The 208991-nt window shown below is 47.3% G+C and overlaps 9 protein-coding genes and 2 pseudogenes across 21 annotated transcripts in view; 10 read left to right on the top strand and 1 right to left on the bottom strand.

Annotated features, from left to right (window-relative positions):
- The first annotated feature begins 7009 nt into the window (after positions 1-7009).
- On the top strand, positions 7010-12265 carry LOC135234840 (sterile alpha motif domain-containing protein 9-like; annotated as a pseudogene).
- On the top strand, positions 12263-13134 carry LOC135245718 (sterile alpha motif domain-containing protein 9-like; annotated as a pseudogene).
- A 3558-nt stretch (positions 13135-16692) lies between these two features.
- On the top strand, positions 16693-34620 carry LOC135234821 (zinc finger protein 502-like). Of its 5 annotated transcripts, none has more exons than XM_064299798.1 (10): positions 16693-16786; positions 19540-19853; positions 20479-21021; positions 21992-26544; positions 26780-27119; positions 27474-27782; positions 27907-28032; positions 28289-28481; positions 30246-30468; positions 30719-34620. In XM_064299798.1, the coding sequence occupies exons 2-10, from the start codon at positions 19613-19615 to the stop codon at positions 32348-32350; spliced, it is 8160 nt and encodes a 2719-aa protein (XP_064155868.1). In that variant the 5' UTR covers positions 16693-16786; positions 19540-19612; the 3' UTR covers positions 32351-34620. The 5 variants fall into 5 exon arrangements, with proteins under 5 accessions (XP_064155868.1, XP_064155879.1, XP_064155853.1 ...); XM_064299809.1 differs by having other exon boundaries at positions 16693-17017; positions 26783-27119; XM_064299783.1 differs by having other exon boundaries at positions 16693-17017.
- A 2075-nt stretch (positions 34621-36695) lies between these two features.
- Positions 36696-43327, top strand: znf576.2 (zinc finger protein 576, tandem duplicate 2). 3 transcript variants are annotated; one of them, XM_064299758.1, is made up of 5 exons: positions 36696-36849; positions 37960-38139; positions 38805-38920; positions 39940-40083; positions 40865-43327. In XM_064299758.1, the coding sequence occupies exons 2-5, from the start codon at positions 37995-37997 to the stop codon at positions 41702-41704; spliced, it is 1245 nt and encodes a 414-aa protein (XP_064155828.1). In that variant the 5' UTR covers positions 36696-36849; positions 37960-37994; the 3' UTR covers positions 41705-43327. The 3 variants fall into 3 exon arrangements, with proteins under 3 accessions (XP_064155828.1, XP_064155843.1, XP_064155835.1); XM_064299773.1 differs by having other exon boundaries at positions 36750-36849; positions 37930-38139; XM_064299765.1 differs by lacking the exon at positions 36696-36849 and adding an exon at positions 36866-37405.
- A 9588-nt stretch (positions 43328-52915) lies between these two features.
- wu:fe05a04 (zinc finger protein 628) lies at positions 52916-62351 on the top strand. The gene is made up of 4 exons (XM_064299744.1): positions 52916-53341; positions 54040-54675; positions 57485-58470; positions 58980-62351. The coding sequence occupies exons 2-4, from the start codon at positions 54045-54047 to the stop codon at positions 60261-60263; spliced, it is 2901 nt and encodes a 966-aa protein (XP_064155814.1). The 5' UTR covers positions 52916-53341; positions 54040-54044; the 3' UTR covers positions 60264-62351.
- Positions 62352-63834: 1483 nt separating this feature from the next.
- On the top strand, positions 63835-67560 carry si:ch211-79k12.2 (uncharacterized protein LOC568844 homolog). 2 transcript variants are annotated; one of them, XM_064299719.1, is made up of 3 exons: positions 63835-63906; positions 64889-65162; positions 65476-67560. In XM_064299719.1, the coding sequence occupies exons 2-3, from the start codon at positions 64913-64915 to the stop codon at positions 67128-67130; spliced, it is 1905 nt and encodes a 634-aa protein (XP_064155789.1). In that variant the 5' UTR covers positions 63835-63906; positions 64889-64912; the 3' UTR covers positions 67131-67560. The 2 variants fall into 2 exon arrangements, with proteins under 2 accessions (XP_064155789.1, XP_064155779.1); XM_064299709.1 differs by lacking the exon at positions 63835-63906 and adding an exon at positions 63928-64185.
- Positions 67561-72056: 4496 nt separating this feature from the next.
- si:ch211-79k12.1 (uncharacterized protein LOC568891 homolog) lies at positions 72057-81371 on the top strand. The gene is made up of 7 exons (XM_064299733.1): positions 72057-72250; positions 73883-74001; positions 75250-75481; positions 76542-76696; positions 78683-78827; positions 79324-79465; positions 80494-81371. Exons 1-7 carry the CDS (start codon positions 72193-72195, stop codon positions 80579-80581), a joined length of 939 nt encoding a protein of 312 aa, XP_064155803.1. The 5' UTR covers positions 72057-72192; the 3' UTR covers positions 80582-81371.
- A 3850-nt stretch (positions 81372-85221) lies between these two features.
- cadm4 (cell adhesion molecule 4) lies at positions 85222-165027 on the top strand. Of its 5 annotated transcripts, none has more exons than XM_064299646.1 (9): positions 85222-85607; positions 149983-150129; positions 152198-152485; positions 152985-153146; positions 153468-153558; positions 157049-157221; positions 160146-160253; positions 162519-162647; positions 163325-165027. In XM_064299646.1, the coding sequence occupies exons 1-9, from the start codon at positions 85535-85537 to the stop codon at positions 163432-163434; spliced, it is 1281 nt and encodes a 426-aa protein (XP_064155716.1). In that variant the 5' UTR covers positions 85222-85534; the 3' UTR covers positions 163435-165027. The 5 variants fall into 5 exon arrangements, with proteins under 5 accessions (XP_064155716.1, XP_064155710.1, XP_064155724.1 ...); XM_064299640.1 differs by lacking the exon at positions 85222-85607 and adding an exon at positions 144279-144535; XM_064299631.1 differs by lacking the exon at positions 85222-85607 and adding an exon at positions 148219-148330.
- A 1268-nt stretch (positions 165028-166295) lies between these two features.
- LOC135234769 (adenosine receptor A1-like) lies at positions 166296-173310 on the bottom strand. Of its 2 annotated transcripts, none has more exons than XM_064299682.1 (3): positions 171781-173310; positions 170417-170753; positions 166296-167586 (listed from the first exon to the last, which is right to left on the bottom strand). In XM_064299682.1, the coding sequence occupies exons 2-3, from the start codon at positions 170749-170751 to the stop codon at positions 166734-166736; spliced, it is 1188 nt and encodes a 395-aa protein (XP_064155752.1). In that variant the 5' UTR covers positions 170752-170753; positions 171781-173310; the 3' UTR covers positions 166296-166733. The 2 variants fall into 2 exon arrangements, with proteins under 2 accessions (XP_064155752.1, XP_064155743.1); XM_064299673.1 differs by having other exon boundaries at positions 170417-172326; positions 172443-173310.
- A 144-nt stretch (positions 173311-173454) lies between these two features.
- Positions 173455-180731, top strand: rps19 (ribosomal protein S19). Its single transcript, XM_064299694.1, has 6 exons — positions 173455-173591; positions 174465-174535; positions 175223-175323; positions 176112-176295; positions 178331-178385; positions 180665-180731. Exons 2-6 carry the CDS (start codon positions 174465-174467, stop codon positions 180689-180691), a joined length of 438 nt encoding a protein of 145 aa, XP_064155764.1. The 5' UTR covers positions 173455-173591; the 3' UTR covers positions 180692-180731.
- Positions 180732-199186: 18455 nt separating this feature from the next.
- Positions 199187-208991, top strand: part of bcam (basal cell adhesion molecule (Lutheran blood group)) — a 41616-nt gene continuing 31811 nt past the window's right edge. Inside the window, exon 1 of the mRNA XM_064299612.1 lies at positions 199187-199452. Coding sequence (XP_064155682.1) covers positions 199392-199452 — 61 coding nt within the window. The 5' untranslated portion in view covers positions 199187-199391. The remainder of the gene's footprint in view (positions 199453-208991) is intronic.

Raw genomic sequence — 208991 nt, 5'->3', positions numbered from 1 at the left:
TCTCAGTTCTTTTTATGATACAGCTTTATTGGGAGCAGTGTTGATTGTAAAGTCTGACAGCAGCAGGAAGGAAGGACCTGCGGTATCTCTCCTTCACGCACCGCAGGTGAAATTCAAAAACAATGCAAAACAGAGCACGGTCAGGGAGGAAAACACTCAGGGCAAAACACTGAGTCACAAGTACACGAAGGAGCACAAACCGAAACACAATCCAAAATGCACACAAAAAGGATCCAGCACCTGAGTCAGGGAGAAGGGAACTTAAATAGACACGACACTGATGAGACACAGGAGGGCACAATGAACAATCAGGCCACAGAGAGGGAAGGGAAAACGAGACAACCCAAAAACAATAATAGAATAATTGAAAACAATAATACAATTAAACGGGGTAAAAGGACAGAACTAAAAACTGAAGTGCCGCCATCTGGCGGCCCAAAAAGGGAAACACAGACAAACCACAGAACATGACACCCCCATTCTCAAGGGCTCTGAGGTTCTACTGTATTTCACTTATATATTCACTATTATCATCTGTTTGCCTATATATCCCAGTTTCATCAATAAACATTATTTTGTGTGATCTGATGATCAGCTTACACTTTTGTTCGTGTACAAGATTATGAGAACTATGCCAATTGAATTCCTTTCATAAAAACTCATTGATGTACGTGTGTGCGCAGCATAACTTCACAAACAAGTATAACAAGTCATCGAGTTAAGTGGGGTTGGCATGGGCAAAGTGTATCAATGTAAAGTGAAAGAACCAAGCCCTTCCACGAATAGGGCCTATGAAATTCTTTGTTCCTGTCAGACACAAAATATAATGAAATGGAAAGTTCCATCAAATGCTTTTATATTTTCTGCCTGATAGTTAATTGATTGATTAATGCAACTGACTGGCCAGAGCAGTAGACTATTACTGGCCTTGAGGGCCAGATTTGACTACCTTGGCTCTACACCATCAAAAATTCAAACCAACCACACTCCAACACAAGATGGACGTGGGAGGGCAGAGAGATGCCACTCCATCAAGTCTTACCTGAACAAAACCAAAATATATGTCTAAGGTCAGTTTAAATCAGACTGCATTTATCCCTGTTTAAGCCTGTTCTTTACACATGTCATCTGCATGTCATTTGAAATTGTATTTACTACAAACACTATTAAAGAGCGCCTTTAGAAAATAATTCTTCATGGAGAAAATTTTTGATCCAAAAACCTCCTGTAAAGGCTAACTGTGCACTAAACTTTCCCCCTCGCAGAAACAGAAACCCATTGTAGACTTGAGTTGAAAATAATTTTAAGAAAAAACCTTTACTAACCCATGGTAAATTTGTCAAGAACAATGTTTTAAAATTAATTAATGGCTTTTTACCTACCAGCATGTCTAATTTAAAGTTACTAAAGTAACTACTACTAGATACTAGTTACTACTAGTATCCACTTTTTTTTTTTTACTAATGAAAAAACTATTTTCATTATTTTTGGCATATTTTACCAAAAAAACAAAAACTCCCAGAATCCAAATGGTGGACCTATTGTCGCAGGGTAAGTAGGCCTCACAGACAGGTTTGTCAATCAACATATTAAAGAATGTGCTCCTATCCAGAAGTCATTCATGAAAAACAGAACACTTTTAATGTTTATTAAAGAACTTCCACCCTTAGAACAAGATATTACGCGTAATAGTATCACTATTATCTGTCTGGACAATTGGACTGCTATTATCTTCAGAGGCAACTTTAATTATTTTTTTCTAGTATGCCCACAAATTTCAAGAACAGCTTTGGGAACAAACAGGGCACTAATTCTTGAAGAATTTTCAAGAATGCAGAAAACTGTAAGAATATTCAAAGAATACTATTAACAACACTTTTCTCTCATCTATTGCAGCCTGGAAACATCATATACAGTATGAGAGATTATGTATTCTTACAATGGAAAGGATTTTAATTTTTTTGAGTAGGGAGATCACAATACATGAACCATGCAATAATGTTGAACCATCTAAAAACTAATACCAAGCCCAGGCTCAACAGAAGGACGGTGAAATGGAATCAATAAAAACCCAGGGTGTCAAAACTTTTTCAAAATCCTGATGAAAAACTGACAACAAATTACAATCATGGTTCTTTGAACTACCACATGTATTTTTTGGGGGGGGTTTTGTCCTCAAATAAGTCTTCAGAAGCAACATGGAAACACTGCCACTGGACTCGATTCCAGGGTTGTTTGACATGTACTGTACTTCCAAACTAGGTGATTGCAAAAACAGTCAGTGGGTTTACATGATGTTTGAAAAAGTCGATTTATTGTTTTAGTCCGGCTAAAACTGGACTTTTAAAAATCATGTAAACATTGTAGTCCGACTGAAATCGTACAAAGTTGATTTTTTCAGAATCGGACTAACATACCTAGATAATGCTGTTGGGGGTCAATTTACTATGGCATATATATGCTTCAATAGGCCAAAAAATGGCATTCTGCGCATGTTCCGTAGGTTAGAGATTCCGCTGTGACAGGTAATTAACCTGAAAGTCGCACAGCGAGCGCACAGTTGAGGAGGTATCATGGCGACGAAAACACATTTCTGGACGGACGAGGAGGCCAGCTTCATGCTAATGCAACCAAGGGAGTTAAATATCCTGGATAATATATGGATGGAAGAAAAACGCGGAATGGCAAACTATTCAAAAAAGTTGCGACAAAATTTAAGGAAGCAGGATTTATAAGAAGCCTTCGTCGGACACAGCTCGGTCAATAAATCGATTCTTTCCAAGTCATGTATATTGGGACAACAACAATAGTCCAATTAAATCTCATCTTTGGCCAAATCAAGCTATTAATATAGATTGATTTCAATTGTGCATGTAAACGCATTGACTGTACTGATACTCAGGGAGGACTAGGACAGGGGCAAATATAAATACATTTTTGGCTGGACCGCAACAGCGGGGCCAGCCCTATAAACGCGAATGTCTGTGACTGAGTGACTGAGTGATGAAGTTACACCATTGGTCGGCCAGATCACGTGTGTCATGACAAACATAAACAACAGCGCCAGTAGGCCTACAGCATTTTCTCCTCAGGGCAGGCGGAGTGACAAACAGGGCAAAGGACAGGGTGTTACTGGAGAACAAGAAAAAAGGTAGATTTAACTAGCTAACGTTAAGATAGATAGATTAAAAATAAATAAAAAACATTCACAATGTATTCTCTATTGATGTTCATGGGCAACTAATTATTTATATTAATAATATATTGTGCAGTAATGTTCCAGCTAATGTTAGCTAGGTCACGTAAACAGATTTCCAACTATATATGACATAGGCGAAATATCGGTAACAACATGTAGGCTACCTAGTCATGTAGGAAAAATGTCCTTGTCATCCTCCAGTGGTTATTTTTCCAGTGCTTCCGCGATTTCTTTCAGTGCAGGCAAGCAATGGCCCAAATTTGCTAGAATAGGCCTACTGTAAAAGGTTCCTTCAGCCGATTGTCCTGCGTTTCCACCGCGGTCTAAAATCCCGCGGCGATTAGGCAAATTAGTCCGCTGACGTATGAAAAATAGACGTCGTTGTCGGTCCATCTGTCCTATGATTACGAAGTAGGCTAAATACACTAGCGGTTCAGGTGGTCGATACACATCTCGCTCTAACGTTACTTTCGCTAGGGAGGGGCTCAAGGTTCTTAGCTATAGGCTATGCCCCCGCCGGAGGTTTTGAAGGGGAAAAATGCCTTCTACTTCTAAAATATGTAACGTTAGTGGTGGCTACTACAATATTTTAATATTCTTACTGGTTGCGTGATCAAATATTTGTGATGTGAGAGAATTATCTAACGTTACTCATTCTCAAATGTAACCTTATTAGACAAGTACACAGGCAGGAGTAGTGATGGCGAGTGGAGCAGAAGAGCAGAGTGGAGCAGGAGAGCTGAGTGAAGCAGGAGAGAGGGCAGAAAGATGAGTGGAGAGGAGAGTGGAGGAGGACAGGAGAGAGTAGAGAAAACAAAGACTAAGCACATACTATCAAGCTGGGACCCTAACTGGGTAGACAAGTCAAGGTTCCACCCATGGCTCTCAACCAGGCTGCAAACTTTGTCACTTAGGCAAATATACAGTGCCCTCTGTAAGTAGTGGGTCAAAGAGCCATTATGTATGAATAAATAGATGTCAATAAATATGTTCTACAGTTTGTTTTGCAGTCAAGTGTCATTTTATTTCATATTTTTAAATGACCTATTGATATTCACTCTGATGCAGGCGGCTCGTGCGCACCACCCAGGCACAACAAAACACTTTCCCCCGCTGCTGAAAAAAATCCTAGAGGAAACACTGTTAGGTCCAGCCATATACTAGGTTTTAACCTGGCCTTGTTAAAAAACGATTCCAAATGTCACACAGATGGCAAAACAATACTTGTCCTTTCCAGCCAGCTCCTTTGACAAGCTTACACTGAGCTATAAACAAATATGCTCCTGGCACTGTCTATTCACCAGTTGAATGAAATGTGCCTTTCTGTGTAACCACCACACCCTTGCTAACCTTGCTAAGGTGAACAAACTCATGGGACAACCATCAAAGCCAAATTTACTGTCCAAGTATATGCCGCTGTACACAGCAGTTGAGTTCTGTTTTCTGTTTGTCATCAGACGGTGCCTGTTGGCGTTAGAAAAGTTTGTTATGAAAGCAGTGAAAAATTCAGAAGTAGCTGGTAGAAGCCACAACTTAAGGTAAGTTTTTTTTTGTTGGTATTTTTCCACTTTTGCTGAAATTCTTTGTGATATCCAAATCAGCTTGTAGAAAGCATAAATAGCAAAAAAGAAATTCTTATCTGCAGTCGATGCTTTTGAAATTAGTGCACATATCTCAGTATTCAATACTGTTTGTTACTATGACATTGTATGACAGTAGAGTAGTGGAGGTGCCAAGCCAAGGCTTTTTAAAAGGTATTCTCCCTCTTCCTCCTTTTTCACATAAGAGTACCACGCACATGTGGGAAATAAACTCATCCATATTTCTCAGGATTATTATCATTGGGTTTGGATTCCCTCTTTTTTGCTTTTGATCTGATTTTCATTTTGTTAAAAAAATTACTGTCTTTTTTCATTTGTCTGATCCACTAAACACTTTGGTGGGATATTTACAATCAACACTTCACTTTTGTTGAATTAACAGTGCCACACAATTTCATAAGCCATCATCTGTGATTCCTCTTTTTAAATAAATTTGCTTGTGAAATGCTCATGGATTCCACGCACATTTGTGTACCATTGTACATGCATATTCCATGTCTGTGGTATGCATGTTGTCGGTCCATCTGTCCTATGATTTCTTCTGTAACTCCATACTGCCACCGAAGTACGTTATTTTCCAATAACAGGACAGCCCGGATGGGTTTATTCCACTTACACAACGGGTTACCAATAATGACTATATATGGCTACTTTAGTATTTATTGATTTTTATCAACTTAATAACCTGACATTTAAATATTTTCCCGCAGCCGTTTGGGCATATTATTTTACCGTTGTCAAGCAAAACTCTCGTTGGTGGTCCGACTTGGACTGTTGTTATGCAACAAACAGGATATAACAGACCAATATACAGATTGTAACTGTTGTATTATCCTCTCAAACACATTCATTATGTTTTATGCGAACATTCACTTTCATGTCTTGACATCCGAAGCGACAGAATGCATTCACATTCCACAAATAACTGGTAACAACATGTATAGCAGAAAACATGCACACGTCGTAAACAATTTTGGCTGTTGAATTGATTAATTCGACTCTCATCGTCATTGCCATATAATCGCAAAATGACAAGAATAAATAGAATGAAAACTCGGACTTGCGTGAAAATTTAAATTAATATTGCAGTGTACAGCCACCGTTTGCTTTCATCTTTTAAAATTACTGTTAGCGGAGCAGCTAAATAAATAGCCTACTTGAAGCGTGCCCTGCAGATGCGAACTATGCACCATAAATTAAGAGTACATATGTCTAGTTCCTGGTCGCTTAACATGTAACATTCCCTCCTTTTACAGAAGAAAATGCCAACAAGAAAGTGAATGAGTTTGAATACAGATTCAACGAATGACTGGTAAGTACACCACATGGAACATAATATATTATAATGGCAACAGGTATACGTTTTCTTAGTACCTGCTGCAAGCATTTTTAGAAACATTGAGGCCAAAAGTTTACATACACATAGGCTAAAGATATTCAAACTCAGTTTTTCACGACTCCGCACATTCCATGTTACCATACATTTTTTTTGGCAAATCAATTAGAGCATCTACTTTGTTCACATCTGTGGTAATTTTAAAACAATCGAATAGAGACAGCTTCATTTTAGCTTTAATTCACTATATTAGAATTCCAGTGGATCAAAAGTTTGAGGACTGTATTTAAGGGCCTACCTTTAGAGCCACAACCTTTTTGGCATTAATACCATGGGAGAATCCAAGCAACTCAGCCAAGACCTCAGAAAAAAAATTGTGGACCTCCACAAGTCCGGTTCCTCTTAGCAGCAAGTTCCAAACAACTGAAGGTACCACAAGCATCTGTGCAAACATTTGAATGCAAATATAAAAATCCTGGGGCTACACTGACACTACATTGTTCAGGAAGGAGGCACAAATTAACTCCCAGGGTTGAACAAACTTTGGTCCAAAAGGTTATACTGAACCCAAAGACAATAACAAAGGAACTGGTGAAGGAGTTGGAGGCATGAGGTACCAAAGTATCTACATCCACCATTAAGAAGAAGAGCACACATGTTATAATTCCAAGACGTTGGCAGGCTATAACCAAAAGTAGGCTACTGCGCCGCTCCTTTGACAAGCTTACACTGAGCTATAAACAAATATGCTCCTGGCACTGTCTATTGACCAGTTGAATGAAACCTGGGAGAACCATCCAATCCAAATTTACTGTCCAAGTATATGCAAATGCAGCTGTACACAGCAGTTGAGTTCTGTTTTCTGTTCGTCATCAGACGGTGCCTGTTGGCGTTAGAAAAGTTTGTTATGAAAGCAGTGAAAAATTCAGAAGTAGCTGGTAGAAGCCACGACTTAAGGTAAGTTTTTTTTTGTTGGTATTTTTCCACTTTTGCTGAAATTCTTTGTGATATCCAAATCAGCTTGTAGAAAGCATAAATAGCAAAAAAGAAATTCTGAACTGCAATTGATGCTTTTGAAATTAGTGCACACATCTCAGTATTCAATACTGTTTGTTACTATGACATTGTATGACAGTAGTGTAGTGGAGGTGCCAAGCCAAGGCTTTTTAAAAGGTATTCTCCCTCTTCCTCCTTTTTCACATAAGAGTACCACGCACATGTGGGAAATAAACTCATCCATATTTCTCAGGATTATTATCATTGGATTTGGATTCCCTCTTTTTTGCTTTTGATCTGATTTTCATTTTGTAAAAAAAATTACTGTCTTTTTTCATTTGTCTGATCCACTAAACACTTTGGTGGGATATTTACAATCAACACTTCACTTTTGTTGAACAGTGCCACACAATTTCATAAGCCATCATCTGTGATTCCTCTTTTTAAATACATTTGCTTGTGAAATGCTCATGGATTCCACACACATTTGTGTACCATTGTACATGCATATTCCATGTCTGTGGTATGCATGTTGTCGGTCCATCTGTCCTATGATTTTTTCTGTAACTCCGTACTGCCACCGAAGTACGTTATTTTCCAATAATATTGCAGTGTACAGCCACCGTTTGCTTTCATCTTTTAAAATTACTGTTAGCGGAGCAGCTAAATAAATAGCCTACTTGAAGCGTGCCCTACAGATGCGAACTATGCACCATAAATTAAGAGTACATATGTCTAGTCTTCCTGGTCTTTTTGTGGAACTGCAGAATGCAAAAGAGAGATTTCCCTGTCCAAGTATATGCAAATGCCACTGTACACAGCAGTTGGTGCCTGACGGTGCATGTTGGCGTTAGATAAGTTTGCAGGAGGAGGATGCAAACAGGATTTGGTTGACATTTATAAAGGATAAAAACACATGGTTGGACAGATGCAAATTACACTCATTATAATATAACAAACCACAGCCTGACTTTCACTGTTCCAAGAGAAAGAGCAGACCAGGCACTTGATTTAAGAGGAATGTGTCACTACATGTACCCAAGCATCATTCATATAGCAGGTTAACATCCTTTGATTATAGAAAATGGACAAACAGCAAAAAAATGATATTATGCAAATAGAGGTATTTTTACACAGGTGACATTTGTTCTGAATTAACTATGACAGCTTTGTATTCAGTGAAAGATTTAGTTAATACAGACAGATGTCATGATAACTCATAAGCTGCAACTATATTAGACATGGACAGTTAGGTATGCCATTTAAGGCAAGAAAGGTGCAGTGTGTTGTTTGTCCCTTTCATAAAAACTAATTGATGTGCGTGTATGCGCAGCAGAACAAGTATAACAAGTCATTGGGTTAAGTGGGGTTGGCATGGGCAAAGTGTATCAATGTAAAGTGAAAAGGACTACGCCCTTCCACAAATAGGGCCTATGAAATTCTTAGTACCTGTCAGACACAAAATATAATGAAATGGAAAGTTCCATCAAATTCTTTTATATTTTGCTAAGGAAATTGCAGCAAAAATATGGTTTTTCTGGGATGCTGGATGGCTCATTTGGTTAAGGCACTATGCTGTGGTGCATGGATGAGCCTCATGGACCATGCCAGTGCCAAATGTAGCCAGTAGCTCCACAGGGTGATGTGCAATTGGCAATGGGTGCAGTCACTGTACAGTGACCCCCCCCACTAGGGCACCTGTGAATTGCTTATCACATGATCTTGATGTAGGAGTGCTTTGAGCCCGAAATGTCCCCAGTTTATTACATGACTTGTGGGGAGAAACTCTGGGTCTAAAAACTGCGAACTGTCTCTTAACATGTAACATTCCCTCCTTTTACAGAAGAAAATGCCAACAAGAAAGTGAATGAGTTTGAATACAGATTCAACAAATGACTTGTAAGTACACCACATGGTACATAATATATTATAATGGCAACAGGTATAGGTTTTCTTACTACCTACTGCAAGCATTTTTAGAAACATTGAGGCCAAAAGTTTACATACACATAGGCTAAAGATATTCAAACTCAGTTTTTCACAACTCCGCACATTCCATGTTACCATACATTTTTTTGGCAAATCAATTAGAGGATCTACTTTGTTCACATCTGTGGTAATTTTAAAACAATCGAATAGAGACAGCTTTATTTTAGCTTTAATTCACTATATCAGAATTCCAGTGGATCAAAAGTTTGAGGACTGTATTTAAGAGCCTACCTTTAGAGCCACTACCTTTTTGCCATTGATACCATGGGAGAATCCAAGCAACTCAGCCAAGACCTCAGAAAAAAAAATTGTGGACCTCCACAAGTCCGGTTCCTCTTAGCAGCAAGTTCCAAACAATTGAAAGTACCACGAGCATCTGTGCAAGCATTTGAATGCAAATATAAAAATCTTGGGGCCACACAGACACTACATTGTTCAGGAAGGAGGCACAAATTAACTCCCAGGGCTGAACAAACTTTGGTCCAAAAGGTTATACTGAACCCAAAGACAATAACAAAGGAACTGGTGAAGGAGTTGGAGGCATGAGGTACCAAAGTATCTACATCCACCATTAAGAGAATCCTACATTGCCATGGTGTGAAAGGCCATTGCGCAAGGAAGAAGCCCCTACTCCAAGACCTGCATAAAAAAGCCAGAATGAAGTTTGGAGGTGATCACCAGGATGAAGACCTAGCCTTTCAGGGTGTGTTCTCTGGTCAGATGAAACTAAAATTGAACTGTTTGGCTATAATGATCAGCGCTGTGTATGGAGGAAAAGGGGTGAGGCTTTTAATCTGAAGAACACCATCCCAACTGTGTTTTACTGGAAAAGAGGCGGGTGCACTTCAGAAAATAGATGGCATCATGAGAAAGGAGGATTATCTAGAAATACTGAAGCAATACCTCAAGACATCAGCTAGGAAGTTGGTCGCAACTGGGTCTTCCAGCAGGACAATGATCCTAAGCATACCACCAAAGTTGTAACAAAATGGCTTAAAGACATCAAAGTGAAAGTATTGGAGTGGCCATTACAAAGCCCTGACCTGAATCCTATAGAAAATGTGTGAACTGGACTGAAAAAGTTTGTTTGAGCAAAGAGGCCCACAAACCTGACTGAGTTACACCAGTTTTGTCAGGAGGAATGGGCAAAAATTCCGGCAAAATATTGTGAGAAGCTTGTGGAAGGCTACCCCAAGCATTCAAGTTAGGCAATTAAAAGGCAATGCTACCAAATACTAACAAAATGTATGTAAACTTTTGACCCACTGAAAATCTGATTTAGTCCATGAAAGCTGAAATAAGCTTTCTCGTAGCTAAATCTCGTAGCTATTATTTTGAAATAAAGTAGATACCCTAATTGACTTAACACAGGAAATGTATGGTAACATGGAATGTGTGGAGTTGTGAAAAATTGAGTTTGAATGTCTTTAGTCTAGGTGTATGTAAACTTGTGGCCTCAACTGTACCTTTTACAACTGATAATTAGAATGAAATCATTTCAGCTATGTACTCACTGCTGTTCATACTTTTGCTCAGATCTGAGACACAATGAGCCATTCACCTGAACAACTTCCTTCCAGAATTGAAGAATGGAGTAAGGAACATGTCTCTCAGTGGTTAAAAGATGACCTCAAGGTTTACTACAGATATGCAGATGCCTTATATGAAAAAGGGGTGTCAGGGGCAGAATTACTTCACTTTGAAAAAAAACATCTTCTGGAACTGGGTATAAAACATGGCCCAGCTGTGAAAATTATGGGAAAACTGGAGGAACGAAAAAGGCAATCGGATCAAACAATACAGTCTCACTCAAAAACACAGAGAAGACCATCTAGGAAAGATATTAGCCCAACTGTGGATCAGTCAACACCATCTCAGTCTCTGACAGCTATATCCAGTTCAGACATAAGGACTGTTGAGGACCACAGCACCTCAAGCCAAGAACACAACAGGACAGCAAAAAAAAAATCTAAGAAGAAGAAGAAGAAGAAGAAATCACCACCTGACCCTACAACTGCTGGTTCACAGGACATTGATGACAAAGATGAAGATGAGAAGGAAAAAATGGCTTCAGTTCAGGAGACCTGTGAAACAAAGGAAACAGAATCTCCAAGCACACTTATGGTCCGTAGAAGAAGTATAGATTCCCCTTTAAATATGAGTGCGAACACAACTAATGCACCAAGAGAGTCCAGCAGTTTCTATCCATTTGACAAGCACCAAGCACATCACATTTACACACAACACTCCATTCTTCCATCAGAGACGGGGCCAGAAAATCTGATAGATCCCATTCATGAATACAAGTACATAGGTAGAACAGACAACATTGACACAATAAAGAGAAAATTCAACAATGAGGTCTTTAGGTTTGCCGCTGGATGCATGAACTCTCGCACTAATGGCACTATTTATTGTGGTGTGGCAAATGATTCAAAGGAAATGTAATTTTGCCATGGAGAAATCATTGGAATTGAAGTAGAGGAGACACATGTAATCATAGACCACTTTAATAACGGATTCAAGGCCTATTTTGGAGAAATGGTTGAAGATTGCAAAAATGTGTATTCGACAACCTCGATTTGTAGAGGTGTTATGCTCTGATCCTCCATCATCAAACAGATTTGTAATTGAGGTGGATGTTGTTCCAAGTCATGAAGTGATTCAAGGAATATTTTATACAGCCTCTGTGTGAGCAGAAGGGGTGGAAAAAAGATCAAGAATCCCTGTATGTGCGGGATGGGGCATCTACCAAGATATGAAAATCAGCAACCCTAGAGATCTGAAATTTGCTCTGCAAATGTTCAATGAAAATATGACTGACTTAGACTTAAGAAGAGAACAGATGGAAAGAAAACCAATCCTGAAAAGGGATAGCAATCAGGGGCAAAAGCTAAAGGACCTGTTAACATGTGGAGGGAACAGTTTGGATTACTATGATAACTTTGTGATCATTACAAACCGAAATCACCCTGAACAGCTGAAACACCTACAGTTTCTTAGTAAACTAAAGATATTCTGTGTTCTTGACTTTGATCCAGAGTCTGAAGTCAAAGGATTATGCAGGTTCTACAGAGAATCCAGACATGCAAACCTTCATTTTTGCAAAACTTTATACGAAGAACAGTAGATGAAAAATTTTCCAGCCCACTTGTTATCATCCTGAACTGTGCACGTTCGCAAAATCCGAAAGAGCGGTACAGAACCAGTATCATTGAAGGTATCTACATTACGAATGAACTGTCTAAAATCGAGCAGGATCTGTTTGAATAAAAGCTTCAGGAGCTCAAAGATAATCACAAGAAATCTGAAAACTTCTATAGTTTCATGATCATGAAGTCGAACTTCAGCAATGAATACACTGAAAGCATTGTCTCCAACACTCTGAAGAATCTTGATGTTAGTAGTAAACAAGCAGCGATGCTTTCCTTTTTGGCATTGCTGAATACATTTGTAGCGAATTAAAGCATTTCTCTGTCTGTGAGACTTTTCTTGGAATCAAATACATGTTGACATCAAGAGAAACTGTAGAGCAAAGAATGGAGCCTTATTCAACCTTGCTAACTCGATTCAAGCCTGAGGTAGATGGTACGTACACCGCCATCCGTATCCTTCATCAACGCATTGCCATTCAGTGTCTGGAAGAGCTGGAAAAGCGATACAAAATATCCAGAAGCGAAATCGTCATTAACTTGCTACATAATGACTTGTTCTTCAAAACTGAAATGGGAAAAGACACACTCATGGACTCAATCCATAGCATGTTGATCACAAGGCAACTGAAGAAAGAGGGTGATGAAAAGTACACATTGTTTTCTCCTTTGATTGAACAAATCCAAACTGAAGGTCCACAAAAAGTGCAACATATCTTTGAAATAGCCTCCCCAAGGTTCAAGAAACTTCAAGCCCTCGCAAGGCATCTGTATCTCATGGAGAAGGACTTCACTAAAGCATATGTCTGGGCAAATGTCTACAGTCACTCGCCATCCTGTCATCTTCTGAAGTCTAGGTGACGGAGAGATGACAAATCAGTGAGGTCCTATTTGTCATTCCGTGGAAAAATTGATTGCATACAGAGGGGACATATTTCTAATAAGTGATAGAACTGGTCAAATGATTTCTTCACCTGTTTCTAATAACACATTTCTAATAAGTGAAATGAGGCTATAGCTTAATTTGTAAAATTCTTTCTTCACTTCTTCTTTCTGCAACATTTCATTTTATAATTTTGTATTGTGTAGGATGCATGAATAAAGCTGAATAAAACATGTCACATGATAAATGAGGGAGGTACTTGCTCAAAAACTGCAGCAGTCTTACTCTTTAGCAGAGTGCTGACATCTTTAAGGAGGATCTCATCAAAGAAAGGCTACTCAGAGTGAATGGAATGATTGAGAATGGAGAGGCTTACATAAATCATGGCAAACTAAAAATCCCAGTGCGACCAGTTTACCTCGGTGGAGTCAGAAGTGGGTACAGCACAGAGAAGGTGTCCTTCTACATTGGTTTTGCTATTGATGGTCCACTTGCATACAATATTAAATATTAAACATAATCCAAGACTACAAGGGAGGGCCTGGACTACCCTGTCTGAGACAAGGTTATTCAAGCATCTCACATGCACCAGAACTCTCATTAATTGAGGAAAGAGAAAACTAGAAGCTGTCCTTCAAATTGTGAACAATCAGCTGCGGCTTTGTTCACTCTGCAGTCCAGCAGCTAAGCTGTGCAGTCATTGTTCTGGAGGACAGCACTTCATACACAGCTGGTGCAGACAGACTGCAGATATACATTTGCACAAAGGATCACTAGTGCAACAAACCTTCCTTCCCTTTGCAAATCTCTGGCCAAGTGCATCATCCTGTGGTGCTTCCAGCCATAGGTGGGACTAGTTGTATTAATTTCCATACTATGGGGTACATCATTGTGTATCTTAATAGTGCCTTTTATGGATATGCCACCTCAATCAGCAGGCAACCTGAAGATGAACCACTCTCGTTTTGGAAAAAGATAAAGACATTTACATTGTACCTTGCTGAAAATGAATTATATTGATGTGTTTATTGTTTCGTAAAATATAGAAGTTATTTAGTTTATATTTTGTGATACATTTGTTAGCAACTGTTTGTAACTAATATAAGAAATACATGTGCATATGTTAAATTTAGATTAAGAGTAGTCTTTTTTCTTACAATGAATTTATAGAGACATTTTTAGGAAAAAATAAAATTAAATGGGAGCCATGTATCAATAAAATTGTACTTTAGATCATCTTTCATTTTCCTTCACAGCTATTCAGGGGCTATTTGTCTCAAGCTTCTCAGTGTGAAAATTTACTCATGTCATTTACTCATTCTAAAATAAAAGAAAAACAAAATTGTGATCATACTTCTAGAAATAAGAATTGACAGTATTTATAAATGTTTAACTTACACTTCTAGTAGTAAGTTTGAATATTATGTATAAATGTTCTTTTGCCTTAAATGGACTCATATACAGACCATTCCCTGTATGCCTCACAAAAACTGTTTAGGAGTACTCAGAAGGGACACAGTACCAAAGCAGAAACGGTTCAGTGCTCCTTTTCTGAAAAATGTATTATTACACATAGTAGTGTTCATAAAACACAATGTGGATATTTATTTTTATATTTTATATACACATATATGAGCCAATTGGTCCAAACCAACAATGCACAAATTTATTAAAAATTAAGATCTGGAAATGTAATACATTTTCCCTGGAAAAAAGGTTACCTTTTGACAGAAAAACAAAACAAAACAAAAAAACAAAACAAAACAATAAAAACAGAATTTGTCTTAGAGTTGCAGTCACCACATCCAATAGTATTCCAGTTATCAAAATAAATTTAATGTGTTGTTCTGGCTAGAGAAACAGGTAAGAACAGGAAATAATTTCAGAAAATGTATTTTCTTTTCTGGTGTTCAATAAACTGTAATGGTAAATGGACTGCATTTATATAGCGCTTTTATCCAAAGCGCTTTACAATTGATGCCTCTCATTCGCCAGAGCAGTTAGGGGTTAGTAGGTGTCTTGCTCAAGGACACTTCGACATGCCCAGGGCGGGGTTTGAACCGGCAACTCTCTGACTGCCAGACAATCAGTCTTACCTCCTGAGCTATGTCGCCCCCGTTGAAACTGTCTGTGTTTCAGTAAACTATTAAGCATTTACACATACCCTGCTACAGTGAGGGTCCCTATTCTTACCAGGCAGGATGAGGACAGCCAGTCCCCAGAAGTGCAGCGTGTCTCTGACTCCCATCTCCGCTGTTCCTCCTGCTGAGCACCTTCAGTAGAGAGTCTGTCTCTCTCGCACGCGCGCTCTTGCCCCTGCGCACACTCAGCGCTTCCAGAAAGATGCTGGAAGGAAGAGCTGCCTCCAGCTGCGTAACTCACAGGAGTCACTGATGCCGCCAGTGAGGGCGGGGCCTGAAGGGCGGAGAGGCCAGGAGCCGGGATGAGGAAGACGACTTCAGCTCACTTTGACACTTTGGGTTCTGATGGACACATCTTTGTTTCTTAAATAATTCACAATATTCAAAATGATCATTCAGATGTTCCTATTATTATTATTATTATTATTATTATTATCATTATTATTATTATTATTATTATCAACATCACCATCATCATCATCATCAGAAAAATCATGTGAGCTTTTCACTTCGACAGGGAGTGTATTCCACCTAGTGGTGTAATACACTTCCTACCGTATACAGTCACTCGCCATCCTGTCATCTTCTGAAGTCCAGGTGACAGAGAGATGACAAATCAGTGAGGTCCTATTTGTCATTCCGTGGAAAAATTGATTGCATACAGAGGGGACATATTTCTAATAAGTGATAGAACTGGTCAAATGATTTCTTCACCTGTTTCTAATAACACATTTCTAATAAGTGAAATGAGGCTAACATTTCTAATATGTGTAAATGATGGCTATAGCTTAATTTTAGAAATTTTTTCTTCACTTCTTCTTTCTGCAACATTTCATTTTATAATTTTGTATTGTGTATGATGCATGAATAAAGCTGAATAGAACATGTCACATGATAAATGAGGGAGGTACTTGCTCAAAACCTGCAGCAGTCTTACTCTACCCTTGAGTTACAGAGTGGATTCATTTGAAGTGAGAAAACAAATGAAACCACACAGGGGGCCAAATCCATATTCAAGTATGTTAGTGCCGCTAAATAATGTGTTAAACACAGTTGTAGCAGTAACAATAAGTCTGCAATACTGTATATATAAAAGATAATGTGCATGTAATATGTTTGGATTCAGGTAATTACTTTGAAGTTAAAATGTATTTGCATTTTCTCTCTGTTGAAGCACAGCTGTCACAAAAGGTGTTTTGAGACGTTCATAGTCAAGGTAGTGGCCATAATTCAAATAAAAATTTTTAAAAAAAAACTCCTTTCATGTTTTAGTGCTGGAATTGAGCAAACCATAATTAGTGAAGCGGAAACCGCTACTGCAAATTCGCACATAGCGTTGGGATTAGAGAACTACGTTTCCCAGCTTACATAATTACTCGTCAGGTGATTGGCTGCTCTGACGTCATCACCCTGTCCTCTGCTCACGGAGTGGCTTTGTGTGTAATGCGACGCGAAGAACAGGTCTAGACGGAAGAAAGCAGATAGATAGGTAGCAAATCAGTGTAGCAACTACATAGATAAGTATATATCGTGTTTTGATGATGCCGTATTCTCGTGTTAATTTTTTTAAATCAGAAAATCAGTTTACGATAAATCCTCTGGTTAAATGGAAGGCAGCCACCAGTAAGCAGAAATAGGGGGCTAAGAAAGATGTAAAAATAATCCCGGAGACTGAAATGAACCTATCGTCTACAGATCACAAAAACCATAAGCTAACAAGGTAGAAGAAAGGTCTGTGTCATTTTATCACAATAATTTTATTTCTATAGTAGTCAGCCGCGAGAAGTATTTCTAGGGCTATTCATTCATTGTGCTATTCTTGTGTCAGTGAAATATCAAGCGCTTGTATTGTTTTCCTTTGTGCCATTTCTTTGAATACAATATGAATTGTGCTTCTGTAACCGGCGTTTAGCTGTTCTTCAGTTAGTTAACTGGATATGGGTTGTAAGGTTTCCTAAAACATGTGTCTTTAATTGCGGTCTGGCTGCGTATAATTTGCTCCCCTAGCATTCAGAAGAGAGAGAGCCTGACGTGCACCGCCCTGTGTCAGTATATTTGCAAATCTCACTTAAAGGACCATACCAGTGTTACTACATTTCAGTGTCCATTGTCATGATTGGCCACATAGTTTACATAAACTTCGACCAAAAATTGCTTTATTTTTGAGATATCGTTGTTTACGTTTTGTCCAGACAGACGTCATTCACTGCCATTCATGTTGTAACGATGTGGAATAACACTCTACGAGACTTGAAAGTTGCTAGTTATAGGTAATTAATATTTTTGAAAATCACTACGCCGTTTATGTTGTCTAAAATTACTGTATTACTCTAATACAAGCCACTGAAATTCGCGCCTAATATCAAATTCAAAAGCGTCTCATTTAGGCGTACGCTCTAATGGCTACATTCAGCACAATGATCGCGTGCAGTTTTTGGTTCTGTGGAATGTCGTTGAATTGTGAATTATCATGCTGGCAGTTAAATATTGGGGTGGTGTCACATTGATCTTGAAGCCTTTAGACCACCCCGGGATATAGTGAATGCCAGTTGACTTTCAGCCGTGGTTTACCAAACCAAGTAGTTTGTAAATGTATAAACAATTAGCTATCTCTCTTACAACAAAGAAAACTAGAGTTTTCTAAAATTTAGCTGTATACTCTAGTGCACAGTATTGACCATCATCTAGTACATGGTATGACCTTACTCTCACAATTCTTTTGTGAACCGTTATTACACTAAATGGGTGCACTTGTGGTGAGCGCTGCAAGTGCGTGGTACATGCTCCCTGTTCCATGTTTGTATCATACAAGTCAATATGTTGTTTCATGCAATTTTGTTTTTCGGACAGGCACTCTATGGTCATGCTTAACCTCCGAGTGACAAAAGCCGCGTTTCCACCAAAATTACCCGGAACTTTCAGTCCCAGGAACTACTTTACCAGGAACTAAAAGGTTCCTTCAGCCAATGGTTGTCTGCGTTTCCACCGGGGTCTAAAGTACCGCGAAGATTAGGCAAATTAGCCCACTGACGTTGTCGTCGGTCCATCTGTCATATGATTTCTTCTGTAACCCATACTACCACCGAAGTAGCCTACATTATTTTCTAATAACCGGGACAGTCCGGAGGGGTTTATTCCACTTATAGGCTATACAACGGGTTACCAACAATGACTATATATGGTTACTTTTGTATTTATTGATTCTCATATATCCTCTCAAACACATTCATTAACAGCAGAAAACATGCACACGTTGTAAACAATTTGCTGTTTTATTACTTTCTCGTCGTCAATTCCATATAGGCTAATGGCAAAATGACAAGAATAGAACGAAAACTCGGACTTGCGTGAAAATGTAAATTAGTAGTGGTACAGCCACCGTTTGCTTTCCTTCGAAGTTACTGCTAGCCGAGCAGCGAAGTGTGCCCTCCAGATGCGAACCATGGACCATAAATGAGTCCATAGTCTTCCTGGTCTTTTCGTGGAATTGAAAAATGGCAGTAAAATTGAGTAAAATTACGGCAGTCTGAAAAAGCTAAAGCGAAGATTACTAGAATTAACCTGTTATTTTACCCGGATAAAAAGTGCGGAAGGTGATTTCCAGTTTGCTTGTACTGTATCACCAATGTTAATTATGCAGAACTAGCGCATGCCTCACATAACTGTATCAAACGTTTTGAGTCAATTACAACGGGCTAACAAAGAAAATCCGGAAGAAAATATTCAGCAACCGAATTAATCCGTTTGAATGTTTTGGTAGCCTACGTAATATGCTGTCCCAGCACGAATGCTTAGCATTTTATAAAACGAATACTAAAGCAAGAAAAGAACAGAAGAGCACACGTTATAATTCCAAGACTTTGACAGGTTATAACCAAAAGTAGGCTACTGCGCCGCATAACATACAAGTTTGATTTGAAGTTATTATGAAAATAAATTGGTTTGCCGCTGCATATTTTCAAACATGGCGGGTAATGGCGGAAAATAAATACAACACAAATGCTACGAGTACTCGACCAATCAGAAATGTTCAGCGCTGCAAGCTCCACCCAAAAGGTTCCTGTACTTTCGGAAAGTACTACCCCCCGAGCAGGAACGTTTTGGGGGGTAAAACAAAGCCCCCAGAACTAAATTTAGACCCTAGTTCCTGCGGTGGAAACGCACTGAGTTCCTCAAAAGGTTCCTAGTTCCGGGGTATAGTTCCTGCGGTGGAAACGCGGCTAAAAATATTCTTGTTCACAGAGGTTGATCTCCATTTGGATTGCGCTTGCAAGCCCCTCCCTCTACGGGAGAGGTGACGGGGGGGACACAAGCCATGGAGGTGGCATGTGGGGCCGCTGAGGAGCAGACGCCTCCGGAAGGAGGCGTGGCCAAGTTAACAGAAACAGTGCCCAGTCCTCCCCAAAATGTTGCGCCTGGCCTGACCTTGGAGGGATTGAAAGTGGAGACGAAGGTGGCAGCAGTCCGTAATGTCAAAAAGGACATTCCAGCAAAGAAAGACAGACTGGAGCCACTGAAGATAGACATGACCAAGCACTTCCTGTTGCCACCCACCTGTAAGTGTTCTAAGACAGGAGATTAAAAAATAATAATAATGTGCTTCTCCACCATAAATGTAGTTCAGTCTGATAATGAGGTTAAATGTATGAATGTATTTTATAAGAAAAGATAAATGCAAAGGATATCAGTGTAATACTGACAATGTCCATGCGCACATCTTTTTCTGTGGGCTCACAGAAAGTCCTAGAACCCAGAATATATTTCCCAGTGGGTAACCAGTCGCATACAGATCCTGGGTTCAACCAATCGCATGCCTGTGAAACATCTTGAGGCTTCCTTTATGAGGCCTCCATTGCGTCTAACTTGAATATGCTTTGTCCTTAACTTTGAATACAAAAGTATTAAATATGTAAGTTATTTCTTACATGCAGAAACAACTTACAACATTTTTGTTAAAGCTCATTATTATTATCAAACTTTATTTTGTGTTACAAGGGAATTAAATTAATTGTTAATTGGCATTTGAATTTAAGTGGTGTGGTGATCTCAGCAGTCAGTATTTATGTCTGATGGTCATATGGCACATTTCAGTTTGTCTTATAGCTGATCTGGTCTAGTCAGACCTTCTCCCTCCCTCCCCAGATAAAGATCAAGCTTGGCTGTCTCTCTCTCTCCCACTAGCTGCCCAGCTCTCCCTGCAGTGCCTGGAGTGTCACATCATTTTCAGCGACCACAAGAGCAAGGAGCGCCACCTGAAGCAGAGTCACCCGGCCGAGTACGAGCAGTGCATGCTGGGGGACGCCCTTTTCGCCTGCTACGTCTGCGACCGCCACTTCACCTGCTCCACTGAGCTCATGGCCCACCAGCGGGCCCACACGGAGAAGCAGCCGTTCAAGTGCCCCATCTGCGGCGAAGCCTTTCGCCGGTCCTCCGAGCTGACCATCCACAAGAAGGTCCACTTCGGCCTGCATGGCTACACCTGCGCGGACTGCGGGAAGCCCTGCAAGACCCTGACCCTGCTGAAGTACCACCAGCGCACGCACACCGGGGAGAGGCCCTATGTGTGCAAGGACTGCGGGAAGAGGTTCAGCATGTCCAAGGCTCTCCAGAAGCACCTGCTTACGCACACGGCAGAGGAAGCGGATGGGGACGGGGGAGGGGCTGTACTCCTGACCCCCACCGGAGAGGCCACACACATTAAGAGGCTGGGTGCCAGCTCACAGGGTGAGTCCTTTGGCTTTGTCTGTATATTCCTTGCTGAACTCGAAACTAACACGTGGCACCCTTGGTTTCATCCGTTGAAATGTCCATAATGCTTTGCTATTAAATTTAAGGTTTGACATTTGACAGAAAACATGTATAGCTCCAAAATACAGCTGTAGATATGTGTTGGACCATACTGCTCAATATTTTACTGGGGCATAAGGACATCATCTTGTAATTATGTCAGACTAATTTTTGATTCTGGTAACCTTTGTTCATTAGTGTCTTAAAACAGGTTTTTTTAATTTTTATTATTTTTTTAAATTTCTCATGGTTACCATCTTCATCGTCTCGTGAAGCATGTCGTTGGTCATCTGCTAGAAAACTCCAGAGTTTATTACATTAAAGTACGATGCATTTGGTGATATAATATGCTTCTATGAATTTGAGTCTTTAGAATTTAGTGTTATGTATCCAGCAGAAGGACTAGTGCTTGGTGAAGTGATACATTGTGTAGTCTGGGACTGAATATTCAGGGGAGATGAAGATTATTACTATTAGGTAATAATGTTGTCCAAGGTGACAGCTTTCTGCTTTATGCTTTCTGTAAGAAATGTATTTTTTAAAAATAAAAAATTGCCCTATTTCCTGTGTGTTAGTGTAAATAAATGAAACATTAAGTCAACAAAATTGAATAAGTTTTATTTTTTTCCAGCATGGGGTTGTATCAAATATATGGGGATGCATCAAATATTACTTCCACATTCCTAGTATTGTAAAGAACCTGTAATGGCTGTATTTACCACAGCAATTTTTCATTCAGTGCAGTTTTATGTACTGTGAAAGGATAATGTAAAAGATTACAAGTAATCCATTTTGTTTGGGAATACCCTGCTTCAGTTATTTGTTACACACCTTATGATTGTTCCTGTTGTGCTAAATATTACATGTAAGGTTGAGTGTTGATTTTCAGCTTGAATTGTATCTACAGGTAAACCTGCCATAACCTTCTCATGCTCCTTGTGTGACGGAATCTTCAAGACTGCAAAGACAAGGCTGCAGCACATGAAGCTCAAACATTCCCACAACAGAGAGACCTTGCAAAACAGTATTGCAGCAAAGAGGGACCATCAAAATGAAGGCCAGCCTGTGGAGACCCACACAGAGATTTGTCTGCCTGCACAGGCCTTGCAACACATACAGACATTCGCACAAGGCCAGCCATTACAGCAGATTGAAACGCTTGGACAGGAGCAGATGCAGGAGTTGATTTCCACATTGGGTCAAGAACAGGTAAAAGACAAGATGGAGATAATGGGGCCAGAGCATATGCAAGTACAGAGAGAAACGATGGGACAGGAAGAGGGGGAGAAACAGACAAAGGAACTAGAATGGGCCCAACGACTGACCGAAGCATTATGTCTAGAACAGAGGGCGCCTGAAACACTGGTTCTAGAACAGACACAGGGACAGACTGAAACGTTGTGTCTAGAACAGATGGCACCTGAAACACTTGTTCTAGAACAGACACTGGAACAGACTGAAACATTATGTCTAGAACAGAGGCCACCGGAAACACTGGCTGATGTACAGACAGAACAGAGGGCGCCTGAAACACTGGTTCTAGAACAGACACAGGAAGAGATTGAAACATTAGGAGAACAACAAACACAGAGGCAGATTGAAGTGTTGGAACCAGAACAGACACAGGGGCAGAGGAAGGTAATTGGAGTGGAACAGATGCAGTTACAGGCAGAAACATTGGAACTAGACCTGACCCAAGCACAGATGGAAACGGTGGTACTTGAGCAGACACAAGAACATGTAGAGCTGATGCAGCTAGAACATCTGGGACAGTTAAAGACTGTAGAATTAGGGGAGGCACATTTGCAAGTAGATGCTTTGGAAGTTCAGCAGACACAGTTAGAAATGGAAACAGTTGAATTGGAACTGACACAGGTGCAGGTGGAAACAGTGGAATTAGAATTGACAGAGGTTCAGGTGGATACAGCAGAATTGGATCTGACACAGGTTCACATGGAATCTGCAGAGTTAGATCTGGCCCAGGCCCGAATGGAAACTGATGAATTAACACTGGCACAGGTACAAGTGGAGACTTCAGATTTAGAATTGGAACAGGTGAAAACTGTAGAATTAGAGCAGACAGAGAAACAGACAAAGACGTTGGAACAAGTGGAAACACACCCTCGGAACAAGAACAAAGGAGCAAGCCTGCAACAAATAGCAGCTGAAAAAGACAGAGAAACTGGTCAAAAACTTGAACATTCTCAGCAACTATCAGGAAACAATCCTGGGGAAAAGGAGAAAACCTCAAAACAAACGCAGCAACTTGCACCAACACTATGTCAGTCTTTACTTCCGCCAGGGGGACCAAAGCAGGACACAAGTCAGCACCAAGAAATCCAACTTCACACCCTGAAGGTGCAAAGTTTGTCTAAGCGGTCAGAAAATAAAACCATAGAACCGGTACAAGAGAGTCCGACATCCCCGCCTATTCTGGCAAAAAAACTGGTGAAAGGAGGTCAACGGACACAATCGAAGAAGACGACACCGGAAGGGAAGTCGGCAAAGCGTTCCCAACCTTTAAAGAGTGAGTGGGAATTCCCAGGGCACGCACAACAGGGTAAGGACCTAGTACAGCACTGCGAGACTCAGTCAAAAGCCAAACGCACAAAAAGCCCGCGGTCAAAGAAGGAGCGTCTTGTTGTGCGGTTCATTGCTCCAGAGAAGGTAAAACAGTCCAGGAAGCAGAAGCCAGTTCAGACGCACCACATTTGTCTAACGGTCGACAGGGGCCACGAACAACAAAAGATGCAGGCTACACCACAGTTGGTGCAGAAAGTGCAGCTACAGCAAAAAACAGTGGAAGGAAAAAACGTCAAGACTCAGGTTTTACCACAGGACAAGATGGCGCATCAGCAAATTCAACAAATTGTGTCAGTGAAAGAGAAGGTGCAACAAGTGCCCCTAACAAAAAAGAAAGTGCAGAAATGTGTAGTGGGTCAAAATCGGTTGGAGCAAAATGAGGAGAAAGCGCCAATGCGAATAGAAAAAAAGAAAAAGCTAGTACCCAAAAGGGGACAGCGAAGTGAAAAGGAAGGAACACCGCCCGAAAAGAAGCGTAGGAAAAAACAAGAGAAAGTTCAAGATCAGAATAAGAAACAGAAAAATCAAGTTGCAGAAAATAGAGATAAAGAAAAAATAAAGCAGCATTCCCTGCTATTACTGAAAGGACACAAACAACCCCAATTAAAGGTTCACAAATTGGATCCCAGTAAGACCCAACAGCAGCCGCAGCGACTCCTGTCCTGTCCATCTCATGCTCTTAAACCCCCACAAGACCCTCAGACACCGGCGATGAAAAAACAGCAAAAACTCAAAAAAGCACAACAGCACCAAAAAAAGCAAAGTCAAAAACAGCCAAAACCCCAAACGAAAAGAAAGCAAAAACAGGCCGTATCACTGCTTCCTCACCTTCTTCCATCCCCATCGTCACCCCCCATTCAGGTAAAGCCTAAGACTAACCGTAAGCGCAAAGCCTCCTTGGCTGGGGCAGCTGAAACAGCCCTGGGGTCCCCGCATGCTCGCCGGGCACTTGCGTGCGCGGATTGTGGTGAGAGATTCTCTGAGGTTTTGCCGTTGGAGGAGCACAAGGCAGCTGTGCATGCCTTGGGAAACGGGCCTGGAAAATGCAATTCGGGTGGCAGTGTTTGTGGGGGTATCTCAAGGACAGAAAGGGAAACCGCTCTTGGGTTGGGCGCGGAAAGCCTGACCCAAGAAACATCGGGCCAAGGACGGGACTTAACCAGTTTGGGTGACAATAGAGCTGACAAAACCCCCATTCTGCCAGTCCCAGGAGAGGGTGCCTTGCGGAGTCGAGAAGGGGACGCTCGGTTGGCTGGTTTGGGTGGCGAAATGGGCCTACCTGTAGATCTTGTCCAGACACCAAAGTTAAGTGAGAGCGTGCTAGGAAATACAATCCACCCAGACAATTTTGGGATACAGGTTGCAACGGATTGGGATATGGAGGCGGAAATGGGGGAAATTGGATTAGGTGATAAAGTTGAGCGAGTCTCTTTCCCAGCCCTGAACCCCTCCCCATCCCTGTCCCTTGCTACTGCCTGCGTCGAAGTTGAAGGTAAAGACGAAGGAGGAACAGTCAATGGGGAGAGCATCAAGGAGTCTGTGCCAAGCATTACCTCAGACTTGTGTGCAAGTGCTAATGAACATTCAGAGGACTTAAAAACACAGCAAAAGGAGGAGTTTAATGGCAGTATGAACTTCTCCAAGGATTGTGCCGAAGATAACAGCCATAACAGAATGCAAAGTGGAGTAAAGATTACGGAGGATGCTCCACCGGTTGCCGTTCCGACATCTCCCTGTTCTGTATGTGTCTTTTCTCCAAGTCTGGAAAAATCCTTCCAAGCTACGCCCACAGGCGGTCATAACTGTGAGCAGTCACTCCATCCCTCATCCAGAGCACAACTGCAGAACTTCCAACAACTGGAGACTGCTAAAGAAGAAGGACAGAATGAGGGAAGGGAATTTGAAGAGAAAAACAAGGCCGAGGAAGATACCTCTGGCAGTCTCCAGCTCACTACCTCTGTTCACAAACCCCAAAGTGTCACAGGGGAAGACATAAAGGAGGAGCTGCTACTTGAGGTGGACATAGTCACTGTTGGAGACCAAAGTATGGAGGGCAGCACCTTATCCCAGGATGGCACTCGTTCATTGGATGGCATTCCAGAAGTCTCCCATACAGCTTCTTGCTATTTAAGCACGGAAACAACCCAATTAAGCCTGCTGAAATCTGCAGACACCCACACTCTTCAAACGAAGAATCAGGACTTGAATGCAAATGTCAGTGTAGCTGCAACACAAGTGAGCTCCTGTTCTGCAGATTGCATTGAAATCAAGCAGGAAGAAGAGGAGGTAGAAGTGGAGAGGAGGGAAGGAGTGAGGAGAAGGCTAGAGAGGGAGAGTACTGGGAGGAGCGGCAGAAGGAGAGGGAGGGGCGGGGACCAGAGAGGAGGGAGAAGGAGGATTGGGTTAGAGATCACAAGAGAAACGGAATCTGAGGCAGGGACAGAAGGGTGCCCGGTGATCTTTCAGCTGCAGTCACTCTCCAGCGATTCCCCGATCAAAGAAGAGGAAGGAGCAGAGCTTTTCCACCATTCCAGACCTCCTCCCTTTAAAGTCCACCTCCAGCCTCAGAATATAGGACCCAGGTGTCAGCAGGGGGAGCTCCTGTTGGGCACAGGCATCTCTGAGTCCTGTCTCCCAGCATCATTAGAGGAGTCCTCTGATGAGCAGATTGTTTTTGAGCTGGAGTCTGTCACCACAAGTGTGGAGGTTTTAAAAACGGAGGAGGGGATGGAAGTAGAGGGAACAGAAGACCAAGTCAGAGTCCCAGGGGATTGCCAGTCTCCCTCTATCCTGTTTGAGAGGTTCTTTGCCGGTAGACAGAGGGATGAGGGAGACATGGAGCAATGCCAGAATGAACTGCGGAATGACAGTAGACTGGTGAGTGTTATCTTTCTTCAATAGATAATTTTGAAAATGATAAAAAAAAGTAGTGTAAATGCATCATCTTAAAATGGTATAAATATGACTGGTGTTTACCAATATCAAATGTCAGAGCCTAAAGTAAAGCTTGTTATAACTGAAATGCAGTCAGACTTATCTCTACAACATTAAACTTACGTTAGGCGGCTGAATATTAATGTCAGTGCCTGATCAGTAACTTTTTCACTCAAAGCAGGTGAATCGTGCCTCCCTGGGCTTCGGGTTGGAAACGGGTCCCCAAAACAGAGCCAGTGGAATGGCACTAATGGGGGCTGTGACAGGTCAGGTGATTAAGGTAGAGGACTTCTCCTCAAATTTGGTGCCTTGCCAAAATGGCCCATCACCTGCACCGGCAAGGAAGAGAGGAGCCGCTGTTGGTCAGGTTCAACCCTACGAGCAGCGGGGAGGAGTTCGGGTGTTTTTAGTGAAGGAAGAGAATCCTCTCGTTTTGGACGAGCCCCAAGAGTTCCCAGGATGTGGACATGCAGAGTTGCCAGATGAAGAGATGAGGGTTGAGGGCAACATTTGTGCAGGTAGGTCCACTGGCAATGTAAATTAGCTGTTACCATCCAAATTTTGGCCTGAATTCAGTTGACACAATTTGTCCTTAGGTTTGACTTAGGTACCCCTACCTTTGGCAAGATTATTTAGGCAAAGGCTAACTTCCAAGTTAATATTCCAAGTTAACTTCCTTTAATCTTCAGTTGGTGACATTTTTATGAGTACTATTTACTGTAGGTCATATTGTCAGAACTGGTCATTGAAAAATGTATTCGTCAGCCCTCTGACCTTCACTTCACAAATTCTGTCTAGTTGCAGTTCAGGACTATCAATCTATTTAAAGCCATCCACATTGTAAACTGATTGATTCCTCTTATCTGTCACAGACTCTGAGGCTATGCTACTTGATGACAGAGAAGGTGGAGGAGATGGGGAAAGGGAAGGCGCAGTCAGTGCTTCTCCATTGGCTCTTGACATTGGGGTTCCTGGTGGCGAGCAGTGCATAGTCTTTCGGGTGAAGGAGGAGGAGAGGGAGGTGGCATTGGATCCTCCTCAAAGAGAACATGGTCTCTCAGTTTTGCTGGTGTCTAGGTCAGCGGCGCTGAATCAGCAAGTTGACCAAGGCCATACCAGCGCAGATGGACCACTGGTATCAGACCTCCATCCTGGCTCTTTCACAGACAGCGATGGGATCTGTAAGGATTGAGTTCACTGTGTCAAAACATAATAACTTTCAACAGCATTACATCTTACAACATCTGTTCAGATAGTTTTGGTGTTTTAAGTTAACCACACTTTCTCCCCCCGCCCCCTCTGCAGGGGTGTCTGTGCCCCCAGGGTGTGGGGCAGAGCAGGGTGCTGCAGAAAATGAAGAATGTGAACAGAGCAGAGAGAGGCTCATACAGACAGGATCACAGCCAGATGTGTTTGTTTGTACTGGAGAAGGTAAATTATTATGTTGATTTTCATGGACCTGTTTATCTACCCCACCCATTACTGCCTGGCAAGCGGGGCACAAAAGGTGTGGAGTTTGTAAGGTAGAATTAATACAATAATAAAATTTTGGCTCCCATACTCAATTTCTGTCAAGTAAACAAAATTATTGGTACTCAAAATCAAGGACAGAGCACTTTGGAGGTGGATGGAAGCTGGGTAATTTGTGCCAATGAAGGAAAACTGATTCTTATCAATCTTCCAACAGGTGAACTGAACACAGGGCAGCAGAACACACAGGAGCTTCTAGAATTCCTTGTGCAAACATCTGATGTGGAATACTCAGACAGCTCTGATTCTGAGCCTGAGGAGGAAGCCTTTGCCATGGCCTGTTACCATGAAGGCAGTAGCAGTGGCACAGGCAAACTCACAAGCAAAAATCTTGAGCGTTCAAGATTTAGGTAAGTTTGCTTTAAAGTTTGCTCGCATGTTTACCACACAGTATCAATTTTACTTTTTATTTTTGAATGTTTTCTGATTGTATACAATATATCCTGCTTTGTTTGTGTGTTCCCATTGCTGCATGTTCCTGGTCTGGGTGGTGGTGGTGGGGGATTGGGTACATAAAGCATGTCCCAGCATGCATTGGGTGAGAGGCAGGAATACACCCCAGACAGATTGCCAATCCATTACAGAGCACTCACCCACCATTCCCTCACACACTCGTACCTGTGGGCATTTTAGACTCTCCAGCTAGCCTAATCTGCATGTGTTTGGACTGTGGGAGGAAACCGGAGTACATGGAGGAAACTCACACGTACACAGGGAGAAGAGGCAGAGTCCACACAGTTCCCTGTAATGAGCTAACAAGACTTCAGCTTCTGCTGTTTTAATTTGAATGTCACTTATCCCGTTGATAAGTACGTTCCTGGGCACGTATAGGCCTCAGTGAACTGGCTGAAGGCCTTTTGTTATGGCTTTAATGCTCTTTGATATTCACAAAAGTTTCTCTGCAAATTCTGGCCAGATTCCCTAGCTCATTTTGCAAATTCAGTGCAATCATTACATAACACAACATAATGATGTAAAGATGCTAATTGCTCACAATTTCTTGTCTGTAGTCTATAAGAACATTGCGTGCTGTTGAGAAAAATACCACCAGTTTCATCTAATATTTTTTCAAGTACATTCCATAGCCTCTTATTTTCTACTTTGTGGCTACAAACATTTGTTATTCCAAAAGTGGAGCTCAAAATATAGATTCCTTCAGTCACAAGCAATCATTTTAGTTTTATCGATAAAGGATTAGCCCACTGGGGGTGACAGTAGTGATCACAGCACAAGATGCACTCCTGTTTTTGCGGTATTTTGCCTGTTTAAATTTAAGCTGTTATTTCAGCTTCTTTTTTCACATTTGTGTTTAATGCTTGCTTTATTTCCCAGGACGATCTCAATCTCAGGTGGTCCGTGGCCTCAGGCATGCATAACAAACTCGTAGTCTTAATCACGATCAGTGCGTACCCTTGTAAGTCTCCTTAGAAAAGCAGTAATCACAGGAATGATCATTGGGTTCTGCAAATGGATCTCAGGAGTGTGTAAGATTATCCACTCAAGCCTCAAACAGTAGCACATCAACCATGACTGCTGGCTTCGGTCAATTTATCATAAGGACAATGCAGGTTGTCAGCATAGATGACAAGTCGTTGCCACGGATCGCCATAGTACTCAATTATAGAATAGCAGGCGGGAGTGGGTGATCAAGAACTATTCAAAGCAAGGAGACTTGATTAACAATACAATAGGCTTTCCTGGCTAGGGAACCGGAACATCAGGCCCCGTATTGATGGGCAGGCTGGTTCATTTAGGGAGGCCAGACACTGATCAAATCACATTATTTTGAATATACATTTCTGAATATCTTTCATGTATTTCTTTTTCTTCTTACTAGAAAAGGGAAGGTCTCTCGAACTTGATGAAAAATAATGTTTATTGTCTCTTTTTTCATCTTTTAAAAATATTGTATCCATATCTCTGTGTTTCATCAATTGCATTTTAGACTTGTAGATAAAATAGGCTGTGTCTGATTCATGTATCCTTGGTAATAATATGCACAAAATTGCCCAGGTGTATAAAAGTTGGGAAAAGTTGTTGAATGCTGACCAGTTATTTGAGTTTGTGGGGTTGTTTTTTTTAACACTAATTTCCCACTTCCTGCTCTGGTTTAGTATTCCGGTCGTAGAGAGGCCAGGTGGCTCTGTGACTGAGGGCAACGGAGGAGGGGGACGGAAAGAGTTGACCCCAGTTGAATATTTCTCCCAGTATTTGGACTGGGAGACGTGGGAGGAAATTGCACACTGTACCCCCACCTTCTCTGAAACCCCCCACTCAGTCACATCCAAAGAGGTGGCTCAGTTTGTTGGAATTCACATTGCAATGGGAACACTGAAGGTTAGTAAATTCTGGGTACTTTAGTGTCATGCGCTTGATAAGGCTGTGCTCATATAGGCCAGTGCAAGCTTTGTGTCCAGTCTGTCCTTGGGAGTGAGAAGTCTGAATGTTGTACATTCTTACATTTTATTTGTACGTGCCGGTATCTGATCTACGGGCTAAATCTAGGCTGATCTAAATGAAATGCAACGTCTCTTTCTCTTATTACACGTGTCCCGTTCCCTGTCTTTTCCCCTCTCTGACCGCTCAGTTCCCGGATAAGCGGTTGTACTGGCAGGACTTCACCAGAGTGCCCCTGATTGCCGATGCCATGCCCGCCTCCCGGTTTTTCCTGTTGGCGAAGAAGCTGAGACTGGCTCGTCGAGCTGAGGACCTGGAGACCCCCGGGGACGTAGGTGGGGGTGGGCACAGCCCGCACGCACACGGGGAGGTCCCCAGCGCGGAGGAGCCCGGGACCCAGCCCAGCGGCGGAGGCCCGGACCCTGAGGGAACTGCGGCGGCAGCTCGCGGGGGCGCTTCAGACGCGCCCCGCGGATCGAGAAAAACGAACCCCGTTGGCCACCGCGGCGTCCCCTCGGACGAACTTGGGGGCGGAGCCAGCGAGCAGAGGTCAGATCCGCAGAGCCGCGAGCCAGCTGGCCTCACGGAGACGCGTGCAGACCCCCAGACCAGCACAGCGAGGATCGAGCACACACACAACACACGCAGTCGCGCGCATTACACGCACAGGCGGGCGCAGGAAACTGGCGAGGTGTCGACTTTAGAGGACAAAACACACAACGCCGCTAACGCACGTGGAAATGCACAAAGACCTGTGGAATTGAGTAATAGCACAAATAGCTCCTCGGGTGATACTGACCCGCTCTGGCAGGTTAGAGGTTTGCTTGACAGAGTTCGAGCCGGCTGTCTTGCACTAAGTCATGAAGGGAACTATGGTGTAGACCAGCACCCTCTACATTTGGGACAATGCCGGAGAAAGAAATCCCTCAAAAACCCCCGGCCTGTATTGCAGTGTACTGTCCTAGTCGGGGCTGGCGGTTTGGTCCTAGATTTGAACGTAAGTACGGATGACTCTGGCAGAGAGGACACGCTACAGAGAATTATCCCCAAAAACAAAGAAAGCGGGGAGGCGATAGTGTTTCTCTGCAAGGAGGAGCTTTGTACACCGGCGGTGCTGGAGCGCCTCCTTGTGGGCGGAGTGAGGAGCGCAGGGAGGGTAGGGGGAGTGAGAGGAGGGGTGGGCGATGAGTTTGTGAGCTCTGATGGGAAATTGACTCTGCTCCGTTGCCAGCAAGGCTTCATACTCTCTACTTTGACAGAGAGGCAGGCGCACCAGTTTTCTCTCATCAAGGACTTTGAGGGGGTTCAGAAGGACGCCCAGCTGCACCGAGACCTGCTGAACCTGTACCGCACGCCGCTCACCGCCTCCTCTCCTGCGCGGTGGCCACAGTCCGTGCTCTGGCACCTCGCGGACCTGGCCCTGGTGAACTCCTGGCTGCAGTACAGACGGGATCGCGGCGACTCGCACGAGTCTCTCAGTCTCATGGCGTTTCGGCTCGAGGTGGCAAAAGGGCTCATCCACGCGAACGGCCGCAGTGCGCCCCAGTCCGCTCCCCCGCACCCTCCCGCTCCAAAACTGCCCAGTCGGGGTGAAGCGGTGTCGCCAGCGCCCCGCCCCGCGCTCCCTCTCCCAGATGCCGCCGCTCGGTATGACGGTTTGGGGCACTGGCCCGAGCAGGTAGCGGAGGGGGAGGGGGCCAGGTGCCGGTTCGGAGGCTGTGAACGGACGTCCCGGGTGCGATGCCTCAAGTGCTGTGTCTTCCTCTGCATCTCACGGAACCACAACTGCTTCCTGAAATTCCACATCCAGGGGAGCCTCTGAACCAGAAGCACCTTAGCCACCAGCTCGTCTTCTCAGCAAAAACAAAAAACGAAAAGAAAACGTAGAGTATATCTCAGTATTCGCTTTATCCTAATAATGATGATTTACAGTGATGCCCTGAATGTTGCCCACTCTCAGGCAGGATGTCCTGATTTCAAGTAAATACCCTACAAGATGTGCAATTGTTTTAGGCAGTTGTTTAGGCAAGTATGGACTTCAGCCCTTTCTTTTTTCCAGCACACCACAAGCATGGAGTTCACTGGTGATATTAATTTACCGGCACAGGAGTGTAAGCTCTACAGTCATTCATCAGACATCTGTCCAAATGGCCACAAGCTCTCCTCAAACTGTATCTCAGTCTTGCGCTGATCCTCATTCATTTTCTTCCGCCTCAGAAACCAAGCAGGCTCAAAGGTTTACGAATGTGGTCCTTTGTGTCCATAATTCATTGTATATTTGACCTTATTCATCTCCACTGTGGGATTAATCTTTCTAGCTGTACACAACACTGTAGCTATCTCACTCTAGGGATTCCCGTATGATGTGTTACTTTTGGGTTTTCCCATCTCAGCCAAGTTTTTGAGTTGGGCATGGCTAATTACATTACAATCTCTAGTCTAACTGTAATTATAAGTGTAAATTTAAAAAATGCATTATATTCAGTTGCCACATAATTTTCCCTCTCCTTATTTAACAGAGGATGCTATACCTAAAAGTTTTGTGTTTATACCCTATACTAACCCACATACTGAGATGATCAAATACCAACCCACATACTGGGATGATCAGTGAATCTGTCCATCTCGATGCCTATAAAAGAATGTTTTAAACGTTTTAATATTTGGAATGGTTATTTATTTATTTATTTATTGACATTTTTCTCCCATTTTCTCCCCAATTTAGTTGTTATACCAATTCCCCGTGTGGACCAGCCACAGTCCTGGTCGATGCGCTATCCTCTGTCGGTCTGGGGAGGGTGTAGACTGCCACATGCCTCCTCCGATACATGTGGAGTCGCCAGCCGCTTCTTTTGACCTGACAGTGAGGAGTTTCACCGGGAGAGCGTAATGTGCGCGGAGGTTCACGCTATCTCCCCCGGATCCCCTCCCCTCTGGACAGGCACCCCGACCGACCAGTAGGAGTCGCTAATGCAGCGATCAGGACATATACCCTCACCGGCTTCCCACCCGCGAACACTGCCAATTGTGTTCGTAGGAACATCTGACCAAGCCAGAAGTACCGCTGCCAGGGATTGAATCCGGGTCTCTGCGGTGCAGAATGGTTATGGCATTTAAAATAGTTTTGTTTTTACAGCTGAGATGTTCATAATGATTGAGTCAAAATTTAAATTTCTACTTTGGCTTTAAAAATAACTCATTTTAATATTAAAGCTGCTAGCCAGGCTACTTTTTCTGAGAATCTGGAACAAGCAGTAATCAAATACAGTGATGACTGAATCTTCTATGCACTGTATATACTACCGTTAGCTAACGATAGCTAGTAACCTTCCTAGTAGTAAAATTAAACTTCCACATTGCGAGTGTGCAGGCTATCCTTTGGTGAAATTGCCACTTGCCGTCTTTGATATTTTATGAAATTGGCGACTTTTCCCAATTGCTAATAAATCTTTGGATTTGTTTGCAAATAAAAATTCGGTCCAGTTCAGTTAAAGCTATTCTGTACTGTTTGGTCATTCTGAAACATTTTGTTCTTTGTTCTTCCAGAACAAAGACGTTCAACGAAGCCTGCAAAGATTTAATGCGTCTAATTGTCCGAAAAACTCAGTAGTGTAATAAACCGAGACTATTGCGAATAAACATTCTGCCAGTCTGCCGGCAGCTACTGCAGCCTTATTTCCCATCTGTCTCTTGCACATTCCAATTTTCCAGTTTCACAGTTTTTCATGTTTCATAGCTTATTTGTCCTTCCATTGTCTTTTCCCAGTAATTTGCTCAATTGTTTTCTTCACTCATTTCGTTTTTTTGTTACTTTTGGTCTCGTGCAGTGAAACTTATGTGATTGTGTTAAAACATTTGGGAACAAAGTCACATTATTGGATGTTTTTAATTATCTGCCATTCAGCTATGTTGCTGAAACCTATCTAATGTGTATGGAAAAGGCATGAATTTTTTCAAAACCAGTGAACTTTAAAAAAAACTGGTGTGTTCTAAACATGCAAGTATTTATTATTGAATGTATATTTATGTTTGTGTGGGTAAGAGCCTATCCCTCTGGACGAATCCTGAATAAAATATCCTATGGCCATATCATCTTAAGTCTCTTTCCTGCTTTATACAAGACACTTGATAAAATGCTTCACAAAACAGCAGCTTACATTTTTATTTGCTTCATGTAAAATGCACACTGCAGAGAATTTCACAGAGGCCACCTATAAAAACTGTTGCAAGTGCTTCATAAGGCAGATTTAGTGAAAATGTTGAAGATTGAAAACATTGTAGATCTGCTGCGATTCGATTCTGCAGTCCAGTGAAAGAAATGTGAAATCATCCTCTTCCCTTTTAAGCATGTTTGTGACTCAATATTACAAGCTACAGTAGGTTTATATATCAAACCAGTGAATTACTTCATGAGGTTCACAAATGTGAAAACTGTGATAGAACCACAACATGCCATATAAATTGCAGTAATCCTTGGCTTGCCCTTGAAGGGTTCATGGGCTTTCGAACCAATTTGGAATAGCGCCAGCCATTGTAAACTGGCCAGTCATTGGAAAATACTGTATCTAGTATATCCTTCATTGCAAATAAAAATTATGGATCGATCCAAAATTTACACTAAAACTTAGATAAAAAAACATGAGTGAACTATCATTTGGTATGAATTCTGCTCTGTTTCTATGTTTTTATTAAAAGCTATAATTTCACTTCAGTGAAGGACGTTTCCAGTTAGATAGACAATGAGTGACAACTGGGTTTAAGTAAAGCTACAGCATACAAAGACCACATGTGTAGATCTACTGTTCACCCTCTCAGGTCATTTTAATAACCCACAGGGTTTTTTTTTGTTATCCTTAAACTATAGGTGGCAGTGTAGCGTAGTGTGTCAGGAACTGGGCTTGTAACCAAAAGGTCATAGGTTTGATTCCTGGGTAGGAACTGCCATTGTACCCTTGCGCAAGGTACTTAATTTGCATTGCTTCAGTATATATTCAGCTATATAAATGGATGCAATGGAAATCCTATGTAAAAAATCCTGTGTAAGTCACTCTGGATAAGAGCATCTCCTAAATGCCTGTAATGTAACTATATGATCATTTTTTGGTAAATGGTTTCCTTAAGTTTGTGAGATTCATTTGGTTGTCAAATGTTAATACAATAGCTGGTTACAGTTACAAAAGTACTTTTCTGTGAGGAAAATATGGGCAGAACAGTTCAGAAAGGCAAAACGATCATGAGGCAGCCAGCTGCCCAGATTGGACGCTATAGAGATACATCACAGAGATCAACTCTTTGAACCTAAGGGATCATTTTATGACCTGAGTTGCGTCATTCTTGGAAAGTACCAATACGTCAATAACGCACAGAAGTTTTTTCCACTTCTACTCCAGCTTATATCAATTTTCCACTGGCCCCAGAGATATTAACAGAGCTGAGGAAATCGAAAGTACACATGTTATGACAATGTTTGTTCAACCGCTCATGCATTAATAATGGAAGTGGTTCGTAATCTTACATTTACAGTAAGACAGACAAGTAAGCATGAAGTGATAGAAAAGGATAAAAATGAATTAATTTCCCGAATTGTGTTTAGCTCTTTAATATACCATAATACACTCTCAGAATAAAGGTACAAAAAAGTGTCTAGAAAGGTAGAAAGACTTGTCACTGGCCAGCGAAACATTATTTATTTGTATGCATTTTGCTTGTAAAAGGTACTCATTAGTACCTAAATATAACAATATTGTACTTTCAGGGTACATTTGGATTTTTCCCCCTTAAAGAACAAAAATGTACCACTCCGTTTCTAACAGTGTACAGAGAGAGTTGTGTGGACACACACACACACGGTTGTGTCGCTTGCCATGTTGAATGAATCTGTCTCCCGCCACTATGCTTCTGCCGCCTCCCACGAGCTTTCTTTTTTCTTTTCTAATCTAACATTATAATTCAGTTAGGGTGATTTCATTACGTGACCACCCACGAAGCCTCAGAGTACCGTGTAGCAGTTCTCCCAATAGACATCTGAGAAGTCTTCAAAATTACAATTTTCTATCCTACCGTTATCCTTTTTCCTACCGCCAAATTATAAAATGTGTAACTATTCATAAAATATTCAAAACAAAAAATGGTTATTGTTTTTAAAAAGATATTGATTTAGGAGCTAATGTATCCTGACTTGTTATTTTGCCGGAAACACGCATTGAAGCCAGGATAGCTATATTGTAGCGCCGTTTTTCTGATGGATTTGCCAAAACTCGTCCTTACCATGTGACAGGGGTCAAATTCACAAGCTCGACTTCACTGCGCTGGATGCACTGGGTAAGCTAAACGGCGGTCATCAATTAGCTATTTTTCTCTAGCCTTCTTATTGTTTGTATTGACCTATATTTATTCCAAATCTTAATACAACAGAGATAATGTGTCGCGGGGACAACGGCACAGTTTTTAAAAAGACAAAATTGATATTTAGTCGTTTTTTTACTTGAAAATGTCCCTTGATAGACTTCCCCCTTTTGTGAAGCCCTGCTCTGATGGCTAAGTTTCACTTCGAACTTGACTGTAGCTTGCTAGCCGCTAGTCATATAAAGACTGTATTAGTCGCTAGCTAGCAAAAATGAGCAAAACTGCTTCAGGCTTTAGGTTATGTATATGCAGTGTTTAAGTAGTTATACGCGTACTGTGTATGTCAACAGTCGGTTTTGGCTTCAATAGACCTACGATTAGCTAAGTTGGCAACGCTTCGTGGCCGCGAATAAAGAGGCCTAACTTGGAGTCCAGGGCCTGACTGAATGTATCGGTAACCCGCACCGCTAGCTAGCTAGCTGGCTCATGTGAAGTTAGCGACTTTGCTGCGGATGTAATGCTACTAATTCATGTAAGCTGTGGAATTGAGTGGGTTCTCTGTAACTTGCTCGTTTTTAAAAAAGTTACTTTGCTAATTATTGCCGAATACGAAATTTCTCCAGAAAAGAGCATTTTTATTATTTATTTACTGTATGGGCCATTGCATCTCCGCCCGACAGCTAACTAACCAGCCATTCGTTTTGGAACTTACTGCAAACAATATTGTCATTATGTTGTCTAAACTGAATTGTAAGCGGTGTTATAGTAATACAATAAAATGCTGTGGCATGGATGCGTAGCAAAATGCCGCTGTTTCTGACCATATATTACCATAATGAAAAATCTTGAGTATTTTACAGTCTCGTTGCTTAGCTAGAATGAGCGCTACACAATTGAACTATGCAAATCAGTAAACTACCTAGCGGCGTGAGGTAATTCTTGTAAATGTGGATAAAAAGTATTTTTTTGAAACCGGAATACACTTTCCATTCTGATTTAAATGCACGTTGCTTATGTTGACTGTTAAAATTCGTATTTTTTTCTTTCCGGCTATAGTAATGAACTTTTTTCTCTTGGATGTAATAGTGAGTGAGTGTACGCTGTGATCCTTCTCACTCACAATGGACCCAGACATTATTAAAATGGAGGAGGTGGCGATGGAGGAGGAGACGGCTCCTCCGACTGAGCTGGCCAACGATGGCCCTGCAGATCCCTACACCACTATCATAATCCAGGAGCCCCCCGCGACATCCGTCGTCCAACCTTGTAAGTTCTGATCTTTTGCCACCATCTTGTCACAGCCCCTTTTCCGATAACACCCTTCTGTTCGTGAAATTATATTTGGCTTAACTGTGTTGGTAAAGTTGTGTTGAATATATCATCAGAGGGTGTATTTACATCACAGACCGATAACAATAAACAAATTGACCTGTTTTTGAAGTCTGATACTAATCACCACTTAATGAAGGTGTATGTCAGCTGTCTACGCAATGATAAAGGAGGCAAAAACTTTTTTAAATGACAAAAGCAGTTTCAGCGTGCTAGAGGATCCACAGATGGCAGGTGGTCTTAACTTTTCAAACCTAGGCTACAGTTTTACTTGTATTATTACTATGAGATAAAGCTAAGACAATGTACAGAGGCATGGATTTAACAATACAGTGGTAGCATGAGGTAAGGAAGAAATTACTGGGTGAACCAGAGTGCATTGAAAACTTCCAAGATACAAATCCCCTGAGTCTTGATTCTGCATATGTGTGCCGAAACTACAATGTGAATTTTAGTTTTACATTAGTTCTTGGTCTTTAGCTGTGTCTTCGTATTCACTTGTGCCGCGGCCAGCGTGAAGGCACCTGTCTTCCAGCTTGTTTCCAGCCTTGTAGCTCCCATGGTTGGGTTTCACGTTAGCCTGCGCCCGCCTCTGCTTTCAGATCAGCACGAGAACCTGCAGTGTTTCCAGTGCTTCATCACCTTCTGCAACTCCAAAGCCAAGGAGAGGCACATGAAGAAGAGCCACCGTGAGGAGTACAAGCAGCAGCTCCAGCAGGTACTGCAGGAGAGTGGCACCTACGATGTTATGCATCCGCACATGTGCACACAATACAGTGTGTAATAATAATCATAAATTATTTATGCCGTGCATTTCATATTGTGGACTCAGAGCGTTTTCCTCATGACCCTAAACATAAGGATCATCATCTGGAATACGGTGTCCATGTAAACATGGTCACTGATGCTATCCACATCTGTCTCTCTGGATAAGGACATCTGCTACGTGATTGAAATGTAATGTAATGCATTGTAAATGCCTGTATCCGTGAAAACGGCTCGAAAACCAAATAGTCACCGTTCTACTGCAGTTGGTTTTCTCCCCAGAATCTTCCCAGTACTGATGTGTTACTGATCAAGTTGTGGAAAAGTATTTAATACTGGCTGCAGGTCCTCATGTTCAAATACACTCACCAGAATTCAGCCTTTCCTGCGTAATGTCACTGGTTTTTTTTCCACTGAGTGCAGGCTGTGCAATAGGTTGGAAACTGTATTTGAAAAGTGAGTAATGTCCGCTTGACCTTTTTAATAATTGCACCAGTTGTGTGTTATCAGAAGAGAACATGGTTATTTTATAGTAATGTGCTTGTGGAATAAGTGGCAGTGTGACTGGTCATATGACCGTCAAGTGGTTGCCCCGGGTGTCGTCCCTCATTAAAGTATGCAGTCTGTATGCTCACAGAAGAGCTCTGACTGTGTGATGTAATGCTGAACCACCTGGGTCGCCAGGACGATCTGGTCGGCTTTCTGGAACTTGTCTTGAGTTTCGGGGGACAAAAGGGCAAAAAAAATTTCCGCCATTCGTGTCACGTCGTTCCACCTGATGCGGCGTGATTGTCATTTTGTGCGTGGGCACGCTGCGCCAAGAAACCGAAATAAAACTTGAGCCGCGTTTACTTCTTGGATTTCAGACTTTTTTTTTTTGGTACAGTGTAACTGAATCCTTGTGAGTTGAACGCACCAGGTGGCTGTGATTGCTGTTGTCCTCTGACGCTCTTGTGTTCTGTTGCCGGGCAGTGCGACACGCTTTTCACCTGCTACGTGTGCGATCGCACCTTCCCGTCCTCCGAGGAGCTCACGCAACACCAGGCCTCCCATAACAAGGAGGACAAGCCCTTCAAGTGCCCCCACTGCCAGGAGAGCTTTCGCACCTTCTCCGAGGTGAGCCGGGCTTGGGGGAGGGGTGGGAGAGCGAGGGAGGGGCATACCATGACCACCTGTTTCCATGGTTTATGACTCTCTTCACACTACAGCCAGTTCAAACTGGTTCAAGCTGACTGCGGTGAAACACTGGCTACTTTCAAAAACCCAATGTGATGCGTTTCTTTTTTGTCTGTGCATTAAATTTTTTTTCGGGTGGCAGTGGAATATGATGGTTAGGAAATTGGGCTTATAACCTGGGGATTGCAGGTTCGATTCCAAGGGGGCACATTGGTAGTGTGCCCTTGAGGAAGGTACTTAAAAGATAACTTTGATTTTTTTTTTTGACCCATTTTTCATAGTTATAATTATTCTGTGATTATATTGTACATCAAACACTGGGATCAAGGGTCACTTTCTGTTAGTTATATACATTGATGATGGTGCCTAAGAGCTTATAAATGACACAGACATGAAAGGGATCATTATTTTCTGATGAAGCATGCCTAAAGCAGCACAACTTAAGTGCATGATTGGCATTATATAGACATGTTGTTCTAATGGTAGTGACTTTCAAATATTACTTTTGCCATCTTAAGCAGACAATGCAGACAGTTCCATATAACACGTTTGGTTCATTTATCTGTATTTTGTACTGGTAATGTAGCGGTCTTGCCTTGCTTTAGCACACCGTATAGCGCACCATAGTGTGACCGTGTGAGATGTGTATGAGCTCTGTGCATGCGTGCTCGTATTGATCTTCTATCGCTCGCTCCTGTCTTTGTCCTCTGCCGTCGCATAGCTGACGTCCCACCGGCGACAGGTGTGTCCCGAGAGGCAGTTTGTGTGCAAGGACTGCGGGGAGACCTTCCGGGGCCCCGCCCTGCTGCGCAGCCACCGCCTGATGCAGCACCCGCCGCGCCCCGAGCCCGAGCAGGAGGGGGCCGACGACGCGACCAAGACCCACCGCTGCGGCAAGTGCGGCAGGGGCTTCGAGACGGAGGCCGAGCTCCTGCAGCACCAGGAGAACCACGCCGGCGACCGCCACTGCAACGGCAGCGGCCCCGCCCCCGCCAAGAGGCGCGGCCGGCCCCCCAAGTCCGAGGAGGCTGTGGCGGCAGCGGCGGCGGACGGCGAGAAGAAAGGGAAGCGGAGGAAGAAGGGAGAGGGCGAGGGGGAGGGGGCGGAGGAGCCCGGGGTGAAAAACCACGCGGAGCCCGACGGTCCGGCGGAGGAGAAGGTCAAAGCCAAACGGGGCCGCCCCGCCAAATCCGCGCAGGAGCCCCAGGCCGAGCCGAGCCAGGACCAGCAGGCGGAGGAGAAGAAGCCGCCCGCCCGCCAGCACCCCTGCCCCGACTGCGAGCTCTCCTTCCCGGCGGCGGCCCAGCTCCGGGCCCACAAGAAGGAGAAGCACAGCCGGGCGGCGGCGCCGCCCCCGCCCCGCAAGGCCCACCCCTGCGGGGAGTGCGAGGAGAGCTTCGCCCGGCCCGAGCAGCTGGAGGCGCATGCGGCCCGCGCCCACTGCGCCGGGCGCCACTCCTGCCCCACCTGCGGCAAGAGCTTCGGCAGGGAGAGCAACCTGAAGGCGCACCGCCAGACACACGCCGAGGAGAGCGCCGCAGCCGAGGGCGGCAAGAGATAATTTCACCGGGGGGTTTTAATTCTGCGTATGGACAGGGGTTCAAAAAAAAAAAAAAGAAAAGAAAAAGGAAAAAAAAAAAAGAAAAGAACGGGGCAGCGGTTTGGGTTTCGGAGATAACTTACCCTTAGGTCGGTGTTCGGAAGAGATTGGTTGGGCTGTGCAGATGTTACAGAGCGATCCAGGATTTTGATGTACATCTAAAGAAGTTTTTTAAAGAGGGTTGGGACCTGATGTAGGTTTTTTTTTTTTTTAAAGGACTAAGGAAAGGGTTCTTAGACTTTTTTTTGGAGTGAGTTGGTCATTTGGAGTGGTTGTACTTGGATAAGATTGGTGGGTTAGGTTTCACCGTCGGCCTCAATTTGTGCCATTTTTGTAAGTGTTGGGGTGGGGTGTGCTTTTCAAAGTGACAAATTCAGTGACTGATGAATAGAACAAATTTCTAACAATGTAATTGGAAATGTAAATAAACACAGAGAAGCCTACTATGCCCATGTAGAGAGAGGGAGTTCAACATTTTTTTCATATTTTGGTTGATTTATATTTTTATTTTAATCATGATTATTGTGTGTGTGTGTTTTTTTTTGTTTTGTATTATTAGAGGTGTGTGTGTGGGTTAGGGGTAAATAGCTTCCAGATTTTATAATGCTTGGATCATTTAATTTTTTTTCCTTGCTTTTAAAATTTAAAAAATTGTATTTCACCATTTCTGTAGTAGGATGTCACAGGGGCCCTAAATACTTTCAGTCTGCAATGGAAATTACCATTTTTAAGCAAGATGGAGAGACCTGCTCTGTAAAATTAAGGTTGTGTTGGATTTGAAATGGTATTATGCTCCATGTGAGAAAATGTATATCCAGTAAATGTGTGATTCAGTGGGCTTAGTTTGAAGGAGAATTATGAATTTAAAAAAAGGATTGTAATATTTGAAAATTATTTAAATCTTTTTTTAAATGTCATTTTAAATTTTATGGACTATGGACTAATGTTTTTTTGAAGCCATTTTAATGGTCATTTGGTTGGACAGTTGGCCATTTTTTAATGATGGTCATTTTAATGGTCATTTGGTTTTGATGGGAAAAAATCTCATGTTTTACCTTTTCTTCCACATGGACTTGAAAATGCATTTTGCTTGCTATTCTGCATACTGGTGAGAACTGGACCATCGACATGGATTTTGCTTGTTAATTGCTGAGCCAAGACCTGTAATCAACTTCTCCCATCTACACACCTCTTGGAACTCTTTTTATTCCCCATCATTCCTATACAATGTCAATTTTCAAATGTTTAGAATGTTTTAAAGAACCATGTCAATGGGAGGAGTATAACACTGTCATCCGTTAGAACTCATTTTGGCTAAACCGAAGTATTTAATCGCAGGAAAGAAAAGCAAATAGTTTAAACAACCTGTCAGTTGAGTAAATCATGGTTCTTAATCTTTTTATCTTTGATTTTTAACACACCTGGCTGGCTGTATGCAAATTTTGTCTCCATTGTTGTAATTAAAGAAACTGGGCCCAGGGGCTGCTGCCGATTGGAATAATTTGTCACTGAACGAACTGTCTTCGTCACACTGACGATTGCGTAATTTCATGTGATTAAAATAGACGTTGTAGTAACTGTAAACGTTCGTGCATCACTCTGTTTTGCTAAAGAGATTAATAGAAAGAATAACAATATTCTGATAAGAAGGCAGGCGGCCAGCTGCCTGTTTTCTTGTTTATATCAATGCAATTATCGCTTGGCAACCGTTGGTACACAAATTACTATTTTAAAAAATAAAGAAAAGTATTCGTAAACGATTGATTCCATTAGGTAGCCGGACAAAGAAAAACTCAGACCATAATAGTTGATTGGCCAAGATTGTGTCTTAAAATTCTTCGACCATTATTGTTGGACAAATGCTTATCTGATACAGGTAACAACCTTCTTGCTTTGAAATCTTTCAACGTTAACTAGCTACTCAATTTAAGAGGTAGCTAGTTGTGCGTTTACTATCGTTGTTTGTTTTGAGCATGCTCGGTATTTTATCTGAATATTTTAAAGAGAGAAATAAATTTGTTTTTGGAACAACGAATGGGTGTCTACACGGGAACTGGAGTGACGGAGGAAGTCAGGAACCGTATATAGATAACACAGTGAGAAAGTAAGTTGGTCAGATGATCACATACACATTAAATTATTGTTAAAATATTTTTGGCTTCGCTGATTTTGATGAACGCTGTGAATTGGACCATTCTCCAAAAGCCACCCAAAAACAACAATTTAAGCTCAGTGCATGGTACTCTTGATGTGTAAAATAATACACCGTTGATAAGCGCTCCATGAAAATGGCGGGTTGGGATCTATCAAATTCAAAACGAATGCTTTAATTAAAATTCTAAACCAACAGAAAATGATCGTATGAATTATGATTTTGCTAGTTATGTTTTCCATTTACTTGAGCATGTATCTGCTTCTGATTTAAAGAACATCAGTTGCGAGTGCTCCCCAGTTGACAAACTGCACATTGCTTAATTAACTTTTAAGCAATGTGTACATTTCAAATTCACAATTGTTTACTCCATTATTTGATTTGTCATTTAAGTAATAAAGTTTGAAGTGTTAGATTGTCTCATGCTGGCTGAGCTGCATGAGACAAAATAAAAAATTTAAAAAGATCTATTGAGGGGAGAGAAATTTCACGCCTTGAAAAAGGTATTATGGGAAAGGTATCATGTCATGTCTTTTTTAGACAAATAAATAACATTGACATAAGTCCGTAAGTCAATCTAAACATGAACTTGGTGCTAAGCATTTCTGCTGTGCGTCCTGGTGGGCATGACACGCATACTACACTGTTGAAGTAACGGATGGATCAAGCTTTGTTTAGCTGGCGTGTTCATTCATACATAATGAATATTCAGGTCCAGACTATTTTAATTAATGAATGTAACTGTGCAATAGATATATCCTACACAGACACCAGAAATATTTTTAGTTGCTGTGTTGAATAGCTTGCCAGGTCATGTACAGCGCTGTGAATACCGTATTTCCCCCATTCCTGATTTCCTGTATTATTGCATATTTGTCACATTGAATGGTTTAAAATCTTTAGATAAAATGTAATATTAGACAAAAGGAAACTAAGTAAACACAAAATACATTTTTATCATTTTCATTTATTTAATGAAAAAAGTTGGCAAACACCCATGTGAAAACATAAGTGCCCCATTAAACCGAACTGGTTCCACCACCTTTAGCAGTAATGATTGCAGCCAAACACCTCCTATAATTTGATATCAGTCTTCAACATTGCTGTGTAACAGACTTTATTCTTAGACATAATGGGTCCCATGTCATCCAAAAAGTTATACTTTTGACTCATCTGGCCATAGAACATTATTGCAAAAGGCTTGGAGATCACTTCCTGGATGAGTTGCTGTTGTGCCCTTGGAGAATTTTTGGCACTTTGGCCATTCCAGGGAAGTTTCACCACTGTTCCAAGTATTCTCCATTTGGAGAATGGCTCTCACTAAGTCCCAGAGACTTAGAAAGGGCTTTGTAACCCTTTCCAGACTGATATATTTCAACTGTTTTTCTTTCCTGGATTTTCCTTTCCATCGTGGCATAGTGTGCTTGTAGAAACTTCACGATGACTACTTCACTCTGATGGTAAGTTTCCTGTGCCTAATTGCCATTACAACTGTGTTGTACTTGGTCACACCACTTAATTAATTTTCGGAATATGCGTCAAATTGGAATGTTTCAGCCTCAACAGAAGGGAGGAAGAAATTTTGATGTGAAGAATGCAGAGCTGATTGACTGGTGGGTCTGTAGTATGATGCAGCGCCCTGTATTAATCCCACCCAGTGTTTACACCATTCTCAGCGTCTGTGTCTCCCGTTCTCAGGACGCCATTGTCTTCCTCCCTGAGTCGACTGCTACATTACACCCCCAGGCCAAGGGATGCTCGTCTCCCAGCCAAGATCGAGAAAAGTACTGTCCACAGGTACTTACTGATTGATTTGATGAGCAAAGCTTATTTATTTAGTATCTTAATACAAGTAAATGGGCACAATGCTGGGTAGCTATCTGTGTTCTTTTTTCTTGGTAAATTGTATTCGTCCTAATACTGTAGCTTATTCTTCTGCCTAGTTTGGCTTTGCAGATGTTAGACCAGGATAGTGTTCATTGTTCTCGGCTAGAAATAGCTGTACAAAATAAGTAATTGTACCTTACTGAACCCGTGTTCGGCAGTTGTCTACGATCATGAAAATGCACTTTTTGTACGTCGCTTTGGATAAAAGCGTCTGCTAAATGAATGTAATGTAATAATGTAATGTAGTACAAGGAATGTTGTGGGGACAATAGATATTTAGCTTTGTTGAATGTTGTCCTCAAGTATTCAATCATCACAGAGGCCTGTATGTTGTTTTTGTGTGTTTAGGAATCGCAATGTAATTATATTCCTTTGGCTTCTGTTCTCCTTCTCTCTCTTTCCACCCCTCCTTTTCAGATGACTCCCCTGCCCCTGCTCTCTCAGAGCCACTGGGGTGTCCAGGTTTGCAGTGGTGCCAGCTCTGTGGCTGGAGGGAGAGACACCGGACACCTTGCTGTAGACAGTGCCCAGCGCCACAGGGTACCACGTCACTCCAAAAGTACTCCAAGCTACACTTCTGGGGCTGTATTCAACAGAGACTGACCCCTGCCCAGAACTAGTCTGAGCTCTCTGCTACCTCTTCTTTCATTCTCCTCCCTCTCCTTTTCTTTTTCATCTTCCTCCCATGAATCTCTCTCTCCCTCTCTGAATCCTACAGGAGCGTTATCTCATTCCCTTTTCGTTCACTCTTAATCTCTCCTCTGGCCCCCCAGAATGCCGAGCACCATCGCCTTTTTGAAATCATTCGGGGCAATTGCAGACAAGCGGGACTTTAAACCTCAAGTCTAAATCCCGAGACCACAGAACCACACGGCAACTGGAACAACTGCTGCTTATCTAGCGGATTAGGAGTTGCTGTCCCAGTTCTTATGCGCTTTTTCTTTGGTTTGCAGATTTAAACCTGGGGTTTAAATTCCTGCTGAACTGGTAGCAATTGCTGCAAATGTGTATATTCGCTATGCTCCATGGACAGCAAAACCAAGCTGGTTCCATGTTTGGCAAAGTGTTCACAGCGGTCAAAGACTGTGAAATGGATGTGAGGCCGATAGGACTGTGATCCCCCACCCCCGCTACACACACACACACACACACACACACAGACCCACATATACTGCCCACTCTGTATGTGTGAGTCCTGAAATATCCTCCCACAACAGGCCTCACACCTGTCTCGGAAGCTGCATCCTCTCTCGTTCGACGGACTATACTACCTCCCCCCATTGAGATAATGGCTGGTGCCCCAAACCAAGAAATTCCAGTCCTCCCACAAAGAACAAGAGGAAAAGTAGCTGGAATTCATGGGATGTGTGAATACTTGTCTGCGGGTAATTATCAACTAAAAAATGTATTTTTATTAGCGTGTACAGTTATGCCCTCTAATAAAATAAAAAAGGGCATCAGCATTAACTGGAGTGAGGGTTACATTTTCCTGCTCCTCCTCACAGAACAGTGGCAGTGTTTCATACTGTTGGCCAAAGCTCTGTTAGGACGCAACATAACAGAAGCACAAAATGGCTGTCGTGCTTTCCCCCTGACTCTTGATGATTTTGCCTGGGCGCTCCTTTTTCAGATAATTCACCTGCTCCTACTTCTCCCTCCTGTGCTGTCCCGGAGCAGACTGTAAGATTGGAGCTGGGGGGTCCAGGTTTGCAGTGGTGCCAGCTCTGTGGCTGGAGGGAGAGACACCAGACACCTTGCTGTAGACAGTGCCCAGCGCCACAGGGTACTCCCTCCCAAAATCTACTCTGAACTTCATGTCGCATATGCACAGTGCATCTTGTAGGATTATAAGTGCTGATCCAGGATCAGTCAGGCATCACGAGGTTAGGATGTCGACAAAGGAAACCTGATCCTAGAACGGTAGACATGCTCGTAGGTGCTTCCTGAAAACAGTCCCCGTTTTTCTCAACCTAACACTCTGCTCTGCTCCCTCCTTTGCCCCTGATTTTTGCTGTTTGGCCTCCCCTGTGAGTCTTTCCTCCTCATCTTCTTTCCATCCCTTCATCCTTTCATTCCTTCCCAAGTCTCCTCTTCTCTGCTCCTGAGTGCAGCTGTCACTACCTGCCCCCAACCCCCTCCTCCCCCCGACCCCATCCCCAAATGCAAAACTGCAAAGTAAAACACTGTACATGCTACATAGAACATGGCAAGCGCCATGTTAGGATAGCATCAGCAAAACAGAGACTAGCTTTGTCTTTTCAGACATAATGTCTTTCATCTGCTGTAGTCATGTTGACTGAAGTGCAAAGTAAGCCATTCCCCAGGTGACAGTAAAACAAATGGTGCCCTTACACTCAGTTTCTGAGGTACATTGCATTTTATAGTTTTCCCCTACATGGTTTATGGAATAACCTGGACACCTTGCCTGTGTGGGGTTTTTTGAAAATAATTAGCTGTCTGGAATTAGTCCCAAAATGAAAACTCACTCACTGGATTACAAGATATCATTATCTAATATTAGTGTGGTCTAACAAAAAAAGGAATTAACAATGTGGAGCAGCTAATAAAAAAAATATTCTCAGAATCTCTGTTAACTTTAATATGAAGTGTTACAATTTTGTATCATTTTCAGCTTGAATAGCTAGCATTGTAAAACAGCAGGACAGGACAAGAGTGTGCTTATCATTAGCAAAAATAATGTTCCTACTATGGCACAGCCACACAAGTAAATGGTATTGATTCTGCATATCTAAACTCAACTGTACCAAAGACTAGCTCAAAAATTGCTTCACACGAGTATGTTCATTTTTATTGGACATCAGTTAAAATGAACCTTAAGATAACTTCATGTGAATAAGCTGAAAAAATGCTAGGTTACTGCATGTTGGTTAGAAATAACTGAGCAACTACTCAATGCTGTTCGTCTATGCCCTCTCAAGCTGATGGCCAATCCCAGAGGTCTTGCCTTTTTCTGTGCAAATAATTCAATATATTCCTTCTAACGTAACTGCCGGTTTCCTAAATACAGCGAGTTCTGTCTTCCGACCAAAAGCAAAAATGGAAATAGCCTGGAGTTCCTTGGTTTCAGTCTATAGGCGTATAGCGACGGATTAATTAATGGATGAATTAATGAGATACGCTTATTTCATTATCGCTACATTACAGTTACTCGGCAGATGCGCTTTTCCAGGGAAATGTACAGTAGTTGAGAACCTCGGTGTTACTCTCGGGAATACGAAAAAGTGTAAGAATGCCCATTTATAATCAATGAGTATGTTAACCCGACAAACAACAATTTGTATTGTAACAGAAGTACTACTAGACAGAACACAGCTATGACTATAAAACTATCCAAAAGGAAATCCAATTTCCAATTTCAAATCTAATAATAAAATAGAAAAATATCAATAACTTTACATTGTTTCCTGTGTTCTCATATTTCCTGGTATGCTATGACAATGGTTATTATATAAAAATAGAAATAAAACTTCCCAGGGCATTGCACAAATGTGCAATCATCACTGAAGTTTCTGCTGTGAAACGCCGCTCGCTACTCTGAGTGCTGGAATGGAACTCAGAATCCTATGCTGTGCATTTGATAAACTGTATATTTTCTTTTTGGCTTCTGTTCTCCTTCTGTCTTTTTCCACTCCACCTTTTCAGATGATCCCCCTGCTCCTGGTCTCTCGGAGCCTCTGGGGGGTCCAGGTCTGCAGTGGTGCCAGCTCTGTGGCTGGAGGGAGAGACACCGGACACCTTGCTGTAGACAGTGCCCAGTGCCACAGGGTACCACGCCACTCCAAATCTACTCTGAATATAGATGTAGTATGAGTATTAATTGCATATCGCATAATCACACTATTTGTACTGAATTTCAAAACTGAATGAGCGTCAGGTTTTCATTTCAAAATGGCAACTCGCACAGTAAATCACTAGATAGTATCAGGAAATGTTACGGAATCATTAAATAATGACCACACTGACCTGAGCTATGAAACTCAGTAGGATTTGATTCTCTGTAGGATTCTCAAAAAGGGTTCTCAGTATGAGTATCGACTGCTTGCACACGCCTGCAGTGTACAGTACATTCCTGAGGCATGCATAAAACGTCTGATGAACAACTCAGTGCTCCAAGGTATTAATGACATGAGAAACATGCATTTGGTGGCCATGTTGGGTGCAGCCCTTGACCTCAGGCAATGGAAAATATTAAGTGCGCATTTGCAGACTATGATCAGGTATCCAGCAGAAATGCAGTAAATTTGGGAAAGAGTTTATGTGAGGAGGAACCCTAGAAAAATTCAAAATAAGTGGGACCAACATAACCTTAGATATTGTAGGAAAAAAATCACCGAAACTTACTGCTCCACTGTTTGTGAGCGACTGCATCAGGAATATCAAACGATATAATTTTATTGCAAAGAGATAGATTTTGTTGAGGTGTCCGGCAGCAACTCTGATTAAGTACGTGCAATGTCTGTGTGACCGGAAACGTCCTCCCCCACACAGGTCTGTGGCCACACCCTGGGGCTGCCTCTGTCCTCCACTGCACACAATGGCACTTCCCCAGTGAAATACATGACGGCATCACCAACTGGGAGAACCCATGTGTTGCACCGAAAACCGGAGAGAAGCTGACAAAACTCCTGGGTTATTGCAGAGACGAGTCTGCAGGTATACCATTAGTGCTGTTTTGAACTAAGTGAGCTTATGGTGTATGTGATTCAAGCGTACGGCACAACGCTGGATCATTTCTCCCCACTATTCTGTATACTAGAATGGCACGGAAACACATGTCGTAGAACACCTCAGAGAACGCTGTCAGTGTTTTGTACAGTTTGGCAGGCTGGGAGGCAGCGCAGTGTAATTGTTTGAGTTGTAACTCAAAGATTATGGGTTCAGTTCCCAGCTGGGATGCTGCTGCTGCTGCTGCTGCTGTGCCCTAGAGCAAGGTGCTTAATCTGAACTGCTTCTGTAAATATCCAGCTGTATAAAATGGATTGTGTGTTTTTCTTTAATGCAGTCTGCGTTAATGTCACTCTGGATGAAGCGTTTGCTGTAGTGTAGGCTAGCGTTCACTAATTTGTTCTGGGCTTTGTGGATATGATGTGATGAAATGGAAAGACAAAATGGCTCCAGTGCTTTCCTTTTGACTTCTCTCCTGTTTCTTTTCAGATGACACTCCCATTTGTCACCACCCTACGTCTGCCTCCTGTGCTCTCCCGGAGCAGACTGTAAGATTGGAGCTGGGGGGTCCAGGTCTGCAGTGGTGCCAGCTCTGTGGCTGGAGGGAGAGACACCGGACACCTTGCTGTAGACAGTGCCCAGCGCCACAGGGTACCACGCCACTCCAAAACTACTCTGAGCTCTTTGTTTCTCCACTCGCATGAAAACAAGCTGAATAAATTATGCGTCATACATAGTTATAGTTTACGTTTTCATAAGTCTCATGTTACATATGTACCTAAGCTAATATTATAAAATAATCTGATAAATATTTGTTAGCAACCTTGAATAGCTGGACTGGAACTACACAAGAGCATGATTATCAACAGACGAGTCACTTTTATTTAGGCTTTATATTATATTGAGTATATTAAATTGTGATATTTTACTCAACAAAAAAAAACCTTAGAAATAACTGCTGTCACAAATCATTCGACACAAGTATATACTCCTTTTCATTGAGGAATAAATTCATATCTGGATTTTAAATGATGTGAGCGCGTTCTAAAATGCAGGGTTCTCGCATGTGGGCCAACTGCCATGTTTGAACAATAGCGCTGATTAACTCTGCCATATGTACGTCACTTAAGCACCCGACTGCAGGCGTTAGACCCGGCCCCCACGTCTGAGACTCCTGTTCCATGGATCCAATGGTCCTTCCCTACTGACGCGACTGCTAACAGCTAGTGTCCAAAGACATGCCAGTCTGCCTGCCAAGAAGCCTCGAGGAACATGCAGGAATTTGCAGGTGTCATGGATATGCTCTTACTGCAGTGGCCACTGTTAGTGAAGTGGGCGGCAGTGTAGCATAGTGGGTAAGGAACTGGGCTTGTAACCCAAAGGGTCACAGGTTTGATTCCTGGGTAGGACGCTGTCCTTGTACCCTTGAGCAAGGTACTTAACCTGCATTGCATATCCAGCTGTATACATGGATGCAATGTAAATGCTGTGTAAAAGGTTGTGTAAGTCGGTCTGGATAAGAGCATCTGCTAAATGCCAGTAATGAAATGTTTGCTCACATACAGTATACCTACATATTCTCTCTCAGTTGAAGTTGTACTTGGAATACAGAATAAATTGGTTTATACTGCAAGTGCTTAATCTCTAGAGGTAAGGCACCACAGATGAGTGTGACCTCTCAATTGCCATACATAATACTGCAAAATTACACATTTCAGGCAACCTAGGGAATACACAGCCAAATGCCGGGTGACTTTGGTAAGCCACAAGAAAATGTTTGGGAAATATGCCAAATATAAGTTAAATTATTGTAATGCAGTGACGCTCTCAGTGCTTAGGACATCAGCGATTTTATTATGAATATCAAAATTCATTAAACTTCTCAACTCCAGTTCATCAGCAGAATACACAAATAGAGCATGCTGGTGATAATACTATGTGTGGTCTTTGAGTACCAGCTCCCAAAGTAAACTAAACCACCCCCAAGTTCAAACCAATAATGGCTGAGATATAGATCTAGCAAAGAAAAAAGGAATATAAGGGCAAAGAAAGGAGTGTGGCAAGGCCAATGGCATTCTCCTGCAATAGAAGAAAAAATACTGGCTTTCAGTGCAGTAAAGTATTGAAGGCTTTGCATCAATGACCAATATTGCCATTATTCAGAACTTGGAGAGAAGAACAACCAGACCAACTTTGTTCATATTTTACCAGGATATTGAGGTGCAACTTTTTATGTAATTAGTTATCCAACCAAAACCTTGTACACGGAGAATGAAATTTCATCACATAGGATTCAAAGACAGCGCAGACCATACAAACAGATGGGTACGGTGTTTTGTTGCCGTTCCCGCCTTGTTCTCTTTGCATTATGCACTCCAGAACTGTAGGTGGCAGTCGTTAGGCAGCCACTAGTTTTCTTACGTCAGTCTCGCAGGAAAGGCGGAAGCGAGAGACTCTGGAAAATTTGTGACTCCTGAATGATCTAGGTTCAGTTTACTTGTACCTGTTTCTACCACTGATCATGATGTGGGAAAAATTGAAACTGAGCCAGAGTCAGCAATTGTTAGTAGGCTATATTCACCTGGGGGCAAGGACTGAACACAAGTGCCTGAATTACGCGGGGCAAGTGGAAAATAAACGAATATAAAAGTGAAAATTGCGAGCTGGCTAATTAGCTGTTAAACGCAAAACAGTAGTCAACAAACGTTATCTTTTATGGCTGATGCCAGCGAGCTGGATGTTTACCTGTACGTTTGCTAATTTACCTCGCAATTTGAGACCCTACGGGATGCGTACCCTCTTTCAACAAGAAACACTTAGCTAAGCTTTTTGACTTCAGGATCTTTGGCTTAATAACAACAAAGCTAAACCAGGTAACGTTAAGAATACGTAAACTAACACGCCAATGTTTTATCTCTGTGATTCCTTTATTGCAACAGCTTAATATTGAGACTTTTAGTCGCGAAGTTAGGTGATACACTAGCATATTAGCTGCAAGTAACATGCTAGTTTCAATTGGTTGGTTTCAGTGTTTTTTAAACGTTATTTGTTTATAAGATTACAATGGGAAGAATATATTTTTACATTGTTCCAAACCAGTGTAACATAATGCTTGTGCTGTGCAGCCTGCAAACATGTGGCTAACATTCGCGAGCAATTCATCAGTTTTCTTTTGTAAGCATATAGCATTGGGGCTAGTCAAGTTACCAAACACAATGCTTGGCTGCATCAGTGATAAAAACAGAACATTTAACACCTTCGAGCTAGTTAGGGCAGGTCCGCCGCGTATCTGATATATCTTTTTTTTTTTTTTGGAGGGTGTTATTTTATTTGTGTCTTCATACCACAGCAACCGAATCGTGTTTGCATTGTTATTAAAACGAGCTTTTGAGGATATTTGTGGTGTGGCTCAATATTTTACACAAATCTGACTTTAAAAACGAGGCTGTTAACTTTCTGTCATGCATATAATTTGTGTTGAAGTTTGGGTCTATTTGTTTACTGTCTACCTTATTGCCGGGAATATAAACACTTAGTTCCTCATTTACCATTCCTTCTTTCCCTTTCATAGATGTCATGTCCTCAGAGTTTACAATTGATATCCAGCTGACAGAGCTGGGCTTTCCTGAACTCTTCCAAGATGAAGCGAGGTCTAAGGAGGCGCCGTCCCATCCTTGCCCCAGTGACTCCTGCGCTCCTCTCACTCCTCCAAATTCTCAGACTGCTTCTCCCCCTTCCCAAGAACTAAACTCCGACAATGTAGCGGGAGGCCACGTTCTTCCAATCGCCAGTAAACCGGCAATGGCGCGCAACAGGGCTCCCGCGCAGAATGTCGCCCAACAAAGCGATCAAAATAAAGACCAATCGAACCCCGGCGCCAACGTGGCCGACGGAAACCGCACTGGGGTGGGGTCGAATTCTGTGCGTAGGGACACGGAGCGCAACGTTAGCATCACGGTCAGGAAAAAGCCGGAACCTGCGACAGGCCTTAATCATGTTAGAGCGGTTGGGGCGAGAGGAGTGGGGAAAAGCAGTGGAGGTGGTGGGGGAGGCAAGGAACAAGGTGTAAACGCGAACAATAAACGCCCTGCTGCTGAAGCGGATCAGGACTCCGAGGAGACCGAAGACAGCGATATCAGTGAAGAGGAAGACGAGGAGGAGGAGGACAATGAGGAAGAAGATGACGATGAAGAGGAAATAGCCTCAGGTGAGATAGCTACTTAGTTTTACTTCACATTTACTTTCAGTAAGGTTGGAGTCCATTCCAGTTTTCTGTTCAGCCAGTTCAGTGGAATTTAATTTTAATTCAACCCGTGGACCGTAAAAATGGCAATAATGTTTATGGGGATTTATCAATTTATCAATTCAATGATACATATAATTACTTTCCTGAATTTAAGTGGAATTGACCCCACCCCATCTCAGATTTCATTTGTCTGTTGTCGGTACAGAACTTTCTGGAATATGCTTGTCGCAAGCTGAGGCACACCCCTGGGAGGGACAGAATAGCTGGACATGGGGAGATGCGACAAATACATTTGTTGCCTTATATCTTGCCTTAGAGTGACAGAGAGAGAGAGAATGCAAGGAGGCAATTTGAGACAAGTAAAACAGAACTGTTCACCATTGAAGGATCCTAGTTTAAAAAAAAACTAAAACAACAAAGTAAAAGTAAACTCTAAACAAAGCCAAACTACAGCTTTTCAGCTTGGCTTTTTCTCTCACTTCTCTTGCTGGCTGTCAGGCACGGGAGGTTCCCAGTCTCTACAGTGAAAAGAACACTTAAGGCCTTGAGCTGGTTAGGTAAATGCATCTCAGCTGCTGGTGACAGTTGGCGTGGGTCCAGATTGCTCAGTTATCCTCTCCCAGACCGAGCCCTGACGCAGCGCTGGTCTGCTGGGCTTGTTTGCTTGCTGAGTGTATAGCTGCGTTTCCACCCAAAGTACCCAGAACTTTTAGTCCCAGGAACTACTTTTCAAGGAACTGAAAGGTTCCTTCAGCCCATTGTTGTCTGCGTTTCCACCGCGGTCTAAAGACCCGCAACAATTAGGCAAATAAGTCCACTGATGTATGAAAAAGCGACGTCGTCGTCAGTCTATCTGTTGTATGATTTCTTCTGTAACCCCATACTACCACTGAAGTAGCCTACATTTTCTAATAACCGGGACAGCCCGGAGGGGTTTATTCCACTTGTACAACGGGTTATCAACAATGTTTATATATGGTTACTTTAGTATTTATTGATTTTTATCGACTAAATCACCTGAAATTTAAATATTCTTCCGCGGCCGTTTGGGCATATTTTACCGTTGTCAAGCAAAACTCTCGTTGGTAGTTTGACTTGGACCGTTGTTATGCAATAAATAGGATATAACAGGCCAATAGTCAGATTGTAACTGTTTTATATATCCTCTCAAACACATTCATGATGTTTTTATGCGAACATTCACTTTCATGTCTTGACATCCGAGGCGACAGAATGCATTCGCATTCCACAAATAACTGGTAACAACAGCAGAAAACATGCACACGTCGTAAACAATTTGCTGTTGAATTGATTACTTCGACTCTCATCTTCAATTCCATATAGGCTAATCGCAAAATGACAAGAATAAATAGAATGAAAACTCGGACTTGCGTGAAAATTAAAATTTATATTGCAGTGGTTCAGCCACCGTTTGCTTTCCTTCAAAGTTACTGCTAGCCGAGCAGCGGTGTGCCCTCCAGATGCAAACCATGCACCATAAATTAGTCCATAGTCTTCCTGGTCTTTTTGTGGAATTGAAGAATCGCAGAGTAAAATTATGGCAGTCTGAAAAAGCAAAAGGGACGATTACTAGAATTAACCTGTTATTCCACCCTGACAAAGTGCGGAAGGTGATTTCCAGTTTGCTTTTACTGTATCACTAATGTAAATTATGTAGAACTACCGCATACCTCACATAACTATATCAAACGTTTTGAGTCAATTATAACGGGCTAACAAAGAAAATCCAGAAGAAAATATTCAGCAACCGAATTAAACTGTTTGAATGTTTTGGTACGTAATATGCTGTCCCAGCACGAATGCTTAACATTTTATAAAACGAATACTAAAGCAAGAAAAGAACAGAAGAGCACACATGTTATAATCCTCAATCTTAATTTCTCATCTGTTCCAAGATGTTGGCTGGCTATAACCAAAAGTAGGCTACTGCGCCACATAGCATACAAGTTTGAATTCAAGTTATTATTATGAAAATAAATCTGTTTGCGGCTGCAGCCTTTTAAAAATGGCGGTTGAAATAAAATACTGCGAGTACTCGACCAATCAGAAATGTTCAGCGCTTGCGCCCCACCCCAAAAGTTCCTGTACTTTCCGAAAGTACTACCCCCCGAGCAGGGACTTTTTTGGGGGTAAAATAAAGTCCCCAGAACTTATAGAATTTAGACCTTGGTCCCTGCGGTGGAAACGCACTGAGATCCTCAAAAGGTTCCTAGTTCCTGGGGAAAGTTCCTGCGGTGGAAACGCGGCTTAAGTCAGGGCTACCCAACCCTGTTCCTGGAGATCTACTATCCTGTAGGTTTTCATTTCAACCCAAATTTGACACACCTGATCGTACCAATTAGCAGCTCAATGAGATTTGTAGCTGTTGAATGAGCTGTGCTTCGTTGGGGTTGGAGCGAAAACCTACGGGGTGGAACAGGGTTGGGCCGCCCCGGTGTGTGTGGTGAAGTGTGCGGTCGCTACCGGTCTCTAGGAAGGGCTCACGGCAGGCATTTAGCAGACGCTCTTATCCAGAGCAACTTACACTTTTTTTATTTTATTTTTTTACATAGCATTTACATTGCATCCATTTGTACAGCTGGATATACGTATACTGAAGCAATGCAGGTTAAGTGCCTTGCTCAAGGGTACAACGGCAGTGTCTTAGCGGGGGAATCGAACCTGTGACCTTTTTGGTTACAAGACCAACTCCTTACCCCATTAAATGGGGGCTGAAGGTTGTCGCCGTGTTTCTGTCTCCCCCGTGCAGACGCCTCGGCGGACGGGCTGGCGGAGCACTGCTGCCGGGTGTGCGGCCTCAGCCTGCCCTCCGCCTTCCAGCTGCGGGAGCACATGCACCTGCACAGCGGGGCGCGGCCCTACCGCTGCGCCGAGTGCGGCAAGCAGTTCTGCCACCTGGCCAACTACCGGGCGCACCTGCGCGGCCACGCCCACGCCCGGACGCCCTCGGCCCGCTGCCGGGTGTGCGAGGCCAGCTTCGACTCGGAGGAGAGCCTGGCGCACCACCTGGAGAACTCGCACTTCGAGAAGGAGTTCTACCAGTGCGACTTCTGCAAGCGCGTCTTCACCTGCCTGACCGAGTGCCAGCGGCACGTGGACACGCACCGGCGCGAGCCCCGCCGCCACCAGTGCCCCCGCTGCCAGCGCCACTTCCGCCGCCGCAAGTCGCTGGCCCGCCACATGGAGCGGCACGCCGCCAGGCGCTCCTACCTGTGCACCGACTGCGGCCAGGCCTTCGACCGCAAGAACGTCCTCTTCCGCCACAGCTTCTCGCACCTGGGCCTGCTGCCGTACACCTGCGTGCGCTGCCGCCGCCACTTCCGCCTGGCGTCGCTGTACCGCGGCCACGCCTGCGAGCCGCAGCGCATCCAGTGCGAGGCCTGCCTGGGCTTCTTCCGCAGCCAGGAGGACTTCCAGCGGCACAAGGAGGAGACGGGCTGCTGGGGCCACCAGGGGGCGCGCCCGCGCGGCGGGGACGACGCCGTGCGCTGCATGGAGTGCGGCCAGGCCTTCGGGAGCAGCGAGGAGCTCCGTCGCCACGGCAGCGCCCACCAGCGGGTGCTCACCTGCTCCGAGTGCGGCAAGGGCTTCCGCTCGGCGCTGCTGCTCATGTCCCACATGGGCGGGCACGCCGGGCAGCGGCCCTGCCTGTGCCAGCGCTGCGGCCTGGGCTTCCCGCACCAGCAGGGCTACGACGGCCACCGCGAGCACTGCGGCCGCCCGCCGCCCGCCCCGGTAAGTTGTGCCGCGCCGGCAACGGCGCGATGTCGTCTCGGGGAAACGGGGGGGAGCGAGGAACGCGCTGACGCGTTCGGTGAGGGACAGGAGGGTTTAAGCGGGGAGGAGAGAAGGTCAGACGCTCCTCAAGGTGGGAGAGCACGCCAGGGTAGATGAGGGCATGGAAAGACATGGTTAAGACTAGAATCTGTGACTCTTTCTTCTGCTTAATGTTGTTTTAAAAGGGAACCTTTCCGCCGTATTCGGCCAATAACCCATGTTGACCTCGCTGTAAGAGCCTTATATAGTACAGTCATTTGCCCCCTATGGCAGTTTGTTGGCATTCATCCTCTGGTTACTGTGTTTGCAGGTTATAAGCCAGTTAAGCAGTACTGTAATTTGTACCATGAGAAGGAATCGGCGATTCTTCTTTTTAGTGCAATAAACTGTCCGTATGCCTAATGGCGTGCGTTATTGGGGGGTGTTCACTCTGTGCGTTTGCCAAGCTGTGTCTCGTCTTGGTGCAGGTGGCCCCAAAGAAGCAGAAGAAGGAAGCGCCGGCCCCAGAGAAGGTGGACGTCCCCCCCAGAGGGGTTTGGAAGCTCACGCTGGATAAGTGCCCCCCTCCCGGTGCGTCGCTGGTGATGTTCCTCCCGGTTCCCGCCGACTCCTCGTCCCCCGGGTTGGCGGAGTTCGCCGCCGGTCTTCCCGTGGGCTCCTCGCCGGCAAGCAACCCGCAGACGCAAGCGCCGGCGTTGCAGGTGGCGACGGGGTCCGGTTCAGCCCGTAGCGTCCAGGACCAGCCCTCGGCGGCTGCCCATCAGCCCCCAGCGATGGCGGCAGTGGTGGAGGCGTCCACCGCTGGCCAGGGACAGCCGTCTGAGGCCGCGTGCCAGGAGTCCTTGCCGGTGCCGGGGACCACTCTGAAGCTGCAGATTTCCAAAGCCACTTTTGTTCCGGGGCCCCAGAAGCTTCCGGAAACGTGGGAGCAGTCCGGGGTCCTTCAGCCGGCGCCGGCGGGAGACGGCGCTCAGCCTTCGGGCACGGCGCTGCCTCGTGGGACGGCCGCGGGACCCGCGCGCCCCCCTCAGGTTACCATGCAGATTGTCGGGGCCCCGGGAGCTGGGGGTCTGTTTAGCTCGGCTGCGGCAGGGGGGGCCGTCGTAAAGGCCGGGGCCCAGATCTCTAGCGAAGGAAGGAACTGGGCGATGGCCCTGAAGGAGGAGAGAGTCGAGGTGGAGGTGAAGAAAGAGGGTGGGACAGTGGCTGAGGAAGAGAAGGGGCAGCGGGGAGCCGTCCTGCCGGCCGGGAAAGCAGGGGGCGTCTCTGGCGGGGCGGGGCCAGAGGGCTCAGGTACTGGAGTTTGGGGATCGAGCGGCGTGGCATCACACCAGCTGAAGCATGAAACCGTAGCGGACGAAGGGACCAACGCAGAATTTGAGGGGGAGAACCAGGGGGATCCTGGTTCTGGAACGATGGCGGAGGACGGAAGCGGGGATTTCGACAGCGTGGAGGTGGAAATTCAGGACGAGGAGGCGGAGGAGGACCAGGAGGTGGGCGGAGAGCCCCACGAGTGTGTGAACTGCGGGAGGATCCTTCTGGAAGGCGACATGGTCCAGCACTACATGCAGCACGCCGTGGAGTCCGACTCCCCGCTCCAGGACTCCTCTCCTGAAATACAGCACCTGTCCTCCTCCTCCTCCTCTACTCCACTCATTCTTTCACCGTACTCGTCCCCCTACCCTTCCCCCTCCCCCTCCCCTCCTGTGAGTCCCCCCACAAAGAGGAAACTAAGACCACGTAAGCCTTGAGCTTGGCCTCTGACATCATGAGCTCTGGTTAAATCCACAGTGAGTGAGTGGCCCACAACAGTAGTGTAATTAGTTCTAGTGTAACAAAATAATAGTGATGTAGTTTCCTTTTTCCGAAACAGGAGAGTGTGTTACAGTGTGCAACTAAGCAGGGTTTATGAGGTATTTTGTAACTTTTAGAATCTAAACTGCCTCTGTGTTACACCGGTGGAAGTTCAGAGGTACAAAAAGCTTCTGTTTTCGTTTTTTTCAGTGTCTCTTCCCAAGAAGATTATGATTTAAAGGTGGTGTTCACTAGAGTAAAGGCTCGCACCATACTAAGATTTGGGATTGAATGCAGATGGTGCCAGTTCCGACTGGCCGGTAGCTCCATAGGGTGTTGCACAGTTGACGAACGCATCGCCCAGTGTATGAGGGGGTTCAGTCAGTTTGGGGTCCATGTTTCAACGCTCGTTAGGGACCCCCATTGGTCAATTGGGTGCCCGAAAACTGAATGTCAAAGCTGCATGTGAAAGGTCTTCCTCTGACTCCACTCTGTGAACTCAGCTGTAGTCTGCAGTGTGAAAAGAAGCAGCTGGTGACACCACTTATTTTTGAGAAGAACCATGGATGTCTACACTCTCCCATATCAGCAGTGTGGTTCACACCTGAACGTGGCTGCAGTTGCAGATAATTGAACATATTTAGCTCCATGTTGGGGGCCAAACTTCTTTTAAAAAAAGCAAACAAACAAAAAAAAACAGTACAGGCTCTGCAAATGTACTGCGATGATTCAGGGATGCTCAGCACAATAAAGACACCATTACAGTAAAGTGTAGACAGTCACTAGATGTAGACTGTTTATGAGTACTAAATGATCTGGTCCAACTGAAGACAGGATTCAGACATAATGGGATTCTCCTAAGCTGTCATGTCCGTTGCTGCTGTGTATGTTTGTACTTTTATTTTAAAAGGTGCACGTAACTTTTCAGTGTTTAAATGACGTTTTTTTGGCAATTTCCTCTGATTCTGTGTGGAATACATTCCCTCCGTTAGGTACAGGATAGAACACACAACCGCTCTCTCCTATGTGCTGATTAACGGGAGCAGAAAATGTCAACGTTTGTAGCAGATTTTTTCTTTTTCTTTTTTTGTTATATTCTCGTCTCCTTTTTCTTTCAGGACCTCAGTTGAGAATAATTCCAAGGTGCTTTTTTCTGTTTATATAGTCATGTACATTCAAGATTAGTAGGGCAACATTTGTAGATGTGGACAGGACTCAGAAGTTGATTGTAAAATGATTGTATTTTGTTCATGTTCATTTTGCCATGAAGCTGAACAGACCGTTGTACTTTTTGAAATATTTTACCCCAGCATACAGTTTTGAGTCAGTTCTGTTTTATGACTGCTTTAGAGATAGTACACTGTAATGTGTGAAATGATCTGTGTAAATCATTTCTTATAGCCTACTTGCTTTCACTGATATACTGTACTGTACATCCATGTAATTCCAGGCAGACATGCTAGCGGATTTTTAAAACCTTGTTTAAATTTGGTGCATATGGAATGTGAAAGAACTGAGTCCATAAGGAAGATGAAAAATAATGCAGATCTAAAGGCATAGCACAACATACCTGTTCACTTCCACCTTGCATCAACATGGTGTTTTAGCAGTTTTCATACGTTACATTCTGTTTCATTTCTGGTGATAATAATGGAATTGAAAAATTGGAAAAATTTTGAGTGAAGTTTGAACTTCAGGATAATCAGATTCAATTTTGTTCTGTGTTTGATGACAAGGCCTTTCCATTGACCACTGCCTGGCTGCTGCCTGTCTGAATACCTTTGCATAGAAGATTTGAGGGTCTTTTATTGTGCAATCACAATCCACTTAAACTACCTGGTTTTTCCCCTTACATATTTAATATATTTTTTTGGGGGTTTGTTATGGCTTGCTGTTTTGTCTTTTGGATAATGTAGAAAGTTTGTCATACTTTTAACCGTTGTACTGTTGGTAATTGAACTGTAAAAGTCACTGTCTCATTTTCTGTTGGGGATGAGAGACTGCTCATGTTTTTTGGCAAATAAACAGAAAGAGATGCACCTAGAGATGCTTCACCTGGATATTTGTGTATTGCAAGTATGACGTCACTCCTCGAGGAGCAGTAAGGGTTAGATCAGTTCCTTCTGCTGGGGGACCTTCACTGCAGGCTGAGAAGGTTATTTGTGTCTTGTGCGCAGTGCGCCTGGCCTTGGCCATGGTTCGAAGCCTGCAGCAAAATTGCCTTCAGCGGAACTCTGAGGAAGACATTTTGTATAATAATGATCCCACACCCTCTTCATAGGACCACACAATCCTAATGCATAGTAAAGGGATCCATATTATTTTCATAAATATTCACCCACCTTCAGACTTCCCACCCGTCCCCCCCGAAACACACACACACACACACACACACACACACACACACACACACACACACACAGAACAAATGGTCTTAACCCCCTCCAATACTCATCAAGTCCTCATTTATTCATCCATAAACAAATGGACAGGACAGACATGTGGGACAAGAAGTATTTTTGGGTTCAAATCAATGTACAAAAAGAAAAAGGGTAGCATTGTGCAAAGCAATATTTTTTTGTCTGTCAATGTTTAAAATCTTGGGCCACTGTGTCACTGTTTAGTGGGACGAGCATCAAGTATATAATACACCGAGTGTATGTATTTAACTTGTTCTGTGGGTGGACTGCAGTGCTGGTTTTTTACCAAAAATACACTACCCGCCTTCCTGCAATGCCATGCTATATATATATATATATATATATATATATATATGGTTGGCTCGCGGGATCATAGCTTACCCCAGTGTTATGGTTTAAAGCAGGTAATGTACACCCCTGTAAAGGATACCAGTCTTATCACAGGGCCATATTTAGGCAGTAGCGTGTACACCTAGACCAGGGATGCCAAAAGCTATAGCCTAGGTACCATGTTTGGCCCTCGAAAATGGCTGGGAAATAATAAAAAATAAAAAGTCTTGAAAAGCGATGCTGGTTGGGGAGAAGATCACTTTAAGGCTAAGTTGATAAGCTATATTAGTCTGATTCAGAACACTCTGATATGGTCAATTCATGGACAATATCATCCCCATATTAACACTTCAGTACTACAGCGTTATCTAAAGCAGTTTTTGCATAGATGTTATCTGATCAAACATCTGCCATAGTATTAGGAAAACTCACCCTATTTTATCTGAAGGCATCACGTGAGATTGTTTCGCCCACTACGCTCACAAATATAGGAGTTGAAGGTGCTTGATTCTTAAAGGTCATAAAGGCATGATTTTAAATTAAAACAAGCTAGCTGAATACCAATGGCCGTATTTGCTGGGCTGTTTACATCTACCGATTTTACAATATGAATGAAAACTCAAGTTGCAACTGAATCCTAAAACAGAACATAGCGTTGGGGCACCAACCCTAGTCATTGATGACTTCTGACAGGACTACCTGCGTGTTCCTCAGTGAAAATGTGTGACAGTGAAAATGACTGGATTTTTGCATGCCATCTCTAGGAGGGCCATAGCGGCTGGAACACGCGCAGTAAGGAGGACTACAACTGTGGTCACGTGGCACAACGGGGCCCGGAAATAGTCTGTCGGTAAGCAAAATGATCTGACCAAAATAATAGTAGTGGTGGTGAAATATGGGGGGAGGGAGGGAAGGGTAGAGCAGCAAGTTTTAAAAGGAAAGGAAGATGTTTTTCTAAAAATAAAAACAGACATTTGGCCCAGTCCCGTCTCAACCTCACACTCTTTCTGTCCACAGTTTTGTATTCGTATTCTTTTCGGATAGCGCCTTTTAGGTGAATTCTAAATCGGAGGCAGAATTTGCACACATGTACTCATTTCAAATGGACAAAGACAGATTCGCCGTTAGCGTAAGTACATAAACAACATGCATGTGTTTCCTCCATAAGCAAATACACCTTTAATTTTAATCGGGTATAAAACGTGTTTAACCAAAGGAAGCTTGAGACTTTAACGACAATTACGAGTTGAGGTAAAACAAATACATATAGGCAACTTAAAAAGCCATCTTGAATCTGAGTAACGTTTCTGTTTTTTGGGTTGTCCAGACGCTGAAAAAAGGAGCATAGCTAGCAAAGCAGAATTGTTAGCCAGCTACTTTAACAGACTGTGCGTAGGTATGAACTGTCAGTGGTAATAGTAGCACTTATAGTTAGCTGCATGACATTTGTTCTGTACTGATATGAACTGCTGTTATTGTAACCATATTAGTATTGGTTGTTGGGCACTTTTTAATATTAGTCATATCCGGATGTGGTACATTTTACTTTAGCTAAACGTTGTAACGTTAGCTTTCTTACATCTATTTTTCATCATCTGTGCTGTTTATTCGCTATAGTCGCCTACTCGAGTTTCTAGTGCCACGAGTTTCTAAAATTACATCTATATGACGCAAGCATATACCTCATCTCACAAGAACTCCAGCTTCCCATAATAAGGAATCTCAAACTGTATTTCTCTCAGGGTTATTTCGATTTCCAGTAATGGACCTCTCTTATGGATTCATTCATTCACTTTACGTTCTCTCATTACTCCGTCTCACGCCCCCTCCAGCGTGGAGCATGCTCCTGGCTTGAAATGCACCAGTTCATCGGAGATCTGATGACCTCGAGCTCCGCTCAGCCGGTGAAGGACTCGGCTCAACAGGAGGCGCTGCGCGTTGCCTGGGAGACCGCGGGGCACGAGGCGCTGGGGCTCAGAATCCCGCCAGCTGCACCCCAAGCCCAAAACAGACAACCGCACAGTAAAGGCGCCTCTGGCTGCAGCCTGCAGCCCCTGCCTGAACCCGTGGAAAGGAGCGTAGAGGCAGCAAGCAGTGGACAGCAGTGTAAGTGCAGATGGGGTTGGGGCAAATTAGGACAGGAGTGCATGGGACAGGTGGAAGGCTGTATGAACTCACCATACAAAAACTGCTCAAGTTACTGGAGATGTTAAGAAGATGGATTTCAATTGTGTGCTGTGTTTAATGCTGCATTGTATTTGATTATTTGTTTAAAAAACATGTATTCTGTCTCATTCACGTTCCTCCATGTTTTCTCCTCTTTCCTGCCCATTCACCTTCAAACCCCAATCTCTATCTTTACTCCAACTCTTCCACCTACGCTCACACCCTTCTCACGCCCCCTTTTCTCCTTGTTCAGTCCAGCACCGCACATGCACCTGCCCTGCCTGCCCCTTCTCTTCCTCCTTCTCCTCTTCCTCACCCGCCACTTTCCAGGCTCTGAGGCCTAGAGAGAGCCCCCCATCGCAGACTATTTCAACCCAGGTCGACCAAGTCCGCCAGGCCAAGGAGTCCAGCGCCGTCCCCGTCAGCCTGGGCCTGTGTCTGGGGCTGGGCCTGTCTCTGGAGGAGGAGGCCGGTGAGCAGATCGGGTCCTGCGGCATTGAAGCAGATGTGCAGCAGCAGCAGCAGCAGCAGCAGCGGCAGAACTCGGACAGAGCGGTCAGCTCCCAGAACCCCAACGTCTCTCCCCACGCCCCCCCGCAGATGCCCACCTTCCCCTGCCTCTGCTGCCATCGCGGCTTCCAGACCTGCGCCCAGCTCCTCCGCCACCAGCAGGGCTCCGAGCCCCACTTCCCTCACCCCCACCACCGTTACCACCACCACCACCACCACCACTGCCCGCTGGCCTCCTGCCTGCCCTGCCCGCAGCTGGCGCACCCTCCGCAGTCCCCGCCCCCGTTCCCCTGCCTGTCCTGCCAGCGCACCTTCCAGACCTGCGCCCAGCTCCTCAGGCACCAGCAGGGCCACGTGCAGCCGGAGGGCGTGTCCCAGCACCCCTGCATGCACTGCCCCGCCTCCTTCCCCCGCCCCTCCCAGCTCCTGCAGCACCAGCGCTCGCAGCACGCCTCCAAGACGGGCGGCTTCCTGTGCCCCGAGTGCGGCCGCGCCTTCAACTCGCACAGCAACCTGCGCATCCACCTCAACGTGCACACGGGCGCCCGGCCCTACTCCTGCGCCGACTGCGGCAAGAGCTTCAGCCAGTCGGGGGCGCTCAAGATCCACCGGCGCATCCACACGGGCGAGCGGCCCTACACCTGCGACTTCTGCGGGCGGGGCTTCCCCCACCTGGCGGGCGTGCGGGCCCACCAGCGCACCCACACCGGGGAGAAGCCTTACCGCTGCCCGCAGTGCGGCAAGTGCTTCACCCAGTCGGGGGCGCTCAAGATCCACCTGCGCATCCACACCGGGGAGCGGCCCTTCGTCTGCGGGCTCTGCGGCAAGGGCTTCTCCAACCGCGCCGGCATCCGCTTCCACCACCGCACCGCGCACGGCGTCGTCTCCGAGGCCAGCCTCGGCCTGGCGGCCGCCGCCGCCTCGGCCCACCCGGGCCTGGGCCTGCTCGCCTCCGCCGTGGCCGACCCCGGCCTGGCGCTCGCGGTCAACCCCGCCGCCAGCCCCGCGGCCAGCCCGAGCCCGGACGCCGGCGGCAGACCCGCCCGGAACGGCAGCGCCGACGCGGGCCGCCCCGGGTCCAGCCTGGCCTCCGGGACCGTCTGCAGCTCGCTGTCCTCCCCCTCGTCCACTTTCAGCCCCGACGCTGCCCCCGTGCCCAGCAAGGGCGCACCCAAGAGGAGCGCGGCGGCAGGGCGGGACAGGAAGCAGCTGGTGTACGCCTGCGAGGACTGCGGCTTGCGCTTTAGGGACGCCCTGTCCCGCAACAAGCACCAGGAACTTGAGCACTATCCCGACCCGGAGGACGAGGGGGAGGAAGAGGGAGAGGAAGAGGGTGTGGAGCTGAGCCCTGAAAAAGAAGGGGGGATGGGAGAGACAGTGGAAAGTATGATACAGTGAAGGCTGGTTTTGGGGGGTGGGAGCAGATGCAGGCCAAAATGAAGAAGGGGTAGGAGGGGAGGTAGATACGTTGTGCCTAAGAGCTACTAAGCAGTTACACAACAGTGCCATTTTTAAATAGATTTGCGCTAAATATAAATATTTTTAAGAAGCACTTTAAAAAAAGCTTAGATGCAAATGCCTGTATACTGTTAGTGCAGACATGCAGTATTTGCCAGCTTTTTGATATTTAATTAGTCCATGATTTGAATGAATCCCTAAGATTTTACTGCACTATCATTCAACGATCCAATCAGAGGCCTCCCACTGGATGTGTTGTGATAACTGACTGTACTGTTAGTTCATTCTGAGAGTGAAGCAACTGTCCAGAAATGTGGATGTTATTTTCTGGAATGTGCTGTTTTTACATTTATAAATAAGTGCCACTTTGCTTTTGGACAATGTTATGATCTTTACTCTGTTCACGAGGCTTCAGATAATTAGCATACATTTGGGAATATGCACCCACAGGCATTATTTGGAGTTGTGGGTTTGTCAGTATTTATGAAGCGAAAGTGGCGGTTATGGGTGACTGATAAAATATCTCCGTTGCAAATATATTTGGACTATCAGTAATTGCAATGGCACATTTTGTGAGAAAACAATTTTGTAAGAAAATGCACACAAAGAAAAATCATTTATTTTATTGTTTGTCTTCAGACACAATTTTGCAGTGTTGCTTGAACAGTGTGACTAGCTGGTATGTGACGGCATACTGATAACGGTGCCATTTTTATAAATGGATTAATTCAAATAGTCTGTTTCATTTCTGAAATGATTCGATTCTGAGACATCTTCATTCGGTTGGATTTAATAGTGCAATACAGCTGGTGAACTTACCAAACCTTATTTAATCCAGTTCAGTTGTACGGTGCTTTTTACAAGGGCTGAAAGAAAAGGGGTCGCACTTTGCATAATCTGATTTTATTTTTTATTTCTGTCAGAAGGTCTCAGCACAGACGCGTTTCGGCGCAGTGCCTTCTTCAGTGTGCTTCTGAAGCCGAAACGCATCTGTACTGAGTCGTTCTGACAAAAATAAAAAATAAAATCAGATTGTGCAAAGTGCGACCCTTTTCTTTCAACTTTATTGATTTACACTTTTTGGTCCAGCAAACTGAAAGTTTCAAACAAATTTTGGGAGTGAAGCCCGTTTTCTGTTTTTGCTTTTTTACAAGGGAAAGCACTCTGAAAGCACTTTACCAGCCTTTTGGGCCCAAGCCCCACTCAAGCCCCCCAAGGCACTCATGAGCAAACCAAGGGTGACAGTGGCAAGGGGAAAACTCCTTCGAGGAAATAGAAAGAAATCTTGGGTGGACCTCAACTGAAGTGGGTTAGTCCGCTCCTCCTGCCAGACACCGGGAAGATGAACTAAAATGGTGGCTGAGCACGGAGAGATTTGGGTTAAAGCAACAGGCAGTGCGTAGTTTTCCAGGAAGGACCTTTGGTGTAGAGGTCAGCAGTGAAATAGCGATTTGTGTAGCCAGTAGAAGAGCGAGTAGCTGGTGTGTGATGAAAGGCAGATGTCCCACTTCCTTCACTGCCTGCGTGATGCTGCTGTGGTCTGGGGCCGCTGGCCTTTTGGCACATTGTGAAACCCAACAGGAGGAGTCAGCCAGGTGGTTTGGGGGTGTTCCTTTGAACCAAAATTACCCCAGCTCTCTGTTCATTTGTGCGTGCATGTGAAAGAAAAATAAGAATATGTTTTTTTTTTGTTGTCATTTTACAAATGTGCCCACAAAATTAACGTAACCTGATATTTTATCAATTAAATTAATCTGTTCCTTGATATTTTTTTTGCAGGGGTTTGGGCATGGAATGCATATGCCAAATCTGCATTATAAAGCAATGAAACGAACATGTGACTCATCATCCAAACGGAGTAATACGTTTACCCTCTATGTTTCCTTTGCAGCTTGTTGCACAAGAAACATTGGCTTATCAAAAAATAGCACAAAGGACATTTTACCAGAGGAAATGTACCAATTTGGTAACTGGCGAATGTCCGCAATCTGTCTTATGTTTTTTAACTATGCTGCCCTCTAGTGGATGATGACAAAAGCCTAAAAACACCAAGCGCCTTTGTAATTTTGGTGGTACACGTGATATCCCCACAGGTACTGCTATAGGAAGGCTTCAGTCACACATTCCCACTCGTGTTAAAAACTGTATCACTTCACCCTGCTCGATCCTTTCAAACTTGCCAGTTGTCATTTCTGCCCCTTGTCCGTTGTGTCCTTTTGAAGTGGCCGTCTGCTCACGTCTTTCCCCGTCTCCCTCACGGTCACACAGTACGCTCATGTTCCTCAGTAGTGTACTCACCAGAAATCACTGCCTCTGTCCCACGGATTCTGACAGCTGGTAATAAAAGTTTTTTTTCCAATGTGGAGTTTTTTTTCTTGTGTCCTCAACTAAAGGTTTATTGAACTAAAGAAGATACATTAATTACAAAGCTATATATACATCCATTATAAAGCTTATATATATATATATATATATATATATATAGCTATATACTATATATAAGAAGACATGGTGACGCACATCTGCTGCTCTTTACACCAGACTGCAGCTAAGCGTGCAGCGACTGGAGCCGGAGGAAGATCTTTCATACGCGGCTTTTACGCGCATTCCACCGGCGACTGATCAACCAGATAGAGACGGAAATGCTAGATAGGGACGAAACACGGTCCTCTTGCCAACTGAGCCCTCCCATACCCCGGGCAATGCAACTGCGCATCGCCCTGTGGAGCTACCAGCCACAGTCATCACTGGCAAGTCCCGGATTCCTCACAGCAAGAAAGTGATGAGTTTCAATCCTGACCCGGGGCCATTCCGTGCACAGTTTGCATGTTCCAGTGGGTACTCCGGCTTCTTCCCATAGTTTAAAGACATGCAGTACACTCTCAGAAATAAAGGTGCACAAGGGTACAAATTCTGTACAAGTACAAAACTGTACCTCTAAAGGTACTAGTGACAAGCGATTGTACCTTTCTAGGTACTGAACGGTACCTTTTTTTCTGAGAGTGTAGGGTAATTGGAGAGTCTATAAATTGTCCATGTGAATGAATGTGTGAGCAAATGGTGTGTGGGTCCTGCAATAGGTTGGCGACCTATCCAGGAGGGTGTATTTCTCACCCACTGCATGCTGGGATAGGCTCCAGCCACACGTGACCCTGACCAGGAATAAGCAAAATGGATGGCTGGTAAACCAGGGCTTACACACTGTAAACACACAGTGGGTTCTGTTGGGTGGGCTTGTCAAATTTTGGGTTTACTGAGTTTGTGGGGTCACACCCTTGACCCCACCACTCAGAGAAAGGTGCAGCGGGCCTGCTGTACGCTTGGGCAAGGCACTTAACCTGCATTGCCTCAGTATATATCCAGCTGTAGAAATGGACGCAATGCAAATGATATGTAAAAAAAAAAAAAAAAAGTTGTGTAACCCGCTGGATAAGAAATGCAATGTAATGCAATGTAATGAGATTGGACGAAACAGAAAGTAGAAAACCAACCAGACGGGACTTTTCGCGTGATAATACGCCGTCTCAGTCGGCCGGCAGGATAAAAACAAAAAAACAATAGCATCTCTGATATGCAGTAGGCGTTACGGTTGCGTCTGACATGAGATAGCAGAATATTTGGATACACAACGGAAGCGAAAAAGATATCGCACTTCCTCGTTGTAAACATGTAGCTGTATTGTATTCAGTCTATTTTTTAATTTTTTATTAATTCGTTATTTTACTTTTGAATAGACTCAGTGAATGGTGTTTTCACAAAACACCACATAGGCTACGTCCTCCTAGACAAGTGGCCTCTTGCCTTGTAGGGCCACACGGCGTACAGGTTTCTGTTGTTACCCGAGTAGCAACCGAAAACACACCTCATCTGGTTTCTTGGCGTTGAATTGGTTGCTGACTTTTAGGCAAAAACAAGAACCAGAACCCAAATGACTGCAGTTAACCCCCCTTTATAAATTGCGTGTGTAACCTAACAAAAGTTTAGCAATATCGCCAATAAGGCTTTATGCTATGGCTCTTCTTTCATACACTGACATCGGGGAAAGTAAAAATAGACTATTTATATTTCACTTTTAGTTCCGCAGGTCTCCAAGCGTGTGTTCTATCCGTCACCTGCCCACAGAGGCGTCGGTGCCGTTTCGCTGTAACGCACACAGCTGCAGCGCAAAACCTGCTGACGCTGAACAGCTTCCGCGGGCAATTGGTTTTCTTTGACAGCGTCCCAAACGCTCTTGTGATTTGTTGGATCTTGTGCTTGAGGGGGAAGAAACGCCGCTGATGAGTAGCCTACCCACAGTCCATCTCCAAACATGTTTGAATCTGTATAATTTATGACACATGGGGCTAAATTGAAATACTCCAAATATCACAGAATTGGCTACATGAGACTAATCGGAAAAGGTCGTCGTAAACAAAAGTATTATTTTGACCCCAGTCGATTGCACTAAACATTATAATTTGTGTTATACCGTAGAGTTTCATTTAGAAATTGTAGTTAGCAACAACGACATATCTGCATACTTCCTGATAATTATTTCCGCGATTTGGAGAGCTAATGTCAGCCAGGATAGACTCCTACCTAGGCTACTTCATTTGCATGGAAACAGTTGACGGAGAAAACTAACTTGGTGATTGGACAATTTCTTGAGTTGGAGGCTTTAGAACAAAAAAAAAAAAAAATTGACGGAATATAACTGATTTAAATTCCAAACTCGAGTCATCATTATAAAACAGACATTTGTAGGCTATCCATTTTCCATAGCAAAGGACTATTCACAGTGAAATAGATTAACAGAAATGATAACCTTTGCCTGAAATCAAAACTGCCATAACTTGAAATGGGGACGCCGTTGTGATAACCACGCCTACGTGTCGGTCATAAATAGTCGGACGAATGTTGAGTACGAAGTCATTTTTTAGAACTGGACAGTGTTTTGGAAACAGCGGCGATTAAGTGAATACTTTTGAAACAGCCTTTTCCCTTAATTTTATTTCTTTTAAAAATGAAGGGATTTTTCATTTTTGCGACGCTGGCTCTTGTGTACCCTCACTGGAATTATGGTAAATATAATTTTCTCAGTTTGCACATCATAACAGCGACTCTGATCACTCTAAACACTGCTTGTGCGTTTGTTTGTTTTTTGTCTTAAAGAGTACAAATCTTGTATTTTCTCCCATTTGTTCTGCATCTAATTGTACCACTCTTCTTTTTGTTGTTGATTCCTTTATTTTCTTCAGTAAGTTACTTGCTCGTTTCCCGACATAATTTGCCTTTTCACAACAATTCCTTATAACCGTGCCACTGCTGTTCTGTTGAATGGTAGAATTTCATTTTTACAGGAAGTTAGGCTGTAACCTCTCCACTTTCGCTTTGTTTTTAAAGTTAATTATCTTTGTTTGTTTGTTCCTTTATTTCTTTCTTTCTTCATTTTCACTCGATGAATATATTATTTTGTTTTGTTTGCTTTCTTGTAAACTGTTGTCTGGTGAACATTTTAAAATTTTTAAAATTTTTTATCACGCTCGTTGTGAACCGCGGTCAAAATGGACTTAAGTGATTTTGTTGCAAATAAAGGTCATTTGGGGTCTGAGAAATATTATCCCCACAGTAACCAACTTCTGCAGATCCAGACCCTATAGTCAGTTCGTTGCACCTTTATACTGAATTAATCTGAGGCATATCTGTACTTTACATAAACATGTTTGCTTTTCTCAGGAGTTATTCGTCTGTGCTGACCTGCATGAGAGTCTATCTCTGTACTGTTTTAATCTTAGTCTTCGCACCCCTCTGTCCTCACCTTCTGTCTCAATGTCAAGTACAGTTGATTAAATTTAGATCCTTTGTCTTCTCTATGGCAACTCCTGTCAGTTTCACTCTCTTTTTATTGCCTCTGTGCGGTGATATTTGGCCCCGTATATCACACAACTCCGTGTGTCTTCCTTTATGTTACGTGTCACATAAGTTTAAAAAATGGCTTTAATATGTGTCGCGATTTGCATTCGGCCTTTGGGAATGCAACAAGGAAAGCCGTGGTGCGCGACTGGGTGCCACTCATGAAGAGGAGTGCGGGCGGTGGCATTGGAGATCCAATAAGTCAGTCCCAGAGTGGTCCTATGTGAGCATGAGCGCACCTGCTAAAGGCACCGATCTGACCAATAACCGGACTCCGTTCGCTCTGTCGTCGGGTTAATGGTGCAGTATTGACATGCTATGTGTTTTACGCATTACAAATAATAAAATGCATAGTAATGTATTCTCGGCTCAATCCCATCCCAGGATTTAAAAAAACAAAAAAACAAAAACAAAAAAACAACAACATTTATCACCATCATTGCCGTTCCTTAGTTAATTAATGTTTCACTCCCGTGACTGAACAGTATTTGCTTTTGGCTGTTAAGTACTGCTTGTGGTGCCTGCCTTTCAGAACATTGCTAGAAACGTAAACAAGGAAGTCCTGAGCCGAGGACAAAGGAGTGCCGTATGCGAGTTAAGCACTGCGTCACAGCATTCTTAGCTAACCTTTACCACCCTCCCTCACTTCCGCTTTCAAGGTGCATTTAGATTTTGGTAAAAACCAGTGGAGTTTTTTTCCACCCCAAAGGACAATGGCCAAAAAACATATTATTGATGTTTTCTCTCACTCTTTTTCTTTCTCTTTCTCTTTCTCACTCACCCCCTCCCTCCTCCCTCAGCGTCTCTCATTCTGCAGGGACCAGAGGTCCCAGTTGAGGAAGGCGACTTGGTGACTCTGGAATGCCAGTCTGACTTGGAGTCAAACATGACCGACGTCTACTTTGAGAGGTTTTCCAAGGTTGGGCCCGCTATGCCAGTATTTTCCTAAGACTCTGTGCTCTCTGCTGTTGTTCATTCCTAATGAGCTTAGCGAATTAGGTTTGGTTGATTTAACATTTAATTGATTTAGCACTTAATTGAGCATTGATCTAGGTTTTGACATTTCCTGACCATTACCCATTTAAAGATGCGCGTGAAACAAAATTGACAGGTTTCAGGTATTATGGCTGTGCTCATAAAAAGAGTATGTAAATAGGTGAGTAAATAAGTAAGTTCCTTAGTGTTTTCTCAACCCTATAACAATGAAAACATTAAGCAACAAATCCATCCTGCCTGGAAAATATTATTATTATTTTTTTTATTGTTTATTTTTACAGGGACAGTGCACAATAAAAAGGTAATTGCTAGCAGTTAGCTAGCAGCTAATTTACATCTGTTGTCCCTGGGCAGGTATACAAATTACAACCACAAAACAGCAAATACTCTATAAAATACATTATTCTCCATTACTGAATTATGATTTACAAATAGGTTGACAACATACTGTTACTTTTGAAGTTGCACTTTGCAAAAATATGTCTTCAGCAATCAGAACAGCTGTGACTAAGCAGCTGTGACTAGACATGCCACAATGCATCATGGTAAAAAGCACTTTGAGTGACGACACAGTGCACTGTAGCACATGGGGAATTCCCCACAGCGAGTTAACCTGTAGGGTTTCAGTCCGTTATGTATTGAATCACAACACATTCTGTGGTAGTAATGTAATCGTTTTACACTGTAGTATATTATGTTCTGTAGGCTTGAATGAATTGACTCTGTACAGGAATTCTCTGTGTACTAACATGCTGTTTGCTTTAACATAACATTTTTATGCTGAAAAAAGTCTAAAAACTTTTTGTATTTTTGTTGCTGTTGTTTTGGCCGGGTCTCCCTGAATATGATATATACAGTATCATCTCAATGGACTTCATGGTTAAATTAAGGTTAATAATAAGCAAAGCACAACCTTACAGTCCACTGTGGCCCATTATCCTGAATAACTTTAAGAATTGACGCCACTCTAACATAAAATGTTTCTGCGCAATACATCTGAATATTGCGTTACTCTAACACCTAGAATATTGACACAGCTTATACGTGAGCAGATAACGCTTGTTGTCTCTCACTTCGTTGTGTAAATATACTGCCCTCTCCAAGCAACCAGTTAAATTTTGTCTTGTGTAAACACCACTGTCCCCTGTGCTCACCCATCTCTCTCCCCCAGCACCTGCAGAAGTGGTTCCGCGTGCAACCATACAGATATGGGAGGTACGGATATGAGAGGTACGGATATGAGAGGTGCCCCTTCGACCGCGTGAGCGTGAGCCGGGAGCTGGGTAGCCTGTTTCTGAGAATCTACAACATTCAGAGCTACATGGGGGGCCCCTATCGCTGTGTGTCCAGCGATGCCGCCTACCCCTACAACTCCTCCCTGCCTCTCTACATACCTGTGAACTGTGAGTGGAGTCGGGGGGGGGGGGGGGGTGAGGGGGGACACACGTAGAGATTGAGATTCCTGTCTCAGATTATGTTCCATTGATATGTGTGGGTAGGAGGAGTTGACAAGAGGAGGGAGTTGTGAGAGCGGAGGCAGAAAGGGAGAGCAACCGTTGGAGGGAGGGAGGGAGGGGGAGAGAGAGAGGGAGAGAGGGAGAGAGAGAGGGAGAGAGAGAGAGAGGGAGAGAGAGGAGAGGAGGAGAGAGAGAGAGAGAGAGACCCTTGTGGCTGTTACTGTTTTTGTTGCCCTCTGACCTTCAGTAACAACTGCACTGGTGTTGATTAAGATTGAAAGGAAAGAGAAGAGCTCAGTCCAAAGACGAATCTCCTCTCCAGGATCGTCCCGTAGACAGTGCTGAACGCCCACCGGCAACGAAGCTGCCTCAGGCTTACAGACTTACACACACCCTTAATTAGAGTCAACAAATTATAATGCTAACCAAATTAGAACAAAGGGAAAGCTTCTTTGCGTGCTGGGAAACAAACACAGTCGCACAAAGAAGGCCTGTGTGCTATCTGGCACCGAGCAGGCAGTGCATGGTGGCTGCCTGACTGCTGATGGACAGCCGATGAGACTGTTTACACAATATACTGCAGCTCGCGGCAAACGGCAAGGTGCTGAACGACAGGCGTAGCCGGAGTTCAGACCTCCTTAGCGCCTTATTAGAGAAATCACTCTAATCGTTTCACTGCTCAATTTGTAACGTGGATTGCCCGTTCCACTTGTTTATTCGTTGCATATTTACTGTTTGCGCATGAACCCTTGGTGAAATCTCATCAGCGCTAATCGAAATTGAATCTGTGAAAAAATTCCATCAAATTTGGTACCTACTGTACACATCGTTGACGAATCTATGCAAGTTAACTCCAGCCCTCTTTCTCTGCCTGGCCGGGAATAAGGAACGGCTGAACAATTGAAGCGCTGACATGCTGTAACTGGATTGTAGATTTAAAAATGTTTTGTCGTCCCACCCCCTGCCTGCTCTCACCCCCCCCCCCCCACCCCCCCACCCCCCACAGATATGTATGAAATCTCAGTCCACCGAGAAGGGGTGAGCACCTACAGCCGCTACATGAGTCCGCAGCAGGACCTCCGAGTGCGGCTCGGGGAGGACGTGGAGCTGAGCTGCTCTGTCTCGGCCTCCCAGGACCCTGAGATCACCTGGATGAAGGAGGTGAGCCTGGAGACCCATGTGCCCCCACCCCCCCACCCCCGCCCATTTTTGTTTCTGAAAGATTCAGCTCAGTTCCAGGGCAGCACCTCACGTTCGTTCTCCAATTCAAATTAGGCACTTCATTTTTATTCACTCTCCGCAAATGCGTTTGTAAATGTGGTAATTAAATAATATGCAATAAACACTAAAACATGTGAATAAATGGTCCGGTAAGGGTGATAGAACAGCAGTAATAATCGTCAGTTTAAAATAAGTACATGTATCATATACAAAAAAATAATAAAGGAAGTGATGCTTAGGTTTGTGCGGCCGCTCAGTGGCCCTTTGGGTCCCGGCAGCTCCGTATGTTTCACGCCGTGCTCTGCTTTTTTCATCCTCTGTCATGGAAAATAAATTTTAATCTCCGCGAAACAGCCGCCTTCCTCCAGGCGGAGCTTCATCTCGGTGCGTCTTCGTTAATCCTCCAGCACCGCTGACCGGTGGGAGCGGCGGATAAACCGGGAGGCTTTCGAGTTCTGCCCTCGTGGGGCTTTCTTTGTGCAAGCAGACTTGCTCAAGCACAACGCGTCTCCTCGGCGTCTAAATGAGTTCAGTCTAAACTAATATTTTCCCTCTGTGTGTGTGTGTGTGTGTGTGTGTGTGTGTGTGTGAACTCCCCAGTGGTTGTTGGAATTTTCAGCGCCTTGGTGCCAAACTTCAGTCTGTCTCTGAACTTGATGAACGCTACGGATTTACCTTGAGCTCTGGGTGAAGTTTAATGTAGCAGACGCTGGGAAGTTAAATGACAACAGAGGCGCATGGGGTCAGGCCAGGGGTCCCCAATCTTACCCAAAAAGGGCCGGGTCTAAGACACCTGATTTCACCTTGATTGAAGACCAGGATTAGTTAATTTTGTTGAATCGGGTGTCGTCACGTGCTGTCTAAAACAAAAAACCTGCACCCACACCGGCCAATTTCGGGTACGATTGGGGACTCTTAGGCCCTGGCCTTAACTGTAGAGTGTGGCCCCGTCTGAGCCGTCAATTAGCCTTTATTTCATACAGATACTGCTGACGTGTACAGTTGAGCAGTGGACATTTCTGATGGGCTTAAACTACGATGGATTAGTTCAGATCCTATTACTGGGTAAAAACAATGAAGATACTGTAAAAATGTCAATGCTGAAGCCGGAAGAGCCACTTCCTTTTCGTCATCACAAGATGGCAGCAAACTATGTGGGCTTGACACGCGAGCTCGACTTTTGTCAGAGTATCTGCGTGGACTCCGCTGCAGTCCGCCAAACCCCGGCCTTACCGAAATCCTCTTAATTCAATTCTATTCAAATTGAAATGGGCTTTACTGGCAGGCGAAAGATGTCCTGGAGCCAAAGCTGTCGGATGGCAACAATGTCCTCCGTTGTTTTCAGACTTCGTTTCTTGTTTTCTGTTCCATATCATCGTGTTCCTGTCCATGCCCGGCCTTCCGCGTGTTCACGTTTCTCGTGTCCCTCCCATTTCCCCCTCTCCCAACTCAAATTTTAACCGAACATTACTTTGATAAATCTGCAATCTTGTGCGCTTCTTAACCCTTTAAGGTGTATGATCACAAGTATGTGATTGGAATGCTCTTAACTGAATGTTCTAATGATGATGTAACAATCATTACTAATGTAGTATTTGAAAACAGCGGAGTTCTAGAACACTGACTAAAACATTCCAACAAACCTATTCTTCAAAGGGTTAATGGCAGTGGGCAGAGTAATGTATTCACCAGTGAATTTTGATAGGAACAAATATGCCTTCCTTGTTTGAGGGCACAAAAAAGAGTATCTGCCAGACACATACTGCCAACTCTTACTGTCTAATGCAAGGGCTGTCTCTTGTTAGCATATAATGCAGGCCATTATGAAAATCTTTTCTCCTCTCTCTCTCCTCTTTTCTCATTGGTTCCTTCTCTCCAACCTCCCCCCCCCTCCCTTTCTCCCTCCTCCTCCTCCTCCTGCTCTAGGGGGAGGACTGGCTGGTGCCCTCCAGCAAGCTGAAGCTGAGGAGCGTGAGGATGGAGAACAGCGGGAGCTACTCCTGCATTGCCCAGCACCCCACCGTGTCCACCCTGAGGAAGACCCGCACCATCACCGTCACGGTGCTGCCGGGTCAGTCGCCGGGAGGGATGGGGGCGCTCAGGGGGGCGCACTTCAGGCACCGGATGGGGTGAAGCTGTTTTGGGATCAGTCATGGGGCAAAGTCTCTTATCCTGAGGAGGTTTGGAGTAGCAGGAGATGGAGAGAATGCCTACGGGCTGTGGATGGCTGAAGCCCAAGTTATGAGGGCTGCATCGTCTGTAATAAAAATTCATGACTATTTTGATTGCCTTTCTTTAGCAGTGAGCGGTAATGACATTGCTTTATATACTGTCATTATTGAAAGTGGTGGTATTAGCGCTAATGTAAATGATATACTGAGTGATTGTTTATTTGAGTAATGTTGACACTAATAATGTACATTTTCAATCATAATTTCCCACTGATATTATTCATAATAGTAATGAAGTAGGTATATTACGCCTCTGACAGAAAAGAATTATGTTGTTGATGGTACTGCATAAATGAATTCGATATTTGCGTCTTCGCTTTTTTTCCTCCCCCTCAGAGGATGCCCCCTGGTATGACACAACCGAGGGCCGTCTCATACTGATGATCTCAGGTGCGGGGGCGGGGCTGCTGCTGCTCATCATGTCCGTGACCGTCTGTCTGTGCCGGAGGGCCTCCGCAAGGAAGAGCAAGGGGCCCATGTAAGTCACTTTGCCTCTCAGGGCCCTCACACGGCAGCCCGGGGGCCACGCTTAAGTGGAGGTTTCCTTATTCGTGCCTCTGCTCAGCTGGGTGTGTGCTTGCTACTAAGAGTGTGCACGTGTACACACGTACTCATGCAGACACACTCACAGACTCGTACATGGACACACACAAGCACACACACACACACACACACACACACACACACAGACACAGGCACACACACACACACACACACAACACAACACACACGAAAATCACACACACAGCTACAATGATCCCCAGCTCAGCAGGCAGTCACACAGACAGACACAACACAGACAACACACACAGGCACACAGCAAGACATATATATTATTGGGAGACAGAGAGAGAGGGTGGAAGTACAGCTTGTCTTTTCCTGCCTCATCATAAAGCAAAGTCAATAGTCTCTGAGTTCCGCGTGGCATTTATCGACAAATATTGGTTTAATGCACTGTAGCTTCTGACAGGATTATGGTGGAAACATTTCCAGCGTACCTTTATAGCGGGCGATAATTTGTGTCAGAATGCTTGTTATCTTGCTTTCGCTGGCGAGCGGTGCAGTCCCGTCAGCCAGTTCGCCTGTCCGTCAGGTTGGCCCTTCCCCGGCTGCGTCCCGCACGTCAGAAACTGCCAGATTTAATTCTGATAACCTTTCCCAGCTGCCGCGTGAGGGACGCGCGAATGTGAGGCCCGACCGCACGGCCGCAGACGCGCGTACACGTGTCTCGGCTTCGGGCTTAATCTGAACACACAGCATGAGCCCGGCCTGCCTTTCCCTCCCTCTGTCTCCTGCTATCGCTCGATATCTGTCTCCCGCTGTCTCGCTCTCTCTCTCTCTCTCCGTCTCGGCTAGCCGCGAACAAGGTTTGGCGTGTGTGGCGCGGCGAGTGTGAGCTTTTCTCCATTTCCCCCCCGTTGTGAGGTCTCGGTGCCTGTTGCCCGCGGGCCGGTCCGTGATCCCGGAATTACACCTTCACTCCTTCTCTCTCTCTCTCTCTCATAGCGATGACCAATCCCAGAAAAAGCCCATCTACACGGCCAGCACGGAGTCCCTGCCGTCCACCGCCGGGGACAAACAGCCGCTGGTCTGAGGGAGGAGAGGAACGGAAAGATGGTTACAGAGAGAGAAAAGGGGGAAGAGAGGGAGCTAGGGAGCTGGATGGAGAGAGGTTGGGAAGGGGGGGTGAATGGTTGAAAGTGAGCTAGCACGAAACAAGGAAAAGTGAAAAATAAAAGGGGGGGGGGCACATTGAGATATGGGGGTCAATTCACTGCATACTAGATAAATTGTGGAGAGACAAGAAGAAAGAATAAAAGATTACATGAGTGAGAAAGATAAATGCTTCTTTTTATGAGAGCAGTCCATTCCCGGAGGCTGACAACAATGTCCTTTAACAAAAGGTGTGTAATTTTCTCTGTATCGATCTAACAACTCAAAAGATGAGATTCACATTCAGATGAAATGATGTGAGGCAGGAATTTGAGTTGCAATTCACTGTATAACTTCTCAGCAGGTTAGCCCTGATGCATCTGCTCACATTTACTCGCCATTCTTAAAATGCGCGGTTATGGAAAAATGACGTTACTTTTACTGTCGAAAAATATAATTGTGCTACTTTCATCGGTTAAATAATTCCGCAGGCTTGGTCTGTGTGCCACGCGCTTTTATCGAACGTTTTGAGGAGACGCTGCAATCGTGTGCCCTGCGTTAGCGTAGCATATCTGCAAAAACTGGTGTCATTGATGAGGTTCTGTTGATTGATGTCGTTTTTAAACTTTGCACTGAGAATATATTTTCTGTACTCTGGACACTTTATAAAGATATCTTATTTTCTGTACCTTTTAATGTGTCTATCATATTAAAATTGATTTGAAGCTAAATTCCACATCTTCCCTCTGTTTGTAAGGTGTCTTTAATGCATTATACATTTACAATTGTACAATTGCGGTTATGGATCATGATTGATTGTGAGGTTCACTGCTTTATCTGAACACTCATTTTTACTTCACATTTACTGCACATCCAACTTTTTTTTAAACTTCCTCTTCCATCTGTCTCTTCAGTCCACAGTTGTCTTACATCCCCCCAATGACCTCAAATTCACCTTTAAAACCGTCACCTGTACCTGTCTGCTCCGTGCTGGAGACAGTCTGATAGCCGCTTGAGAAGGAAACGAGTTTGCGGGAAACAAACTTGAAACTTTTCTTGTTTTTTTTTCTTGTATTTTTTTGTTTTTTTTTACAGCCCTAGTTGCCTTTCAGTCCTCACAGCGCTTAGTCAAAGCGGAGGAAAGTTCTCCGTGCCCTGCTTTATTCCTTCATTTTCCCCTCTACCGCTTCGTAACTTTACCATGGTACTGCAGTTCATTGCCATTACAGCTATCATAACTATTCTTTTCATTATGACTGTCCCAGGCATTTATGTTCGGTTTTATGTGATTTTATTACCAGGTTTCGGTTGACCAGAGGCCACCGTTAATAATGGCAGACACTGTGGTTTAACAATGACAGTCTATTAATGTCTGCACGCACCGCAGAGCGCAACGGAGATAATGTTATTAAAATGATTATTCACATCTCCTCTTTGCTTTCCATTAACATTCCTTATCTGGCTCCTTTTTAATGGCCGCCGCGCCCGCGAGCGTTGGCGGTCGGGCAGTCCGTGCGCGTTGGCGGTCGGGCAGTCCGTGCGCAGGCCTGCAGCAGCAGCAGCAGCGGACCGCATGCGTGCGCAGGCTAAAGGGACGCGCAGTCTCTCCCCTTCGCCGGCCCGAGCGCTTGCCACTCTGCCTTCGGAAAGTTTTACTGGAATTCCGGCACGGCGCAGGCTTGCCGAAGGCATTAAATCCTCCATCGTGCTATGAAATGGCAGAAAATGTGCGGCGTAACGATGCATGAAAGTGAGAGTACTGTCTTTAATTATGTGGCCTGTTGGCCATGGGCTGTGCGATAATATGAGAGTTATGCTTTAATCTTATATATATATAATATACTGTATATGTATATATACATATACATACATGCAAACATACATACATACATAAACACCAAAGGAAAACATATCCTGCAATAACACAACAGATATGAATATTAATGTGTTTGTTTGTACGTGTGTATGTATGTATGTAATGTAATGTATACCCATACAGACATACATACAGTACATACGTCCAGACATACATACATATGCACATACCATTAATATTCATGTCTGGTTGTGCTGTTGCAGGATGTGTTTTCCTTTGGTTTTAATGTGCAAGCGCACATGCTGTTGGTCTATACTCAAATTACTGCCATGCCAATAAAGCCCATTTAAATGAGTGGGAGAGGGAAGGGAAGGAGAGAGAGAGAGAGAGAGAGAGAGTGCGAGTGGCAGGTGCTTTCCCCTCATTAATCTCCAATGCTGTCCCATCTGGTGAGTGGGGGGTGTGTGGGGTGGGGTGGGGTGGGGGTGGGGGGGCACACACAGCCTGATTTAATGCCAGGGGAGGAACAAATAAACGGGAGAAGTGACAGGGTGAAAAGGAAAAGAAGAAAAAAGAAGAAGAATATAAACCAGAGAAGCTTTGATTCAGGCTCTCTTACGTTTTTACCCCCCCCCCCCTCCCCAAGCAAGGGCGCAAACATGCACAGCGATTCACCTCTTAACCGGCCCGCTTTTGTGACGCTGCGTGGACGGCACACCCGGCACTCGTCCTCCCGCTGGAGCCCACTGAATTGTCACTTTGTCACAGAGTGTGAGGGCGTGCCAGCTCACGTTGGGCCAAGCTCCTATCGGAATGTGCGCATGTCCGGGGGGGGGGGGTGGCTGCGTCGCCCCAGCGCCGGTCGTTCCGGGCCAAAAGCCCCCGTGCGTACAGCTGGCTCCGATCCACAGCCTTGCTGTGCAGGAGCTGGTCTGTGCGCGCCCTTCGTTGCGTTTTCGGGATTCCGGAAGGTGCCGTGTCCCATAAAAGGCCAAATTTCATACGGAGGTCTTGCACACGGGAGGTGATGCTCGAACCCGTCTGAATGTGTCAGTGTTGAAAATGAGGCATTGTGAGCCGATGCACACCACGGTGGCCGGCACCTCTGAAGATTAACATTCTAGTCCCCCAAATTCACTTGTGCATCGCTGAAAAACCAACAACAAGAAACATAGCCTGTTGTCTTTGTATTTGAAACCAAAAAGTTGTGTAAGTCGCTCTGGATAAGAGCGTCTGCTAAATGCCTGTAATGTAATGTAATGTAATATAAAAGTCACAGAACATAAAACTATTGCCTAGAGATTATAAAAGACCGCATCTTGCCGTTTTCCTTTACAGCCATTAGATGGAGCCAAATACGCGCAACAAAATACAAGTTCATAATAAATGGAATAGAGCAGCTATACCAAGGCCATTTGAATATAGAGAGAGGCATATTACTAGCGTATCTTTTTATTATTCTTTTTAAAAAATGTGTTTTTTTTTTACAAAAGTTAACAACGTTTTTTCTTTCTTTATTCGTTGTTCCACTCCAGTAGATGTAGTAACAGCAAATCACCTCGCTAGGAACAAGGAGCAATGCAATATTGAGAAATTCATTTGGGGGGGGGGGGGGGTAGATTGGAGCGGGTAGATAGAGAACTTATGGAATCATTGGGCAGGAAGCGTATGACATAACAAAACAGGGCAAATATAGAGAGCAGAGTAGGGAAAATTAAATTCGTTCCTTGGAAATTGTATCGCCCCTTATTTCACATAATGCTGCATGACTAATCCAGAAATATATATATTTAACAATGGAGACTGAAGCGGACGACGGGTTTATGAACGTGCAGACAACAGACAAACAACCCAGGGAAGAGAAACAGTTCAAATTCATAGTAATGAAGCGGTGCACGTTATTGCCTTTTTAACAGCAAACAAAGAGTACATCCCTACGGGCAGTCAGTAACACGCAGCGGACGTCAGCGCATGATCTAAGCAGCCCGCTCTCCCCACCAGGCGACTTGCCCACCGACAGTCGGTCGCCGAGGGAACATAACGTGCCGCTGCGCGAGTCCTTGCGCTTGTGGCGTCACAGGGTGGAGGGTAGGTGGTAGTAGGAGAGGTTTGTTTATCGGGTTAAGGGAAGGTAGGCACACCATTAAATTAATGAGCAGCAACAACATTCTACCCTTACTGAGGAACGTATTCTGCTCATTCACTGCATTCCGTCGTATTGCTGTATTTCAAATAGACCCACTACGCTTGCAGAACGTCGGCACATTTAATTAACACCAAAGAGTTTTATTAATTAATGACTGGAAACTTGCATAGGCTAGTGTCACTGAAATGGTTTTTGTGTTTCGCTTAATTGTCCTATTGTGAGTTGAATTTGCGTACCCTACATCTATAACAAGTACAAGTGACACATAGTCAGGACAGTAGGACCCTATATATGTATTTATCGACAGTAGGCTATTTGAAAATGGCATCTGATTGTATTTATCAATATCATGCAGTTCATCTAACCAGCAATTTAGGTTATCAGAAAAATTATGCACTTCCAGTGTACTTACAGTTGTTCTATAATAACGAAATCCATAGTTTGTTATGTGAAGAGCAGGCATCGCTCAATTAAATCGACAGCATTCGTAATTGATAGCAATTCTTTTTTCAAGTACATTTTTTTCCCGGAGGGTGTCGTTTAAATCCCACCCTCACTTTATCCACGCCCACATTTAACGTCTGCGAAATACTATTGGTCGAAGCTGCACCTCTATACTCCTTCCTTTCGACCAGCTCTTTAGCGAATTCACATATTAAAGTAACCGAGGAAAACCGGCCAGACCACTGTTGTTATTCGGTTGAGTTTTGTTTAGGAGTGGGTGTATGTTCCTGCTTATTAGTATGCAATTGTTAAAGAATTGAGAGTGTTTGATTAAAAAAAACACAATCACTGACACTTAAGGCGCGTGGGTGAGAACCCGTGCGTTTAGCCTATTCTTTCATTCTCAAAGGACGAAGAACAAAAACGAAACAAACAAAAAAATAAAAAGAAGAAAAGAAGAAATTATTTCTAAAGGACTATTAACAATAATGGCCTTTTTAACATTTTGGAACTACTGCCTCCCCATTCTCGTCGTTCTCCTCCTATCCTTTGTACGCACAGGTAAGATTTTTTTCTTTAGATAAATAATAAGGTATTAAATGCTTCTGGTCAGGGATACACACCACACCTTTCACTAATTAAAAATTAACTTAACTCACGTATGTTCTTCGTGTAAATGCAGCGATTGGTTCGTCACAATGCTAACAAAACAGGCTATACGCTGCCGGACAGCGCTTTAGCACTGGCATGTGTGCGTCTACGCGCAGGTGTTGTGGACTCAGTGGAATTGAAACAATCGTTCTCTGTCAAAGCCCTTGTTTACTATGGTCGGTACTATAATGTGTTGACAGCTCAGCACGTTTCACCGCATAACTATGACATACTTAGGCCGTCTATTTCTACGTACAAATGTAGAGTATGTGTATCGATTTTTTTTGTTTTGTTTTTTTGAATGAATGTCTTCGCAGTAGCCTATTTGCTCTTATAAGAGTGTATGAGAGCCTATATAGAGTAATGACCTTCGCAAAATAAAAACAAAAGTGAAGACGCTGTTCGATAGCTTCACATATTGCTACTCCTTTCTATAATTTACTGCTAGTTAGCTTTTTTTATTTCATTCGGCATTGGTGGTCATGCCGACCTCCTGCCCGCTCCACCTTTTTTGCCTAATCAGCTATAGCCTAGATTTTAAAAAGCATTCGGTATATGATTAGGCTACTGTGATTGTGTGTGTGTTGTGACTGAGTATGGATTTATTTTCTATTAATACAGGGACCATGTGTCGTCTTCTTAACGACTCGGTTTATGAGTGCATAGGTAGGCTACTTTGCTGTGTATACGCTCCTGGCGCGTGCACTAGCCATTTCTTACGGCACCTTGAGCGATCGCACCGTGTGGCAGTCGCGCGGGTCTCTGTGGTTTGTGACTGTGAGCATGTAGCTATTTGCTGGGGTGTTCCAGAGGTAGGCTATTACTTCACGTTTTTGCCTGTTAGTTGTACAACATCACACACGACAGTTTATTTACGGGGGCCATACAGGATTGCGGTACAGTCAACCCGATTTGCAGCAGCAAAAAATCCTATATAATGTAAATATTCCCGTAATCAAGTCCCTCGCACGCAGTAGCATGCATCGGAGTGACATCCACCTACCCAATGGCAAGCAGTTTTAGCCCGTGGGTTTCTCTTCTCCGGGCAGTCACATGTAATTTCCCATTAGGGGCAGCATATTTCATGCTCGCCATCCCATTTTAAGTGTTCCTGCGGACGAGAGAGTTAGATTAATTGCGAATCCCCTTGACTGAATCTGCCCTTTCACAGCACATAACACCATTTTTAACAGTAAAATGTAATAATATTTCTGGCGGCCATGAGCAACATAATACAAAAAAGAGCGCTGCGAAATGCACTTCTAAGCGCGTGCCAGCACGGATGCCGTCAGGATTCCCCATTCCGTCGGAATAACTCATTCATGAGTTGCTTTCGCGCGGAGCAGAACAGCAGGCTGTGTGTAAATATTCAGGCAATCGAGCAATAAGACAGCAGATAGATATGATAGCTCTGTCCTGGCCTAATGGGACATATGAGAGTGCGAGATGACGTCTGCTTCTGTGGAGAGTGAATGGTTACTGCGTGCGTACCAGTGTGGCTGTGAGCTGAGTCCGATGTATGTTTACTGCATCGTGCAGTAAAAATATACAGTTCTTTGTAGTATACCTCTCTTGTATTTTCATCTCACTGGGATTCTTGTTTCGGTTTGTGTGTGTGCGTGTGTATGTGTGTGTGTGCTTGCGCGCGCGCAGCTTGGGGTTGTGTTTAAGCTGTGCGCTGTTGCAGCTAGCGGTTGTGTGCTGATCACTGTCATTAATCTTGATGTGACAGGGGGTTTGGGGGGGGGTGGAGAAGGAATGGGGGAAGGGGTGGGTAAAAGCAAAGCGAGGAGAGACGAAGAAGAGAGGGAAGGAAAGATGGTGAGGGGGTGGAATTAGAGACTTAAGAGAGAATGACAAAGAGGGATGTTTGACTGTCAAAGCCCCTTTATCTAGCAAATTGAGAGAGACAGGTCCCATCTCACCTTCATATTTCATTCTCCCCCACACCCCGCCACCACCAGCAAATAGAGAAAATCCTTTAAAAATGGGTGCTGTTTTCTTTGAGATTGACCACAACTTATTCAATATCCCATGCTAAGAGAGAAAAGGAGAAGGGGGGACTGAGAGAGAGTGAGAAAAAGAGAAGCATACAGAGTGTGCGAGAGGGGAAGGAGGAAGAGATGGAAGAAGAGGGTGAGAGATGGGGAGACAAGAGGTGAGAAAGAGAGAACCGAGAGAGGGATGCAGGAGACGAGTAATAGGGATGGATGCAGGGAGGGAGAGAGGGACTGAGGGAGAAGGATAGAGGGAAGGAGGGAGAGAAAGAAAAAGAGGGAGAGAGACTAGAGGGGAGTGATAGTAACAGACAGAGAAAGAGGGAAGGAGGGAGAGGGAGAAGAAGAAGGTGGAAGACAGGAGGGGAGAGAGGGACAGGGAGGGAGAGGAAGAAGAAGCAGGAGAGAGAGGGAGAGACAGGAGCAGAGTGATAGGAACAGAGGGAGGGAGAGAGAAAGGGACAGAGGGAGAGAGGGAGGGAAAGAGGGAGAGAGAGAAAGGGACTGTGGGGGAGAGAGAGAGCGTGAGGGGAAGGACTGAGGGAGGGAGAGAGGGAGGTAAAGAGGGAGAGAGAGAGTGTGGGGGTTCCTTTCCTCAGGTCACACAGTGAGCTCTGTGTATGGAGGCAGTGTTGTGAGTGGGCAGCTGACACACTGGTGCTGCTGTTTGGAGTCCTCTTACTTCATTCTTATTGCTTGTACATATTTGATCTTCTCTAGTTGCCTGCGTTTGTCTGAGTTCGTGTTACGCAATCCGTTCGTTTTAATTATTTCTGGTAATCGCCTTGAGATGCGCCATCTCTCACATTCGCTGTCGGTTTGGCTGTCACAACTGTGAACGGTGAACAAAAAAACTTGGACTCAACTGTGTGGGATAAAAAAGAGAACAGGCTTTTGCAAAGACTGGAACACTATTCGGTTTTTTTCTCTGTTAAATTCAAATGCCAAAAAAAAATCTTTATTGTCATGACAATAAAGATTGCACACACACCTGACAGTTTATTTCTGCTGATTTAAGGTTTTTTCATTGTATTTCACACTCGGCAACGCTGTCACTTGTGAGTTGGGCGATATAGATTCAAAATCACATCTATAATCTGGGTGACGCATTCCTAGACCCTCTGGGCGATAACAGTTTTGGCACCAACACAATATTTTCGGTGTCACTTGTTTAAATTGTGCTTATGTGCCACAACAGTGTGATTCAGATGCCAAAGATGGAACTTAAACAAGCATTCAAAGCAAAGAAAGAGACTGTTGTGTGTTCTTGCATCGCACCAGCATTGTCAAGAACAGACGAACAAAAACTGAGTAAAGAAGAAGGCTAATAGTGGATTTGTTTGGTGGCGGTCGCATGAAATTAAAATGGCGGTTCTGTCGTAAGCGGTATACCTCCCGGACGTGGCGGCGAAGTGCAGGCTTAAGGCCCGCTTTCAGTGCTGGGGAGGGCAGGAGGAGGTGCGGAGGAGAAGCGCACGGTGGAGGTGAAGGATGTGGAGAAGGAGACGCCGCAGAGGTCAGCGGTCCTCCTGGTTTCGATCTGCCTCTGGCGAACGTCGCTCGCTCTCCTGTCCTCCGTCTTTACGCGCCCACTCGGGCTGACGGCGGTCTCGCGTCAGCCTGCGCGTCCCGTATATCAGCCGAGAAAAGAGCGAATTCTGGTTGCTATGTGGTTGCCGTGCTCCGTCAGTGTAACTAATTAGATAAATAATCAGCATTAAATTGTATTAAATAAAAACCATTGCACATAATCCCCCCTCTATCTCTCTCTCCTTCTCTCCATCCCTCCCTCTCTCTCTCTCTCTCCCTCTCCCTCTCTCTCTCACTCCTTCGTACACACTCACACAAACACAAATACACTCACACACACACACGCTCACACGCATGCACTCACACACACACACACACACACAGTAGTGAGCCTGGTTGCCTCAGTGTGCCTTGCTGCGTTTTGGCCCATATCTGAGTAGGAGAATGTGCGACCATGTTTTGGAACCAAGGCAACGAGGCAGAGGCCTGCGGTACCTGCAGTAATCATATTAGATCAAGCACCGTTAAGTCGTCCCGGGCTTGATTGGCTGGAGGAGTCATTGAAGAAGGCCTGTTTAAATTGGAGTGGTGAATGGCGAAGCCTCAGCGTTGCACTAATGTGATTTCCCTCCCGCTGAATGATGTTAAGGGCTTGAATTAGTTTTAATGAAGGTCTTCCAGGGGAAGAGTTGCGATGAAAGGCTGTGATGAGGGCAGGTGGTGAAGGTACAGAGTAGAGAGAATGAGAGAGAGAGAGAGAATGAGGGAATGAGAGAGAAAGAGAAAGGGTGAGACTGAGAGAGAAGAATTTATTAAACAAAAAAACTCCTCTGTACAATCACATTGAAAAAATAAATCCATAAATAAAGACAGAAGACAATAAGAATATGACCCTTACATTAAACAATCCCAAAAAAAAAACAAGATGAAAAAAAATGGAAGGTGGGAGACAGAGAATGAACGAATGAATGAGCGAATAGCTGAGAAGGGAGGAGAGTGTTGGGATGGGACCAGGAGCGCCACCAGGGATTTTGGGGCCCCATGAAAAATCTCACGCTGGGCCACACCATCCGAGAAAATCCTGTGTTCTAATATTTTTTAGGGCCCCTGGGCCGTTGGAATTGTCCTAACTCCACGCTCCTCACCACCCCACACCCCCCCCCCCCCTACAGTGCCCCTGGATGGGACACTCTACATTCAGGACACAGCCCACTGGCCTGAAGAAGATAGGACTGAGGGAATGGGTGAAGGAAGGAGGAAGGGGAATGAAAGAAGCATGCTGGCGTGTCACAGACCACTGGTCCATGAGCCAGAGAGATTGGGCAGAGGGGGGAGAGAGTGGCCAACAAATGGCTTAATGAATGCATGATTTTCTTCGAGTAAAAAGAGGTAAAAAAAAAAAAAAAAGGTGAGACCTGCAACAAAAACACACTTGGCTTAAACACAAGTTTTTGTTTTTTAAGAAAAAGAGGAGAAAAAGGGCGAAGGAGGACAAGTGTGAGGGGAAGAAAAACAGCCCATCCCAGCTGCGAATGAGTGTGAGAGATGGTCAGAGTGAGTGAAAGAGACGGGAAGGAAGAAGGGATAAAGAAAGGGTGGTCGTAGTCAGCAATCGCAGTGGAAAGGAAAGGAAAATGGCTCCTCGCTGGCTCGCTCGGTGAAGGCTCTCGCTGCAAGCGCAGGCTGGGCCGCTGGTCGTAGAGGTCTCGCCTCGGCTACGTCGTTAGCCGACCGCGGGCGGAAGTCTGCGGTGGCGGGCTGCGGTCGGCCTCCGCCCAGCAGGGGGCGGTGGTGGGGTTCAGTTGGCCAGGCAGTCTTGGGGTGACGTGGCGTCCACGAGCTTCCAGTCACCAGCACGCAGGCAAGTTCGTAATTCACACCCTTTGGCTGTCCTGGCAAACCATTCCCACCACAAAAAAAAAACTAAAGAAAAAATAAAGAAATAACCCCAAAAATAAAGGAACGAGAGAGAGAAAGGGTGACAGCAAAAAAGTGCGAAGAGAGAAAAGGAATAAAGAGAGAGAAAAATGAAGGCCGAAAATTGAGAGAAAACGGCCGGTCATAGGTTCAGGAATGAGGAGGCCACACCCCGTAGAGCAGGGGTGTCAAACTGAATCCCAAGGGGGGGCCACAGTGTCTTTTCTTTCCTTTCCAGGTTTTTGTGTTTTCCTTTCAATCAGCCGCCAACTGAGGCGTTGAGAACAAGCTGTACGAATCCCTTAGCCGATCAATGGCTTGAATGAACGGCTTGTGCCAAGAACACCCCCAAAAAACCGGCGGACGCCTCGGCCCTCCAGGACTGGAGCTCGACACCTGTGCCGTGGGGGCCAGTGAAACACGGGAGATCGTGGCTCCGGTCCTGCGGGGCCGCACGTGTGCAGGTTCTCCTGCCAGGCCGAGCCGGCCCAATTAATAAATCAGAGTTATGCCTCTACACCGGGGGTGTGCGACAAGTGCCGATCCGTTTCAGGATTTCGTGCCAACTTCTGCTCTTAAGGTTTTAATCAGCTCAATCATATCTTAATCTGACGTTTGTACAAGCACCGGCTACGGCCGCAGGCTGCAAATGTGTCCTGAGGGTTTTTTTACTGTGCTCGAGTACGGGAGTGAACCAGGGCAGCTGTCGGAAAACTAAAACTGAGGTAACTGGTAGGATGCGGCACGCGGACCGGCCTCCCAGGACCGGAGCTGCGCACCCTGGCTCTGCGCTGATGGCTCTCCCCAAACTCGCTGCGCTAGGCTGCTTCGTGAGCTTCTTCAGACGCAAGTACGTTTCTACTGCTGTGAGTTCACTGTTTATAAAAAAACCTCAAGTTGAGCAAACAGCTGCGATAATTGAGTAACTTGAAGCGGAAACTAGTGGAAAGAAAGGTTTATGCTAAGTTCTTGTTTAACCTCAAGCCACCCTAAACGCCCCCCCCCCCCCCCCCCCCACACACACACACATAAGCACAATTGCTCTGAAGTGTGATTTTATGTTATTTTTTTGAGTGGGCTACTGCACCCACTCACTCAAAGTAACTTGTTTACAATGGGTTGGAGCAGCCATAGCCTACAGGTACAATCAATTGTGCATTGTTTTAAGGTGCCTTCCAATCAGAGAACATATGAAAATTATTATGGACGCTCGGGCCGCCAGCTGTTTGCAGATGCAACATATAGTGTTTCCGTGGTTCCAGCAAATGGTGTTATCTCACATGGTTCCTGTTCCTGTGCGGTGATGTTATGACATGGCTTTGCAATAACACTGAAGGAGTTTGTGTTTTTCTGCACCTCCGCACCTTGAACTGATGCTCTTGTTGTACGTCGCTCTGGATAAGAGCGTCTGCTAAATGCCTGTAATGTAATGTAATGTAATCACATGAGCCGAACATCATTAAGCGTTTTGAATAAGCGTGCACTGATGAACTTTGATTACTCTGGTCAGTAACTGTGGTCTACTACAATAATTTATGCTGTTCACGTTTTTGTGCCATTTGAGGTTCTGGGTTAAAATGATAGCTGTAGTGTTTAACAGGCCAGTCTATTCATTTAATCAACCAAAGCTTTGAATAGCCATTACAATATTATCAATTTCTTGCCGAATGGAAATTTTCAGATATTTTCAGTTTCAAATGATTATTTTTATTATCGTTAAAAAAAACTATTCATCCCTTTTTAATGACTTTTTCTCCCAGTTTGGAAAGGGAGTCTTTTGTTAGCCTGTCCTCAACTGTCCCCACGGAGGCCAGTGCAGAGCACAGAACTACAACCAGGGGCAGTCTGGGGTCACGACCAGCTCCCTTACTGAACCTCTCTCTCTGTCTCTATCCTTCTTTCTCTCTCTCTTTCTCTGTCTCTCTCTTTCTCTCTCTCACTTTCTCTCCGTCTCTATCTCTCTCTCTTTCAGTGTCTCGATCTCTCTTTCTCTCTCCTCTCTCTCCATCTCTCTCTCTCTCTCTCTCTGACTGTTTTTCATGCTGGCCTTCTTTGTTCCCTTTTTAAACCTCGCGTTGGTTGCCATGGGCACTGGCACGGCCAGGACTCTGTTCCGGACTGTCAGACGCTCGCCACCGCGCCAACGTGCCCGCGCTCAGGCTGGCAGTGCCAGCGGCGTCGCCAGCGCTTCCCTAACCTCTTCCTCTACTGTAAGCATCACCAGAGACCGCTCCTCTGCGCGCTTCGCTTAGCGCTTCCCGTCCAATGACGGTTCAGCGCGGCGCAGCGGACGCGACCGTGCCCTAATTTGGTGGAGTAGCTGGTCTGGCGGGGTTTTCCGAAGACCGCGAGTGGGGAAAAAACCCGAAAACCGCGAGTGAGGTATAAATATATATATATATATATATATATATAAATATATATGAGGAACCTGGGGATCGCTTCGATAAATAAGCTTTCGGTGACAGAGGCCGAAATCGATGCTGAGTCAGCGTTCGCAGAAGGGAAATGCCTCTGCCCGCGGCGGGACGGTGGGAAGTGAAAGCCCGAACTAGCGCCCGTGCTGAAGGACCCAGCACAGCATGCACAGCCTGCACTGCGCTGCGCAGAGCTGCTGTTCGATGGTCACAGTCACAGTCACAGTCTGGGAGAGGTCATCTTGTGGTCATCCCGATAACAATGCCGCACCTGCCGCCAACACGAGACCCTGCCGGGGTATTACTCATTTGGCCTGGACCCAGGCCCCTGGCAAAATCAGTGCTATTTTTTTGCAACAAAAAAAAAACAAACAAAAGAAAACAATAGTCTCTTAAAAATAAAAGAAACTTGAAAAAATTTTTTATCAGCGGTGACATTACGCGCTCCCTTTTCCTCTGTTCTGGAGTCAGGAGATTAGGGTTAGGGTTAGGGAGGAGGAGGTCCCTGAACCCCTCCTTTTCCCCAGACAGACGGCAGTTCTGCCGCTCTATTTGAGCCGCCGAGTGAGCAGCCAAATTGGATCTCCTCTTGAACGGAGCGAGATTTTTTTTTTTTTATCCTAACAATGGATTCCTTCCTCGAGATTTTCCATAGCACAGAAAAGCGTAGGCAATTAAACTGATCGGGCCTGTTGACCTTGAAGGTTCATTACTGTGGGAAGCCTGTTCTGAGGAGCTCTTTTTGGGATGTTAGAGGCACACGAGAGCGCATTTATTTAACGGTAGATTACAGCTTGTCGTTGTTGTCGTTGTTGCCGTGTTTCGTGGAATTGGAGAGTTCGGACTTCCGTAAGTCATGAGTCGGTTCCTGAGGCAATCGGTGTGTGTTTGTCTGACTAGGAAAGATGTTATTTTTAAGTGTTATCTTCAACTGCAGATGAACCCTGAAAAAGTCCCCGTTGCCTTGCAGACAAAATGGTGAAACAAAGCCAGATGGTTGTGACTTCTGAAGGGATTCGATAAGGCTAAAAAAAAACTTACGGCGCGTGCTGATTGATTTTTTTCGAGAAAGTTCGCGGATATCTTTGGTTCGAGCCTCTTTAGAACAAGGCATCTGGGAAACAATTTAAGTGCTGCAAAAACAAAACAAAGTTTGTTGACTTCAGAATTGAATGTAAACGTTTTGCTGACAAACTGTGGGCCCAAGCTGGACCATGCTGACAAACCACCTCATCCAGTTGCTAAACAGCTGACAAACCAGATCCTCCAATTACTGAACATCTGACAAACCAGCTCGTCCAATTACTAAACAGCTGACAAACCCGTTCGTCCAATTACCGAACATCTGACAAACCAGCTTGTCCAGCTACAATAAAACTGAAAAAGCTACTTACCCTCTCATAAGCTCACCTGCTGGAGACAGTTGCTAGCCAGTCATTTCATTTCATTTCAGACATTTGTAGTCAATGTGTCGTTAGCTATATGACTAAGATATGCGTGCCAATGTCTAATACTGCAAGAAACTAAGCTGTTCACAGCTTGCAGTCTTACTGCGTATTCATATGGCTCATATGTAGTGATGATAAAATATTTCTTTCATTAGGCATCGATGTTTGGTGCAATATTATGTGATCTTTGCTGTGGTTGCTTTACGGAGGAAATATTGCTTGGCTGGACTTATTTGTCCAGACAGCGACCTTTGTTTCACTTCCAGATTAGCTAACTGCAGTCTTTTCTCATATCTGATAAATAGGCTGTCAGCAAACTTTAAAGACCCTGCCTTGTTTTGTGTAAATGCAATTATAAGGATTGTTTATTTATTCAAAATATGAATTATAATGACATAGAGGACATGCGATTTATGTGCATACAAGGAAATGAAAAACAAACATAAAGCGTAGGTAATTAAAATCTTGGACAATCCCAAAATATGGTAGGGATATAAATCTTACTGTTTGCTAACACCCCCCCCCCCCACACACACACACACACACAGATACACACAGACGCACACAGGCACGCACACACAGACGCACGCACACACACACAGACACACACACACACTCTCTCTCTCTGTTTCTCTCTGTGGCCGCCTCTTTCTCTGGTATTTTGATGGTACAGAGTTATTTATTTAAATACATTTTTGCTGGATTCTTTCAGCACGCTCCAAATGTCAGCCCATATAGTAATCCTTTTGTAGGGTCCCAGAGGATATTACAGCGAGATGGAAGGAAACTCAGCTCAATGTGATCAACCCCCTTTTTTTTTTGTATCTCCCTCCCCCTTTCTCTCATACCTGCCCAATTTATGTTTCCCCCCCCTGTTATTTTTACACGTTTTCTATCCCTTCAACCGCGTGTCTCCAACTCGATTCCCTCCCGTTATCTGTCACTGTCGTCCCGTTCCTTCTTCCCGTCCCTCCCACCGTCTCTCTGTTCATCTCTTTCCCTTCATCCCCTCCTCTGTAATCAGCGCGAGTTTCCCGCGGTTATTAAACGAGGGTGGGGGGGAGGGCTGGGGGGTCGCGTGTTTGCGCGCGCGCAGTCATCTGTGAATGACTGCCGCTCCGCCGTCGCCCGCGTCTTCCATGTTGGACTCGGGCGCCGCTCTCGTCGCAGTGCGTGCGGTTGCATGCGTTTGCCCGCGTGCGCCACCGCAAGCGCCGAACGAGCGCTCACGAGGAACGCGACCTTTGGGGGAGGGGGGGGGGGGGTCGGTTGGCAGCGTCTTTTTCGGGGGGAAAACAGGGGACGCTTTCTACTCGCGTCCGGATGTGTCATTCCCCGTCCGTCCATCGTGCCTGCGCCTCTCTGTTTGTCTCTCCCTCTCTTTCTCTCTCTCTTCGCTCTGCATCCCTTACTTTCCGCCTCTCGGGCCGTGCGATAGGCTGGCGGGGTTTAGAACGCGGAGCGCGTTTGCGGGGGGGGGTGGGAGTATTCCTGCCTTGTCTGTGCCTGGCGCCAGCAGCCACTCGTTCTCCATGGGCGTTACATTACATTACATTACCATACATTACGTTACATTACATTACATTACATTACCATACATTATGTTACATTACATTACATTACCATACATTACGTTACATTACATTACATTACCATACATCACGTTACATTACATTACATTACATTACCATACATTACGTTACATTACATTACAGGAATTTGGCAGACGCTCTTATCTAGAGCGACGTAGTACAACAAAGTTTATGACCATAACCAGGAACAAGTGTGTCGAAAACCCTAGAGAGAAGTACCGGTCCAAGTACAGGGAACAACCGCATAGTTCAACTTGGACCCTGTAGGTTAAACTGATTAAACACTAACACAAACAAGAACAGCAACAACGCAGTCTATGCAAAAATAGTAGTTATGACGAGTGCATTAACTAAGTCAACTACAAAACAGCTACCTACTTACAACCCTGAGCTTACAGTCAATTTAGAGATTAACCTTGTTGTGACGTAGCCTCATTTTACCTCCATATTCATCCTCTCCTTGTTATTTTTTAAAATTTAGCTCCCCCCCCCTTTTCTCCCCACTTTTGAATGCCCCCTCATGCTCGCGCTGCGGTGCTCACCGCGGCCTCCGCTGTCGATTCGGGAGAAGGGCGCCAGGCGTGCCCTCTCCCCCCCGGAACGCGCAAAGTCCCTGCCGCGTCGCCTCGCCTCGCGGTAGACGGGCTGGGCCTCCGACGGGTGAACCGCAAGCGCCTGGTGGACCAGTAGGGGTCACTGGCGAGCAGTGAGACGACGTCGTCGTGAGGGCAGCTGAAGCGCCAGTCGTACGTCGCCCTGGGGGGGCTGCCGCCCACAGCCAGCGCTGGCGCATTCTGGACTCAATGAGTCCTCTCCCTCTATCCTTTGAGCTCGCTTTCTCTCTCTCTGTCGCCGCCAAACACCGTCTTTTTTCTAAAACTCCATTTTGTCCTTTTCAGTCTGTCAGTCAATCTTTATTTTCCATGGAATACATTTGCAATTAAGCTGTCACAAAGTGTTAAATAGTTTGTTTTTCATAGTTGGCTAAAACACTGTTTATAAATTAATTTTGAATTTTTCCTCCTCCTGTGGAAACCCCCCGGATGCTGGTGTGAAAAAGTTTCCTTCCCACTCTTTGACCCCTACCCATCTGTCAATCCCCCTTTGCATCACTTCCTGTCAATTTCACTTATACTCCCTCACCTACTGCCCACTACCCAGACCTATGGAAATATCTGTGGGCGAACACGCTGTGTCAGTTGTGTGTGTGTGTGTGTGTGTGTTGCTGTGTGCTTGTGTGTGTAGGTATAGGTTTTTGTGTTTGTGTGTAGGTGTGTGTGTGTGTGTGTGTGAGCCTCTGTTTGTATGTGTGTTTGTGTGTGTGTGTTAGTATGGGCCTGTGTTTTTATGTGTAGTTGTAGTTGTGGATGTGTCTGTGTGTGACTGTACATGTGTGTGTGTGTGTGTGTGTGTGTGTGTGCACGTTTCTGTGTGTGACTGTACGTGTCTGTGCATGTTTGTGTGTGTGCCTGTACATGTGTGTGTCTGTATGTGCATGTGTGCACATGTTTGTGTGTGTGTCTGTACGTGTGTGTGTGTGTGTGTGTGTGTGTGCACATTTTTGTGTGTGTGATTGTACACGTGTGTGTGTGTGTGTTTGTGTTTGTAGTTGTGTAGTGTGTGTGTGCGTGTTTGTATTTGTAGTTGTGTAGTGTGTTTGTATGTGTAGTTGTGTGTGCGTGTTTGTATTTGTAGTTGTGTGTGTGTGTGTTTGTATGTGTAGTGTGTGTGTGTGTAGTTGTGTAGAGTGTGTAGTGTGTGTGTGGGCGCATGGGCACTGTGGTCAGTTATCTCAGTAGGATTCTGCTACATGGGCCGACACTGATCATGTTTCTGTAGGTCGTTATCATGCGAACAGCACTCTTGCATTTCCTGGCTATCACAGAAAACACCACACACCCACACACAGGTGCATTATTACACATCCCCACACACCATACACACCCCACCACACACACACACACACACACACACACACACACACACACGCAGTCGCATGCAGAAATCATTACAGCAGTGCTTGACAATGTGCAAAGTGTACCCTGTGGAGGCGATGCAGAAGGCACATTGTAAAGTAATTAACACAGGCATGTAAACAAGAACATTGCAGATAATCGAAGCACGCTTCACTGGACTGTGCTCCGCATCTTATGGCATTTAAAGAATGACCAAGCGCGGGGGTGTTCAGTCCTATGTGAACAGGGTGCGGGTTTTTGTTCTAGCCCAGCACTGAGACTCTGACAGGAAATGACGAGAGGCCTCATTTGTGAAAGTGGTTTAAACGTACAGTACGCCTGATCATAAGATAATTTCCCCTGTTGTGCGTTGGCTTTATTTATAAAAAAAATAAAGGGAAAAAGCTGCTTGCGTTGGTTTAAAGTGTTGTCTCTGTGTCTTACGCACCTGTGATGTATGCCCTTAAAACTTCAATTTGAACTCATGTGGACATGCTTTACATTTCCCGCGCCTTGTGAATGTAGCCAATAGCAGCCATTTTCCCTCTAAATAAAGGTGCATTTCACCATGTCTTCCTGCCTAAAATGATCTATTAAATGTAATTCTTAAAAGGCACACACAGCCCTCAAATGCACAGCACCTCCACGCAACCAGCAGGTAATTAATTACCGTCTCGTATAAACTTTATGTAGATCGTATTCGCGTCAAAGTGGGATTTTATAAATAGCTACTTAGTCGTGGTTTTCTGTGTAAGAAGCTATTTAAAATTTAATCATAAGACCGTTTTATAAAGGAGGCCGCAGGTTTGCCAGTTACACTGCGTCTGGGCGTGTCTCTCCTGAATGTTGCTATAGGAAATTATCCTGGGATGCGTAGAGCAGACCTCCTCCCCAAACTCACACTCACGTTTACTTTCACACTTATACTGCCCTAACCCTAACCCTCCTCCCCAAACTCACACTCACGTTTACTTTCACACTTATACTGCCCTAACCCTAACCCTCCTCCCCAAACTCACACTCACGTTTACTTTCACACTTATACTGCCCTACTGGTCACATACACACACACAGTCCTGCACACACACACAGATGCACACACACACACACGCACGCACACAAACATACACACATGCATGTATGCACTCATGGGCACACACAGGCGCACGCACGTCCACACATCTATGCACACAATGACACGCACACACACACATATGCACAAACACACACACACACACACACACACATATGCACACACACAAACATGCTCATCAACATACTAGCGCAAACACACTCAAAGAATCTTGCTGATGCACACAAGCACATAGACATTTAAGACACGCACACACACGCACACGCACACACAAACACACACACACACACACACGCAATGCAGTCGTTAATGTGTTTATGACCACAGCAGTTGCAGGTTTATATCCAGATGGGGCACTCACTCCTCGCAGTAACCTTGAGCCAGGCACTGCCTCTGTATCGCTCCAGGTTATATTGATGGTATGGATGATAATGTGCACAAAATGTTGTGGAAGCATCTCTGGATGAGGGTGTTTGCTAAGCACATAAATGGTGGCGGTGATTAGATTTTACTTATTACATATGGACTGAGACCCTTATCGAAAATAAACAGCCATTATCTCCATCTTCGCCATCCCTTCTCCCTAATCTCTCCATCCATCTTTTTTGTGTGCTTTTTCCTCCCTTCTCTCCTCCTCCCTCCTCTCTTCCTCCTCCTCCTCCTGCTCCCTCTCCACCCCCGCCTCAGTTTCCCTCTCTCACTCGTTACCGTAGCCGTTTGCCATTTGGCTCAACACCACCTCTCCATCCCTCCACCTCCCTCTCTCCACCCCCCCTTGCCTCTGTCTCTGTAACAAATCCCATCCCTTTGTTTTTTTTGCCAAAGCCTCCTTTTTTTCTACCCCTCTTTCAGTTTGACTTGGCAGAGCACAAAAAGAGAGGGAGGCAGAGAGAAGAGAGAGAGAGAGAGAGAGAGGGAGTATGGGAGTACCACCGGGGACCACGGAAAGCTGTAAAACAACCAGGATACACGTCAAGTAGCTTTAGATTAATCCCATTAATTGCGCTTCTGAAATTCAGGTTGTGACACAGTTGTTATTGCTTTGTATTATTAATAAAAGAGATAGGCAAGAGAGAGGTAAAGGAGGGGAGGGACGGAGGGGTGGAATCAATACAGAGGCATATAAGGAAATTAAAACAGGAGGGGGGACAGAGTGGGGGCCCGCTTTGGATTTTATTATTAGTCACTCTTGGTATAATTACTCCTATTTCACGGAGCCGCTTGCACACCCACAAAGGCCAAAATGGCCCATTACCAAGTTAACGGTGGCTGATTTCAAACAATGGCCTTTTTTTTTTTTCAACTGAAAACAATTCAGTGAAATATGAATGCTGAGAAACAGCATTAAAAAAGATGGGGGTATTTTTAGCTCCCTAGAGACTGCCCCCCACCCCACCCACCCCACCCCACTTCGTCTATTGATAGAACATGGCTGGCAGGTTGTGTTTCTCTGTGCGGGCTTACAGCTGTGCCCGAGCTGTGCGGTCGTCGCAGGTGAGACGAGTACGAAGTACGGCGTTAATTTCGGGCGCAAGCTGGCGCATTGCATCAGACCGATTTTAGTGATGCAACGCTCTTTTATACCGTTGGCTGGGCGCGTACCCCTGGAGCGTCACTGTGCATTTGTAACCGAACACAGGATGATGTGGTGCTACTCAACTTAGACCGCGTGTTCCAGCTCTGTTCGGTACATGCCTGTGCCCATTGAGACCTGTCGGGCTACCTGACTTGTTTTGCTGCGTTAGCACGCAACGCTATCGTCCTGTATGCTACGCAGTGCTCGTTACGCACATTAAAACGGCTAAGTTCTCCTCGGGTAACCCTAACAGGAAAATATATTAAGGAGAATTAATCAACTATCAAACTTTTTTGTTTTTTTTGTTTTAATTCCCCCACCACTTCCGTCTAATCAACAGCGCTATCAGAGCTGAAATCTCTCCGGATCTTTCTGTCCCAACAAGCCCCAGATCTCGTCCATTCCCCCGATGCTTATGGCGGTGATGCTGATGCGCTTGATAATGGTGATGATTACTTAATGAAATGCTGGAGATGAAATTTGAGTGTGATGCACCCCCCCCCCCCACCCTGCCCCCACTTCCCCTGCTCCCTCACCAACCCCTCCACTTCCCCCCACACACACACACAGCGCGTACCAGCCCATGATAAGTAACGGGGAGCGGGCGATGCATTTGGATTCTGCACAGGCGTCGCTGTGAAATTCATTTGCACGGCTCAGATGCGACCCACTTATTTGAAGTGAGCCACATCAGTTATTCTCCAAATTTATCACCATTAGCCGAGCGTGCTCCAGTCCCATTTCAGACCTGTGTTAAACAAACACTGATAACTGTGTGTGTGTGTGTGTGTGTGTGTGTGAGTGTGTGTATGTGTGTGCATGTTTGTGTGGGTTGTTGTTGTTGTGTGTGTGTGTGTGAGTCTGTGTGTGGGTGTGTGTGTCTGTATGTGTGTGTGTGAGTCTGTGTGTGTGGGTGAGTCTGTGTGTGGGTGTGTGTGTGGGGGTGGTGGGGATAGCGGTGTGGACTGAGGAAACTAAGGGATGAGGGAATTTGTTGGAAGAGATAAAAACAGTTTGAGTGTGACAAAGAAAAAGGAGTTTATAGATTTGAAGGGAGAGAGCAGAGGAAATGAAAAGAGGGAGAGAGAAGGAGAGATAGAGGAGGAGAAGGATTAATTGAATCAGATTTAATCCTAGTGGTGATAATACAGTTATTTCGCTTTTTTTCGGTCAGAGAAGGGAAAGGGCAGGATTGCATTTCTATACCATTTAATTATTATTTCTGAACCATTAGAGGGTGAATGGCAGAGTCCGGCCAGCCAAACAAAAAGTGTGTAATTAGACCGAAAATAAGAAAATCAAGTTATTAGTGGTAAAAACCCATTTTCTTAAAGACATAATACACGGTAGACCTCTAGAGGTAATGGTAGTCATGATTAGCTTGGGAGGAGAAAGTGCATGGAGGGAAAAGAGAAAGAGTCGATGATGAGGAAGATGATGTCAAACAGAACACAAATTGAAAAGGTGATGAGGAAAAAGAGGAGAAAGGAGGACGACGAAGGAAGAACTCGTGAAAGCAAATCATAACTGAAGGGTGGACCGAATGGCGCCCGCTTCGGACTTTATCATCAGTTACTATCGAAATACTAATTCCTAATTCACAGAGGCTCTCACATGCACACGAAGGGCCCCCGAGTGGTGGGTGACCACGTAGCGATCGATGGGGAAAAAAGTGAAGACGACTGGAATCGCAGGGGGTTCCTGAAGTCGAGTGCAGGTGCGGTTGAGGCAGCTGCGTTGGGGTTGAAGAGAAAAGTTTTTAACGACTGGTTCTTAAAAAGAACAGAAATAATAAAAGCTAAAAAAAAAAGAAAGACAAGGCAACACAGAAAATCACAGCTTAAAGAGGAAACGAACGGTGTGCACTCCTGCAGTATGCGTCGCTCGTGATGACAGCCTCCTAATTGACGAAATGTAATAAAGAAAAGCACAACAAACATATGCTTGCAGTATTCATGTGGAAAATTAAAATGCTCAATGTGCAATTCATAAGTACTGGTAAATAAATATCGCGTGCTATACTCCTAAGCAGTTTCCAAGCTGTGCTAGCCAAGGGCTGTTTTAATGTACTGGTAGGCCTCTGTTGTTAAAAATGAAGTGCTCGGTGATGACTGTAGTCATACCCCAGGTGCTCAGTGGAACGTTTTTTAACAGGGAGAGGATATTGAGCTTGAATGGAGTGGGAGAGGAGGAGGAGGAGGGGAGTAAAGAAGACGATGATAATGACAGTGATGAGGAAGAATGGAGCCGAGGCAGTTTGTGCGGCGCTGCCGCTCGCAGGCGGCTGGGAGATGAATATTAACGGCGGTGTCTGTGACGACGCCGCGACCCGCTGCTTCCGGCCCGGAGTCGACACGCGGCCCCCTGTCTGTCTCATCAGCGCCTCCGCACACCCGCCGGTGTGTGTAATTACACGGGCGCACACCTGCACACGCACACACACACACACACCTGCACACGCACACACGCACACACACACACGCACACGCACACACACACGCAAACACACTCTCACACGCACACGCACGCACACACACGTGCACACCTGCACGCGCACACACACACACACACCTGCACGTGCACACGCACACGCACGCACACACACACGCAAACACACTCGCATGCACGCACACGCACGCACACACGCACACGCACACACGCACACACACACACGCACACACACACACACACACACACGCACACACACACACACACACTCGCACATACACAACCTGCTGCTGTTCCTAATCATACGCACACCACTCTCAAACTAACACTTACACACCTCTGACTCCAATGCACTAAAAACTGCCATTATATCACACTGTCAAAGATAAGCACACCACACACACACACTCACACGGGGGCAATTCTTGACTTTGCCACATTTCTCTCGGGAGCTGCGGTCTGTTTTCCATCGTAATTGTGCGTTTACCCGCTGCCGTCCCCACCAGCCCCGCCCTCCTCTTTATTTCCACAGAAGTGCCCCTCTGTGTGGCAGAGAGCGCCTGCAGTACTGCTGCACGGCTTCCTTATTTAGCGTACGGAAGGGGTGAGGTGCTGGGCCCTGGGGAGGGACGGTGCTTTTTGCGAGCGATAAGGAATTTGGCGACGACGACGACTCACTTCTGTGAGTAGTTACCGACGGGAAGTGTGACCCACTCTTTCACTTTCGGAATGGCGCTGGAAAATCCCCCAGCAGTCCTGGGGTCGAGGGGGGAAAGTAAGGGGGATCCCTTTGTGTAACTGTTGTCCCTGCCCCCATGTGATGCAATGGGAGGAAATGCGTCGGAGAATGTGATTCGCATAGGCGACAAAAAGGTTGACTGTAAGATTATCCGCCCCCGCATGCGCCAACTTGCCCTCCCTCCCTCCCTCCGTTCAGCTGAGGTGTGTTCGCTATTTAAAGAAAAAACAAAAAACAAAAAAATGGCCGGCGGGGGTTGGCTGGCAGGAAGTTGAGCCTTTTGAGAACCGCGCGCGTCGGCCAGGACAAAGCCCACGGGAGCCGGCGCTTCGCACGGCAACCCGTACAACCGGTGTCATCAGTCGTCAGCGCGGCGAAAAGAAAGAAAACAACAACAACAACGGCGGCAAAAGAAAGAAAAGAAAGAGAACAAAACTGTTTTTCAGCTGCAGCGCTGATGAAAGGGAGCACAGTCACATTAGGTGCGGAACTCGCAGATGCCAGAATTATTCTCTTTCTCTCTCCCTCCCTCCCTCCCTCCCTCCCTCCTTTCTTCACCTGCACCATTCCTCCTGCTGCTGTCGTGCTCATTCTCCCGCTGTCACACTCATCCATCCCTCTATCTCTCTCGCTCCCCAGTCCTCTCTTCCCTCTCTACCTCATTGCCTTCTTTTAGAAACCACTCCCTCTGTAACTTTTTTCCTCTCTCTCTCTCTCTCTCTCTCTCTGTTTATCAGTGCTGAAGTGTGTAGTCAATTGCGCTGTGCTAATGAGAAGATAAATGTAATTGCTCTCTCTCTCTCTCTCTCTCTCTCGCTCTAAACAGCTGATCACTTAACGCCAACTGTTCCGCACGGTACGCACAACAGGCCCTCCTTCCTTTCTTCCTTTTCATCCCTCCTTCCGTTGTCTCGGGACGCTCTCGCCTCCTCTGCCTTCCCTCCTTTCCTCAGCGTCTGCGGCTTCCGTTCCGTTTCCGTTTCCGTTTCCGCTTCCGCTTCCGTTCCGACATTCCCTCCCGTCGCATCACATGGGGACGACGGTTACACAAAGGGACCGTGAGACTCCGTGAGATTCCCCCCTCAACCCCAGGACTGCTGGGGGATTTTCCTGCATCATCCCGAAAGTGAAAGTCCCGCGTAACAGGGGGTCAGGCGGCGAGGTAGTTGGAGACTTTGAAAAAGCGGATGTGGCGGCGGCGGCGTGGGGGGGGGGGCGATGGGGGGGCTCGAGGCCTGGCGTGAGTGCGGAGGCAGGGGGTTTTCGGGCCGCGATTTTGGCTGCTCTTCTGGCGGGGTGCGGGGGCGTTGGGGAGGGGGGGGGGGGGTTGGGCTTTCCAGAGGTCGATTTCCAGGTAGCCGGTTTCGCTTGGAAACGAGGCGGGACTCAGCGGGACTCAGCGGGGACCCCCTGCACGGCCGGTAAAAACAGGAGCCGCTCGATGAGCAGCTCGGGGTTTTTTCGGTCCGGGAAAATTACGTGGGCGGGGATGGTGGAGGGGGGGGGGGGGGTGGATGGAAGGGGGGGGCTTGTTGTGAAAACGGTGTTTATCATTTTTGTTTATTGTCACCTAGCGATGTGCTAATGAACCCATCTCGCAAGGTGCAAAGGTTAATTCCTGCCAGTGGAAGAATTGCTTTCTCCGGCGAGAGTGTGGCTCTTCGTCTGCAGCGGTGATGTCACGCTTGATTACAGTTTTGATGGCGTGATGCTACCCTCAGAAACATTTAACACCCGGCAGTATTGCCCATTTGGTAAATTCCATTCTCCCTGTAAGTGGGCACCATATGGGCAAAGCACAATGTACAGCTATTTAAGAACGGCAGCTCGCTTGCTTGTCGCGACGTACGTTACATCGTGTTACATCAGGACCGCGAGCGTTCTGCGTCTGCCGCGCAGCCGCCCGCGTCCAGGAATAACCGGCGATTATTATTATTTATTAATAATGTGTGGCTGAGCCTGCCTTTAAGACCCCCCGGTGTGATTTGTGTTGGAAAATATAACGCGCAGATAATAAAGCAATAAAGGCACATGCCACGGTGAGTGACCCGTGGGATAAATATGTGATGCCACAATACGGCTGAGAGACTGATGGAAGACGAAGGAGAAGACACAGCCAAACATGCCCATATATGGAGATGCACAGCAGGGTGGTTCGCTGACTGATAGCGAGATTGACAGCTGCACAGGCCAATCAATAAAGGCCCACAGACAGGTCTCGGCAGACAGATGGTGACACGGAGAGTGCGGTGACACCCAAGATGGATGTGCGCAGTCGAAGCCACCGAGAGGCAAATGGGTGTGGGGGTGTACAGATTTGGAGACGTTCACCTGAGAGAGAGAGAGGGAGGGCGGGGGGGGGTGGGGGGGGCCTGGAGTCCTGTGTAAATTATCATTTCAGATCTCACCTTGCTTCTCCTTTTCTCCATCTCTCTCGCTGTCTCTCAGTCTCTCTCTTGCGCTTTCACATTAATATTTCAGCGTCAATCTGGTCTGTGCCTGCAGCTCTATCCCCCTCTCCCCTTTTTTATCTCCGCCCTCAGTCTGACTGTCGCTCTATTCCTCTCTCCCTTCAGCCCTCTGCTAAGTTCAGCCACTTTTCTAGTTCATTGGGCAGCGTCGTGTGTGGGTGTATGTGTGTGTGTGTGTGTGTGTCGGTAAGATGCTTTGAGCGTGTTTGTTTGTGCTAGTTTGTGTGTGTGCGTGTGCGTATGTGTGCGTGTCTCAAGTCTATTTATGTGCATGTGTGTGTCGGTAAGATTCAGTGAGTGCCTTGTGTGTGCATATTCTGTGCGTGTGTGTGTGTGTGTATGTATGTGTGTATGTGTGTACTTACTGTACATGTACGAACCACTTGGGCATTGCCCATCTTCCGCTGTGGTCTGAAGACGCATCTCTTCGGGCTATACCTGGGCTAACTATCACTGCTCCGCAGGGCACGCCTAATCTTGTATCACTCTCATCATTTGAATCCTTCTAATTTGTTTGTGAGAGCACATACATGTTACACTATCTCCACCCAGCACTTATATTGCACTTGTATTGTTATCTTGATGTTGTAGCTTGTCGTCATGCCTCCTAGTTTGACTTACCGGAACTTTCTGACCTAGCCTATGTTTCACTGTGTGAACTCGACTTAATGTGTTCACGGCTGTGGATGACTGTTACGTAATGAGTATTGTACCTTATCGGACCTCTGTTTTGTAGTTGTTCCAACGACTTTCGGTATGCAGTTATTGTACATCGCTGTGGATAAAAGCATCTGCCAAATAAAGTCAATGTAATGTATGCACAATATCACATAATCATTCTGTCAGTGCTCGTTTATGCGTGTATGTGCTTACATGCGAGTATATGGATGTGTGCGTGTGTGCGCACATGTTGTTATGTACGCGTGTGTGTGTGTCTGCATGTGCGTGTATGCGTGTGTGTGTGTGCGCACGCGCGCGTGTGTGTGTGTGCGCATTGCGTGTGTATCTTTTGCTGCAGTTGTCTGTTCTGCTTATTTGTGAAAAGCGTAGATAAACCTAATTAGGGAAATGAAAGTAGGGCCTTCCTTTATCTACCTCCTTTCTCCGCTTCTCCATTCCCCCTTTCCTATCCATCTCCATGCTCAGCCCATCTCTCCTCATCCTTTCATCCTGTGCCCCTGCCTCCCTATCTCCTCCCTCTCCCTGTTCCTGTTGCTTTATTTCTCCGTTTCTCCTCTTGGATCTTCTCATTTGCCGTGTGAGGGCGTGTGCGTGTTTGAATAGTCACGTGTCCTACTTAATGTCAACCTCTCTCTCTCTCTCTCTCTCTCTCTCTCTCTCTCCCTCCCTCTCTCCCCCATGTTGTCTCTTACGTGTCTTATGTTCTACCAGCACTGCCGTTCTTTTGCACTCTTTCGTTTTTTCTCTCTCTCCCTCTCTCCTTTCTGCCCGTCGGTGTTTCCTTCCGCCCTCCCGCCCCGCTCCCGCGATTGAGCAGCAACCAAGCCGTGACAAAGTTTGTCTGTGAGATTTGTCGCCGGAAACAGGTGCCTAATGAATTGGCTCATCTTTTTGTGATGAACCGTATGCGGTACCTGCAGGGTTTTTGGGCGTCGTGACAACGCGGACTTGAACGTACACAGCGTGACGGAGCAGAAGGGCCCCGTCTCTGTGACGGGGGGACGGGGGGACGGGGGGACGGGGGGAGGACCATGTATATAAATGGCTGTAACTCCTGCGCGGTTCACCCGATGTGGGTGTCAGTACCTTCGAACTGGAGCTGGCAGTCTGCACTTCAACCCCGATCCGTTGTTCCATTTCAAATCCGACATGCTGCAGGACAGAGCCATGACAACCAAAATTGGGTCTCTGTCCAAATACAATACTTACGGACTGCAAAATATATAGACATATATCTATGCACACACACACACAAACACACACATATATATGCACACACACACACACACACACTCACACACAGATATGCTCATAAATACCTGTGTGTGTGTGTGTGTGTGTGTGTGTTTGTACGCGCGTGTGTGTGACTGTGAGCCGAGCCTGTATATATATGCGCACACACACACACACACACACACACTCACACACAGATATGCTCATAAATACCTGTGTTTGTGCACGTGTGTGTGTGTGTGTGCGTGCGCGCGCGCGTGTGTGTGTGTGTGTGCGCTCGTGCGCACATGTGTGTGTGTGTGTTTGTGCACTCGTGCGCTCGTGTGTGTGCGTGTGTGTGTGTGTGTTTGTGCACTCGTGCGCTCGTGTGTGTGCGCGTGTGTGTGTGTGTGTGTGTTTGTGCACTCGTGCGCTCGTGTGTGTGCGCGTGTGTGTGTGTGTGCGTGTGTGTGTGTGTGTTTGTGCACTCGTGCGCTCGTGTGTGTGCGCGTGTGTGTGTGTGTGCGTGTGTGTGTGTGTGTTTGTGCACTCGTGCGCTCGTGTGTGTGTGACTGTGAGCCGAGCCGGGTGACACGGCGGTCCCGGTGGCCGGGCCCTTTTGGACGGCGCTCAGCTGGAAGCGGCCCGTGTCACACAGCATCGCGCCCCAGCGCTGGAAGCCAGTCAAACGCATTAGGCCTCCCTTCGGTTCCTGCTCAGGTTTTCTTTTTCTTTTTTTTAAACGTAGCCGTGTATCCTAATAGCCTTGCGTAATTACTGTTCTCCTTCCTGCTCACATCAGACGAGTAAAACAGTGTTGCGCTGCTGTTATTTTTAGTTATCATTAATGACTGCACTGGCAGACATAAACAGGAGTTGCTCTCACCCCCTCCCACTTCCTTCCCCTCCCATAATGAATCTATGACATCAAACACTTCCCTCCCTCTTTTTATTTGTTTTCCCTTTTTAAGTAGAGGGGGAGTGCGGGCTGTCTGTCTTGTTGCCCGTGGAGCTGGGTTTCGGTGTACCAGCTGGGACTCCCGAATCTTTTGTCCGGTGTATCTTCCTCTTGTCTTCCCTCTGGCTCAGGCTCTCCCCATCCCCCTCCCCCTCCCCCTCCCCCTACCCCGGGCCTCCGCGGACTCGACTCCAATTTGTGATAGGCGTTACTGACCTGTCAGTCATCGTCTGCGCCGCCCAAGCAATCTTCGCTGCTGCCCCTCCATGTCTCTGTTTGTGCACACGTCCACTCTCTCTTCCCGCCTCCCAGTGTCCATATGTCCCCTTAGCCCCAGTCAGTGTCCATATGTCCCCTTAGCCCAACTCAGTGTCCATATGTCCCCTTAGTCCCCAGTCTTTCCATTTCCTCTACCATAACTGGCCTGTTTCCCTTTCCTGCTCATCTTTTCTTAACCCTCCTGTTGTCTTCATATTATGCATCAAGAATGACCCCTCCCCTCGTTGGGCACCCTGTGATAAAGCCTCTACATTGAATTTTTAAAACCCTCAAACAATATTTTTCATGTAGGAACAATCTGCCGCTCATCAATAAATCTGTGAATGCTTCACAGTCCAGAGAGAGTGTATTTCCCACAAAGCACACATCGTAATTGATTTTTTGCTGTAATAGATGTGTGAGGCTTAACTTTGATTATGTCTTCTGATTTTATTACTGTAGGGCTAAAACAACTCATAATACCATGTTTGTACCTTGGTGGTGAACCGCTTTTATAAGCATATTAAAAAGGGCAATGTTGAACTTTTTCAAATGCTAGGGTCACTTCAGGAAAAGCAATCAAATGTCAAACTCTTGAGGACAACAGAAGGGTTAATTATTTTCCTGCTCTCTTTGTCCCTCCCCTAGCCTCCTCTCCCCGGTGCCCTCTGTCTCCATCCCTCTCTTCTCTCCTTCCTCCCTCCCTTTCTTCCTCCTCCGTTCCCTTCTCAGGGCCCAGGTCGCATTGCACCAGGAGCCCGTTTGGAATAAAGGGGGTCTGTTTGAGTGTGAGAGGAGAAAGAGAGGAGAGATGGTAACATGAGGAGAGTACAGTGTCCACTCTCTTTCTCTCTCTCTCTCTGTCTCAAGTCTTTCTTTGTCTCACTCCCCAGTTCCTTTGTCTCTGTCCCTTTCTTTCTCTCTCTGGAGATTCTCTTTTAGAACTGTGTGAAAATCAATCGCGTAATCTTTCATACCCTGTAACCCTCCCTTTTCGTTTTTCATCTCTCTCTCTCTCTTTCTTGTCTTTCAATTTTATCTTTTCCCATCTATTTTTTAATATAAAATCAAACCTCATTTGTTTTGTGACCTTTGGCAATAAAAATACCGCAAATTGCAGTTTCTCTTTTATCTGTCCTCTCTTGTTCATTCTTTCTATAGATTGGGTTTGAATGGAGTAAGAGCAGGTGTCTTTCAGTCAGTCCTTACTGGTATGACATGCAGGACTCACACACACAGATTACTCATCAGAATAACTCATCAATTAATAAAGCAACTGCTCATCAATTAAGCACATTTCAGCAAGTCTAATGTCAAGTATAAAAATGTTGAACCACCATGGCTGCCCTCAGTTACAGTAGTTTTGAAAGAGGGCTGAATGTTGGGGTGTGTTTGGTGGGAATTTCAGTGAATGAGGAGATTCAAGTTGCGGGTGCCTATGAGCGGCGGCGCGGGTGTGGTCTAAATGTCAACCGGACGGTCGACTCTGCGTTCTTAACATTGCCATACGATTACCCTTTCAAAATTTTACGCCTTGTTCGATTCTAGCGCAGCACCGGAAACTCCTGTTGCCACCCAGTAACCAAAGCCACCCATGGGAGGAGCTGTAGAGTTGACCTTCTGCTCACTATAGTAACGGTAGCTAAGGTTATGTCACCGTGGAATTTCCAGGGGAAAGACAGAACCAGCGAAGGGAGGCAGTGGATGGAAACAGGATTGTGATGTTTGTGAGTTAATGAGGGGGCAAGAGCTTCCCGTTTAATTAAAAACAGTGGGGGCCGAACACCCTGTTAAGTCACTTCAGCGTTGATCACTACCTGTATGCGGCGTGTATGCAGCGTATTGTGAATATGTTGCCATCCATCGTCGAAATGTGCGCAACATTAAGGTGAATTAAGTTGGCAACCAAATGTGTATGTGCATGTCAAATGTATATTTTAGTTAAATATTATGCATATTTTTGTAAGTGCCATAATCATCATCTTTATCACTGCCACAATCACTACTATTAATACTAATAGAAAATATGAACAGCAATAATCGTGATTGTGATAAATTAATGAACATTACCTAACACTTAAGTGACCACTTGAAGCAGTTGATTGCAGTTAAATTAACTTGCTTGCTGATTTTAAGGCGAGCACGACGACCAGCTGACTCTGGGCTCTCTGGGACCAGGGTTGCGGACGTCTGCGCTAATGCATCCCATAATAAGCCGTTCTGTGTAGTCAGGCCGGTAGTGGGGTCTCAGGAGCCAATCAGTGCTGCGCCATGTCGTCACGGTGACGTTAGTGACTGCAAGTGGGATCTTGTGTATCTGGTCACCGCTATCTTGTGAACCCCTAGGCCCCAGGTGTTGCTGCTGCTGCTGCTGTTGCTGCTGCTGCTGCTGCTCTGGCCTGCGGCATGTCACAGTTGGTTTACGTTTATTCTCGGTTTCTCCCGCTCTGTTATAAAACATCCAGGGTTTTTCGCAAAGATCGCTGAAATCCAGCGGGCTAAAATAAACCCCCGTGGCTCGTGTCCAATCACGTGAAGCGTGAAACTGTCTTGAGGCAGTCCTCGAAGCGCACGGCGCGGTCAAACCCAAAACGAGCAGTCGGCCTACGTTCAGTCAATATCTCTATATTTTTCTAAAAATGCACTGCCACTGGCAGAGGAATGGGCTTTTTTAAGCACTCAGTGTGCTGAGTGAATAGATGTTAAATCCTGGCCCTTTGTCCCCCTCTTGGTCATTAGAGGACCCAGTGTACTGGCCCGATTCCACGTCTGAATATTTTAGTCTGCTCACGCAAGTCCCACTGTGGTTAATTGGCAGAATTTTTTTTTGGTAAATAATCTTGATCGACCATCTTTTTTCCGTTCTCCTTTCTGTCTGTGTCGATGGTTCCCCATTGGCCAGTTCCTCGCCACCACCCCCTCCCCCACCCCCCTTCACTCTCAGGCAGGACTCCCCAGGAGTGAACTCTGAAGGGTCCTCTTGGGGTTTTGCCCTTTATTGAAGTCACTGCGCAGTACGCTCTTCCCTCCCTTTCTCTCTCTCCCTCCCTGCGGTTCGTTCCATCTCTCTGAGGGGACCTCTCCCTTTTTCAGCCAGCTCTCTTTTCACCTCATTCCCTCGCTCTTTCTCTGTCTCCATTTTTTACACCAACCTTTTAATTCTTCCCTGTCTCTCGCTGTCCGTTTATGTAACTTTTTTAAATTCTCTTCCTCTCTTTTCCTCTCATTTTATTTTTTTCTCCCTCTTCTTTCTTCCTGTCTTCCTCTTTCATTCTCCCCTGTCTCTCGTTGTCCGTTTCTGTAACTTTTTAAATTCCGTTCTTCTCTTCTCCTCTCATATTTTATTCTTTCTCCCTCTTCTCTTCTTTCTTTCTGTCTTCCTCTTTCATTCTTCCCTGTCTCTCGCTGTCCATTTCTGTAACTTTTTAAATTCCGTTCTTCTCTTCTCCTCTCATATTTTATTCTTTCTCCCTCTTCTCTTCTTTCTTTCTGTCTTCCTCTTTCATTCTTCCCTGTCTCTCGCTGTCCGTTTCTGTAACTTTTTAAATTCTGTTCTTCTCTTCTCCTCTCATATTTTATTCTTTCTCCCTCTTCTCTTCTTTCTTTCTGTCTTCCTCTTTCATTCTTTGCCTCTCTCTAATTCAAAGAGCCTCCTCCACTCCGCCTGCCCGGCACTTTATCATATGTCCCAGTTCTGAATGGAGGGCCCCAGGGGACACATGCTTAATGAATTCAGGGGCCCCATTAATATTTCAAAGTCTGCCTTGTTCCTGTTTACTTAATGGCAATGTTAATTCAGAGTCTATTGATTAAATTTTAATTTTATTTGTTAGATGTTTTTATTTATTTATTTATTTATTTATTTGTTAGATGTTTTTTTTTTAAATTTTTTTATTTTTTAGTTTCATTTATTTGTTCAAGCCTGGACATGTTTGTGTGTAAACATCATCTGTGACTGTAAGCCCGTGCGTGAGGACCTGTATGTTGACCTGCGGGAGTGCGAGTCTGTGTAGCCTGCCTTGTGAATCCATATGTGTTAGTCTGCTCGTCTGTGTGTTCGTGAGAGTTCGCTGCGAGAAGTGATTACACTCACAGTGGGTGTTTTTTCTTTTTTTGTTTTTTTTTTGCTTGCATTTATAGATTGCTTCTGTCTGCCCGGCTGAAAATTCCGGCTGAGGCAAGCTGGTTAAAGCTGGCCAAGCTGCTAGAGTAAAATGGTGGCCGATCTGGTGGACTAGCTGACTGTAGGCTGGTCAGCTGGTGAACGGCGGGTTGACCAGCTAAAAACCAGCTAGATAGCGTCGAAAATACCGCTTACACCAGCGTGCCCAGCTTAGGCTGATTTGAGCTGGACTTTTCAGCAAGCAGTGTGTGGTTAGTATTAGAGAGAGGGAGAGAAACTGAGGGAAGGACATTGGGTGTTCATTTGGGTGTGTGTGTGTGTGTGTGTGCGAGTGGGTGCATCTGTGCTTGTCCTAATTTTCAGGTTGTTTAGTTTCCTCTCTTTCCCCTCTTTCCTCCAGAGGATTAGAATCACAGCTGAAGCATTTCTCTATTAAAGAGAGAGGGGAAGAGAGAGAGAGAGAGAGAGAGGGAGTGGAGAGCAAGGGGAGAGAGAGGTACCTGTATTGGATCAACATGCATCTAATATTATTCTTTTTTGTTTTATGCTGAAGTCCCCAATTTTCTCTGGCTTCCTTTCTGTATCACTTTAATTGCTATTGCCTGAGAACTACACCATTGGCAAATCATTTAGAACCTGTTACACAACGATACATAAAACAGCCAGATGGTGTAACAAACGGGGATCGTCTAGTACTGTCTCTTCCTGCCTGTCGTCTGCCTTTTTGGCTATTTGGCTGTCTTTCTCTGTGATAGCTCCATGGTATCACCTACGTCTTTTATCATCTACAGCATAGTATCTGTCTTTTTGTACATCTTTGTTCTCCTCCTCCTCTTCCTTTTTCCTCCTGTCTTCTGGAAAATGTAATATTTTCCATTATTATCCCTTGTCTTTTCTGTCAAACTCACAGAAGCAAGGGAGAGAGTGGGAGAGGAAGAATGTGCTCTTGTCACAGCTTTTTATTTTTCTTTTTATACATGTAGCCGAAGGGCAAATATGTCACATTTCTGATGAAAGTACTGAGGGTAAGTGAGAAAGAGATGGTGAAAGAAAGAAGGCGTTAAGAAAGAAGAAAACTGAGAGAGAGAGAGAGAGAGAGAGAGAGAGGAAGAGAGAAAGGGGGAAAGAGAAGGAGGGAGAGGAAGAGAGAGAGAGGGGGGAAAGACAGATTTAACGGGATGTCAGGCAGTGGCTTGTTGTTAGGGAGATGAGAAGGTATCAAATCTACTTTTCTATAAATAAAATGACAGTCATTTACCTGTAAACAAACAAAGTGCGCTTTTCCCCTCCCTTTCTTGTCTTCTCTTGCATCTGCTCCCTCTCTCCCTCTCTCTTTCACTCCTGGTGTTTGCTCGCGCAGATCACTTCTTCCAATCTCTCCCCTCATTGATTTTTCAAATATAGCCCCCCCACACACACACACACACTCACGCTGTCTGTTTTTACAGACCCACGAAAACATATTTCTTAACAGTATTTATTTACTTGAACTGTATTTGCAATACACTGTTGAAGTAAATAACTACATGAACAAATAATTGTCGTCGTCAAAACATATTAAAAACAAAGGCCTCAATCTTGTGTCAGTAATGAGAACGATAAACATGAAGTACTTCTGCATCTAATAAAAAAAGATGGTGATGATATTGGCCGTGGTGCTGACAGCAATACTAATATTAATACACTGATGGTGGCAAGATGCACAGACACACTTTTACTGCTACGATGCAACAGCGGTACCACTGCTGCTAAGTAGTAACATAAAGAACGCGGTCGCATTGCTGATACGAACTGGTCTGCCCCTTTACGACTGGCACGGTGGCGCAGTGGTTACACTGGTTACGCTTTGCAAGAAGGAGGTTTCCGAGTCTTCTCTGCGTGGAGTTTGAAGAAGAAGAGCAGGCGCATGTACATGTACATACAGTGAAATTCGTCCTCTGCATTTAGCCTGTCCTAATTACTTAGGAGCAGTGGGCAGCCGCAGTGCGGCGCCAGGGGGCCAACTCCAGTTTCCGAGGCCAGTGCCTTGGTCAAGGGCGACGGCAGGAGTACGCCCAGGGGCAATTTAGACTCTCCAATTAACCTAGCCTGCATGTCTTTGGACTGTGGGAGGAAACCGGAGTACCCTGAGGAAACCCACACGGGACACGGGGAGAACATGCAAACTCCACACAGAAGGGCCCGGGCGGGGGCTCGAACCCAGGACCTTCTTGCTGTGAGGCAACGGTGCTACCCACTGCGCCACCGTGTCGCCCGATCTTGCACGTTCTCCCCGTGTTCACGTGCCTTTCCTCCGGGTACTTCGGTTCCCTCCCGCACCAAAAAAAGACGCGCATTTCAGGTCAGGTACAATCCTGTCCTTTTGCCCTTGTCCTTGACCAAGGCACTGGCCTCCAGAACTGGAGCTGGTCCCCAGAGCCTGCGCTGTGGCTGCTAACTCGGTAGCTTGAGTAACCCGAGTAACTAGACTGGGTCAAATGCAGGGGACAGATTACCCTACGGGGTTCAGTAGAGTGCATCTATCTTTATAATCCAGGGCCCGTAGTCATCATGCGCCTCAGAGTAGGACTGCTGGCATGGGATCAGGCTTTCTACCTGTATCCAAACCTTGTCCATTGTGACCTGAAAGATGAGAAGTGGTCCCAGATCACTGCTCATACCCTGAGATACACCTATAGGCGCAGATGTCACCCTCACTCTCACTGTTTCCTACTCGCTTCATTCTGTGTTATCTAGAAATTAATGTGGAGGTCTCTGCACTACCGCATGGGGTTCACCAGTATTTTAATTTCAGGGTCCCATGAAGCAAGGTGACCAGATGTCCCGATTATACTGGGACGGTCCCGATTTATGAGCATTAGTCCCGACCCCCCGCCCCCACCCCCACCCCCCTGCACACGGTTCACGATCGCAATCTCCAGCCCCATCACGTGGGGTTTTCTCATTTGGTCCCCCAACCATAAAATGACCCCCCTCTGGTTCAGACCCCTGCCCCCACAGTAGAACGGTAAACTTTTATACCGTTTATACCGCTATCCCCACGCGGGCTACATTTCACTGCCTGCACAGGGAAGATTGATTGAAATGACACGTCATATTCTATTCGTACCAATGTCAGACAGGTTTTAGTACAATATAAATATGTCAAATAAAAAAATGGTCATAATATTATGAAGATTAAACCTTGGCATTCTGTACACCAGGAAAAAAATTTTTCCTGAAAGTCTAAAATACATTATTATTTATGAAATACTAAAATACAAAGTAAATGTTTTCCACTTTGCAGTGGGCCTCTGGGATGCCTTTGTTGCCCCCCCCATCCCCCCCCATGGGTTTTGTGGCCCCAGACCCCCCCATGAGTTTTGTTGAAACCCTACAGTGCTGTTTTCCTGTGCTGTATGTGTGTGTGTGTGCGCACGCGTGTGCGCATGCCTGCGTGTGCGTGTTTTCACACTGCGTTTTTATTCACACAACAAGCTGACTTTAATTAATTGGACTGTACCTAGGAATAGAGCTGTCTCGCTGCACAGATCATAAATAAATAAATAAATAAACCCTTTCAGTGGTGAAATCTAGGACCCCGTCTAACAAAGACGAGAGCAAATTGATCAGAGTATTGAGCGCGTGCCTCGTACAACCTCCTTTCACGCGGCGAACCTCGAGCGCGTAATAAAATATGCTTTTGAACGACGGCCAATCAACAGGAAAGAGGAGTAAGCAATTATGAGGCGTTACTGGCCCCGCGAGCTGAGATTCTGATGAGTCCTAAAAAAAAAAACCTGTTTTGATTGTTTGATGATTTCAGCTGTGGTTTGACACACACTAGAATTTTATTGTGGTTTTGCACTGGTGCAATGTGGGGGTACTGCTTCCATACTGTCATATGTACTGCACTATCAGGATAGTGCTGAATGTTGTAACACGGTAAGCTATGGGGCGCATTGTGTTGTGTATACCAATCAATCAATCAATCAATCAATCAATCAATCAATCAATCAAATTTTAGTTATATAGTGTATTTCACAGCAATTGTGACAATACGCTTCACAGACAACCCTGGCCTAAACCCCCACAGGAGCAAACCTATAGCAACAGTGGCAAGGAAAAACTCCCTGTGGCACATGGGAAGAAACCTCGGACGGAACCAGGTACATTACCACGGCAATGTGCATTACCTTCAGAGAGTGCACTACGTAGTGTGCTCAGTATTTTAATGCGTAGCTCAGCACAGCGTGCTCAGTATTTTAAGCTGTACGCGTCTCAGTATATTGCAGTGTGCTCAGTGTTTTAATGCGTGGTAGGCACAGTGTGCTCAGTATTTTAATGCGTGTGCACAGTGTGCTCAGTATTTAATGCGTGGCTCACAGCGTGCTCAGTATTTAATGCGTAGCGTGGCAGCAAGCGTGCTCAGTATTTTAATGCGTAGCTGAGCACAGCGTGCTCAGTATTTTAATGCGTAGCTCAGCACAGCGTGCTCAGTATTTTAATGCGTGGCTCAGCACAGTGTGCTCAGTATTTTAATGCGTAGCTCAGCACAGCGTGCTCAGTATTTTAATGCGTAGGGTGGCACAGTGTGCTCAGTATTTTAATGCGTAGGGTGGCACAGTGTGCTCAGTATTTTAATGCGTAGGGTGGCACAGCGTGCTCAGTATTTTAATGCGTAGCGTGGCACAGCGTGCTCAGTATTTTAATGCGTAGCGTGGCACAGTGTGCTCAGTATTTTAATGCGTAGCTCAGCACAGTGTGCTCAGTATTTTAATGCGTAGCGTGGCACAGTGTGCTCAGTATTTTAATGCGTAGGGTGGCACAGCGTGCTCAGTATTTTAATGCGTAGCGTGGCACAGCGTGCTCAGTATTTTAATGCGTGGCTCAGCGCAGCGTGCTCAGGATTTTAATGCGTAGGGTGGCACAGCGTGCTCAGTATTGGATTGCAGCGTGCAGGGGAGCGCTACGCAGCGCTCCAGTGTTTAGTGTAGTGCGGTGCTGGGGTCTCTCGCGGTGTGCGGTCTGTCAGCGGAGGATTCCCCAGCGAGGCTTTGAAGGGTCCCTCCGGGGAGAAAAGAAAGTTTTCCTCAGGATAGAAAATATGCCACAGAACCACGGAGCTCCCACAGGAGCTGTGTGTGTGTGTGTGTGTGTGTGTGTGTGTGTGTGTGTGTGTGTGTGTGTGTGTGCGTGTGTTGTGTGTGTGTGTGGTGTGTGTGTGGTGTGTGTGTGTGTGTGTGTGTGTGTGTGTGTGTGTGTGTGTGTGTGTGTGCGTGGTGTGCGTGTGTGTGTGGTGTGTGTGTGTGTGTGTTGTGCGTGTGTGTGTTGAGTGTTAGTGCGTGTGTGCTGTGTGTGTGTGTGCGTGCGCTGTTGTGCGTGTCTGTTTTATTGCTTGTGCAGGCTTCCTCCAGTGAGTGTCGTGTGTGAGCAGGTGTTTCATGATGTATGGCAGAGTGCAGATGGCTAGTGTTGCGGTGAGGTATAAAATAGCCTGATCAGGGGGAACCGGTGCAGTCTGGGGAATGGAGTCTGTGTGTGTGTGTGTGTGTGTTTGTGTGTGTGTGTGTGTGTGTGTGTGGTGTGTGTGTGTGTGTTGTGTGTGTGGGTGTGTGTGGTGTTGTGTGGTGGTGTGTGTGTGTGGTGTGTGTGTGTGTGTGTGTGTGGTGTGTGTGTGCGTGGTGTGTGTGTGTGGTGGTGTGTGTGTGTGGTTGTGCGTGTGTTGTTGGTGTTTGTGGGGGCTGTGTGTGTGGTGTGTGGCAGTGCGCTGTACATTACATTACATATTACATTACATTCATTTGCAGACGCTCTCCTCCAAAGTGACTTACGGTGTGAGAAAAACAGAAGTGCATTTGCATGATTAGTATGAGCAGCAGTGCCAGACCTGGCTAACGATGTTCCAAGACCAGCGACTAAAGAGGCAACATAAAACCATAAAAATACGACCTAAATGAATACAAAAGGAGGGAAACCAAGGTGCAGTCTGGGGAATGGAGTCTTCAGTCTTCGTTGGGCGATAGCCAATGAATCTGCTATCCTGACCACTCTGAGAAGTTCATCTCTCCACTGTGGAGGCCAGCGCAGACTGGCATTATTGACTGGGAGAAGCTACCCTGGAAGGAGGGGAGAGGTAGTTGCCTCCGGGTTGTGGAAAGGGGAGGGACGTGGCTGGGGCCCGGAGTTTGAAGATTGATTGGACGTGCGGTGGAGCTGTTTCCTTCGCCACCCCGCGGGCTAGCGCCGGGGTTTTTAAATTGTCGCAGGCTGTAACGGTGAAGTGAGATAGGGAGGGGTGTGACCTGAGCACGCTTGGGAAGATTGAAAGCGTGTGGCTGTGTTCCGCATTAGCTGCAGGGGATCAGCGGTGCGAACTGGGAGACCGGGGGAGGAGTAGTTACTATGATCCAGGGGTGAGAGCACCCGGGCCTGCACTAGGAGCTGTGTAGAATAAGTGGTGAGCAAGGGGTGGGGACTTATGTGTGTGTATCTTGGTGTGTGCGTGTGTTTGTGTGTGTGTGTATACATATCTTGGGTCTGTATGTGTATGTGTGTGTGGATATTTGTGCCTCGGTGTGTGTACCTGCGTGCGTGTATGTGCGTACATGCGTGTGTGTGTGGCTGTGTGTGTGTGTGCGTGATATGTGTGCGTGTGTATACGTGTACAACTGAGTGGACTTGTAAGTGCCCCTCTTTATAAATCACTGCGTTTGATCTCATGTAAATCTTTGGATTTCAGGAAGGCAGCCAGACAAATTGAATAACTGCCATCTTTGCTGAAACAGCGAAGATCCAAAACTCCAGAGCGGCAGTCTCTTGTGTTGCCGTGCGCGTGGAGAGCAGAGAGCCAGGCGGAGGGGCGGGGGGGGGGGGGACTTTGGGCCCTCCGAGCACTTTGGGCTGTTTGGGGGCTGAAATTCTTAGTCTCTCTTCCCACTCTTATTCCGCCTCTGCTCCGATTCTCGTTAAAAATCTCGTCCGCCACGCTCAGAGGTGTGGGCACAGGCTGTAAATCTGCGATGGATCACGAAGGGCGGGGGGGAGAGGGGGTGTAGGGGGGGTAGGGCCAGAAATGATGGATGACAATTCGGAAGACAGTCGGAGAGAACTCCCAATGAACTATATCCTGTTGTAATAAAAATGGCTCATAAAACCAGCTTAGTATTCCGGAGGCCAGTCCCATTAATAAGCCTCGGCCACAAACCCGAGACAGTCTCCCCCCCTACGCCGTGCCGATTCTGTTCCGGTACGTTCCGGAGGCGTCAGTGCGCTGGGAACAACCGTCGAGGAGCCCAGTCTTTCTCGCTTTTTCGGGGGGTGCGAACCGAGTCTTCGCCCCGAGCGTGACCCTCGCCCGGCGGGCGGGCCTCGTTTCTTGGGAGAGCGAGGTCGGAATCCGGAATGGTGAGGGAGGCCGGCGCGTGTCGACGGAGACCGTTGCCATGGCGTTCCTTGGGGGGGGTCATGCAGTTTCGCGAGCTCATTGCTGCTGGGAGTTTTCCCCGGGGAGGGGCCATCGCCTGGCTTCCTATGCATTGCCAGCTCTCTCCGGACCCCCCCGCCTCTCCCCTCCCTCTCCCCTCAGATGGCCCCCGCGTTTCACATGGGTCTGTCCCACATGCTGGCTCATCCTCCTGAAGCCCTGCCCCACCTCCGGTATTTTCTCTGGGAATGAGATTTGTGAAAAGGTGAATTATTAAGGGGTAGTTTTGGCAGTGTCAGAGTGGGTCACCCCGCAGCATTGCTGTGCTCGGACTGTGTGTGAGCTGTGTGTGAGCTATGCACGGGCTGTGTGTGAGCTATGTGTGAGCTATGTGCAGACTGTGTGTGAGCTGTGTGCGTGAGCTGTGTGTGAGCTGTATACAGGCTGTGTGTGTGAGCTGTATACAGGCTGTGTGTGAGCTGTATACAGGCTGTGTGTGAGCTGTATACAGGCTGTGTGTGTGAGCTGTATACAGGCTGTGTGTGAGCTATATACAGGCTGTGTGTGAGCTGTATACAGGCTGTGTGTGAGCTGTGTGTGAGCTGTGTGTGAGCTGTATACAGGCTGTGTGTGTGAGCTGTATACAGGCTGTGTGTGTGAGCTGTATACAGGCTGTGTGTGAGCTGTATACAGGCTGTGTGTGAGCTGTATACAGGCTGTGTGTGAGCTGTATACAGGCTGTGTGTGAGCTGTGTGTGAGCTGTATACAGGCTGTGTGTGAGCTGTGTGTGAGCTATGCACGGGCTGTGTGTGAGCTGTGTGTGAGCTATGTGTGAGCTATGTGCAGACTGTGTGTGAGCTGTGTGCGTGAGCTGTGTGTGAGCTGTATACAGGCTGTGTGTGTGAGCTGTATACAGGCTGTGTGTGAGCTGTATACAGGCTGTGTGTGAGCTATATCAGCTGTTTGAGCTTAGTACAGGCTGTGTGTTGAGGACTGGTGGAGCTTAATACAGGCTGTTGTGAGCGTATCAAACTAGGCGGTGTGAGCTGTATCAGGCTGTGTGAGAGCTAGTGTACGGGCTGTGGTGTGAGCTGGGTGGGCTGTTACAGGCTGTTGGGTGAAGCTGTATACAGGCTGTGGTTGCAGCTTATACAGGCTGTGTTGTGAAGTCTGTGTGAGCTGTCATTCACAGGCTGTGTGGTAGCTAGTGGGTGGTGAGTGGTATACGGCTGTGTAGGCCGATGTGGTGAGCGGTATACAGGCTGTGTGTGTGCAGCGTATACACTGTGATGAAATGGCTGTAACGTGTAAGCTGATCAGCAGGCTGTGTGTGCACTATACCAGACAGTCTGTCTGAGCTGTTGTGAGCGTATACAGGCTTCGGTGACTGTGTGTAGCGTATGACGGCTGGAACTGAGGTGCGCTTGCTTGTATACATGTTCGTATGGTGGAGACGTTTCAGCCCGGGTGAGCTGTATACAGGCTGGTGGCGGGCTTCTTACAGGCTGAGTGTGGCGTATGAGGGGTGTGTGGAGCGTGTGAGAGCGTTGTGGCTGTCTGGGGGGGGTAGCGTTGCATACAGGCTGGGTGTTGCAGCTGATCGCTGGTGTGTGAGCATGTACAGGCTCTCTCGGATGAGCTTATCAAGGCTGTGTGGGCTTATCGGCGTGATGTGAGCGTATACGGCTGGCCCTGCGACCTGTATACCTGGTTGTGAGTGTGTGTAGGGTAAAGGCGTGTGTGAGCGTGCTGTTGAGCTGTATCGGCTGTGTGTGTGGTGTAACAGGTGGTGTGAGCTGTATACAGGTTTGTGTGGAGCTGTATACAGGCTGTGTGTGAGCTGTGTGTGGGAGCTGAATACAGGCTGGGTGTGAGCTGTGTGTGAGCTGTATACAGGCTGTGTGTTAGCTGGTGAGCTGTATACAGGCTGTGTGTGAGCTGTGTGTGAGCTGTATACAGGCTGTGTGTGAGCTGTATACAGCTTGTGCTGTTGTGGTGTGGCTATACGGGTGCTCTTTGCAGCTGCTAGCTGGGTTACGTCCAGAGCCGCTCGTGTGGAGTCCCGCTTGCTGAGCCTGCACAGATCTATCGCATTGGCTCCGGGCTAGTCTTTTCCACCTCTCTCTCCCTCCCTCAATCCCTCCGTCCCTCCCTCCTTGCTGGAGCACGCAAACACGGAGGGACCATCTCTTCATCTCTGCCCCATTCCTCCGTTTCTCCATGGCTGCAGATAAAGATCTTTAATTAATCAGCACCCACTCGCTCTATCTCCGTCTCTCCTCCTTTTCTATCTCCCTTCCTTTTCTCCTGCTTTCTTTCTGTATACCCTACCTCTGTCCCCGTCTCTATCCCTCCTCTCTCTCCTTCTGCCTACTCTTCTCCTCCTGCTCCTTTGCAGGCTTCATAGGCTAACTCTTGCTCGCCATCTTTCTTTGGCTGCCTTTGTCCTGCTGTACTGCAGTGTGCTTTCCCTCCTTCTTCTTTTCCTCTCTGTCTAGGTCTCTCGCTCTCCCTCTCCCTCTCCCACACACAAACACACACACACAAACACTCTTTTTAGGCCTTTTTTCCCCCTCTTTTTCATTCACTGCTGTGCTGCACAAAATGCTGCTCAATATTATCAATCACGCACTGTTCTTCAGTGCCTCGACTGTAACTCAGTCCACGATACCTCAGCCCCTATCTTTGGCACCAAAAACCGAGCTCGGGCACGTCCGATTCCTACGCTAATTTGAAGTGGCTGATAAACTGGAACCGCAGCCGCGGGCGCCCAATCGACCAGAGGGGGTCGGTAGAGAGCGATGAAACACTCCTGACTCCTAACTGTCAAAACCCCCCCCCCCGCATTCGACAATTGTGCGTCCCCCTGTAGCGCTGCCGGATTCGATCCGCTACCGGCACGGTCCGGATTCGATCCGAGACTGTGGGGCTCATCCATACACCGCAGTGTGGTGCCTTAACCACCCGTTCCTAAACCCATTTCCTGCCTCACTGTGTCACGTCTGTGACCAAGCCTCTCTCTGTCTTTCTCCATTCCTCTGTTCCCTTCTTTCCCCCCCTTCTGTCTTTGTCTGGGCCTATGTATCTCTTTTCCGTGGTCTCTCTCCTCTCTCTCTCTCTCTCTCTCTCGGTCTCTGCGTGTCTCTGCGGAGCTGTGTGTCAGGTGTGAATGAGGCTGCTGTTCTCAGTTCAGTGAGTCTGAGTGAGATCTGGGAGAGAGTGTATGATTTAAAGATTAATGTGTACAGCAGTGTGGTCAGGCGCTGGAGTGCACAGGCTCTGTGTGTGTGTGTTTGTGAGTGAGAGAGAGTGTGTGTGGGAGTGAGTGAGAGGGAGAGAGTGAGTGTGTGTGTGTGTGTGTGTGTGAGAGAGAGTGTGTGTGTGAGTGAGTGAGAGAGAGTGTGTGAGTGAGTGAGTGTGTGTGTGTGAGAGAGAGAGGGAAAGTGTGTTTGTACATATGTGTGTGTGTGTGAGTGAGAGAGAGAGAGAGTGTGTGTGTGTGAGACCGAGTGAGTGAGTGAGTGAGTGAGAATGTGTGCGGGAGTGTGTGAGACAGAGAGTGTGTGTGTGTGTGTGCGCGTGTGTGTGTTGGCGGAGCGGGCGAAGCAGCATCAGGTGGCCGTGTCTCTGAGAGTGAAACGAGGGGATGTGATGCCAGCCCTGCAGCGGAGGCCGGAGGGTGTCGCTGAAGAGGTGCAGCGTGGGGAGGGAGCGCGCGCGCATCCGCATGTAAATGAGCTCCCTCTGGGGAAGGGCAGGAGAGGACTCTGGGTCAGCTGCTCTCACACTGCGGTCAGTGTGTCCTGTCGTCATGTGATGCAAATACCACGCTAGTGACAGGGCTGATCTGAATGAGAATAGGAGCAATACGGAGCAGAGACAGTGACTCAAACAGGCCCCAACACACACACACACACACACACACAGTTACAGATGTGCAGGTTCAGTAATGGGGCAGACACACTCATGCTCACATAGGCTTCTCATTACTGACGTAAACACACAGGCTCCTTACTGAAACACACACACACACACACACGCATGCGCGCGCACACACACATTGGCTTCTCATTACTGACACAAACACACAGGCGTCTTACTGACACGCACACACGCACACACACACACACAGTTACACAAACACAGGCTTCTCATTACTATCACAGACACAAAGCCTCATTACTGACACAGCCACACACAGAGTTACACCTACATGGGCTTCTCATTAATGACTCATACACGCACACGGACACCCCCACACACCCAGAGTTACACGGAAGCATCTCATTACTGACACACAAAACATTACTGAGCCAAAACATTTACACACATTACAGCACACAACCATACACACCCGCAAGAACTTGCATCAGACAGTCATCGACCTCTCGCATGCACACACACACACACACACACGCACACGCTGAGTGCAAACTCAGTGACATATTGTAAACCGTGTGACTCTCTGCTGGAGTGCTCATGCTTGGTTTGTCAATCATGTGCTGCTGGAGGAGCCAGTGAGCTCCGTTTAGTGTGGAATCGCAGGGTGAATGGCTCAAATAAAGCGCTCCAGTGCCCGTGGCTGGGGCTTGAACCAGGACCAAGCTTATTTGTATGTGAAAAACAAACTCGGAAGCTATCACAACATTACGGAGCATTTAGTTTCTGTGATTTTGAAGGCCTGTATGTGTGTGTGTGTGTGTGTGTGCGCGATCTACCTCATTGAGTGTGTGTGGCAGTGACTTCAAGGATAGGACAGAATCAATTATTGTAACAGAAAAGGGGAGGAGCCGTCTGAAGAAAGAGAAAACACTGCTTTATTTGGCGGCTGGCGATTTGCATTCAGTACACGGCTCTAATAGAACGAGAGCAAGACGTGGGGGGGGTGGGGGGGTGCAGAGAGGGAGGAAATAAAATGGAAGGAAAAAGATGGAGAGACGTGTGAAGGGGAGAAACAGGGAGGAAAGTGAGGAGCGTTGAAAAGGAGAATGCAGACCAGTTTGGAGGAGGAAAGGAGGAGGACAGGATGAGGGGATGAAGTGAACGAGGGAAGGGAAGCCATACTAGAGACCTATAATCTCTCTCAGCTTTTGGCAGAGTGTAAATCACCCTCTGTACAAGTCGCTGGAGCTGTACGAGCTGTACACACACACACACACTCTCTCTCTTTCTGACCCTCTCTCTTAACAAACACACACACACACACACACACACACACACACACACACAGAAACTCACTCACTCACTCACTCATTCTCATGGTTTCTCACAAACACATACAGACTCATTTTCACCCTCTCTCACACTCACACACACACACACAAACATGTATACACATTCTAACTCAAACGCACCAACACACAAACTCACAGACATTCACACATCTGTGTATATCCACACATACATACATATTAGACAGACAGATAGATAAATAGATAGATACATGCTCATGCATAGCTATAGATACGGATACAAAGCCACATATTGCACCCCGCACCGGACACACAGACAGAACACGCACGCACACACACACACACACACACACACACACAAATCCAAATATTAGCAAAACCCAGAGCCGCCATCGCCGCCATTCACTGATTAACTTACTGATAACAGGAGAGAAGGGCCCTCTGTCAAGTGGTAAATGAATGAATTACCTAAACCCAAGCGCAGGGGTTGTATTACACCTCAAAGACAAGGGCATTATTCTCGCCGGAGCAAATTGCCTCATTTACACCCCATTTGAGGCTCACCTCTTCCACATCAGCGCTCGGTTTGTAGGAATTGCGCCCGCGAAGTCCCTGTCACCTTAATTACGGCTTTTTAAGGGGCCTGGCAGCGTGGCGGAGCGCGGCGCAGGCTGACGTGACCTTTCCGCCCGCGTAAATGCCCATTAGGGCCGACGCCCGCGCGGGGGTTGTGCCAGCCAGCGCGCCGCGCCGCTGCGGGGGCCCTGCGGGGGTCGTGACGCACGGTGGTCTCCCGTGTTCCGGGCTGCCTCGGACGGGCCCTTCGCGGCCGCCCGTGGACATAGAACACCACGGGGGGGGGGGGCTCCCGTCTGTGCTGCCTGGGGACTGAGCGTGTTGTGTAGTGTGTGCTCTGTGCCATGTAGCGTGTGAAGGGGACTGAGCGTGTTGTGTAGCGTGTTGCTCTGTGCCATGTAGCGTGTGAAGGGGACTGAGCGTGTTGTGTAGCGTGTGCTCTGTGCCATGTAGCGTGTGAAGGGGACTGAGCGTGTTGTGTAGCGTGTTGCTCTGTGCCATGTAGCGTGTGAAGGGGACTGAGCGTGTTGTGTAGCGTGTGATCTGTGCCATGTAGCGTGTGAAGGGGACTGAGCGTGTTGTGTAGCGTGTTGCTCTGTGCCATGTAGCGTGTGAAGGGGACTGAGCATGTTGTGTAGCGTGTTGCTCTGTGCCATGTAGTGTGTGAAAGGGACTGAGCGTGTTGTGTAGCGTGTGCTCTGTGCCATGTAGCGTGTAGCGTGTGAAGGGGACTGAGCGTGTTGTGTAGCGTGTGATCTGTGCCATGTAGCGTGTAGCGTGTGAAGGGGACTGAGCGTGTTGTGTAGCGTGTGCTCTGTGCCATGTAGCGTGTGAAGGGGACTGAGCGTGTTGTGTAGCGTGTGCTCTGTGCCATGTAGCGTGTGAAGGGGACTGAGCGTGTTGTGTAGCGTGTGCTCTGTGCCATGTAGCGTGTGAAGGGGACTGAGCGTGTTGTGTAGCGTGTGCTCTGTGCCATGTAGCGTGTGAAGGGGACTGAGCGTGTTGTGTAGGTGTTGCTCTGTGCCATGTAGCGTGTAGTGTGAAGGGGACTGAGCAGTGTTTGTAGGTGTGTCTCTGTGCCATGTAGCGTGTAGCGTGTGAAGGGGACTGAGCGTGTTGTGTAGCGCGTGCTCTGTGCCATGTAGCGTGTGAAGGGGACTGAGCGTGTTGTGTAGCGTGTGCTCTGTGCCATGTAGCGTGTAGCGTGTGAAGGGGACTGAGCGTGTTGTGTAGCGTGTGCTCTGTGCCATGTAGCGTGTGCTTGAAGGGGACTGAGCGTGTTGTGCGTTGAAGGACTGGCGTGTTGCTGCGTGTTGCTCATGTGCATGTAGCGTGTGAAGGGACTGAGCGTGTTGTGTAGCGTGTGCTCTGTGCCATGTAGCGTGTGAAGGGGACTGAGCGTGTTGTGTAGCGTGTTGCTCTGTGCCATGTAGCGTGTGAAGGGGACTGAGCGTGTTGTGTAGCGTGTTGCTCTGTGCCATGTAGCGTGTGAAGGGGACTGAGCGTGTTGTGTAGTGTGTTGCTCTGTGCCATGTAGCGTGTGAAGGGGACATGGATGCACGGTGAAGTCTGTGAATAGATTTGACATGTAATGTAGTTTCTGCAATGAGGTGGTATATATTGTACAGTAGAGGTGGTATATATTGTACGGTAGAGTTTGTATATATTGTCTAGTAGAGGTGGTATATATTGTATTGTACAGTAGAGGAGGTATGTATTTTACAGTAGAGGTGGTATGTATTACACAGTAGAGGTGGTATACGTTGTACAGTAGAGGTGGTATATATTTTACAGTAGAGGTGGTATGTGCTGTACTGAGGAGGTGATATATTTTGTACATATTGTACAGTAGAGGTGGTATATGTTGTGCAGTGGAAGTAGTATATATTATACAACAGAGGCGGTATATATTGTACAGTGGAGGTGGTATATATTGTACAGTAAAGATGGTATGTATTGTACAGTGGGGGTCATATATTGTACAGTAGAGGTGGTAAGTGTTGTACAGTAGAGGTGGTGTATATTGTATAGTAGAGGTGGTATATATTGTACAGTACAAGCAGCATGTATTGTACAGTAGAGGTGGTATGTATTTGACAGTGGAGGTGGTATATATTGTACAGTAGAGGTGGTGCTATGTAATGTGAGGTGTTAATGTGTCAGTAAGTGGTATGTATTGTAGTGGGGTATATTGTACAGTAGAGGTGGTAAGTGTTGTAAAGTAGAGGTGGTGTATATTGTATAGTAGAGGTGGTATATATTGTACAGTACAAGCAGCATGTATTGTACAGTAGAGGTGGTATGTATTTGACAGTGGAGGTGGTATATATTGTACAGTAGAGGTGGTGCTGTATGTGTTATACTGTAGAGGTTGTAAGTGCTGTGCAGTAGTGGTATATATTGTGTTGGGTGTGAGGAAAGGTTATATACTCTGCTGATGCTGAATAGAGCCAATATGCAGCGATCTGTGCACAGCTGGTGGCAGTCAGTATCACTCAGGGCTGATTGGAGTGCTGCGATGGGGGGTGGAGTGGGGTGTGGAAAGGGGGAGTGTAGCAGAGCTAAAAAGAAAGATTGCAAGCCAGAGAAAAAGAAGGCAAAAGACTCTCAAAGCCTTTCTCCTGGTCTTCTACTGATGTCTACAGCGTATCCTAATGAGGATGATGTACTGTAATCTGTTGTGATTGCGTCTGATGGGTACGGCAAGAAACAGAGGAAGCCGTGTAGACTGTACACTGCTCCTAATAAACGAACAATAATGACCCCCTGTGTGAGAGGTACCCAGGCCATGACATCACCACTTCTCTCAGCCGAAAAGCGTTCTGTCTCCACGGCAACCATTCTCCTCCAGCTGTTGCCAGGCACTAGTCTCCATGGAGATTGGCGTTGGGGGTGGGGGTTGGGGTTTTATGAGGGGGGCGGGGGGGGGGGGGGGAGCTGCTCAATGCAATGCCAGTTCAAGGTCATGTGATGTCATGAACCTTTGTGGCAAATGTTAACATTGATTTAAAAAAAGGTTAATGGTGCAGATAATGATTACAATGCTGATTATGACAGATATGAATGCTTGCCAGTGTTTGCATTCTTCCGCTCTTCGAAAGCATTTTAAGGCAGTAAGAAAGGGGGATTATAAATTTGGGGGTGAGGCGGCTGAGAAGGAGGACTTGGAAATTCCGTCTTAGTGCGGCAGAATCCTGAACCTGCAGTCAGCTCCTCACACAGCAGAGAAACAGAGGAGAGCTCAACACAGCAATGTCTCACAGGAAACCTGCATACACTACAGTACTGTACTGGCATTCAGCAGACGCTCTTATCCAGAGCGTCTGCTGATATTATATTGTATGTGCTATAGTTTCCATGTATGCAGATATTATATTGTATGTGCTGAAAATGATGAAGGTTAGGAACCTTGCACCAGGGTACAGTGGCAGCGTCCTACCCAGGAAGTGTCCGAGTCCATTACACTACACTGACACCCCTGTATAACTGTGCAACAACGCAACCTGTAGTATTCTATACAAATGACTCCTGTCATCGTGCCACATTATTATATTTCCCCTTGGCTCCCCGTGCCGCAGCATGCCTTAACTGGCAACCCCACACGCTGGGTTTGTTGCCTGTTCTCTCCGGAATCAAACCGGATTGTGTCGCTGCGGTCGTATGCCGCTGTATGACAAAGAGCTCCGCCTCGTGTTCTTCTTAAACGAAACGCGCCTCATGTCTTTTGAAGCCCCCCCTCCCCCCCCCGCGCGTCCCCTCACAGTGGTACTGCGGTTGCCCCTGTCTCTCCGCACCCCGCGGTAGCTTTTTCGGGCGAACCCGCTGGGCTGGCCTGCGATGAGAACCCCTGGGGCGGGGAAATGGCCGTCGTCACCCCAGCCTCGTCTGAGCTGTGGGGCCGCGCCCGCCGCGTCGCTCCACCTGCCGAACCCCTCCACCCGCCAGACCGCTCCACCCTCCGAGTCGCTCCGCCCGCGCCACTCGCTCCGCCCGAGTCACTCCCTCGTGCCTGCAAACTGTGTCGCGCATTTGCATTTTATTTATTTATCCCGCACGCTCCCTGTTTTTTTTTCATTCTTTATTTATTCGTCTGAGTTTTTAAGCTAATTAGTTTGCTTCCAGGGGAAATGGTAATTGAGTCCTGGAGGAGAGCGAGATAGAGGAAGAGAGAGAGAGAGAGAGAGAGGCTGATAGGAGGAGTGAGAGAGCTGCGGATAGAGAGGGAACGAGAGGAAGTGAGAGATGGAGAGGGGGTGAGGGGAAAAGGAAAGAGAAGGAGGGGGATGGAGACCGGGGGGGGGGGGGGGTGGTTTTTATGAACTGAAAACAGGAAGACAGGCCACATCACCTGACAGTGACTAAAAGTGGCCTGAGAGTGAAGCTGTGATTATTAGCTCGCGTGTGCGTGTGCTTTTGTGTGTGTTTGTGCGTGTGCGTGTGCTTGCGTCCGTGTTTGGGCGTGACCGGCGTATGGCCTGGTAACAACGTTTCCGCGTGAGCTTAGCACAGAGAGAAGGCCCGGGGATGACTCTGCCGAAAATAAAGTGTGCTTTTGCCATTTGCCAATTGCAGCTGAGAAAAAAAATGAATACGGAGAGATGTGTGGGTGGAGGACGGCCGTAGTGGCAGTGGAAACCACAGAGAGAGGGAGTGAAAGAGAGAGACAGACAGACAGAGAGAGAGAGAGAGAGAGGTGAGAGAACTCAGTGGCTACAACGGATGTGAAAGGTACATGGTAGCTGCGGAGTGGTAGCTGAGAGAGGAGAGCAGAAATGATAAACAGCTCTTTTTTTTCCCCCCGGGGGGGTTTTATACAATCAGCCTTTCTATGAATCTCCATTCCTGTCTCCTGCCTCTCTCAGCCTTCTAAATCTAAACTTTTACTTTCGCTCTCTCTGTCTCGCTCCCTCCCTCCCGCTCTCTCTCGCTCTCTCTCTCTAACTCTCCCTCTCTCTCTCTCGCTCTCTCTCTCACTTTCTCTCTCTAACTCTCCCTCTCTCTCTCTCACTCTCATTTTTTACCCATTTAATTTTCTCCATTTTAAATCAATGAATCAGAACACCTTGCCCTTTCCCGCTGTACATCCCTCTTCCCCTCCTCCTCCTCCTCCTCTCTCTCCGTCTCTCCTCTGCTATTGCCTCTGATTTTTTCCCTCCATCTTTTTCTCTCCGTCGTCCTCAATCCTCAATCACAGATGGTTTGTCCATTTTCATAGAGCTCTCTCTCTCTCTCTCTCTCTCCCTCTCCCTGTCGGTGTCTCTCTCCCTCTTGCGGGCTTTTAAAATGTCAGGAGGGAGAGGTAGAGCGGGAGAGCGGTTGGAGCTTTAGTGACGCACACAGTGACCCTTGCGCGAACGCGCGCGGTGCCGGGAAAAGCCTCATTAAAGCCACTCCGCTTGGGTCCGCACCCCGACGCCATACCGCTAATGTTCTGGCTTGCCCAACGTGGCAAACGGCACGTCGCCAATGCCGCGCCGTTCAACTCCGCGGGCGCGGCCGAGAGAGCATGCGCCGCCGCGTCGCGCATTCGTTTGAGCCGCACGTGTTCCGACATGCGCTGCTCTCAACTGCGCATTCCTGCTGCACGAAATAGAAAGCGCATTTTTGACGCTGTTGCGCGCTTCCACGGTTTCTTTTGTGAGAGTGGAAGAAAATAAATCGGGGGGGATAATATAATCTTGCTCACTGAATTACCTGCTTAAATGAAACCAGATGTAAAAAAAATAAAATAAAATTACTTTTGTTGCTTGGTAAAAAGAAAACGAAAGAAAGCAGGGATTCTTCCAAATGTCACATTTGCAGCAGCATTTAATTTCGAGGCTACCTGATGTATCGTCTGGCGGCGTGCAAGTCTCCACGGCGACGGAATGTAAATGGTGGTTTTATTGGGTTTGTCTTAGGGGGGTGGTGAGTCATTTTGTAACAGCTGTGTTTGTGACCGTACCAGAGGGATGGACGTGTGAGCGAAAGGGAGGCGCTCCTCTGTTTTGCGGAAGAAAGAAGAGTTCGGGCCTTCAAGGAGGACAGGGACGCGAAAGTGGGAAACTGAGGGAATGAGTGGAGGGAGAGAAAGAGAGAGAGAGGCAGAGGTGTGGGGGGGGAATGGTGGAGAAGTAGGAAGATGAGAAAGGCAATGACGGAAGTAGAATTGTACAGAAGGGTAAAATAACCCTGACCGCTTGGAGGGACTGGCACTTGGACGTCTGCGACTGCAGGAGAGGGAAGATGGACAGTCAGGACAGAGAGGAGGGAAACGGACAGGGAGGGTGACAGGAAGTGAAACACAAGGCGGTGTGGGGGGTGGTGGGGTGGGGGGGGGGCAGAAATCAGGCCAATGGGGCAAAAACAGAGAAGGAGGACGGGGGGTTATTTCAGCTCCTTTATTGTCAAAGTCAAATGCCGCTGGTCGCTGTGACAACATGCAAATGAGATGCAAACGAGCGGAACCCAGGGAGGAGGGCCGGTTGTCAGGGTGATGTTGTCATGGAGACCCCCAGTGATGCGCAGCGCGGGAACACAACTCGGGGCGGGTGGTGGGGGATTGGGGGAGGGGGGGGGGGTGTGAGGGGCGAGCAGCGGTATTGAAAAAGCAATAGAGGGGACAAGGGGAACGGACGCAGGACAGCTGAATCGAAAAATGGACAGAAAAGAGGGCAGAAGTGGAGGCTGGGAGGGGCGCAGGAGTTGGGTACAGGTGTTTCTACTGGAGCAGGAAAGAGGGAATGTGATGAGGGTTGACGAAAGGAGAAGAAAAAGAGGGAGAGGAGCAGAGTGGGGGAACTGAGGACTAAACAGGAATGAGAGATGGATAGATTAGGGCGACGAACGGAGAAATGAGAACAGGAAGGGGGGTGCGAGTGTGGTCAGAGAGACTGAATGAGATTCCAGGAAAGAGACAAAAACAAGAACAGGGGGAGGGAGAAGAAAACAGGCAGGACATTAACAAGAGATGAACTAATGGGGAGAGAGAGAGAGAAAGAGAAGGAGGGAGTGGGAGGAAGGGACAGAGGGTGAGAGGGAGACAGAGAGAGAGACAGAAATTAAATTAAGTTGAGGGAACAGATGAAGTATAAAAGCAGAATGGAAAAAATGACACTGTAAAGAGTGGGCCTGTGAGAAACGAGGGGGCAAAAAAGGGAGGAATAAGGGATGTGAAAACTGAGAGAGAGAGGGAAAGAGTGAAGGAGGAGACGGGGAGAGGTGCGAGCGGCCGGTGAGCCTGAGGGAGAGGTGCAGTCATGCGGAGATCGGGGCAGGCGTGAGTGAAAAGGTTGCCGAGGTCCGTGTTTTACAAATTGACCCAGACCAGAGGAGAGGGGGATGAGGCGGAGAGAGAGAGAGAGAGAGCGGAGAGAGGGCAGATTGCTCGCAGCCGGAGACGTTCCGGACGCGGCGCTACGGAGAGAGACGGCGCATATGCCTGCCCGCGGGTCGGCCGGTCAGCGCCCTCCCCCGTTTCCCGCCCGATTTTTCTCAATGAGAGCCTCGGAGCGCCGGAGGGCCCCGCCCTCTCCTCTGCTAACGGCGCTAGCTCCGGCGCCACCGCCTGGGCACTGCGGCCTGAACGCGGCCCGGTTTGGGTTGACATCCGCCGCCACTGGGAGATTTTTGCTACTTAGGCCAACCTTGGTTTCTCAAGTCTCACACACACACACACACATACGCAAACACACACACACACACACACACGCAAACACACACACACATACGCAAACACACACACACACACACACACACGAGGATCCCTAACCCAGATCCTGGAAGGGCCACAGGATCTGCTGGTTTTATTTGTGCTTCATCTGCATTGCTCTGTTTGATCAGTTCAGGGCTGTGTAACATCTGCAGTCAGCAGACCTTGGGCCTGGACCAGGGGAGCCCTGTAGCAACATGTCAAGGGCCTGCAGGTAGCCGGTCGTCATCAATGGGAGACGTGCCCCTAGCTGCCCTGCAGTGCACTCTGTGGCTCGTGGGGTGTAACCTTCCTGGCTTTGGGGAAAGTGCATCGGAGGAGCGTGCAAATCTCATCCATACCGCTCTGTCTTTGTGTGGCTGAGCTCGCTGTGTCACGAGAGTGTTGCGCAATGTTAGCTTCCGAAATTGTAGAAGAAAGGGGGGGAAAAAAAGTCCCTTGCAAGGTAATCACCAGGGTCACTATCAGGCAGTACTGTGGAGAAAGTGTTCGTTTTTGATTTGTCTTTAATGTGGAGGCCTCCGTGCTGCGTCGTATCAATTGTGCGCACCCACGTTTAAATGCAATTCATTCACAAAGCTGACAAAAAAAAAAATATGTTCGAGTAACGCATGGAGAGGCTTGGAGTGTTCGTACCGGGCGCACATGCCGACCGCGTCCCGTCCCTCGCCGAGCCGATGCGAGCCCTGCGCGGCCCGAGCAAACACTTCGCCCCGATTCCGTTTGCTCAGACGAGCACTCTCTCGGTGTCCTTGACAACATAACAGAGTGGTCGGCCTCGGTCTTTCTGAGGCGCTCCCAGAAACGCGCTCCGTTTCGTTCTCACCCGCGCCGCTGTGGCTCGGATCCAGCCGGCCTATCGTTTTCCATTTATTTTGATTCAGGCGTGTTGGGAGGACGGTTGGAAAAGGTGGGGAGGGAATTTGAGGCAGGTTGGAGCAGAACTTCACCTGGCTCACGCTTTTAGGTTGCACAACAAAAGAAAAAGATCTGGGCCCATATTCCTGAATCATCCCCAGGGGTAGCAGTACTGGTTTGAGATCATTTTTTTTTTCCTGTAGCTCATAATTGGTAAGGTTCCCAGTTAACACAAAATCGTTCTCACAAATGTTACTGTAATGTTTTGTTGAATGTTGCGACGTTGCCGCTACATGGCAGCGACGCTGTGAGAACGTTTTTGAGCTGGCTGGGTTGAGGCACGGACAGGGAAACACCGATCCCAGATCAGCCTCACTCCTCTGAGACTCTTCATGCGTAGGAGCCCTGGAGGCCTTGCCTGAGTGAGTAGGCGGTGCGGCCACAGGTCACTCCAAACTGCTAATATCTCCGGGCTAATCCACTGGCGCGCGGAGCGCGGCGTTATCATTAGCATTATCGATTCCGTTTGATCATTATCAGCGACGCCGCCGGAGCAATACCGCAGCAATAACTCCGCCGCTATGGCTTACGCTAGGCTAGTGTTTACATCTGTGGCAAATGGCCTCATGAATGGGTTTCAGTCCAGTGTGTGTAATGAGAGAGCAGAGAGCAGAGATGCGCGCGTCGGAAAACTCCACAAATCGGGAGCACTGCTGTGGGTTTTTACCTAGCCAAAAAAAAAAAAACTGCAGTTCCACCGCTCCACCTGCTGTTTTTACGGGGGGCGCTGTTCATATTTGGCTGTATTGTTTTTTTTTTGTTTGTTTTTTTTTGGCCCCAGTGTAGACAATGATGGGAGGGTATAGGAGAGGGAGACAACAGAAGGGGGGGAAAGATTAAAGAGAAATTCTTTTGTCGATTGTGATTCCTCCGTTCTACAATGGCCTCAGTGTTTGGCGCTACCGGAGAGAGACTGCAGAGTAGGGGACTGATGGGGGTGTGACGCTGCTCAGACAAGCTGTCTGCCTAAATGGCCACAGCAGTAAATTATCACCACGCAGGGAGAGAGAGAGCGAGAGAGCGAGAGGAAGGTATGGAGGGATACGGAGTGGGAGTGGGTGGACATTTTAGATATGGGAAGAATTTCTTGCCCTTGGAAAATAACGAGTGATATTTATGGAACGCATTGTGCGGACGGACAATAAGAATTCTTTCTGCTCCTCTGGATTACATCACTGCTGCCAGAGCTCTGACCTCATGAATGCGTTACCCGTTCTGCGGTTCTAGCAGGCGCACTCGTTCATACGCACGGACACGCATGCTCATCTCTCTCTCTCTCTCTCTCTCACACACTGCCATGCTCTCTCCATCATCTGAATAAACAATAACTCTGCTGTACAGCATAAAAAAATTGACATTCAATCCGCTCCCCATTGTCCTCGACTCAAAATGGAGCATTCACCCACTAAATGAAAGTCTCTTCGCTTGATGATGGCAGGCCCCTCCTCCCACATCTCGGACCCGCCTCCTGCACCTTCCCATCTGTCACTCATCGTGACTCCGCCCTCCTCTCCGCTCAGCCTCCCCAGGCCTGGGTTTGAAAGAGGGATGTGGGCAAGAGGAACATTTTTGTCGAGACACTTTTCGAAGTGCTGAAAGGGCATTGGGAGTGTACAGTGACCTAAATCCAACCTCCTCCCTGTCCTGCCTGCCCCAGGCATGAACGCTGTCCTCAGTAGGCTCGACCCAATACCCCCCTGCCCCCTCCCCCCCTCCAACCCCCCCTCCTGCCCCCATCCCTGGCTCTGCAGACCCTGGCATTTCACTCGTTGGCCCGCTGCCACCAGGGCCTGTGCTTGAAAGTGACGGGTGAAGGGTGATGGCGTGCCTCTCCACCTACGCGCCCAGCCATCGCTGGTCCCATTGAGTAGGCCTGGCTCTCTCCAGGGCTGGTCCTGTTGAATAGACCCGGCTCTCTCCAGGCCTGGTGCCATTGAGTTGGCCCGGCTCTCTCCAGGGCTGGTCCTGTTGAGTAGACCCGGCTCTCTCCAGGGCTGGTGCCGTTGAGTAGGCCCGACTCTGTCCAGGCCTGGTGCCGTTGAGTAGGCCCGACTCTGTCCAGGCCTGGTGCCATTGAGTAGGCCCGACTCTGTCCAGGCCTGGTGCCGTTGAGTAGAACTGGCTCTCTTCAGGGCTGGTGCCGTTGAGTAGGCCCGACTCTGTCCAGGGCTGGTGCCGTTGAGTAGGCCCGGCTGTCTCCAGGCCTGGTGCCGTTGAGTAGGCCTGGCTCTCTCCAGGCCTGGTGCCGTTGAGTAGGCCTGGCTCTCTCCAGGCCTGGTGCCGTTGAGTAGACCCGGCTGTCTCCAGGCCTGGTGCCGTTGAGTAGACCCGGCTGTCTCCAGGGCTGGTGCTGTTGAGTAGGCCCGACTCTGTCCAGGGCTGGTGCCGTTGAGTAGACCCGGCTGTCTCCAGGGCTGGTGCTGTTGGGGGAGCTTTGAGAAGAATGTGACAATAAACCCCTCCCTGGCTAAGGCCTTGGAAAATAGATCTGTCGAGCTGTCTGGTCAGTGGATACTCAGAGGTCCCACACGCACACACACACACACACACACACTCACTCACTCACACAGCCCCTACTGTCCTCCATCCATCTCTCGCTGTCCTCTGCCTGAACTCTGGCTCGGTGTGAAGCCAGAGCCGGACACTTCTGTCATACTAATGGAAAAACTGGCAAAACGGGGAACGAGGGTGGGGGGGGGCGGGGGGGCGGGTGATGGAGTGAGAGATCACAGCTCGCTCTGCGAAGAACTGTTGACGACAGGAAGGACAGAGAGACCTGTGTGGAGAAATTGACAGAAAGCAAAAAAAAAGTCACCCTGAACATCTGATGTCACGCCCCACTCCCCCCCCCCGCCCACCCCCTCTTTTTGATCACCTTGGAATCTCCCAAGGGAACGGATTCTCTGATTGGATTAGAGGTAGGGGGTGTATCGGGGGCAGAGGGCCCTTTGTGAGCTGGTAGGTAGTTTATAAGAGCGAGATGTTAGCCTTGGGATGTTTGTGAGTGTGAGGGGGTGTCAGAGTAAGATGTGGTGAATGGATTGGAGGAGTGGGACTGACAGAAAACTGCTGACTCTGCCGGAAATGGCTGATCAGGGAACCTGCTGTGTTCATGCTGTTTGGGAAGAACTTGTCTTGACTGCCAGTGTGTGACACTTTAGGGCTGAATCAGAAGGAGATGGAAAAGCATCTCACAACCAAGGGACAAGAAAGTCTATAAACTATATTAGCGTCTGGAACTCTTACTGTGTGTGTGTGTGTGTGTGTGTGTGTATGCGGGGGGAGGGGGGGAGAGAGAGAGAATTAAACTGTTTGAGAAGCATTGTTAACGAATAGAACACGGATATAAACACACAGACAAACACACACACGCACGCACACACATACACGCTGCCAAATGGACAGAAAGGAGAAAAGGCAGGAGATAAAAGGATGAAGAGATTAAAAAGGAAGAGGGGGGTTAGAGGCAGGGGCACTGGGGGGGGGGGGGTTAGGATAATTCCAAGTGTCCCGACTGCCTGGGCCCCTCAGAAATATTAGAGCATAAAGTTTCCTGGGGTAGTGGGGCCCAATGTGAAATCTTTTTATGGGGTCCAAAATCCCTGGTGGCACCCCTGGTTGGAGGCACCATAAATACATTTTTATGTACCGTATATAAATGTGTCATGTAATGTTAATTTGGGAAATTATATACAGTTTAAGGCAATATGGCTCTGCGAATGTTTCATTAAATCAGGGGTCATTTCTTTCCAGTGAAAAGGCCAGTTTCCTGAGTGGAAGATGGGGGGGATGAGAGATAGATGTGGAGACAGTAACAATAACGATTAGCGAAACGGAGGAAAGATGGTTAATCCAGGCCGTGACAGATTGGTATTAGACAGGGACTGCTGTCTTCCTGAATGGATATATGGATATTCTCATAATCCACACACACACACAGACACACACGCACACACACGCACACACAAACAGATACACAAACACATACACACACACACACACATTCACACACATATGCAGTAAATATACAGTTTGCACAACCTAATACAAGCACACAATATATGCGCATAGAACCATGAGTACACAAACACGTTTGCGCATATCTGTATGAGCTGGGTAGACACGTTGAAACACCCAAACACACATGCACACAAACACACAATCACACACACACACACACACAGCCCTCAGGCCATGAATGCAGGCCTATAGTATATTAATGCTCTCATATAAACGGGAGTGGAGAGGAGCGAAGGAGAATTGACACAGGGCAGAAGATTGAAGCAGCAAAGCGAAGCAAATAAAAATTAAATGGATTTGCATTTTAAAACGAATGCCGCGAGTTGGCTTTCTAATTATTTCAGCTCAATCTCCCCTTTCGTGCCGTTGCTCGATTTCACCCCTTCTCCATTCGTCTTGCGTCAAAGTGGTTAAAGCATTAGGCTGTTTGGCCTGTGAACGAGTAAAATTTGCCATGCTCGCTGGTTCACTGCACTTCCCTTTCTGCACATAGGGGCCCAGCCTTTGTGAGTGAGTGAATGTAAGTGAATGTGAGTGAGAGAGTAAGAGTGAGAGTGAGTGATTGAGTGAGTATTTGAGTTTGTGTTTGTACGTGTGTGTGTGTTTGTGTGTGTGTTTATGTGTCTGTAAGTGTTTGTATGTATGTGAGTGTGTGTGTGTGTGTGTGTGTGTGTTTGTGTGTCTGTAAGTGTTTGTATGTATGTGAGTGTGTGTGTGTGAGTGTGTCTGTCTGTGTGAGTGCTTCATTAAGCCCCTTTTGTCACTAGTCTCAGTTCTGGTAAAACTACGTTCATTTCAGTCAGTGGCTGTTTACAAGCTGCTAACCTCTTCTCCCTTTCTCACGGTAATGGAACATCAACCTCTCTCCACTTCCTGTCCTCCGCTGCCCCCCCCCCCCCCCCCACTCTACTTCCTGTCCTTCTCCGCCCCCGACTCGTCATGGCGTGCGTGTCGGCGGGTATGAGGTCGTTATGTGAGCTAAGTGTTAATTGGCCGCCGAGCTTCGTTGATATTCTCCTCGCGAAGTTCGCTCGTCAAGAGCTGGGCTCGGAAACCGATGAGTGTGTGGTTTTTTCCTCCGGAGAGAGTGAAAGAAAGAAAGACAGAGAAAGGGAGAGAGAGAGTGAAAGAAAGAGCAAGGTGCAGCGACCTCCTCTGGGGTCAGATTAAAAAAAAGAACAGAAAGTGAAAGACGGTGATAGAAAGTCAGAAGATGCGCTCAGGGGAAGGTTATATTATTATATTGCAGAATAATCATCTTGTTAAATGACACTAAACAGGCACAAAGGAGGAAAGGTGTTCCTTGTTATTTTGTTTTATATGCTGGGGGGGGTGGGGGGTCGGGGTAGTGGGGAGGGACTCGGTAATAATGGGATGAGCCGTGTGTCTCCGTAAAGGCTGAATGACAGCGATTTAGAAACCGTTATGATCATAATTATCACCGTCGCCGTCATCATGGCCATTGTCGCCGCCACAAAGGCCTTCTGTCTTGGACAAGCGGCCGCAATTTCCACCCATTACCTCGGGCGTCGCCGCGGGCGCCGGGACAACCAGCTGCGACGCGCGGTAAAGCACAGGTGCTGGCGGGAAGGGCCTACGGGGGGGGGGACTGCTGCTGTGGTAAAATGGATGTTTTTGGCTGGGCAGGAAAGAAGGATGAGGAGGAGGGCCCCAGGTCAACAGTGCCATAAGGGGGGGGGGGTGGGGGCAACGGCTGACCCCGCCCCCCTCCCTGTCAGGTTTAAAAAGAGTGAGCCTGATCCCTCCGCCCTGCGGGTGGAAATCATCCAGGCTGGGCTGGGGTAGGGAGAGAGAGAGAGAGGGAGTGGGGGGGTGGCGGGGAGGGGGGTTGATGCTGGAGAAGCTTGACGCATTACCTGTGACCCGCAGGCCCCTGAGTCACAGCTCTCTGAGTCCCTCCAGAGCGGCGGGGTCTCAGAAGCCGCCATTACATCATCCAGAGCCCCCTCCTGGAGCGGCTCCGGAGCGCCCAAGATGGATCGTGACATTTCCCATCTTTTGAGAATTTCGCGGGGAGGAGGAAGCTGATAAAACGGCCGGTGTTTCTATTTTCGAGGCGGAGGAACAGGCGGGGGGGAGAGAGAGAGAGAGAGAGAGAGAGAGAGAGAGGAAGAGGCATTGACATTTAAAGTTCCTTTATTAAACATGCAGGAACCTTTTTCGTATTACTCAGAAAAGCGAAGCCCGAAAAACAAGGAAAGAAACTCTGAAAGCGTCACTGAACTCTCAGCCCAAATGTGTCTCCATCGTTTCATCAGAGAGAGAGAGAGCGAGTGAGCGAGTGAGTGAGCGCGAGAGAGACAGCAGTTGTGAGAAAAGGGAAGTTTTTTTTTTCGACTGGACATAGAAAACAGAAGTGGACACTGAAAAGAAGTAATGAGGAAATGCCGTATGACCACCACTGCAGTCATGTGTCACATTGTCTTAAAATAATCTAAAAGGTATCGTTCCTTTTAAGAGTGCCCGGAGTCTTAAAATCCATGGCATTAAATGCTCTGTTGACCTCTCTGGCATACTAAAACCAGCCAGGATCCTAGTAAGGGTGTAATGACGCTTAATATTTCCATCACGGCCTGACTTAAGCCCCTTAAGTGCCTTGGCAACACTTGTTCCATTGTGTTGCCAACCAAGGCCATTAAAAATTTGATTTGGATGTGAACTGAGGGAGAAAGGGAAAAAGATTGGGACACAACTGGGTTTTACACACTGCAACATAACAGACATAAAAACGGGGATGGCCCCCAATAACACACGCAGAATGAATCCAAACTTAGATGGGCACCTGGAAATACTGGAACGATGTGAGGTTTAAGGGTGAAGGGGACACACAAACACGTGCACACCTGCAGACATGCACACTGGAGCATGCCCGTATGCACACAAGCACACGCTGCTGCTCGAGCAAACGCAAGTGTGTTTCCACATATGTAGACATGCACCAGCAGAGATGCACACTTCTGTGCACACACGCATACACGCACATGTAGATATGTACACTGGCACACATCCAAGCATGCATGCACACACAGTCACACACAGACACACACAAACCTGCATATAAACATGTGCACTTATGCACACCCAAGCACGCGTGCACACTCAATCACACACACGCACACACACACACACACTGCACCATGCAGTGCAAATCACTGAATGGTCTTAACACAAAACTTCCTGTTACATTTTTAAAAAAAAGAACACCAGTGGCTCAGTGAGCTCTCTGTCTGCCCATGACAGGGGGGGGTCAACTGACCGATTGTGAGGGGAAGAAGGGACATTGCACAAAAGCAGCGGTCGAACAGATACAACTATATACCCTGGGTGAATAGATACGCGCGCTCATAGAGTGCGCCTGTTTAGGGCCCGTGAATGCCGGCCATTGTCGCTTCCGCACCCCAGCCCGCACAAAGATAACAAATATGTTAAATATGCATCCGCACGCACACACGCGCGCACACACACACACACACACACACACTCCCTACACAAACACGACGAGCCGAGGGCGAGCGCGGGACGCGGACGCGGAATATATAAAGAGAGGTGACCGAGGGACAGACCGCTTCTGCACGGGAGCGAGAGCGAGAGAGAGAGAGAGGGGCCGGGGTCTGGGATTCTTTTTTTACGGAAAAAGCGACAAAACCCAAGCGAGGAAGACGACCCAGGCGGATTACGCGACGGCTTTTCACCGCCACGTCCTGACGTGGGAGCGAGGAAGACGAGGAGACGCGCCGAAGAAGAGGGAGAGCGAGAGACTTACAGAGAGAGAGAGAGAGAGGGGGATAGAGTGCGTGGTGGGGTGAAAGAAGAGGTCTAAGCTCTCGGGAAGAGGTTCGGTTTGTAGCGCGAAGCCACGTTCGGCCGGGTCCCTCCGTCCTGAGGCGAAACCCGCGTCGCATCGAGCCGCGACCCAGCAGAGGGCGAGAGCACGGCGGTTACGCCGCGGTCCGATACCGCGCCCCGCCGGCCCCGCCTTGGCGCCGCCGCGCCGCCCGGCGCGTTCGATTAGCGCGTAGCTCGCGCCCGCGCGATTCGGCTCGCCTTTCCTTCGGCAGTCTCTTCTGTCGCGCCGTATTACGGGTTGTCACCGGATAATCTGCGGAGCAGCGGCGTCGCGGACCGCACGTTAGCCGCCGCTCAGACGCTTTCTTTCTGCCGAGGGGGCAGGCAGGCGGAGGAGGGGGGTTTCTGACTGAGGCGCGGCCGAGGGCGATTTTCGGGCGGCCCGGTGCAGCCCGGCGCGGCTCGGCGAGACACGGCGCAGCGCGGGGACGCGTCACAGCTGCGGCGTCGGCGCCCACAGAGCGCTCCCCTGTCGCCGCTAGCCCCCCGGCTCGGGACGCCGCACGGCGCTTCCGACTAACACCCGTCTCCTCCAGGCGTGCCACAAAGGCGCCATTAAGCCGGGCCAGTCGGCGTAGCGCGGTTAAAGACGGCGGCGTGCTCCCCGGCGCGGCGAAACCGCGGTCCAGCTCGGCACAGAGGCGCCATTCAGACCCGCCAGCTCAATACACAATGAGGCCCGGCCTGCGATCTCTCCTACTCTCCCCTCCTCTCTCCATCGCTTTGTGTGTCCTGATCCTGCTCTCCCTCTGCCGTAAGTACACCCCCCCCCCACCCCTCCACTCCTCCATCATCAATCTGCCACCTCCCCACCAGCGGGGGGATGGAGAGAACACCAAAGAGAGGGGAAGTGAGATTGACTGAGATAGAGTGACGGCGGCAATGCGAGAGCGGGGGTGGGAGGGTGGAGAGGAGGAGGAGGAGGAATGGAGGAAAGAAATAGGGATGGAGAGAATGTAAAAGCGGGGGATCGGGTGGAGGAAATGTCAAAGGGGGGGAGAGAGAGAGATGGAGCGAGATAGAGGTGTGGACGGAGAATGCTGGTTGTTGTGGGTGGAGGGAGGGGTCGGGGGATGGAGAGGACAAATACAGGGAGAAGGAGAGATGGAGAGAATGTAAAAAATGGAAGAAGGAAGACTGAACGAGAGGGTGTGATTGACAGAGAGTGTCTGCAGAAATGGGAGGATGGAAAGGGGGCATTGCAAAGAAAAAGAGAAGTGGAGAAAAGAAGGGGGTGAAAGAGGGGAACAAGGGAGCACAGACTGAAGACCGCAGTATTAGCAATGTGAGGAACAGAGAAAGGGAGGGAGTGTTGGAGTGGGAGAATGGAGTTTGAAAGGCCAGAGAAAAGAGAGGGAGGAAAAGGGAGTTTGAGAGAGAGAGAGAGAGAAGGACAGAGCTTTAGATGAGAATGTGGAAATGAAGAGAGAGAGGAGGATCAGCTGGCGTAAGTGGTATTAAAAAAGAGAACGAACGTCATGAGAATAGAGGGATGCTGAGCGAAGGAGGAACGAGAGATGGGTAGAGGGAAAAGTGGGTGATACAAAGGGCAGATGAATAAATGAGAAACCATTTTTTTTGCGAATAAGTGCTGATTATAGATCGAACGGAAAGGGATCAAAGAGCGATGAGAGGCGAGAGAGAAAGAGGAGAGGAGGAAGAGGATGGAGAGAGAGAAAAGAAAAACAAGAGCTGGGGGCAAAAGAGAGGGAGGGAGGGAGAAGCGCAGTCAGAAGAGTGAGGAGGTACGGAGGGAAAGATGGCACTTCCTGTTACGGCCGGAGGGACGGAGAGAATAACTGACACTCCTCACAACGGGGGGAGAAAGGAGGGTGGAGGGATGGAGCGATGGGTGAAAAACAGATCCTTTTATGTGCGCTTCTTGTTAACAGTGATGGCGTTGTAAGCGCTGTTTGCGTGTCTGAATCATTAGTGTTCGTTTACTGTGACTAAGAACTTTACAGGCAAAGTACAGGTAATGCGTTACCTTGGTTTCCCAAGCACATTCATTTTTTTTGTGCATACCAATCACATTTTCATTTAATTTAATTGAGAACGACATTTTCTTGGGGTTTGGCAGGAGAGCGGAGAGAAAAAAGGGAGACGCCTCGTGTATTCCGCCATCATACGGAGACATGCGTTTCATGCCAATGAGTCCTCCTCAATTTGAATTTTAAATCCAGGGGGGTGGGATGACACAGGTGATGACCGCAGAGGTCCGCCGTGTTGGTCTGGCCCGTGCGTTTATCTCTGCGGGAGAATCGACGTGTAATTGCGCTGTAAATATTGCCTAAGCTGCCGTTGTTTGTTGTGTGTGTTGTGTGGATGGTGGTGTTAGGGCCCCGGGGGCCCGGACAGCTCACCGAACAAATGGCTTTGGCTGGAAAAGCTGGATTAGCACTATTGGAAATGGAGAGACGGAGGGGGGAAGGGGGGGGGGGAGTTGTATTTAGTGGCAGAAGCGTGAGCGTTTATGTACAATTATAGGAACTGCAAATTACGGCAAGGCGTAGTAGTAAGCAACAGCGTGATATGATATGATGAGTGCTATTTCTTTTTAAGATAAGATTTATCTCAAACTGCAGTGCTTACGGGTGGAGGAGGCATTGAAATGTGGCGGAGGGTCAGCGTGAAGGAGAGACTGTGAAGGGCAAAGGAAGAATTAAAACAGAGAGGGGTCAGAGGTCAGTGTCCAGAGGCTGGGAGAGGAGGAGGAAGATGAGAAGGACAGGAAAGAGGAGAATAGCGGAGGGAAAAGGGGGGGGGGGTGTTGAAGCTGTGTGAAGGAGAGTTGGAATGAGCGCTGAGAAAAGGAGAGAAAGTGGATGGAAATAAAAGCAGATTGTGTCTGTGCAGACTGGGTACAGAGAGTGGGGGAAGAGGCAGAGAGAGAGAGTGAGAGGACAGAGAGATTTTCTCCTTCCCTTTTCTCTCCTGCCACATTTCTGCTTCTCTCTCTCTCCCTCTCTCTCTCTAGGATAAGAACAGGGTGATTATACCACTGACTTGAGCTGCAGAACAAATCACATTTACTGAGAGAGGGAATCAAACAGGAAAGAGGGGAGAGAGGAGGAATACAGTATGAGCTGGAATAAGGAAGAGGAACAGAGAGGAGATGAAAGGGCAGGGGGTGTGGGGGGGGTGGCTAGTGAGGATTCCAGAGGACATGCAGGGACGGAGGAAAGAGAGGGAGAGTTGGGAGAAAAAACAGCATGAGGGAGACTGAGGGGGGAGAGAGTCTGAAAATGAGGGAGTGCAGAAAAAAGAGGATTACTGAGGGAGAGAGAGATAGAGAGAGAGAGCAGGTGGGGGAGAGAGAGCGAGCGTAGGTGTGAAGGAGGGAAAGGATGAGATTAGAGGAGAAAAAGCAGAGGGGAGAAAGAATTCAGAGACTGTTAGAGAAATGCAACAAAGATCGGGCTATGACAGAGAGAAGAAAGAGAGAGAGAGATGGTGAGCGCAGGGGTAGTAGGAGAGAGGGATAGAATAAGGGAGCTTGAGATTGAGAAGAAAAGAGGGAAGGGAAGAGCGACAGAATGAGGTAATGAGGAAAGGAGATGGAGCTAGATTTGTAGGGGATTATGTTTTATTTATAGTTAGCATTTTTTACAGGACTTGATTGGCAGCGTACAAGATTCCTTGGAGAGACAGAATTTAAATTTTCAACCTGAGAAAGGGAAGAGAAGAAATAAGATTTCAACCTGTCAGCGTTTTCAGACGATCTGTTCGTTTACACAAACACAAATGTCTTTACCCTGAAGCTAATGCACGGACTAACATGTACAGAGGGGAAGGTGGGGGGCAAGAGGGACTTTCAAAAGTTGATAGAGAAAAAAAGAGTATGAAGTTCAAAGAGAAAAAGGCTAGAGGCAGAGTTAGACGGGTAAATTGGATAGGGAATACGGGTAAGGACAAGGTGAGGATGGAAACAAGTCGGATGGGGGTGAGAAATATATATCGAATGAGAACACAAAGAAGGAAAGGTGAAAATGCGCTGTCGTTATAGGACAGCGTGGTTGTTTGTGCATCGCACCATTTATTTGGGCGCGTGTTCTCGGTTGAGTGTTGCACGGGAACTATTTCCCTGCGTTCTGCTAAATCCCCGTTTGCGGATGCCGCGGAGCCTTCCGCTTCTAGACATATTGCAGGTCGCTAATTCTGAGCGGTGAGGCAGTCTTCGCAATTTATCGCGGTGAATCGTGGTTCACCTGGCCGCTGCCCAAACCATCTAATTCACGCCATCTCTCTTCACCATAACTCACCGCTTCCCTTGGACCATTAGACTTCGAAGATAAAGCATTGTATATTTATTTGTGTATACGTTTGTTTGTTTATTTATTTATTTTCTTGAATTTGAAGTTATTGCCGGTCCATGTAACGCTTGGCCCCGTAAATAAAGACCCGTTTTCAACCTCGATTGATTACCAGCTAGTATCACACAGCAGCGCCACAATGCCACCGCATGGGCATCGTGGTTACTGCATCATTAGGTCGCAATTTCTTTTTCTTGTTTTATCTATTTTTCGTAGCGTAAGTTGGCCTACTGTGGGTAAGTATCGATCCGATCGTCCTGGCTCATAATATAATTTGGAGCTTGTTGAGTGTATTATCGTAGGTTGATTTTAATGGGTCAGGATTAATATTTATGCAGCTGGTCTGTTTTTCTATCACCATTATTGATATTCGCGACTCGGCCCAGGACTGCTAGGTGCTACTTCGACCGCTGCGAACGCTATTACAAGCCTCAGCATATTAATACTGCAGCTGGGCTGTGGATACAGCTGGCTGATTCCCCATCACTGTTCTGAATGATGCCATTGAACACGGTGAAGCAGGGATGGCATTCATACTCCTATTGTGGTGCTGGCCCTGCGTCACTCCAGATTCTTCCAGCTGCGGTGTCATTGAACACTTCGGCACTGTTCACTTCCTGCCCGTCTCAAAACTCCATTGGCTGGCTCTCGCGTTTGATTCCCGTCGCCCCGCCCACCCTTGCTTTGTTTGTGTTGTTCTGGCCCTCGTCGGGCCAATTTACATCAAGAGCCCGCAGCTGGCGAACTCTGAAGTGGATTAAATGGCTGCTCAATTAGCCCTATTTTCACCTCGCAATTGAATCCATTCAGCCACTCCGACTGGAACTGTCTCTGCTTGAATAATTACCACTGGCTCCGATGCATCAAAAATGACTAGCCAGTAGGCTAGCTTGTCTTCTTTTGATATAGGCAGGCTATTACGATCGGTGTCCTTAAAACAAAGGCTCATAAAACTGTGGGCTCCGTTTCGTGACTAATAACAGTCATTACGATAATAATTAGTGTGGGGATGGCATTGCAGATATGAATCACAATATTGATGATGAGAATAGGATTAATAATTCCCACACTTATGATCATAATTGTCTGGAATTTCAGCGTATGCTCCTTCTTTGTCGCTGTAACCTCCTCCCACTCCCCTAACACCCCAGCCCCTCTTCCTTCCCTTTGGCTCTATACCGATTCTGTCAATGTTTTATTAACCCTCTTCCATCTCTTAGCTGGACTCTGAAGCGCAATCCGTCAGGTATCAGGAGAGATAAAAATGGGCTGAAATTAAATTTAGATGAAGTTAGATTAGAGGCCAGCTCAGTGTCTGTGATAAAGAAACCACTGGCCTTAAAATCTCTGTTCTGCCCTTCTGTCTTAATCCAACAGAAATATATTTCTTCTGCCCAGGCAGTTTATATAGCAGCTCTTCACTCACTCACCCTCACTCATTCATTTTTTCTCTCTCTCTCTTTCTCACACGCACACACACATGCAGGCCTTTTCCACTCGCTCTTGTGCTGTGCTGAATATTTAGCGATCTCACTGTATTGTTTGGTACCTCAGCTGTTACTCTGCCCACAGTACCTCAGCATGTCTCCGTTTGGACGATGGACACTGTCATGAGAGAGTGTCCTGTTTTTAAATCCATGTCCTCACCTCATCAGTGTGTGTGGCCCTGGACATTAGAGCTGAGCTTATCTCTCCTCAGCTGTGGCGTCGGGAGCCATGAGGCTAATGCTAACACTAGCGCGTCACGTTTGAACATACTTTTGCCCTGCCGGTGTGGAACGAACCCACGCCAGTGGTTTTCAAGAGGACAGAACTTGCGTACAAATGACGAATAATCCCCCATCTCTCTCTCTCTCTCTCTCTCTCTCTCTCTCTCTCCACCCTACAGTTCGAAGTCAGGCGGTGCAGGCGGAGAACGTGACGGTGCTGGAGGGGGGCACGGCGCAGATCTCCTGCCGGCTGCAGAACTACGACGGCTCCATCGTGGTCATCCAGAACCCCCGCAGGCAGACGCTCTTCTTCAACGGCACCCGAGGTCAGTTTGGGGAGGGGGGGGCTGTGGGAGCGCATCGAGTCCCAGGCATAGGAAACCCTACCCCCCCACCTCTTGTGATGAACCCCCCCCCCCTCCTCCCCCACCACCTCTTGTGATGGACCCCCCCCCCCCCCCAAACAGAGCCTCAAGTCCTCTGGCAGGACAACTTTAGTGCCCAGACAAAGTGTTGGAACGTGATTCAATACCTGAAAAAAAAGCGGCGCGTTCGAGAGGCGACCGCTGCAGAGATGCCACTCAGTCTCTGGGTATTTATGAGCTCGGCTGAAGTGGTCCCACCCTCCGGGGCCCGCAGAACGCTCCGGCGGGAGATTTATGCCCCGCAGTGGCCCCCCGTAATGGGGCGGGGCCACGGTGGTGTCCTGTCACTCAGCCGCTCGCGTTGGCCAATCAAAAAGGCCTCGGGCCTCGCCGATGACGCGCTCCGACAGCTCCGTAGCGAAGCCTCGCTCTCCCGTCGTCGCTGGTAAAGCGAGGCGCCCGATGCCCGGGGAAGCGCTCGGGCGTAGCGCTCCAGCTGGGCTCTGCGGGGGTTCGCATCAGAGAGCCCCCGAGGTGGCGTCCCTCCGCTTCAGTCTCGCGCGCGGTTTTTGAGAACCGAGCGTAGCCGATCGCGGTCGTGTGAAGCAGCGTGTCTTAGCTGGTAATGCCTACATTTTGGGTGTAAAACGAATAGCCCTGGAACTCAGTGGGGGTATCGGGGCCAGCTAAACTGCTTGGTAACAATTTAGCGCTCTTTGCAGAGGTGTTTAATTGGACTGCTGAACGTGCACGCGGACTCGTCCTGAGCCCCCCGCGTCAGCGCGGCTAACTATCAGTTCCATTCAAATGAAGCCCGGCGTTCGGTGAAGATGCAGCAGTGGCTCAAGCTGTGCCATTTAACCGCTCCTTCCCAAAGAAAAAAGAAAAAGAAAGTCATTTCAAAATTTTGGCAGAAAGCATTTTTTGTCAGGAACATTTTCTCACATTTCAAGCACCACACTGGTTGTATGGCAGGCCCACAAACACACACACACGTAACACACACGCTCACACACAATCTGTTACATCTTCGACATAATGAATTGTGATGAGGGGATTTGTAGAAGGGTACGGTGATTCTATATCACCGAATCAGGGTGAGTGAACAGAGAGTCCTCGCAAGCAGTCAGTCGAAAGTGAGTTTGGGCATATTTTCAGACAATGCCCATCGAGCTTCTGTCAGAAAATGACAGTTATCATCATTATTGGTTATTGTTATTTTTCTGGCCATCGACGTTTTTGTTCTTCTCTCGCAACAGAAGGAGAGTCATTTTCTGCTCCCCCGTTCCATTCTTCTCCCCTCCTCTTTCCCTCTCTCAGTGCAGTACTGGAGCTCTGGAGTGTGATCGTTTATCTGGCCAAAATGCTGGAATTAACCCAACATCCATTGTGCCTCTCTCCCTCTGTCTCTCTCTCTCTCTCTCTCCCTTTTCCTCCTAAACCTTTCCTTTCCTTTTCTTTCTCTGCCTTTTTCTGTACCCCCTTGCTTCCCTCTCTTTTCATTGCCTCACTCTTTCCATTTCCCTCCATTCTGGCTCTTCCTCCCAATCACCTCTTTTCTCTCGCAATGTTCGTCCCCCTCTCTCATCCCCCCCCCCCGCCGCCACCTCTTCTTTTTCCTCCACTTCAAACGTCCTTCACGCTCTCTCCCAATTTTCTCCCTTATTGATCTTTCCATTTGTTCTGTCTTCCCTTCTTCTTTTTCCCCATCTCTCTACCTCTCTCTGTCCCCTCTCTCTTCGCCCTCTCTCTCCATCTCTCCACTCTCACCCTCCTTCCCTCTCTTTCTCTGTCCCTCTCTCACTCCTTCCCTTGTCCATTTCCCCTCTGTTACCGCCTCCCTGTCTATCTCCCTGCCTCCTTCACGCTGTCCCACCTTCCATTCCTTTCTCTTTTCATCCCACCTTCTTTCCTGTTCCCTTTCTCACTCCCTCCCTCCCTCCCTCCTCCTCCTCCTCTCTCTCCTTGGTCTCTCCCTCTCTTCCTCCCTCTCTCTCTCTCTCCGTCTCTCCGTCTCTCCCTCTCTCAGCGCTGAAAGACGACCGCTTCCAGATGGTCCTCTTCACTCAGCGGCTGGTGCGCATCACCCTGAGCAACGTCAGCGTGTGGGACGAGGGCGGCTACTTCTGCCAGCTCTACACGGACGACACGCACCACCAGGTGGCCACGCTGACCGTCAGCGTGCCCCCCGAGGTGCCCACCGTGGAGGTGAAGACGGAGGCGGTGGAGGGGGGCGAGGTGGAGCTGGTCTGCCTGTCCCCGCGCAGTAAGCCCCCCGCCACGCTGCGGTGGATGCGCGACCGACGCGAGATCCAAGGTGCCCCGCCCGACGCGTCCGCCCGTCCGCACCCGCTCCGCCCCGCCCCGCCCCGCCCCGCCCCACCCGTCCCTCTCCCTCCATCTCTCCCCTCCATGCTAATGCGCCTCAGCTCAAAGGAAGGCTCCGGTGACGTGACGAGCCTGCAGAAGGGCGGCTCCTGCCCGGAAACGCATCTGGGGGCCGCATGAATTAAATATGGTGTGACATTAAAGGTTAGGCGCAGGCCCTGACTGATAGGGGGCCCGCTTTAATTAAGATGCTACATCTCCCTCCTCCATCTTCCATCTCCTTTCCTTATCTCCGCCCTTAGTTTGGCTGCTTTAAAAAAAAAAAAGAAGAAAACTCAGCATGGAGTCATGTCCAAAAGAGTTAGTGATAAAGTCTCGCTATGAAATAAGTCTTTTTCACACTCACATTCCTCTCTTCTCTCTCTTTTTCTCTCTCTATCCCCCCCCTCCCACTCCCTCCCATCTCTCTCTCTCTCTCTCTCTCTCAGGGGTGGTGACGCAGCAGGACTACGGGAAGACGTACAGCGTTTCCAACACCATCACCATCCCGGTGACGATGCGGGACAACGGCGCGCAAGTCAGCTGCGAGGCCTCCCACCCCGCCCTGGGGACGCAGCGGAAGGTCCGGCACTACCGGCTGGACGTGCACTGTGAGCGGCCCGTCCTACACGCACGCACACACTTATAGAATTACGCTATGAACAGTTCGCCAGCGCCCCCCCGGCCGCAACTGCGGTCTCCACGCGAAAATTTCATTACGTGCTTCTTTTGTGCGGTACGGCTGCTGCTGCCACTAGCCGCGTGAGGTAGCGCCACTGTTGTGTTGTGCTAAAGATTAAGCTTCTATAGGGTATCAATAGAGCTGCTAACGCAGCAGGACTGTACTGTAATTATACCCCAGCGGAGCTGTACTGGGTTCATATTTTGAGCTCTGTCTTTCTCTGTCTTTCTCTCTCTCGCTCTCCTTGCAGTTGCCCCCACAGTGAAGATCATCCCACCCCCGGGAATACTCAGGGAGGGGGACTCCCTCAGCCTCTTCTGCTCTGTCACCGGAAACCCTCTGTGAGTGTGTGTGTGTGTGTGTGCGCGTGTGTGTGTGTGCGTGTGTGTGCGTGTGTGTGTGTTTGTGTGTGTGTGTGAGAGAGAGTGTGTGTGTGTGTGTGTGCACGCGTGTGTGTGTGTGTGTGTGCGTGTGCGTGTGGGTGTGTGTGCGCATGTGAGTGTGGTTGTGTGTGAGAGGTGTTGTGTGTGTGTGTTGTGTGTGGCAGCAGTGTGTGTGTGCGTGTGTGTGTTGTGTGTGTGTGTGTGTGTGTGTGTGGTGATGATGTGGTGTGGTGTGGTGTGTGTGGTGTGTGTGTGTGTGTTGTGTGTGTGTGTGTGTGTGAGAGAGAGTGTGTGTGTGTGTGTGCTGGTGTGTGTGTGAGGGTGTGTGTGTGGTGTGTGTGTGTGTGTGTGTGGTGTGTTTGTGTGTGTGTGTGAGAGAGAGTGTGTGTGTGTGTGTGGTGTGTTTGTGAGAATGTGTGTGTGTGTGGTGGTGTGTTGTGTGTGTGTTGTGTGTGTGTGTGTTTGTGTGTGTGTGGTGTGAGTGTGTGTGGTGTGTGTGTGTGGGTGTGTGTGTGTGTGACGCATGTGTGTGTGTGTGTGGTGTGTGTGGTGCGTGTGTGTGTGAGAGAGAGAGTGTGTGTGTGTGTGTGTGTGTGTGTTGGTGTGTGTGTGTGAGAGAGAGTGTGTGTGTGGTGTGTGTGTGTGTGCGTGTGATGTTTGTCCTGTGTGTGGGTCTGTGTTTGTGTGTTTGGAGTGTGTCTAATGTTGTCTGTATGTCTGTCGTGTGTGTTTGTGAAAGTACAATGGCTTGTGACATGATTTTTATGCCCAGTTGAGTGTGTGTTTGTGTGTGTGTGTTTGTGTGTGGTATGTAAGTCAGTGAGCTGTGCCTTTCGTTGTGTGCTTAAACTCGGCCTGTGATTCAATAACTTTATCTGTGTGTGTGTGCGTGTGTGTGTGTAAGAGAGAGTGTGTGTGTGTGCACGCGCGTGTGTGTGTGTGTATGTGTATGTGTGTGTGTGTGTGCGTGTGTTTGCCTGTGTGTGAGCGTCTGTGTTTGTGTGTTTGAGAGTGTGTCTAATGTTTCTGTATGTCTGTCTGTGTTTCTGTAGAAAGTACAATGGCTTGTGACCATATTTTTATGCACCAGTTAGAGTGTGTGATTTGTGTGTGTGTGTTTGTGTGTGAGTATGTAAGTCAGTGAGCTAGTGCCTATATCGTTGTGTGCTTAAACTACGGCCTGGATTCAATAAACATTTATCCTTAACTTTGACTTTAAGAAAAAATGAAAATGTTTATTTTATTCATGAAGTTTAGTCGGTTCGGCAATGACCAGATTTACGGGAAAAGGAATTGTCTGCCTTGAATAAAAAAGTCACCCTTGCTTTTATTTATAAGTCAACGTTTGAATGTGTGCCAGCTGAATCCCCACCTCACTTTCCAACTTCCAGTACCTCTGTGTGTGTCTGTGAGCATCTTTTATATGTATATAAATTTGGCACCCAACGTGGGACTGAGCATGTCCAATTCTCAGCTCAATTTGGAGTGGCCAATCATCTGCAACCACAGCCGCGTTCGCGCACGATCCCCACTGCTGATTGGTGTGCAGCCTGCGAGCACCTGTGTGCGTCTCTTACTGCCCCTGGATCCGTGGCAGGAAATGCAAACGGGCTCTTTGCAAATCACAGAAAGCCGATCGCTCTGCCACAGGTCTCGGCGATAAAGAGGAATTGATTAAGCGTTCCTCCGTGCTTTCGAGTCCTGCGGGCGCTGTGGATGCACTCCCCGACCCGCCCCCCCCCCCCATCCCCCCCCCGCCCCACCGCCCCCCACCCGCCACCGAGCACCAGCCTCGCCACGGCAACCATCTCGCGCGCGGCCGCCGTTCGGCCCACATTAATCAGCGGCGAAGTGACTCAGGTTTTTTTTGGGGGTTTTTTTTCTCTGCGCGGTGGGTGTGTTTATTGGTGGGTTTGTTTGTCTTGGGTCGGCGCTGGGCCACGCATGGGCAGGATTTAATTAAAGGCTTCCCCTCGGGCCGGATTAGCTGCTCAGACGACGGCGGATTTGTCATTTGTCCGGAGCGGGCGAGGAGCGGACGTCGCAGCCAGCGGGCCGGGATCGGCTCGCCGCCCGTTTGCCGGGGTCCATCTGTCAGCCCGTCCGTGCGTCCGGCCGTCTCCGCTGCCGCGGCGTGGGGCCTGTATTAATCCCTCTCATCTCGTCCTCTGTTCCCTTCTGCCCGTTCTCCTTACCCTCCCTCCCTCCCTCCCTCTGTCTTTCCTGTCCCTCCCTCTCTTTTGGTTGCTCTGTTGCTCTCTTCCTCCCCTGTCTGTGTCTCCCGTTGTCTGTCCATTTCCTTTTTTCCTCTCCTGCTGTCTCTCTGATTTTTTGGTCTGTTCTTCTCCCTCCTCTGTCTGCTCTCCCTTTTATTCTCCTTCTCTGATCCCCATCTCTCTCTGTCTTTCTCTCTCCTTAATTTCTTTCCCTCCCTCTTTTTATCCTTCTCTGTCTGTCTTTTCTCATCCCTCTCTTTATTTCTCTCCCTTACTCTCCTTCCCCTTTCTATCTGACTCTCATCCCTCTCTCCCTCTGTCCCCCTCTTTCTTCCCTGCCTCTTTCCATCATTTTTTCACTGTCCCTCTCTGTTCTTCTCTCTCTCTCTCACTCTCTCCCTGTCTTTCTTTTCTGCCTTCCTCTCCCTCTCATACTCTCTCTCACACAATCCTTCTGTTCCTCTTTCTCCTCTCTCACTCTCTCCTTCTGTTCTTCCTTCCTCTCCCTCTCACTCTCTCCCTCTCTCTTTCTGTTCCTCCCCCTCTCTCTCTCCCTGTCCCTCCCTCTGTCTTGCTGTTCTTCCTCCCCCTCTCTCTCTCCCTCACCCTCTCTCTCTCTCTCTCTCTATCCTCCTCCCTCCCTCCTCCCCCTCTCCTCTCTCCTCCCCCCTCCCCCTCTCTCTCCCTCCTCTCTCTCTCCCCTCCCCCTCTCTCTCTCTCTCTCTATCCTCCCTCCCTCCCTCCTCCCTCTCTCCTCCCTCCCTCCTCCTCCCCCTCTCTCTCTCCCCCTCCCCTCCCTCCTCCTCTCTCTCTCCTCTCCTCCCTCCCTCCCTCCTCCCTCCTCCCTCCTCCTCCCTCCCTCTCCTCCTCCCTCCCTCCCTCTCTCTCTCTCTCCTCCCCCCTCTCTCTCTCTCTCTCTCTCTCCTCCCTCCCTCCCTCCTCCCTCTCTCCTCTCCTCCCCCCTCCTCTCCTCTCTCTCCCCTCTCCCTCCCTCCCTCCCTCCCTCCCTCCCTCCCTCCCTCCTCTCCCCCCCCTCTCCTCCTCTCTCTCTCTCTCCTCCCTCCCTCCCTCCCCCTCCTCTCTCTCTCTCTCTATCTCTCTTCCTCCCTCCCTCCCTCCTCCCCCTCTCCTCTCTCCTCCTCCCCCTCTCTCTCTCTCTCTCCCCCTCTCTCTCCTCCCTCCCTCCTCCCTCCCTCCCTCCCTCCTCCCCCTCTCCTCTCCCCTCCTGGCAGGCCGCGGATCGTGCAGTGGTCCCGGGTGAACGACACCCTCCCGGAGCGGGCGGAGACGGTGGGCCCCACCCTGACCGTGTCCCGGCTCAGCCAGGCCCACAACGGGACCTACCTCTGCCAGGCGCACAACAACTACGGCCGGGCCGCCGACCACTACACCCTGCTGGTGTACGGTGAGTGAGCCGCGCCCCACAATGCACCGCTTCCTCCGCCGCGGCTACCTGTCGGCAGCGAGGCCCCCCGAGGACGCGCCGCAAACAAACACGCTCATCAGACACGTTCTTCGTCTCTGCGATGCTAGTACACGCCGAACAAACGTATCGTTTCCAGACGATTCTTCTTCAGTTTCTTCCACTTTGTTTTGTAAAAACCCCGGAAAAGCTGCTTTCGGCGAACCCAGCCGACCCTGTATTTAAAAGCCTGTTTCTCGTTCGCGGGAGACAAAGTGATTGATTGCTCGAGTGGCGCGGCTCTCCGCGTGGGCGGCCCCCTGGTGGTGAATCCATGCCGGTGCGCAGCTTCGCCTCAGTGTCGCGGAGCTGCAGGTGCAGGTGTTCCTTTTTTCTGGAGATAGTGGGTCGTTGGCCTCGGCCCCATCAGCAATAAACTGAAAGCATCAAATGTATCTGTGAGTTTGTCTCCTTTTGGGCGGGCGGGCGGGGGGGGGGTGGGAGGGAGTGGGTGGGAATGTCACATTTCCTATCCCTGCCATATGTGCAAGGGACGTGTGAGGCTCAGGGAATACAATCTCAGCTTCTCCCACCAAAGCCAGCGGCCTCCATCCTGCTATTCCCCCGCGAGCCGGCCTGCACCTCCCTGTCTGGCCGAGGCTCGGGGCCGGGTTAACTCGCTGGCTCAAGCCTGTCAGCGGCGGATTAGCCGCGCTCGCCGCCCGTATCCCCTGGTGCATTGTGGGTAGGGAGAATCAGCTGCAGAGGAGAGCCAGAGTTTGAGGGAGATGAGTCAGCTGGAACTGTGACATCACAGAAAAAATGGAATTCTGGCTGGAATGACACTTCTATGACATCGCAGAAAAATAGAATTCTTGCAGGACTGATACGCGTATGACATCACAGAAAAATGGATTTCCTCCCCTGCCAGTTTTTTATGTCCCATATGGCCACATAGCAGAAAGTCTGGGGAGGGGGGAGCTTCGTCGAAGGTGCTTTTGTAGTGTCACTTTAATAGCGGCAGTTTATCTAGCTATCAGAACTAGCGGTTGGTTCCCTTTAGAGAGCACGGTGTCGGTCGGTCGTATTGTATTGATACAGGATTGTTTTTTCGGGGGTCTTTTTTGTAGTGCACGGGGGGATTTGATGGGCCTGTTTGATTTTGCATGCGCCCGAGATGTTTTTTTCCGCCACTTTCAAAGAAGAGCGGTGATTGAGCTGAATGTTTTGATTGTCTCCAAGGCCCCTGAAGACGCGCTTATGCAATTGAAAAGCAATTCGGCGCTGCGATGGATTGAGCTGCCAGTGAACCCCATTAGAATTGAATTGTTGCGAAGAGTGTGTGGAAGAAGGGGGGAGGGGGGGGTGGGTAGAAAATGAAAAGATGGAGAGATGGATATGGAAAGCGAGATGGTTATGCTCTTGGGAAAGACGAGTAATGTCTTTGTGTTAATGAGCTGTGGTACTAATTGGAAGAAGTAACACAGTCCCTTAATTAATGAAGTGAGACTGAAGATAGAGCATGTGAGAAATCAGAGATGCTATTCATACATATTTTGATACTGGCGTGTGGGGGACTTTTTTTCTATGAAGACCTCCTCTGAGTAGCCTTTCTCCTCTGTGCAGTCTTTGGTAATACGTTGTCTTACATGCCTTCACTTAAATGGCCACTGCCACCTAACGGCTCTATTTGCAGTACAAGAGGGGTGAAGCGGTGCGACGTGCGACGTGTCGCGGGGGGGAGAATCGGAGAGGAGCGAGAGAGAAGGGATTGAGATTCCGTGAGAAGAGGAGAAGGGAGAAAGGATCGGATGGGGTGTGGGGGTGGGGGGGGGGGGAGAGAAGAGAATGTGGGCGAGAGGACGCAGTGAGGTGTCATCAGTTAAAAAGGCCTCTTTAACAATGCAGCAGCGACCCGCCTGGGCGGGGCTGTTCAGGGCCGCGCCATATTAATCAGCGTCCAATTAATGATCCCCTGGCTGTGAGCCATTAATCCCCTTCCCCCTGTGTGAACCAGAGGAATCCGCAAGACGCTCACGCACCCTCCCAATTAACACGTGGGACAGATAACGAGGGAGGGAGGAACGGGGGGGGGGGAGGGAGGACAGCTGATGAAGGGATGGGAGGAGGATAAATACTGGGGAAGAGCGATGGGAGGGGGGTGACATGATGACAAGAGGAATACCAGCCCTGAGAGAACAGTAGGGGAAGACAGAGAGAGAGAGAGAGAGAGAGAGAGAAATGGATGAGTTTTGGAAAGTAAGAAAATGGGTGCTTGAGTGGAGAGAGGGATGAGGGATTAAACAGATTTAATGGGGAAAGGAGTCTGAAGTTTCTGGTGAGTGTCTTTAACTGTGGGAAGTTTTCGCTGAGCGTCTAACTGCGGGAAGTTTTCGCTGAGCGTCTAACTGTGGGAAGAGGCTGTGGGAATCTGCTGCACTCTGCTGAGTGAAAGCTGGCATTGCAAGCGCCCCGTGACTCACCCACAGCAGACCCCCGTCCCCCCCCCCCCGTCCGCTAACAGCGATAACGCTCATGTTCACACACTCCTACATTCTCACACGTTCACGCACACCCTGACATTTCGGTCCAAGCAAGAGCTGAAAACCAGCTGTCGGGTTTTTCTTAGCGTCTCCATGTGTTGCCATTAATGCATTTGTTTTCAGGGCGACGTCTCCCAGCGCTTCTCTCATGAATAGCATTGTTTTAGGGTAATGCCCCCCTGCTCCTGCTACTGTAGTCCTGCAGTAGAATCAGACCCATTCTGCTACTGTAGTCCTGCAGTAGAATTACACCCATTCTGCTACTGTAGTCCTGCAGTAGAATCACACCCATTCTGCTACTGTAGTCCTGCATTAGAACTAGTCCCATTGCATGTCTGTGTAACATTGTCTCTCTCCCTCCATCGTTGTCTCCCATGTGTGTAGAGCATGTGTCTGTCACTCCCACGGCCCCTCCCACGGCCCCTCCCACTTCCCATCCCGCCGCCTCAGTCCCTGCCTCCCTAACCCCAGTCGGTGCCATGGACCCCAGAGGTAAACAAGCCGCTCCCCTTCCATCCCGCCTGCCCTTTTTTTCCCTCGCTGTCAATCACTGCGTTTCCAGGGCGACCCTGGCGTCGGCCCTCCTCCCCTGATCTGCACGTCTCCCTCTCCCTCTCCCTCTCCCTCTCTCCCTCTCCCTCTCTCCGACGCTCACTCCGTTCGTCTGCAGTGACCTTCCCCTCTCACGCCCTTTTCATTCCCCATCAGGCCGCCGCTAATGCAACATGCTGTCCCGTCAGCTGATTTCTGCCCCCCTCCTCGTACCGGCTGAACGTGCTGCGGCTCCCCTCTCACTTGCCTGCATAACTGCACGCATGTAACCGGATTACGTAACTGCGCTCAGGAAGTCTTTTGTCGCTCTCTTGACAGTCTGGTGTGACAGTCAGTTCAGTTTTTTTTTTTTTTTTTTTTAAACATGCATTTTATGGAGGCAGACAGCGGAAGTTAAAGGTAAGGAGAGAGAGAGAGAGAAAAAAGAGAAAAGAAAACGCACACGTGTGTTTTCATTTCGCGGTCTTTCGCGGCTTTTATATGTCAGGTCAGCGTGTGAACGTGTGCGTCTCCGCATGTTGAATAGAGCCCGGGCCCTCTTGTCCCCGCGGCGCACGCTACGCTAGGCTACGCTAGGCTACGCGGCGCGGCGCAGCACCTGCTGGGCGTTCAAAGGCGCGCGCGGCTTGCCGAAATGTCAAGGAGAGAGGAGTCTGGCGGCGGCGGGGCCCCTCCGCCCTGTCAATCATTAAACGCCCCGCCGTCGGCGTTCTGAACGCGCAGCGGGGGCACGCCATGCTAATCTTTCATCGCTCATGAAATATTACCGAGCAGACCTTGAATCTCCGTCTCGGCTCTGCCCCTCCATCTCTGTCTGCCTCTCTCCGGCTCTCTTTCTCTTCTGCCTCCTCTTGCCAACCGCCCTCCCTCCCTCTCTTCCTCTATCTGTCTCTGTGAATGCAGATGTTAAAATCCAGCATGTGTTTTTGTGTCTTTTGTCTCTCTCTCTCCCTCCCTCTCCACTTTGACACTCTATTCCAGATTTTCTGTTAACCATTGGCAGACCAGATTCCGGTAACCCATTGGCTGACGAATATGATGCAAGAAGCAAATCAGAAGCCCTCTTCCTTTTTAAAAACCCATGTCACTTCCTGGTTTACTCTTTTACTCTCTGTTTTGCTGTTGGCCTGCTGTGATTGTCTTGTATATCATTATTGTACTGTAGTTGTCTCAAGCTGCCATCTTTGTGTGTTTGTGTGGTATGTGGAACCGGACTAGGTAAGGGGCCCTACACATTTTGCTGCACGTAGGTATCGGATTGTCTAAACACCCTAGGTTAGGAGTGGATGCCACCTCCTGTATGTTTAGTTTAGAGTAGTTAGGGTAGTTAGTCAAAAGTCAGGTTTTTTTTGTTTGAACTTTACTTTTATTAGATAGTGAGGCAGTTTACTCCTATTGAGTTAGCTTGGTTTGAGTTTACTCTGTTCTTTCTTTTGGCATCGCTCATCCGGTTCCTTTGAATGTGAGTGTGAGTGCAACCAGCAGTGCATCTACCTTCTTGTAAATATTTTCACTTGCACTTTGTCACTGCACTTATTTCACGTACCAATTGTTGTGTATTGTTTTCTGTCCTCCCGTCGGTTCATCCACCCCAGATTACATCACAATAATCCTTTTATGTTAAATACCCCTTCTCATATTCCCCTCGACTATTGGGGTCGTAACAGCAGAGAATATATCAGTGTTGTTTTATTGTGCTTTATTGTACCTAGCCCGTGCTTCCAGTGTGAACCGGCTTAATGTGTTCATGGCTATGGATAACTGTTACATTATCAGTATTGTAAATGGTCAGATCTGTGTTTTGCACTTGTTCCAATGACCTTCTGTGTGCACTTATTGTCCATCACTTTGGATAAAAGCATCTGCCAAATAAATGTAACGTAATGTAATATGTAGTCTGTATTAGCCTCCCTGTCCCCCTTTCTTCTATGTTATGTTCATGTACACAAGTGACGATGTAGGCACTGTGTTTTCCCATCTTCGCTTCCGAGTCAAGTGTACTTAGCACAGCAGTCCATTCTGTCATGACATGAAAGCTCTGTCATGACATGAAGCCCTCAGGTACCTTCATTCTGTTACCATCCCTTCCCCTTAGACATGGCGTGAGACTGCCCCCCCCCCAACACCTCCACAGCGCAGTTCCCGCTTGTCCCCAAAGGGGGGCGGTGTTTTGCGCTGCACTAACCCTCTGTGTCTCCGTCTCAGATCCCGGCGCAGTGGTGGAGACCCAGAGTGCAGTACCCTACGCCGTAATAGGGGGCGTCCTCGCGCTGCTGGTCTTCACCATCATCTGCGTGCTCATCGTCACCATCTGGTGCTCCGTCAGGCAGAAAGGTGAGGACGATTTTAACCCCTCCTTCCACCGGGGGGGGGGGGGTGGGGGCCTGCGACTCGTAAGGGCCGGGAGACGTACGGAAAAACCGGCCGCTTCAATAAAGCATGTTCGATTTGCATTCGGAGTTTGAATTTGAATTTGAGGATTGAGTTTGGATTTGGATTTGGATTTGGATTCGGATTTGGGTTTGGGTTTGGATTTGGATTTGGATTTGGATTTGGATTTGGATGTGAATTTGAATTTGAGAAAGGCAGGAGAGGACGAGGGTGTGCACTCTCGTTTGGGGGCCAGGGACAGAGAGGGGGAACATTGGCGGTGATTTACCTCCCTGAGTCAGACCCCTGTGGAAGCGTGGGAGAAAGAGGCCGGACGAGCTTGTTTACGGCCTTTCAGCTCGCTCCGTTATATTCTGTCCATAAAAGCCCTCCATCCCTTCTGCATCATTTTAAGAGCTTTCGCAACCTTGGAGCATGCCCTTCCTGCCAATAAAGGATTTCGCAATTACCATTTTAAAGCGGCTGGGGGAGTGGAGAGCCGGGCTGGGAGGCCGTGAGTCAGAGTGTCAATCACGAGCCTGGGACAGCCGGGCGGCGCACCCCGACAGCCCGTCAGTAAAACGGTCACCGTACATCACCCCTCTGCCGCCCCTCTAACCCTCGGCCTCTTCCCTCCCCAGGCTCGTACCTCACCCACGAGGCCAGCGGCCTGGACGAGCACGGCGAGGTCCAGGAAGCCTTCCTCAACGGCAACGACACCCGGGAGGGCAAGAAGGAGTATTTACTGTAGCGCCCTCTGCTGGCGGGCCTCCTTCGACTGCGACCGCACGACGGCATTCTCCACACCACACACCGCAAGACTGTCAAAAAGGGGAAAGGATGGACGATCCACCTGTCACAATTGTGCCATATAAAGGGAAGGGGATGCAGACATTGTGAGAGGATGAGGGAGAGGGGATGTTTTTTTGTTTATTTAGTTTTTGTTTTTTTTCGTTGTTTTTGCGAAGGACAGAAAGTAGATGAGAAAGAAAACAATCCCAACCCGTGCACTGTGCTTAGCAGAGCGAGACCGACTGAGAGAAAAACGTTTGAATCCGGCGCACAGAGAAAACCGCTTAGTCAGAACGCAGCACACAGTCCACAACCTGCCGAGATCGCGGACGGCAGCGGGAAGGCGGGGCCAGGGTGGGGGGGGGGGGGGGTCTGCATTGTAAGGTACTGGATGAGTGACATAAGAAAACTGAAATATTTTAACTGCCGAAGCCACTGAGCCACTAAGACAAAAACCCGCATACATCATTTTGACAATAAACCAGAGCGCCGCGCTGGCGACTCATTGAGTGTACGTGTAAGTGTAAGGCCTCCCTGTATATTTACTGAGTCGTCCGTATCCTGGGCAGAGACTGCCATCAGCACTAGCCGCTGTGAGGTCCTCACTGTATTCTCTCTCAGTCCGTCCTCTGGAAATATTTGTACTACTGAAGTATTTTCTCTTTCCCTCTTTCTCTTTCTGTCTCTCTCGCCCTTGTGATCTCTCTCCCATTGTTTGCTAGTAGTTGAGGGGTTGTATTGTCTCTCCTCACGAGTGAAAGGGAAAAGGGGGTGAAGCACTGATAATTGTGGAAGAAATATTATTTTAGATTCTATTATAAGAGAATTAAAGGCTTGAATGAAACACCACACTGAGGGAATAGACAAGCTGGAAGAACAAGACAAAAGGTTGTTTTTTTTTTTGAGTGCTACAAAACCGACAAAATACAGTTACACAATGATACATATCTCTGAAATTAAATGTTATTTGTATAAAAAAGTGACGAGAACATGAAACGAATCTTTTAAAAAAAACAACAAAAAAATATTTACTTTGGAACGTATTATGAAGCGATGTTATTATACTAACACAGAATATCAGAATATTAGCCTAGCGGTGCAAAACCGAAAAAATACTGTTCAGTGATCTTTGGAAAAAACAAAAGAAAATGGAAAAAAAAATCATTTCATTTTGTCATTATGAAATACCTGAGGTCTTACTGGTTTTTATTAATTATAATTATTATTTTGACTATTACGATTGTTGTTATTGTTATTATTACTGTTATTATTATTATTGTAATTGTTATTAATTGTATACACTTCCCATGTTTGTTTTTTCTGTAGAAACTGCTATCCCTCCTTTCTCTCTCTCTCTCTTCCTTTCCTCTCCTCTTTCTTCCTGTTTCTATCCTTGTCTGTCCTCTGTGGCGGTCCGTGTCTGTCTCTTCCGCTCTGTCTTTTACTCTCCTCTTTAATTTGTAGTCCCTGCGTCGCTGTTGATATAGCTAACTGTATTTCTTTATAGGGGAAAGATACAAAGCACGATAAAATAAAAAGGACTTTAAAATAAGCGGAGAGCGAGTGAGGCGCCAGTTTTTTTATTTAAAAAAACGATTATTAGTTACTCAGAGGCCAGGGAAATAAGACGAAAGCTAATCAGAAGAAAGCAGGAATTGCCACGAAGGAGAAAGGGATAGAAGGATGGATCAGCAGGGATCCAAGAGTGATAAAAACAAAGGGATGAGAAAGGACCTCAGGAAACAAGTTACCTGACAGAGAAAAGAGAAAAATACAGATCTGAACCGGTGAGCGAGGGAAAAGAGGGGATGACAACTGTGAATAGAATTCAAAGCGCTCCAGACGGCATGACATCTCCATTATTGTCTGGGAGATCAATACAGCGTGCGATTATGGCGGAACCATTAGGGGAAAGCTGGTGTTTGTTCACCTGGGTACAGTAGATTTAAAAGTAGATTTATGAATCGATACATTCGTTCTGTATTGATGGCGGGGCGATGCATTTTGCCCGTCGTAAAGGCTAATTGTTCGTTTGATTTGGAACAGCGATCGGGCTAATGGACCGCACGCGGTGCTGAAAGGTTTGGATCAGAACAGAGTTCATAACTGCCACGACTTACCTCACATCAGTGTGTTTCATAATGCTGCAAAACCTGGTGTAACACAAGGGTCAATCAGGGACTTCTGTCCACCTGAGAAGTACCCATTGTCACCCCTATGCACTGTAAGGACTTAGTCATGCAGCGAACCTTCTAATGCCGCTGTGACTGATTGATGGGAACGATTTTGTTCGTGTGAAAGGCTGAGCGAGCTCCCATCAACAAGCGAGACGCTTTCGAGCCACGAGGACACTTAACTTCAATGGGCTGTCTCTATGGAGACCGATTGGTCTTGGTCTCTTCCCCAGGAGACATTGGCAGTTTGAGGGCAGTATCTACTGCTGTTCACACTCTGTCTACACAAAACGCCTGCATCCATTTCTGTATGTGTGTGTGTGTGCAGGTTTGTGTGTGTGGCACTCTCTATGTACGTGTGTGTGTGGGTTTGTGTGTGTGTGTGGTTGTGTGTGCGGGTTTGTGTATGTGTGGTGCTCTCTGTGTGTGTGTGCGTGTGGGTGTGCATGTGTGAGATGCTGTGAGCCCTCATGGTCATATTTGTGTTTACACATGTTTTTATTGCCTGTATTGGCATAGATTTTCTATTTGTGCTTACCGTGTTTGCTTTTCAGAAAGAGTGAGATACAGAGAGCGAAAAACGTTCAGCCAAGGCAGGGGAACAAAGTCTAAAACACAATCCAATTAGTATGAACAAGTGATTTTATTTAAGTGTAAGGCAGAGATCCAAGTTCAATCATAGCAAAAATGGAATTGTCACACGGACATTCATTTTGCCTCAGTGCACTGCAGTGTTTTCCTGTAGCTTGGTAAACAAGGTGTAATGAACTCAATTTTGATTCTGTGCTAAGTATCACTGAAGGCACACTGCTGATGGATTTCACTGTAGGGTAAGATTAGGGTCGCGGTGCTGTATGGGCTACCTGTTAAAATGAGAAATACCTTTTGTATTGAGTATCAGCTCACGGTGATTACATTTTTAATGTAAAAAGTTTATGGTCTGTAACTGAATTTGGTCCTGTGGTTAGTCACAGGTATACCATAAGAATGACAATATTTTAATATGAGGAGGAATGTTGCATCGGTTTTAGTCTGCGGGTGTGACTCAGATTAAGCAGAGGAGTGTGTTCTCCCTGTAGGCCCCTTAAACCTGGGGGTATACTTTCACTTTGCGTTTACCCCGGGGAGGGCAACAGATGCCGCAGGGCCGCACGTCTGAGCACAGCGTTACGCCGAAATGCTTCCCCGGGGAAACAGACAGAGGGGAAGAGGGAGGCAGGGGCCGGGGCGTGTGCTGAGCACGGTCCTGGCGGAGGGAAGGGGTGTGGAGGAGAGGAGGAACCAGGCCGTAGAGCTGGAAGAGGAAGTAGGCGAGGGCGGGGACCCAGGGGGGCTGCAGGGTCCCCGGGGAGAAGAGCAGGAGGGCGTTGGAGGCGTGGAGGGGGAGGCAGAGGAGCACCAGGAGGGAGAGGGAGAGCGCCAGGGAGCGGGACCGTGCCACTTGGCGGCCCTTGGGGGCCGGGGACAGGCCGCCAGGGGCCAGCTTGGGCGCCACGCAAAGCAGGTCCAGGTAGAGCGCGAGCAGGACCAGCAGGGGGAAGAGGAACGCCGTGACGCCGTAGACGTAGACCAGGAACTGGGGGCTGAGCACGGTGTCCAGGGCGCACACCCCCCAGTGGGTCCCGTGGATTTCGGCGTAGGTGAAGTTGCGCAGGTCCTTCACGTAGAACTTGGACAGGAAGCCGCCGTAGGGGAGGTGCTGCCCGATGACGGAGCGGTCCTGGGGGCCGGGGTACCTGGGCGGGGGGGAAGGGGTGGTCCAGTTGGCGCCCGCTGCCTCACCCAGCCCCAGCCCAGCCGTGCCGCCTCCCGGGGACTGGCCCCAGGTGTCCAGAACATTCCAGCTGATGAACTGAGCGAAGGCGGTGAGGACGGAGCCCACCCAGCTGAGCAGGACCACCAGGAGGGCCCGGCGACGGCTCACCAACAAAGCATACCTGACACAGGGGGGAGGGAGGAAGTACCAGCACATAAGAGATACCAGCGCAATACAAAAATGCACATTTAACACACACACACACACACACACTCATATTTTACACACACACACACACACACACACACACACACATGCTCGCTCACTCACTCATTTACATACACACACTCACACACACAGGCTCACTCACTCACTCATTCACACACTCACACACACACACATATTTTACACACACACACACACACACACACGCTCGCTCACTCACTCATTCACATACACACACTCACACACACAGGCTCACTCATTCACACACTCACACACACACACACACACACACACATATTTTAAACACACACACACACACTCACTCACTTATTCACATACACACACACACACTCACACACTCACTCACATACAGACACACACACACACTATCACTCACACACACAAACATGCAGACTCAGTCACACACACTCACTCACTCACTCACTCTCTTTCTCTCTCTCTCTCTCTCTCACACACACACACAAAGCTGAGCCTTCCATCCTTTTATTTTTACAAGTCTTGTGGCATGCATCTCTATTATGGCACTGACTTGATTGAAGCTTTAGTCACTGTATCTCTCGCTCCAGCAGTGGTTATACAACCATTTTAATTAAAAGTCGCTTTGGCTAAAAGGGTTTTCTAAATGCCTCAATTGTACACTGAGGCAGAGAAGCAGGGCACAAATAGCAGGTCAGGCAGGAGCATGCAATGTCACAGAAAGCTGTTAGAACACTGTGTTTCGATTGGATGGGCCACATCTCCAAGGCGACCCCTCTAATTAAGGAGAGAGATAATGGATGCACTGCCTGATCAGACACAACAGAACCTAGACTAGTAACAACCTCCTTACTTCAAACAACCATGCACACTCTCTGGAACATTCTCTGTACTGTACTTAAAAACTAATGCAGTGTTTCCCATCCATCATCCTTAACTATCCCAGTCACATCAGACTCCTTTCTTTTGTTTTATTTCCTGCCGATGCCCATCTTTCACCCCCGTCCTCTTTCAAACGGCGCACTGCACCTCACAGAATATTCCGAAATAATACCACTGTTAATTGACTGGATTAGGAGATCTCTTCAAAGAGCTGAGCGGAAATCCAAGTGTGCGAGAACCTCAAATCAAACAGTGCCAATTCGACAACAGGTAGATGTCTTAAAGTGGAATACAAATGACAGGAGCCACCCTGTACCCTTCTCACGGCTGACTACAAAAGGTTTTGGGCTTGGTTACTACTTGGAAGGGAGGCCTCCTGAGAAAATCAGGTTGCTGCTAGAAGTGATATTGCCGGGCCAGTAGGGGGCACTCTTCTCTCAGCACCAAAGAGCAATCCAGTCTCATGGCATGTTTGATAGAACACTGCTGTAAAAGGTCCCATCCCCTGAATGAGATGTTAAGATGGAGGTTTGGACTCATTGTGGCCATTACAGATCAAATGCCACTTTTCAAAAGAGTAGGGATATTAGCCCCAATGTTCTGGCCAAATTCCCACAAAAAATGTCCCTCCATCTGATCACAGAGTCACCCCCTACAGTATATTCAATTTGGCTTCACCAGTGCTTCCCAACCTTTTTTCCTTCCACAGCACATTTCACAAATTTACCGAGTCTCATAGGACACAACTCTCAAAACCGAGTGATGTACCGACAATCATGTGACCTGTCTCCAGTAGGGTTAAATGTTCTTCCCTGGGTTTTAATTAAGCAAACATGCATTTTAATGACCTTTATTTTGGCCTTTGTGGAAGGGGTTTGTTCATTTCATTTTTTAAATTAATTCGACCTTTGAGATTTTTTTAAAGGATTTTTCACACGGCACACCTGACCTCGCCTGAGGACACACCGGTAGGGGAAACCCTGGGTTACACAATCCCTTGCATTCCTAGCCACTTTGATTCCCCCGGTCATCACAGCAAAAGACAGGAGTCTTCAGTTCACCTACCTGATTTTTAAAAAATTGTCAAGGAGAAAAAAAAATCACTGGTTGCAAGGAAAGAAAACAAATTTAGCTTGTTGCAAACCCCACCGAAAACTGAGCAATCTCCGGTTGGTTTGGTCTGTGAGTTGCAGGGAGGTGCCGGCTACCACAAGAAGGGAAATGACACGTCGTTCCCTCAAATTATGTCTTTTCAATTTGGCAGCATCAGCAACCTATCCTGGAGTAGCTGGTTGTTGAGCTGTCATTTCGCTGTCAAAACTGGCTTAACGCTGGGTTATATCACTGGTGTTACTTCTGTTTCGACAAGGAATTTACTATTATTAACTCTGGAAGTCAACCATACTGCCTATCCTCTCAGTGTTTTTTTTCTTGTCCTTAACTGTACCTTCCAAAACGCATAATGCTCTTGTTTTTTTCGTGCATCTGTCAACCGTCCCATCGTTCCACCTGTATTTTCCATTACCCTATGCAACCCTAACCGTAACTCTCACTCCTTCCCCTCTGTCCCAAATTTCTTTCATTTCTTACTGGACCCCATCTCCCCATGCCCCTAACCAGGAATGGATCTAGAAAATTGTGCCAGGAAACAAATATGAGAAATGGCCCCCTTGTATGCACACACGCACGCATGCAAGTCCTGTACTCGTGCTCACAATCTTGCACTCACTCACGCACTCACCCACCCACGCACTCACACTCACTCGTTCATGCACTCTCTCGCTCACTCACCCATCCACGCACGCATACGTGCACACACACCTCTGGACCTGCTAGTGCCCGTGAAAGCTTCCCTTGTTTCACCCCCTAAGCTCCGCCCCTTGCCGGTGATAGACACGCCCCCTTACCTCTCTCCCAGTCTGTCCTGGAGGTGTGAGTCGAGGGTGAGCAGCAGCAGCAAGCACACGGTGAACTGCCTGACCAGCAGGGGGCAGCACACCAGGGTGAGGCAGGTGTACAGGCACCGGGGGCTTCTCAGGTTCAGCAGCACTGAGACCGGGATGGCCGCCGCGCTCCCCACTGCCCCCGCCCAGCCCAGGCAGATCCTCAGGCAGTCCGAGACACTGCCACAGCCCGCACCCCTGCTGCGCTGGCCCCTACCCACACACATCCTCACACTCACCCAAATCACAGACATGTACAGCACGCACTGACACACTGTGTACAGCCAGATATGCTGCATGGCTGGGCCAGACAGCCAAAGAAGGGAGGACAAGGCAGAAGACATGCGAGAGATGTATGTTAGTGATGTATTGTTTCCAACACAGTAAGATGGTCAGTGTTAAATCACCTCTTACAGAGTACATGTGGTCCCAGTTGGACTCATATTTATGCTGTTAAACAGAGTTATATTAACACTGGACATTTTACTGCGTACACATGGACACAAGGGCTCTACAGCTTGTTAAGACTTGTCTTGACATCACTGGACTGCACGCGTGCATTGTGATCGTGACTGCAAACGCAGCCATCTAACTTGACAGAGGTTTTATGATGTAAGATCTGTCAAACAAAACGCAGACTGGGAAGCAAGACAAGCCGCCCTAAGAAAGGCTTCACCCGACAGACAATTACTTTCCCCGCATTTATAGCAAACTAACAGAAAAGAGACAAATTGGGAGACAAACTGATTGTGCAGAACACTTCATAAAAATTGCTTATTGTTCACAAAAAAAACAGGTAAAAATTTAGACGGAAAACTGCACACGATGGAGTTTTCTTTCAGAACTTTCAGCAGCTGCAATCAAATTTCTTTTGCACTAACAATTATGACTGGCCTTTGATATACCTATTCACAGCAAGTTGGTACCAAAATGCAAATAGTACAAATCAGTGCAAACACTTTTAAGGGGGGAGTGGGGAAAACAAGGCATCCGAGGACAGCACAATATTAAAAACGATTTAGTCAATAGGAGAGGAGAGAGGAGAAGAGAGGAGGGATGAAAGTAAGACTGAAGACAAATACCTTGGGTCGCGGCGGCGAGGACGGAACAGCGTGTTTCTCAGAGAGAGGGGAGAGCTCCGGAGAGCGATCCGTCTTTCCTTTGCAATTCCCTTCCTCCGCTTCCTCTCTATATATCTCATTGTGTATCATTCCCCCATCTAACACCGAGCACTCTCGCGCTCATAAAACTCCAGCCCCGTTCGCTTCGCGGTGCCCGTGTACACAGCTCAATAGCGTCGATCCTAAGAGAGCGGCTCCATCCCTCACCTCCGGAGGTGTCCAAAGGGCAAACTTGGCCCAACAAATCAGCGCGGGATGTACACAGGCGCGCCGCTCCGCGTGTCCATCACCCCGAGTAAACATGTCAGTGGACCAGACAGACAAAATGGAGGGCGCAGTGATGGAAAGGAGGGACAAGGAGAAGAGAGGATGCAGGAAAGTACCAAAAAAAAGGAGAGAGAGAGAGAGAGAGAAAAAAAAGATTTTATCATTTCTCCTGAAACTGCCGAGCCATCGCATACTAGCTGGGAAGGCATGCGAAAAAGGGTTGCCATGTTCACAGTCAAGGGAACAATTACAGAGAAGAGAATATATTGATCCTGTTATGTCATATCATGTATAGATACAACCCAGATGGGTTAGTCACTTTCTTTCTCACACACAAGTAATCTTCTCTTTACATCCTCTGAGTAGACGTGTTAAATTCAAGATCTAACCAGCACCATCCAAATGACACACCAAGTTGTTCCGACCACTGAGGAGGAGGAGCAGAGCAATCATCTTCCACAAACTACCAATTTCCTGGAGAAATTACTGAAGACATGGCATGTTAGTTTCTGCTTTTTAGTCCTCTATACAAAATACAGAGAAGAATACCGTGGAGAAGGTGACAACCACCGTTTTATCACGTCAGAAGGCGCAGAAATTACCCGTTTCTTTGAATTTCTCACACTGACGTTGTCGCCACGTTATCCTGGCAGAGCCTGTGCTGAATGGGGCTGTTGAAATCAACTGAAAAAACTTTATGAATATAGGCCACTGAATACTAAATGCTCTGTTTGCCTTTCAATCTCGGCAGAGCACTCCATTACCCTGCACTGTCTTGCATCTTTGAACAAACACCAGAGGTTCTTACATTTTAAAAATAGCTGCGTGGAGTTACTTAAATTCAGGTTTAATTAAATATCGCATCACTTTGTAAATGCAATTTGTATGCTGATAAAAAGGTCAGTATTAGCATTTTACAGTGTGCCTGAAATGGCATTATTATGCATTGAACCACTGCTGCTTAATCATATCAGACTAATTACCATTATTCTTTAACGTGCATTTAGCCCAGATTTTCCATTATTAATCTGAAGATTTACAAGAGACAAGAGTGCCACCCAGAAGATCAAATCTGGAACTGTAAGTGATGAAAGAAGTTTAAGACAATGTTATTCAATGCAAGTCGTTCAAAAATCAATGTTATTGGTGCTACTTCTAATTTCCAGTTTTGTTTTAAAGAAATGAACATATGATTGCTCTTAGGAAACCGTGTAATTCAACCTGGTTGTTTTTTTATTAAGAATGTAACTGTTAATAAAAACTGGTTAGACATTAGAAGGAACCTAAAGAATTTATTAGATATCTAAGCCTACATTGCATTAAAATCAACTTCCAATTAAGTCGTTGACAACTTCGTCTCTCGCCACCAACTCGTTCAGAATGGACATTGCTTAATCCGGGCTAGTGTAAACATAGTGCGGCGTCTAATTTAGTAATTTAATTTTACCGTCAAATTCAATTAAAATGCACCTGACTCTTAGAAGTCAAATTGTGTTTGTCTGGTGTCACTTAGATCGCCGAATAAATCTGAAACACATGCTTTGAGTTTTCAATGAAAGACAACTGCACGAAAACTAAATATAGCAGAGTCACAGAAATTATCCCCTGTTCTCAATGCGCCAGAGGCCCAGCGCCCATGCCCAGAGAGCTCTAGAACGAGAGAATCTCGCGTGAATCCACGTGAATATCTTGGTTCGAATGCGGGCTGGAAACCCCGTATTTTCCTCTCCCTTTTGCTGTCGGCAAGCAAGGTAACTGGAAGTTTGCTCTGGTTCTGAAAACGCTTTACATATGCTTTTCCGATTCATATTTTTGTTTTTAAACCACTCGATTTCCATTCAGTAGCATTGGTCCATGTCATCCCGTGTTCCAGTGGTTCACATTGGTTTTAAAAAAACGTTTTAAGGGGTAGCGAATGTGGCTAGCTAATGCTTCGCTAACTATGGCCGCCCCCTTATACGCCTAGCTATACAGCATGGTTTCAGCGTGCTTTACACATAAGCGTTTGGCATATTTTTGTTCAGCTAGACGACTGCCTCTACTAATAAATTCGACGTTTGTGTCGTATGTAATGAGTGTTCGGTTTAAGTCATTAATTGTTGTAACCCTGTAGTTCTCGTAGCAGGACGTGACCGGTTGGCTTAAAAAGAAGGCTAACGTTAGCTAGCCACGCCGGCCTAGAACTTGGAGAGCTAGCTGGCCGTGTCTAATTTAAGGGTTCGAGTTAACGCAGTTGGATCATTTTAGGTTAAAGAGCCCCCAGAAACCATTTGGTTGTTTTTAAGGCGCAGTGTAAGGGTGCTTTGTACATCTTAGCTCAGTGTTGGGAATTAAGCTCGAGTGTGTGTCGTTTTATCGATTGTTCTCGCTAGATGTTCCAGGTGGCGTTTTTAAATAAGTTATGTCTTTCAGTTTGATGGTTAGGTCATGTTTTCCAGCTGTTCTCTACAGAAAGGCTTGTCCCTCCAAAATCTCAAAAGCACGTTTTCTGGCAGCAGTCTGCAGAACTGATTTGTTGGCGCACTAAGTGCATTTTTGGTACTAAAGTAGTGGGTTCAGCTGTGACTTTAGATGCCAGTTTTAAAACTTTTCCATGCCCATCCTTCTGTCTTTCCTTCCCTCAGATGCCTGGTGTCACAGTGAAAGACGTCAACCAGCAGGAGTTTGTCCTTGCCCTGGCGGCATTTCTCAAGAAGTAAGCTACCCCGCTTCAGAACATCCTCCTTTGACGCTCACAGAATTGCAGCTGCAATCCTGCTGCAATCAGGGCAGGCATATTTCAGCTTGCACCAGGTCTGTGACGATTCAGCTGTAAATATCCAAGTTTGGCTGCGGATAGGTTGGTCACGGGCCGAAATCGGCGATCTATCCTCAGAGCAAGTTATGCAGATCCGGGCTTACACTACGCTGCCCACAGAGGTGCTGCTGGGAGGTGAAGTCCAGAGCCAGTGTCGGATGTAGTTCCATTACCTCCAGCTATGAACCAGTTGCGCTGCACCGCACCGCCATAGCTGTGCAGTCAGTTTACTTGCTCTGGGCTAATGGTGTCAAACTGGTTCAGTCGAGAGCCAAGAGTATTCAAGTTTTCTTTTCTACTAATCACTGCACTATATAGCAGATAATCAGCCAGGGATGGAGAGCTAATAAGAGAAATCAGCTGGTGTGGAGCTATGTTGAAATGAAAGCCTGCATACATTTGGCCCTTGAAGGCACACGGTTTGACGCCGGTGCTCTAGGCACTCCTTTGGAGTGTTTCTCTTTGGGCCTGTCATTGATACGTTTCGCAAATGCTGTTGTCCGCTGTGAATTAAAACGCTGCCGTGGCTTTATGTCGGTGCCGTTTGTGTCTCTCTAAACGTCCCCCCTCCCCTCCCGTTCCCAGGTCAGGGAAGCTAAAGGTGCCAGATTGGGTGGACACAGTGAAGCTGGCCAAGCACAAGGAGCTGGCCCCCTGTGACGAAAACTGGTTCTACACAAGAGCGGGTGAGTCTGAGTCTGATCTCTACACGAACCTGTGAGTCTTGAGTCTAACCTCTGCTCAAATCCGTGAGACTGAGACCTGATCTCTGCTCAGATTTGTGAGTCTGAGACCTGGTCGCTGCTCAAATCTGTGAGTCTGAGACCTGGTCGCTGCTCAAATCTGTGAGACTGAGACCTGGTCGCTGCTCAAATTTGTGAGACCGAGTCTGATCTGTTCCAGAAGGTGTTGCCCAGGCAACGGCACCTGTTTTTCATGCCAAAACTTTCTCGCTCAGCCCCAAATCATGCAGCCCCATAGGGATGGGTGATGTATCACAACAATAAATACTGTGTGCACTAACGGTCGTGGCCCCCGTGTGGTGTTTTGCCTTTCTTTTAGTCTCTCTAATTGTACCTGATGCAGTTGTAAACAACCACACTTCAAAGGCTTTGTGACCTTGGTGCCGATTGGCTGCGTTATCAACATCCTATGCATAACAGTGGTTGCTTTTTGCTCTGTAAGCATTTCACCCAGCCTGTTTAGTTCAGTTGTGTACTAACTGCTTTAGGTACAATTAAAAAGGAAGTCGATCGGAAAGGTAATGCACCATATGGTTGCTACGACCGTTATTGCATCCGATAATTATCGTTGGGATGAATCAACCATCCCTACATTCTTGCATGAATATGTAATAACACTTTTGAGCTGCCTGCATTGAAAACTGCGTGTAACTAATGCATGAAGTTAGTTCGACGAACTTTCTGTTTACCCGAACCACTGATTCTCTCCCCCCTGCTCCCCCCCCCCACAGCCTCCACGGTGCGTCACCTGTACCTGCGCGGGGGCGTGGGAGTGGGCTCCATGACCAAGATCTACGGCGGTCGTCAGAGGAACGGCGTCTGCCCCGCCCACTTCAGCCGGGGATCCAAGAACGTGGCGCGCAAGGTCCTGCAGGCCCTGGAAGGGCTCAAGATGGTGGAGAAGGACCCCAACGGGTAAGGGAAGGGGGAAAGGGCGCCATGTCCCACAATGCATTTCAGTGTGAATAGACTGGACTGTGATATGGTGCACTGATACATTATGGACTGGGGCCATCCCTCTGTCAAAGCAATATACCCGGGGTGTCCTGCCTTATTCGAGAGGGGCCGCTGTGTGTACCGGTTTTCGTTTGAGCTCAGCACAAAGACACCGGATTGCACTCATCAATGTCGTGCTCCTGACTGAAGGCCGCGGTCAGTTAATCAGCTGAACCAAGTGTCCCAGTGCTGGGCGGAAGCACAAACCTGCCCCCACCCTGGGGGTGTCCCGTATGTTCTTTACGTAGTCTAGACCGGGGGCACGCAGCTCAAGCCCTGGAGGGCCGGTCTGTGTGCCGGTTGCTGTTTCAATCTTAGATTTATTTTGCTGACAGCTCTACTGTATTGTTATTTTCCAGCAGGGGAAAATGTGCTGCGTTTAAGCAGGTGTGTTCAATAGAGTGGTGTGCGCTGCTGTAGGAGAGTGGACTGAATGCTAACTGCTAGCCGTAGCAGCCAAAGCTACATACCAGTCTGGTTAAGTGGTACGTTCCATGACTGGCTGGTTTGCCCAGCAGTCGCCACCCCTAATAAGACAGTCTCGCTGAATGCTGCGTTTCCTGCATTGCTGGTCTGCAATGAGGCCTGGAGTGGGCCAGCTCTGCTCTCACCCACAGGCAGGGTGCAGGGTGTAGCTTTGAGCGCAGTAAAACCTTCAGGCTACGCTTTGCGGTCTGCGGCTAGTGCGGCTAGCCGGCGCTTATGCGCGCGTCTGATCCGGATACGATCGAGTTAAATAATTAGAAGTTGGCGCACAATCCTGAGAGGCGCTGGCCTTTGTTGTGCGCCCCTGATCTAAACCAAACATGATTTGCCTTGCAAGTCAGATCACCGCCTGCCTGAGGCTGCTTTCCAGGCATTCTGATGGTCTGTTTTTTTTTTTTCAGTATTCTGCACGGATATACCAGATTAATATTTTAAGGCAATTTTAACTACACCGAGTGCCTTGGGTTTTCTGTGTCTGAAATGAAATGAGATGAACACGCGTGTCGTCCAATGAGCGTTTGGTGCTCTCCATACTAAGGGTAGGGCTCCTTTTTTGCTTATAAAATGGAGCGGATTCGACCAAATGGAGTTTTGCAGGTCATTAGGACATATGCTGTTTATTATTCCTCTGATGCACATTCCTGTTAGAGCAGCCCTAATTGATCTGGAAGTTTGATTCGTTTGTAGAATTTTCTTGGGGGTTTTTTCTTTTCTTTTTTTTTTTTATGTGGCCAGAATTAAATTGCCAGCGCATCTCTCGCTGATGAAGGATGCCCAGCTGCTGATATTCTTCAGAGTATTTTTCTGAGATTTAGTGAAGTGGGAGAAAGCTTTGATGCAGTGTTCTGCCCGGCCTGATAAAAGCAATGTAGGTGACTAATGCGATCTGAGAGATTACTCAAGCCTTTTCCAAATACAAGAATTTCTCTCTCTCCCCCCCCCCCCCCTCCCTCTCACATTTGTATGCTTTGTTGACATGAAAGCACAAAGGCATAGTTTTGCCGGAGCAACATTTGCATAAAATGCAAATTGGTAGTATCGGTCAACAGTAACGATGTCAGCTGCAAGAGAATTCTGTATTGGAGATCACTCCGATCTCTCCCAGCCAAGGCCCGTGTGTTGCTGTGCTGTAGAAGCATTAATCTTACGCAGCCGCGCGGATACCTCCTGTGTAACCCGTCATCCATTCCAATACAGTTCAGAGGTTCAGCTGTGTGAACTGAGTAACACAGGGAGCTGTAGTTCGGTTATATTATTGCCCAAACATGTTCGTAAGCATCTGAAATCGGTGCCGGGGATGTTGGTCACTTAAGTGTAGGGAACACACAAGGTGTCTGGAGGAGAAGGTTTTTGGTGGGGGGGGGGGGTGGGTGGGTTAGATCACTTTTTGTGCCATTTTGTTTTCCACTTGCCTGTCTGTATTGATCTTGTATGAGCTGTGGATGTTGCCGTGGTTTCTGTCCCACAGCGGTCGCAGGCTGACTCCCCAGGGCCACAGGGACCTGGATCGGATCGCTGGCCAGGTGAGTCCCTGTACTTCTGCATGCCTGTAGAAACCATTCTTTCCAGACCGAGCTCGGTCTCTGCTGTTCCTGCATTGCTGGCTGCTGGTGCCCTGCCTGGTGCCCCCCCCCCCCCCCCCCCCCCCCACTGTCTGTCAGACTTTGCCCGTGGCGTCTACCTCTCCCTGGGGCTCGCTTGCCTGACAGACATGGCCTGCCTGGTTCTGAGAGGCTCCCTATGCAGGGTTCACCTCCAGTCCTTAATACCGTCACGCAGGGGCTTCCAAACATCCATGTGAAGGCCCCCTAATCCCCCCTCTGTGTGGCAGAGGACCTCTTTACTCCACACACACACACACACACACACACACACACACACACACACACACCACAGGCCGCCGTGCAGTGCCTGTTTAACACGGAACCGCGTATAGATCCCGCCAATGAATCACTGGGCACCGCAGCTGAAGCAGGCTTCCCCTAACCCAGTGGTCTCCAACCCTGGTCCTGGAGAGCTGCAGGGTCTGCTGGTTTTCATGGTGACTCTGCACTTCATGAATCAATTAGAGCAGTTGATTACACAGTTAACTCAACTCACCTGGTGTCTTGGGTCTCAATTGGGTGCTGATTTTACGGTGAAAACAAAAACCAGCAGACCCTGTGGCAATCCAGGACCAGGGTTGGAGACCACTGCCCTAACCTTTCCTAGCCTTCCCTAGCTTTCCCTAGCCTTCCCTTGCCGGGCCTTAGCTTTCCCTAGCCTTCCCCAGGCTCCATTATTTTTCCCATAACCTTCCCTGGCTTTCCTTCCATTTTGATACCGGACGGTGTCGCCTTTGAGAAAAGGCCCCACGCCCCCCCACCATCCTTATGCCCCAGGCCTCCTGACGCCGGCAGCCAGTGAAGCGGCTTGTGTGCGAGTCGTCGGTCCCGGGTTGTGTGTAAGAGCCTGACACCGGCCCCACACACGCGCGTACTGAGGACCTTCGGTCTCCGAGCCCCGACTCGCACCCGAGGCCGCGGCGTCCTCCGCCTTTAGGAAGACGTGTAGCGCTGCGCTCTTCATGCTGCCCCCCCCCCCCCCCCCCGGGGCTCTGTGCTAAACATTTCTTTCCCCGAGGGGCACACGTGCTTGCATGATGAAAGATTTAACGGCACGCTAATGCGTACAAATTCGCACACGTGCTCCTGAATGATTTTTTCCAGTTGGCGCACGTCAGTTTTCGGGAGCGAGTTGCTGCTCCCGAAAATAGGCGCTCTGCAGGGCGCTGCTTCTGGGTGTTCCAGATCCCTACCCCTCTTAATCTGCACCCTTCTGCATTAAGCCTCAGAAACCCTCCTTTCATCATTCTGCTGCTGTAAGACCGGCTCCCGTGAGATTCCCCCGTTTTACCGTCCCCCCCCCCCCCCCGCTGCTGACTGCCCCGCTGTAATCGCCCTCCCGCTCGGCCGCCGTCTTGGTTCCCGGGGCTGCCGGCCCCCGCCGGGTCCTGCGGGTTTTTGCCGCTCGCCGTTTGATTGGTCAGTCAAAGCGGTCGATTACGCGGTTAACTCTCCCTGCCCGGTTTCCTGGGCCTGAATCGGCCGCTGATACCGAGGCAAAAAAAGAACCACAGAAACCGACAGACCCTCCGGCCCGCTGGGGCCGGGATCGAAGACGGCAGGCTTGGCCTGCGCTGCGTGCGTGTGACTGCGCTCCCGAGTGCCCCCGCCGCTAGCCCCTGTCGCTAACCCCTGTCGCTAGCCCCCGCCGCCATGCCAGTGTTCGGTTAATGCCATGCGCCGCTAGCCCGCCGCCTGCACGCGCCGTTATGCCGTCGCCGCTAGCCCCGCCGTGCCGTTCGTATGCCGTCGCGCTAGCCCGCTCCGTGCCCTGTGTTCGGTTAGTGCCGTGCACCGCTAGCCCCTGCCGCCATGCCAGTGTTCGGCTAATGCTGTGCGCCGCTAGCCCCCGCCGCCGTGCCCGCGTTCGGTTAGTGCCGTGCGCCCACTCGGCGCTCGCGAGACATGCTCTGAGTTTACTGCCTCCCCGTGCTCTGCTCTTTACTGCCGCCGCGCTGGCTGCTGCATTGCCCTGGCGCGCTGCTCTTACTCCGTCTCCAGCGCGCGTGCTGCAGGAGCGGGAGCGGCTGCCTCCGCCATCTGCCGAGCTCGCTCTCTAATGGCCTGCGAAGCCCGCCGCTGTCTGCGCATGGAAGGTGCTACTTGAAGCAAAAATGTTTCCATTATAAATTTTGTTGTTCTTCTCTCACTCTCTCAACCCCTCCCAACCCCACCTCCCCTCCCCATCCCCCTCCCAGGTTGCAGCTGCGAACAAGAAGCCTTGAATTGTGTATTAAAATAAAAAATGTTTTGGAGAAAAGGTGATCACGTTGTGGTCTGTTGTCTCCCTCAATCTGTTCCCAGCAGCTGCTAGGGCGCATTAAGTGACTTATTTTCCTGACTAAATTCATTTTGTCAGTTTGGTAGAGCATGAATTGCAATTTGATTGCTTTTCATTGAGTCTTGGTAGGGAAATGCATTTGATTTATGTTCAATTGTGTTCTGGCTTTCTTGCATGCACCTGAGTCAAATTTGAACCAGAACGAGACAAAAGTCATTTGCACGCTCCACATGGCAAGGTATGCTGGCTTTCTGTAGACTGGTTCTAACCTTCCATCCATTTTCTAAACTGCTTGCTTCCAGGCTGTGTCGGCACACTTGCCTACTAATGAGTATACAACTTGCATTCAGTTTGTATACTTGATAGTAGGCAAGTGTGCAAATTCAGACTGGGTCCTCTGGGCTGGCTGCTATCCCAGCAGGCATTGGATGAAAGGCGGGAGTACACCCTGGGCCCGCACACCACACCAAGTACAATTTAGACTCCAGTCAGGGTAACCTGCATGTCGGTAGGGTGAAACCGGCGGAATCCCACGCGGAAAACGAGCAGAACTCGGTGCCTTCTTGCTGTGAGGAAACAAAGCTACTCGCTAGGCCACCCTAGACCTTAGATTTTACTGTTATGTTGCAGGCAAATGCAAATACGCGTAGGTTCAATTAAATTGCCGCAAGCACCGTTATAATTTAATTGAAAACGTTGCTTTTGCCAGAATTTATTTTAGCTTATTCACCCTAACGGTGCTTGCACTGAAGCTCTATTTTCATGGAATTTGTACGGTGGGATGAGGGATGCGCGAAGTTCTGTAGTGTTCAGCGTTACGGATGAAAAGTGTGCATTGAGACTGGAGAGAATGATGGAAAACCGTTTTTGTCCTTCATCCAGGTAGAGTAGGTTTTCTGTGGTTTTCTTTCTTGTAGCCTACGTCAGCTTATAACTACGTAGCCGAAAGTAACGTTTCATAACCGACATTAAGAGCGCGGCGGTGTTTCCACAGGAATTGCGAAATGCGCACCAATAACCACTCGTCTGAGTAAAAATTCTTATTGAAAGTGTTTCGTTTATCCTTTAGAACTAAATCCGATTTTCAAAAAAAAAAAAGTAAAATAATGCCCATATTGCATATAGGCGTTCGGCATTGTAAAGCGATGGTAAATAAGTAATGGCCGTACGTCGGTCTAGTAAGAGAATTATGTGCCGCGGTGGTTGCGTGAAATTGAGTTATCTCCTCTACCGCGAGACTGTATAAAATTATGCGCGGTGCTTTATGTTGCCTTCAATTATTAAGCAGCAATGATTGGAAAATCCTCTCAGCGAGAGTTTACCCGGGTAAACGAGGGTAATTCGCTGTAGTACCTTTTGTTAGCGGTAGGTGGACGCAGAGTTTGGCAAATATCACCGCTTGAATTTATCAGCCTGGTCTTGCGTTGAGTTTGAAACAGAAAGACATTGGGTGTCAGAAAAAAGGCCAAACCGTTCACATTACCTGACATTGATTGCAGATAGTGGGAACGGTGAAAACTAATAATTCTTCATTTATGGATAGTTTTTCTTGTATGATTTTACAAGGGTTGTTGTATTGCTGAAAAAGATTTTTCCCATCTTTGCCATTTAAATTTAGAATATTGCTTTTTGACTCATTAAGATTGCATTCAAACATGAAATTCTTTCACAGTCATTTAACTGTTTATTGCTGCAATGTGTGTGTGTGTGCGCGCATGTGTGTGTTTCTGTGTGTGAGCGTGTGTGTGTCTGTTTATGTTCCTGTTCCTGTTTATGGCTCTCTATACCCCAGTGTCTGTGATCCTGGCCGTACAGCTTAGCATGTACAGCTATCTTTGTGACGGTCTGCACATTAAACAGTATGCACTTTAATCTTTGTCTTTCTCCGTCTCCTCTTTTGAAGACCAGCTGTCTTTGCAGTACCTGAGTCCCCCCCCCCCCCCTCGCCCAACCCTGCTTCCCTCCCCCCCTCTCTGTTCCTCTCCCCCTTGCACTCTGTAATTTGTAAACGAGGGAGAAAGATAAGCAGGACCTTGTGCCATTGAGAAAAATGTGTGGAATGCATGCGAGGAGGTCCTCTCTGTTTGTCCACTTGCTACCGTTGGACGGGGCCGACGTCTTCCTCGCTGTTATTAATGCCACAACTGTCACTGGCACGCACTGTCTCGGTCTTTAGCGTTTTCCTGAGCCTTGTGGGCAGGTGTGAACATCAGAGCTCGCATGCCATTGAAATATCTTGATTTATGTGTGTTTGAGAGAGAGAGGGAGAGAGAGACTGAGAAAGACCAGCACCATAAACAAAATAACGAAAGCTCAGAAATGGTTTTTTCCCAGCTTTAAAAAACTGGAATTTAAGGAAAATCTCATTTCTAAAAAGAGACAAAAATTTGCATAAATGTCTGAATGGTGAAAAAAGTGACGCCATCTTGCTGTCCTCTTGTTGAGTCTCTGCTCTGCCTTGACCGAAATAGCGACGTTACCGTGAAGGACACCACTGCATCCCTTTTCTAGGAAGTTCACTCAAAGAGCTGGTGAAGGCTTTCTTTGCAGAAGCCCTCATAAGCTAACCGAAACCTAGCTGTATGCCGTCGGATCAGAATTAGGAAACTACTTTCCTGTCACACAATGCTTTCTGTAAACGCCACTGTTGATTTTTTTTTTTAGCTCTAAATCTCCACTTTCCGAAGTCACAATGGTTCTTTTACCTCCCCTCACAAATTCCTGTGCGCAGGCACAAACGTGAGAGCCTGTTTGTAGACGCCGCTGAGGGTCCTCAGAACCTCTAATCTGGTCGCCGTTGTTCGCTGAAGCCCTGCGGAAAACTCGGCTCCGCGCTTGGGTGCGGGCGCGGCGTCTCCAAGGGGGGAAATGAGCGTCGGTGATCGGCCACGCCCGTGCGGGTCTGAGCCAATCCCCCCGCCCCCCCACCCTCCGGTGGGGCGGTGGCGTCCGCCCGTGCTTGTCTGCGCCCTCGCCTGTCTCTCGCTGTTTGCGCATGTGGCGCGGGGAGTGTGTGTGTGTGAGTGTGTGTGTGTGAGTGTGTGTGTGTGGCAGGGGTCGGGGCAGTTACTCGTTTGTGTTTTCTTAACTTGACGGGCGCGCACGGATTCCAAAGCCTCTGACCCACACACACAGGCACACGCACACACACCCAAACACACACACACACACACCTGTCTGCAAAGAAGGCAATAAAGAGCGAGGAGGAACAGATGCATGGGAGGTATAAGGAGGGGGTGGGGGTACGCGGTGGGCTGCATGGTGTGTGGGATGAGGAATCGTATTATTTGGGTTTGTGTAGTAACAGGAACCTGGTGCACCCCCACTGCCCCCCTCCCCTGTCCCTTTGTTATGACCTGTGTCCCCACCCACCTGTCTCCATTGAGGGGTACAAACACTCAGCAGAGGGGGCGAGGGGGGGTCAGGGATATTGTGCAGGGAAGCAAGCACACCCGTGCCCCGTCTGTAGCCGTACCCCTGGAGCCTAACGAGAGATGGGGATTAGAAACGGTTTCATTCAGAAGGCCGCTGATAAGGAGGGACTGGGGATTTTCTCAAATGTATGCAGGCCCATTAGTGCGCAGGCTAATGGCTTAGGTGTGTTTGTCCTGTTTGTCCTCCTGACAAGCTGCTAATGCACTCACTGTTACTCCTACTGTCCGATGCTTAGGCCCCAATTACACACACACACAAACGTGTGCACACACACAAACACGCACACGTATGCATGCACGCACGCACGCGCGCACACACAAACACAAATGCAGAAACACACACACACACACACACACAAACGTGTGCACACACACATACGCACAAACACGCACATGTATGCATGCACACACGCACGCACGCACACACAAACACAAATACAGAAACACACAGACACACAAGCGCACACGAACACACAAACACAGACACACACTCAAATGTGTGAACACACACACTCTCACACTCCTACACACTCGCATACACACAAACAAACGCACACTCACACACACACTTCTTGTCTTTGTCGATTTAGTGTCTTCGCCTCTCCTCTCCAAGGCTCCTCTCCTGTCTGTCATTGTAAACAGACCATTTTACCTGCCCAGCCCCTCCTCATCTTCCTTTTTCCTTGCCAAACCTTGCTTGCAAAATATATTCGTTTTTAATTTATTTTGACCCCTCTACCTCCGCTCCCCCATCACACATTCTTTGCCTCTGTCCACTTCACTCTCTTGACTGTGTGCTATCTCTCCCCTCCCTCCTTATCTCTCCTCTCATTGCTGCTCTTTGCTCCCTCCTGCTCCTAAATCTGCCCTGCATTCCCCGGCTCTCCACCCAAGACCCCCTTCACCCCCTCACTACCCCCCCCCCCGCCCCCCCCCCATCTACACTTTTCTCACACTCCCTCTCGCTGCTCTTCTGAACTCTGAATGCTGTTTCCCACCCTACCTTTCCTCCCTACCCTTCTCTTCCTTTTCATTATTTTCCTCTCCTCTCTGTCCTCTCTGTCCTCTTCTCTCCGTGATCCAGTCGGCCCACTGTAGTATAGTAATGTCCCTGGCAGCAGCGGTGGCTGAAGTTAGATTCGCAGATGGAACCTGAGATTTTGTGTATCTTTCTTCCCTCGGGCGGTGACACCCCCCCCCCCCCCGCAGGGCTGTTTCCACCAGGTACGCCGTTTCATGGGGGTGAATTTCGCAGACGTCTAACCCGCCCTGGCGAGTATTTATGATCGATTTAATCTCCCTTTACCTCTTGCCTCCCTCCGACCCCTCCTGTGTCCACTCCCTCCAGTCAAATTCCACAGTCCATTCTTTGGTCCTCTCTCTCAATCTCTCACTCTCTCTCTCTCAGTCTCTCTCTTCCACTCTCTAGTTCTCTTCCTCTCACTCTACTCTCTTCCTCTCTCTCTCTCTTCCTCTATTTCTCTCGCTTCCTCTCTCTTCCTCTTCCTTTCATTTACAATGGCAAAGGTATGGATTGAAAGTCTTGGGAGCGCACTAAGGCACAGAAGAATATCAGAAAAGGCATTGGGTGGAGAAAGTGTGTGCCATGTTGTCTAAGTGGAAGTGGTTGCTACCCCAGTTATCGTATAGGGCATGGGTACTCAAATATTGACCTCGAATCCAAATCCGGCCCTGGTTTTCTTCTCCCCCCAGGTACTTAACTTAACTGAGCAATTGGTGCCACTGATTGGCCGGACTGTATTTACGCCTGACTCCCAGGAAAAGGGAGGGTGGAAAACCAGCAGTTCTTGGACCTCGAGGGCCATGACTCGAGAAACCGTGGTCTCGGGGAAGGGTTCTGGTTGCTAGCAAGCTGGTCGCATCAACAGTCTGGCACAGGCTAATCATTCTTCCTTCACCCAGGGGCTTAATACCGGACATAGAAGAAGTCAGTTCTGGTCTGGGAAGCGTTGGACACGGGCTGCAGTGCTGTGTCTCCCAGTGGAGGAAGGAGGGCAGGGCCTAACTGACACTCCCTCCAGAATAAAGGCATTCGGGCCTAATGCAGCTCAGAGACTTCTCTGTGACTGTGGGACAAGATGGCTGGGCACAGCCAACCTGATATTCTCCATCGCTCGCTTTCTTTTTCACCTTCCTCCTCTCTATCTCTCTCTCTGTATCTCTCTCTCTCTATGCTTTACATATCCAGTAAATATTGGGAAATTCTGCTAGCAGTTTTGTCTCTCATTCACATCCCCTTTCTCTCCTTCCACTCGGTCTCCCTCCCTTTTTCTTTTCCCATCTCCGACCTATCACTCTATAGCTGCCTCTCTTCCTGCCCCGCTTTCTATTTCTTGCTGTCTCGCTCTTTCTTTCTCCATCTCTCTTTCTTTTCTCCCTATCTGTACCGCTTGTCCTCTTCTCTGCCTCCTTTTCACTCATCCTCTCTGTCTCGCTCTCTCTCTCTGCTGAAGTGCTTTTATCTGGGTCCTTGTGGCACAGAGGAGAATGGGGCTACAGTAGCTCTCTGGTGCGTGGGCGGACGGGGAGGCGGAGCCTAATCCGCGCGCGTGCGCGCTAGCGTCCCTGTCAGTCGGAGTGCCAGCCTGCACTGGGCAGCCGCCCATGAAAGCGAGCCGGGCTTTACTGTAATGTGGCTCTGGAGCGCCCGGGACAGCTGCGTATGGCTCCCTGCGTCCCCCCCCCACCCCCCCGTCTCCGCCTCCCCCGCCGCGCCTCCAGATAAGCCCCCGTGGCGCGGAGCGCGGGCTCGGACTCCGCCCCCTGCCCCTTGCCCACATGCGCCACGCGGGCATGCATAATTCATCCAGTTTCTCTGATCTCTCATTAAACACCTGCCGTAAGTCATCGGCAGCGGCTGATCAGTCCCCCCCCCCCCCCCCGCTGATAAAGTGTAGCGCTGCAGTGCAAGTCATACTGAGTATGGGGGGGGGGGGGAAATCGACCTTCTGTTAAATCTGTTTGCTATTTTCCACCAACCGCCTTCCTCCCCCCCCCCCCCACACCCCTTTGAACAATGGAGTTGTGCCAGTTCCTCTCGTTCAAGTCAGAGGTGATCATTGTGTACTGTAAACCGTACGTCAGACCTGTGATGACATCATGTCAATTTCCTTATGCTTGGAACACCAGCTTCAGTATTAGCTGCTTTTATTATCCCTTGCCTTATATATATATATATATATATATATATATATATATATAGAGAGAGAGAGAGAGAGTTATAGGCCCTTGTATATATATATGTGTATTATATATGTGTGTGTGTATATATATATGTATGCATATATATATACAAGGCACTATCACTCTCTCTCTCTCTCTCTACATATATATATAATAGGCCTACCTCTGTTACAATTTTTCCATCAAGCAAAAGCCCATTACAGTTGAGTCCCATGTTCCCTGTCTTCCACATGACTACATTACACATGAATATCATGAATACCGAAGCAGTTGCCACAGGCGTGGCCTTGACAGCCGTGCGCGCTGGGTAGGGCGATCGGAACGCGTTTCCGCCTAAACGGCAATTTGCAGACGGCCGCGAGGTCTGCCGGGGCCCCCCCCCCCCCCCCCCGCTCCCCTTTAATAGGCTCGTGTTCGTCCTTTCAGTCGGAGAAGTCGGCATACGTGCGCCGTACCGTACCATACCGCCGCCCACGGCGACTGCTTTTCCCTCCCTGACTCGCTGTCTGAAGCAGCGCTTCTCCACCCTTTGGATGCTACAGTTATAGAAAAACAAACAAGGTTTTTTTTTTCACCCCACAAAGAATACCTATAGAGATTGAAAATCAGAATATTGTATAGAGCGTGTGTGTATGTGTGTGTGTGTGTGTGCGTATGCTTGTGAGAGAGCGAGAGAGAGAGAGAGAAGGGGGTGGGGGTGTGGTGAGTGTGGAGCCTGCTCCACATCATAAGCAGTTTGTGCTACATTTTTTTGGGAAGCGGTGATTTAAAGACGGTGAGTGGCATAGGTTAAGGCCATATACGTCTGACACACTACAGTAAGCCCCTTTGAGGAGGTTATCACCCATGCTGTGAAAGGGAGGAGCTGACCTCAGTCTACTGAGGTGGACACCTCACTGTGGAGGGAACTGGAAGGATGGAACTGATGGTGATCTGTGCAAAAGGAGGGCTGCCCGCCCCTGTTCCTGGAGATCTACAGTCCTCTAGGTTTTCTTTGGGGCACTCATTTTGCACACTTGATTCACACAGCTCAGTGAGATCTCTGGCTGTTGAATGAGGTGTGCTTTCTTAGGGTTGGAGTGGAAACCAACAGGATGGCAGACCTCCAGGAACAGGCTTGGGCACCTCTGGTGTCAAGCAAAACCGGAGCCGTCTAATCATTTATTTATTACATTATCTTATGGTTTCTTCTCTTTTCGAGAAGCCCAAAATAATCCCACTGGTTACATTTATGCTTATGTTATAAGGGACAGTTATAAAAATTGTGAACTACCGGCATCTGCCATCAGACCCCTGCAACTCATTCAAAATGCTGCAGCTTGTCTGGTCTTCAACCTCCCCGGACACTCCCACATCACTCCCCTGCTCACTACCCTCCACTGGCTGCCTGTTATAGCTCGCATCAAATTTAAAACATTGGTCCTAGCATACCAGACAGTCAAGGGATCAGCCCCAGCATACCTCCACAAGATATTCAAACCCTACATGCCAGTCAGATCCCTCCGTTCTGCTACCTCAGGAAGCCTGGCACCTCCCCCCCCTTCGTACCTGCGCTTCCCGAACACGTCTCCTGTCTGTTCTGGCCCCACGATGGTGGAATGACCTCCCTGTGGAGGTCAGAACAGCTGAGACACTGACCCACTTCAAGCGACGACTGAAGACTCACCTCTTCAGGCTGCACCTCTCCCCATCCCTCCCTACCTCCCTGTAAATGACTGTAAGCTTAGGGTTGTAACTAGGTAGCTGTTTTGTAGGTGACTTAGTTAATGCACCTGTATTAACTACTGCTTGTATTTTTGCATAGACTGCGTTGTTGCTGTTCTCATTTGTGTTAATGTTAATCAGTTTAACCTTCAGGGTCCAAGTTGAACTATGCGGTTGTTCCCTGCACTTGGACTGGTACTTCTCTCTAGGGTTTTCGTCATACTTGTTCCTGGTTGTGTTTATACACTTTGTTGTACGTCGCTCTGGATAAGAGCGTCTGCCAAATGCCTGTAATGTAATGTAATGATCATAAGTGGTAGAAAAAATGCTCACAGGATTTCCATTTTGTTTGCTGATATAACTCTTGGGTCAAGAAGTGAATGAACTGTTGAAGAACATAAATATTTATTGAAAACATTTCTAGTTATTACTAGCTATTTACATGAAATCTGAACAAATGAGGGCTACATGTCAATACACTGCTTTTGGGCCACACGTTATCATCCGTTTACAGTTAGGACTCTAATATCCTCTCCCGGCTTATATCATAGAGAAGCCATGGACAGTGAAGCGATTTGTAAACTGTTTTTTTTCTGATCATATTAACAGGCACTGAAAATAAGGCCTGTGAGATAAAGAGCACTGTACAGGTATGCCTCGTATGTTATTACCAGACCTGGGTCAAATATGTATTTGTTTTGGATTCAAATACTTTTCTGTTCTCTATTTATCTTGCGCGGTGTAATTGAGCCTGCCAGTACGACCAGAAGGCGCGATTTGCACTTTTTGAGAGTATTTCATTGGTTCCAATACACCAAACAGGATCAGTAAAGCATAGAAAAGCATTTGAATCCAAAACAAATACATATTTGACCCAGGTCTGATTATTACTGTTACTCATATACCCGTCTCTCTCTGTGGTTCAGGCACTTGTAAAGGGCCTGACTGGCAGCCGAAGCAGTCGGGAGGCTGAGTGTGGAGGACCAAAGGGAGGTAATCTTCTCTTTTTCACCTCCATTTGCATTTCAATCCCTCGTTCCCAGCTGGTGCCAAGACGCTTTGCATGTAGATGAAGGGGGTTTTTTTACTCAGTGGAAAGCACTGGAAGAGGAGGGACAGGAGGAGAGAGAGGGGGAGAGAGGGGTAGAGACGGAGAGAGGTGGATAAAAGGGAGGGTTACAGGCAGAGGACACTGGTGGGGCATGAGAGAGGGTAAACGGATAGCCTCTCTGACGGATGGAGTGCGTGGGACGGCGAAGAATGGAGAGGAAGAACAACTCGAGTGAAGATGGCGGCGTGCTCGGGGCGAGAGTTTTCAGGAAGGCCGTTACGGAGAGGCCCCGTTTCCATTGTGCAAAAAATTCTGCGCAAAGCGGACGTCGCTTATGTTGCCATGGCGTCGGCTCCATCGCCAAATATACCGACGGCGACGAGGGCCGCCGCTGTAAAACCTGACCGCGTCAGTGTGCGACCAGTGCAGGAAGAGGGGCCGTGGACAAAAAGCCATTTGTACACCCGACAATACATCAATAGAAAACTGATCCGATCTGCAATGCAAATTGTCAATATTCCCCAGGCGTTTCACAGGGCTTGTGTGCGAAAAAGACATCATGGAGAATTGTTAATGAAGAGACCGGTGATGTAAGCTGTTCGTTCTACAGTGGTAAAACAGGGGCATATCATTATCAAATAAAAAAAAATGCAGTGGGCTGTGCTGTTTTGCATTAGTTGTCAAACATGGTTACATGCTTCACACACACAGTAGCTGCTGTGCATCTGTTTCACAAATTCCACTGGGCCATTCTGACATTCTCTTGCAGGTTAATAAAATAACAAGATTTAGTTTGTTATATTTAGTTTAACAAAAACGTGATAAAAACTAACTGATATACCATAACACTGATTAGCGCTGGTAGCTAGTTGTGTTATGATGGGATGTTATCATTCAGAGTCAGCGGGGGGGACTGCATTCTTTCCGTTTCTGGTACTGCCTGGTTTAGTTTAGGCTGTTAGAGCTCTATGGTTTTTTTCCGTTCTGTGCATTAATATGTGTCAGTGCAGTTTGGACACACTGTATACCGACTCAGAGTGTGCTTACAGCTGGAGCTATGGCTGCTATGTCCGTGTGCAGCCTGCCGTGTGTCTGTGCCCTGCTACAGGTGTGTCTGTGTGTATGTGCATTTGTCTATTGTGAGTATGTGTGTGTTCATTTTCGTGCACCTCTTAGTGAGTCGGGGCAGTCAGGCACGGCTTTGGCATTTTTGCCACCATATTGGGGGATTGTGGACCGGGTGAATGGGGGGGGGGGGGCGGGGCGGGGGGGTGTGCCGGAGATAGCGATTACAAACCCGTTTGGATCCCCCCCAGGAGGGATGGCGCCCTAGGCGACCGTGTTGCCTATGCCTGGGGAGCCGGCCCTGGGTGCGGGGGTGTATGTGTGTCTGCAGTACGCCGCTGCAAAGTGTGCAGTTAATATGTGCGTCTGTTTACAATGTACTGCCGTCAGTGTAACATATTATGCACTGGTGTGAGTGTGTGGCATATTAGTGTAAGAGAATGCCCATGGGTTTCGCACATTGCAGTAGTTAGTGTGTGTATGTCATACACTGCAGAGAGGATCATGTATTAGGCCCTGCAAAGAGTATGTGGTACATCATACTCTGTAGTGAGTGAGCATGTGTATATCATACACCACAGGGACGGCAGGCAGTGTATAATCAGACAATCGCACTGTGTATATTAGACTGGCTGTTCTGGGCAGCTGTTAAGGCATTGCTCTAGAGCACAGATGGGCCCCACTGTCTGGTCAAATTTGGGCGCAGCCGGTGCCAACTGTGGCTGGCATCCCCTCCGGGCGGCACACAGTTGGCTCAAGCATCGCCCAGCGGCGGGATGGCTCCCGTTAGCCGGGATGGTACAGTGTCCCATCGCTCACCAGCGACCCCAGCTGGTTGATCGGATGTCTGCGAGCGAGGCCGTTAAACTGTGCGGGGATGAGTCGTCCTCTGACTCATGCCCGTGCGAGCATGACTTGCTGTACGCGCTGCGGTGCTGGCATCACGCGCTTCGGAGGAGTGCATGTGCCTGTCTGCATTCTCCCAGATCGATAGCGGAGGTTACCGCGGTGAGTAATGTTGTGTATATACAGCCGGACATTCCAGCTTTCTGAGAAACAAGGAGGAAGAATATTTTTTTTAAGAACCTCAGGTGTTTTTATAGATTCCAGTCGTTGTGTTTCCAGACCCCAGGGACATGTTTATCTCATATGTCAAACACCTCTTTCTTTCTCTCTCTCTGTTTCAGCTAACCCACTTCCTTTCTCCATCTGACTTTGCATCCCTTATCTCTTTCTCTCCCAGTGAACACTGCTGCTCTGCTTGGCATTCTCAAAATACTCACTCTCATTTCTGCATTAAGTGCTCATCCCCACTCTCTTCTAGTGCTCTCTCCTCTCCTGTCAGATATCATTCAAAAGTTTCACGCTTTCATGTACTTTTTCTGAGGTCTTTTTACTTACAGCATAAAAAAAAACTTAACTACATCGTGTTCTTCAGACAATTCAGAACACCACAATTCCCCTCCTGCTCCAGCCGCATCCTCTTCGTGCGAATAAAACATTCTAATGCAGTCCTTTTTGTTTTCACAGAATGTTAGAAAGTTCTATCTCCGGTCATCAAGAAGCGCGCTGACAATGACCAGAAATGGCTGGGGTGAGTCGGCATTATCGCTCGGCTCCCTTCCTGATTATCAGGAAAGCGCTGAGCGTTCGAGGGTGTGACGTCACAGCGAAGCTGTTTTGGGTGACGTCGGAGTGCTGGCACGGCGTGCGGAGGGAAGCGAGTGAGTCACGGAAGGTTCCTGGACAGGGCGCTTTTATAGATCCGCGCCGGACGGCGCGCGGATCACAGGGCGTTCACAACGCGATGCAGCGGTAGCGCGGGGCGGCCGGAGAGCCACGTGCTCCTGCCCGCAAACGCCGTCTGATTGCGATCCCTCTTCCTGTTATGCGCCCGCCGCTATTGCATTTCCTGTGATTATTCCTGACTCACTGATGAAATTGAGTCATGCTACTACGGCGGACAAACCCAGGACGCGTGTATGGCTCGATGCGCCAAGCGATTAGAAATCCAGCCGGTGAAACTCATACTCGCTTGGTACATCCAGCTAAACACCTTCCCACCTGCAAATTCAATTTTCAAAATGATAACTTGATTTTAAAAAAAAGAAAAGAGAAAGGGAATTGAATTCCGGTTATAAGATATTTACATTAAGGATAAATTACCGATAAATTGTGCGGAAACCCCTTTAAAATGAGACTTGGCAGGGGATGGGACACTGACAGATAATGATTTCTTATAAAATATCCTGTTTTCCCTGAGGAACTCCAGAAACGATGTTGAACGAGCGCGGTTAAAGTGCGGTTAAAGTGCGGTTAAAAGTGCTGCAGGACGGCAGGGACGAGCGCATCCTCAAAACGGCACGCCAGCATCCGTCCCGAAGACGTCCCCCCACCCCCCACCCCCCCCCCCCCCCCCGTCTGCTTCTGCACACTGGCGGTAATTAATGCGAGCACGGGCGAGCCCCGGGGGGGGGGGGGCGGTGGGGGGGGGGAACAACCTGGCAGCGGAGCGCCGCAATAAATGACGTCAGCCTCCCCGCCGCAATACATTTTTACAACCGGCGCGTTCTGTTCCAGAATGTTCCGCGCGAGAGAGGCTCCTCTCTGACTCACTCCGCGGAGCGACACAGAGACCCATTGATGCCCCCCTCCGCATGCCGTCATCATCATCGTTGCGCGAGGGTATGTCACGGCCGCAGACCCTGAATGCCCAGTCATTGTGGGCTGCAGCGCTCTCGCCGTTTCCCGTTAACGGGTAAGAAAAGGAGAAAGAGAGAGAGAAAGGGAAAGAAAGAGCGGGGAAGTGTGTTAGAGGGCGATAGGAGGAGGATAGGGAGTGACGAGGAGAAAAGGCCAAGGAGAAGAGGGCGGAAAGTTCAGGAAGAAGAAAATAGGGGGAAATTAAATGAGAGAAAAGTAGTTAAAAGCGAGAGAGAGAGAGAGAGAGAGAGATAAATGACAGGGGTACTCTGTCAGCTGTGAGCAGGATCGATAGGGACCAGCTTGGTGGCCATGTCTAGTCTGTGGTCTCGGGGGGGGGGGGGCAGGGTGGGGGAGGTGTTAGGGCTGGGGGGGCAGACCCCTTCGTGGTGAAGCCACATCAAATGCAGGCCCTGACTCCCCCCCGGGGGCCCAGCTGAGCTGACACAGAGACCCCCTCTTTCACAGAGTGCCTGGCACGCAGACGCGGGTGGCTCGAGGGGAACAAGCAGACTTTTTTACTCCTCCACTGTTCTGAGAGACTCCCCAACGCTGCGCTTTCCGCACGCGTGTGGATAACTACCATGCAGGCTGCCCGTTCGGCACACACCACAGAGACGTACAGCAGGCTGGATAACAGGCCCTCCGGAGGCACACAGGCCAAATTATTCTGAGCAAACAGACAGACAGACAGACAGACACTGTGCAGACACACTGTGGCTGAACTAATCTCATTATTTCAAAGCATAAGATTTATTTTTTCGCGTCTAGGATGGCTTAGCTATGGGCAATTTCAGTTGCAGCGTACACTTAAAGGTCTGCCAGACTTGAATAGTCTGCAAACGTGAGCACCTTGTGCTACTCGGAAACTGATTATATTTTCTTAAAGAAAGAAAACATAGGCGACTGATGAAATCAGGTCCATGTTCAAGGATCACAATTTTTTAATTAAATATAATTATTATTTAGAAATACTCTGGCGTTTCGTGTTTTTAGCCCTTGAGTTGAATAGTGAGCCTGAATTTTGATTGGCAGCAGCAAAAAGGGGGAAAAAAAATGTCCTGAGGCATTTAAGGCAGTAGGACCAAAATGCATTTTAAAGATAGCTGGGGGGGGGGGGCAAGAATAGAATGATCTCATTTTTAAAAGAGAAAGACATGTACATGTTCAGAATTTAAGGTGGACTGGTTTTCAAATAAGCCATTCTTCTTTCCTCCTGACAGGTGTAAAGCCTGTCATCGCTGAAAATTAATATACAAAGATGTGACTACCAGTGCTTACAGTCAGACTGTATTTGTCGGTTTAATTACATTCCTTTCCGGCCTACCAAGCTATTGAATTATCTAATACAGCACCATGCATGTTAATGCGCGTGAAGTTGGATGTGAAATCCATTCATTTGTATGTGCGGTATATATCTAAGTATCAACATACAAACTCCAAAATATCAGGCTGAATACCAATGCAAATACAAAGAGTTAAGTACACACCAGCAGAAGAACAAAAATAAAAACATTTTTAATTTGTGTATCTGTATGTGTATCTTTATTATAACTGGTGTGTGTGTGTGTGTGTGCGTGCATATGTATTGTGTGTGTGGGTGTGTGTGCATGCATGTGCATATGCGTTGTGTGTGTGTGTGTGTGTGCATGTGTGTGTTTGTGTGCCTGTGTGTGTGCGCGCGTGTGTTTGTGTGCCTGTGTGCTTTCCTATGTGTGCCTCTGTGTGCGTGTGTGTGCATGTATGAGTGTGCATCTGATATATTGCAACGCCTCCTCCACCACACAAAGCAATGTGAAGGTCATAAAAATGTCCCTCACACATGAGCTTGTGCAGGTGCTGGGCTCACTCACCCTCTGTTCACACACTGCATGACCCACGCGTGTGCCCTTATGTCAGGCATCCTGCTGGGCAGCCTCCCACTTTGAAAAAGGCCCCCCCTCCCCCATACTCACAACTGCTAAGGCCACCCTGCCGCGGGGACAGTGAATGGGCGAGCCTTATAATGAGAATGATAGGGCCTTGGCAGTCATTCCATACAAAGGTGAGGACCTGTGCCCAGTTTATGCATTATGACATTTAAAAAAAATTTCTTTGGCGGGGGGGGGGGGAGAGCAGGGGGAATTGGGCAAGGGAAATAGCCCACAAGGTGGCACGGTGGTCCAGTGGGTAGCACTGTCGCTTCACAGCAAGAAGGTCGTGGGTCTGAATCTTGGCTTGGGGCCTTTCTGTGTGGAGATTGCATGTTCTCCCCGTGTCTGTGTGGGTTTCCTCCGGGTACTCCGGTTTCCTCCCACAGTCCAAAGACATGCAGGTATGCTGATTGGAGACCCTAAAATTGCCCATAGTTATGAGTGTGTGAGTGAATGGTGTGTGTGCGCACGATAGATTGGCGGCCTGTCCAGGGTGTATTACTGCCTCTCGCCCAATGCATGGTGGGATAGGCCCTGCTCAGGATAAGCAGGTATAGATAATGGATGAATGGAACTAACCAACAAAAGAGACCATGTGACCAATGCTAAGCAGTGCTTTAAATTAATTGTAAAACTATGGTGCTGCACTATAATTTTTTGTTAAAGGAATTTTTATTAAGTTTACTGCTTTTTTTGTTGCATTAGTTTGGCTTGGAGCCATGTTCAGCAAAAATAGTGAAAAAGGTACAAATGGTGAAAAAAGTGCAGAGGCATTATATGTAACAACAGGTGGAGTATGGAGTGATGGTAGTATAAATTATTGTTGTTAGGCTGTCTTTTGGGGGATATTTAGGGGGCTTTTGCTTGTTTCAGCCTTCACTCAATGGCTGATATGAGGTGGCCTGGGTTTGGTTGAAAGTTGGAAAGGGAGATCTTTTGGGAAAACCAGATTGCTGCTGTCACTGCTGTCACTGAACCAGTAGGGGGCAGCGTTCCCTCCAGACAATGTGCCCAATGCAGTGTCAGGGACACTGTGCCAAAGGAGGCGAGGTCTAATCTATAGCATAATGCGCCAAGCTGTGGTCCTGACCCACAGCTTGTGGTCTTACCCTAAAGACAGCTTGCTATTAAAACTCCCACAGTGCTTTGCACAAAGAGTAGTGGGGTGCTCTGGCAAATGCAGGAATCAAGGGTCCTTTCAACCACCACCAATTTAACTGTGTGAATAATTCTCCCCGAGCTGGTGTGCTCTGAGTGTTCTGGTACAAAATGGATGCCCGGGACCACTCACGTGAGTGCTAGCAAGCGGTGACTGAGATGAGTCCCACCCACTCTGAGATCCAAGAAATGTGATACATAAATGCAATCCATTGTTCTAATGATAATTCATTATTGCCATTGCAAATGAAATGGTTTCAGTTTATGGAGCCTGTTATAATAACGTGTGAGCTGCAGGGATATCAAGCTTTCAGTAATGCTGCAGCGATTTCATTGTTTGGGGGAGGTGTGATAATAGGCCTACATAAAATTTTACAGATTCGTTTTTTTTCACCCCGCTTCTGACATTGTATTGCCACGTGATAACATAACGGTAGAATGCGCATCAGTTCATAAGCCCGCCAAAATGCTTGGTAACTTTTTCAGTGTATTTTTAGATAAGCAAACATGAGACGAATAATAAAACGGCTAGAGCTTTGTGCACTCCATCTCAAAAATAATATTTGTCTAACGTGACTGATTTTCCTACGGGGGATGTAGGCCTACTGCGTCTTAACATTTGCATCAGAATAAAATGGTTGGATTTGTGTATGAGATCAGCAATATACATTAGGCTACCTAAAAAACAACTGTAACATAGTTATACAAAAGCAATAAATGCGCTCGGTATAATGCTGTTTTCTCTCCCTCGCGCGTTTTCATATCACTATTTCCCTGGGGTCGCGTGTTGACAGTACTCTGACCAGAAAATGAATTTCTCTCTCGGACCTTTCCTCTCTTCCCTTTCTCCCTCCTTTCCTTTCACCACTTCGTTCTTTCCCTGCTTCGCCCCATCTTTTGAAATTTTCCTCCGTTAGCCCATTTCCTGTTACTGCTAGATGAACAGCATTATTGATATTGCGGTATAGTTTTTCGGTACATTAATTGTCATGCCCGGGAATAGCCGAACAACTGAAGTAATGACGCACCAACAAATCATGCGCTGAGCGTAAACCATGCCAGCAGCACTTTTCTCTGCAGAATATACTGTAAGCTTCAAATTGCAGCCCCCCTTCGCCCCTCCCCTCTCAGTGAGTGATTAGAATGCGCTGTTCAACAGTGAACTCTATCTCTGTGTCTATGAAAAAACAGCTGTTTCGTCCCAGCTATCCCAGGAATGCTAGCTAAAACACAACTGCTCTTAGTGCTATAATTATCTGCAGAAACAGCAGCATTAGCGACATGCTAAAACTACAAGAAGGACCATTAGTGGTAAGGCTATATGAGTTTACTGAGTTTACTTCGTTACACGACTAAACCAGCATAATGTAACTGTTGGTTTTAATTTATGATATCCACGCAATCAAAACATCAAAGATACTAGGAAGAAGAGCAAAATATATAATTCTGGGAAATTGGGCGTTATTACTTGCACTGTCAAGGCCGCGTGCCCAATTCTGGTTGTGTCTGTAAAAATCGGCCTATGTAAATTGTAAGGCGAAAATGGTTTTATTGCCATCCCCTGCCAGGTCTACAGTAGTTGACTGTTTGTATTTACATTATGTGGGCTATAATTCGTCTTAATTGTGATGGCTAAATAGCACCACCACTAGTAAGGGCACCAGCAACGATAAACCAGTAATATCTGCCAATTGTATTATTTACAACACAGTATTTTACCGGCGCTTACTACCATATGTTCTTAAACTCGGTTTTTTATTAATTAAATTACGTCAGCGATTTAACACATGTATCAGTTCGAAAAATACACGTGTTGTGAAAGCAAATTGGTACTATGACATTTTTTCGTTTTGCAACGATTTGTAATACTTGTAGTAGTTGTAGTAATACTACTACTACTACTAATAATAATAATAATAAAAATAAATAGATGTTCTGTATAAATACTATTTATAGTCAGTAGCTATAGTAGCCTATCTGTCTGTAGTAGGCTTGTGTTCATGCTCGTTTTAACATTTATTTAACATAATAAAAATATCCCCGTGATATCTAAATATTGTGCCTTATAACATGCCACATGCGCTATCTTTGTGAGCGCTATATGCAGTTAGCCAGCCAAGGGATTTTCACCTTAACTACGAGGGGACAGAGCGGGAGAGTGGGGGCGGGAGGCTGTACGCGGGGGGGGGGGGGGGTCACCTTTTGTGCAAATATATCAAGCAAGACACTGCCACCAGCATCAGATTTCTCGCTGAGAGAGAGAAAGAGGGAGGGAACGCGCAAAGGAGATAGAACCAGCGAAACGCAACGGAGTGGTGCACGGATTTGAAAAATCAGCGTCGCGGCCACAAATAAAGTCCGTAAACAAAGAACCACAGCTACCATCTAAGTTAGAACCGACATAAGGAAAAGATGTTGAAACTCAGTCCCACCTCGCTCTCCTGCACCTTATTGGTGCTTTGGTGCATACAAGGTAAGACTCGTTTTGTATTAAAGTAAGTTAGTGTAAAAATAGTTAAAAATTTTTTTACCCCTTCCGTTTCTTTGCATAAACTGATATTTCTGAGGTCCTGCTTATGCTGGCGCTCGCTATGTTGCTGTTTATTAGCAGAAGCCATACTTTCGCAGGACCGCGCTGAAGTAGACGAAATGCTACCCACTTTTAATGTTTAACATATCGTACGTTATTCTGAAGAACTCTCTGTAGCCCATGTGCAGTGATATGTCTAAACGGCGCAGATTTCACCAGGATCGCTGTTTTTTTCTTTATTTCCCCCAGTTTAAGACATTATAATTGTGTCCTTGCTGCGTCTTCATTATAGCTATGCCGTAGCGCAGTCAGTGCGTGACGCGTATAAAATAACAGGTGGATTGCTAAAAAAAAAAATGAAGCGCAGCGTAAGGTTTTGGAACAAGATTGAAAGCGAGAGGAAAAGGCACGTTTGCTGATATATCCACATTTAACTTCTACAACGATGCAGTAAACTGTAGTAGTCGGTAACTCAAAGTCTACGACGAGTTCGGAAATAAGTGACCGGGGACAATGTCATGCTTGTTAACGGTTAAGCCAGACCACCCCAGCACCCCAAGTTTTTAGGCTGAGCCCCCGGCCCCAGGCTCACCACACGGTTAAACCAAGCCTGCCGCTAGTCGCTGGATGGCTACACTTTCTTTGATGTGCCCTCGTCCACTTTGTGATGGATGCGCCGCTGGTAGCGCGTAGCCTACGTGCGAGACTCCAGAGTGTTTCACGTTTTATGACGATTCAGTCGAGTTTGACTGTGAAAAGTGTCTGCGCACTGATATAAGCCATTACATTTTAAGACACCACACTGCCTTACATTGTTAAGTACGGTGGAAGAGCATGAAGTTCCTAAAGTGGCTAAAGCTGGCTTGTTTTAGATCTAAGTAAACCTCTGCGTAGACTTACATTTTGTAAAAAAAAAACAATAAAAAAAAACAGACGACAAACAAAAAATGTCTGCATAGAAGAAATCTGCAGATCACTGGAACATCACCAGTTATTTTGGCTTGTGTGTATGTTATAGAAAAAAACAACCTTAAATACCAATATCGACAATATTAGGCTTGCTTAAAAAAAAAAAATTAGCCTACAGTGTGGTGGAGTTAAAAGTAAGCTTTGAGTTGTTTGCCACAGCGGGACCACATCTCCCAGTGGTACAGACGGTAATCGTCCTGAAGAGATTGATGTGGAATTACACAGTACATACGGTATGTTTAGGTGGAGTTAAGCTCCGTTTATATTAGCAACATACAGTAATTTTCCCCTGTTGCTGTTATCCATGGGTCTGTTCCTTCAGACGAGATGTACGGAAGAGGGAGTCCAGGTGTTTTTTCATACCCTATTGTGTTGTCTTTTTTATTGTAACCACATGTCTTGGTATGTATGGTTATGGGTATAATTATAGTGCAAGTACATCATTTTAAATGTGCGCTGCCTGGAGGTACAAAGTCTTTCTTATTGTCCCTGTGACACAGTGTTGGTAAATGAACGAATGTCAGTGTAATTTTCCAAATGATAGCGGCCCCTCAGTTTTTTCTTTGCCCCCTCCCCCCCCCATGCCCACACTCCACACTCACCTGCTCCCTCCCCCTCTCTTTTTTTTTGATCTCTTCCTCCTCCACCTCTCTCTGTTCAGCCACACGCCCTGTCTCTCTCTGTCCAGTCTTTCCCTCTTGCTCTGTGTTTGCCCACCCGGCTCCTTTTAATTACAATTCTCTCTCTTTCTCTGTGTACATTTCATCCTTAGATTTTCTTCTTTACATCTCACCCTCTTTTTCTTTGTTCTCTTGGCCTTCTGTGTTTTCTTCCCCCCCCCCTCTCTCTCTCTCTCCCCCTGTTCTACCCAGAAATTGTTCTAATTTGCTTTGACTTTTTCCCCTCTGCTTTTCTCCGGTGCCCTGACTTTGAAGACGCTCCCTGTAGAGCAGCAGCAGTGTAACCTCGTGCTCCCGGATATCAGAATGAGGCACATGGTACGAGAGCGCCAAGCCCGTTCCTGTGCTGTTAATTTGTAGACCCCCCCCCCACCCCCGCCGGCTCACTGCTAGGTCTGCAGGATCCCCCACCCCTCCCTGCAGAGGGACCTCGATCACCGTGCCCCCCACTAAATAGAAGCTGCAGGCTCCACGGTCACCGCGCCCGCCCCCCCCCCTCTCTCTCTCTCTCTCTCTCTCTCACTCTCTGACTCACTCACTCTGTCTCTCTCTCACTCTCTTGCTCACTCACTCTATCTCTCTCGCTCCCTTTCTCTCTTCCTCGCTCACTCTTTTTCTACCTCTCTTTCTCTCCCTTCTTTCTTTCTTTCTTTCCTCCTCTCTCTTTATCTTTATCTCCTTCTCTCCTTCTCTCCTGCTCAATTTCTTTCTCTTTCTCTTTCTGTGAATGTCCCTCTTTCTCTCTCTTTAGCTTTCTCTCCTTCTCTCCTGCTCAATTTCTTTCTCTTTCTCTTTCTGTGAATGTCCCTCTTTCTCTCTCTCTCTCGCTCTCTCTCTCCCTCTCCTGACCGTTTCATCTAATAATAGATAGATTTGCGTGTCCCCATGTCAGTCAGTCGCACAGGCGGGCATTCCGGCGTTCCTCAGTCACACAACCACGTCGCAAGGCAACTGTAAAACTGCGCTCGCGGCTACAGTAGGTCGCACGCTAAAGGCTCGGCGGGCGTCGGCGAGCGTGACGGCGCCGCGCGAGGTAGCGCACGCTACGGGACCGTCCCGCAGAATGCCTCAGATGCCCGACCACCTGTAATCTGACCCCGTCGGGGCGGCTCCCGGGGGCATTGACAGAGCGGGCCTGACGCTGTGAAATAACACGTAGCCTATGGCCCGCGCACACTCTCCCCCACGCATTTTCTCAATTCGGAGCGGTGCTTTCAGCACGAAACGAAAAACCGCTCTGGCCGAAAAAGGCGAAGGGGTTCCACCCCCCCCCCCCATTTGCGTCGCGCTCCCCGATCAATACGATAGGGGTTCCGTCTGCGATAAGAACGCGAGAATTTCACGAGAATTCTGTTCAGCGTGTCCTCTTGCATCTCCGCGCTGATCGATTAGGTGAATTCCCGCCTGCTGTCTGGCACAGCGTGACCCCAGCGGAGCGGCGGACTCCGTTCCCACCCATTTTCGTTTCTGCTGAACGATCTTCGAAGTGAACTTTATTGACGCGGGCCTAATTTCCGACAACTTCGCCCCGGGTCGCCTTTGAGCGGCGAAAAGAGCGACAAAAGGGGCGATTAAAGAAAGAAAGGAGTTTTTTTTTTCTTTTCTTCTCCGAACACCCCGCCGCCTTCGCGCGGGCCCCCCTGGTCGGGGCCCCGGCGCGGCGTTCAGGGGGCCGAGGGCCAGCGGAGATAATCGTTGGGACAGCCCGTCGGCGGAGTTCAAGGTGCGGGTCGGAAGCGCGGCGCTTCCGCTCTTTGTCTCGCCGCGGTGCTTAAGTCCCCCCGGGCCGTTTCCTCACTTTTAATTTCTCCCCGGCGGCATCAAACGCACACCCCTGCGGCTGCGCGTAATTACTGCAGCATTAGGGCGGCTCGGGAAGGAAAACTCCTTTCAGCGCGCTTAGCTGGAGAAACCGATAAATGCTTCTGCCCCCCTCCTCTCTCTCTCTCTTTCCGTCTCTCTCTCTCTCTTTTGTTAGATGTTAGCGGTGAGTGTCTTTTAGTTTTCAGGTATCCCCCCCAACCCCTCACCCCTCACCCCAACAGCACCCGCACCCCGGACGGACGCAGGGAGAGCTCTTTGTGTAACGGGTTGTCGTGGACTCTGTTGCAGCTCTTGTGCGGATTTCCTGCACTGATGCACCAAAAGTCGCCATCGTCACTGACAGGTCTCCATGCTTTACTTTTTCAAAGCTTTTCAGGAATCCACGCTTGGCAAATTACCGGAGACGTTCTGAGCAGCGGCACTGTTATTACCTCCATGATTCTGCTTTTAGGAATGTCTGTAGCGGGAATTAGTGGTCTTCCTGGGAACAGGTTACATCCCGCCTCGCTGGGTGCTCTGACTGCATGAGGTCCTGGTACGAGTTGCGCTCTGACTCAGCTGGGCCCCATGGTTTCTGATTATGTGCATCACTCACGCAAGTTCAGCTGGGCCCCTTGATTTCTGATTACACATCATATCAATCACTCGCACAAGTTCAGCTGGGCCTGCTTGATTTCTGATTACAAACATCACTCACACAAGTTCAACTGGGTCTCCTTGATTTCTGATTACAGACATCACTCACACAAGTTCAGCTGGGCCTCCTTGATTTCTGATTACAAACATCACTCACGCAAGTTCAGCTGGGCCCCTTGATTTCTGATTACATACCAATCACTCGCACAAGTGCAGCTGAGCCTGCTTGATTTCTGATTACAAACATCACTCACACAAGTTCAGCTGGGCCTCCTTGATTTCTGATTACAAACATCACTCACACAAGTTCAACTGGGCCTGCTTGATTTCTGATTACAAACATCACTCACACAAGTTCAGCTGGGCCTCCTTGGTTTCTGATTACAAACATCACTCACACAAGTTCAACTGGGCCTGCTTGATTTCTGATTACAAACATCACTCACACAAGTTCAGCTGGGCCTGCTTGATTTCTGATTACAAACATCACTCACACAAGTTCAGCTGGGCCTCCTTGATTTCTGATTACAAACATCACTCACACAAGTTCAGCTGGGCCTCCTTGATTTCTGATTACAAACATCACTCACACAAGTTCAACTGGGCCTCTTGTTTCTGATTACAAACATCACTCACACAAGTTCAACTGAGCCTTCTTGATTTCTGATTACAAACATCACTCACACAAGTTCAACTGGGCCTGCTTGATTTCTGATTACAAACATCACTCACACAAGTTCAGCTGGGCCTCCTTGATTTCTGATTACAAACATCACTCACACAAGTTCAACTGGGCCTCCTTGATTTCTGATTACAAACATCACTCACACAAGTTCAGCTGGGCCTCCTTGATTTCTGATTACAAACATCACTCACTCAAGTTCAACTGGGCCTGCTTGGTTTCTGATTACATATCATATCAATGTCCACAGTTTGGTGGCCACATAATGGTGGGTTCATGGCTTAGACAGTGGCTTATACGTTTCTGTAATTATGGTCTTATCATAATGCTGCATGTCACCTCAGTTACAGAAAAGAGGGGCATGACGGTTGTGAATTTGACGGGGTAGTACAATGCAGGTGAGCATTAGTGCGGTGGACTCTTTAATTAAGAGCAGCAGAAACGCATACGCGTCTCAGTCGGATGTCATTTTAGATGGCCTACTCCACGGTCTTTTTTCAATTCTGCAAATGTGGAGCACTACAGTCGTGTTCTTCCTGAAATACAGCTTGAACCCCTCGTCCGTGAATTTGGAACAACGTGAAGTGCGTGCCGGCGTATGAAATGAATGGTTTCTCGCGTGTTTAATCCCGGTCTGAAGTGAGCTAGCTCTCTGATGTGTTTTTGGAAAGAGCCCTCAGCCAAAGTAGGCACCCTCTTCATCCCGGTACCCCAGCGCTCTTCAAAAAGCGCAACCAACATGGTAATTATGGCGCAGAGTGCAGACACACGAACATGCTTGCTCACAAACACAAACACGCCCAGATTAATACTCTGGCTGGCTGCCTCTCTCTCTCTCTCTCTCTCTTTCTATCCCTCTCTCTCTCTCTCTCTTTGTTTGTTTATTATTTATTTGTTTTTCTTTCTTGTTTACAAAAAAATTGATTTCTATTGGTTTCTCAAATTTTTATGTTTGAAATACTTGGATAAGAAGAATTGTATGTCTCCTTTAACATTGAAATAAAAGGGAATCAAAGATCTCCTTCTCTCTCTCTCTCTCTCTCTCTCTCTCTCTCTCTTTATGCCTTTGTCTTTTGCTGGGATGGTGTGTAATTAATAGCCGTTGGGTTTCATTGATGTTTGTGGTGATTCATGGTGGTTTTTAGCGTGCGCCCTGCTTTCTGTGCGTGCTCATGCACTTTAGAGGGTGGTAGACTGAAAGGAGGGGGGTGGGGGGGGTGGGCGGTAATTGGTGGAGGAGAGGTAGGCGTGCGAAGGCGGAGGGACGTTTTTATGCGAGTCCGTGAAGCCGACCGGCCCGGCGATCCGTCACAGCCACAGACGGTTTTCCGATACGGCTCCGGAGAACTGGGCCCCCCACCTTACCTCAGCGACCGTCCCGGCGTCACCCCATACCTCGTGCCCCATTCCCAAAATCTCAGGGTTATTTTTGTCCCCCCCCCGCCACCCCCCATCTCTCCTGTGGCACACCCTCAACATTACACCCTCCACTCTATTTACGGGGGGGGGGGGGGAGGCAGGGATGTGTGTGCAGAGGAAGCCAGCTCCTTTGATTTTTTTTTCCAAGGCCATGTCTTCAAGGCTGTCCTGTCATTAGGTGCATTAAGGTTGGGGAAACAGGCAGGAAGGAGGAACCAGGGGCTGGGTGGCTTTAAAGCGGCCTATTGTGTCGCCGGCAAACACAAACTGAAGTGTTATTCAGCTGCTGTTTCTCTCTGGGGAGGAAGATAAAGGCCGGGGGGGTGGGGTGGGGGGGGGGGGGGGGTGGGGGTTGGTCTATTTGACAGGGGCTTCATCTCGGCTATTTCAGAAACACAGAAGAGAAATGGGGTTGTTGTTGTTGTTGGAATGAGTCTGAAATTCTAAAGCTCTTCACGGTGACAAGGTTACACACTGTTGTGCGAGCACGGTGTTGCAGCGTGCCGAATCGCTGAGGCGTTGTGTGTCGCGCTCCCCTAATAGCTGCACGCTCGCAGATTGGATCTGCGGAGGAACCACAGAAAAAAAAAATGATTCGGACAGCAGGAGTCTTCTGTGTGCGTTCATGTCTTCTGGTCTGCCTTCTGGCTTGCCTAGATGTAGTCTCTTTCTCAGTGTGTCTCTGAGAGTCTTCCTCAGTGTTTCTCTGTTTGAGAGTCTTCCTCAGTGTGTCTCTGAGAGTCTTCCTTATTGTGTCTCTGAGTCTTCCTCAGTGTTTCTCTGAGAGTCCTCCTCAGTGTTTCTCTGTTTGAGAGTCTTCCTCAGTGTGTCTCTTTTTGATAGTCTTCCTCAGTGTGTCTCTGGCCTGTGTTTGACCTAGAGTCTTCCTCACTGATTCATCTTCTCCTGCAATCTTGCCTGGAGTTCTGTGTCGTCTGTTTTGATTCAGGTCCTGTCCCACCCAGTTTCCCGGAAGAATCATTTTAGATTCTGTTCTCTGAGTCTTTCCATCCCATCGGACTCTGCTACATCGAGTCTTCCGTTTAGTGTTTTCTGACAGCCTTCCTCAGTGTGTCTCTGAGAGTCTTCCTCAGTGCTCAGTGTTTCTCTGAGAGTCTTCCTCAGTGTGTCTTTGAGAGTCTTCCTCAGTGTGTCTCTGGCCTGTGTTTGACCTAGAGTCTTCCTCACTGATTCATCTTCCTCCGGCCAGAAATAGGCCTGGGGAGTTCTGCTGTCAGTCTGGTATCTTATCTCCAGGTCACTGTCCCACCCAAGTTTCCCCCCCCCCCCCCCGAGGCAAAGAAACATCAAATTTTAGATCTCTGAGTTCCAGCCCCATCTGAAGTCTTTCCATGTCCAATCAGGACTCTGCTACATCGATGTTCAGTTTAACGGGTTTGGAAGCGGTTTAATAATAGAAACGTAGAAATAGCCGCGACATCCACGGTACTTACAGCTGCCGCAGTGAATGGCGTGCTACTGTACGTTTCCTTTGTCTGAAATGCCCTGGCCTCTCTGTTGGCTACGCGCCGCTGCAGTGAAATGACCCTCGCACCTTTCACATGACAGGGGGGCATGTCTGGCATGCTTATTGTGAATGTTCGGCCATTGTTCCTTTGCTCTTTTGTTCAGCTCTTCGTGGCAACAGCCCTTGTCCCGAGCACCCCGCGAAGCACCCCGGGTATGAATATTAATATCGCTTTGGGGGGGCGAGAGAGAGAGGGCTGACCGGTACAGTATATCACAGAGAAAGGGGCGGTGCCTGCTGTGGCAGAGCTGGGGGGGGGGGGGCGGCCCGGGTGGAATAACACATCGTTTGTCATCTCGCGGGGCTGGTTGTTAGCTGATTGGCCCGGAGAAGGAGGAAGCTAACGAGGCATCTGGCCCTTTCCCTGGTCCCTGCCGCGTCTTTTTTTACGAAGCGCGGAGGTTCTCTCCCAGACCCGGCCTGCGTTGTCCTGCGTGAACTCGACTTTGACAGGGAGAAAGGAAAAAGGCCGAAATCGGGCGCGGAGAGAGGGGCGTGAGAAGTCCCGAACCGCCGTCGCGGTTCCCCCGCCTGACCGCCCGCCCGCCCGCCTCCCCGTCCTCTCCCTACGAGAGAGCGGGAGATCGAAAGTTGCCGTGACAACCGTCTGTCCTTAATTATCGTCACAATAACAGAGGGCGCGGGGGGGGAGGGGGGGGCGGTCTCATGTACCCCGAGAGCAAGGAACTACCAGGCTTTTAATTATCGTTTTGGTTCAAATTAATACTAATATTCATAATTAAGCCTCCGGGTTTGAACCATTATTGATGCTCACTTAAACAGTTCAAGCTGACACATGATGTCTTTATTCGGCTGACCAAAAAGCCGTGAGCTTGAGAACTCTTTTTTTTTTTTAATCTCCCCGCCAATTTGAAGAGGAAACAGGATGTTTAAAAATATACTGTACAAAAACGCATTGAAGCTGACATGAAACCTTGCTGATGAATTTTGAAATGACTGCCGCTCAGGTAGTTAACTTCAGGGCAGTGGCTACTGTTTCATCTGCAACGTTGTTACCGCTGATTTACTGGATTATTAGCTTCAGGTTCATTAGAGCAGAGAAATATTGTTATGTGTTGCCCAGAGATGAGTTTCATATGTAATCAATGCGATTGATTTTTCTACAAACTGGTTATGCCCACGCTATTGGCATAATTCATTTTTTTTGTTGTTGTCGTCGTCTTGGATACTGAAATATTATCTTTGTCGAACGGTAATTACGTGGACAATTTTGGAGTCTGCATCATCCATGCAGCTGATTTGTCTGTTTATACGGGTTCACAGTTTACAGTAGATTTTTTTAGATCTATCGCTTATCGATTGGATACGAGTGCGATTTAAATTTGCGTGCCTGCTGCAAGAATTTCGAACCGTTACGCTTCATCACAACAAAACGTGCAGCAACATATTTAACATGTTTTATAGCGACCTTTGCTCCGCGTAACTGCGCGTGCTACGCTAAAATGCTAGCTTTTCACGAATAAACACGACGGGATGCGATAATTCAGCTCGGGGCTAATTATGGTGGGCCCGCGTTAGATTAAGATCAAATATGGCGGCCATATGTTCCGCCAGCCCGCGGTGCGGCCAGCTTTTAAGGCGGTCGTATGGCCGGTTTCGGAGCGCCGTATGGCCCCGTTAAACAGACACTGGGGCATACCAGGGGTGCTCCCAGAAAGCCACAGCTTTTTACAAGGATCCGCAATCCACAGACGGTCTGCCAACCCCCCCCATCCCCCTGCGC

This window comes from Anguilla rostrata, chromosome 1, assembly GCF_018555375.3.
Source record: "Anguilla rostrata isolate EN2019 chromosome 1, ASM1855537v3, whole genome shotgun sequence".
NCBI lineage: Eukaryota > Metazoa > Chordata > Actinopteri > Anguilliformes > Anguillidae > Anguilla > Anguilla rostrata.
This window is presented reverse-complemented; position numbering and strand designations above follow the sequence as displayed.

What these genes read in the sequence shown, in the direction of transcription:
- LOC135234821 (XM_064299798.1), top strand. Translation starts at nt 19,613, where the DNA reads ATGGAGGTGGCATGTGGGGCCGCTGAGGAGCAGACGCCTCCGGAAGGA. An exon ending in GTTTGTTTGTACTGGAGAAG is followed by an intron (nt 28,033 to 28,288) that starts GTAAATTATTAT and finishes ATCTTCCAACAG; the next exon opens with GTGAACTGAACACAGGGCAG. An exon ending in TTGCAATGGGAACACTGAAG is followed by an intron (nt 30,469 to 30,718) that starts GTTAGTAAATTC and finishes CTGACCGCTCAG; the next exon opens with TTCCCGGATAAGCGGTTGTA.
- znf576.2 (XM_064299758.1), top strand. Translation starts at nt 37,995, where the DNA reads ATGGACCCAGACATTATTAAAATGGAGGAGGTGGCGATGGAGGAGGAG. An exon ending in GACATCCGTCGTCCAACCTT is followed by an intron (nt 38,140 to 38,804) that starts GTAAGTTCTGAT and finishes CTCTGCTTTCAG; the next exon opens with ATCAGCACGAGAACCTGCAG. An exon ending in GCTTTCGCACCTTCTCCGAG is followed by an intron (nt 40,084 to 40,864) that starts GTGAGCCGGGCT and finishes GCCGTCGCATAG; the next exon opens with CTGACGTCCCACCGGCGACA.
- wu:fe05a04 (XM_064299744.1), top strand. Translation starts at nt 54,045, where the DNA reads ATGTCCTCAGAGTTTACAATTGATATCCAGCTGACAGAGCTGGGCTTT. An exon ending in TGAAGAGGAAATAGCCTCAG is followed by an intron (nt 54,676 to 57,484) that starts GTGAGATAGCTA and finishes TCCCCCGTGCAG; the next exon opens with ACGCCTCGGCGGACGGGCTG. An exon ending in GCCGCCCGCCGCCCGCCCCG is followed by an intron (nt 58,471 to 58,979) that starts GTAAGTTGTGCC and finishes GTCTTGGTGCAG; the next exon opens with GTGGCCCCAAAGAAGCAGAA.
- si:ch211-79k12.2 (XM_064299709.1), top strand. Translation starts at nt 64,144, where the DNA reads ATGTACTCATTTCAAATGGACAAAGACAGATTCGCCGTTAGC. An exon ending in AAGACAGATTCGCCGTTAGC is followed by an intron (nt 64,186 to 64,888) that starts GTAAGTACATAA and finishes CGCCCCCTCCAG; the next exon opens with CGTGGAGCATGCTCCTGGCT. An exon ending in AGCAAGCAGTGGACAGCAGT is followed by an intron (nt 65,163 to 65,475) that starts GTAAGTGCAGAT and finishes CTCCTTGTTCAG; the next exon opens with TCCAGCACCGCACATGCACC.
- si:ch211-79k12.1 (XM_064299733.1), top strand. Translation starts at nt 72,193, where the DNA reads ATGAAGGGATTTTTCATTTTTGCGACGCTGGCTCTTGTGTACCCTCAC. An exon ending in GTACCCTCACTGGAATTATG is followed by an intron (nt 72,251 to 73,882) that starts GTAAATATAATT and finishes CTCCTCCCTCAG; the next exon opens with CGTCTCTCATTCTGCAGGGA. An exon ending in CACCGTCACGGTGCTGCCGG is followed by an intron (nt 78,828 to 79,323) that starts GTCAGTCGCCGG and finishes CCTCCCCCTCAG; the next exon opens with AGGATGCCCCCTGGTATGAC.
- cadm4 (XM_064299631.1), top strand. Translation starts at nt 148,234, where the DNA reads ATGCCACCGCATGGGCATCGTGGTTACTGCATCATTAGGTCGCAATTT. An exon ending in CTTCTTCAACGGCACCCGAG is followed by an intron (nt 150,130 to 152,197) that starts GTCAGTTTGGGG and finishes TCCCTCTCTCAG; the next exon opens with CGCTGAAAGACGACCGCTTC. An exon ending in CTACCGGCTGGACGTGCACT is followed by an intron (nt 153,147 to 153,467) that starts GTGAGCGGCCCG and finishes CTCTCCTTGCAG; the next exon opens with TTGCCCCCACAGTGAAGATC.
- LOC135234769 (XM_064299673.1), bottom strand. Translation starts at nt 170,796, where the DNA reads ATGTCTTCTGCCTTGTCCTCCCTTCTTTGGCTGTCTGGCCCAGCCATG. An exon ending in CAGGACAGACTGGGAGAGAG is followed by an intron (nt 167,587 to 170,416) that starts GTAAGGGGGCGT and finishes CCCCTGTGTCAG; the next exon opens with GTATGCTTTGTTGGTGAGCC.
- rps19 (XM_064299694.1), top strand. Translation starts at nt 174,465, where the DNA reads ATGCCTGGTGTCACAGTGAAAGACGTCAACCAGCAGGAGTTTGTCCTT. An exon ending in CTGGTTCTACACAAGAGCGG is followed by an intron (nt 175,324 to 176,111) that starts GTGAGTCTGAGT and finishes CCCCCCCCACAG; the next exon opens with CCTCCACGGTGCGTCACCTG. An exon ending in TGGATCGGATCGCTGGCCAG is followed by an intron (nt 178,386 to 180,664) that starts GTGAGTCCCTGT and finishes TCCCCCTCCCAG; the next exon opens with GTTGCAGCTGCGAACAAGAA.